Genomic DNA, 264,539 nt, shown 5'->3' with positions numbered 1-264,539 from the left:
CTTACGAAATTCTTTGTTTTGACGTGTTTCCCCCGAAGCCAGCTTCAATTGGAATTGAGAAAAAGAATGACAAACCTGCATTTTAAGTCAATGTTGCATGCATTATTGCACTACATGCAGAGGCATACAATGCTTGTACTATAGGTTACATTATGGACACTCAAGTCAGAGGTTTCCTGTTTCCACACATGCACTCCTTTATGAAGCAAAAGACATTATCGCAGTTCAAGGTCGCATTTTAGCCAGGCAAGAGCACTTGAGGAGGGTGAAAAGCATGGCTAGTAAGGAGTGTGGCCCTGGGAGAGTCTTTAGGGCCCGACAGAGGATGGCATTTGCCCCCAGGCCTGATGTTTTCCACCTTTGCCCTACATGAGAAAGTTGCAGTGAGCCTTGGCCTGGATAGGAAGGCTGGGAAGGTTGCATTTGGTTACTGAGCCTGAGGTTCCCTGTTGTTGTTTAGTTGTGTCCGACTTTTCATGACCCCATGGACCAGAGCACGCCAGGCACTCCTGTCTTCCACTGCCTCCCGCAGTTTGGTCAAACTCATGCTGGTAGCTTTGAGAACACTGTCCAACCATCTCGTCCTCTGTCGTCCCGTTCTCTTTGTGCCCTCAATCTTTCCCAACATCAGGGTCTTTTCCAGGGAGTCTTCTCTTCTCATGAGGTGGCCAAAGAATTGGAGCCTCAGCTTCAGGATCTGTCCTTCCAGTGAGCACTCGGGGCTGATTTCCTTAAGAATGGATAGGTTTGATCTTCTTGCAGTCCATGGGACTCTCAAGAGTCTCCTCCAGCACCATAATTCAAAAGCATCAATTCTTCGGCGATCAGCCTTCTTTATGGTCCAGCTACCTTTGGTTTAAACTAGCCAGGCTCTGAAACCATGGTTTGATCATAGGTTGTTTTCAGAAACCTAGCTGTCTCTCAGTCTTCCCTACTGATTGTGTCACATAGTACGTACAAGCAAGGAGTTGGAGATTTCCAGGCAAAGGACTATCGCAGTGCTTTTGTTACATCCTTCATCATTCATTCTTCTTTGTCAGGTAGAACCATAGCAATATATCAATTCACATTAATAGTAAGGAAGTAAGGTAGATAGTCCCAGAAGCTGTTCCTCATTCCTGAAATTCCCTGCTGGGAGGGACCCATCAAAATGTCTTCCAGAAACAATGTAAAGCCCTCTTTTTGAAATTGAAATGGGCATTGGGTGACCAGGGACAGATTAGATAACATGGGACTTAATCAATATAAATTGGGAGCTTTGTTAAGACCGCATTGCTTACCCCTCAGAGCCGTTTGGGAAGTAATGGCTAGAAATGGGACATTTGTAATGAATGCTTGTCTTTTTGCTTCCGTAAAAGAACAAAATAGGACCGGGGGGGGGGGGTTGTGACTGTTGTTCTCCCACTTTGTTTAATTTTGTGGGTTTCTATAAAAGCACATTGTGGGGCTTATCAGTGAGAATTATGTTTGTTATCAGCTGCAAATGGGAAGGGAGCATAGCACATGGCATTTATCCTTGTTGAACAAGGACTTTTACAAGAAACATTGTGAAATTGTTGCATTAGATTCAAAAGGCAATTAGGCCTTGTGTTTTTCCTGTAGTAATAAAATACGTGCTCAGACCAAATTGAAGAAAGTGGAATGTTGGCTAAGTAAGCCATTTTTGTCCAGTTTTTCCTGAAGTGACCTTACCAGCACATACGTTTGTTTTTTAAAAAAATAACAAGCAATTTGCTCAGCTAAAAACAGAACTAATGAGATAATTTGTGGAATATCTCTTGCAACCAAACTTTATGCTCTGCATTGCTTTAATTTGCTGTCGCAGGTAAGAGGAATTTAGGCTTCATTTAAAGGTCATGAGCAGCCTTTCTGAGTGTGGAATTGAGGCTAAATTTCTATACCTGTTTACCTGGAAATAAGCCTCCATGAGCACAGTGGAACTTACTTCTAAATAGACATGTGGAGGATCACTTCTATATAAAAAAGGCAAGAGATGCAGAATAGCATTGTGAACTCCCTCTTCATGCAAATTTTCCAGGATGACTTTTGTAGGAAAAATGGTTCCCTTTCCACACACATAGGCTCAAAGAAAGAAATGTGTAGAATGCAGGTGTGATTAATCTTACTTTTTATCTTGTAATAACAGTGGATATTGACTGTTTTCACACACTAGCAACACATCCTGTAGAATTCTATCCATTATATTTTATCTGCACAATCAGCATGAATTTCAGGAACCAAAAAGTCGTAATGACAAATAGGACTTTCGAGCCATCTAGCCCAAAAATGGCAACTAGACATTCCGTTTGGGAGACTGTAACTCTGGTTTTCTATACAACTTGCTCAGAACTAGTTTTTATTTTGTCGTATCTGCACCTAACTGCTGTTGAAAACAACAAAAAGTATTGTAGCAAACATAAAGGTGAACCAATTTACTATTGCATACATAATAATAATAATAATTTAACAATAATTTTAATATTTATGTCGCTGCCCACCTGGCTGTGTTTCCCCAAGGACTGGAGTTCCTTTCATCAGTTGTTGGTTATGCCTTCTATCATGGAACAGAATCTTTCAAAAGCTGTTTCTTGTGAAAGAAGAACTAGTTGAGGTTTTGTTTTTGACATATTCTCACTTCCCCATAGCAGAAGGAAGGATTAACATTGCCAGCTGAGGGTTTCTAGTTTTCTTTTACTTGAAAGGACCTAGACAAGTTCTCTGTTTTCCCGTTATTAACCACAGGACATTTTGTGCAGTGCTTTTTGCCTATAAAGAGATAATCTCCAGTGGTTGATTTATAAGAAGAGACTGTGCTGAGGTTGGGCCGGTATACCTGGATGCTCTGCCTCCTAGAGGTAAACTGAACATGGTGCTTCCTTTTTAGCATGATGGCTCCTCTCCACTGCAAACAAACTATTGCTGGAAGAAGCCACTTCAGTAAAGAGAGCAAAGGGACAATGCATTATCACCAGGCTTTCGCTTGTCGGCCACTAAAGCATCTGTGTGGTGGTTCCTCAGGCCTTTTGCATTTGAGTTGAGAGATCTAACATGTACCATCTCTCTGTCTGTCTCCTGAACATATAAATGTGCCACCTATATCTGTTGGTTCAGGTAACTGTCATTAGAAATTCAGCTTCTACATTTATGAAAATCATGTTTTCAAAACATGTTATTTAAAGCCAGAGCAACCTGTGATCTAGCAAGTTAAACACATTCCACCAGGCATGTGTGGTGGTCCTTTGGGTGATCAATATTTTTTTCTGACCTAACTGGGGCCATGGGTGGCGCTGTGGTCTAAACCACAAAACCTAGGACTTGCCGATCAAAAGGTCGGTGGTTCAAATCCCTGCGACGGGGTGAGCTCCCGTTGTTCAGTCCCAGCTCCTGCCCACCTAGCAGTTTGAAAGCACGTTAAAGTGTAAGTAGATTAAATAGGTACCGCTCTGGCGGGAAGGTAAACAGTGTTTCTGTGCGCTGCTCTGGTTTGCCAGAAGCGGCTTAGTCATGCTGGCCACATGATCCGAAAGCTGTCTGTGGACAAATGCCGGCTCCCTTGGCTGATAGAGCAAGATGAGCGCATAACCCCAGAGTCATTCACGACTGGACCTAACGGTCAGGGGTACCTTTACCTAACTGGGGCCACAAAAGCAGAGGAGACGTGAACTGCTCTATGATCCTCAGATGAAGGATGGTATAGAAATTCAATAAATAATAAATAATAATAACTGGCAACCCACAATTGATGTTGGGGCTTGGGGCAGTGTTTGGGCTGTGCTATTTGATGCGACCACATTCTAGGGCTGGGCAATATATCAAAATAGTGTCCAAAACCAATTTGAAGTCCATATCGTGCTATCGGTTTCATAATTTTAGACCTGGCAATATATTGTGAATCATGGTGTGTGGGTATGTGTGGGCTATGCAAAAATCAATGTGGGGAAAACCGTGAAGCCAGCCAACACTTCTCTGAATTTCTGCATATCACAAGAACAGGTGCCGACAAAAATCTTGATGCAGGAAAAACCGTGAAGCCAATGCCTCTACATAGCCCCGTCCTTATTTCAGACACTGTGATACACACAGCAGCATTTTGCAATTTGCCCCCTCTTTCCTTTTGTCAAGATTCCACAATGATTATATCCTGCACTACCAATATTTAAATATCTGCATGTCAGCTTTGAGCCATAGGCAGCCACAGAGCGGGAGCTGAGGGGCAAAAAACAGGAGGCCAAGCCAAGGAGAGGCCATTGGTAGTGAGTACGCCAGAGCCTTTGTAGGTCTTCCTGCTGAGGACAGCTAATGGCCAGCATTTGTGGGCAAAGTCCCTTTGTCTTTTTACCACCCAGGGAAGGTCTTCAGCCTGGTGCCCAGGTGGCTTATTACGTGAGACAACTGTGAGCTGTGACTTGTCAAGGAATGTCCAGAGGGAGGAATTTCCTCTTTATTGTCAAAAGTACACTTGCAAGTTAGGAAAAGGCATGTCCATCAGCACCTGATGAGGTAGTTGCCGCAAGAGTTCTACTTCTGATATCATGTATCCATGTCTGAGTTTCAGTTTATCAGAGTCACATGCATGTCCAACTCAATGTGCCAATTTGGGTCTTGCTTTTATTTTATTTTAAGGATAGACTTGTCAGTCTCCTTTTCATCATGGTTTTGTCACACTATAATTTTCTGTCTTAGGATGTCATCAGCAAATGACTCTCTTGACTGAAAATGTGTGCGGGCATGTTGCATGTGTTACTCATATATCCAGTTTGCTTTTTTAACTAGTCCGTCAATTGTACACAGAGCATCAGTTCCAAAGCATGGCAGAAAATTGCCTGCAGGGGCCATTCACAAATATCCATTGTAGAAACAGCTCGATAGATTGCTGTTGCTGCACAAGCTAGCTTTCATTATGCAATTATTTCCTCTTTGTTCCCCCCTCCCATTTTTTCCATACCACTATTACTACAACTACTAAACTATTATTTATACCCCGTCCATCTGGCTGGGTTTCCCCAGCCACTCTGGGTGGCTCACAGCATATATCAGAACATACTAAAACATGAAACATTAAAAACTTCCTGATATAGGGCTGCCTTCAGATGTCTTCTAAAAGTCAGATAATTGTTTGTTTCCTTGACATCTGAAGGGAGGGAGGTCCACAGGGAGGGCGTCACTACCAAGAAGGCCCTCTGCCTGGTTCCCTGTAATCTTGCTTCTTGCAGTGAGGAAACCAGCAGAAGACCCTTGAAGGAGGACCTCAGTGTCCGGGCTGAATGATAATTCTTATTAAATTCAGTGGGATTTGTTTCTGAGTGAACAATTTCAGGACTGGGCTGTTAGAACAAGTATGATGGTGGAAGTTGTTTCACGATTGTGAAAATATCTGGATAAATATTTTTGAGTACTGTGCTGAATACATGGATTTATAATTCTACAGGCGTAGCAAGAACACACTTCATTTGATTATTTTGTGAACAAAAATAAATACACTCTCCTGGAATATATAAGCTTCATGCAAATGTGTAAAGCCATGAAAACATCTTTCTCAAACAAACCTGAATATTTTCTGATACATTTGACTTTTCCAATTATAAGTTTTAATGAAAGAGGAAAATGCCTTAAGGTTGCAGTTCTATGGGGTCTGTGTTTATAGGATTGCCATTTCCTCTTTCATTTCACTTACCTAGGAGTAAGCCCATTGGACTCAGTGGGATCTCTGAATAGAGGTGTGTAGGATTTCACCATACTTTGGTTATATCTTGTTTTGCAGTTCAGTTTAAAATGATATCCATTATATTTACACTTTTTAAAACCCTGTAAATGGATACTGGAGCCCAGAGCTAGGCATGGGAAGGAGTAATAGATATAGTTTTTACATTTATGGGAATGTATTAGAAACAATTCGCCCCAGCACCATCTGTTTATCATAATTCGTGTCCATGCAAGTGTTCTCGAAACACATCCACTCCCATGTGTTACTGGAACTGCTACAGAACCAACAAACCTGCAGAGAAAGCCAACTCTTTCGACATCTCATTCACGATATGACAAATAATAAAACACCCTTATAAACTTTTGAAATCTCACAGCCAACCTACCAAGTCAAGTCCAGCTTGACAGCAGGTTTTTCATGGCTTAAGGCCAACCAATAGGATGAACAGGTTTAAATAATTTGCTTCAAGAATTTGTTATTTGTTTGCAGTGTTAAAATTCAATGAAGTGGGGCTTATTTATACCATAGAGTCAGTACATCACTTAGAGAACCATCTGTACTCAGAATGGGCAGCAAAGTTAGACATAAATCTAGATATTTACAGACCAGGAGCTCAATACAAAATGAGCCTCGTGTTAGATTAAAAAAAAAATCATTTGATTACTCTGTACACCACATTTTCCCACGAGTACTGGGTGGTTTCCTACCATGGTCTGAACAATTTATGTATTCAATAGATGATTTCCACATATAGTCGTACCTTGGATCCCAAATGCCTTGGTACTCAGAAGTTTTGGCTCCCGAACTCCACAAACCCAGAAGTGAGTGTTCTGGTTTGCGAGCATTCGTTGGAACCCAAACATTTTAGAAGTTGAATGGACTTCCGGAACGGATTCCGTTCGACTTCCAAGGTACAACTGTATTATAAAAGGAAAAGGGGTTATGCTTACCCTTAGCCACTCTGACCTGACATGTCAATTTATCTGCCAGTGCCATTGACCACACCCTGATGTACAAGGAATCAAAGTTAAGCCCAACCCCAGTTTTCCAATAGGCAGCAAATTTCATACGTGCAGCGGTCAATAGAAAGGCTAAGAGGTCATCATTAGGATAATTTTGAGTGGGTGAGATTTTAAGCCTGAGCAGCATGAGACATTTCAGTTGTTTTGTTATATATAAAGCTCAGTGCTATTTTTCTAGAAAAGGAGGCGCTGGAACTCGCCACGAATGCCTCCCTTGTTCTCTTACTATGGCGCCCACCTGAGAGGTGCCGGAACTGTGTTCCGGTGAATTCCCGCTGAAAAAAAGCCCTGATCAAGGTTATTTCTTGGAAACAGCGCTCCAGAAATGTTTGAAGGTGTCACAAAACCACCACATATGAGAATAGGTACCTTTGACTGCATACCGCCTGCAACAATTATGGCTGACGTCCTCAGATATCCAGAATAGCATCGCCAGTTATAGTGCCACCAATGCAGCAATTTTAATGAGAATTGTCTGATTTTTGCAGAAATGGTCTCTTTTTTATGGTCTCTTAGACCATAAAGCAGACCATTTTCCATCTGGTATTTGCCACTCCCAGGTCCTTTTCCCAAGGCATTTTTGTGTACAATACGTTGCCGTATTCTAGATTTATTAGAGCTTTGTAAATTGAGGAAGATAAGGCCTTAGAGGACAGAGAGATGTGAACAAAGATATGTTCTATTGCTGTGAGACTCTTGCTTGCCTGAGTAGAAATATCTGGGTTTAGCAGGAATCTTAGCAACTGATTGAAATGGTACCATGACCATTTAAGATTTAGTATGCCGGTAATGAATTGTTCTTTTCACAATGGAGTACCATTTGTGTAGAAGTCTTTTAACTAATAAAAGTCCACCTGTTCCCAAGCCATTCCAATCTAAGCATTGTCTTGCTTCTTTAAAATAGTACTTTTGCTTTGTTAACTTTGTTATTGGTTGGCTGGTGTTGTTGGGTTGTTGTTTTTTTAATTATCATTATAATTAAACTTCATGCTTGTTCTAACTCTGCTATTTCTTGTAACCCATCCTGGGACAATTCAGTAAAGAGGAGGGCTGTAAGTACAAAGAATATTTAATAAAATTCATGCCACAGGGTGCCTCTACCCTGTCAAAGTTTTGTGTGATGGATTCAAGTGTAAACTGGAATTTTAGGTTTGCAAAATTAAAGTGATGAAAGGGCTCTGTTGTCCTAGCAAAGCAAATCCACTTAAAAACAACAACATACATTTCAGCTCAGAAAGTGACAGCAAAATGCACTGAAAGGTGTGGAATGAATGAATAACAGGAAGACATGTAAATACTCCAAAAGCAAATCAGGATAAATCCAGGATGAATGCTCTTTGTCATACAACTGCCACATAAACAAATCAGAATGATAGTCAATAAGAACCATATTTTAGATAACCACCTGCCCTGAATGCTTTAGTTGAGATTCTTGCATTGTACAGTGGTACCTCGGGTTAAGTACTTAATTCGTTCCGGAGGTCCGTTCTTAACCTGAAACTGTTCTTAACCTGAAGCACCACTTTAGCTAATGGGGCCTCCCGCTGCTGCCGCGCCGCCGGAGGAGGTTTCTGTTCTTATCCTGAAGCAAAGTTCTTAACCTGAAGCACTATTTCTGGGTTAGCGGAGTCTGTAACCTGAAGCGTATGTAACCTTAAGTGTATGTAACCTGAGGTACCACTGTACTAGAATACCCTCAGGGTCCCTTCCAACTATACAATTATGTGATTCTGTGATTAACAGACAAGTGTCCTTTTCATTTACAACCTGTGACTCATCATGCCCACACCTGACCAACCCCCACACCTGACCCAACACCTCTTGTGGCCTGCCATGGGATTGATAGCACCCCAACCAGGCCACAAGGGTCAGGGGTCTATCAAGTCTTGGCAAGTCACCAATCATCACTGGGTGGTGTGTGTGTTTGGTTTGATGAGTCACATGTTGTGCAAGCCTGGCTTGCACACATATCTATGCACCTGCACTGATAAATGATAAACTGTTCCCATAATAGCAAATTGAAAGAAGATGCAGTTGACTTTTCCACACACACAACCCAGTGCTAATTCATCTGTGCTCCAGAAGTCTACAAGTAGAGGGTCTTCTCACATTATGCAAAAGTATGGTGTGAAGTACCTGTTTACAGGTGAGTAAATGCTGCTGTTTCTGTAAGCAGAGTGACTTGGCAAGGAAAAGCCATTCTAGTTCAGTGGCTGTAACTGTCCCCGAGTAATTCATTCAAACTAATGTTTGCGTACATAGCTGTGTACCTGAGTACATAGAAAATATCAGTGATGTGGTAAGCAATTTCTTAGGTACAAGATTCCCAACATGATTCAAACACTAAAGAGTTTGTTAGCTGGGGAGATGCCTTAAAAATAAACAAACAGTATTACAATTATTCTGAAAGTCTTTACAAGTTTAAAATAAAATACTTTATGTGGAGCATGAAAAGGTACATTTGACTCTACCTTGTACTGATAGCTAACACACAAGGGAAGGTGATTAATTCGTTCCTTGGGTGGTCCAAATAAAACTAGAGTTCACATCAACTGTTGTTATGCAAAACTCCAAGTATTCTTTGTATAAGTATTTGATTAGATGAGTAAAGCACCAAAATGTGAATGTAATTTTGGCATTTTAAAAAAGTGAGAAAGGAACACCACTTCCAATTACATTCCATTTGTTTTCCTCTTTGTCCAAGAACTTCATTCGTGAGGGAAACAGCATTGCACAACATTCCACATTATTTCAAATGTGATTGTTCCCAGGAGAAATCCTTCCAGGCATTTGAAGTATATCTCATGCATCATGACTAGATGTTAGCTGCTGATAAATAGTTGCAGAAAATACTGTCAGGACAAATAACCATTGAAGTATTAAACAGGATTTACTGGCAATCCATTGCTTGGGCCAAAAATGCCTGTGTGTATGAATTTTAGAAATGCAACAAGAGCTAAAGCTACTAGCCAACTCTTCCTCACTGGAAAAACCTGAGGAAGCAATGATAAGACTGTTGTCTGCCCAAAGTTGGTCTCTTTGCTAGAGGAATGTGTGTTCGTTCCTATTCCTGGGCAATTCAGGTGTTAATTGTGTTGCCATGGTGTCAGCAGCATATTCAACTTACACAGAAGACTCACAACTTTGTGTGCATTTAGATTGCAACTTGGCTGAAAAAATAAATACATAAAAAGGGTGCAGAAGTGTGGGGCTAAGTTGAAAGGGGATAGGAGAGAGGGAAAATAACTTTTTTTAAAAAAAGGGAGTGATAAGCAGCCTAATGCACTGTTGTTGAAATTGTGGATTGGAGTCCCTGCAACTGGGTCCATCAGTAAATCATTCACCACCTCCCATTGCCTCCTCCCTGGAAGAGAATTCAGAAGTGCAGGGAGAGTCTGTAGTGGCCTTGGGAGAGCACAGTAAGTGCTGCGCTGTGCTTTTTACAGTTTTAATTTTGGCTTTAAATGCTATCCCCAGAACGTAACCCCCCACATAAGTTGGGAGTCAACTGTGCTATTAAGGAGCCTGTAATGGTACAGTCCGGTTTCCCCTTTGAAATTTGCCGCAAGTGGTTTAGCCACAATGAGAATGGCGTATATTTGTTCCACCTCTGTGTGCATATTGGACTATATGAGCTCTTAATTGTTTTCTTACATCATCTGTTTGGTCAGCACTTAATTGAAAACCTCAATAAGCAAATACAGTGGTACCTTGAGTTATATACGCTTCAGGTTACAGACTCCACTAACCCAGAAATAGTACCTGTGGTTAAGAACTTTGCTTCAGGATGAGAACAGAAATCGTGCTCTGGCAGTGTGGCAGCAGCGGGAGGCCCCATTAGCTAAAGTGGTGCCTCAGGTTAAGAACAGTTTCAGGTTAAGAACGGACCTCCGGAACAAATTAAGTACTTAACCCGAGGTACCACTGTATATTTTTTAAAATACAATTAATTCTCATGGGACCTACCAAAAGAATTTATGTTTATCAGTTTGCAGATGCTCATTTTCTTTGCACACATGTGGTGCCATGGCACATCATTTGAAACAGCTACTCAAAGGAGGAACAACCCATGAAATCCCACTCAGCACATTCAGTGCTTGGCCATGACTAATGATGTATAGATCCCAGCCACAAGCTTTACAGTTATTTCATGCGATTGGAACTGCAGCCAGAAACCTTTTCAGCCCATTTTCGGCTGCTCTCATTCCAAACATTGACTTAAAGTTGTGTCAAAGATGTGTGGCCAATATTTTATTTCCTGAGAAATAAAAATAGCTTTGAAATTTAGGAGACATTTGTAAGTTCTTCTCTTTAGTAACTTTGGAAAAATTAGCTGTTATCTAATAGGAGATTCTAGGGATGCGGGTGGCGCTGTGGGTTAAACCACAGAGCCTAGGACTTGCCGATCAGAAGGTTGGAGGTTCGAATCCCCGTGACGGGGTGAGCTCCCATTGCTCGGTCCCTGCTCCTGCCAACCTAACAGTTCGAAAGCGTGTCAAAGTGCAAGTAGATAAATAGGTAGCGCTCCGGCGGGAAGGTAAATGGTGTTTCTGTGCGCTGCTCTGGTTTGCCAGAAGCGGCTTAGTCATGCTGGCCACATGACCCGGAAGCTGTACGCCGGCTCCCTCGGCCAATAAAGCGAGTTGAGCACCGCAACCCCAGAGTCGGCCACAACTAGACCTAATGATTAGGGATCCCTTTACCTTTAATAGGAGATTCTACTTGATAGATAACTATTTTTCATAATAATGACAACTGACATTGCAATCCCATACATAATTTGCTCAGAACTGAGTCCCATTCAGTTCAGTTGAACCTACTCCCAGGTAAGGGCATACAGGGAGTCAGCATTATTGCAAACAGTGGGACTTACTTCCAAGTAAACATGCATAGGTTTGTATTACACAACTGTAATTCTGTGCACACTTCTATTAATGTAAGCTCCATTGAACATAGTCAGGCTTACTTCTGAGTAAATATGCATGGTATTGCACTCCACAAGAATTTGATTATTGCTTTCCGGTAAGAAACTGCATAGTTTCAAGGACACTGATTCAGTCCTAGCTACTGAAAGATGAATTGTGTTGTTTGGTTTTGGTTTAACACTACCATGCTATGAAGTTTGTAAACTTGATTGCAACCAGGATATCAGTTTCTAAGTTATAAAATGCTGCTGCTGTCAATTTTGCCAAATTCTCCAGTTCTTGAAATTAGTTTATCGAAGCACATTCTATGTGCTGTTAAACATCTCCACATGTCCTATTTGGTTTATAAGAACATCTCATAGGTATCTTGCAATGTTTTCACAGTAAATTCTGAATCGTGCAAATACTGCTTTTTCAGAGCCAGTTTTTACTATAATCTAGGTGGAACCTTAAGATATTCTGTTTGACCAATATATGCAATGCATACTAAGGTTTGGCATACACTGAAGTTACTTTTGGTTTTGAAACCATTTCATTTCTATGCACTATCATAAAGGAATGCAGATGATAAATTTGTGGTTATCCACAGTATCTGTGTTCCGATTCTGGGAAGAAATACTTGACTACTTCCAGCTTGTGAATATATTTAGGTATTTTTTCAAGCAGTGAAGGAAGAGGAAACTGTGGACAAGAGTGATACCTCTTGGATTGATGCAGCAAAAGCAATCTAACCACAGACACACTTCTAACAATATATTGCTGAGTAATCAGGTCAGTGAAATAAAAAGCAGATGATGCAGTAAATAAACAGATGATGATTATGATTACAGTGGGTTTAACAGAAGGTTGCTTGCGGGTTGCAGCCACAATAGTTTAGGCTACTTCCACACCAGTGTTTGTGTGAGGATTGGTTTAATACAAACAAGGATAATGGACTTTTTCAAAGCAATTTATGGGAATTTTCACCAATTGCAGGCAGCCATTTGCCACAGTGATCCATCATGTAAATGTTAAAAGGTAGATTGCCATAGCATGGAGAAAACAGTTGCCTTTGTTGAGAAGCAGAATGTGAACTGGCTAAAAGGAGTGACCCACACGTAGGGTGCATCTATGCTACCATAATCTACCTAGAATTGTTATTCCTTTAAAGTATACTTAATGGAATTTGCTCTCGTAAGATGGTATGGGATAGAGGATAAATTGGTTTCAGTATGCATTTAAAGCTGAATTATCAAATTGTCGGTTTCTCAAATGCTATCTGAACTGAAACACAGCTGTCCTTTGAACTTTGCATGCACCCAATTTTTGTTACGTTTACAAAAATGCATATATTAGAGGAAAATGTACATAAAATTACTTGTTAAGATATTAGTGAAAATAACATACAAAAATGCATTATATTAGGGAAAAGATTAATCCAAGCTACATATAAACATTTGTTTATTGGGAGAAAATTGCTCTAAAATGCTGGTGAATTTTCATTAGGATTCTTTTCTTAAAAGATAAAAATAAAAATGACAAATTGCTGCAAAATATGTAGAACTGAACTTAAGATTAGAAAAATGAGAAACAGAGAGACCCAAAATGGACAGACCTTTTTCCATCCCTAGTGATGGCCATCTTGGATGGCTTTAAAAGAGGATTAGAAAAATTCACAGATAAGACTGTTAGCAGTTATTAGTTACAATGTAGTTACTATCTCCATTGCCAGGAGCAATATGCCCTTGAAGACCAGTTATGAAAATCACGAGTGGAGACTGTGCTCTTGCACTCTGGTCCTGCTTGCTGATTTTGGGAAACCACATGGTTGGCCACTGTGGGGAAGGGATGTAGGCCTAGATGGGCCTTGGCCAGATCCAGCAGAGCTCTTATTACGTTCTTATCTTTTATATTCATTCCATCTTTCTCTCTCTCTCTCTCTCTCTCTCTCTCTCTCTCTCTCCCAGGTGATGTCCTGCTGGCCTGTTGCATGCCAGTGCTTTTTGAATAATCCCTCCAGTTTTCCCCCATACTGGATTTGTGACAATTTGGAGTTTATAAAGATTATAAAGATGCAATTTGAACACTATCATATCAAATCTGGACAGGCAAAGGCACTGGACAGGCTTCTGTGGCTTTACACTTCCTTTTTTTTGCAAATTCACAACCCATTTTATTGCTTCATGCTGATCCAGGCTAGGAGATTAGTGATAAAAAGTTTCCGATCTGGACCTTGAATAGGCCCTCTAAATTGCCAGAATGTCAGTTTCTCTTCCCATGGCGGGGGTGGGCACTTTAATTACTTATTTCACTCCATTTCCCCTCGTTTTTAAAGTAATGAAATCACTTTTGATTAATATTAAGATAACATTTGCTAAATGGAGCTTACTTCTGAGTAGATGTTTTAGAAAGATCTTGGGTCATAGGGCATTACAGAATAATCTAGTGGTATACCTGTGTGGGACCCTCATTATACTTCTGCAATTGCAAAAGAAGAAGAAAAAAATCAACTGTGCTAAAAGAAACTCATGCAAAAGCCTTAATATTTTCTGCTAGTGGTCAGCCCAGCGGCGTAGCTAGCCGCTCGGGTGCCCAATGTGGCGCATGCATCCTGCAGCCGGGGACGGGGCGAGCTGTGTGGAGCCTCTCCGCTGCCTCCCCCTCAGCTATAGGGCGGCTGAGGGAGAGGCGGTGGGCAGACACAAGCCCATGCTGCTGTTTCAGGCAGTTCGGAATCTGCAGGTGCCCAAGCTACCACATCACTCCCAGGGGAGACGTGTGGCTTGGGCGCACTGCAGGCCCCGCGGTAAGTGCCGGCCCCCGCGGTGTGGTGCCCAGTGCCAGCCGCGTATCGTTATGTTTCTTGACTGAACTAAAAAGTTTCGTGAGCCCAATTTTTTTAAAAAAAACTCATATTTTTGTCACACACTCCCCCCCCCCCCCCGTGATGACACCCAGAGCGGCCCGCACCCACCACACACCCCCTTCCTCCACCACTGGGTCAGCTTGTAGCTACTTCTTTGCATGATTGAAGGCCAAGCACCCTGAAATCTTGCGCTTGGCTGAAAATTGAATATTAGATTTAATGATGGGGGAGGGTGCAACTCAGGGGCAGATGAGTTGGGTCCAATGCACCTTCTATTTGAAAGGTTTGTCCTTCCTGCCCCCCACCCCAGTGCGAACAACTGGCAAATTGCATAGATATGGTTTGGCTACCTTCAAAACCACACTTTTGCAAACAACTGTACTGAGAGGAGATGCAAGTCAGGCAGGAGGTCCTTGTGAGCCAAACTTTGAGCTGGCATTACCCTGGCTGAAGTTTCTTACTCTTGCCTCATTTCTTCGCTGGACTGAAGCTGAGTCCCCATATCGCCTTTCTCTGTCCCTGTTCCGTCTGTTCCCTGTATTCTTGGAATTTTACATAGATTCCATAGATGTGTGACAAGTAACACCTCATTCAGAGTTCCTCTTGGAGTTCCGCTCAGCTACAATTGTGTTTTGGTTTGGAATTTCATCTAAAGCCAGCTCCATATTTATTTTACGTTCCATGGTTGGAAATTATCATGTAAAGTCTAGGTGGTAGACCACCCCTTCCTGTTGGTCTCCCTTCCATTTGCAACCAAAAAAATGAACTAAAATAAAAACAACTCATATTTCTCAAGCTGCAGACATTCAGCAGCTTTCCTTCTATTGTGAATGGCAGGCTCAAGATCCCCCTATTCTGATTGGCACTGCAACAGGAGCAAGGTGTTGAAAGTCCCCTCTCTCTATGCCGCAGTCCCTATCCAGCTTTCTCTCCATCCCTGGATTGGCTGTTTGTTTATACTGCACACCCCAAACAAGATGAATAACATTGCATCTAGTTCTGCCCTATGTGAAGCCCTTGTAGATCAGGGTTTCCCAAACTTGGGTCTCCAGCTATTGTACTACAACTCCCATCATCCCTAACCAGCAGCAGGACCAATGGTCAGGAATGATGGGAATTGTAGTCTAAAAACAGCTGGAGACCCACTGTTGCCATATTTCATAAAGTTGCTGAGCTTTTTTTAGGAAGTTTTTCGCCATTTTTACACCCAGAAACCAGATGAAGCAGGGAAAAACAGCACAGGGGCAAAAAGATTGTGGATTGCTTAGTGCAATCCTGTGCATGCCTACTCAGAAGTGGAATGGTTAAACTGAGATAAAGAATACTATGTGAGTGAAAGATGGATTGCCTAAGGTTGAACTAAATTAATACAATCAAATATTCATTGGCATGGCTTGCACACAACATTAAACCATGGTTTGTAAACCATAGTTTAGTTAACCATTATCAAAGTTGATTGTCTGAACCTGGCCATGAGGCTAAACTAGGGTTAACTATGGTTAAAGGACACACATAAACCAAGGTTGGTAGCTGGTTTATCAACCTTGGTTAACACAAACCATAGCTTAGTATTATGTGTGTACCCAGGCTTGTTTATTTTTAAGTGGATTTGTTGTGCCAGGACTACAGAGCACTTCAACTGCACAAACCCAAAATCTCAGTATTAGCTTGAATTCTTCCCATAAAATACTGGCAGTCTGGTGGCAACCTCTATGAGCAAAACCCTGGCCTCTATGCTAGGAAGAAACTGCCAGGTTAGAAGGCAACTCTCTTGTGGGATTTCAGGAGCTATAATGGAACAGCATGTGGGATATTATCATTCAGGAAATGGCTTATGTGGCAGAGGATGAATGCCACTGATTGTATCTCAGTTTTTTTAAACTTTGCAACACAGATACAGTTTGATTGCAGCCTTCACCATACCTTTGAAATACAACAGTTCAAACTAGATGAACAGCTCAGCAGCAGAGCACATGCCTTGCGTGCAGAAGATCCCAGATTCAATTCTTTTTTAGGCACTGGACCTGCAGCGAGCCCCAGACACGGCGTCTCTCCTGGGTGCCCTCCAGCAGGAAGGTGCCTGGGAGTGACATGGTGGCTCGGATGCCTGCAGGCCCGACACTGCCTGAAAAAGCAACATGGAGCATCCGCCCGCCACCTCCCCCTTAGCCGCCCTCCAACTGGAGGGCACCCGGGAGGCTCCAGCCCCATGTTGCTTTTGCAGGCATGCTGGGTTGGCGCACGTGCAACACGCCCAGGTGAAGTGTGCCTGGGGGGGCTGCATGGGTGGCACACATGTAGGGTGCGTACGCCCATCCTAGGCACCCCAGAGACTTGCTACACTTCTGCTCAGTGCTAAAAAGGGATATGGCATCGAAAAATAATGGCTTTATACCAGCCCACTGGAGAGAGCCTATTTAAAGAGCCTTTAGGCTGCTGTCTGCAGAGCGGTCAGGCATTTTGTCCTTTAAAAATACAATCTGGTGTTTGCTGCATTTAATTGATGTGCAAGAGACAGATATGTGGCCTAGGTCCAGCTTATATTAGCCACAACTACATCTCATTAAACCCAAAGATACAAGTAAGTCACTAGGCTAGATTGGAGCATATGTTATTAATTTGGCTGGGTTAACTTCCAAAGCCTTCACTCAGCAGCAACTTGATGCTACATTTCTCCAACGTTTTATTAGAAGTTGGTTTGCATTTACATATCTCTGTATTGAGCACATGCTGTAGCTCAGAGCTTTCCAAGCTTTTCATGTTTGTGACATACTTTTCTGAGCCATGCATCGTTTCGCGACACAGTAATTCAGTTTTACTAGCAAACCAGAGGTTAAACTAACCCCTTTATAGCCCCATGAGGAGCGTGGGGAACATTCACATGACACACCTACACACTGCAGCCGACACACTTAACATGTCGTGACACACAATTTGGAAAGCTCTGCTGTAGGTGGCTAGTTGCAGAGTTTTTGCAGCCCTGTAGCCAATGAGTTTAAATATTGGGAGTGAGTCCTAATGACAATGCAGGATTTTGTGGAGGATGCATACTTATAGAGCAGGGGTCAGCAAACTTACCACGCCTCGGGCCGGTGTCTCCAGCGCCGATCGTGCGGTGGGCCGGAGGGCGGGGGAGTGCGTGCGCACACATGTGTGCACACGCTATTTCTGGTGCACTTCCGGGTTGGAGAAGCACTGGAAATGGCTTGTGCGCATGTGCACGGACTTCCTCCGACCCGGATGTGCACTGGAAATAACGCTTGCGCATGCGCGCAAGCTATTTCCGGTGCTCCTCTGACCTGGAAGTGGGCAGCCGCGCAGCGCTGGTAAGAGTGGGGGGCGGCGGCGGTTGCCGTGGAGCTGGATAAACGAGTCCCTCGGGCCTTGTCCGGCCCGCGGGCCTTAGTTTGGGGACCCCTGTTATAGAGGCTTTGCAAAGTAATATATGTCTGATATAACATAAAATAGCATTCTTAGGCAGGGTCATCATCATCATCATTTTATTTGTATGACGCCTTTCCATAGTTAAAACAAGGCGCTCAAGGCTGCTTACATGAAAAGATTTACATAATTGAAATTGAAATACTTTATTGTCACTTGTACAACTTGTATACAGTGAGATTACACAAGCGCTCCCCATTCAGCTCTCTTAGTCTTAATTCTCCTCGTTTACTGACCCACACCCACCAAACCTGAAAGTCAGTTGCCCTGTTGTTATCTTTTCATTCAGCAGCCTAACAGCCGACAGATAGAAGCTGTTCTTTACCCTGTTGGTGCGACTAATCATGCTTCTATATCTTCTGCCTGAGGGCAGGAGATCAAGAAAGTGCCGTCCAGGGTGTGAATCACCCGTGAGAATTTTCCTCACTCTCCTAAGGCAACGTTCTTCCTCCATTTCATCCAGCGGATTCCCGGGACAGCCCATAATAACTTGTGCTGTATTCACCACCCTCTGTAGGCACTTCCTATCAGTTGATGTCAAACCAGCGTACCACACTGTGATGCAGTATGAAAGGACACTTTCTATTGTTGACCGGTAGAAGGAGATCATCATCATGTCCTCCACAGCTCCACACCATTGTGTTTAACTAGGAGCCTGTTGTTGGATTGCTAAACAACAGCCTAACTTAGAGTTTCAAAGGTGCCTCTTTCAGCTATAATGGGTGGTGGTGGTGGTAATGCCTATTCAATTTAACCTATTTATGCTCCAGGCAGACTCACCTGCCCACAGTTGTTACCAAGGCTCCCCTCTCACACACATGAGGGCATGAAAGAAAACCGAAACTTGGTATCTTCAAAATCTTTTTAAAAGGAATGCTCTAAAACATATTGGAACGTGCAGAGCACGTAATTGCAGCAACTGCAGAAACAACCCTGGCACAGGCATGGCTCTGCCCTCGTTGTACTGGAGATTGAGCAATACGGAAAAAGTGAGTTCATTTGGCATCCTTTAAGAAAACGTACATTGTCTTTGAACCTGAATGCTGGGATGATACTGTGATGTCAGCCAACCTCTATGTTAATTTCCATCCTTCATTATTATTTTTAACCCATCAAATGACTCAGGACTAACACTATACCTGTTCTTTTTCTTTTAACATTCATGGTGGGGGAAAGCAGGATTATTTAGAGCAGGGGTCAGCAATGTTTTTTAGCCGCGGGCCGGTCCACTGTCCCTCAGACCTTGTGGCAGGCCAGAGAACCAGCACAGGGGGGGGGGGCTGGAAGAAGAGGCAAGGGGGGCAAGTAGTCCTCCTCCCCAGCCCCATCTGCAGCCGCTGTGCTTACCTTCCCAGGGGCGCGATCCGTAGTGCATTTCATCTCAGTGGGTTTGAGCAGTTCTTCAGGCGCTGAACAAGCGGCCTTGAAACAATTGTGGCTTACTTGCAAGTAAGCACGTCTTTAGGGCTCTTAGTGTCCGTGCATCAAACGGCAGGGCAGGGGGCAGCTATGCGCCGAGACGCAGCGTCTCCTGGCAGCGCAGGTGGAAGCTGGCGAGGAAGGGAAAACGGACTTCCGGAGGTGGCAAGACAGGAGGAGCCGGAACTGGCAGTGGGCACTGCCTTGCCTCCTTGCGATTGGAGGATGAGGACGAGAAGCAGTGGCTCTGACAATCAAACGCTGCTGAGGTAAACCAGGCACAGCGTTTGATTGGCATAGATGTCCCTGCGCTGCGCTGAGGTAAACCAAGAGTGGCAATTGAGTAACAGAGCCACCGCCGCTCGGCTTCTTCCTTCCGTTGCCATCGCCGGGAGTCTCGGCTTCACAGTGGGTTCCGGCTTCGCGGCACGGGCTGGATTTACTACCCAGGTGGGCCTGATCCAGCCCACGGACCTTAGTTTGCCGACCCCGATTTAGAGGTTCAGACCTACACTGGTTTTACTTCCAAAAAAATATTCCATAGAAACTGCATATCCCTGAAGGCACACAGTTCAGCCCTGTGCACATTGACTCAGAGTCAGTAGCAAGTCCAATTGAGCTCAGTGGATTCATTCATTCATTCATTTATAAAAAATATCTATTTACTAAATCATAAAAAAGATCAAAGTGGTTTACAATGTCAAAAAGATAAAAGCCATACTATAGGTTCCCTAATATACTCTCAGGTAAGATTTGATGGGATTGCAGCTTGAAAAAAACGGGAACAAAGTCAATTAATAGATTGCTTGGGTTATCACAAAAGTGACCATCCTTATATGGCGCTGTGCAAGTTAATCTTGTAACTTAACGTAGTAAATTAATCATTGTTTACTTAAACCATAGTTTCATCCTTTCAAGTCCCATTGTTATAGTATGTGCTTAACTCTTTTATTGAAGTTGGGGATTTAAAGAGGCTTAATTTGATTTAAAGGGGTTATTGCTTGTTACTATGGTATCTTTATATTTGTATATTGTGAACCACCCTGTGATCCTTGGATGAAGGGTTGTATAGAAATTTAAGAAATAATAATAATAATGCCAATAAAGCTGAAAGCTGTGTATTAACAGTATTAGCTGGTTCTCCTCTGCGTGGCCCGTCAGTTTGACCTGTTGTGAGAAATGCTGAAAACATTTCCAGCAAACTCACTTCAGGTCACAGTGAGGACAGCCCTTATCTGAACCTTTACATGTAAATCCCGTAAAAATCAGATGAGGTCATTCTGCAACTGTCCAACAAACAACTGTTTTATTAGGAAACTCATAACAGCATCTACCAGTGTGTGGGTTGTCCTGAAGTAATACCTGGACAGTATCTGTAACATGACAAAAAGACTGTTGACAGAAAAAGGAGATGACTCATCTTCATGACAGATAGTGGGGAGGAGCCAAGGTCTCTGTGTGAAAAGAACAACAGTCAGACAGACAACCTGTTTATTGAGCATCCTGATCTGTTTGCAGGGAGGTTGTGAACTATTTATTGAACATTCATTCCTGTTTGTTTGTGGGAAGGTTAGACATTATCCCACTTTAATAACCGCAAAAGTACGATCTTTTGGGGAAGTGGGTTTCTTGTGCAAGACCTCCAAATCCACTTTAATTGTGCAAGCTGAATTTGCTGATATGCAATGGAGCCCTTTCCATGAATAGCAACTGTCTGAAAGTGCACCCATAAGGAAAAACAAAGAGCTGAGTTTGCACATTTCAGGGTACTGGCTCTCCCTTGATGTGGGAACAGTAGACTTTTCGTATCTTTCGGATCACTAAGCTGTGTTCCAACCTATGCTCAAACTGTAGTTGTAAATAAATGCAAATATTACACAAAGCACCAATAAGTTCCCAAACAAAAATCAAACCCAGGATGATTTGGAACTTCTCACTACTTCAGAGAAGTGAGTTGTCATAGCAATATTTTCCTCCTAAATGCCTGGCTTTCAGATATCACCATCGTAGTCATTTTATTATTTATACCCCGCTCATTTGACTGAGTTGCTCCAACCAGAAATGCTTCATCACTTTTACATGAGAAGCATAATCACACATCAATTTCCACTGTCTTAATTTTACAAAAATGGTTTAAACAAACAAACAAATCTAGGGACATCAACTGATTAAAACATTTTGGATGTTGAATCTCCTGCCTTTTAATTAGTTATTAATCAAATTTAGATAACTTTACATATTGTCAGAACAGTAATATAGGGAGTATATCTTCAGTATTTTTGAAATACTGAAGAAGAGTGGAATACATTTTGATCATTCAATTTTAAGTTACCACCACTTGTTAATGGAACATCATCTTTAATATTTGTCTCTATACAGTGGGCGCTCGGGTTGCGAACGTGATCCGTTCGGGATGCACGTTCGCAACCTGCAGCGTTCGCAACCCGCAGCGGCGCGTCTGTGCACGCACAGATTGTGATTCGGTGCTTTTATGCATGCCCAAAGCGCAATTTAGCGCTTCTGTGCGACCGCTGAAGCCCAGAAGTAACCCATTCCAGTACTTCTAGGTTTCGGTGGGTGCGTAACCTGAAAAAAACGCAACCTGAAGCGGCTGTAACCCAAGGTATGACAGTAATTCCATATAGTGGTATCTCAGGTTATGTACTTAATTTGTTCCGGAGGTCCGTTCTTAACCTGAAACTGTTCTTAACCTGAAGCACCACTTTAGCTAATGGGGCCTCCCGCTGCCACCGTGCCACCGGAGCACGATTTCTGTTCTCATCCTGAAGCAAAGTTCTTAACCTGAAGCACTATTTTTGGGTTAGCGGAGTCTGTAACCTGAAGCGTATGTAACCTGAGGTACCACTGTATTACAGTAATACACCAGAATTATTGTAGAGCCTAAATAAATAAGCAACCTCTCTGATTTACTATCTCCCTCAGAAATTAAAATGGGTCTTTCTTTCTTTCTTTCTTTCTTTCTTTCTTTTTGCTGCCCATAAGCAGTCATTTTGTTGTGGCACCCATGACATTTAGATTGAGATAAGAGTACTGGCACCTGATATTCTTTTAACAAAAAAAACCTACTATCAACTACAATAAATATTCTTTTATTTTTTGTAGCTATGTGAAAACAAATGGTTTTAAAAACTTAATCCGAGGTGCTGCTACTATTTGAATCTACCTAGCAATGAGTTTCAAGCTCTGAGTTAGATTGCAGGTGCAAAAGAAACGTATTTTTATTATGTACCTTCCAGAGCTGTTATGTAAACCATTTAAACAAAGACTGGACTGCCTCCAACTTCTGTTGAATATGATAATAAGGAAAGTTGTTACTGGAGAACTGAATGAAACAAAATAGGACAGCACAATTACTACAGATGTAAAATCATGATAGCATTCCTGTTTTGTAAAAAATTACAGACAGGTGCTGACATGTCACACGGGCAAGTGACTGACAGATCATACGATCCATAAAAACTGCCAGTTCACTCACATGGTTTGTATTCTTAACCTCCTAAATCTAGCTTTTAAAGAGCCATGTGCAGCAAATAGATGTAAGTGAAGAAACAGCTTCCAGTTTGTGGCATTCAGACATGTTGAAGATTAACTAGCAATAATTTTTGATGCTCCTAACATGTGACGGACAGAAAAGCAGTCACAAAATGGGCAATGGTGGCTGCCTGTGTTGTTGTTTGCCTGAATGTTGTCCCTGGAGGCAAACCAACCGCAAGTTATGAGCCTTATTCTACTAGGCAGTATACCAACACGTCAAAGTAAACATGGGAGGAAAATGGCAAAAAAGAAGGTGACCTGCTCAAGGTTATGCAGCAATCCTCAGCAGAGTCAGGTGCTATTTTGTTAAGACAGATCCACACCGCAAATTTGAAGCCTGTGCAATGTACATTTAAATCATAACCATAATTTATTATTTATAGCCCGCCCATCTGGCTGGGTCCCCCCAGCCACTCTGGGCAGCTTCCAACAAAACACTAAAATACAATAAACCTATTAAACATTAAAAGCTTCCCTAAACAGGGCTGCCTTCAGATGTCTCCTAAAAGTTTGGTAGTTATTTTTCTCTTTGACATCTGGTGGGAGGGCGTTCCACAGGGCGGGCGCCACTACTGAGAAGGCCCTCTGCCTGGTTCCCTGTAACTTGGCTTCTTGCAGCTAGGGAACCCCCAGAAGGCCCTCGGTGCTGGACCTCAGCATCCGGGCAGAACGATGGAGGTGGAGACGCTCCTTCAGGTATACTGGACTGAAGCCGTTTAGGGCTTTAAAGGTCAGCACCAACACTTTGAATTGTGCTCAGAAACGTGCACATGACTTCCCCCAAAGAACGTTGGGAACTATAGTTTCCCTGTCCCAGAATTACAGCTCAAACTACAGTTCCCAATGTTCCAAATTTCAGGATATATTACTGTTTTCATTTATTTTTTGCTGATCTGCCTGCTTTTTGTCAGTTGTGGGAAGAACTAGCAAATAGCATTTTAAATTGCCCTGCTTAAACTGAAGCCAAGATAAAGTGTCCTGTTTATGCACTTTGACAAATAAAAGCATATCAAAGACAAAATGTTTGAATCTTCCAATTGTAAACTCCCAATTGTAACACATAGATGACCATGCCTGCATGTTTAAACACCCATGTTCACACATCAGGAACTCCTGGCCCAATTTGAGCTCCCAGGCACACACACAGGTGTTTAAAGATACAGATTTGTTCGTTCAGTTTCTTACATTTCTATCCCACCTTTCCTCCATGAAGCTCAAAGTGGAGTACATAATTCTCTTTCCCTGTTTTATTCTCACAACCATCTTCTGAGGTAGGTTAGGCTGAGAGTGAGTGACTAGCCCAAAATCACCCAGTGAGCTTTGCAGCTGAGTCAGGATTTGAACCCTGCTATCTCAGGTCCTGTGTGGTTTGCTGTGGGCGAACGGTGATATAGCATCAAAATACTGTATCTGCAGCAGTTGTGTGGCGTCAGCAGTTGTGTGTAGACAGAGTAGTATGTTTGTTTTAAAACACCACCCAATACAAGCAGAGATATTTTTGCAACTCTTATGTTTCCTTTGACCAGCAGATGTCTCTGTTGATCTATCTGAGACCTTGCCAAAAAACCTAACCTCAAGCTTTCCATAAATTACATGTGTAGACACTGAAGATTGGATGGAAAGTCTTGTTGGACCATGTGCCACACCGGGGTGAAGGCATCCTGTTTTATTTGTCCCCATTTCTGGTTTGTTGGTTAGCTTTTCTAGTAAGGCTGTTTCCCATACAGTTTGGTACCAGTGGTCCATGGTTCACATCTGACAGGTCCCTCCATAGTCTCGCTATGATGCTCCGGGCTGCTGAGAGTAAGTTGGGTTATAAGCGCTTTGTGGTGTGAGTGTGTGCTATTGTCTTGGAAAATATTCAGTAGAGCTACTTCTGGGGTGTCTTCTAATACCTGTTTCGTTATGTTGCATATTTCTTATAGGACTGATGTCCAAAAAGGTTGCAACCCAAGATAATCTGTAATAAAAACAATTGAATTTTTTTAAAAAAAATTGGATAGAAAGTTGATGGCTGTGTTACTTCATTGGGGCAGCCCCGTTAACAAAACGTATTGGCCTTTCTGGGAGAAGGAAATTAACATCTAGTCACAAAACGAATAGAATTAAAAACACTTCAGCGTATTAGAATACGGCAAGTGCTATACCAGAGGTGGCCAACATTGGGCTCTCCAGATGGCCCCATGATAGCCAGAGCTGATGAGATTTGTAGTCCAACATCTGCGTGCCAAAAGTTTAGCTACCCCTGAGGTAATGCAATGAAAGTGAGACGTATTTATTTCCCACATCTGCACCCCAGCCTTTCTCCAAGGGTGAGATTATTTCATAGATAATCTATGAAAAGTAGGTTAGGTTGGTTTGTTTAAAGCCAGCCACTGACTTCTCTGGTTAAGTAGAACCTACAGGTTCCCAACTTGTTCTCTTGGTTCTGTATATTCAAGGAGCTTGCTTTCTACTAAGTACAGGGCCCAGCTATCCCTTGGCGTATGGGAACAAGAAATTACCTATGGATGAGCCTGCCTGGAAAGAAGCACCATATTATGCACTTCTGAATTAATGCAGCTCTTCTTAAACGAGTCCTCTTGGATCCCTATCACCACCAGTTTACAGTAGAGTAGAATCAGGCCTATTGTTTTCATATTGTTGCCAGAAGGAAAAAAGGACAACATGTACCAGGAAATGTCAGGGGTTGTCTGAATAACACTCTTTAAACTTTAAAGCGAGAGGGCTGGTGGAGATCCTATGTCTGCACATCTGGCCGTAGTCTCTCTCCATATCTCTTTCCAAACGACTCTTCTTGCTCTTTGAAAGAGAAGTGTTCTGAAGAGGGGAGGGGAGGGAGATGTAAGGAGTCCATTTAGAACCCAGCTGTGAACTCTATTAATTCCCATGGTTACTGGTTCGGTAAAGGCTATTTATACATCTGTATCTAGAATAAATATGCCGTGCACAAAAAGGGTCTGAAAATGAAATTTTGGAGGGGAAGGAAAGCAAGACCTTGTTTTTCACTCAGGAAATGATACAAGTGTTGCATTTCGCACCTTAGGAATAGGCATTTTCTATACACTCTCCACATCTATGTTGGAATATTTCATGTTTAAAACTAGTGTGATGGCAATTGTGGGCGAGGGATTGATTTTAGGTGCAAAAGCTGGTGCTTCAGGAATTGGGAGGTGAAGCGTCTGAAAAAAACCAAAACAACCCCAACCAACGACGTTTATTCTCTTCTTTCATGCCTTTTCATGGCTATTTCCCCTTAGTCTGATGTTGTCTAACTCGAAAGGGCTTCTTTACTACTTGATCATAACCAATCATGGAACATGCAGGCTCTCAGATTTTGCTGTATGACAATGCCACTGGGGTTAAAAACAACAACACACAATTGGTCTCACCCTGACAGCAGGAGTGAGGAAGAAGGAATGTGCCCATATCTCCAGGCAATCCTGTATTGGATATTTCACTGCAATAATTCGTCAGGATCCAGCTCTGGTCATAACATTTTATTTAAGTTTAGTTGAGTCAGAATGTGAATATAGAGATGCACATTTTTCTGATGCGGTGCAGTGTAGATGGGCCACACTCTGATTCAGATGGGCATCCGAATAGGGATACAGTCCATTTGCACGACATTATTTTCTGTGGTACAGTCATGCACACTCCCAACTACCCCAGCTAATAGTAAACAACATGCAACAGGGGCAGAAGAGTGTCGTGTCTCAGCAGTTCCCTTTGCTTCTTGAGGCCCACCTCTTTATACAGTTTTACACCTTTTTACAAAAGGGTGCAAACATTCCCAAAACCGGGAGAGTAGGGGCTTTGCCTTTTCATTGTAAATGAAATGATCTCCCCAATTCAGCTCTGCCAAATTATCTGACTAAAACTCCAGTTTACTACTTTGAAAGCCTGTATGTATGTGCACCAGCACTGCAAACAGAATTCATATCCAGTGGAATTGCTTCGAGGCTAAATAAGCTTTTCATAGGTGTCAGAGCTGCTTCCAGATCCTAGCTCACAGAGGATCACGCTAGCCAGCGATCATTAAACAAAAGTCTTTATTGAGTTACAGTTTCCATTCTCAAGCTGCTGCGTGCAACTCTACGTCTCATGGTTAGATCGGCGAAGCTCCATCTGAGTCTCCGCCCCCTGTACACCAGTTTAAGATTCTAGCCTTACTCCACCTCTTCCGTCTCTCCTTTCTCCTCTGGGTCCTGCTACCCCCCGGGGTCCCTTCCTTCCTGGATTCTTCTGACGCTGACGTTGACCCCCCTGACTCCTCCCCGTCTTTTCGGCGGGCTTTGGGACCTGGCTCCCTATCCGGGCTGCCAACTGCACCGCCCTCCTGTACATTTGAACTTGGCGCGCGCGCCCAGCCTTCAACCTTCCTCTCGACCGTTTCCTCGCTCCCCGATGGAGGCGTGGCCAATCCTGACTCATGTCCTCCCACTGGCAGTGCGCCGCCTGATCCCGATGCCTGGGACTCCTCCCCCCTACTGCACTCTGGTGTGGACGCTGGTCCTGATTTCCAACTGCTTCTCTCTGAGTCCCCTCTGGCCCCTTCTTCCTGGGGTGTCCCCCTCGGCACCCCCCTTGCTCTGACCATGGGAGCCCCTTTCTGTGAATCTTCCGATTCGCTGGAAAGACTCAGAGACCTCGGACCGCTGTCATCGCTAACATTACCTTCGGACTCCTCCCCCTCGCTCTCTATTTCCTCCCTTTCCTGTGCCTCTGCTCCTGAACCCCTGACAATAGGGTTTGGAAATGAGGCTTGTGTGATAGCAATGAGGGCGTTTTGCAACTTTCTGATAATGAAACACTTTTTCAGCTTGATCCATAGCCTAGATATATATATATATTCTTGATTTTAAAACTGATTTAGCTGTATTAAATGCCCTGGTACTTGGAAAAGAACTTGCATTGCAAGTAGGTTTGAATTGCATAGATAAGAGTGAAGTTTTAAGGAGATAAATACTGCACATATGTCAAGTTCCTCTGGAAAGATCGTGGAATTTAGTTACCTGACCCACAATCTGTGCAAGGTTTCCTTTTTAACAGCCTCTTTCCAACACCCATTAAAAGCAAACTTCTTTGCACTTAATGTAGCTTTGTGAAAAGCCATTCCCTTGAGATTTGCACCCCCAGGTTACATTAATTTCACAATAAATTCTCATGCAATTTTAACTTGTAACATTTTATTTTTTTTGTAAGAATTTTTATTGGTTTTACAGAATAATTTTAAACAATACAAACAAATAAAAAAAGACATACAAACATGTAAAATTTCATAACCTTTTTTTCATGTCCCTCTCTTCTCGGACTCCCCCAAACCTCCCCTTCCTACATCCCAATTTCCAAAATTTATTTCAGCAAATTCTAATTAATTTTATCAAATATATTTTTTCTTATTCTTTTCTTCAACTTAATCTTATGTCACTGTAATCTCCTTTTCTTTCTCCAAACCTCGACATTTTAACATTCCTCAATTTTATAATAGTTCTTAAGGTAAATTTTAAATTTCTTCCAATCTTCTTCCGCCGTCTCTTTCCCCTGCTCACGGATTCTGCCAGTCATCTCAGCCAGTGTCATATAGTCTATTACCTTCATCTGCCACTCTTCCAAGGTGGGTAATTCTTCTGTCTTCCAATACTTTGCGATGAGTATTCTTGCTGCTGTCGTAGCATACATAAAGAAATTTCTATCTTTCTTTGACACCAATTGGCCGACAATGCCCAAGAGAAAGGCCTCTGGTTTCTTAGGAAAAGTACATTTAAGTACCTTTTTCATTTCATTATATATCATTTCCCAGAAAGCCTTAATCTTCGGGCACGTCCACCAAAGATGATAAAAAGTACCTTCCGTTTCTTTACACTTCCAACACTTATTATCAGGCAAATGATAAATTTTTGCTAGCTTGACTGGGGTCATGTACCACCTATAGATCATTTTCATAATATTTTCCTTTAAGGCATTACATGCCGTAAATTTTATACCAGTGTTCCACAACCATTCCCAGTCAGCAAACATAATGTTATGACCAATGTCCTGTGCCCACTTAATCATAGCTGATTTAACTATTTCATCTTGTGTATTCCATTTCAGCAGCAGATTATACATTTTTGACAAATTCTTAGTATTGGATTCTAACAGTTCAATTTCTAATTTTGATTTCTCCACCTGGAATCCAATTTTCCTGTCTTGTTTATGTACCTCCATTATTTGATAATAATGGAGCCAATCTCGAACCTTGGGTTTCAATTTCTCATAGCTCTGTAACTTCAATTTATCTCCATCTTGTTCCAAAATTTCCCAATACTTTAGCCATTCAGCTTCCATATTAAGCTTTTTCAGCGCTGTAGCCTCTAAAGGTGACAACCATCTAGGGGTTTTACTTTCCAACAAATCTTTATATCTTATCCAAACGTTATATAATGCTTTTCTGACAATATGGTTTTTAAAGGCCCTATGCACCTTAATTTTATCATACCATAGATATGCATGCCAGCCAAATGTATTATTAAAACCTTCTAAGTCCAAGATATCTGTATTCTCGAGGAGCATCCATTCTTTCAGCCAGCAAAATGCTGCTGCTTCATAATACAGTTTTAAGTCCGGCAGGGCAAACCCCCCTCTTTCTTTTGCATCCGTCAGTATTTTAAATTTTATTCTGGGCTTTTTGCCCTGCCAGACAAATTTCGAGATATCCTTCTGCCACCTCTTGAAACAATCTATCTTGTCCAGAATTTGTAATGTTTGGAACAAAAATAACATTCTAGGCAATACATTCATCTTAATAGCTGCAATTCGGCCTAACATTGACAATCTCAAATTTGACCATATTTCTAGATCTTTTTTAATTTCCGACCAACATTTTTCATAATTGTCTTTATACAAGTTCGAATTCTTAGATGTCAAATAGACCCCTAGGTATTTCACCTTCTTTACCACTGTCAAACCTGTTTCATTCTGGAACTTCTCCCTTTCCATGACTGTCAAATTTTTTTCCAAAACTTTAGTCTTTTGTTTATTCAATTTAAATCCGGCCACCTGACCAAATTCTTGAATTAGCTCCAACACCCTTTTTGTACTAGTGTCTGGCTCTTGTAAAGTAAGTACTAAATCATCTGCAAAGGCCCTTAACTTGTAATGTTTGGCTCCGACCTGTACACCTTTAACCTGCTGGTCATCTCTAATCATATTAAGCAACACCTCCAGAACAGAAATAAAAAGTAAAGGGGAAATTGGGCACCCCTGTCGTGTCCCTTTTTCTATTTTAAATTCTTCAGTTATCACATTATTTACAATCAACTTAGCCTTTTGTTCAGCGTATATGGCACCCATACCATTCTCAAATCCTTGGCCTACCCCCATCCCATGAAGATTCTTTTTCATAAAACTCCAAGAAATATTGTCAAAGGCTTTCTCCGTGTCCACAAAGATCAGAACTGCTTTAGTGTTTATATTCACCTCTAATAATTCCAGAATGTCTATTATGTTCCTCACATTATCTGATAAATGCCTTTTTGGGAGAAAGCCTGCTTGGTCCTTATGAATCTTCTCCATCAACACTCTTTTCAATCTTTTTGCCAGAATGTCTGCAAAAATTTTATAATCCACATTAAGTAATGATATTGGGCGGTAGTTCTTAAGTTGAGTCTTTTCAGTCTCTGTCTTTGGTATGAGTGTAATATACGCTTCTTTCCACGATTCTGGTGCCCTTTTCCCCTCCAAGATCTCATTACAGACTTCCTTTAATGGTTGTACCAACCACTCCTTCAAAGCTTTATAGTATCTGGAAGTCAGTCCATCTGGTCCTGGAGATTTGCCCAGTTGCATATTTTGAATGGCACTCTCTATCTCTTGATCTGTTATTCTCTGGTTTAGATCCACCTTACTTTGGTAGGAGATTTTTTGTAGTCCATACTTTTTAAGGAATTCGTCTATATCTTCTTCCTTCTGCGGTCCTTGTGAATATAGCTTTTTAAAATAACTCAAAAAACAGTTTCTTATCTCGTTAGGTTTAGAAATATTCTTTCCATCCACTTCTAGACTTGTAACTGTATTTAGTTTCTGTCTTTTCTTCAGTTGCCAAGCCAGAAGCTTACCACATTTATCTGCTGATTCAAAAGTCTTTTGTCTCATTTGTTTTATCTTCCATTCAATCTCTTGATTCATCAATTCCATATATTGTGTCTGGTATAACTTAATCTCTCTCAGAATCTCCTGGGACTTTGGTTTTGATCTCAATTTCTTCTCTCCTTCTTTTATCTTTTCCAAGATCTTATCCTTCTTCTCATTTTGCTTTCTCTTTTTTACTGAATTTTGTTGAATTAAAAATCCTCGCATCACTGCTTTGCTTGCGTCCCATATCACTCTTTTTTCTACATCAGTTTTTAGATTTATTTCAAAATAGTCCTTTAAAGTTTTTTGGGCCTTTCTATGGATCTCCTCGTCTCGAAATAGGTTGTCATTCATCCTCCATCTGAATTGACCAGTTACTGTAAATTTCATCTCCATCTTCACGGCGTTATGGTCGGAGCAAGTCTTTGGACAGATTTCCACTTTCTTAATCTTTGGAGCCAACCCACTAGTAATCCAAATTTGATCGATTCTGGTCCAGGTCATCATTGCTTCAGAGAAGAAGGTTCCCTCTCTCTCGAGAGGGTTCCTTGTTCTCCATATATCAATCAAGTCCATATTTTCAGTCATTTCAAAGAAAGTCTTTGGTAGTCTCCCATCTCTGGTAATTACCTGTCTTTGTGCTTTATCCATATTTGTAGATACCACTCCGTTCATATCTCCCATCATAATTAATTTGTAATCCAAATAGTCCAACAATGTCTCATGCAGCTTCTTAAAAAATTCTGACTTCCCTTCATTAGGTGCATAGATCCCTAGTATCAAAAATTTTTCACCTTGAATTTGCACTTCAATTGCCAAATATCTTCCTTGTTCATCTTTAAATATAAACTTTGGGGAAAATTTTTCTTTTGCATAGATTACCACTCCTCTTTTCTTAACTTTATCCGATGAAATAAATTCTTGGCCTAATCTCTTATTGACGAGTAATTTTCTATGCAATCTTGTTATATGTGTTTCCTGTAAACAAATTATGTCCAACTGCTCTTTTTTCAATAAATGGAATATGTTTTTCCTCCTTCGCGGAAGATTGAGTCCATTACAATTCCAGCTTAGAAGTTGCAGGGCCATCCTGAAGCTATTTACCTCCTGTCGCTCCGAGTAGTTGTTCTTCTTCTGTCGGTGATTTCAGTCCAAACGTCAGGTTTAAAATGTCTGTTGCGTCTTTCGTTTCTGATGTTATTTCCTCTCCGACTGTTCCTTTCAGAAGGTCTTCCCTGTAGTGATTTAAAAATTGATCTCGATCTTCTACTGATCTTATCCTTATTTTCCTACCTTTGAATTTGAAAGATAGGCCTTGCGGGAATTCCCACCTGAAAGGTACTTCGTTCTTCTTCAGCAATCCGACCAATTCTTTATAGTATGTTCTTGCGTCTAGAATTTCCTTTGGGATATCTTTAAAGATCTCCACAAAAGACTTTTCAATCTCGAGTGTTCTTTGAAAATGCAGGCTCAATATTTTTTCTCTTTCCTCTCTTGATCTTAATGTTATTAGGCAATCCCTTGGCTTCTTCCTGCCTTGTGCTCTTCCCAGTCTAAAAGCAGTGACTATTTTAATTTCTTCCTTCTCTAACTCCTGTTGCCAAAAATCAGAAAATTCTTTAGAAAGGAAGTTCGCCAAGTTGTCTCCTTCACTTTCAGGCACCGCTCGTAGTCTTAAGTTTCTACTTCTCCTCTCCAATTCAAGCATAGACAGGGCCAATGTATGATCTTCTAGCTTTTTGCAAACTGGTACAATTTTTTCCTGTGTAGCATCCGCCGAGACTTTAGCCTCATCAGCAGAGACTTTGGCTTCTTCTGCGATTTTACGTATATTAGCAGAGTCCTCTAATATTTTATTAATAGATTCTGTATTAGATGTCACCCTTTTCCCTAATTCATTCACACTTTGTGTATTCTGATCAAGTTTGATTGAGAGTTCTGTCAATTTTCTACTATTTTCCGCCCCCTACTTTGTCAAAGATTCCAAAGACTCATTTATTTTAACCAAAGCTTGTGTTACAGGATCTGATGACATTGTTGTTCTTGTCTGACCAGTTGCAGCTGGTGCCACTGGGATGCCTGGGACTGAAATTCTTCGCTGTGAAGATTTTGTTTTGTATTGTCTCCCAGACCTGGTTGTTGTCTCTTCTGATGCACCACTCATGCCTAGCCAAGGTCACTCTCGCAGCTGTTAGTTGTTTTTCAAGGGAAATTTCCACTGCCTTAATAGTTACAGCCCAATTTACAACAGTTATCAAAGTGTCCTCTAGGGGAACAAAGTTTCCAAAGCTACACAAAATGTCTTACAGTCCAAAATTCCCCTGAGGTTTCCCAATAATCAATTGTAACAGTTCTTAAATTTTCAGAGTTCAACAAACCAGTAATTTAATGTCTCTCCTGAGCTGAGTAGTTTGAAACAATGTAATAATCTGAGTGACAGCTCACTGACAGTTCTCTCTCTCCAGGTTCCTTTGCCCCGGCAGTCCGTTTCAGGGGTATTTGACACAGCGATAAAAAGTTTTTAAAATCTTTTTCTGGCAGGTTCTAATTCCAAATTCCTCCCCCTTTTGCTCCTGCCTACCAAAAGGGGGAAAATTCACAGTTTATGTCTGGTTCTCTTCACTCTTTGCGATCTCTCAATGGTTGCAGCTTTTAATCCTTCTTTGCTTTATCCTTATGCAGTCCGGGAAAGGCTGACTTCCTTACTTTAACCAATCCCGTTTTCAGCCAAATTTCAAAAAGATAATTGTAAATCCCAATTAAGTCAGTCTTACTCACTGGTTTTACTTTGTAATCCAATTTTCAGGAAGGAATCGGCGCTCTCCGGCTATGGCGATGCGGCTTCGCTTTACAAGCTGGGTAGCGGCTCTCAGCACCGCTTCTCCCCCCGCTGCCGTTCCGGAGCCTTTAAAAAGGCTCCCTTGCGATTTCGGGGGGGCGCGATGGTGCCCACCGAGCCTCCTTGTTCACAGGCTTCCGCGCCTGTAATTTTTGAGGGTCCCCGCTTCGCCGTAGCGACAGGACCCGAACTTGTAAAGCAGACCCCCTCCGGAGCTCGGAGGGAAATCCGCCATTAACCGATGGCGCCGACCGGAAGTCCCCCTTAACTTGTAACATTTTAAACTTGTTCATAAATAACCTGAAGTTAGGGTAAACTGTCAAAGCAGACAACACTGAGATATGTGGACTAAGGGTCTAACGGTCTTAGATTCACTGCTTCGTATGTTCACATTTACATATACATGACCAAACACTAAGGACTGTTTTTCTTATACAGTGGTATCTTGGTTTTCAAGCATATTGGAAGCCGAACATTTCAGTTTTCAAACGCTGAAAACCCAGAAGTAATTGCTTCCATTTTCGAATGCGCCTCGGAAGTAGAGCGGCTTCTGCTGCGGTTTTTTTTCCAATTTTCTCCATTGACTTTGCAGCCAGCCCTTTGCGCCTTGGTTGTCAAACGTTTCGGAAGTCGAACGGTCTTCCAGAATGGATTTTGTTCGACAACCGATGTACCACCGTATTTCCACACCATGCTATATCTTTTGAATCCACTGTCTCTTATCAGAATGCAAAGACCGGCAGCCTGTTGTGGTACCTCAGATAAAGTGAAGGAACAACTAGTCTAGTTTTGAATTTTAGTTTATTCGTCGCCTATTCATCAGCTGACCATTCCACACTGGTCTTCCTTCCATTTCATATTGGGCCTTGTATTCTAAAAAGCTGGAGTCCTGTATGGATTGAAGGACATACAGAATAATCAGTATGTACAACAGAGGTAATTCGACTTTCAAACAGATATACCCAATACAAATTTCCTGCCCTGGTTATCTTCCACTGACTCCACTTGGGTGATTCTGAGATGACCAATAAACATTCTGAAACCATGAGCTCACCATTGAAACAAACCTCTTCTTGCAAACAGGCAAATATATTTTTGTGGAATGGATAGGATTGCCAGCTGGCCAGAATTTTACTGGTCTGGTTTGTATAACCGGTCTTGTCTAGCAGTTTAAAAAGTGTTGAGTCAGTGAACTTTGGAGCCAGCATGAAGAAGGCTTGTTGTAATTTCTATATTAAAGTAAAACAAAGAGTCATGTGGTAACTTAAAAGGCTGAGGATTGTATCCAACTAAGTTCTACTCAGAACTTAGCTAGTCATGTCCATTAATTTCAATGGGTCTACTCTGAGTATGACTAGTTAGATACAACTCTTATCAAATTTATTGTTAGAGTTGGCACCTTGCGCTTGGCAGAATCTACCATCATAACACACTGGTCTGCTGAATCCTTCACCCCCCTGACCTCTCACCTGGAAGGCTAGTCTTTTCGAAATGAAAAGTTGGCAACTCTAAGACTAAAAGAGATTTCTTGTGAGCACTTACAATCTTTAAGGCAGGCATAGGCAAACTTGGTCCTCCAGATGTTTTGGGACTACAACTCCCATCATCCCTAACCACTGGTCCTGTTAGGGATGATGGGAGTTGTAGTCCCAAAACATCTGGAGGGCCGAGTTTGCCTATGCCTGTGTTAAGGGGAAGGGTGAAAGAGGATTCTGACTTAATGTGTGCACCCATTATGCTCCCAAAAGCACACACAGGTACAAACAAAATATTAGATGGAAACTGTTTTATATCTTTTACGTTCAGCTAGTTTGAAGATTGCTCCAAGCGAGTCTAAAATGTGCAAAAGCACTGAGGGCATAGGCTAGGGTCAACACAGAATAAAACATGTTCTTAGGCATGCTTAACTGTGTGACCTGGTTTGAAGTTTTGGACACAACACTAAACGATAGTTTAGCATTATGTGCACACAGAAGAGCTTGTTTCCAATTTTCTTAGCTAACTGCAATTCATTGTTTCATCTAAACGGGAGAACTGGGGCTAGTTTTAGCTATGCTTTTATCCAAACAAGCCAGGGTCAGAAACAATTATTTGCTCTTGGGTTTGTTAGGACAAACCATAGTTTGTCCTGTTTAGCATAAGGTGGCAACCTGAGGTTAGCTGAAAACAAAAGTGGATAATTCCAATCTCCTTGTGGCTATGCCAGAGGATGGTAGGGTAAAGTGCACAAGCCTACCTGCTCCATGCCTTGCTGGTGCCCCTCACCCTGAAATCTTACCAAAGGGTGGAATGGGATGGCTGGCGGTGGCAGCAGATAGCAAAGGGAGACTGGTGGCAGCACAGAAAGCAAATCCAGGTGCCTAAAACTCCCTCAGCCCAGTGCTATAGAGAGGTGCTGAATGAGGCTGTTACAGCCGCCACAATTTCTTTCCTTATCCCCAATGCCCCTGCACCCCACTACCCCCATAAATATCTCATATATTCACGCCTCCCGGTGCTACCCGTGTGGTGATATTAACCATTTTCTGGCTACTCCTGTTTTTCCTTCCGCTTCTTCTGCCTCGTCCAGATGGGAAAACAGCACAGCCAGCTGCTTTCGGGCCTACAAATGTAAATTCCCACAGTTCATTTCTGCATATATAAGGACATAATCTGGAACAAAGGTTTCTTAAGAGTCAAGAATGTAGCTCCAAAGAGGAAACCAACTAAATTAGGGCAGCATAAAGGCAAGGGATCGATAGCCACCTCTCTTTCAAATCAGAACCAGCGAAGGCGGTGAAGGTCCTGTGTGAGTGTCTGGAGGCGGTTGGAGGTTGGATGGCGGCTAACAGATTGAGGTTGAATCCTGACAAGACAGAAGTACTGTTTTTGGGGGACAGGAGGCAGGCAGGTGTGGAGGATTCCCTGGTCCTGAATGGGGTAACTGTGCCCCTGAAGGACCAGGTGCGCAGCCTGGGAGTCATTTTGGACTCACAGCTGTCCATGGAGGCACAGGTCAAATCTGTGTCCAGGGCAGCTGTTTACCAGCTCCATCTGGTACGTAGGCTGAGACCCTATCTGCCCGCAGACTGCCTCGCCAGAGTGGTGCATGCTCTGGTTATCTCCCGCTTGGACTACAGCAATGCGCTCTACGTGGGGCTACCTTTGAAGGTGACCCGGAAACTACAACTAATCCAGAACGCGGCAGCTAGACTGGTGACTGGGAGCGGCCGCAGAGACCACATAACACCGGTCTTGAAAGACCTACATTGGCTCCCAGTACGTTTCCGAGCACAATTCAAAGTGTTGGTGCTGACCTTTAAAGCCCTAAACGGCCTTGGTCCAGTATATCTGAAGGAGCGTCTCCACCCCCATCGTTCTACCCGGACACTGAGGTCCAGCACCGAGGGCCTTCTGGCGGTTCCCTCACTGTGAGAAGCCAAGTTAGAGGGAACCAGGCAGAGGGCCTTCTCGGTAGTGGCGCCTTCCCTGTGGAACACCCTCCCACCAGATGTCAAAGAGAACAACAACTACCAGGCTTTTATAAGACATCTGAAGGCAGCCCTGTTTCGGTAAGCTTTTAATGTTTGATGTATTATAGTATTTTAATATTCTTTTGGAAGCCGCCCAGAGTGGCTGGGGAAGCCCAGCCAGATGGGTGGGGTATAAATAATAAATAATTATTATTATTATTATTATTATTATTATTATTAAACAATAAGGAAAGATGAAAAGAACCCAGTCCTGAATTGAGAATATTCCTCCATGAACCTCTCAACAAGGCCCTGTAGAACATTTTTCTTCCTTTACCTATCTGGCTTGGTGACAGCAGCAGTGTTGGGGAAGGAGATCTGGTGGCATAAGATACTTATATTTTAATATTCATATTCTGCCCTTCCTCTGAGTCTTAGCACAACCTTTGTGGTTCTTCCTCATTGGCTATCTCCATTTTATCTCCTCAACCAACCTGTGAGTCAGGTTAGGTTGAGAGGGGATGACTGATGGTCCGAGTGAGCTTCATAGCCAAGTGGGGATCTGAATGTGGATCTCTCCACTCCTAGTCCGACTCTCTAACCGCTACACCATGCTGGCTCTCCCTGTATAATAGCATTGTGTGAGGATCCCATCTGGAAGAACACAAATGGCAAATGCCCAGTATCCATTTAAGTGGACCCACACTATTCTAAAGGCAGGTGGAATGTGAGTCAGCATTGTGCGGTAGATAGTGTTGGACTCTGCTTAGTCATGAGGTTCACTGGCTTACCAGTGGGTGAATCACTATCTCTCAGCATAACCTACCTCATAGATTAGGAACAAATGAGGAAACCCCCAATCACACTGCCCTGACCTCCTCAAGGGGAAGACGTGTTACAAATGTAGTAATGAATATTAGTAATACATGTGCTGGATGAGAATTTCAAGGACTGAGTAGCAGCACCGATCTACAAGCACACAAGCCCATCCCTCTCACAAACTAAGGCTATAGAGTGATGGTTACAATCCAGCACCTATTGAAATTGTTAAAAATAAATAAATCCCATTGATTTGTTGACAGATGCTCAGAGGAAGGATCGTGTAGCTCAGAGGCAAAGCACCAATAATGCACCACTGTTTTGGGAACCCGTCATATGACAGAGCCATATTCCTGCAAACGAATTACCGAGTTTTCTCACATTATTCAACCGTTGGCTTCACTGACTCATCTTAACAAACAGAAGCAAGAAGTCAAGTGAGACTGCAGTTGTAGGCACACTTAAAAGCAGAACACAACTTGTTTGGGGTTGTTGTTTTTTATAAAAAAGAAAGCAAGTACCGCGAAGCAGAGACAGCCGTATACATTTTACTGCCTGAGGCAGATCAGCAAATAGCATTCCCTGCCCCTCCTCAATCAATTCAAAGTGTGTACCCAAGTTATTTTGGCACCTGAAGCAGAAAATCTTATTGGAACATAGGAAGCTGCCTTAAACCGAGTCAGACCATTGGTTTATCCATTGCCAACACTGACTGGCACCATCCCTCTAGGGTTTTCAGGCAGAGGACAATCCCAGACCTCCTTCGGGATGCTGGGGATTGAACCTGGAACTCTGTGCATGCAGAGTGCATGCTTTGCCCCTGAGCTACACAGACCTTCCCCTGAGCACCTGCCATCCTCCCTGGCAGTAAAATCAAGTAAGCCAGCTATCTAATGCAAGGGTCAGCCTGCAGCCCTTTGAAGACAACTCTGAACAACCACATGCAACACGCGGCTAATAATGTTCTAACAGAATATTTGTAACATGTATTATTTGAAGACAAAGCAGTGTACATAGGCCATAGCAGTTAGCATATGGGACCTGCTCCTCCTAGTGGTCAAAGTATCTAGCAATCAGTGTTATCAGGAACGGATGGATACCGGGGAAGACTGGGGTGGGAAAATATCAATCATTTACCAGGTTGCTGCTATTCCAAATATAATTTTTGAAATGTTTATAACCAGCCACTAAGAGGAATTCTGCACGAGCCCAATCAGTAAGCCCATTTAATAGCATCTGATTTATTCTCCCAGAGAGTCCAACAGCCATAAAAACCACCTAGGTGTGGAATCTAGATGCACGTTAAAAACATTGTGAAAAATGCTTTTTTAAAAAATCATTTTGAAAAATGCGTTGAATTTGCTGTAGCTCACAGTCGCCATACCTAGTGTCACAATTGTATATTGCACCTTACAGCAATGGTTGGCCATTGTGAGAACAAGATGCTGGACTAGATGGGCTTTTGGTCTGATCCAGGAGAACTCCTCTTATGTCCATAGAATTGTAGAGTTGGAAGGGGACCCCCAAGGGTCATCAAGCCCAACCCCCTGCAGTGCAGAATGTCCCAGCATTCTGTGCCCACAATGCCTATGCAAAGCCCGCAAGAGGGCATGAACACTCTCCCTCTGATGATATCTAGCAACTGCTGTATACTACATCATGTAGTAACACCTTTACCACACCATACATTTAAGGCATATTTAAAGCACATGACTTTCCTCAAAGCATCCCTGGAACTGTACCTCGGGTTGAATATGCTTCATGTTGAGTGCTTCCAAGTTGCGCTCCGTGGCAACCCGGAAGTAACATGCTCCGTTGACGCTCAAACTGACGTCACAGGCATGCGCAGAAGCGGTGAAAAGTGATGCGCACATGCGCAGACGTGCCGTCGCTAGTTACGTTTGCTTCTGGATGCGAACGGGGCTCCAAAACGGATCCCGTTCACATCCTGAGGTACCACTGTAAATACCCTCTCAAAGAACTACATTTCCCAGCAACCCTGAACAAACTACATCTCCCAGGATTCTTTGGGAGAAGCTGTGTGCTTTACATGTACATCGAGCATGCTTTAGATGCCTGGTATAGATCTGCCCACTGTTGTTGATTGGGAACCACAAGTAGCATGGCACATTTTCCTGCATATGAGCAAATGTAAACACCTTTTTTTTTTGCCAACTGGGAAAGATAGCATGCAAAAAAATGTCCAGAGAGCAAAACCTACAGCTGTTAGCCTAAGCCTGCTTTACTGGGAAGTAAGCAGCAATGAAATTAGTGTGGCAAAAAGAGCTAAGCAAACATATTTGGGATTTAGGAATGAAATGCCTTCCACTATTCTGGACCCACAGCCATGTTTTTGTAAAACTAAGCATTTTTAAGCTGGCCTTTCCCACCAATGTCTTGCACAACAAGTAAAAATATCGCCATACAGCGTTTCGGGAGATTCCTCTTCCTTTTCATGCTGCTTCTCCTCTGTCAAGATTTCTTCAGTTTTCTGAGTCAGAGAAATTTTAAGAAATAGTGAATTCTTTGTTAATGCTATAACCTAATAATCTATAACAATGAAAACAAGTAGAGTTCTTTTCTGGGAAACTTTTTGCTAAAAAAAAACTTGCTCCAGGGTCATGCACAGTTCAAAACATGTGACTTCAGTGAAACTATTCCTTAAAAAGAAAAAGAAAAAAGCTTCATTGCATTGCTAGTTTTGGACAAATGGTGTATTTAATTCAGGCCTCTCTTTGTATGTCATGGAAAAGCGCTTTCAATACTGGCTAGGCAACGCTGAAACAATTTCTTTCTACTTGCAAGGCTTGATTGTTTATGATATGTGAACCTGAGGCAATTCAACTAGACTTTTAGATTTAAGGTTCTTTTTGCCAAACATGCTATTGTAATTCTGATAAGTTTCATTCCTGCCCTCCCCCCCCCCATTGGTAAAGTTTTATATTGCTGACATTTTAAAATTATCTTCAAATTTTGTATTGTAAGCTGCCTTAAGGGTCTGACAGAAAGGCAGTAATAGCGTTCGTATTTAAGTGCAACAAGGCATTCACCCCAAACCTGCAAGAAAGATTGGTTATACAACCTAATCAGGATGAATGTGTTTATTGATACAGACAGATGAGGGCCTCTCCATCCATCCAAGACTGCTGTCAACTAATCCTAAATTGAAGTTAGGTTTACGCTGCATACAGTGAAATGTGGAGTCATTACGTTTTGTATAAAGTGTGATGCCATGTTTTCTACCTTCTCCCACAAAAAACATTTCACAGTATCCATAGTGACATGAATTTTGTTGCATACTTTCAGGTATGTGTGAACATACAAATCTGACTTGAAAGATGCCTGGAGGATTTGCATATAAATGTGAGGCGCAAGTCTTTGACAAATCAAGAGCTCATGAACCTAGTGCCGCAATGCCATTGGCACTGTGAGTTAAACCACAGAGCCTAGGACTTGCCAATCAGAAGGTCGGCGTTTTGAATCCCTGTGATGGGGTGAGCTCCCGTTGCTCGGTCCCTGCTCCTGCCAACCTAGCAGTTCGAAAGCATGTCAAAGTGCACGTAGATAAATAGGTACCGCTCCGGCGGGAAGGTAAATGGCGTTTCCCTGTGCTGTTCTGGTTCGCCAGAAGCGACTTAGTCATGCTGGCCACATGACCCAGAAGCTGTCTGTGGACAAACGCCGGCTCCCTCGGCCAATAAAGCGAGATGAGCGCCGCAACCCCAAAGTCGGCCATGACTGGACCTAATGGTCAGGGGTCCCTTTACCTACTGTGTCAAAAGTCACCAGACAACACAGTATCTTAATAAGACAGCTGTTGTCTTGCTGAATCAGCCCCAATGGTGTCTAGCATTCAGTTTCCAAGATGGGAAGCATACAGGTCTGAGGGTCACTTAGGCTTTTTGTCATATTTCTGAGCAATATTATGTCCAAAGTAGTTCTATAAGGTAACAATGCAGCGTGAAAAAATACTTCCTTTCTCACACTCTTTGGATGACATACTCTCCAACATTTCTCTGATGAAAATAGGGATGTCCTATTCAATAATAATAATAATAATAATAATAATAATTACTATTATTTTATTATTTATACCCACTCATCTGGGCAGCACACTGGGCAGCTTCCAACACATATAAAAACATAACTAAACATTAAACATTAAAAAAACTTCCCTATACAGGGCTGCCTTCAGATGTCTTCTTAAGGTTGTATAGTTAAATATCTCCTTGGCCCCAGGGTTACATAGCTCCAACATTTCTCCGATGAAAATGGGGACGTGCTAAGGAAAAGCAGGACTTTCTGGGATCAAATCAGAAACCAGGATGGCTTCTGTAAATCCAGGACTGTCCCTGGAAAATAGGGACACTTGGTGGGTTTGGGATGAGTGCTTTGGCAGCCATTTCCAGGCCAGCGAATTCAGCTGCAAAGCAGAAGCTGGAATATTGGAGAATGTTCCAGCACCTTCTGCATCTGCCACCAGAGCCCAAAGCTGTGAGAGACCTCAGAAGCAGGTGAGGAAGTCCTGCTCTGTGAACGACTAATACCTGGCTGCTTCAGGCATCCATTTCCAGGCCAGAAGTGCTGCAAAGTGGCACTGGAGGACTGGAGCAACTGCTGTCCAGTGAGGAAACCTTGGCCTGTGAGGGACTAACAGCAGTCATTTTGAAGAAACTTAGGGGACTGAGGGGAGGCTTCTGACACCTTTGTTGCACGAGCTCCTTCTGCATCTTTTACCACTGCCAGAAGGCAAGCTCAGCAACAGCTGGGTGAGGAAGCCCTGATCTGTCATCCAGCTGCTTTGGCAGCCATTTCTGGGCCAAGGGAAGCTTATATGCTCTTTTTGTGATCATACACTTAGTTTACTATATTTTAAATATATTGGAAGCCCCTCAAAAACCTCAGTTAGTAGGCAGGGTATAAGGCAGTCTGAATAAATAAAAAATATATTTTAAAAATTCCTTCATATTCTTTGCACCATTAGTAATTTCATGACTATCACATTCTCTTACTTTCAGGTTGCCTGAACTAAAAAAAGTCCCCGCTTCTTAACAATTTCTTCCTAATAATCAACACCACTGATCACCTTTCAATCAACAAACTTAAGATGCCGCAGAGAGCGCCCACTCAGCTCCTGGTGAATTACTGCTCTTTATAAATGCCAAGGGAGTTTGAATTCAGCTAATGACTTCCCACGATCTGCGTTACTAAAAATAAACGATATCTAAATTGGGAAGCATTCTGGTCATACTGCACGCTACAGAACATAAGTGAATGATGCCTCTAATGTGGCATTTGGGGCTGAGGACAGGATATTTTATATCATCAGTCCCCAGAAGCCTTCGTCAATTATCATAGCCTTTAAGAAAAACAACTTGTTTTCATTCTGTGGTTTTTTTGCCACCTACCTTCAACATATGTTGTCGAGCAGAAAGGCAGGATATTTTCAATAAATGAAATTTAATAAATGAAATTTAACATAGCAGGAAGAAGACTCCATGGTTCCCTGGATGCAGGGCTTTTTCCCCCAGCCGGAACTCAGTTCCGGCACCTCTCAGGTGGGTGTCATTGCCATTATAAGAGAACAAGGGAGGCGTTCATAGTGAGTTCCTGCAACTCTTTTTCTAGAAAAATAGTACTGCCTGCATGTATCCATTCATCACACTTGCATCTTCCCTTCACGAAAATATAGCAAGTCAAAAGTATGTTCACACAACTTATGCCTACCTCTTCGACTCTATCTCTCAAATCAATCTCCACAAATGACAAGTCTTTCTGCAAGAGGAACATAAAATAAGAGAGAACCAAGTTGTAAGATACCTTTAAGATGAAACTACACATTACACATAATGAAAACGTCACAGGTGCTCTTCCTAGGGAAAAAACATATGGTGGGCTTATGTTACATGGCTTGCATGTAAAGTGAGTTAGGTCCTTAGAAGAGGACTAGGGAAGTTCTTAAGGCTTTTATCACATGTGTTTGTGTTAAGTCAATGTCATCATCTGTTAACATTGGCGGCCTTGGGAGCAAAATTGGAACATGGTGGTAGTGCAGGAGGGTATGTGAGGTCAGCAAAGCTACCTTCATAAATGGTATCCCTGCAACTTGCAAAATAATTGATAAGATAGATGGTATCAGGACAACAGTGGGATGTGGAAGGGGCAGAAAAGTGGCTATGGCGAAGGCATTTCAGCCATCACCAAGCTTATTGTCATCTTTTTGGCTTAACTTATTTCATTGCAGGCTTAATGCTTAAATGTTGAAGGATTGGGTATTAATCTCTTAAATCAGGGATGGGGAACGTTTGGCCTTCCCATCAGTCCCCATCAGCATGGCCATTGATGAGAGATGATGGGAACTGCAGTCTAAATATAAAATAAAATAAATCAGCAGAGCTGCAAGCCTACACATTTGGTATACAGTGGTACCTCGGGTTACAGACGCTTCAGGTTACAGACTCCGCTAACCCAGAAATAGTACCTCGGGTTAAGAACATTGCTTCAGGATGAGAACAGAAATTGCACGGCGGCAGCATTGGGAGGCCCCATTAGCTAAAGTGGTACCTCAGGTTAAGAACAGTTTCAGGTTAAGAACGGACCTTCAGAAGGAATTAAGTTCTTAACCCCAGGTACCACCGTATAGTTTTAAGATGTTTTTAAAGGATTGGAACTAAAATACAAGAAGGTAGAATGTACCTATAATGACAGCATTCTGGACAGAGATATTCTTCTCTGGTTCTCTGCTTAGAGGTACATTACATATATTTGAGCATTTTTTCATTTATAGCAAAATACAAAAGATTTTTGCCATCTTTACTGCAGCTGAGAAAGTTTGATAATCAGCACTCAACAGTGTTCTATTGCATTTGTTTGGGGTTTTTCTCTACTTTTTTCAAGCTGCACACCAACTTCATTGGCCTCAGCTCTGGGATGTATCAAGGGGCCAAAATGGACTCTGTCACACAGGAGAAAGTGCTCAGGGATCCTACTGTGATGATCGGCAGCAAATTTTTCTGCACCAACTATCTTAATTGTAAAACCAAAGTTCATTTCTGCTCTGCATTACCAAACGTTACACTGGTTGGCTGTATATTTTGAGGTTGTTATAAACATGATCAAGACAATGGATGCAGAATTTGCCCCATATTTTATAGGACAGAATCTGCATCAGGTAGAAAAGGTGGCTAGCCTCTTATCTACTGCAGAGATAGCACAGTCTCGGCATACACACACACCAGACTAATAGCCACGAGAAGGAAGCACTCTGTGGAATGGAACAGATTTGAGAAGTCTTCTTTCAGATTCCATCCACGCCCTTGGTATCTCTCAAAACAACCCGTTTGCTTCACTGCTGATGAAAGTAAAACCGAACATTGAGCCATTCTTTCTGGGAGTATTACTTGCCTTCATCTCCAGAAGAACGTCTTCCATTTCAGCATCTGACTTTGCTTTCTACAGATTTAAAAAGCAGAAGGTTACGTGTGTTGCATTTTTAAGAGGCAAGCAAGCCTAATTTCTCTAGTCTGGGCCCACTATGAACTTGTAGCACAGGCTCCCTTTCCCCAAGCTACATAAAAACCCTTGTGCATCTTGGGAAAACTAACAGAAAAATCGGTGCTGTTATATTTATGGCGACCTGGTTCGCCATAGCAACATGGTGTGTGTGTGTTTGTGTATAACCCACAAGTGACAAATGCCCTTTAGACCATGTTCCTGGGATCTACGGCCAGTTCTATGGGGAGCAGAGGCTGGAGTCATTTACCCACACCTGTTGCAAGGCCTGTCAGTTCAAGCAGCCACCCTGGCTCCCTCTGGCCCTGAAATCTCAGTGTCCCTCTTTTTTGCGGGGCTGGTCCCATCCTTCTGCTGCCACAACCTATTGGCTCCTCCTTGTCTGTGCACAGGAAAACTGCCTGGAATTGAAGAACTCTGGGACCTGTAGTCCTTGAAGGAGGACATTCTGCAGGGAAAGTACATTTCTCCCAAGAATTGCAACTCCTAGAATTTCCCATACAATCTGTATTTCCCCCTTTCCCCTCTTTCACGTCTCTGGTGGGCCTGATTCTATTGAACTCCAGCAGCGCCCTCCCTGTAGAATGTCAGTAGGGTTGCCATACCATATTTACTTTTCTATCCTGAGTAGGCTTTTAAGAAAACTCTCTTTTTATGATTGACTTTATTTGGACCGCTGCATGTTTTTGAATTTTTCTTTTTATGTACACTACTTAGAAACTCCAGTGATTTAGTGGCATATAAATTAAATATCCGGGGTGGCCTTGTTGAGCAACATTTTGTTCTGAGTGCTTCTGCTTTGGTCTAATGCTATTTCTATTTGGCTTCAGTAAAATACTTAATTACTGGATACATCAGGAAAATAACAGGCCCTCCAAGTGTCCCTATTTTCCAGGGACAGTCCCAGATTTACAGAAAGCTGTCCCAGTTTCTGATTTGATCTTGGAATGTCCCACTTTTCCTTAGGACGTCCCTATTTTCATCGGAGAAATGTTGGAGGGTATGGAGTAACGTGACCCCTGAGCCAAGGAGATAAGTAACAATACAACATATAGAAGGCACCTGAAGGCAGCCCTGTACAGTGGTACCTCGGGTTAAGAACTTAATTCGTTCTGGAGGTCCGTTCTTAACCTGAAACTGTTCTTAACCTGAGGTACCAATTTAGCTAATGGGGCCTCCCACTGCCGCTGCGTGGTTTCTGTTCTTATCCTGAAGCAAAGTTCTTAACCCAAGGTACTATTTCTAGGTTAGCGGAGTCTGTAACCTGAAGCGTATGTAACCCGAGGTACCACTGTATAGGGAAGGTTTTTTTAAAATGTTTAATTATGTTTTTATTTATGTTGGAAGCCACCGACAGTGGCTGGGGCAAACCAGTCAGATGGGTGGAGTATAAATAAAATATAATACTAATAAATAAATAAATAAATAAATAAATAAATAAAGGAATAGGACATCCCTATTTTCATCAAAGAAATGTTGGCGGGTATGAAATAATTATGGATGACTATCCTAGAACATGATATATAATCTAACTGTCCACACACACACACACCATTTATGGGAATGGGTTTGGAGTCCAAACTGGAACTCCAAACTGGCATGTGGTCCTTGGAAGGTTTCCCACTCGAGGATGCAGCCCTTGGGCTGGAAAAGTTTCCCAACCCCTCAAGTAAACAAACACAGAACTACTTGTACTTAGAATTTTTGTGTTTCCTGACCGTTTTTTCACTGATTTCCACTTTAACAGATTCATCTTGCTCACGACCACTTTCTTTATCCTTTTTATTGTCATACACTTTCTTCTTGATCTCTTTAAGACTGCACAGGAAGAGATATTGACATATCAACAGTTTTATTATAGTGATCCGGTTGAACAACTGAACGGAGGTATTTAATTCACAGCAAAAAGTTTCCGCTGGCATTTCTCACCTTATTTAAACAGTCATCTGGGACAAAAAGGAACATGCTTTTAAATCTGGACCCTGCTCATTGCAACTTACACATGTTTGTGTATGCAAGAGAGGAAATGCTAACCATCCTGATGTAAATACAATTATAACATTAGGTGTAATAATTAAGCACTTCGCTTGCATTATAATGAGATAATCCTTACAACAACCCTGTACGTTCACCAAGATAATAATCTTCCCCAGTATTGTAGAGGGAAGAACTGAAGTGAAGAGCAAGCAGCTTTCCCAAGGCTGCCTAGTGGGTTCATGGCAGAGGCAAGATTGAAACCAGGGGCTTCTGATTCATAGCTTAGCATAGTATCTGAGCTACTGTACTACAGGAATTCACAGCACCTAGGATGTGTCTCCTGCTTGTCGTGAAGCACACTGAAGTGAGGCAAATGGCTCTTTACTGAAGATTACTCTTTATTCTAGTCCCCTTTACATAACTGTTTAGACTAGGCTGAGTTATACTCTGTTACCAGCTAAGGTCTTCTTCTGTCCTCTGTGCTCCTTTCTCTGTGCCCGTAACATCTAGAAAAGAGGAAATAAAGGTTCCATAAACAGTGTCACATTTAGGCAGAAATCGAGCTTTTTCTTTTTGAGGGCTACATTCTCCCATCATAAAACAAAACAACCCAAAGGTACCCTAGTAGAGCCAACAATGCAGTGTGCATCATGAATGGTTGTGGAAGATGGTAGTGACTGGACAGCAGATGGGAAGCTAAACTTACTCTAGTAAAACCAAGAGAAATGAAGCCTTCCTCACCTGCTGCCTTGGTTGATAATAAAGCAATGGAATTTGTAGAAACCTAAGGCCTGAGGAAGGCATAGAACACAGGGAAGTGGTTAAAGTTGGCATGCTGCAGGATAGGAAAATGCTTACAGGGACCTATGGAGACAGAGATGTATATATATTGCTGTCAGAAAAGTGGCGGGGAGAAAAATATTTATACTGGCTCCTAGCAAGAGATAGTAGTTGGGAACATGAGTGAAACAGGGCAGACTAGATAGAGAGCAGGAGGAAATTCAGGGACCTGAAACAACAGGAGTGGAAATGCAGAAAGGAGGGAGCAAATCTAGAACGTTTACATCTTGTGTTGGATGAGCTGATTCGAGATTCTGCTGGTGTACTGCTCAACCTGCTGCCTAGCAATTTCCCTGTCTTGAGATGACAGAGGTGGCCTCAGAAATAGTGTTGAGGACCCCCTTCAGATCAGAAGGTAGTGCTGTGGGAAGATAATTCAACCCACAGAGCCTTCCTCGTGGGGTGTGACAGAAAAGTTTGTTTTGCTGGACAGGTTGGGTCACCAGGTATTTTCTTTTTCCCTGCCAGCAAATGGTTAACGAACAGCAGCTTCTGATTGGCCAGGGTTCCAGGAGGGGGAGTTGAAAAAGGAGAGGATTTGGAGAGACAGGTTTCAGGTTGGGAGATAGGGAGTGAGGCAAGAGAGAGTTAGTTCTGGGTAGAAACATCCACTCTTGAGGAATGTATCACAAGCTAGAGAAAGGAGTCTCTGCGCTTAGTGTGCAGGACAGTGTGTGGTGTCTTTTAAGAGTAATAGGCCAGGAATTAACTGGGAGGCTGAGCCAGGAGAAGTAGAAGCTGGAAAGATACAGTCTACTTAGGTCTCAAAAAGAGAAAACTCCCAAACCAGTTAAGAGGGGTGTGGTGATCCCTTTGGGTCTGTTACTTGGAGTACCTCAGGAGTAGGGTTGTCAAAGGGGTGTGTAACTGACAGGAAGTACCACCTTGTCTAAGAACCAAAGTATTAAGCAGCAACAGCTGTGCAACAACTGAGAAAGAACTGAAGTGAAATAGCTAGAAATAAGCTGAGCATTTATTCTTTAGTCTAAAAACCTGTAACATCCACCTGAAGCGAAGTAACTGAACAAAAGCAACTGAAGTTTAAAAGAAGCTGTGCTTGATTAGAAGTCCATAGCAGCAGTTAGATTTAGTATAAATATTATTAGGTGGACGGTTACCTGAAATAACATAACCTGAAGCATCCACTTTGTGTCATAAACTTCCTTTGTTTAATAAAACCTTTCTTGTTTGTTTGCTCAAATCCTGCCTGAGACTCCAAATCATTAAGTTTTCCCTCACAAAAGTCCCCCACTAGATAATCTGGGGAAATTTGTAGAAATTCGTGTAATTGATGTACTGTGACGTGGTTGCACTATATTTAAGTGAGGGCCGGCCCAATGGTGCCAGGGTGAAAAAGTGCCGCCGCATGGGGTTCTGCAGGGTTCAGCCAGGTTTCCCATTTTATTCAACATCTACATAAAACTGTTGTGTGGGAGCATCGGGAATTTTGGAGTATGTTATCTATCTGCATCTGAACTGGAATTGTTTCCCCATGTTTTAATTGTATCATCATTTCTGTGTTGCCCACCCTGGGCTACATGGGAAGAAGGGCAGAATATATATCAATATATTTTAATCTCAAGTGGTGGTGAATATGCTTAACCGGTGCCTGACTTTGGTGTTGGACTGGATAAGGGCCATCAAACTGAAGCTCTGTTAACACTGTTGACACTGTTAATAGGTGGTTCCTCTGCCAGGATAAGTGGCACCCGTTCTGCCTGGGGCTGCACTACCCCTGAAGAATCAGGTTCATTGCTTAGGGTACTTTCCTCCCAGGCATTTGATAGTTAGCGTTTTGTTGTTTGCTGCCTTTTAATCTCTTGCATGATTTTTGTATTTGTATTTTTGCTGTAAGCTGCCGTGAGATGTTTTTTGTATAACAAATGAATAGTGCATACTGGGGCTTGGCAGCTGATGAACTATGGGCCTTCTCTGTTTCTGGAAAAGATACCTGCCCTCCCACAGGTATCAACAGAAGAATGAAAGAACCAGCTAATGGTCCACTTTGAAGATGGAAAGTGTGACACTGGCCAATCCCTTCTCAGATTTGCTTCCGGGTTGGGACTTCCGGGTTGGCGCCATCGCCGAATGGCGGACTCCCTCCGAGCTCCGGAGGGAGTCTGCTTGGCAGGGGCTGGGTCCTACCGCGCCGGCGACGCGGGGACCCTTAAAAACCACGGGCACGGAGTCCGTGGACATGGGTGACTCGGCTTGCACCATTAGCGCCCTCCCGACTCGTGAAGGAGCCTTTTTAAAGGCTTCGGATCGGGTGCCGGGGAGCGGCGTGGTGCTTTGAGTCTTCTGCTTTCCCTGCCGAGCGCAGCCGCATGCCATTCGACGGAGAGCGCTGACTTCTTCCATTGAAAATTTGGACTATTAACAACAACCCGTGAGTAATTGGGAAACCGGGTTCAAAATTTCGGATTTGGCACGAGCGGGGGCGATTTAAAAAGGAAGTCAATCCCCCCCCCTACTGTAAGCATTCCAAAACAAGGACTGGGTAACCAAGGTCCAAAGGGAAGTATACTTCTGATAAAAATCATTAATTTCACGATGGGAAATTATAAGAACTGTGCTGGAGGAGAAGAGTGGAGGGTGAGAAGAAAAATGCAACCCCCCCCTGGGAACCGGGGCGATTCGCGGAGCCTGGTGAAGAGAGACGGAGACTTTGACAGCTGTCAAAGTAGCTGTCAAAGCTGGAGAATATAAAGAGGACTTTGTTTATGAGGACTTTGCTGGTTAATTTTGTTACAATTTGCTATAATATGGATATAAACTGTTGGAAAATAAGCAACAATTTGATTTTTGGATTAGAGGATACAAAGTTATTACAATTCCCCTAGAGGGGTTTCGGGACATTACAAGAACGGTCGTAAGTGGAAAAATACTCTGGGATTCGCACAGGACTTGTTATCTTCTGGGAAAGCTGCAAAACTGAAATAGTATTTTGTCTACAGAGGTATTTACATTAAAGGAGACAATAGAATTTTCTATTGAAGAAAGGAAGGGACTGGACGTAAGTTTTTGTTCCTGAATAACAAACCTCTGTAGAGATACCAGATTTCTGAATTAGAAAGTTTTAGCAGCTGAACAGGACAAGAAACCTGAGAAAGTGAGGAATAAGAAGAACAAAGGACTGATTACGACACGGAAAGAACAACGGGAGGAGTGGTAAAGATCAAGGAAATTAAAGGCCTTTGTTAGATTGGACACTTGAAGTTAAATATTATTAAAATTAATAAATTAAAAGAAAACCGGCAAGATGGAATCGGGGAGAAATCTGGTCATGAATTGAGACTTCCAAGCTGATAATGTATAGACTGATGGACATGGGGAATTCAAACCGGGGAAGGGGGGGGGGAGATTTGGAATCCAAAGGCTGTGTAACCATCTTTTGAATTTTTCTATATCTCTTATTTTTTATTTCTTTATATAACTTACGCATGTCATTTTATTTTGATTGGACGTGTTTAAAAAAAGGGAATTCGTGGAAGGAACTGGGGTGGATCTTGGGGAAAATCTTTTTTCTTTTCTTGTTAATGATGTGGGACGGTGGTAAGATTTGTACAATTCAATTTGGATAGTGGGTTAAACAAATTAAGCTTCAAATTGGGAGTGAGAGCTTGTAGAACCAAATTAAGGAAAGGGGAATACAGTCGGGGGGGGGGAGGGGGGGAGTCCCAGAAAGTAGGCAATGAAAGTAAGGTTTTTAAATATCTTTTTTTCTTTTTCTTTTTTCTTTGTATTTTTATATTTTTGGAAACTTTAATAAATATGATTAAAAAAAAAAAATGAAGATGGAAAGTGTGACACTGGCCAATCCCTTCTCAGATTTGCTCTCTGGCAACACTAATTGCTTTCCAGGACTATAGGACAGTAAGGAAACAGAGAGATGAATCAAAAGCTATTCCTTTCTCAGATTTTGTACACAAACAGATTTGCTTGCTAAGTTACTTACCAGCTTCCTGCAATGTCTTTTCGATTAGGCCAGCTAGCTCAGGCTTAAGCGTGTGACCACTGAGCCTAACCGTCTTGCATTTGTGAAGATCTGACGTTTCTGCAATCCGGTGGGACCCTGGCGATAGTTTTGTTGCAAAAGGCACACCTTGCAAACGCTTCCTGTGTGCTATGCTTGCAGCCTTTGACATCTTTTGGTTCTTCATGTTAGCTGAACATGGAGAAATGATGTAGGACTCTCTGTTGATACATTTCTTAAATGTGTTGCCTTGAAAACATGTGACTTTTGTTCACACAGGGTTGTCGTGAAGCTTCTATGACATCACAAATGGTAGACTGAAGCCATTGCCTCATCCACCAAGGCTGCTTCGCGGATTGAAAGATCACCTTACACATTCTTCTATGTTTGTTTGGTAAGTACCCATACCAAGATTGTTCCTTTGGCCACCAAGCGCTGGGGAAAGCTCTTTTAACTGTATGTGTCAGCTATGGCTCTAATTGGAATGAATTGTGTGCCATGGTGGTACCATGGTTCTCCATATGTTGTTGGATCCCAACTCTCACCTGCTTCAGCAAGTACTGTCAATGATTGGCAGTAATGAAAGCTGCAGTTTAGCAACATCTGGAAGACCACACTCTCCCCACCTGGCGCCATCTTTGGCTATCCAGCTATCATCACTGATGATTTATTTTAATTTTATTTTTTTACAAAGTAACCTACACGGTCCTACTCCCACAGCTTTATAAAATCATTGCATGATCTTTAAGGATGCAAAAGCTGGTGTGAAAAGAGGATATTCCTGAAACTGAGCAATATTAAGGGAAAGAACGTTTGAACTGAAAGGGTGGGAAGCAAAAAAGGATGCAGGTTTTCCATGTGAGGACAGGCAGAAAGGCAGGATCCAAGAGGATGCATCTGACACCAACCCCTTTAGACTGCTAGATTTGCCCAAAGCAACAGCTCCTGACCAGGCTAGCTGCTCCCTGGCCTGGGGCCACCCATTCACACCTCCATCTCTGGTTTCCTCTTCACCCTCCAACATGGCTGCAACTTTGAGAGCCCAGTTTGTCAAACACACTGTAGTTCGCAGTGCCACCTGTCTGTGGCTGAGAAAACGACAGCATTATTTCTTTAAATCTATTTTTATATTGCCAAAATTTAATATAGGTGCTTTTGTTTAGATACTGAAGGGTGTGGGAGAGATTATTAGGTAATAAAAGATACTTACTCGAGGTAAGAAGAAAACACCATATTTAATATTTTCCTTTTTGTATCCAATATCACAGAAACAACGTCCCAGAACCAAAGTAGCCTCAAGTAAAAAATAAAGTAAAAATGTGCCTTCTAATCTCAGTATGCCAATTCAAACTGGCTCTCGCTGTTGCCCAAAACAGTGCAAGTCCAACCCTAGTTGCTTGCAAGGAAGTCCCACTGAATTCAATGGTGCTTAACTCCTAGATTAAAGAATCATAGAATCATAGAATCATAGAATCATAGAGTTGGAAGAGACCACAAGGGCCATCGAGTCCAACCCCCTGCCAAGCAGGAAACACCATCAGAGCACTCCTGACATATAGTTGTCAAGCCTCTGCTTAAAGACCTCCAAAGAAGGAGACTCCACCACACTCCTTGGCAGCAAATTCCACTGTCGAACAGCTCTTACTGTCAGGAAGTTCTTCCTAATGTTTAGGTGGAATCTTCTTTCTCGAAGATCTTTCTTGAAGCCCTTCCAACTACAAATAACTTTTTTTGCTGCTGTACCTTAGAAAAATGCAATAAGCATTAGCCTTTCCTTTCCAAAAAAGGCCTGGCACTATTTAGCGTATAACATATGCACACATACACTTTTCAGAAATAAAACACTTCTTTTAATTGGCAAATAGAACACACATTGCAGGTCATTAGTATTTAATTAAAAGACTATTAAGTTACAAATACACTTAAAAAAAAACAAAAAACCAAGACTGGCATTCAAATGGCAGTTCACGGCACATAGTACAGTTCTTTGTCCAGCCTTCCTGTTGGCAACCGATAAGATATCAGTTCTCATAGGCTTCTAATATACTCAAATGCTAAGAAGAATAAAATCTGTAACCACTAAAAAACAGAGGTTGTGTAAAAGTTCTCATTCCTTATTTTCATGGGATTTGAGCATTGTGGGGCTGGCTTGCCGACATTTGTTTTCTATATTTCTTTTCTGCTTCAAGTGCCTGGCGAACATTACAGACTTACTATTATGCAGAAGTATGGAATCTTCTCATCAAGCTGAAAGCTCATTAATTATGGTCCAAAAATACGCCCACACCCCATAACTTCTGTTACATTACTTAGACTTTCATCAAAGCCCAGCATGCATTGAACCAGACTTTTAAGGAGGCTATGACATATAGCTAAACAGCAATATACTGTGTGTGCATATATCTATAGATAGATACACACTCACACAGACACACAGGGTTGGATCAACACTGTTCATTATACTTAGGTCCACTGAAATCCATGGGACTTCAGATAATCAAGATTATTTTTTCACACTGATTTCAGTGAGACCTAAGTATGACTTCGTCTGAATCCCAGTCACTACATACATACATACATACATCACACACACATGCACACAAGTCATCTTCACTCCTCCTCTTTGACAACATTTACTTGTTTTTTATGAGGTTCATAACTCAGTCCACTTCATCTACATGCATATTAACAAGATACACCTTTGTATCAATGCAATTTAAAACAAAACAAAAAATGAAACACATCTCTATTATTGAAACACTTTTGTAAAAAGTACAACTCTCGTCCCAAACAATCGAGTAGTGCTAGGAGAACATGAACTTCAGTTTCAAACATAATTCCGTCCAAAATAAAAAAGCCTTTACAACTTTTTTGTTGTGGACTCTGTATGCCCTTCCCCCCAACACTCTTCTCCTGCAGAGTTAAGGCAGCACTATTTCCTAATTATAACAAGCTACTCTTAAGTTACAGCTCTGTTCATCTTCAGCCTGCTTTAAAAGGAATGTTTTCCTACGTGGATAATACTTCTTTGTAGGTTGTGCAAACCATGTGGTAGAGAAAATCAGAATGCAGGAGGCTACTTCCGTCGCATCCATTTCCCCGTCTGAAATGCATTGGTATTTAGTTTGCAGCAATCAAATCTCTCTGGTAAAGTTATTATGAGAGAATACAGCAATTCCTAGCTTTTTTTTTTCTTTCGAAATTTCCCTGAGGAAGAACCTGCTGAGGTTCAAAAACAATTTAGGGCTACCGTGCTACACAGCAAGACCATTTTCAACTATTGATTTTAACTCTGCTTTCTTCAGCATGTGCGCAGTTCAAACAGGACACGCGTTCTTATCGCACATGACAAACTGCTCACGGCACACTTTTTTTTCTACATGGAAATACTTTTGATATAGAAAAATTGCTGCATTGGAAATGGCCCTTAGGAACATGGAAACAAATAAGAGGCAGTAATTCAGAAATGCAAACCAAACTTTCTCGGACCAGTCTTCCATGTATTCTTGTACTATTTACACTTTGAATTAATTTCCATTATTCTTAATGGCACCACTATATAGCAAAAATAGAAATCGACAGAATGCCTTGGTGGAAACGATTTTGTATCTCAAAAATATCGAAGAGTACCATTTAAATATTAGAATTTTACCTTAAAAAGCCAGCTCTTAACCAAATATTACACGGCTGATGTGAAGACCAAAATACCCTGCTTTTCAACCTGCTTGTGGGGAGACCGCACTAAAAACCAAAAAAGAGCTAATCTCCGCTTAAGTTTTAAACATAGCCATAAAAAAGCAAGTGTTGCAAAGCCTTTGCTAATTGCTGTGTGGCATAGAAAAGAAAGTAGTCAGCAACCAAAAAATAAGAAATCTAAAAGAATGCTCTCAACCATGTACAGGACTGTGGAAGTTGTCAATATGAAATCCACACACCTTGATCATTGAACTGATCACTAGATTCCAAGAAACCAGAGCAACATTTTTTTAAAAAAAAGAAAAAACAGCTCAAACACAACACATACAATGAAAATTGCCTAGAAGGCAGAGTTCCTTCATCTGTTAGTTATCAGATGAATAAAGTGCATAGCAACTATTGTAACAGTTCTTGGAGAGAGACAGAGAGAGAGAAAACACTTAGCAAGCCTCAGCGAGCTCGATGTTTAGGTAGGTACATCCCGCTACTGGTTGGCTTCTCTTTGTTCATTTCATTCTTTTCCTTTCTCTCATTTCGACCCGTCAACAGCACCGCCTTGTAAATTCCTTCAGACTTCAAATGGAATGCGCTGAGATTTCTGACTGCTGCCTGATGTAGCTCTGGAAGCTCTTGTCACCGATGGGGTGTTCCCTAGAGAAGGAGGAGAAAAGTGACAAAGGAGAAAACAGGGAGGTTTTGCTTCTGAAGCTGCAGGTCTGAAGAAGGCAGACCTGAAGCAAAACAACAAACCCCCAAAAAGGAGAAGGGTTTCTACCTTTCACCCTGTAGGTCATGATACTTTGGCCTTCCAAATGTCGCTGAACAACAGCTCCCATTGGCCACAGCAAGCATGGCCAATGGTCAGGGATGATGGGAGTTGTAGTCCAGCAACATCGGGAGGACCAGTGGGTTCCTCACACGCGCTTTAGGAAAGAGATCTGGCCTGAGTGATAGCATCATGGGAACTCGTGAAAATGAACAAGAGACATCTTTGGTTTCCAAAATTACAGGCTGCAGTTCATTTTAGATGGTCGAGGGTCAGGGGGCTTGGGAAGCAACCAGATAATACTGCAGGTGGCATTTTGGCAGGACCAGGGAGCAAGGTGAGAACTGCAGGATACCCTGAGCCTGTGAATAATTTTACAGGAGGGTGCTCTACTGCATAGAAAATATCTGCAGGCAGGAAGTTGAGGACTTTTATATTTTGAGTAGGAAAGGGCAGTGGTGGATTGTGGGGCTGAATTGCCTAGCTTGGCACAGGAACATAGAAAGCTGCCTTGTACAAAGTCAAATCACTGCTCCATCTAGCTCTACACGGAGTGTTTAGCAACTCTTCAGGTTTTCAAGGGTTTTCCAGCCCTCCCTGGAGAAGGAACCTGGAGTCTTCTGCAGGCGAAATATGTGCTGTACCATTTGAACTGCAACTTTCCCCAAACTGAATGACTAGCCAGGTCTGGATGTAGAACACACCAAGCTACATCTCCTCTGAAAAAAGCTTTCTATGCATTATTAAAGATCACACCCACCCAGAGCAACCCACACTTACTGGCTTCCGTATTTTGTCTTCTTGAATTTATCCCTCTTGTACTGGGCATGTTCTTGCTCGAGGGTTTTAACATTATCTACAATCTGCTTTAGTGTCTTGTAGGTCTCCTGAGGGTCATCGATAACAAAGGTTGAATACTCTTCCTGCTCTGGTCCATCGTACACAGATTTACTGCCACAAGCCTCTGTTGAAAAAAGATGAAGAAAAATCCAGCTCTCATGAAGGTCAAACAGCATCACCAAAAAGTGGTAAGACACTCCCCCACCTCACCCCAAAGCAAACTTAAAAAGAGCTCTGTGAGTTCAGCCCAAGGGCCCAGCAGGTCTTGGAACCTCGGTCAGTAGAGCATGAGACTCTTAATTTCAGGGTTGTGCAAAAGATTCCTGCATTGCAGGGGGTTGGAGTAGATGACCCTTGTGAGCCCTTCCAACTCTGCAGTTATATATGATATGTCTACAGTGGGCAATCTGGGAGCTCGCAAATGGGGAATGAAGACAATAGCCTCCCACAATGTGTCCCCAGCACCTCATGTTTAAAGAGACACTTCTTCTGAACGCCGAGGTTCCTTTTAGCTATCATGGTTTTCACAGCCATTGAAAGTCATATTTTCCATTAGTTTGCCTAATCCATGCAAACTAATAGCTACAACTACAAATGTGAATATCTGGAATAGGGAATAATTGCAGCCAATCTTACATTTAAGATGGATTCAGGTGAAGAACTACCTTTGGGTTGAACACATTCTGGCAAAAGTCAGCAAACATACTGCTGAAATATTGTGTGTGTGTGTGTGTGTGTGTGTGTGTAAACCCAAATTATACTCAAAGCAGTCTTGGGCGCTGTCAACTTTTGCATGCGTGCGTGGGGAATGAAGTGCTTCATCCTGCTATCTATGGCATTGGGATGCCTTTGCTTTTTGCCTTGCTCTTCACACTTATTTATGTTGGGCCAAAGTAAGGAATGAGTCCTCCTCCTATCACAGGCCTGTTCTGAACACTTCCCTCCCATGCCTGCTGTTTGCATCAAGATCCAATGGGAGCTTTGCTGTCAGGGTAAAGGGCAGCCACAGTAGAGGAACAATTTGGATTGGGACTATGGTGGGGCAAATGGCTAACACACAGACACCCAGGACGCTATAGTCCCATTCCTGAACCAGGGTCCCCCATGGCTGCTATTTAGTAAAGGGGGGGGGGGAATCATGCAAAGGCCAGTCATATGATTAACTTGGTCCTAAGGAGCACACAAGTGCCTGAAGCAACAGTGGTTCTTCACTGGCAAAGTGCTTTTTTGTATTCAAAGCAGGGAGCTAAGGGCAAATGGATGGCCAGCTCAGAGATGGAAAGAGAGGTCACAGGTTTGCAATTACATGGGGTCGGAGGAAGTTTAAATATATCTGGCACTATTGGCTTACATCCTACAAAGTTATATTTATATTTTAGCTTAAGATATCCTGCCTCTGTCCCTGTGCTGAAGCAGAACCTGAAGTTTGGCTAAACTGCTGTTCAAAAATAGCTTTCTAGAATGCCAAAAAACGCAGTGGTCATGTGATTCTTCTACCCTCCTTTTACATTCATTGAATACTCCGTCTGTTTGACACTCAGATTTCATTGATTAATGTGCAAAAAGAAGTCTATTGAGACCTAAAAGAATTAAGGAAAAATACAGGCATACTAGCAGATAAGAGAAGTGCGTACTACAAAAATCTATTAGCTGCTTCTTTTCTTTATTTTTTATGTTATTAAAATGCAGAACCAAGCATACAACAAAATAATCACAGAAAACAGGTGTGAAATATTAAAGTAGACACCAAAAGGTATCATTTGCTATTCTGAACAAACTACCTGGAGTGTATAGCTTAACAGTCGTAGGATTTTGTAAATAAATAACATTCTTTAAAATATAATTTTAATTTAAAATGACATGTACAGACAAAGGAATGATTCATTTGTATACCCACCTTGCATTTTCTCCAGTTTAACCATATACAAATTGAAAAGGGAATAGATGCGTTCAGTTTCTCTGTCTCCATCTATGTCTAATTGGATATTTGCTGGGAGGCCCCTGCAGAATAATTTAGAATAACACTTTAAGAATCATATGTTAAGAAACTGAGGGTTTCTACTTTTCCATTATGGTTTAAAAGGGCACCTGATTAACAGAACAGCAAAATTTCAAAATGGTACAATATGAGATAACAGAAGTATAATCAATTTTAAAGAGAAGGGGGGATATCTAATGTTAATCGTTTGCGGGGCAGACCTACCAAAATCAATGGCTTATTTCAGTGGGTCTACTCTTGAGTACGGCTAATGTTGGATATTAAAGTTAAAAGTTATAATTCAGTTGGAGAGGCATTCCAAAACTGAACCATAATAGTGTGGGGTACTCCTATTGCCAGAATCTTATTAAAATAACATATCATTTGCAACCAGCCAGAAGATGGCTTAATGTCTAGAAATATTTTCATGTCTTTTTAGCTCAGCTTGTGAATCATTAATAATGAGAGCTTAATTAACAGATGGATTAATTGGTTAAATCTGCATAAATGTAAATATGAATAATCTAGCTTTGCAAGACCCAATGATCAGCTAATTGTTGGCGCTTTGCCTGCAGGTTTTTTGTTTTGACTACATGGGTTTGATGTCAGGTGGCTGACAAATCCATTCCAGCACCCTTGCACTAAACCATGGTTTAGCATTCCATCCCATTGCGGCTACTTGTCTTGTACTAAAAACCCAGCAGCACATTTTCATTCTTATTCCTATATCGCTTAGCTACAGAGATTTGTAAGCGGTGTAAACAGGGCTGAGAAAACAAGTGATTGCACTGGACGCTGACATAGATTCAGCTTCCTACCACTTAGAATCAGCTCTCTCACTCTTTCAGACGTCTGCAGGATACACATTTCATCACCAAGTTGCTTCAAAGCCAAATTTAGAACAGGAAATATATCCTAGAAAGTCCTTACCCAGTGCAGGGAGTACAGCCAGGGGTATTATCTGCTGTCGCTTTGCAGCAAAGCCAGTGCCCATTAAGGTATGCAGAGGGGTGGTAGACAGCGAGGCGTTTCTTGTTACACTGGCTAACTTTGGTGAGGATATCAATCCAGTCCTTGGCTTCAACACAATTATTTGCCTGGATATACAGAACTCTTTCGGGCTGAATTACTTGGAACATCTGAAAGGCAGTCAGAAGAACAACCAATGACCGACAAGAAAGTCCACTTAAATTCTTATCTTTTACAGAAAGAAACCTGAAAGGGGGACCCTATTTTAGTCAGTATGGGGTAAAAGAGTTAAGAATGTAAGCCAAGGAAATCCTTGCCCAGAGATGAAGCGCAATAGGTGACTTTAGGCCCATCAACCTAACCTACCACACAGGTTAGAAGAACAAGCCAATATGGCTTACAGAAAGTCACAGTTCAGTTTGCCCAGTTTCTTCTCATTTAATTACAAGCAGTTTAGGATTTAAAATGCTTGTTTATTTAAACAAATCCCACCTTTGTACCATAGAAAACAAATTGGCTACACGGTTTTAAAAACAAAACACATGAAACCCAACGTTGAAAACAATATAATCTAAAAACAGTGGTAGTATAATGTAATTCATAAATCAAGCTTTTGCAGATGAAGCGCTACTATTCTGGTTGCTTAGTGCTCTCTCTCTCTCTCTAGAAATGCAAAAAATATATACCCCAGCCACCCTATAAAAATATACAAAAAATGCACAAATGTAAACATGAAACTCATAATTTATGCTTCCAGATAAAAGAGGCGCTTTTATATTGGTTGTGAATTCACACATAAACTTTCATCTCTGCACTCTTATGAAATAACCAGAGGAATTTGTTGCACTTATACTCTGCACCTCCTCTGACTTGCTCTCCAAGACTAAATGATGGAATTTCACCCCCATATATGTAAGACAGGGCAATTTCAAAAACACCACAATTACATAAAGTTCAGACACCATAAACTTAGTTATTACAGAAGAGATCAACTATAAGCAAGCCAAGGTTTGTAACAATTTCATCCGAATAGGCTGTATTTTGGAATATCGTTGCTAGAGCGGGAGCAGAGCCGTTCTCGCTGTGGTCTTGTGATTCCTGACATGGTTGTGTTTGAAACACCTGTTCTCTACAAGAACTGACATAAGCTGACGTTAATAAAGACATGGTTCTTAAAAACAGAAAAAAGGGGGGGGGGGAGTAGCTTACATTTTTCATTTTGAAGGACTCCTCCTCCAGTTTTTCTACTGCCAGAATGTTTTCAATTGGAATGTTGCACAGTGGGTGGTCACCTGCAGTAGGCAAATGCAGAAAAACAGGATCAGGGAACTGTAGGGTTGGAAGGGACCCCGAGGGTCATCTAGTCCAACCCCCCACAGTGCAGGAATCTCAAGTATCCATGGCAGACGGCCATCCAACCTCTGCTTTAAAAGAAACACTTGGTATGAAAGGGGGGGGCACATTGCCTTGGGCTAAGACTTCTGCAGCATCCTTTCTGTAGTAACAGTACTGCACGTCTGAGGCCAAGCACTGCTACTTGGAGATTCCTGGCTTCCCCCCACGCTTACCAAAACAGCCCAAAACCAAGGGCAAAGGATGGCAGAGGACACACGCCAGCCCTTTGCTAGGAACTGGCACCTGATCATAATGAGCAGAGACCAACTGTAGCACTCTACCTGAACAGCCACCCTCCTCTCCCCCAGATTGTGCTCTTATCCTTAAACACTGATTTTATGACCGCCACAGGAACTAGATAGAAACGCAGCGAGTAAATAAAAGCTCAGCTTTTAAAGGAGAACGCTTAAAAAACACACCCTCAAATGATTTTAAAATGCATTGAAATGAGTCCTTATTCCTTTGTACTGTAGAGAAGAGAGTACGATGTCACAACAGCATATCAGCACTGCATTTTGCATCATTATAAACATTTAAATTGGGACGCGGGTGCGCTGTGGGTTAAACCACAGAGCCTAGGACTTGCCGATCAGAAGGTCGGCAGTTCGAATCCCCACGATGGGGTGAGCTCCCATAGCTCGGTCCCTGCTCCTGCCAACCTAGCAGTTCGAAAGCACGTCAAAGTGCAAGTAGATAAATAGGTACCGCTCTGGCAGGAAGGTAAACGGCGTTTCCGTGTGCTGCTCTGGTTCGCCAGAAGTGGCTTAGTCATGCTGGCCACATGACCTGGAAGTTGTACACCGGCTCCCTCGGCCAATAAAGCAAGATGAGCGCCGCAACCCCAGAGTCGGTCACGACTGGACCTAATGGTCAGGGGTCCCTTTACCTTTACTTAAACATTTAAATTAGCTAAGCGTTAATGAAAATGGCAGCATCTTTAATACCTTTGCTTTTCTGATAGGTAAATTCATGGTTGGTAAGTCGAAACCACCTCTTCTTGAAGTTTTTCATACCAAATCGTTTCCTACCTTGTGCCCTCTTGATCATGAACCTATTGCAAAGGAGAAGGTGACAGAATTATATTTTTATTTATATTTATTGAATTTATATCTATATTCCCTGGTAGTAAGCAAGAGACTGTACCCTCAGAGACAAGGGGACACTGTGACATATGCCACAATGAGGATGCACTGAATGGAATAGGCTTAACCAATAGGTGCTAAGTCCAGTTTTAGGAAGGTTCCAGGCATCACTTAGTAGATCCATTTAGCAAGTCACTCCTCTTACATAACTAAACAACATCATATTGCTTGCAGGGGGTTGCATGTTTGAAAACATCCACGTTTCAAACCAGTACTTTACATTGGTAAAGAAACTTTCCCACATGCAAGTTGCTGGCATGGAAATTTTATGGAAGAAGTGATTGCCCACAGACATTCTGCAGTGGTAGAACTGCATGTACATTGTAGAGTAAAATGTGTTCTTGTTTAAACATTCAAATATCCTCTACCCTGCTTTTCTCTTTGATTCGTTTTGAAAGACAGGCCCAGTCGCTAAAAGTAATGGCTATGTCAGCATACTCTAATACAGAACATGTAGAATTTTGTTAACCTCTATACTAGGCAGAAGGGCATCTCTTGTAAATAAACACCAAGTCACTTATTGCACAGGTAGTTTTTATCTGGTAAGTTAGAAAGCAAGAGTGGCTGTTGAAAGGAAAGAAGAAACCAACCCAACCATTTTGCAGTGCACTCAATGTTGCGAAAGCAAAGAGCATATTTTTGACTACATTCTAACTTCTGAATTAAAAGTAAAAGTACTCTAGCTATGATTAATCAACTTATGAGTGTAAGGGATCATGAAAATACGAATCTAGGATGGTGGGGGATCATACTAGATATTGAATGATTATAATCTCCAACCATTTCGTAACCAGTCTGAAAGGTAATTTAACTTGGGCACATAACGGTTCAAGATAAATCACAGTTTTAAGAAATCACAAAAGCCACTTTGATTGTTCTTGTACAGAAACATAAATAAGAAACTAAGAAGAAGAAGCGGCTTTTAAAAAAAGCAGTGGCAGGAAGAGGAAAGAAATGTCAAAATGTTTCAGGTAAACTCTGTATCATCTACCAGCAAGAAAAAATCCTTATCAAAGCTTCCAGCTCAGGATGGACTAAACTACCAAAACTCAGGTAAAACCCAAACATACGAAAACATTTCCAGACAATCCTTGAGGTAATAAGGAGAGGCAATCTTGACAAGTCCCGCCTACATTGTAGTGTCATGTGGACTTGGTACCCAAATACAGTGGTCCTGAAGACGACAGCAGCAGATTCTGATGGGAAGTAGGAAAGAGGGGCCCTATCACAGCTAAGTCAGGCTGAAGAACCTCAGCAAAGCCCCGCTGCTCCTCTGGCTCATGAGGAGACCTCTCTCCAAAGGCCATATATGATTCCCTTTTGGGCTCGGGGGGGGGGGTCTCCTTGTGAGCTGGAGGTGCAGCAGGGCTTTGCTGAGGCTGGTCAGATCTCCCCCCCCCCACCACTTCTGGGGGCCAATTGAGAGATGCCGGAATGCCGTTCCGGAGCGTTACAACTGAAAAACCGCCCCGATTCTAATGGATTTTTTTGATGAGGCACCTTCCTGTGTGTTCAGAAGGTACTGATACAGCATAGAGAAGAAAAACATCCCCATCTGATTTTTCAGGCACCCTGCATGGATATCCAAATTTCTCCCACCCCAGTTGAATACGCTCTCTTGATAATGCCATTGGCAGGTAGCTGTGGCTAAGTACCAACTGCCTTCACCATCTTACCTGCATGAACTATTATCATCAACTTTCTTTACTGTTAGTTTAAGAGTCCTTAACACAGCAGGCCAAGCAAGGAGAGACAGAAAAAAATCAGACAGAAGCAAAAGAAAGATGTAGAAATTTCACATTTAAGAGTTAGGAGGGGACGATTACGAAAATCATACAAACATATTTTTAAAAAGCAAAAGGAAGGTGAGCACAAATAACTAAAAGACAAAAATTAACTTTTAAGGGGCAAACAAGATGCAGGAACATTATGCAAATTATGTTCAGAAATAGGCAGCTTTCTATCATGTACACTTATTCAGCTTTTAGGTAACTCAGAAAATATTTCTGGTGAAAACAAATTTGCTTGTATTTTCGGTTATTATATCCTCTAAGGTTCTTCCATCCCTAACAATTTGGTAGCATCCCCAATTTTGACAAAATGAAATTTCCCTTTGTTTAATGAATATATACTAGAGACAACACTACCAAAACAAAAAAAAGGAACTATGTTCCAACCCAAGCAGGTGCTGAACTATTTACTAATTGAATTTGCTCCAGGTTTTGTTTTGTTTTTAAAGCCTGATGCATACTCACCCTTCTTTAAGTAGTATCGCCTGTTCTATACTTTTGTGATCTCTTCTTCCAGAGGATGAAATTAAATCTAAGAACTTGGATGAGAAAATATATATATGAAATAAGGATTTCGTACTGATACCGGTTGGCAGAGCTGATAAAAAAAAAAAAAGCACAAATGGAAATGCCTGAATTTCACAAGGTTAATTATTTGACATTTAATGAGAAGAAAAAGAATGTTTAAAAGCTTTATATGCAGGCAAATCAAAGATCCATGTCCAAATTAAATGTGATTAGAGCTTTACACTGAATCGTATTGTAGGCCTTCAGATCGGATATATAACTCAGCCCTTCGGCTCTGCCAACATTTGCAGAAACATATGTGTACACACAGATGTAACTCCCCTCACAGAGACCTCCTTCAGACATTCTCATAGGTCATAGCAAGCTGCCTGGCTAGTCCTTCTACCTCAATATTGTCTGCTCTGGATATCACACCTCCCACAGCTGTTTGGTGGGCTGAGGGGGGTGTGATTGCCAGCATGGGACAGGAGGCGGCGGCGGCTGGGTAACCTAGGTGGAATCTGCAAGGGGTGTTGTGCAGTCTGCATGTTACCCATATGTGATCTAAAGGCTTGCTGCCTGAATGAGTTGCTGATTGATTATGAAAGGGAGATACATACCTTTATATCATGGGTAGGATGCAGGATTTTTGTTGTGCTGACCTTAATTTCTAGGTCACCAACGGTGTCTGTATCTATAAATCGTCTCTGGTTGTCTGCACTCTGCAACCTTCCCAGGTGCCTGCACTTCAAAGTTATCATGAAGTAACTCCTCCCATTTTTATTTTTTTTTAATATTGGAAAGTGAGGGCAGCCAAGGAGGCTGCAGATTGCTGGAGAAATGTTTACTGGAAAGAAAAACACCCATACCACCCTTGGCCACCTCGCAATGGCAAGTGAAACTCAAAACCCCACACTCACCAGCAATCTAAAAAAATTCTACACCCTGAGAAGACATAAAAAGGAAGCTTTCTTCACGCCTGCAGAAAACTTTTCAGAAACTAGAGGGCAGATTTTGGTATGGCACTAATAATTACGCCACAATATGTTTTCCACATAGCTTGCTGTAACCCTTAAGAGGCCTATGGATGGAGGCAAAACCTCAAATCTGTGTCCTAAAGCACAATCATAGACATACTTCTCATGTTTTTCAACCTTTTCCCTTTCAGCATGCTTAATTTTCATTTTTAGCTGATTCTTCAGGATATAGATATGCAACTAATTAAGTATTTATTCAACTGGCTCATGTTATTAAGCCTACAAAATATGCAAGAGTTTGTTGATAATACTTACATTTTTTACTGCATCTGCATATTTCTGCTCATTAAAGTAGTCATAAAATGTAGCCATATATGATTCCTTGAAACTGGCCTGAAATACAAACCACCAGCAGGTTTTTATCTTGAAATATGACAATTTACACAGAAGTTCAAAACATCAAAGTCAGCAAAAGGCTTAAGACTCATTCATTCATGGACATATGTCTTTTTCCCTTGTAGAATAGACTTATTTTATTTTATTTTTTTGCAGAGGTACCGGTACACATGCCAAGCTCACAACTCAAGTCATTTCCTTTTAAATTTTGGATATAATTTGTTTACTCAGATTGGCCATTCATTCTAAACTGGCAATCAGGGCTTCGTAGAAAAGGCAAGCAATTTAATGCCCAAACTCAGGACCAATTCACATGAACTCTCAGTGTGGCATCACCTCCACTCTGAAACTGCTGTGCTGTTTTCAGAGCCTGCTTAGAACATTTTCATTTAGGCAAGCCTATCCCGATATGTAGAATGCTGGTAGGTTTTCCAAACTTGTTTTGCTTCCTGTGGACTTTAATTACCAACAGATTGTTGTTATATACCTGTTTTTAATGGTCTTTTATTGATAATTTGAATGTTTTAATTTTTAGGCTATTTTTGCGAACAGCTTAGAAGTTTTTATTACAATCATGCAATACTATGGCAAAATAAGCAAATTATGCAGGAACCACTTTTTCTGGCCTGGGTTGCCATTTTCTTTTGCCAAATGCGATTTTTTTTTTGCAGCGCTTCACCGCAAATGGGTGTACCAACTCCTTAACATGATGTGTATAGTAGAAACAAACTTCAACGGCAAGAAAAAAAAATGGGTGGCCATGTTGAGCGGTCACATGAAGCAGTTCTCAGAAGTTTTTTTCACCAGCCCAGGGAACTGTTAGATCACAGATCATGCTCCTTGAATACCTGAACACATATCCTAGTGCATTCCCCTCCTTGGTCTAGGAACATTAGAGCTCATATTCATGTGACAACCAACTAAAGAGGGAAGGCTGGCTGATGGGGATACAGGAGGTGGAATTGGCATTCCCTAGAAGTGCCTGGCGCACCGCCCACACATGTGAAGAGAGGAGAGGACATAGGTTTGTATCATTCCCTTTGAGGATTTGTCTCCACAAGGATGCTGCGCCCTCACAGAGAAGGGCTGTGCTCCTATCATCATAATCAATTGAACACACATTTAAAAGGTGGGTGGGAATGCCCAAGAACCCAGAAAAGGGAAGGGGGGAAAGAATGCAAAATTCTTACAGACTTAGATTTTGATAAGCTGCCTAATGTTTGTATGGTCTTGGAAATGAGCGTCAGAGTTCTTGAAGTTTGTGGATCCTGAAAAGGAAAAGGAGAAAACCATTGTATTATAGTTAAAGAGCGCAGGAGACCACAAACACTGCACCACACTTCCATGCTTGTTTCTATTTTACACATAGAATAAAGAACTCCCCTGCCCTTGAGCACAAGAGAAACAAAGCTGGAAGAGGGGAACAGAAGCAGTGATCTGTGGGCCTGACAAAATGTCTCGGGAAGTGTGCTGTCTCCCCGGGGCTAAGATCCAAGATGTAACTGAACGACTGCAAGGAATCATAAAACCCACTGACAAATACCCCCTCCTCTTGGTTCATGTGGGAACCAATGACACTGCAAGCAATAGCCTCCAGAAGATCAAAAGAGACTACGAGGCTCTGGGCGGGAAATTGAAGCAATTAAATGCACAAATTGTCATCTCATCTGTCCTCCCAGTTGAATGACGTGGCCCAGGGAGAGAGGGAAAAATAGTGGAAGTGAACAGCTGGCTTTGCAAATGGTGTAAACAGGAACGGTTTGGATTATTAGATCACGGACTGCAGTTTCTTGAAGATGGACTTCTGGCAAGCGATGGGCTGCACCTCACAACGGTTGGGAGGAATGTTTTTGCCAAAAATCTCAGAAACCTCATCAGGAGGGCTTTAAACTGACTAATGTGGGGGAGGGAGACAGTGCTCCTGAAGGTAGGAGTCTATCAATTGATGAAGATGATCATCCAAATGTCATAGACCAAATGGAGCAAACAGCACGCAGACCTAGTGGTGGGAGGAAAAAATCCTTAAATAAGAGACACGGGGGAATGATTAATGGACTTCAATGTCTGTACACTAATGCGCAAAGCATGGGAAATAAACAAGATGAGCTTGAGCTCTTGGTACAGCAAACTAAATATGACATAATAGGCATCACTGAAACCTGGTGGGATAAGTCCCACGACTGGAATGTAATAATGGAGGGATACAATCTATTTCAGAGAAACAGACCAGACAAGAAAGGAGGAGGAGTGGCGTTATATGTCAGGGATGTATATACCTGTGAAGAGATCCAAGATTTAGAACCTCAAAGCCAAAGTGAGAGCATTTGGGTCAAAATTAAGGGAGAGAAGAATAACAGTGACCTCATTGTGGGAGTTTACTATAGATCCCCAAGCCAAACGGAGGACATAGATGATGCCTTCCTGGAACAGATGGCCAAGCATGCAAAAGGAAGGGAGATAGTAGTAATGGGGGACTTCAATTACCCGGATATTTGTTGGATGTCAAACTTAGCCAAGAGCATAAGGTCAAACAGATTCCTCACTGGCCTTGCAGACAACTTCATTGTCCAGAAAGTGGGAGAAGCAACAAGAGGAACAGCCATTTTAGATCTGGTCCTAACCAATGTTGATGACCTGGTTAGTGGGGTAGAAGTGGAAGGATCATTAGGCGCGAGTGATCATGCTCTTCTGAAGTTTACTATACAGCGGAAAGGAGCAGCCAAGCATACTAGGACTCAATTTCTTGACTTTAAGAAAGCCGACTTCATAAAACTTAGGGAAGTGCTGGGTGAGATCCCATGGACAGTAATACTAAAAGGAAAGGGAGTTCATGATGGCTGGGAGTTTGTTAAGAGGGAGATAGTAAAAGCACAACTTCAGGCAATACCAATGAGACGGAAACATGGAAGGTGCCTAAAGAAGCCAGGGTGGCTATCTAAAGAACTTTTAACTGAGTTAAGATTAAAAAAGGATGTGTACAAAAAATGGAAAAGGGGAGAAACCACCAAAGAGGAATTCAAACAAATAGCCAGCACATGTAGACACAAAGTCAGAAAAGCTAAAGCACAGAATGAACTCAGGCTTGCTAGAGAGGTTAAAAGCAACAAAAAAGGCTTTTATGGGTATGTTCGTAGCAAAAGGAAGAACAAAGCAACAGTGGGGTCACTCAGAGGAGAAGATGGTGAAATGCAAACAGGGGACACAGAAAGGGCTGAACTCCTCAATGCCTTTTTTGCCTCAGTCTTCTCCGATAAAGAAAACAATGCCCGACCTGAAGAATTTGGAGCAAATGATTCAGCAGAGGAAACACAGCCCAGAATAACTAAGAAGATAGTACAAGAATACTTGGCTAGTCTAGATGTATTCAAGTCTCCAGGGCCAGATGAACTGCATCCAAGAGTTTTAAAAGAACTGGCAGATGTGATCTCAGAACCACTGGCAGTCATCTTTGAGAATTCCTGGAGAACAGGCGAAGTCCCGGCAGACTGGAGGAGTGCAAATGTTGTCCCTATTTTCAAAAAGGGGAAAAGAGAGGACCCAAATAATTACCGCCCAGTCAGTCTGACATCAATACCAGGGAAGATTCTGGAGCAGATCATTAAGCAAACAGTCTGTGAGCACCTAGAAAGGAATGCTGTGATCACCAATAGTCAGCATGGATTTCTGAAAAATAAGTCATGTCAGACTAACCTGATCTCGTTTTTTGACAGAATTACAAGCCTGGTAGATGAAGGGAACGCAGTGGATGTAGCCTACCTTGATTTCAGCAAGGCATTTGACAAGGTGCCCCATGATACTCTTGTAAAGAAGCTGGTAAAATGCGGTCTTGACTATGCTACCACTCAGTGGATTTGTAACTGGCTGACTGACCGAACCCAAAGGGTGCTCATCAATGGTTCCTCTTCATCCTGGAGAAGAGTGACTAGTGGGGTGCCACAGGGTTCTGTCTTGGGCCCGGTCTTATTCAACATCTTTATCAACGACTTGGATGATGGACTCAAGGGCATCCTGATCAAATTTGCAGATGACACCAAACTGGGAGGGGTGGCTAACATCCCAGAGGACAGGATCACACTTCAAAACTACCTTGACAGATTAGAGAACTGGGCCAAAACAAACAAGATGAATTTTATCAGGGAGAAATGTAAAGTACTGCACTTGGGCAAAAAAAATGAGAGGCACAAATACAAGATGGGTGACACCTGGCTTGAGAGCAGTACATGTGAAAAGGATCTAGGAGTCTTGGTTGACCACAAACTTGACATGAGCCAACAGTGTGACGCGGCAGCTAAAAAAGCCAATGCAATTCTGGGCTGCATCAATAGGAGTATAGCATCTAGATCAAGGGAAGTAATAGTGCCACTGTATTCTGCTCTGGTCAGACCTCACCTGGAGTACTGTGTCCAGTTCTGGGCACCACAGTTCAAGAAGTACACTGACAAACTGGAACGTGTCCAGAGGAGGGCAACCAAAATGGTCAAAGGCCTGGAAACGATGCCTTATGAGGAACGGCTAAGGCAGCTGAGCATGTTTAGCCTGGAGAAGAGGAGGTTAAGGGGTGATATGATAGCCATGTTCAAATATATAAAAGGATGTCACATAGAGGAGGGAGAAAGGTTGTTTTCTGCTGCTCCAGAGAAGCGGACACGGAGCAATGGATCCAAACTACAAGAAAGAAGATTCCACCTAAACATTAGGAAGAACTTCCTGACAGTAAGAGCTGTTCGACAGTGGAATTTGCTGCCAAGGAGTGTGGTGGAGTCTCCTTCTTTGGAGGTCTTTAAGCAGAGGCTTGACAACCATATGTCAGGAGTGCTCTGATGGTGTTTCCTGCTTGGCAGGGGGTTGGACTCGATGGCCCTTGTGGTCTCTTCCAACTCTATGATTCTATGAGACAGGGAGGGCTGAAGTTCAACCTCTTGCAAGTGACAAGGTCCTCCAGCCTCCTCACCTAATTTGCAAGTGCATGCTGAATACTTTGGATAAATTCCTGATCTCTCTGTGGGAATTCTAAGGGTTCCTCCACTCCATCAGAACCTCTTATTTATTCATTTCAAAAGCACTTTCTGAAGGAACAAACATGGAAATGAAATTATTAGGCTCTCAACAGAAGCCTTAAGGTGCTTTAAACATAGCAAAAGATCTTACTACATTTTTATTTCATATCGGTAGGTATTAAAACTCAATTTAGAAGCTGTTTGGGAACTCATAGAAACATAAACGAATAGGAGGGGTTCACCTATAACCAGCGTAAAGCAGTTTCTAGCCCACCATCTGAAAGGTGGTGGGCTCGGCTTGGTTTCACGTAAAGGCAGTTCTTATCTAGGAAGATCTTTTTGATTTATTGTGAGAGCAGAACTGGTCTAGCAGCATGCCACAAATATGATTTCCAGTGCAGTTATACTCGTTTTAAAAAAGAAAAAGGAATAATTGCCATTTTCTTAGGAATGGTAGCATTCTACAGCACCTTCAAAAACAGAGGGATGATTCTGATAGTGCCCTAGGAGTCTTGACCACAGAACAGTCTTTGATTTAGCAGAGGCATCCGCTAATGGAAGGGGAAGTGGCGGGAGTTTTAACTGCTTTATCAACTTCCCAGACTAAAGAGTTCCCTAACCCTCTGGAGAAGATTTTCTGGGGCTGCAAAAATCTCCCCTCCTCCTTTTCTGCTCCAAAGAATGGAAGGACTCCTCCCATTTGAGAAACGGCATCACTGGATGCAACCCAGCGTTCTTATAATGCTCTGTGCCTTCCACTAAGTTGATGTTTCGTAGTTCAGAGCTACAGCTACGGAAACAAATCATACATTGTCAGATTGGCTGTTAATGCTCTTGAACTACTGTGAGGAGAAGGAGTTTCAAAGAGACAGAATCTTCCTTGCAACTGGTTGAGGTTTTAAGGCCCTGCAGTAAAAAAATCTTGTCTCTGTGCGCCTGTTGTGTATACATAACCAGGCACAACTTTTATCCTTATTTACTCAAGAGGCAGACTGGAGAAAAACTGCCAGCAGTGGAAAGTAAGGCACAGGGCTTCCAGCAGAGGACGCAAGATGCAACACTCACCGGGTGATGAGGTGTAAGATGAAAGAGATTTGGAGAAAGAATCGCAGGTGCAAAGAATCTCAGAAAAATGAAGCTGCTTACTGCTGTATACCTAACATCTGGATCATCTGCAATTTTAAAAACAGAACACAAGCCCATTACAATTCCCCTCTTAAAACGCTTTAGATAAAGTCACAAAGAGTGAGTAAAGTTGCCTGGGTGACACCCGGCATCTCTACCATCTGGAGGTGCATGCCAGGGGATCCTTGGATCTTGACTGTTTTCTCCCCCCCCCCCCCCAAATTTTTATTAAATTTTCTGTTTTACATTTTAGAATATTCATTTAAACAACTTTAAAATATCAATGACTTCCCATCTTCTCTTTCCATGGTTCATTTGGCATAGCACAGATCCCTGCATATTTTACATAAACCATTCAGTATTCCATTACATCCATCAAAACTTATTTACACTGTTGAATTTATCTTAATGCTGCCAACGTTTTCAAGTATACAAAATTTCCCCCCATATAATCAATAAACATTTTCCAGTCTTCTTTAAACGTATGTTGTTCCTGTTCTCTTATTCTATATGTGAAGTCCGCAAGCTGCGCATATTCCATCAGTTTACGTTTCCATTCTTCTTTAGTTGGGACCTCACTTGTTTTCCATTTTTGGGCTAACAGAACACAAATACAGTGGTACCTCGGGGTTACAGACGCTTCAGGTTACAGATGCTTCAGGCTACAGACTCCACTAACCCAGAAATAGTACCTCAGGTTAAGAACTTTACTTCAGGACGAGAACAGAAATTGTGCGGCAGCAGCGGGAAGCCTCATTAGCTAAAGTGATACCTCAGGTTAAGAACAGTTTCCGGTTAAGAACAGACCTCCAGAACAAATTAAGTTTCTAACCCAAGGTACCACTGTAACCTTTTTTGGCATGTGGGAAGGATCCTGACTGTTTTCACACACTAGCAACACATCCTATAGAATTCTATCCATTACGTTTTATCTGCACAATCTGAATGAATTTCAGGAACCAAAAAGCCGTATTGAAAAATACGACTTTTGAGCCGTCTAGCCCCCAAATGGCAACTAGGCATTCTGTTTTGGCGACTGTAACCCTGGTTTAAGGAGCCATTTGGTGCCTAGCTTATTTATCTTAGTTTCTAACACCGGTCAAGCAACATGTTATGTTTAATGTGTTGCATTCAGGCTCTTGTTTTTCTGTACAGTGGTACCTCGGATTAATAACTTAATTCGTTCTGTAGGTCCATTCTTAACCTGAAACTGTTGTTAACCTGAGGTATCACTTTAGCTAATGGGGCCTCCCACTGCCGCCGTGCCATGATTTCTGTTCTCATCCTGAAGCAAAGTTCTTAACCCGAGGTACTATTTCTGGGTCTGTAACCTGAAGCGTCTGTAACCTGAGGTACCACTGTAGATACCTAGAGGCTTGGAGAGGGGGTGATTGTTACTGGGACAGCAGCTACAAGTGCAGCTACAAGGCTTACTTTTAAAAAAGTCCCCAATGAAAACTCTTTTGCTTAGCTTCACAGCTGTGTATGAGAAGGGGGGCACTGTGGAAGGGGCTGTGGCTGGGGAGGACAGGGATAAACTTCCACAACTCATGCTCTGTAGACTCGAGAACAAGCCCCCTCCTACACACCTATAATTAATTTAAGAAAAACCAGAGAAATAGCTGCATGCTGCACCTTGAGAGTAATGTGTAGTTTGGCCCTCAGTCAATGGCTAGGGGCAGAACTTAAGTGACCCAAGTTAACTCAGCAACTTACACAGTTCTTAAGGTGAAAATGGAAAATGAAAGAAACCACTGGGTTGGCAGGCTGGAATAACTCAGAGGAAGAGCCAGAGTTCTTCAAGAACTGGAGCCCGACTTCTTCACAACAGAGACCCACACGACGTGCAGCACATCATATTCAGGCTATTGTTGTTGTTTAGTCGTTTAGTCGTGTCCGACTCTTCGTGACCCCATGGACCAGAGCAAACCGCTGCCTCCCGCAGTTTGGTCAGGCTATTAGCAGCACACAATCACTGCACATACATTAGGAGTGTGTAGTGTTCTGGCTGGTGCAACTGTGATAATCACCTTAACATTCTTTTTGGAGTTCTTACAATTTTAACTTTACGCAGGAACGTACCTTGAAAGCGTATGGCAGCGGACTCCCTCAGGGAAAAAAAGATATCGCACATCACTGTAGGGCAACGGACCCCAGACTTTGTAATGACTGTGAAAATCCGGTCTACATATTGCCTAAGATTTTCCTAGGAGGGGAAATAATAATAATAATAATAATAATAATAATAATAATAATAATAATAGATAAAACAACCGTTGCAAGCACATCTAACCTAAGATCACGTATTATGGGATATCCACAAATAAGGTGCTTGCATGAAGGAAGCCCAAATATAATTGACATGTGAAATGATCCTACATGTGTGAAAAAAAATTTTTTGCTTTGTTTCGCTGTGTACACAACCCACTTTTCATGTTCGAAATTGCAACTTTCCAGTGTGAATCAGTGCAGTGAAAACCCACATAGATATCATCTGACATTATCATCAGCATGTTATTTTGTTTTATATATGGACATGTTAACATATGAAACAGTTCTTGTTGTATTTATATGGCAATATCTGCCGGAAAACTTCTGGAAACTGTTATAGATATATCATACAGCCCAGTATTGTATAGAAGAGTAGCACATTTACTCACTGCCACTTAACCCAGCTGCAAAAGATGGCTTGTACAGCACCTAGCACACAACTGATGCTAAATGCATATCAGACAGTAGTAAGTGAATTAACTGGAAACCTGGGCTGTCATCTACAAAATGAACTGCATACCCGGTTATTATCCAAATTTTCAGCATCTTTCAACTTCACAGGATCAATTTCACAAGATTTATGAACTTGGCAAATCTAGAATAAATTGAAATAATTAAAAATCAATATACTGAATTATCTTCGGGTGAGATTTGACCCCTTAGAATCAGTTATTTATTTAACAAATTGCAATTTAACAGCTTTGGGCTGGTTAGCTTTTTGTTTTGGTTTTAAAACATAGAATTAATTTTTTTCTTAGCTCCTCTGAAGATTAATTTTGCTATATAAAACAAAACTTTCCCCCCCCCAAATCAGGAGTAAGCCCCAGTCAAGTGAGTTTCAGTCTTTTCCTTATGTTTTTACATGTGGCTTAGTAATTCAGCATCACTAACCATGGCTGCATCGTCAAGAAATTTTAACAAACATACTTCAAACCCTGGTTTAAAATACTGGTTAAGATGGGAAGTCCTCAACTGACCATGGTTAGTGACATTACAGATAAACACTGTTATATGTAATTAGCGTTGACATTACAACACTAAGAGCACACACACCTATACACATCTACACAGAATTAAGCCCCACTGAGTTTAATGGATTTACTCTCAGGTAAATGTGTACAGGTGTACAACCTGTATTTTGGTTAGAGCAGATGAAGGAAGGTGGGGGAATTCAAGTGGGAGGGAAGAGGGGCTGGCTACCAATTTAGAAATCATAGTTATCCAACGATAATTATGCTAACATAATGATCTGCACTGAACTTCAGTGAAAAATTAATTTCTGGCTAAAAAGGAGATAACACCAAGTAAGCATTTAAGGAAACGGTATTTTCCAATCTCCCTTTTTGTTTATGAAGAACAATGTTGCAAAACTATTTTTAAGGTTGTGGGGACACACACACACACGACTTCTTGGCAAGTTGTGGCATTTGCAGATCAGTTAGGAAAGTGCTGAATCAATTAAAGGAAATTTGTGGTCTGTTTATTTGTAACATTAGGAGGGCAGGCTAACTGCGCGGCAGAGATAATGAAACGCTGCCAGAGTGTCAAGCAAGAACACGTGCACCCTCTAAAAATAATCACAAATTCAAATGAGTTGTTTCTTTTTTTAATGCACATTATATACCTATCCAGAATCAAAATGCTTTGCTTTTGTAATGCAAGGCTTGCATCTGAGGGGCGCTGCAGAACATTAATTTCATATAAATCCATGGTATTCAAGTGTTATGACTGACTCACTAGATAAGTAGCTACCACATGGGTCTGTCATAACCTCCCAAACCTTAGGCATAAGCCCCGTGGAACAATGACGAGGAAGACCATGTGCACGCGTCTCTTAAAAGACTGTACATGGTTTTTGAACAGGCTCTTACCTCGTCAATAATTGGCTTCAGGGTTACTTGAAGGTAATGCATCCCTGCCAGTTTCATGGTTTCATCAATGCACTTGGAAGTTAATGAGTTTCCTCTGAAAATGGTGTTTGGGTCTCTGAAAGCAGACGGTTTCCAAACATTTAGCCTTCTTTTGATAAACCACCAATATGGTGAAATAAAAGCAGCAGTTGGAGCAGATGAATGCACATAAACCATCTTCTCTGAATGAGACCAGAGACATGGGTAGGGGGAATTTGCGGTTGGGTTCCAACTCACACCAGCCCCAACCAGCACAATTTATGGTCAGGAATGATGGGATCTGCAGCCGGCAATATCTAGACAGCCATGGGTTTCCCATTCCTGACCTAAGATGTGCATAAGAAAATTGCTATCCACTGCCTTAGGAGTTCATTACAAGTAGAGACTAATGGCAGCCATTGACTTCAGCATGCAACAAAGGAAGTAAAGTAGCAGGTGTTTGCAATCCACTTCTTGCTCCTAGGAAGCTCACGCAATGGCTCCCAAATGAGGTGATTTAATATAGTTTTCCTTTATGAGTCTTAAAAACAGCAGGGAAACTGGTGTGCACATCTACCGGCTTTAAACAAGCATGAACACTGGAGGTTTTTAAGCAGAGGTTGGATGGCTGTCTGCCATGGATGCTTTAGCTGAGATTCCTGCAGTAGATGACTCTTGGGCTTCCTTCCAACTCTATGATTCTGTGTGTTTTCTTCTATCCCAGCAACAGGATAGAAGATAGGTGCATCTGTGCTCTCTTCTATCCCAGTTCTATTCTGGGCAGTGGGATTAGAGGGAAAAGGTGGGAAGAAAGTAAAGAGCAGCTATCTGGCAGTTAAGCCTGCACAACAAAACAAGAGCATCCTTTTTGAAAAAGTAAATGAAGGAAGAAGCTCCCTCTCAGAGAGGGAGATGGTTGGATAACTGGCTGTAAGACAAATAAATGCATAGCTCAGTAGCAGGCCTGATGGAACACGGTAATCGGTCGTACTGCCTTGTAGCTGTCATAGTTATCTATCACATCTGCACCCCCTTCCTTCTCCAAGGTTATCTCATTTGATTCCTAACACTAATCATGTAAATCAGTTTACCAAGGCTACCCGGCAGGTTTCATGGAAGAGTGGGGCTATTAATCCAGCTCTCCCCAGTCCTAATCCAAGGCCAGCCACTCCATCTACCATACCAGGTCTAGGGTGCATGAAGATTTGTTCACAGGTATAGGGACATCAGGAAAACAGCAGAAGGGACAAGTTATACTGTACCGCTGTGCTTTCTGTCTTGTGTTACCCTCACACTTTGTACTGGGAAGAAATCAACACATAAGATTGTGATATGGGGCAGCTCAGTTCATAAACCAGGGAAACCTGGTTTTAAAATTTCTGCATTTAAGAGAGCTCTGTTACAGAGCAGAGAAACAACAAAAAAAATTGATTCCCTAGGATATTCCAGTTGAGTTTTTTTGTGGAGGGGGATTTAGAAGTAGGGACTAGTGTGACAGATAGGAAAGGAAGGAGTGTTGAACTGGCAAGCAGAGAGCAGGTTGGATAATACCTGAGTAGTGGAAACATAATGTAGGAAAAGCATACATAGGGCTGCCCCTCCCCCAAATCCACCTTCAAAACCCAAGTGACTCTGTGCAGGGGTGCCAACTTGGATAAAATATGGGGAGATAAGTCTCACCTCACACAATTGATCACATAACACAGCACAACACACCATTTGAATGGCAATGCCCATGAACTTTGGGGGGACCTGGACCCCTCAAATATTTTATGGGGGGGGGGGGGCGAAGGGACCTCAGCCCCTAGGAATTGGCTCCTATGACTCTGGAAGTCCTGCATTTGAATTCAAATGTATTTTCAAAGCTGCAAAGTATTGGGGGGGGGGGGCTTTTAAAGTAAAATCAGCAATTAAAAAAATGCATCTTAAGTCTAATTGGAAGTAGGTTTCATTCATTTTATAGGTGCTGGCATTTAAATAAACACACCTTAAGAATTGCACCATGAAGCAAAAACCTATGTCTGGTTCTTTTAGCCTAAAACAAATAGTGTTTTGATTTTCTTCAAACCATTCAACTAATAGCTGCAGTCTTCAAAATTCTGCTGTCCTCACCCTGCCGTAATGACTCTCATGTAGATTTCACACACACACAAACCCTGAGGCCGTGGGCTCCCCCCTCAGCTGTGGGCTCCCCCCTCAGCCGCTGCCTTCGTTCATATCACACATAGTTGCTATCTAACCCTTATAAAGAAGTAGTACTGGGGGATGAGCTCTCTTTTCTCCCCCTCTTAAGTGGAAGCCCCATAGCCATCACTTCCCATTCAGTCTAACATATGTCAAAATAAGCACACTGCTATACTTACTGAGTTCTTTTTATTTCAGCGTTTGCAATTGCACTGATTAAAGGCACAATTTTGCCATAGTGTAAGAAGAGTCGGACCAGGGGTATGGCTGCCTCCTGCTTTTCCCTGCAGACTTCGCCCAGTATATGGGCAGTAGATGCTGAAACAGGCTAAACACGGAAAGAAAGAAAAGCTTCTGAAGACTGTATGCCTCTAGAGAATTAACCCACTTTTTATTGATTCAAGCCAGGCTCCTGATGTATTTGCTGCAGTGTTCACTTAACATAGATGCCTATGAGGCACTTACCAGGGGTTGGTTGTGTGATTTAATCACAAGAGGGCAGTAAAATAAAAACTCTTAAAAACTTGGGGACACTTTAACCGTGGTGAAATTTGCTCCAAGGAGGGAAGCCTCCATAGGAAGCTAAAGTGTATTCCAGAATCCAGTATCCGTTAACTATGGTTAGCAAAGAGGTAGGGGGCACTGTCCCCTATGGTTGTAGTAAAATGTCAAGTATTTGTGAAGGATAAAGATGGAACAGGGGTAAGCAACAAGCAAATTTACCTCAACATCTGCAGATTTGAATAAGAGGTCTCGAAGAGGGCTGTAATAATCTGAAGGGAATACATGGTCTTCTGTGTAAACCACATTTAACCTCAAGGAACCCAGGTCATCAGGTTTCAGTGACTTGTTTCCATTATCTCTGGGTTGCAGAAAATACCTAACAGATGGGAGAAAAACACATAGAACATGGTTTTTTTAGAGGGTTTTTTTTTTTTTAAGAGATGTCAGACAAATGTCATGTCACACGTAGGGCAGGGTGATATCTGACTTTTGACATTGTGATATATCACCAGCTAACCATCACAATGTAGCAGTATATCACGATGTCTGGAATAAGGAGGGGTGGCTGGGCTAGGGAGGGAGGGAGGAAGCAGGCAGCCTGCTTGTTCCAGCGAAGGTAAGTGGGCAACCAGCTTCTTGGGCACCCTCTGCTGAGGGAGGGAGTCGGTGCGCATCGAATGTCCTCGCAGGGCACAAGCATCGCACAGAAGTGAAATGAGCTATGTTGGCCGCAGCTGGGGACTGAACAATATACTGCCAGCTCAAAAATTCTGAAACAGTTATCACAATCTGAACTTCAGACTGGTTTCAGATGATGTATTGATAGATCACCCAGCTCTAGTCATGTGATAGCTGGGCACCTACTATATTGAAACTGGGTAGCTATGATGGGGTCAATGGCAGTAGTAGTAGTAGTAGTAGTAGTAATCATCATGAGATCAACAAAGTATTTTTTGAGATAAGCAGTATTTAAATTTATAGTACTGTAATGATAAAAAGTATGGGAAAGGAAGCAAAGAATAAGGCATATTTATGAAGTACCATGCTTCATAAGAGCTGGACTGCCGGAGAAATTTCAAAGGTAGCCTTAGTTCCCCGAGAAATTCATCTCCAAACTTCAAGTTGCTTGCATTCCAAAGGTCAACTCTGTAACATAACCAGAGAGAGGGAGAGAATATGAAATAGGAAATGTTTGTCTGTGTCTTTACTACTTTCATCTCCCCGTCCCCCGCCCAAACCTACCACTGAGACAGAAAATTATATCTTTTAAAGTTCAAAATAGTCTGCATTGCTGTAGGATCATTCGGTGAAGGAGGAATTGATAGCACGGTGCATTCACAGAATTTGTATGCACAAATGCAGACGGTGAAATGGATCAGATATTGCAGCAAATTGCATTTGCAGTATTTCATCTTACCATTTTATAATGATTGATTTCCTCCACCCCTGTATGTTTGTAGTAAGTTTTGTTAACCCTGAATTTTCTATATTTATATACTTACTGAATATTTAGGGGGGGGGGTTGGGCTTTATTTGTCTTGGGCCATTACGGCAAAACATCTTGTGCTACATGGTAATATCTGTGGGCAAGGAAGGGTTGGAGACCCAGCACTGAACAGCTAAAAAAGATGCTTACATGGAAATTACAGTTTGATATCGACTCCTAAATCATAATGAAGGTTGCCTTGCTTCACACCTATCACAGCTAGAGAAAGTTTACACAAAGACACACTAACAGGGCCGGATTTAGGTTTGATGAAGCCCTAAACTACTAAAGGTAATGGGGCCCTTTATATGTCCAGCTGTCCTTTGTCAACAACAAATTGTCGCTGTTTTGGTGTTGAATATATGCTATATGGTAATTTATGGACCTAATAGGTATCTAAAGCCATTTGCACATAACAAAATATGTATTTTATCAAAGTAATTGTTGAACTGAAATACAATTAAGAAGTACATTAATAGTGAAATACAATATTTTAGGGGTTGTTTTTAAAAGCCTGGAACAGATTAACCCGTTTTGCATTACTTTCTATGGGAAAGTGCACCTTGATTTTGGAACGCTTTGGTTTTGGAACAGACTTCCGGAATGGATTAATTTTGAGAACCAAGGTACCACTGTATATAGAAATGAGCAAACCAGTGATATTTTAGGGAGCAGGCTAGCAGGCAGGGCCCATTACTTACATCATAGGAGCCTACACAACACAAAACACTGTTGCTGTGTGTAAAAGTAAAGGTAAAGGGACCCCTGACCATTAGGTCCAGTCGTGACCCACTCTGGGGTTGCAGCACTCATCTCGCTTTACTGGCTGAGGGAGCTGGTGTACAGCTTCTGGGTCATGTGGCCAGCATGACTAAGTCACTTCTGGCGAACCAAAGCAACGCACAGAAACGCTTTCTGATCAGCAAGTCCTAGGCTCTGTGGTTTAACCCACAGCACCACCCGCGTCCTGTTGCTATATGTAGGTTTTATTTTATTGGTTTTTTATCTTATAATTTGGAAATGTACATCCAGGTTTTTTCCCCCTTTACATTTTTTTTGGGGGGGGGGCCAAGAGAGTGGGGCCCCAAGCTATAGCTTGTTTAGCTTATACGTAAATTCGGCATGGGACACTAATATGTTCCACACATAGACCAATTCCTGACAAAGATATGAGGGGGACTGGAGTCCTCTACTGAACAAAATAACAAGACAAACGCAAGTCTCTAATAATAATAAATAGGCTGATTTAGGCACTTTTGGATGACTGGTAACAGCTGAATCCATTTGTAAATAATGAGCCATTCTGATCAGAAATGCTTATAGCATAAGGAGTCCTGTAATGCTCTGGTTTGCATACTATGATTTAACAGGATGTTAATGTGCTGGCTCCCAAACAGAAGCTTTTTCCCACTATGCTCCTCCTACCTTAACTCAGGGTAGCTTAGTATATCCTTTGAATTTGGGGTGTGGTTAAGGCCTCTCCTTCTTAACCATAATCTGTAGCCAACAAGAAGCCTTTGCTTAGCATTACTGGCAGACATAGTCACTGATATACTGATGGTCTCTTTCCAGTAGTTATATTTCTCTATGCTATTGCTTTTCTTCCCTCTACAAATGTTTTCTTTTTCAATTAGGGACACAGATTTCAAAAGCAGGCTTAAGAACAAAACGGCAGCAAGCATATGAGAAGTGACAAGCATTCTCAAAGTATGCAACTGATTTGTTTTATGATGTGTAAATAAATCTGCATAACAGGAGTCGGCTGCAATTAAAGGCTTAGTTTACTAACAGGGGAAAGAAAAAGAAATTCTTAAAAGGAAGTAATGTATTCAAAGAGTCACTAGAGCGCTCAGCTGAAAATAGCACAGGGTAGGCCTGTTCAGCAGAAAGAAACAGAAGGTTAAAAAATAAGTACACCACTAAAGCAGCTCAGCAGAACCTATTTGGCGTTTCACCCAGTAACCATTTTAGCACGAGGCAGCCAATGTATGATAAGAATAGTGGAAATCAAAGTTAGAGTTTCCTCTCTTGCTAGGTGGGTTGAGAAATAAGGAAGCAACAGCAACTCTTTGCAATAGGTTTGCATTTTAAAGCATGTTTGTACTGCATCCCTCTTACAATGAGACCGGGGTAGTTTGAGGGGCACTCCTGTTTTATCCTCACAATCTCTGGTGTGGCTGGTTAGGATGAGAGAGAGAGAGAGAGAGAGAGAGACAGGCCCAACTCCTCGCTGTGAGTTGCACTGGTGTGGGTAGGGGAGAAGAGGGGTTTTAAAACCAGGTCCGCCAGCACCTCTGTATCCACTACACTACACTGCCAGTTTAGCTTTTATCTTCACTTCTGAACATTATATTCTTAATGGCTTAACCTCCAGCCATTCACTTGTCATTTTGCTTGCTTTGCGCTGAACTCTGCTGGGAACCAAAAAGCTTAAAAAGGGGGGGGGGGGGGAGTAGGTTCAAAGCGAATCAACACTCAGAGGAATCCAACCCACTGAATGAACATTTACAAAACAGAACTTCCCATTATTTAAAGATACAAAATAAAATAAAATCGGGAGTTTGCCCTACCCCAAACAACTGCCAATCGGTTTCGTTATCTATTATCACTGAAGCACCATCTCATCATTTAATAAACCTCTATACAATACAATCTTTGTGCTCCCAACAAGACTCGGAACTGCTTTATATTGTTCTCAGACACAATGAAAGAGTCTTTTCAGATTCTGTCATATAAAGATAATTGAAACAACCTTTATGGGGGGGAGGGGAAGCGGAACACACCCATCAAGCTTCAAAACAAAGAAACAACCTTTGTCGTGACGATGAAACTACTACCTGACCGGTTTTAACCAGTTGGTTCAGGTTCCAGTATTTTTTTTGGTGCTGGATCACCACAGCAATAGACAACGAGTTACCTAACATTTGGTACACAAATACTCCAGCAAGGCTCACCGGAAGCTGCAGTGACTACACTGTAGTTTGTCGACTGTAGTTGCTGCCATTTTCATTCACCCACAATGCCTCTGGGTCACACATCCAACCTAGCATTCCTCTGCCCAGAGCCATTATGATGAACTAAAGACAGTGACAACTTCAGTGCCTCTTCCAGGTTTCTTCTCCCCTTGGTGTTGGGCCATAAAAGTAATGTTTGTTTGTTTGTTTGTTTGTTTGTTTGAAGGGGTTGCAGCATCAGCCATGGCGGGTCTCCCTGTGGCCCTAGAACTTGGCTGGCCATGTTGTATGCTGACACTGGGCTCAAACCCATACCATAATTTCAGAATACAACGAGCTCTGAAAATGCTCAATGCACAATGCCCAGGAAACAAAAGTAATAGTTATCTCAGAGAAGAAATACGAAAGAGAAATGACCTGTTTAAGGTCACGAAGAAGTGGAGACTGCTCACACTTTCTGCACAACCCTTATGGGGATGGGAGTGCCTTTGTTTGTGCATGCAATGAATTTACCTGATTTCCATCTTGTCAACTTCATCGGCATCTTCAATATCAAAATGAGATTTCTTGTTATAGCTGCAGGGTCTTGTAACCTAGTGCCGGTAAGAAATGTTAAGATAGTAGGATCTCATTAGTTAACAATAATCTCATTAAACAGTCACTATATATAGGGAAGTACAATCAGATTACGCACTGCTCTAGTTTCACAGGTGTAAAGCCCCTATTGTTTCACCATATCCAAAAGCTTTTAGAATAGGTAATAAATTACTGAACATACATACTTAAGTATATCCCACTTTCCAGTTTAAACCACATAATGTCAACCATACTAAGTGTTCCCTTGAAATCTGGCAGCAAGAAGAAGAAAGTGGAGTCCCACAATCTCAGATCTACAACAATTTTATCATGATGATTGCTAAACCTCAAAATACAGTGTCCGTATTTTCATACCATAGACTTACTTCTTTAAACAAAAGGAAAAAGGAGAAGAGCTGACAATCTGATTTGGAAAATGGTTTCTCTGCAGCTATTCACTTATTTTCAATGCAGTCCTATACATAACTACTCAAAAGAAAGCCACATTGGAGGTTCAATGGGCTTCTTCCCAGCTAAGTAGAGGTTTGTTAAGGATGTTGATGATGCACAACTTGCTTTTGAGAAACCTGTGCTGGGTTTTAGTTATCACAGCATTCTTTTCTAAGTGCTCACAGACCGACTGCTAAATTATCTGCTCTACAACCTTTTCTGGTACCAATGCCCGGGTGTCACCCTTGAGAAACACAGGGCTTGTGGCAGAAACAAAGCCCTACCAGCACAAGAGCTTAGCTACTACCACCCTAGGGGATGCGGGTGGCGCTGTCATCTAAACCACTGAGCCTCTTGGGCTTGCTGATCGGAATGCTGGCGGTTCAAGTCCCCATGACGGGGTGAGCTCCCATTATTCTGTCCCAGCTTCTGCCAACCTAGCAGTTCGAAAGCACGCAAGTAGATAAACAGGTACCACTGCGTTGGGAAGGTAAACAGCATTTCTGTGCACTCTGGTTTCCAACACTGTCTTCTGTTGTGCCAGAAGCGGTTTAGTCATGCTGGCCACATGACCCAGAAAGCTGTCTGTGGACAAACAGCTGCTCCCTCGGCCTGAAAGCGAGATGAGCATCGCAACCCCATAGTCGCCTTTGACTGGACTTAACCACCCAGGGGTCCTTTACCTTTAGTACCACCCTAATTTAAATTTCAATCTCCCACCCATGTGTTTCCAGGATGGCATATAATAAGTGTTCAAAAGGAAAAGGAATTGTTCCCATTAAACACATTAAAACTAAAGGTTAGCCTGGAAATCTTAATTGTGAGCCACTTTGAATGCAGTATCTTGTGGGAAAGTGGCAAATCTAACCTAAATTCTAAAAACCTTTAACATTGTTGGATGTTTATTAGGGAAGGAAGATATTCAATATAGCTACCAAAAATCAGCTGCTGTGATGACATCAGGATAAAAAGGGAGGGGAACAAGCTCACTATTGCACACATTAAACAAAATAAATACAGGTTGCCTTTGTTAAAAATGGAATGGAAACAAAAGGAGCAGGTTGTTTTTTACACCTAGATTACACATGGAGTGTCATAGTTTCTTTTTCTTACCTTATTGTTGAGGTAAAACATCTGGTGAAGGGGGGGGCAAAGGACAGCAGAAATAGTATCAGGGTAAATTGCTTGCCAGTTTACCCATAGGTCTTAGAGCCAGTCATTACAGGGGTTTCAAAGACAGCAAACAGCATTTATCTGTTTTTGTTTTCCTTTTCTTGAATTCATCGTATTTGGGACATAAGTTAGCCAAACCAATATTGTCTGCAAATCTACATGTTGATACCTTGACTCTCTTGGATCGAGGTAAATATCCTAAAAGCTGTTTTTCTGATTTAACATAGATGTTATCTTCTGAATATACTAACAGCACACACTTCACAATGCACTTATAATAGTACACAAGCAGCTGCGTGTGCAAAGCATAGGAGGAAACTGTTTTAACATTTGGGTTATCTATAGATCTTTCTCATAACATGATTGCAGCAACAAAAGCTTTGAGGTTTTCAGTTCTAACCAGAGGATGACACAGAAACTACCACTACAGTACCCCACCCAGCAATAACCACAGCTTAAACTGTACTTGTGAGCGAGATGTGAATATATTCAAAGGCTCCTCCCTGTTGTAAAACAGAAAAATGTTTCTATGGGTCAGAGGTGGTTCTTTCCCACACACAAAAGTAACTTGGCGATACATTTTTCTTTTTTAAACATATTACCAGAATGATTTAACTGATTTTTTTAAAAAAAAAATCGAAGAAGGTGAAATTACTGTTCCAAATACAAAGCCACACAAACAGACATTTAAAGGGTATTTCCCGCAAATCGTGAAAATAACGGGAAGTAGAAGCATTGGAAACAAACAGTTCTAAATTATGTGTTTAACTTAAATGCACCTTGGAGCAACAGAGTACAGTAATTCAATATACCAAACTATGTCAGCATCATTATTGCACTGTTTTGTAAAACCTCTCCACAGCTACTTACAAAATTAATTTCATTTTGGACACATCCACACTATTACAGAGGGCAGACTCTGAGTAAATCTGATTTAATTGGAGCTTTAAAAATTGGTCATAGCCTTCCCAATTCAAGTCTTTGAGGCTGCAGACACAGCCATCCTTATGGCCTCAAGATAATTTGCTCTCTGATACGGCCTTTCTTAGCTGCTGCCTCCTTGAGCCAGATACCAACTTGTCTATTCCCTCCACCATTTCTAGTTCTGAACACAGCCTGGACACAGATGCCAAGACAAAAGCAGCTAGGCCCGTTATCAACTCATGAGGCAGAAATGGATGGTAAGGGTAGCAACAGGGAACCTTTGAGATCGGGGGGGGCGGGGCGGGGCGGGGGGAGAGAGAAGCTGGACATGTTCTCAGTTGGGAAGAGGAATGTGTGTGTTTGAAAAGCTAATAGTTGCTGGGAAGATATGAGGCACTGATTGTCAGACTGTGCCTCTCAAAAATTGCCGGTCGATCAGCTAAAAAATGCCACAACTGGCCCATAGTTCTGAGGAGGACAAAACACCCTTACCTCACACTTTAGAGCAGTGTTTCCCAAGCTTCTTTTGGACTACAACTCCCATCATCCCTCGCTACCACGACCAGTGGTCAGGGATGGTGGGAACTGTAGTCCAAAAGCAGCTGGAGACCCAAGTTTGGGCAACACTGCTTTAGAGTCTAAAAAGATAGCTCTGATGCACAATAGATGATACGGGTGAAGGATGGAGAATGTGTGGACCTCCAGATGTTGTTGAACTCCAACACCCAACAGCCCCAGCCATGATGAAGAAGAAGAAGAGTTTGGATTTGATATCCCGCTTTATCACTACCCTAAGGAGTCTCAAAGCGGCTAACATTCTCCTTTCCCTTCCTCCCCCACAACAAACACTCTGTGAGGTGAGTGGGGCTGAGAGACTTCAAAGAAGTGTGACTAGCCCAAGCTGCATGTGGAGAAGCGGGGAATCGAACCTGGTTCACCAGATTACGAGACTATGGCTCTTAACCACTACACCACACTAGGCCAGCAACATTTGGAAGGCATCAGATGCTTGGCCAAACGACTGGTTGTGGATGATGGGAGTTGTAGTCCAAAATATCTGAGGCCAAGAAGTTGGGGGAGGCTGGATCAGACAACACTGAGCTAGATTAATGATCTGATTCAGGGCAAGGCAGCTTCGTGTCTGGTTAGCAGCTGCATGCTAGGCAATGAGAGGAGTTATTTAGACCTAATGCTAAAGCTTGCTTTACAACAAGCTCTTTTAGAACACAAATGCAGGGAGGAAACAGTATTGTGAACTTCATTCAGGGTTTGGGTTGAGGTTCTGTTCCAAGTTTGCATGTATTCCTACTGTGATTGCTACCAAGACGACAACAAACAAGTGGGTGGGAGTGGCAAAATTTTGAATGATGCTAGGCTTTGCCCTGCCTTCATTCATCTTTTTTTTAAAAGTCCTATTACACAAAGTTCTAGGCATTTCCAGTGGAATGGGAGTGCTTTCTATTGAAGCGAAGAGAGAGCTTTTGTGTTACAGCATGTTGGCAAGCAACCAATACCTTCAGATTTTGAATGGCTTGTTATTGCCTTTAAAGCTTTTTTACATTTCCTGTGAGACAGTCCTCCCACCACTGACCAAGAAACACAGGGTGGAGAGGCTATAAAACCACAGTCTAGAAAGCACTCACTTATCAACACTAATTCAAAGCTTGGATGAGTGGTTCAGAAGGGCCAGGTTACGGAGGGGGGATGGTATTGCTATGCAGAAAAACTCCATTCACCTGGAAAAGTGATGCACTTCTGCCTCAGCAGACAGCTACCTCGGGCTCTGTTTCGAACACCCTCTAAAAGGTTGCAACTGGCCCAACATGCAACAGTGGCGACAGCTCAATGCACACAGCATTGCAATTTATCACTCCTTCTTCTGAAATACCAACCTCAAAATAAAACACTTCATCGAACTGTGGGTTGTTTGTCTTCTTTTTAACTTTAGTCTTCTTGACATCTGATCTGCAGGAAAAAGTAAAAGGCAGAGAAAACGATTACCCAAAACACAGCCAGTTGTTTTGTACCTGTGAAGTCTGCTGCTTCACTTTAAAAGTACTTAACTCTGAGCCTGTTTGGATGTTGCATCTACCTTGACCTCTTGAACGGCAAGATTAGGAGCAGGGCCCCTGGGCTTAGTCTCCTCCCTTAAAAGGTAAAGGGACCCCTGACCATTAGGTCCAGTCATGACTGACTCTGGGGTTGCGGCGCTCGTCTTGCTTTATTGGCCGAGGGAGCCAGCGTACAGCTTCCGAGTCATGTGGCCAGCATGACTAAGCCACTTCTGGCGAACCAGAGCAGCGCACGGAAACGCCGTTTACCTTCCCGCCGGAGTGGTACCTATTTATCTACTTGCACTTTGACGTGCTTTCGAACTGCTAGGTTGGCAGGAGCAGGGACCGAGCAACGGGAGCTCACCCGTCACGGGGATTTGAACCGCTGACCTTCTGATCGGCAAGTCCTGGGCTCTGTGGTTTAACCTACAGCGCCACCCGTGTCCCACACACGGTCTCCTCCCTTACTGCCTGCTAAATGAGATGATGGGGATCTCATTGGTTTTTTGGAACCAAAAGCAGCACTTTCATTTGATTAAACAATTTCTACATTTGGTTTTCCACTCTCCAGCTTGCAAAGTGGCTCACAACATTTAAAACAGCAGTCCAAACAGTAACTCATAGCAATAGCTATAAAAAAATATCTGTAACATTCATTAAAAAAAACCAGCAAAATATTTTAGAAGCAAGCAAAAGCAAACAGAGTAGGGAAACATTACAGATTATCCATTAAAAGTCCTGATGAACTGGCATCTAAAGAGATCATAATGCCGATGCACAATAACAATAATAATAATAATTAACTTTCTATCCCACCCATTCTCCCAAAGGAGTTCAGGACAGCAGTCACCTGAGTAGTAAAAAAAAATACAATAAAAAATAAAACATGTTCTAAACATTTAAATGGGGAACCACCACCTCCAATATTCAGAGTAAGAAAGCGTCTGTATTTAAATAATTGCAGCACCTCCTGGTTTCTTTCCTACCTTAGTGAGGAAACCAAGGGAAGAAAGTATGTGATTAGCTAAGATTAGCTCCCAGTCTCCCTGCACACAGAAAGAAATGGCAGATAGGAAAGGAGGGAGCTCTAAACAGGTCCTTGGTAGGACCAATGATGTACTACTCTCTCTTCCCATGATGGAAGAAGAACTCAAATGTAAGAAGAAAAGCAAAAGTGATACCTTGAGGTGCCTTAAAACAGTTCACCAAAAGGGTGAAGTTGTTAGTCCCATATATAAAGAATTAGCCTATGAAAATATTAAGTTACCAAAAATAAAAAGTAACAACCAACAAAGGTCAGTAGCAATTTGATGCTAACACACAGTACTTTAATAAGATCCTGGCTTCATTTTTAATTGTGATGCTTTTATACACCATCCCACTTCTGACACCAGTGTTACAAAAACTGGATGCCACCCCCAATCTCTACCAAGATTCCAGGGGGTTTCAAATACTCAACCAGGGTCTATGGTTCCTGTGAGAATCAAGATGCAGCAGAGACCTTCGTGCCTTTAGAAATACGGTTTAATTACACATATTTACACCTTTAGTCTACATGGAAGGAGTAATGCTCTTGTGACATGGTCATCGCAGGAGGGGCTTGTTCCCCACAGCAGTGCAGCACCATTGCATCACTCCCAGCCTCCCTTCAGGCAACCTGCCCAAAATGGTTCCTTCTCCACTTCCTGGTACTATCCCTCCTAATTCTCCTGCTCCTAAAAACTAAGCCCCCTTTATTCATTTGCATTCTAATAATCAGTTCTTTTGGTACTTTGATGTATGAATGGTTAATCCCCCCGGGCGTCACCTAACAAAGGAGTTCTCCTGACTTCATCAACATTTGTTGATTGAATAGGATTAAAGGCTGGTACACACTTAGGATGTGTACCAGTAATTTTGGACAAGAGAGAAATCATTCTAAAGCAGAATAAATGACTAAGTACTAACCTGCATGGTCCTGTTAAGGTAACAGTTGCATAAGGATCACACTGCCCATTCACAATTGGCAAGCCTTGGCATTCAAGAACTCTGAATAAAAGAAAGAAAATCATTACAGAGTAACAACACAAGATACCTGGAGATACAACAGAAGATGACTTTTTCAAGTCTTCCTTTTACTTCAAGAATACAGAACGACAAATCCAGCCAGCAAGGTTTTCCTCTCATAGAGTCTGTGGGTTGTGAGATTTCTTTCTAAGTTAAATGCCACAAGCTGATATCAAGGATTTATGACAAATTACTGCTGATAGGGAGGGACAAAAGATGCATCAGTGGAGTTTTGTAAACAGCATTTAAAAACAGAGTTTACTCTTAAGACAGGGACGGGTAACCTGTGGCCTTTCAGTTTTTGGGATACAGCTGCCATCATATTTTTATTATTAACCTATCATTTGCAAATGTGATGGATTTAAGAATAAGCCTAGTCTACTACTGCCGAGAAAGGCAAAAAGATGAAGAAGACGACAGAGAAAATTAAACATCACATGCATTGTATTCTCTTTTCACCTGTGCCAGACTACACTTCACCTTTTGCCGTGATATAATTTTCAGTTTACTTAGTAGAGATTTGTAATGTAAATTTACCCAACATTCACCCATAAACTTTTGTTTGCAGCCAAATAATATGTCCACAGCAAAGCTATTCTGAAGTGCAGAGAAACAGCCCACACACAGATGTTGTGGTAGTGATGAAAAGGAAGAGATGTGGAAAGACATCTGTGTGATCCACAACATGTGGGAGGCCTTTTTCTTTCTAAAAGAATAGTGGCCTTCCCACTGCAGGTTGATAAAAAGACTTGCTGAAAAATGGAAGTGAATGGCATGGTGCCACTGATTTAACTGGCCAAAAAAGAAAAGAAAAAAATCATTTTGAGTATGTCATGTTATTTAACTGCAACACATCCATTAAGCTGCTGAAAATTGGACAACTGTTTTAATGTGCACAGTAGCTTTCTAATTAAAATGCTAATTGCAATTTCAACTTAAAAACCAAAAAGTTTACATGCTCTTCTGCATATTGAATTAGCCATTTGTTTCATAGAAAAAGCTGAAGCATGCTACCTACAGCCGCCCAGGGAGATGTAGCCTCACAAAAATGTATGCGGTTTTTTTGTAGGTGAATGTTTGCCAGAACTAGCTTATTTCAACACAGTGGATTCTGCATGTATGAGGTGTGGGCAACCAGTTTCTCTCCAGATGTTGGACTCCAACTTCCATCAGCCCCACCCAAGCAAGGCCAATGGTCAAGAACAGGGGTAGGCAACCTAAGGCCCGGGGGCCGGATCTAGCCCAATCGCCTTCTAAATCCGGCCCGTAGACGGTCCTGGAATCAGCGTGTTTTTACATGAGTAGAATGTGTCCTTTTATTTAAAATGCATCTCTGGGTTATTTGTGGGGCCTGCCTGGTGTTTTTACATGAGTAGAATGTGTGCTGTTATTTAAAATGTATCTCTGGGTTATTTGTGGGGCATAGGAACTCATTCATTTTTTTCAAAATATAGTCCGGCCCACCACATGGTCTGAGGGGTTTTTCAGCCCACGGCTGAAAAAGGTTGCTGACCCCTGGGGTCAAGAATGATGGCAGCTGTAGACCATCAACACGTGGAGGGCACCACACTGGCCAGGCACAAAATGCTCGAATAAAATATACATTTTTCAAACATCAATGTAGTAAGGCACAGAAACAGGCTGTCTAGGGCTGCTGGACAGAAATTTACTGTATGTTTCGATGCATACACAACCTACCAAATATTACTGACAGTTAAGTGTTTGGTCACTGTTGGAAATGCAGGGACCCATCTTCTGTTGTAAAGCATGAAGCAGTCCTCAGAAATATGCTTTGACAACATGAAGCACCATCTGGGATGCTTAATAGACGGCAAACAAATAAAACTGTCAATCATAATATTGTCCTAGTCCATTAGTAGCTTAATTGTTTTATGAGCCAATTATAAAATGGCTCTAAGCTTTTTATTATTATTTTTTATAAAGACCATTCAGAAAGTCTCTCCATTCCAGTTTGTTATTATAGAAGTCAGATTGCATTTTCTTCACTGCAGATGTGTCAAGAATTTTAATGAACGCATGTGCACTAAACAGAGATGCTTTCAGCATAATGCTGATTTGGTGAACTTTTTAAAATACATACAGAACTAGCTGTAATGTATCTACTATGGAATCAGCTTCTGCTAGATTAATGCAGGTATTTTTGTTTTGCATGAGAGAACAATTCAAGAGCAGGAAACAAGAAGAGATTTCTAACATTTAGAATGAAGAAAAAACTACAGGGAAAAGGCTGGTTTCTAAAACAGCCTCAAATCCAAGGAGAACGTGCAAAGCTATAATGTGAAGACCTCAGAATCTGCACTGTTAGCTGAAATAAAAACACTGAGAGAAAGAAGACACATATCACAGACAGGAGAGTTGTGTAGGGTCATGATTTTTAACCCTGGTTAGGCTAGCAGACTATTAAAATATTGAAGAGATGGAGGGAATTGGTCCGATGAAAGGCACTGGAGTTTCAGAGCGATAACAGCAGGAAATGCAGAGAGGAGAAAAGCAATTAAGAGACTTGGCTTTACTGTCATTTAATGAAATGTTACTAATCCTTAACTCTGTTGTGGTGTTGAATTTGTTTTAGAGTTGTTGTTTTTGGTTTTATTCTCGTTTAGATTTGTTACCCAACCTTCCCCTTATATGATTATTGGGAGGATAGGAGGCTGAAGTATATTAATTAAACATAAGGAATAATCAGGATCTATTTCCTTATCCCAGTTAAGGTGGAGTTCACCTTTCTATCTCAACCTTGCAGCCTTAGAGTTTGGGTTTCCCTATATTTCTTCTCCTATACAAATCTAGTCATATTCAGCGTTCTGTTTAAATGATTGAATCAGTCTAAAAAGATTTATGTATATGTAGATAGATAGATAGATAGATAGATAGTGTGAGAAACAGGTGCAATCTTATTTCTCTACCTCCAATATAAACAACCTTCTATTTCTCTACCTCCAATATAAACAACCTTGGCCAACCTGGTACTCTCCAGATTTTTTGGACTATAGAATAATAGAAATGTAAACTTGGAAGCAACTCCCAGCGTCATCACCCAACGCCCCCTACGGTGGAGCAATCACTGCTGTGGAATTCCTGACAGGTCATGCTCCCACCCCCCACTCTGCTTAAAAACCTTGAAGAGAAATAATAAAAGATCAAGAGAAGTACTTGACACTTCAGAAACTTCATCAGCTGACCCCGCTGGCTTATAAATGTTCTTCTGAATGGCTTGGTAACTCAGTTATAATTACCATATTTTTCCGTCTATAAGACACCCCCATGTATGACGACCCCTATTTTTTGAGCCCAAAATTAAGAAATTAATATTTTAAGCATTCCGTGTGTAAGAAGACCACCAATTTTTAAACTTGAAAAAATTGGGGGGAAATATAGTCTTATACACACAAAAATACGGTATTTGGTAAAAATGCTAGGAGTGTGAAATTTTCCAAGAGCTGATCCTTTCAAGATCCTCTCAAAAAAATCTTAGCACAACGCCAAAATATGAGCTCATGAGCTACGGCCTTCCAGCTCATCTTCCTAATATTCAGGGCATTTTTTTCCAGCTGGAACTCATGGGAACACAGTTCTAGCACATCTCAGGTGGGCACCATTGCCATTCTAAGAGAACAAGGGACTCATCTATACTGTTGCGTTATAACATTATAAATGCTTTATAAAAGTGTGGCACCAGGGGGCGCTGTACAGCAGGCAATGGAAAATTCCATTGAGAGCTGTTAAACTTTTTCTTAGCGGTGTTGTTTTTTCAGATCAGTGTAGATCCAGCCAAGGAAGGTATTCATGATAAGTCCCAACACCTCTTTTTCTAGAAAAATAGCACTGCTAATACCCAGTTTCCTCTGTGATAAACATGTTGCCTACTCTTGAATAATCCACAAGTTGGAGAACATCAAATAAAAACTGTATAAAGGTTTAATCTCAGTTGTGTGCATATAATTAAAAGTGAATAAGGAAAGCGGGGAATCAAAGGCTGTGCGTTGACTCCTCTGTAAATTCCAGCTAAAGGTCAGTTATTAAAACATCCCTGCTTCAGTGCATTAAGTATGAAATCCCACAATAAACCCCAAGTCCAACATTTTGATAACCAGTGAATGAATATGAGACCTTGGGACCTGCTATAGCTATTGCTCCATGGGACAGAGTCAGAAGCTCTCTGAAGCAAAACAGTGCATCACGTATTATATTGGAGAGACTGGGGTTACACTATTCACTGAGATGGAAACACAGATAATTTGTGCTTGCCATACACCCCCCTCTCTACATCCCATCCCACCCCAGTTAAAAAAACCACTGAGATGGGGAAAATAAAAGAAAGAACTGGAAAAGGGAATGTTTACCGACCAAAAAAGATTAGTTGACCAAATTAATGGAGTACACGGAGATGGACAAGTTGACTGGGCAGATAAGAGATCAAACAAAACAGAAATTTCAAAAAGACTGGAACATATTCAAACAATATTTGAAAGACTATTATGGGGAAATTGAAATTTTGACTGGTTTAGAATAACTTCTGTAAGAAAAAAATACTAAAACAGGAAAACAAACTCATAGACGTGTGAAGAGAGGCATTCAAATAAGTAAAACTGAGGACCCAAGTTTGAAGGGGAGGGAGGTCAAATATAAAAGGAATACAAATGAATCACGCGATTAAGCACAATTTTTTGTTTTTGTTTTCTTTATTATTATTTAGAAATACATGTTTAACCATAAGAGAACTGAGATGTTATAATGTGAATCTATAAATGTAAATTTTAAAAAACCCCAGTAAAGATGATTGGGGGAATCAAGGCTGTAATCTTATGTATACTTGGGAGCAAACACTACAGAAGTGAGACCACACACATACGGTATCAAAGAAAGGAGCTTGTGGCCACTTTGCTCCTCTTCAAACCTTTTTGCAGCCACAGCAGCACTGAGCAAAGCCAAGATTCACCTGAGCGCATGTGTGGGAAGTACCGTATTTTTCACTCTATAAGACACACCAGACCACAAGACGCACCTAGTTTTTGGAGGAGGAAAACAAGAAAAAAAATATTCTGAATCCCAGAAGCCTGAACAGCAAGAGGGATCTGGCTCCTGGGATAGCCTCTTGCTGTCCTGGCTTATGGGATAGCCGCGTGCAGCTTCTCCCGGGAAGGGGGATGAAGACTCCCCCTGCCCAGAAGAGGCTGCGCGCAGCTAAGTCAGAAGCCAGAACAGCAAGCGGGATCGCTGCACGGCAATCTCACTTGCTGTCCTGGCTTATGGGATAGCCACGCGCAGCTTCTTTAAAGGGAGCGCTGAGCAGAGCCTCCCACCTGCATTCACTCCATAAGACGCACACACATTTCCCCTTACTTTTTAGGAGAGGAAAAGTGCATCTTATAGAGTGAAAAATACAGTATCTGGTTCACTGGGTGTTGCTGAACTACAACTTCCCATCACCTTGGCCACCAGCTGTTTCAAATGCACTATCATCAGGACCCTGCTCTGAGGGCAGTCAGCACAAACATACGGTCTCAGGGCACACGTGTCAGGTTCCATTTGAACCAAGCTTCTTAGGGACAGATTGATCTATCAACAGTTTTTTGTTTTGGTCATGGTAGGGCAATGGAATGGCTTCACGTCCAGTGTGTCTCTAAATATCAGATGCCGGGGACAGACAAAAGGAGAAGGCCATTCACCAGTTTTGCAGATGCATTTGGCAGTGTTCATATATTCCACTTGTTAAGAGTACTAGACTGGATGGAGCTTTGGGTTTCACCACAAGTGGGGAACCAGATGCTGAACTACAACTCCCATATTCCATGACCAGTGGCCAGACAGACTGGGACTAAACTGGGAACCTCACAACATCTGTAAGGCAACAGGTTCCCCATCCCTGGCCAGTGCCATCCAGGTTCTCCTTATGATGTTTATTTTAACAATTTCTACACCAATTTCCAGTACGTAAAGTGTTTTATACTTGAGAATTATCTTCAGGCAAGCTCTCGGGTTTATGCTTCACAAAGTATTTAGAAAGAGCCTTTTATTAGGTAGCGTTGGAAATAGAAGGCAGGTCAACCACGTCTGTTTTAGGGCAAACCTTCCATCGACACTAATGCTTTTTCACCTCATAATCACTGTTGAAGTGAGATGTGCAGGGAAATCTGTGGCATCTGTTAGAAGCCAGCATTGCCTCAGGGCTCAAACAATAACAGCTTAGCTATTTAGGCCAAAATGCATGTGCTGATTTGGAGACACAGAGAGGGAGAGGGCAGGAGATGACATTACTGTCTGCGAAAGCTGAAATCCTGCCTTTTGTTTTAACTCACTGCTAAGGCTTATGAAAACTGCTCTCACCTGTCGCAATATCACACTGAGTCCCGGAAGCGCTAACAGCATGTATGCAACAATTCAGTTGCTCAGTGATGTGTACTAGGAACGTTGGAAGTTGCTGTGTAGCAAATTAGACTCGCTGGCTCACCTTGCTCAGTATTGTCTACAATGACTGCCAGTCACTCTCTAGCGGTTTCAGAAAGGGACCTTTACTAGCACTACTTAAAAGCAATGACAAACCTAGACAGCATCTTAAAAAACAGAGACATCACCTTGCCAGCAAAGGTCCATATAGTTAAAGCTATGGTTTTCCCAGTAGTGATGTATGGAAGTGAGAGCTGGACCATAAAGAAGGCTGATCGCCGAAGAATTGATGCTTTTGAATTATGGTGCTGGAGGAGACTCGAGAGTCCCATGGACAGCAAGAAGAGCAAACCTATCCATTCTGAAGGAAATCAGCCCTGAGTGCTCACTGGAAGGACAGGTCCTGAAGCTGAGGCTCCAATACTTTGGCCACCTCCTGAGAAGAGAAGACTCCCTGGAAAAGACCCTGATGTTGGGAAAGATGGAGTGCACAAGGAGAAGGGGACGACAGAGGACGAGATGACTGGACAGTGTTCTGGAAGCTACCAGCATGAGTTTGACCAAACTGCGGGAGGCAGTGGAAGACAGGAGTGCCTGGCGTGCTCTGGTCCATGGGGTCACGAAGAGTTGGACACGACTAAACGACTAAACAACAACAACAAAAGAAGCTGGATTGAACCTGCAATCTTCTGCATGCAAAACATTTGCTCTAACACTGAGCCGTGGAACTTCTCCCCCCAGGAACTGTGTGCTAGAACACCAAAAGATCAGAGACAGCTGTAAATGAAGGTCTGGGAAATGCACTAGAATCATAGAATTGTAGAGTTGGAAGGGACCCCAAGGGTCATCTAGTCCAACCCTCTGCAATGCAGGAAAAATCAAAACTTGTGGGAGCTATTTGAGCATGTCTACGCTGCAGTTCATTCTGATAGCCAGCTCATTCAAGTTTGCTTATCTTTGCTTCCTTTCTTCCCAAATTGACTGGGGCTGCTGGGAGTCCACATCTGGAGAGCCGGAGGTTTCCCACCCCAGCTTTGCACTGCTGTGCTGAGGGGTCCTGATCTCATTATATATCCTGTCTTATTGTAGTTGCCTTTTAAAGCTTATCTTCCCTGGGCTCCCATTATCTCTCCTAGACTTTTACACCCACGATATGAAGCAAAAGGGCCATTGAGCCACTTTACAGGCCATTCACTGCAGGAAAGGAATGCTCAAATCAGCTGAAGATCAAATAAAAGAACGGAAAGGCCCTCCACAGGAAAAGGAAGCTGCCCTGGAGTCTCATCTCTTTGTTCCTGACAGCTAGTGAGGAACTGAAAAATTGGCTGCTTGACACAGTCACTGATAAGAGCTCCCTAGTTCAGGATTCAAGGTATCTGTGGTGTTCATCTCAGACATTTTTCCCTGCTTCAGATTCACAGAATACCTCATAACCCTGCCTAAGATATACTTTCAGCATAAAAAGGTATAGAAACAAACTGACTCGAAGTCTCACTGTAATGAATAGCAGCAGTACATTAGAACATCTGTGCTCTCGCACCCCTTCCGATCTGGCTCATACACAAAAAATCCCCAGTGAACGGTACCCAAGATTTCAAGGATGCATAAATATGGGTCTGAACAGAACCATCAACTCATTTTTGTCAGATTTCAAATGCTCATCATTAAAACAATGGGAACTAAACATAGCAGCAAGGGAGAAAAGGGGTGTGTGGATCATTCGTGGCTCCATTCTTTTCTATAAGAGATGAGATTATCTGAATTTAAAGGTGTGAGCTTATGATTATTCAAGTGTATAAGGTTAGCAACAATGTCATGCATTTTTCCTTGTAGTTGGCCAATCAGTCTGCTCACCAATCTGAATTACTACCTTGCAAATAAGTCCCAAAAACTTACTACCTCACAAAAATCTTGCCAGCTCATCGGCTGATACATGCTTATGCTATTCTCCACACATGGTGACCTTCAAGAAAAAGGGGGAGTGGTGGAAAACAGCCACTTTTCTACCAGTTATAAAAACTGCGTTGCCTGGTCACTAAAGAGAATGACTCACATTTGCTATAGATGACCAAGTAAAAATATCCTTACAAGCATCAATAGCTGTCAAAAATGCAAGGCAAAACTTTCATAGGCAAACCACTTTCTTGGGAAGCAACAAAGCATATTGCTTGTCTTTAAACTATGGCAGTACCAATGGTCTTTGCATGCAGAAGGCAACACTCATTTTAAAATGAAATATTATGAATCCACTTTTTAAAACATGCAGTTAATGAATTAGCCCAATTAATACTTTTGAGTTTAAATTGTCTGTGATTTAAAAAAATATATATGTCTGTGATCGCAGTTATGGTCAATTTGTCCCATTTTGAACACTGCAGACAGGCTCTGTATGTCCTCAGTGTTTTTAAAGGTAGAGTAAATTAGGTCATGGGAACACTGGCAGTTAATATTCCTTTGCAATAGTGTTGTTTGTGCTAAGTTGCATCACTACTCAGCTTATAGTGAAGTGTGTACATGTTAATATGACAGGTTCAAGGGTATCTTCCATCTATTGCAGGTTGTAAAATTTGCATGGCATCTAGAATTGATGCAGGTAATTTAAGTTGACTTTTAAAAGTTTGTAAACTTAAAATATATCACTGCAAAATATAATGTATGAAGAAAGTTCATGTACTGTAATCATGAGCAGCAGACAGGTTTTTCAAAGATGTCCTTTTGGCTAGCCCAAACTGTGATGGTCATGAAGTAGATGGTTTCTTGCCAGTTTCAGAACAACCACCCCAGCAAGAACACCTCACACACACCACAACAATACCAGATCCCTGGCCGTCCAATCTTCCAATGCAGGCTGATCGAGCCCTGTAGCCTCGCTGTTGCTCACTGTTGAAGCAAGCTGAAGCAAGCGCTGAAGCCACAGAAGTCTAAGGGCATTAGCAAGTTCTCAGAGGTGACTGAAGCAGCAGCTTGCAGATCCGACAAAGTAGACGAATGGAGATTGCCCTCCCCAGCCACGCTGCAGTTTAAACGCCACGTGGCCACCCCCCCGCTAACCCGATTGGTCAGCCGGGGGGCGTGACGTGGTGGCTGGGAGTCCTAATGACATGGGCAGCATCCTTCCGCCCACAGCCGGGTCACTGGGAGGTCCTGGGTCGCGGCCCACAATGCGGTCCCCCCCCCATTTTCTGTGTGTTGCAATGGGCCTGCTGTTCACAGAAAGACTAGATGAAAGCCCTATTGAGATCACAGAAGTAGAGTCTTCAGATTCGATATTCCTATTTACATTTTACATGCAATAAACTCGCATATGTTCACAGTTTTTGTAATTAATATTACAAAACTGTAGATATAGATCAGTACCAGTCTTACCGTGTAGCAAGCTTATGGCAAATGACCCCAGTGTCTGTTATGACTTCACTCAGCCTCAGTTCTAAGTGGACCTTGCCCTGGAATATAAAATAGCAAAGCATTATGGAAATTGCATATCATTAATGTAATTCTTAAAACAACCAGGCATTGTTAACAGTTACCAAGTAAGTTTCCCTCATGAGTCTCATGATATACACAGCATATATGCCTTGTGTTGGTGAGCAGAGGATATTGTGACAGCTATGCAGACAGGCACTCTGTGTATTCCTATATGGAGCATGCTATATTTGATTTACTGTATTAGTCGTAATTTCACAACTTTGCTGATCTGACGCAGATCCGTGTCTGGAATGAAGCAAAGTCTTGTTTCAATGCATTTGCCCCAGTCCAAATAATTGGCACATGAGGCCTGAGCACATGGAAATGCTACGCAGTAGATTGTAACTATAGAACCAGTCACAGTAATGGATTTTCAAAAGACCAATATAACGATGAGTCAGAGAGAAAAGCAACTGGGCTTTTTTAGAAGGAAGAAAAATCAAAGGATGCTGTTTAAAGGATACCATTTATATGTCGAGATCTGTGTTCTAAGATTAGCAGAGAACGAGAAGATTTATTCTAGAAAAGGTTCAAGCTTGCTATTGTAGCAGATAATAAAAATATTATTGCACTTGAGAAGACTGTTTCTGGAGACTCTAGAACATGGGTAGGCAAACTAAGGCCGGGGGCAGATCCGGCCCAATCACCTTCTAAATCCGGCCCGCGGACGGTCCGGGAATCAGTGTGTTTTTACATGAGTAGAATGTGTCCTTTTATTTAAAATGCATCTCTGGGTCATTTGTGGGGCATAGGAATTTGTTCATTCTCTCCCCCCCCTCAAAATAGAGTCTGGCCCCCCCATAAGGTTTGAGGGACAGTGGACAGGCCCCCTGCTGAAAAAGTTTGCTGACCCCTGCTGTGGGAATTATTTCGCCTACAAACACAAACTAGGAAATATAAAATTTTAAAAGCTGCCATATGTCAAGTTCTCAAGGTCAACAACTACATGCACACACAGATGCGGGCTGAAATGATTTGGGTTCACCCGAAAAAAAAATCAGTTAATGATAGAGTTGCCAGAAGCGCAAAACAGACGTTATTGGAAACTTATGATTGTAACTGAAAATGGCAGCCATGTGTCAAGTTCGCCATCCAAATTTACTGAAATGCATTAGATGATTATCATGCTTTCCCATCTCCTCCGATTGCCTATTACAAGGAGGAAGGATGGCGAAATGTGTAATGGAGAGACTTAGTTCCCTAATGAGACATTGTATCAAGAGCAGAGGAAATTTGATACATGGCTATTTTTGGTAGCAAACCAAAAACATCCTTACCATAATGTATGGTTTTGAACCGCTGCATTTCGTTCAAGCAGAGATGCTGGCATGTTCATGTTGAGCAGAGAGTTTCAAACAAAGCTTTGCATTTATGCAGTGCGTTTCCATCACACAAAGTCTTTCACATACAACATCTTAGAAATCTATTCCACAGCCTTGTTAGGTAGGCAATCTTATCATTACAGATGCACAAATCACTCTACTTCTGCATGTGTTCACTCATAAGTCTGTTTCAGACTATTTCTGCACCTACCTGTGCAATTCTTTTTTTAAAAAAAGCCAAAAAAAATATTCTACATTGAAATTTGGATTTTAAGAGTATTTTCTCTCAAATTGCACATTTCTGAACTTATTATTGTTTCTAACTTATATTTTCTTATAATGCACATTTCTAAACCTATTTTGATATCTATTTTGAGTTAAGAACTGTGTTGGAATATTTGGAATGAGTGAAAGCTGGTGGATAACCAAGTTCCATTCCACATGTTTGTTTGGGAGACATGGATCAAGACAGTTGACCCTGGAACTCACAAGGATTGAATTCCTCAAGCATCACTAATTATTAACTCCATATGGTGGGGAAGAGCTAGTGATTGTGTTTCCCTCCCAAGGTCACCTACAGCAGTGGCTCCCAATTAATTAACTACTGCAGAACCCCCGTTTTTCAAAAGCCAAGCCATGGACCCCCTACTTTTGAAAACGTTGATATCACTGTGGTAGTTTTTATTTTATTTTTATGTGACTGGTGCCACAGAGCCCCTGGGTGGGTTAGGCAGTCGCCCTGGAGTTCGTGAACCACCAATTGGGAACCACTGATCTAGGGAGTATATGGCTAAGAATCTGAACTATGGTCTTTCAGGCTCACAGCAACTGCTTTTCACTTGCACTGTTACACATAATGTCAGCATATACTCTCACATCCAGTGTTTCTCAAACTTGAGTCCCTAGCTGTTGTTGGACTACAACTCCCATCATTCCTAGCTAGCAGGACCAGTGGTCAAGGATGATGGGAGTTGTAGTCCAACAACAGCCGAGGGCCCAAGTTTGAAAAACACTGCTCTAAGCACTGTGCCTTGGGGTGGTGATTTCTTCTTGCAGCTTTCTAAATAGAATCAAGTGTATTTATGCAATAAGAATACTCTTGAAGGCAACTGAAGTGCTATGGCATCACAATAATATAATTATTCTTGAAATACTCAGTTACTTCCAGTTCCAGAACCCAGGTGTGGATTTACAGTACTTTAAAAGCATCCTTCTTGCAATAATATGCTTGGATGTGTTGTGCACTAAATGCTACTCCCGTGTAAACAGCATGCTCCTAACCATGTCAATTATGCCCTTAGGGAAAACACAAGGGACCATTAAATAATTTTCTCATGGGTGCTCTGATTCAAACTGCCTCCAGAGTACTAGAGAACAGCAGATTGCTTTGCAAATTTACTTCATAACCAGGTCATCCAAAAATGTTTACATTTATGACTGAAAAATGTATTTTTGGATTGATCGGCCCAATCTCAAGCACATATAGAGCTAGATAAACAGTCATCAGCTAGATGACAGTCACCAGAATCATATAAATGTATATATGCTATAAGATAGTAAAGGGGAAAGAACTAAACAAAATTACATCTACAACACTTAAAGCAGAGTAAAATGTATCAAGTCAAAATTATTCATTACATTAATCGACCACTTTATACAAAATGACTTGACAACATACAGCACATCAAGGATATGAAAGACCAGAAAAATTTAAAGCCATGTACAATTAAAAAATACATAAAATGCTCATTCAGAAACATGTTAATTAGACCAAGTCTTACCCACCCCACTAAAAGACCACTCACTACTTGAGGAGGCAATGTTTTTGCTCTATAAGACGCACCAGACCACAAGACGCACCTAGTTTTTGGAGGAGGAAAACAAGAAAAAAAATATTCTGAATCTCAGAAGCCAGAACAGCAAGAGGGATCGCTGCACAGTGAAAGCAGCAATCCCTCTTGCTGTTCTGGCTTCTGGGATAGCTGCGCAGCCTGCATTCGCTCCATAAGACGCACACACATTTCCCCTTACTTTTTAGGAAGGAAAAAGTGAGTCTTATAGAGCAAAAAATACGGTAGCCAAAGGCCTGGGTAAACAAAATGTGCCTGAAGACAGACAAAGATGGTGCCAGGTGCATCTGCCTAAGGAAAACCACCGATTAAAAAGTCTATTCTCATGTGACTAGCCTCCACACCTCCCTCAGGTGGGACACACAGAGAAGGGCCTCTGATGAAGACCACAAGGTCTGGGATGGTTCATTTATTCTATTCTATTCTGACTGGATCAATTGCATACAATGGTTTGGATCCACAGAAATAGAAGACAACCATTTTTCGCTGATTTTCCCCTTCAACCCCCCGCTTCATTAAAGTCTGTTCTGAAGAGTTGGGAAACCTTCCAGAACAGTGTGGGAGGTGACATGAGGTGATGGAAGAGAAAGGGAGAAATCACAAAAAAACTTACATCCTCACTCCTGCCACCCCTGATAAATCAATGACTCTTCAAGCTATGGTAGGCTCGGCATTTATTTATTTTAAGGGCATTACAATAAGTGAAGAAACCAATAGGTGTTGCCTGGAAACACATGTGATTCGTCTCCCCGGGCAAAACCAGGAACTGGCTGTCGTAGCCAGGCAAAGCACACCCTAGACAACTCCCTGTTCCAAATAAATGATAGGGGGTGCGTTGTTTAAAGAAAGTATGGAAGAGGGAAGGAAGCACAATGATAATTTGACACATGTACTGCAAACTTTTCCTCATGACTACTGCCTTGTGATACAGTAACCTCAAGAGCTTGGATTAGCTGTAATACTGTACTACTGATTTTTACTGACATTATTGCAATGATGCAACTGCTACCACGAATCCATGAAATAAGGCGCTGCATGGTTTTCTTGTTCCTGAAGACACGTGAAAGATATAGGTTGCATTGCATAACGCAATGAATTTCGTTTCTCTCGCCTCCTTTTTCGTAACTTGAATCCACTGGTTCGGGTCCTGCCCTCCGGAGCAGCAGAAAGCAAGCTTGCTCCAGCTTCCATCTAGCAGCCCTTTCGATATTTGAGGATAGCTCTCGTATCACCGCAGTCTTCTCTTCTCCAGGCTAAACATACCCAGCTGCCTCAACCGTTCCTCATAAGGCTTGGTCTCCAGACACTTGATCATCTTGGTTGCCCTCCTCTGCACACATTCCAGCTTGTTGATATCCGCCTTACACTGTGGTGCCCAAACCTGGACACAGTATTCCAGGTGGACACTGGCCAAAGCAGAATAGACTGGCACTATCACTTCCCGTTAACTGGGCACTATACTTCTGCTGACGCAGCCTAGAACTGCATTAGCGTTTCCCCCCTGCTGCATCACAATGCTGACTCATGTGGTCTACTAAGACCCCCTAGATCTTTTTTCATATGTACTGGCAAGCCAGGTGTCTCCCATATGTACACCTGATTATTCCTGCCTAAGTGCGGAACTTTAAGGTAAAGGTAAAAGGACCCCTGACCATTAGGTCCAGTCGTGACCGACTCTGGGGTTGCGGCGCTCATCTCGCTTTATTGGCCAATGAACCAGAGCAGCACACGGAAACGCCATTTAGCTTCCCGCTGAAGTGGTACCTATTTATCTACTTGCACTTTGACGTGCTTTCGAACTGCTAGGTTGGCAGGAGCTGGGACCGAACAACGGGAGCTCACCCCGTCACGGAGATTCGAACCGCCGACCTTCTGATCGGCAAGCCCTAGGCTCTGTGGTTTAACCCACAGCGCCACCCGCGGAACTTTACATTTGTCCTTATTGAAATTCATTTTGTTACGTTTGGGCCAGTTCTCCAGTCTGTTCATGAATCATGATTCAATCTATCCTCTGAGGTATTAAAGCTACCCCTCCCAGTTTGGTGTTGCCTGCAATTTGATGAGCATCCTCTCAATTCCTTCATCCAAGTCTTTTATAAAGATGTTGAACACTAGTCACTTTCCCAGGTTGACGAGTAAGCATTGGGGAGTACTCTTTAGGTTTGGTCAGTCAAACAGCAACAAATCTACCTAGCAATAACATCATATAGCCCACATTTTACTAGCTTTTCCACAATAATATAATAGGAGACTTTGTTGAGTTCCAGTATAATTCTCCTTTCCCCCACATTTGCCTTGGCATTGCAACAGCTCAAGAGCAGTGGAGAAGCCTTGTCAATCCAGTTCAGTGCTGGCTCAAGGATTTTGGTGATCCTGGAACCTACAGCAAGTCTTTTAACCTGGAAGAAACCAAGAATATTCACATGCCATTTCTGATCCTAGGTGCTCATTGCAAAGCCACATGAGTGTTGCTGAATAAATGAACACAGAGCAGAACTAGGTGGTAAATAGCCTTCAAGTGATGTGTAATTGTGGAGAGGGTGGGGCTCAGAAAGTATGAAAATAGGGTGGTTATTTTCATCTGAAATGTTGGAGGGCTATGTATCCGGTTACTAGACTTGCAAACAGCATCTTTCTCATCCGACAGTTGCTGTGCTGAGCCACAGAAATTATAAGACTCCCCCCCCCCCTTCCAGTTTAGCCTTTAGCTGACGATTGCTGTGTGGTTAAAGGAGAGTTTCCTTTGGGCCATGGCGCTGCATTGACATACAAAGATACTGCAGTGGCATGGGGCAATCATCTCAGTTGTGGTCTACGACAACTGTTGAAGTTCGTTTGCAAACTGTTGGTTCAAAGAAACTACACATACGGTTCAAGCAGTGAACTGTTGACACCAGCTAAGGCCTTGGACTCCACTCTTACAAGGGAGGGAACGATTAATGTCTCAGTAGAAGATTCAAATACTTGGTGGGTTGAGATTTCTGCATTCCATAGGGTTGGAGTAGATGATCCTTAGAGTTCTCTTCCAACTATACAATGCTATGTGAGGTGCACTATGAAGGAAGAAGAAGAGGAGGAGGAAGAAGAAGAAGAAGAAGAAGCTCTCTTTTGACCCTGAGTAAAAAAAATGGCAAGACTGCCAAGATGCTTCCTTAGAGAAAACACACAATGAGCCATCAGATTGCTCACTGGAGAGTAGAGATAGGTCAAGGGCCCCCCTTCTCCCAATATCTTTTCATCTGCATCTCAGCATGCCCCCCCCATTTACATGCCCTTCCAGTTAGGAATCTATGCTACTTCCCCTCATGTGAGCTTTTTAATCCCATTCACCTCAGTCAGAACAGTAGTAGGTTCCATCTTCACTATATATTTAAAGCGGCATTATACCACTTTAAATTGTCATGGCTCCCCGCAAGACTCTTGGGAACTGTAGTTTGTTAAGGGTGCTGAGAGCTTTTAGGAGACCCCTCTTCCCCTCACAAAGCTATAATTACCAGAGCAGTTTAAGAGTCTACCCCCTTCTTCCTAAACTCTGGGAATTGTAGCTTGGGAGGGTAACAGGGGTGTCCTAAGAACTCTCAAGACCCTTAATGAACTACCGTCCCAGAATTCCTTGGGGGGAAACCATGGCTGTTTAAAGTGGTAGGATACTGCTTTATATATAAAGTGCAGATGGGGCATAGAGACAACTCTGGCAGCACCTTCCACATTATTCATTCCACCATTAATATCTGCCTGTCTCTCGGCTCAAGCATGGGAGTCAGGGTAAGGAGAAAAACTACTAAAACCACAATGGGAGCAGGAGGTAGCCAACAGGCAACACCAATAGTCCTCTGCTTTATGCAAGTTACAGCCCCATTGTACAGTATGGAAAGACGAAGCTGTCAGGACCTGGCTGCTGGGTGAGAGGAGGAAAGGCAGGGGGCAGAAGGAAATCTGAAAGCAGCAAGACTAAGTTCTTTGTTCCACAGACCAGCAGGAAGGTAGAGGTCAGGGAGTTATCAGCTGACTGCTCTGGTCAACTGGAGCATGGAGGTTTGCTTAGCTGGTGTTGCAGTCACCCTGCAGTTCCCTCCTTTGCCAGACCCTAGTGGGAGGACACATAAGCTAGGAAAATCACCTGCCAGGTCATCCCTTCAAGACTTGTTGCTGCGGGTTCAATTCCTGACTGAAGCTAGAAAACAGCCTCCCGACATTACTGCTAATATGAATTGCCCCATAGTTGTTTGGGTTGAAGAGGATCAGCACTGAGTAAACTGAGTAAACAGGAATGCATTAGCTTATAGCATGAAAAGCTGCATCCCAAACTGAAATGCCAGACTCAAAAACTTCATTAGTTTTCAACATCTCAGAGACTTTCTTGCCCACGTTACATGCACACTTAACACCCTACTACTAACAAAGCAAGAGACATGAAAACTATTGTTTGTTAGATAAAGTGGTTACACCCTTTTGTTTCCTGGTTGGGTAACGGCCGGGGGGCCCGGAAATAGCTTTTTTCACTTTCACATCATCTGTGGTTACATTATAGTCAACAAGGCCTTTCTGATCTTGCAAATGATTAACTTGGTTCAAATAAGCTCTATGCTAGATACATGTAAATAAGCTGAACAAGCCTTATTACGGCAACTACTGAACAATACCGACACTATGTATTTTTTTAAAAATGGTTTACAGTGGTCCTAAACACACCATTCTGCAAAGGATCCAAATAATTTCTCCGTCAAAACAACCCTCACCGTTTTCAGTTATTTCTTAGCATGCAAGTGAGACTACATGAGATACAAATCAGAGATATAGACTATAATCAAAGTAACATAGATGTGGACATTTTAACACCAAAGCATGCAAGCTACAGAACCTTGTTTTGATAGGGTAGTTTCCTAGGGGAGTTGCATATACAACATTAAAGAAAATAAGGCAAAAGGCTTGCTGAATGTTGTCGTTAACTTCTTTGGAGCTGCTTCAGAGCCTTCACATTCCCTGCCAGGCCCTCCTGGGCAAGCAGAACTATGGCCAAACCAATGATTTGAATACGTGTCCCAGCCAGCCAGCCACAAGATTGTTCTGTCCCAGCGAATGGCTCTATTCCTGCTTTTCTTGGGATCAGTCCCTGTGCCAAGGCCTGTAGACAAGAAAGAGCTTGCAGAGGCCTTTAGGAGAGGTGTGGAAGATCATGCCATGAAATCAAAGGCCTGACTCTGCATGTCCAGCAATGGTGGCTCAGCAGGGGAGATCTCTACCAACTCTTATGGGGAGCCTCCACATTCCGCTCTGTCCCTGGCAGGGATGATCTAATGCAAAAATTGAGAGGGTCAGCTTTTGAACTGTTTTAAACTTGCAGTTTCATCTACTGCTTTCAATCGTGGTAAGGCTTTTTTCCACTCTAGGTCTTTCCTCCTGTTCAACTAAATATGCTGTTTGGTGGTTTGAATCCATTCACAACAGTAGATTTCATGATACCTCCAAAGAGGGAGGGTGCAATTATTTGCCTCACATCAGACTGGAGAGAGCAATGCTCCCAAAATCAATAAAGTATATAACAAAATTCAGGCCTCAAAGGAAAAAAAATTGTTCAGAATCTGTTATTTCTCATTGCCAATTAATCAATCTGGACTTTTACCATGTCATGCATCCAACTATTATTCTATTTAGAACCATGACTTCATGTGGAACTAATGCCTATCTGGGGATTTTTCAGATTCTGGTTTTATTTGCCAGGGACATCCCACAGCAAGGGAGAGGAGCAAAGGGCACGGGTGCAGCAGTTCATAAATGGTAGTGTTGGAACTGGGATAATTTTAAAAAAATGTTTAATGTGAAATTACAGGGAAACTCATAATTACCTTGTTCCGTCACTTCAAGAAAGCATGTTCCAATTTAAACTTTTGTTTTCTGCCATGAGTGTTGAAACATGTTTTAATATGAAACCTAGGGTTCTGAAATCCTGAGTAAAAACACTGCATGCTAAATTCCACTTCTATCATTTTTAGATGTATGTTACATACTAGCTCTGAAGGCATCCTGATGGGGCTAAAAATTACTGTGGCAAGAATTAGCCCAAGCGATGGCTAATCTCTGTCTGCACCATTTTCTCATTTCAGTGAATGTCAAGCAGGCCTTGCATTAATTTCAGAATCATATACTTAGCAGGCATTAGTGACACCACGGTGTCTGGTGGTGAGAAAATGGATGGCGTGTGAGTGTGTGTTAAGAGGAGGCAAATCCTCTTGCTCAAGGTTTGTGCATGGTTCCACTTTCAAGCAGCCCATTGGTCCTTTCTGAAGTGGTTGTAAATGCTTCCAGGTCAGGTATATGTCTTTTGTCGAGTGTTTGGTTCCTTTTACCTTCCTGTGACATCTGACCCAAGCCTGCTGGTTTCTGCCTGCCACCCTCCCCTGCATCCTGCTTCTAGGTGCAGGTTATACCAGGCAATGTATTCTAAGAAGCAATTCCAAGGGACAAACTCTCCGTTCCACTTCAGTCACACGTGACAAAGAAGAGGATAATTTACAGCAGAAAAGAGATAGGAGAAAGGGTTATCTAACTCTTACCCAGACACCCTGGAAATCTTATCCAGCTTTTTCCTACCACACAATAAGTTTGTCTGCCAAACATGGGCCCAGAACCTCATGAGGGAAAAAGCAACTTGTGAGGCATTTCAGGGGAAGGTTTAAGCACCCTCTTGTCCTTCACCTGCTTTCCCCTCCTTCTTAGAGCCTTTGCAATGAAGAAGGAACCACTGGGACAACACTGAATATGGTCCTCCCTATGCTTTGATCTTCTGACAAACTGTGCTTGGAACTTGTTAGAAACCCCCCAAGTCTTCTTGACAGTACTTGGCTCAACTTTGTTTCAGCTGCCTGCAGCTCAGCCCTTAAAGCATCCAGTCAACCCAGAGTCTAAGGTCCTAGTAATGTCGCACTTGGTGCTGGAGGAGACTCTTGAGAGTCCCATGGACTGCAAGAAGATCAAACCTCTCCATTCTTAAGGAAATCAGCCCTGAGTGCTCACTGGAAGGACAGATCCTGAAGCTGAGGCTCCAATACTTTGGCCACCTCATGAGAAGAGAAGACTCCCTGGAAAAGACCCTGATGTTGGGAAAGATGGAGGGCACAAGGAGAAGGGGACGACAGAGGACGAGATGGTTGGACAGGGTTCTGGAAGCTACCAGCATGAGATTGACCAAACTGCAGGAGGCAGTGGAAGACAGGAGTGCCTGGCGTGCTCTGGTCCATGGGGTCACGAAGAGTCGGACATGACTAAACAACAACGTCGCACAGCACTGTTGCTTTGGTATAGATACCAAATCGTCACAACTGCATGAATGAGATTTACTTTACAAAGAAAAACTCTTAGGTAAATATAAATTTAGCATTTTATTTTAGTGTATATCTTCTCCTGCTTTAAGCATCCCACTCAACAGTACTAGAAAGTTGTACTTTTCTGTTAGGAAAATAGGCCAGCACATTTTACACATAATGAACAAGAACACTGTACAAACTATTCCACTCGAAGTAAACGCTTATCACTGAGCTCCAAATGTAGCTTCAAGAAGTTGGGCTTTTACAAAGCAAAAAATAGAGGAAGTGATAAACAGCACAGAAATAGTACTGCGTTTATAATTAGGATTTGGAGCCTAACTAGAATTTTAAACACAAAACATTTGCGACAAGACACAAGAGCTTGAGTTATAAATAGCCAGCGGTCTCCTGGAAAGTAACAGTGGACAAACAATTCCCACAGCTTCAATATGTTGAGATGGTACAGCAAATATCAACAGTGACATGGGCTGTATAAATATTGGCTCACTCCACATGATAAAGAGAAATCTGCATTTCCCACAGGAAGCAAACATTAGCACTGTCTGGGTCTGTGTGTGTGCCCGTGCATGAGCATGTGTGTGTAACTACTGCTCTTAAAATTATCTGAGGCCAATATCCAGTATCATTTCATGTGCACTAAAAAAAGGTAAAGGTAAAGAATCCCTGGACGGTTAAGTCCAGTCAAAGGCGACTATGGGGTACGGCGCTCATCTCACTTTCAGGCCGAGGGAGCAGGCGTTTGTCCACAGACAGCTTTCTGGGTCATGTGGCCAGCAGGACTAAATTGCTTCTGGTGCAATGGAACACCATGATGGAAACCAGAGCACACGGAAATGCCGTTTACCTTCCCGCCACAGTGGCACCTATTTATCTCCTTGTACTGGCGTGCTTTTGAACTGCTAGGCTGGCAGAAGCTGGGACAGAGCAACAGGAGCTCACTCCGTTGCGGGGATTCGAACCACCAACCTTTTGATTGGCAAGCCCAAGAGGCTCCCTCATACACTTTTCACAGCCTTTTTGAACAAGTAACCTACATAGCTGATTAGTAGTTACTCATTTGCATAATACCACCAATAAACATGGCACTTTAAAGAGTTCCCTAGAACTTCCCCTCAAAATTTCAGCTTCTAGAGAGGTTCTTGCAATTTTGAGCAGGGACCACTATGTTGCTCTGGTTGTACTCCAACCTAAAACGACACTTCCAGAAGACGGCATTGGGCGATGCCTGCTCAGTCTCTTGACTTTTCGGCTGTAGAGTGCCACTGTGGTTTAATTCTGTCCCCAACAATGTTTAGCATCTATAATATGGAACTGACGGACAAGTCATTAAAGGCTTTGGAGTGAGAGGTCATCAGTGTGCCAGTTACATCCGGCTCTATTTCTCTGTACAGAGTCAGACGAGGCTGTGCAGGTCTTGAACCAATGCTTGGTTTGGTGAGAGTGAATCCTGATAAGACAAAGGCCCTGTGGGTAGGTAGTTCCCAGATCTGGGACTTGAGGAGGCTGCTGTCTGTCCTGAATGGGGTTGAGCTCCCTCTGAAGCCACAGGTCTGGTAGTCTGGACGTGCTCCTAGAGCAGGAGTGGGGACTCTTTGGCCCTCCAAAGGGCTGAGCTATAACTTCCATCACCCCTGATGATAGGCCATACTTGCTGGGGTTGATGAGACTAGTAACATCTGGAGGGCTAAAGGTTCCCCACAAGTATCTTCAATCTTTTCAGACCCAGGTCCCACTTTTAACCATTTGGGGACCTATTTCTTAGTCTTTTACCATATATTTGCAAGGTGGTCGTGTTCCTATTGTGACCCACCTTGGATCAAGCCATGATCCAGCTGTGGGTCCCAACTCATCAGTTGAAGACTTGTGTGTTAAGAGGCTTCTCCTGTATAGACCTGCCTGGTGAGTCAGATCTACTGGGGGAGCTCTCTTGGCAGTAGACTCTTATAGCAGTAGCTGAGGTCTGTTACATGCAAGGGAGAGCCTTCTTAATTGTGGTGCCCCAGTTTTAGAATCCCTTCCCCTTTGTGATATGGCTTCTAACTGTTCTTTTTAGATGAAGACCCTGGTTATGCCCAGTCTTCTGGTGGAATACCAGTATTGGTATTTTTACGTACCTGCCTTGTTTATAGTAACTGTCTTGTGAATCTGAAACTGTTTTCCTTGCAACCTGCTCTGAAATTGCCGTGCAATGAAAAGCAGGTAAGAAATGCTTTAAATAAGGAAATTATTCTACATAATAATGAAGATTAGTTGCAGGCTGCAGCAGCTATTTAACAAAAGCAAGCACACAATGTTATCAGAGGCACTGTACGATTTCCTCTTTCCACGCAGAAGGAAATATGGTTGTTTGTGCAGATACCACTACCAGATTAACATATGCTTCTTACAACATTTTATAAAATTAACTTATTGGAGCTAGTCTGCACAGAACTGCTATTATGCAGAGAGTACTTGAGACACCCTACAAATAACCCCTACCTGCTGTTCTCAACTAAAAAAATAAAGGGATCCAACAGCTATTCCATTTGAATTGTTAAGCTCACAGTCACTGGGCAGCTTGTGATATAGCAATGAAAGAATCAATCTTACCTGTACCTCTGAATCAGCATCAACGTGTTGCAGCTGAAACCAGGTGTCTCTGTTATGGTACTTTTGCAAATCTTCTTTCAATATTGCTACTTTTCCTAAAAACACATGAAATTATAAAATATCATGCTGAGTACATATAAAGGTAAAGGTAAAGGTACCCCTGCCCGTACGGGCCAGTCGTGTCCAACTCTAGGGTTGTGCGCCCATCTCACTTAAGAGGCCGGGGGCCAGCGCTGTCCGGAGACACTTCCGGGTCACGTGCCCAGCGTGACGAAGCTGCTCTGGTGCGAGCCAGCACCAGCGCAGCACACGGAAACGCCTTTTACCTTCCCGCTATAAAGCGGTACCTATTTATCTACTTGCACTTGGGGGTGCTTTCGAACTGCTAGGTGGGCAGGAGCTGGGACCGAAAGACGGGAGCTCACCCCACTGCGGGGATTCGAACCACCGACCATGCGATCGGCAAGTCCTAGGCACTGAGGTTTTACCCACAGCGCCACCCGCGTCCCGCTGAGTACATATAGGCATCTCTATATACATTTCAGGGGAAATGTTCAGTTCAGAAAAACACCTGGACCAGTCTTCTACGGACAGGACATACCGTATTTTTCCGTGTATAAGATACCCCCATGTAAGAGACGACCCCTATTTTTTTAGCCCAAAATCAAGAAATGAATATTTTAAACACCAAACAGAACAACTTTTTTTATTTTATTAAATATTCAAAACACCGGTATATTTAGTATCATATATTTAAACATCAAACAGAACAGCTTTACCAATATGTTTAGTATCGTAATTACAGTAGGTATTTTTTTTTATTATTTTAGGGGGCTAGTCAGCATCGGGACACAGGTGGCGCTGTGGTCTAAACCACAAAGCCTAGGGCTTGCCGACCGGAAGGCTGGCGGTTCAAATCCCTGCGACGGGGTGAGCTCCCGTTGCTCGGTCCCTGCTCCTGCCAAGCTAGCAGTTCGAAAGCGCGTCAAAGTGCAAGTAGATAAATAGGTACCACTCCGGTGCGAAGGTAAACGGCGTTTCTGTGCACTGCTCTGGTTTGCCAAAAGCGGCTTAATCATGCTGGCCACATGACCCGGAAGCTGTACGCCGGCGCCCTCGGCCTATAGAGCGAGATGAGAGCACAACCCCAGAGTTGTCCGTGACTGGACCTAATGGTAAGGGGCACCTTTTTTTTTTTTTTTAAGACAGCATTAAGATAAGATCTGGAGCAGCGCTGGCACTGGTACGGAGCCGGGCAGCAAGAGCGTGTCCCCGACGGCCGGGAACTGGTTGGCACCGCAATGCAAGAATCATAGCTAAAGAACCCTTTAAGAGGGAATTTGTATGCTACAGAAGTCAAACTGCTTTTTTCTACTCCACTCTCAAACATCCAAGGGAACGAACTGCACTCTGCCCCTTGGGCCCACACGGTCTGCCCGCTGCCTCCCCCCAGCTGTAGGGAGGCTGAGTGGGAGGAGGCAGGCAGACACTGGAGGCCCCATGGTGTACCCTGCCCCTATGGGCGGATCGTCCCGCTCCAGGCGCCGGAGCGGATTCCTCCGCCACTGTGAGGAGCTGCGACTGCCAGAGCTGCCTGAGTGAGTGAATGGGGGGTCTGGGTAGCCAGGGGGCAGCTGAGGGAACCGGGTGGAAGGGACAGTGTCCGGAGTGGGGGCAGTTGGGGGGAGGACTACCAGACCAGGGTTTGTCATGAGGCCAGTACAGTGGTACCTCAGGTTACATACGCTTCAGGTTACAGACGCTTCAGGTTACAGACTCTGCTAACCCAGAAATAGTGCTTCAGGTTAAGAACTTTGCTTCAGGATGAGAACAGAAATTGTGCTCTGGCGGCGCAGCAGCAGCAGCGGGAGGCCCCATTAGCTAAAGTGGTGCTTCAGGTTAAGAACAGTTTCAGGTTAAGTACGGACCTCCGGAATGAATTAAGTACTTAACCAGAGGTACCACTGTAGTGAGGAGAGGCTGGGGGGAAAGAATATGGATGGCGGCATGTATTTATTTATATATTTAATTGCAACATTCCGTGTATAAGACGACCCCCAATTTTAAACTTTGGGGGGAAATATCGCCTTATACGCAGGAAAATACGGTAACTTAAACACAGATTGTTTCTTACAGGTCTCTCTACACAGTAAACACTCCTTTATTTGGCAAGTTTCTCCCTGCTTTTAAAACTTATTTAGACACTCTTATTTGTAAGAGTGTAATGTGTAATCTCACTGTATACAAGAAGTACAAGTGGCAATAAAGTATTTAAATCTGAAGCATTTTTTGTTGCTGACTTGACTTCCAACTAATGGTACTCGCATGACTGACAGAATTAATCAACCATGCTGTTACAATTCATTACAAATTTGTTCAAGATTCTAATATATAATATAAGCAAAGTTTAAAGTTTTTTTAAAAAGTTAATTGACATGGCTTCCTGGCCCAAACTTCAGGCTAGGGAACTAAGTTGAAGATAATTTTATTTTTGGCGGGGAAAGGCATAAACTTGCTATTGACACCACCTATTCCCAGGTCATGATTGTCTGGTGTTAATTTCAGGTTTAGCACTCTGCAAAGTTATGCATTCAGATATGCTGTGCTTAAATTTATTTTCCTTTATCATTCGCTTCCGTAAACGAATCTACATTTTACTACTGTCCGGAAGGGAAATGGTAAAAGAAAAAATAGAAAACAGAACCAGCTTAGCATGATAAAACAAAAACTTAACTACAGTATGTCTGAAGAATTCCATATATAAAACGAAAGCAGGCGCTTCCACGATTTTGAAAATTAATTAGTCCAATTGAAGGTTCTGCCTCACTCAAGCTTAGGATTTTTCTTACGTGGAACCAAGGCATCTATAAACGCAGCAATGAGCTTTTCAGTTCCTATAGGTTTCCTACGAAAGCACAGGACCCAAGTCAACAGACAAATCTTATCAAGTGACAGGCCATGCTATCTATATTGGCAAGTACTGCATTCATGTGATAAGAAACCTGCCTGCAATAGCTGATCTGAGATAACCTTTTCACCATAAAACCAAGTGGAACGGATGTCACTTGAAAGAATACCCTTCTTTCTTCCTGGCTTCTACTTTCCTTGGGTGTTCCGTTTTGTTTTTAAATCACAGATTTCAGAGGGTCTTGAAACCAAAGATCGCGTTTAGACAGGGTTTATTTAATTTTTGCTGTGCCAGGTCCGTCCCCCCCACATTTTAGGTTTAAATTTGTTTTTGCCAAAAAGAACATGGCTTTTTCTTTTTAGCAGATGGGGCAATGTTCTATCCAATCCGAGAGGTCCATATTAAAAAGGATGGAGGGGAGACTGCATAATATAGTTATATGGCAGTGAAATTATATTATTATTATTATTATTATTATTATTATTATTATTATACCACCCTATACCTGGGGGTCTCAGGGCAGTTCACAGAATAAAATCAAGATATAAAACCACAAAATACATAATAAAAATAGAAAGAACAAGTCAATAGCTCCCCCCCCAAAAAAACCCCCACACATTTTAAAAGGGCAAAGGATGTAAATCAGATCAACCAAAGGCCTGGTTAAAAAGAAACGTTTTTGCCTGATGCCTAAAGGTGTATAATGAAGGCACCAGGCAAACTTCCCTGGGGAGAGCATTCCACAGACGGGGAGCCACTGCAGAGAAGGCCCGTTCTCTTGAGGAGGAGGCACACAAAGGAGGACCTCAGAAGATGATATCAGGGTCTGGGTAGGTTCATATCGAAAGAGGCGGTCCTTGAGGTATTGCAGTCCTGAGCCGTTCTGCTAGGTATCTTTTTGGATGCACAAAGCTGTCAGGATTTCGTAGAATTTCACAAGGGAATCACATGGCTCTTTTCTCATAGATCAGCCACTGCATCAGCTCCTTTGAGATGCTGATAGGACATAATGCGCTATCACAGAGTCTGACCTGCAAGTTACAATGATTGGGCTCTAGGGTTGACCCATCCAAACCAGCCCGTGGATTTCCGGCAATCCTGTCTTCCAGCACTTTAGAATGCAGTTGCTACAAGCAGTATCCTGTTGAACCCAGGCTCTATCATAACCCAGTCTAAAAGTTATGGTGAAGAGAAAAGTCTTAAGTTTGGACTTAGGAGTTTCCAACATGAATAAAAGCTTTAAATTCTAATTGCATATCTGTCACATGAAGGACACCCAGTATAAGGATTCCTTTATTCCTTCAGAGAAGTGCTAAACAATCAGATGATGTAGCATGTTTCCTGTTTTCAACTGAAGGTCACGGATGCCAAACTGTTTATTGCAGCCCTGCTGAGAATTCTGTTATTTGTCTAATCTCTAGGTTTGGCCTGAGGTTCTTCTGAAGTCCCTTCCTGACACATCTAAGTTTTATACTGATTTTCTCTTGAGCAGTTTACCAGATTAATAAGGGGACATTCAAAATACATTCACATGTAAACTTCCTGATGCATAGGACTGATATAGATCTTTCTTTCTTTCTGTTCTAACACAATGGCCAAGTTCAGAAGTTCCAATCTTGACTTAACTCAAGATATGCACCAGTTTAATATGAAACAACATGAAGCCACGCTGCTCAGCCATTCACATGAGCAGCGAACCAACTCAGGACACCACAGTTAATCATAGATCCCCATTACACATGAAGGGGGAAACTATGGTTAATGGCTTCCAAACAAAGCCGGAATATGGAAGTCAACTTTAAACCACAGCTTCATTCTCTGGGCTTACTTGCAAGCCATTAACCATAGTTTTGCAGTTCAGATGTAATGGGGAGCTATGGTTTCCTGGCTCATGGAAAGGAAGGAAGGAAACAGCTGAAGGTGCCTGAAGCTTGCATGTTATCTCTATTTATGAAACCCAAGATTTGGACCATCTGAACATAGGCAGAGAAAACACATACACATCTTAGTTTTGTGAACAAGAACAGTTTTTAATATTTAGAATTTAAGCAGAAGTTTGGGATCGCAGAGTGCTTTATCCAATTTATCACACTACAATTCTCACGGGAGCTGAGAGTCTGGAGAAGCCAATCATCAGTGACATCTTGTTAGCGAACACATGAAGCTCTATATTAGAATAAGACTATTGGTGGTTCTGGGACGCGGGTGGCACTGTGGGTTAAACCACAGAGCCTAGGACTTGCCGATCAGAAGGTCGGCAGTTCGAATCCCCGCAACGGGGTGAGCTCCCGTGGCTCAGTCCCAGCTCCTGCCCACCTAGCAGTTCGAAATCATGTCAAAATACAAGTAGATAAATAGGTACCGCTCCGGAGGGAAGGTAAACGGTGTTTCCGTGCGCTGCTCTGGTTCGCCAGAAGCGGCTTAGTCATGCTGGCCACATGACCCGGAAGCTGTATGCTGGTTCCCTCAGCCAATAAAGCGAGATGAGCGCCGCAACCCCAGAGTCGTTTGCGACTGGACCAAATGGTTAGGGGTCCCTTTACCTTTACCTATTGGTGGTTCTAGCTCATTACTATCCACTCTTCTCCAGCATGGCATTCCACAACTCAAGCAGATGCCTGCCCTGTTCCAATACATAATACGTCAGATTCTGGGAAATAAATCTAGAATCTTCAGCATACAAAGTATAACTCTGTCATAAGCTAAAATGATAATAATGTAATGTGTGCAATGGCTCTCCCATCAAGTCTACTCTGAAAGTTGCCTATTGGTCATTAATGTCACAACATGACATAAACGGGGGGGAGGGAGCTGGAAGAAGTTCACACATTGTGACCACACATTGCAGATAGCAAAGTGACTATCTATTAAGTCCCTGTGAACACTTTGATAGCCACATTTCAAACTATTTTCCTGAAATAATGAAGAAATAATAATGGCATTCTTCCAAGCAACAATACATTACACAATTTGATCGCTGTCAAAATGCTGGTGTGACTTCCTCAAGACAGAACCACCTCCTTAAAGGAAGGCATCTGAAACTCCACATAACAAATACACATTTGATGTTGTTCTATGAATCAGCAGCCTTCATTGTCAGGAAAATGAAAACATTTTGACAAATAACACCATAAATTCTGGGTCATCCATTGCCGTTTCAGGGCCACTCCTCCTCAGTGTGAAAGAGATACATTGCTCCTAAGAATGTTATCTGTTTGCCAACCAGCATCTCAATTTTTGGATTTGTCACTTATGTTGATTAAGCACAGGAAATGTGATCAAGTTGCGTTTGGGGGTTCCTTGTCTGACTTTGTATTCCTCAGTATGCAAACTACACCACAATAAAACTGGGTGGGGTGGGGTGGGGGTTGGCATAGAGATCAAAGAGGAAACAGGCAGCTCAGCTGACAGTCAATGAAGCGACACTGAATATTTCACTGTTCTCAAATTGTCTTTTAGTGTGTTGGGTTTCCCGATAAATACAAAACTTCCTTAGACGGTAAGGGCAGGTTTTGATTTTGATGGGAAAAGGAAGCCTTTGCAAAATTTCACACAACGGGAAACAATTTTTAAAGATGCCTCCTACTGAAAAATTGCCCTATATCTGACATTAGGAACTTATGGGCCCTTATAAACTAACTCATTATGCTTGGTCATGGCAATAATTTTAGACACGATGCATTTTTACCTCTTTCATCCTGTTCCAGAAGACTGAATGCTGATTTTTCTTTCGTTTTATAGTTTATGTTGCAATACCTGCTGCCTTCCTCCCACCACCCCCTCTCCAATTTGGTATCTTACATGCTCCTCAAGTGCCAAAGCAGAACGTTCACACACAACCACCCCCATGCATTGCTTTACTATGAAAGCACACAGTGATTATAGAGCTGAATTTATCATTTATTTAAGCTGTAAGGAGAATCAAATATTTCAATTACCAATTCTGAAAGTTTATGCTTATGAAAACAAGAGTTTAAAATTAAAGCATCCATTCGGCAATAAGCAGGGCTGACTAATCCCTTTATCCTTCTTAACAGATAAATTTAAACCATGCAGTTAATAGCATGTTCAAGTAAATTCTTTCATTTTTTTTTTAAAAAATGGTGTTTTAAAGTTGTTTTTACATCACACCGAAATAAGAAAAAATCATGAACACCCTGGTTTTGAATGCAATTTTCTTCTTCTTTACCTCTATTATATAGAATTTTCTTTAAACCCACACAAGGCTACTTAAAACTCGACCATAATTAACAGCATGCTAAAATATTCATTGTACCCCTAAAAAGAAAAAGAATTCACAATCCTAGTCATGTTCACTGCCACATGTAAGAAATGTCAGAATGCACAGAACTGCTCCTGCTGGGGAACAATTTGGAGGTTATAATTGAATTTAAAAACTGAAGTAACAAGGAAAAACCAACAACACATACCAATAATTGAATCCCTGCGGAAGACATCTCTATCAAAAATGTAAAATGACAGATGACGAAAACTTCGTGGAATTTCACAGTAGAAGTCTTCTCCATAAAAGGGACTGCGTAAAACAAAACAAAAAATAAGAGTATTTAGAAACAGGAAATCAACAACAAAGTCCTGGCCTACGTAATACAGTTGCCTGGTGATGGTAAGCTACTCTTGCTGTACTCCCATTCCTCTCCCCTCCCCCATACATTTATCCCACTTGCTTCCCTATAGGCCATCAATGCACAAAGACCCGCCCAGATTATCTGTATGCACAGATGGTATTGAAACGGATATGCCACTCTTCCCAACTACTTTGCATGTTTTAGCCAAGGGAGAGGGGGAAGCAGTATGCCCCGAATGCATAGCCTCCCACATCAGAAGCCAGCTGCCTCTTTTCTGTCATGCTTCGTCTTCCAAGTGAACCCAGCTGCCTTTTCATAGATGTTATGGAATGCAGCATCCATGCAGGCTTATTCTTTGCACTACTGCAAAGGCTGAGATGCAGTGCAAAGCGATTTGCACTACATAATATATTTTAATTAAAATATTACCTCCGCTAATTGTTTCTCAATGAAGAAAAACTGAAGACAAGAAAGAGGAATGCATACACAACCAAAATTTGGCAACTGCGACATATCAGGCCATATCCAATGAGCCATATTCAATGTTCCAGTGGTGCAATAGACTTCCATGGGTGCAATGGGGCTTCCCGTTTAGTTTAGTTTTGTTTTGTAGGAGAAACTTTGGAAGCCCCACTGCTCCCAGGGAACCCTACTGGATGCGACCTGAAGTGATGCATCACCACATATTTTATAATGATGCACAAGTGCTACATAGACAGAAGACAGGGCACAATCAGTTAGTTTTAAGAATCAGATAGAATTCAGGACAGAAATAAAACTCCATCTAGACAAGAAAAATGTTAAGAGGCTCAAATGGCTTTCCCCCCTTGAATTCTACTAACTGAGGGCAGGGTGAGGAGACAGAGACCCCCACCCCAGAGTGATTATTAACCCCGGGGGCAGATTAATTGACCCCCGTTTCACAATTTTAATGTGAAATAATTGTGCAAAAGAAGACTACAAATAGCTACTCACGCTTTGCTGCTAACATATTCCAACAATATGAGGCCCATCAATAAAACCAAATCATGAATCAGAAGCAGCTGTTGCGAGTCTGCAAATATGCATTTAAAGTAAACAAATTCTACTGAATAGGTTGTAAAAACTGCCCACATTTGGGCAACCCTATATGTCGGGTTTAAAAGACTGAGAGAAGAACAAGCCATTCGGCCACTCACATGTCCTCTGTAGAAACTATGGCCAACAGCTTTGGAATAAATAAGGCTATAAAAAGCCATGGTTTCAAGTTGGCATAATATCGTGACTTGTTCTGAAACCATGAAACACAATTTTCTGGTTAAGAAGAAAGGGGAATTATAATAATTATTGGTTTGTTCTCTCCTGTCACGAGGAGAGGAGTTGCTGGCAGAGTAAAGAGGTGTGTGCCTTGAGTATTCACCAAAGATTGCCAAATGCAGCTCAGCGGGCAGGGAATTCCACCATTGAGGGGCTACCACACAGAACGTCATCTTCCATGTCACATACATTCCAACTTCTAAGGGTGGCAGAACTAACCCCTCTGCTGGTCTTACCACCCCAGAGATAGGGAAGGAGGTGGTCTCTCAGGTATTTGGGGCCTAAGTTGTCCTAAAATATATCTTAACAATCTATATACAACCTGAATATTATTTGTAAAGCATTGATAGCAGTCAGTAAGTTGGAATCACGTTATTGCACATTGGAGTGGGGGGCAGGGCACGGCATATATATTTTTTCCGGCTTCCAGGTTGTTACAGATTTTACAATGATTATATTCACTTGTTTGAAAAGTTATGCAGCAGAACTGCAAAGAAATGATAACTAGCACTCATTGGGCACAAACTCACATTAACTTGTTTCTGGGAAAATCCCTAAAATTACTGGATCTTCAATGGAATTTAAAAACGCCTAGCTTTCACTGCATCATGGCCTTAATTTTAAGCAATATTAATGACCTATCAAAACGAGACCTAGTTTAACATTTTATTTGTTTGCACCTTGATAATTCAAATTCATCTTTATCAGGATGAATGCACATTTCTGGGACAGAATGTGAAATTTCAATTCACAATTTATTCATTCATCTATTCCCCAAGGGAAGGAAATGCACTGAAATGTGACATCTGCTTCGAAGACTGGATATAAGAATAAATGTCGGAATGTACGTTTGTGACATAAATGAAAATCAAACATCCACTTTATTTTCCATGCGTATATGGACAAGCAAATTAGCAGCAAGTGGAAGCCAGGAATTTCTGCAGGCTTATCTGCAACTCTGTCTTTAATTTGAAAGTTATTTCTCATCTTGATTGTGTCTGCTGCTCTTGCCAACAGCTGTCATTGCCATCATTCACAGAAACTGAAGGCGCTGTGGCTGGGAAAACAGTGAAAGGTTCTTTTCCCATTAAGTTTTTGTACACTTTTTAAAAAATAATAATATTGATGATCTAGCTTAATTGAAGTATTAGTCAGGTGCAATGATAGAAAACGATTAAATATGTGGGTGTAACAGTCTGCATTCCTTAACTGCAAACCTTGTTAGAGTTAATCTTCTAACCCCAGAAATTTAATGAAATTTAGCAATTACAGGTAAATCCCACAATTGACTTCTTGACGGAGTCTATGGAATTACTCTCAGTAGTAAGTGGCTTCTTGCGGCGCCTTAACCAAAATGGCTTAAGAAACTTAAAACTTTAATAACGCTTAAAACGTTTTGCATGACAAGCTCTCTCACAACATTCAGTCTCTCAGACGACAACCATTCACTCCGTTTAGGAGTCATAAAACATTGCGTCTAATTCTCAGCTAGAGATTTAAAAAGCAGACTTGATGTTTATTGTGTTACTCGCGTTTGGGATGGGAATGAGGAAGAAAAAATGTGTATATATATATATATATATATAGTGACTAATAATGGAGCATCCCAAATAGAATTGCTTACATGTGGATTTTAAGTGTGCTTTAAAAAAAACAAAGTCATTAAAATGCCACAGAAAATATTACATCCTCTGACTGGTCTACAATGTTTAGAAACGCCTGATTCATTCTCTTGGAACAAATGAAAAGTACTTCCTAGCAACTGTGAGCTACATGCAAATATAAAGAAAATGAACCGGGCTGTGGAAAAGGTGCCTCCTGCAACTCAAAGTGTCTACGAGAAACTTCCATTCATACACTCATGACCTCAGTCCAACTCCTGCTAGTGACCAAGCGGCTTCAGTTAGGGGTGCTGATCTATGGTAGAAATCGAGAGATGTATCCTGCCAATTCAACAGGTCTCAAATAAGCTTCCTCATTGAAGTAGTAGCAGCAGCAGCACCCTCCCACTCCGCAAAAAAGGTACTCTCCCAAATTCAGGGAGGGCCCTCTGAGGTAGCATTCTTAAAGAGAACAAGGGGCTGCTTTGGGAAGTCATTTTTGCCTTTTCACTCCATGGACAAGCAAAACAAGGCCACTGAAGCTGCTGTAGTGTTGAATCCTAGGTTCCCTACAAAACTGTCAACAGTCAGGCTGCATCATTCTAAAGGGGGGGGGGGGATACAAGAATGAATAAAGAACATGAGTTTCACAAAAGATACGGCCAAAATTAGAGATGCATAAAGGTAAAGGGACCCCTGACTGTTAAGTCCAGTTGCGAACGACTCGGGTTGCGGCGCTCATCTCGCTTTACTGCCCGAGGGAGCCAGCGTTTGTCTGCAGACAGATTCCGGGTCATGTGGCCAGCATGACTAAGCCGCTTCTGGTGAACCAGAGCAGCGCACGGAAACACCGTTTACCTTTCTGCCGGAGCGGTACCTATTTATCTACTTTGCATTTTGACGTGCTTTCGAACTGCTAGGTTGGCAGGAGCAGGGACCGAGCAACAGGAGCTCACCTTGTCGCGGGGATTTGAACCACCGACCTTCTGATCGGCAAGCCCAAAAGGCTCAGTGGTTTAGACCACAGCGCCACCCACGTGACACTAGAGAAATATGGCATCCCCATATTTGGCTGAAAAATGATTTTAAAAATTGCAAATATTTTTTCCCCTAATCATGCTGAAGATCCTTGGGACAAGCAGGTCTTGGTGGGCAACGTTCCACCCCACACTTGGAACACATTATTATTATTTTTTAAGAGCTGCAGATTTATTTGCTCCCAAGTCTCAGACACTGAGAGAAATGCCAGCATCCATTATCGTAAGGTGCAAAAGGCAGCCAACCTAGCATAGCCTGGAGGGAGGGAGGACTGGCCTGGGCGGTCTGGGAGCAGAATGGAGGAAGCCAGCCTCCTCAAGGGGACTGGGATTGCCTCAATGCTGCTGGACATCATTCAAACACCATTTACTTCTAATGCTCGCTACAACCCATCAAAATATCAAAGGACATGGTGGAATCTTTGAAGCTTTTCTTCTTTACTGAAGCCGAAACCAATCCTATCAGTGGCCAAAATTATCTGTTCAGAGAATAAAATCCTTTAAATAATAATCATAAAAAAACACTCTTGAGTGAATTTACCTCTGGACTAGCTCCAGCAATGAACTCATGTCCTTCCCAGGAGAGCTTCATTATAAACGGGTTAACATTAATTTCTTGTGAGGAGGGAATTAATCTCTTAAAAGAAATTTAGATCAAATGTGAGTGTTTTAAATTTTGCAAAAATGAGGTTGGTACTCATTTGAATTTTATTAGCAGCCTTCCACAGTTATGCAAGAGATGAAACGCCATGGTGCACCTATAGCAGCAAAAACCGGAAGCCTCTGTCTGCCCCAGCTGCAACAAAACATGTCTCTCCCCTATCTACAGCCACAGCAGGCGCTGTAACTCTCCAACAGTTCAACTTTACCCCCAAAGACACACTCTTCCATCGTCTCCCAAGACAGACGGATACTGACAACACTATAACTTGTAAATCCTAGTATTTTGAATATACTTTTGCTTTCAATACTATTTCTTCCCTGCTCATCCAGCTACTTTTGAATTCTGGATCGCCTCAGCATTTCCCATTGCAGGATGAAAGAGAGAGAGAGAGAGAGAGAGAGAGAGAGAGAGAGAGAGAGTACATACACATACACCCACCCAGCCTTGGATAGCAGGACTGGAAAAATCTGAGGTGCTAAGGGGTTATAAAAAAGCAAGGCAGGATGACTAGAAATTTATGAACTACAAAGTGTCTTGTGGCACATTAAAACAGTAACAAATTTATTATGGCATAAGCTTTCATGGATTAGTTTAAGCATTTTCTCAGCTCTGAATAGTGATTGCTCCTAAATATTTGATAGTAGCTTCTGGGTATTTGAAATCTTTTCAGCCCTGTTGTGACACACTTTCATAAGCAGTTCACCCGTTGGGCATGATGGTCTGGTTCAGAGCCAAGTAGAACTACTAAACAAAGTGGGAGGCAGGAACCAAAGCTACTGCTTTTGCAAAAGCTTTCTCCAGTATTCTTCTTTTCGCCATAAGAGGACTGACCAGCCACAACGTGAAAGAATACACACCTAGAGAATCAATTTCTGCAGAAGAACTTCACAACACGTGGCAATGTTGATAATTCATATGGGCAAATGTATACAGTGGTACCTCGGGTTACAGATGCTTCAGGTTACAGACGCTTCATGTTACAGACTCCGCTAACCCAGAAATAGTACCTCGGGTTAAGAACTTTCCTTTAGGATGAGAACAGAAATCGTGCAGCAGTGGCACGGCAGCAGCAGGAGGCCCCATCAACTAAAGTGGTGCTTCAGGTTAAGAACAGTTTCAGGTTAAGAACGGACCTCCAGAACAAATTAAGTTCTTAACCTGAGGTACCACTGTACATGCTTATTCATAGGAGTTCAATATTTATGTATGATTCTACTTAACTTCCAGATTTGGTCCAAGCAGTTTATACAGCCAAAAAAACCCCAGACTCTCAATGAAGGAAAGTCTAATTTTATATTATATTATTTGCCACTGGCTTGGCAGACCTATTAGGGATGCATTTCATTTGTTAAACCCATTTTCTTGGTTAAATCCATCTAGGAGAAGGAAAACTCTTGATCCTTAACCTCCACTTCCTTGCAGGTTATCTTCAGGAGAAGAACAGGCTAAGGCAAGGGTCGGCAAAGGTTTTGTGGCTTAGGCCGGTTCACAGTCCCGCACACGCCGCAGTGGGCCGGAGTTTGTTTGTGCGCATGCATGCATGCATGCGCAAACGCTATTTCCGGTGTTCCTTCCAGCATGGAGGAGGCGTGCGCAGCTTCCCATTGGCTGTAGGAGCTTCCTGCAGCCAATGGGAAGCCGGCCAGCGACGCAGAAGGTGGTCCCCGCTCTGTTCTGCGCTGGTTTAGTGCAGCGCACAGGAGCCGACCGAGCAGGGGTCCCCGAGCGGACGGCAGGGGTCCATGGGCTGGTTAAATGACCCCCATGGGCCTTAGGTTGCTGACCCCTGGGCTAAGGAGTAAGTAAAGTAAAGGGACGCCTGACCATTAGGTCCAGTTGTGGCCGACTCTGGGGTTGCGGCGCTCATCTCACTTTATTGGCCGAGGGAACTGGCATACAGCTTCCGGGTCATGTGGCCAGCATGACTAAGCCGCTTCTGGCAAACCAGAGCAGCGCACGGAAACGCCGTTTACCTTCCTGCCGGAGCGGTACCTATTTATCTACTTGCACTTTGTGCTTTCGAACTGCTAGGTTGGCAGGAGCAGGGACCGAGAAACGGGAGCTCACCCCGTTGCGGGGATTCAAACCGCTGACCTTCTGATCAGCAAGCCCTAGGCTCTGTGGTTTAATCTACAGCGCCACCAGCATCCCCTACACAAATCCAGAGTAGAGTCCCTAAGACAATTGGATGGCTTCTTGTATGCCTCCTTCCAGCAATTCCTGCAGTCCAGCTAGTGCCAAATGTATTGCTTTCTTTTCCTCTGGACTATATCAGCAAGGCTGAGAGGGGGCTCATGTCATCTGGGCAGCCCAGGACCTCCATACACACTTGCCCAGGCTTGTGCCTCGGTGTGGTCACTTAGGTGTTTCTAAGGCAGTGGTTTGACTTCACCCCCGGAGGCACACTCCACTGGCTCTCTAGACGGACAGATGCCTCTCAGTTCTGGCACCATGCAACATGGCTATCTGCCTAGCTGCAAGTATTGAATAAGGATAACCTGATGCCACTATGTACCTTAGAATCCAGGAAGGAGCAATGCAGATGGATGTAGCATTTCTGTCTCCCACTTCCGTTTTTAAGGGTCTTGGGTGGGATTTTGGGTGGGAAAGGGCTGAAAAAAACATGGAATCTTCCCTGAGAAAATGTCAAAAGTTTCCGGTCTGTACAACCCTACCCTTAATGACATTCACAACAGAATGTGCGCTCCTTAAAGCTTTGATTCCAATGGGGTGAAGAATGCCTAGATGTCTGCAATCTGCCCCAGTGAAGTGCAACATTAAGTAATTACCACTGGTCAGTCACGGCCAAAGTTCCTAAAGGAACTGGAGAACAGATGCAATTTCTGCTATCTGTCCAGGGTAAAACATGTTCTGCTTGAAGCTACCATTCCACACCACCTTTTGAAGTCAATAATTGGTTAAGAGGTATGGACCGGAACAGATACCTGTGCTCATCACTAACTTACATCGACAGCTACAGAGAGGAAGGGATCATGTGCTATTGTCAGCCTGCTGTGGAAAATTACTCTGCAGTAGATAGTGGAAGGAAGCATGTATGTCCTCGAGCCACAAAAAGTTTTGCCTGCCTGTTAACTTGGTGTATAATTATTTACACACCAATAGCAACTTACAGGAAGCTTACAGCAGTAAAAAAGAAAGAAAGAAAGAATATGCTCCTGCTTCATGGAGCTTAGCATCCAACATAAGAAGAAAACATAAGCATCCAACATAAGAAGAGAGAGAAGAGTGGCAAGGGATGTGAACAAATATTCACATTCTTTCATTGGGATGGAGTTTCTATTCTTTTGATTCCTGAAATATAATGTTGAGCATGATGATCCAAATGGTCTCGCCGATGAGTAAACCTTTAACAAAATCTTTTGTTCCCTCTTACTGCACTTTGCAGAGACCTCTTAAACTCACTAAGGTTGTAATCCTGCGTGCGGTTAAATCAACAGGACATAACTATGCTTAATTGCAGCCTAAATGCATTTCAGCAGTTTCTGCAAGTAGTGACAGACAACCTTAATCATCCTTTCCTTTTTGATTCCTCCACTCCACCCTTGCTTGAAAAGGAAAGGATGTTCATTCTCAGAAAGTGGGTCAAGTCAGCACTGCATTCACCTGCTCTTGAGTTGTTCAAATTCTGTTGTGAGTGTCAGGTGTGGCCATCAAAAAACTGAAGGGCAGACCCACTTCCGTGTGCCCCACCTCTGCCTAATTCCATTTTCGCTACTCCCATTTCTCAGCTCATAAGAAGCTCAGGAGAGAATGCATGTGAGAACTCAATCTGGGGGTTGTATTTTGGACTGGGGAGTTAGAAGTGGGTGGGTGGGTCAGGAACAGGTGTAGGTGGGAGACAGAGAAAAATAAGCATCGTGGACAAGTCATTAGCAGTTGAGAAAGTTATCGCATTACTAAAGCAAAGTTAGATGAAACCTGGGGGAAATTGCTTCAACAAGGGGCAGAGGAGACATGTTGGTGAAAACTGCTGCCTCTGCCATACACAGATTTCTGCAAAGGCTCTTACAGTATAATCCAGCACACGTCTACACAAAATAATGATTTGCTCTGTTCAGTGGGGCTTACTCTCAGATTGCCACCTTGAGCTTTGCAAATTTGGTCATCCCTGCCCTCGCTAAGTTAGTGGGAAAGGGTATGCTAGAGAGAAAGACATGATGCTTGGGGGGGGGGAGAGGAAACATTCCCTGATCACATCTTGAGAGCTAAACGGGCTTTTGCTAGAAATAAGCACATCATGATTGCAGAGAAGCTACAACGCACCAGTTTAATGTTATAGGAATGTCTAAAAATAACATTTCCCCCCCCCTTCTTCCCTCCACCCCCAAAGGACTTATTTTCTCAATAGGAAAGGGTTATTGGATTAGTCCAGCAAAGTGACGTCAATGAAGACAATAAACCCTCCTGTGGGCCATTTTAATGATCTTTGAAATGTAAAAATACGTGAAGCTTCATCCTCTGAGCAAGAGAGAAGGATTCAATTGACAAGAGAGTTAAGGATTCACTCCTACACCCATGTACATGGGAATAAGATTCACTGAACTCAATTGGACTTACCTCTGAGTAGACAACTATAGGAGTCCTCTGAAAAAACCTGAAGCATTTACTTGCAAGTTCCATGGATTTTCAACAGAAAAAGTGAAACCGTAACCACTCAACTACACTTCCCTTTGTCATGCCTCTGGCAGCCCCACTCCCAATACCCGCAATCCACACTTTGGGTGGGGGAAAACATTTGTAAAGGGGAACCTGTGACACACAAACAAGCCCCCCCCCCCCATGATGCAAAACCCTGTATAACCGGGTTCTAAATATGAGTGCTTATACCCAGAGCAGGCTCTTTCTCTACAGATATGCCACCCCAGTCTGTAGGCAGGGGAGAGGATGGGAAGAACCAACAAGCACAGCCCCAGTATCCCCCTCACACAACTGTTAAAAATCACGTGAACTGCAACTCCCAAATAAGGCAGCAATTACCATCACATCTAGTTCAGCCCTACCGAATGGGTTTTCTCAAGAAAATAACATTTGTGTGTGTGTGTTTACAAGGAAAAATACAAGATGCCAGGACTCTGAGATACTACTAGGCAATTTATACAAGTGACAGAAGCTTGATGCAGCTCTTCTCCAGAAAGCAAAATAAGATATCTTGAACTCCAAATAAATGTACAGTAGAAAACTGCTAGGATACTTTTTAATTCTAAATTAATGTTGTTACCATAGTGATTTCTCCACTATTTTGGTCCTGAAAACCTCTTCCTGGTCCAGGTTTACAGTACAGTAGCAATCCCTCATCTTGTTTGGCCCTGGATACGTAGGAAGATTTTTAGCTTCTCCTAAAAGGAAGAAGAGGAAAAGAATTAGGGAAACATATTGGGAGAAACAATGCACGGTTAAATTTTGGAATTCTTAAAATGTTGTCCCACTTGTGGAAGCTGGGAGGCAATCATCACCTAAAGGAGATGTTTCTATTGAATATACCAGAGTACTTTTCAGGCTTTTACTCCTATTGAATATACATTTAAAATACCTAGTATTGTGGTTCAGCTATGGGATTACAACGGGGACTTGGGTTCGGCCTCTTGTCTAAAACCCCTGAAGAGGTAACAACACTGATAGGAGTGGAGTACAGTAAACCCACAAGTAACACACTTTTACCTTCCATACATTCAGCTTTACATGCTTGGCAATTTATAAAATAAAATAAAATTTAAAGGAAGTGGGCATCGAGGGAAGACTTTGGCAACTCCACCCGCCATTGAACCCAATGGACTTTGACTACAGTGGTATCTCGGGTTAAGTACTTAATTCGTTCCGGAGGTCCGTTCTTAACCTGAAACTGTTCTTAACCTAAAGCACCACTTTAGCTAATGGGGCCTCCTGCTGCCGCCGCACCGCCGGAGCCCGATTTCTGTTCTTATCCTGAAGCAAAGTTCTTAACCTAAAGCACTATTTCTGGGCTAGCGGAGTCTGTAACCTGAAGCGTATGTAACCTGAAGTGTATGTAACCCGAGGTACCACTATTTATACGAATCTGGAGCGATCCCCAGAACATAACCCCTGCGTAAGTACTTACTGTACTCACTACACACACACACACACACACACACACACACACACACACAATCTCTGACCAGTTCAAATATTATCTAAGGCTCTATTGTGTCCCCTCCCCTTCACAGATGACAAAGAATACAAAGGTGGGAAGAAGTGAGCCTCTTTTTTTAAATCAAGTACAGTGGTACCTCACAAGACGAATGCCTCGCAAGACAAAAAACTCGCTAGACGAAAGGGTTTTTTGTTTTTTGAGCTGCTTCGCAAGACGATTTTCCCTATGGGCTTGCTTCTCAAGACGGAAACGTCTTGCAAGTTTGTTTCCTTTTTCTTAACACCGTTAATACAGTTGTGACTTGACTTCGAGGAGCAACTCATAGAACGCGGTGTGGTAGCCTTTTTTGAGGTTTTTAAAGACTTTGCTATTTTTGAAGCTTTTCCAAAACTTTCCTGACACTGTGCTCCGCAAGACGAAAAAAATCGCAAGACGACAAAACTCACGGAACGAATTAATTTCGTCTTGCGAGGCACCACTGTATCCATGTGGAGATATGTGTTGTGTTAGGTGCATAGTGAGACAAAGAAGGTACATACACATGGTAAAATCACATTTGACTGGGAACATAGAATACTGAGCATGTAATTTTAAAATGCCATCTCATTCGTAAAACTGCACCAGCTACCGCCCTAAACCGTTACTTTTGACAACTGCCAATACTAAGCTATCTGAGCCGACAAAACCACACTGCTTTGCAAGTCTCAGCGCACACCATCTAGGAGTAGTCCACAGTGCAGCAGCTTCTCAAAGCAGCATCAGCCACTCCTGCCACAGGAAAAAGTGTAAAAACATGGATTTGTCCCAGGTTTCATAGGGCTGGTGCCATTTTGCCTCCAAAAGCACAAGGAGCCACAGCCCAGCAGCTTCCATGTCAGAAAGGGTCCACTAATCAGTCTGGTGCAGCAGAAATCAGAAGCCTATTAGAAAACGAATTCAACTTTCCCTTTCCCTTTCACCCCTTAAAACTTGCAAATGGTTTTCTTCCAAGGTGAAGCCTTTTCTTCTCCCTTGAGGATTTCCAGAAGCAAACGCTCTATGTTTTATTGTGTTTCTGCAGTGGAGAGAGAGATTATCATCAAGTGACACACAAAACCCAGAACACTCTCTCCTGATAAGATACCAGGGGATAGCAGTTTGTGAGCGGATGAGTGAATCTTATTTGCAGCCACGTCTGAATGTGTTAAGATTCAGGTCTCCGTTGGAACCGTTGAGATGGCAGGCATGGATCCACACTATGCATTACCACCCAGTTTCAACGGAATTGGAGGAAGGAACTGGAGAAAGACTAGCAACAGCAGCCGATAACTATGACAATAGGCCCAAATGAGTCAAGCGATACTACCTAAGCATGTACAATACCTGCTGTAGGTAAGGTGGGGAACATGTATCTGGCTTGAATTTTAATGAGAAACTATCTATCTTGCAGGGACGCAGGTGGCGCTGTGGGTTAAACCACAGAGCCTAGGGCTTGCTGATCAGAAGGTTGGCGGTTGGAATCCCTGTAATGAGGTGAGCTCCCATTGTTCGGTCCCTGCTCCTGCCAACCTAGCAGTTCGATAGCACATCAAAGTGCAAGTAGATAAATAGGTACCGCTCCGGCGGGAAGGTAAACGGTGTTTCCGTGTGCTGCTCTGGTTTGCCAGAAGCGGCTTAGTCATGCTGGCCACATGACCTGGAAGCTGTACGCCGGCTCCCTCGGCCAATAAAGCGAGATGAGCGCCGCAACCCCAGAGTAGGTCACGACTGGACCTAATGGTCAGGGGTCCCTTTACCTTTACTTTATCTATCTTGCAATTCTTGAGCCAATACCTCCTAATACCATTCCTTTTAGGTTCTACCCAAGACTGTAAGTCCTATTTGAGTGTTCTTTCTACCCACATGTAAGTAAACATATGGGGGTGAGCATGGGCGTGCTCCCAAGCCCTGCCTCCTCCAGCACATCCCTTTTCCCCAGTCTGGGTTTTGGATTGCATGGGGAATTGCCACAAGTAGAGGAGGTTCCCTGCTTCAATGTTTATCCTCAAATTCCAGGAGAGTTGTAACTTGGGATGAGGGCGACACGCTAGAGTTTGCTCCCCTCTTGCACTGCTGTTTACATGCGAGTAACCCAAATGCCCAAACAGGGCTTGCATTTACTTAATTGTTTTGAGAATACGTTTCCATCCTGTTCCCCAAAACATTTGAATGAGTCAATTCAAAAGGCCTATGTCAGGTGAATGCTTTCACACTTTTCATCGCAAGCCTGAAACCAGAACATTAGTAAAAGAAAGAGATTAACTTTCTAACAAATGAGTGCATAAAAAAGGAAGTACCACGTCATCTTGAAAAACGAGACAGTCTTTTCAGTAATGTGTGGGAATTTGTCAGTACTTCAGTAAGATATTCTTGAATACTCAAACCATTTCCAGTTTCCATGGATTATTTTACAATGATGCTCTGAAATCCTGGAGACCACCGCCATTAATAAGACCGTCTCGCCACGCAGCATGAACTGCATAGATGTTGCCTCAGGCGCTCTAGAAAATTTGAAACCAGTGCCCTAGTGTTGGTGAATGCTTTTCACATCTACTTCTCTGCCATAGAACTTGTGTGCACTTGTAAAAAAACAAAAAACCTATGACAGAGCGGCTCAACTTTTTATACCAAGTGCAGCCACAAGAGTACTTTGACATGGAACCCACAGGTCGCACATGGCCTTGTTGCATGCTCAGGGGGCAAGGCAAAGATCTGACCCCACCTCTCTGCCCAAGCCTACCTTCCCAAAGCCAGCTGAGGCACCAGTCTCAGAAGCAGAAGCGATGCTCTGGCTGGACCCTAGAGCCTTCCAACCCCTTTCCCAAACTTGGGAAAGCACTGACTAAGTTTCGGGAAAAAGGAAGGAGGACTTTAGGACCCTGTTAGAGACCTCACAATGGAAGAATGGTGTGATATAAAAGCACAGTCAATCAATCAATCAATCAATTGACTAAACCCCGTGACACAACTGCAACACACAAGCAAGTTCCTTACAAGTGAGGGAAAGGCACTCTGCATGTGCTTAAATGTTCTTAAAAGGTAAAGGGACCCCTGACAGTTAAGTCCAGTCACAGACGACTCTGGGGTTGCGGCGCTCATCTCGCTTTACAGGCCGAGGGAGCCGGTGTTTGTCCGCAGACAGTTTTTCCGGGTCATGTGGCCAGCATGACTAAGCCCCTTCTGGCACAATGGAACACCGAAGCCAGAACAGCGCACGGAAATGCCGTTTACCTTCCCACCGGAGCGGTACCTATTTATCTACTTTGCACTTTGACGTGCTTTCGAACTGCTGGGTTGGCAGGAGCTGGGACCGAGCAACAGGAACTCACCCCGTCGCGGGGATTCGAACTGCCTACCTTTTGGTCAGCCAGCCCAAGGCCCAGTGGTTTAGACTACAGCGCCACCAGCGTCCCACTTAAATGTTCTTATTAAGTCCCAAAATTGGGTGCTGGTAACTTCTGGCTCCATTTAAAAGCCTGGGCTCATATCCTATCCCAGTGTAATTCATGTATTACAGGGTGTAATTCGGGGAGGGGGGAGGGAGTGTAATTCGGGGAGGGGGCGGGAGGAAGAGAATCATAGAACAGATATCCAAGAAGTGAATTCTCCTTATAAATCTTTTTTTTTTTATGAATAGCGGGCGAGGAGTTGGATTTTTATGTGTGTCATAGGAAGGCATGAAAGACAAACCCCTGTGTGGCGGAAGCCACACACTAAACCTCATAATTTAATCTGCCTCACTACATAACAAGGTGCTGGCAGGCAATGCTCACATTAGGAACAGGTCAGTTGAAAATCTAGGGTTCTGGCTGCCGAATCAGTATGCAGATGGCTGTGTGCATGACCTGATTTAGAAACCTAATACTGCCTGCCTTTCAACAGTTAGAGGCTGTGTGTGTGTGTGTGTGTGTGCGCGCGCGCACATGCATCCATTCACACACATTAAGGATTTTTGCTCTATTTAATATCTAGAAACAAACCACCAGAGATAATCCCAGTTAAGGAAATGCACTAATTTTAATCACAACTCTTATTAAAACGAACCACCATTTTAATAATGACAGCCATGGGCAGCCAAGGGGTGAGGGGACAGGGAGGGGCAGCTGCCCCCCAATCAACAAACAGAAATAAAAATACATCGCTAACTGAGGTTCTGCTCCCCTCCAACAAAAGGCCTGCACCCCCTAGCAAAAATCCTGGCTACGCCCATGATCATAGCTGATTGCATTTTGCTTGCAAAGGTACACCTCCTGGAATGAAACAAAAAATAACTGGGACCGGACAGCATTACAGTGGTACCTCGGGTTAAGTACTTAATTTGTTCCGGAGGACCGTTCTTAACCTGAAACTGTTCTTAACCTGAAGCACCACTTTAGCTAATGGGGCCTCCTGCTGCCGCCGCACCGCCGGAGCCCGATTTCTGTTCTTATCCTGAAGCAAAGTTCTTAACCTAAAGCACTATTTCTGGGTTAGCGGAGTCTGTAACCTGAAGCGTATGTAATGTGAAGGTATGTAACCCGAGGTACCACTGTACATAGGATGTGAACCAAAGCAACATTAAAGCCAACATGCATAGATTTATTTTAAAATGAAGCACATGTGCATTATCTCTTCGTTTTGTTTTCTGTGGCAAGCCGCAGTAGGTTTTCCTTTCAATTCTGACTTAATGTTTCCTGCATGTGCAGTTGGGAATTGGCCCAAAGGAAGCAAAGGCGGGTAAGGGGGTGAGGGGTGAACTCTGGGCTGCTCAAGAAGTACAATCGCCTAATGTAACAGCATCGTATTCCTAGTAAATGCAATGAAATATTGCTTCTCATGGTCTCCTCTAATGGAGCTCCTTTGCTATCCAAGTTCAGACATACGTGAACCAGTTAAACAACTTGGCTCCCCAGCCCCCTATTTTTAACCTGTCATCGGCATTGCCTGAAAAACTGCACGGGGCTTAAAAGCCTCCGCTGTTCTTTCATTTCCACCACCAAGCCAGACCAATAAATATCATTCCAAACTACTCTTTCACAGCTTGTATGCCATTTTAGCATTTCCACTGTTCTTGATATCGACATCTAACAGCATGGAACTGTGATCTCATTTTCTATTTCAGTCAGATGTTCTTGTTAGAAGTTTCACAGCAGTGCTTGGCAGCAGTTATTTAAAAAGTGGAGCATGTTAATTACACACATAGCATTAAAGCTTGTGAAAATCTTCTCAGTTCATTTTTATGTGAACAGATAGATACACATATATTAAGCTTTCCTAATCATGCATTATCGTGGTCTCAGCTTGAAGGCTTTTTTACAGATGCTAATTTCAGTACTTTAAAGCTCTGGGCTGAGTGAGAACATTTTCCCTCTTGTATTATCTGATTGCCTAGACTAAGATGAGATGGGCATCTCTCACATTTTGCACTACTTTAAGATTAGCTGTTATGGATGCTAAAAGATAAAGAGTGCACTTTTATCTGGGAATAAGCCCCACTGGACACAAGAGACTTGGTCTAGTTTACTTTGTTTGATATCTATACCCTATTTTTTTTCTATTTAAAAGGGTTGGGGTGGTTTACAACAAAAATACAACAAAAGCAAAACAATTAAAGTCACATAATTGGTTAAAAACAAAAAGCAGAGTATGCTTTAACTAGGTCTCCACAAAAGAGCATTTAGAGTTCTGTAAAGAAGCAATCCTGGTGGCACAACCAAAACAGCCAGGGGAAGAGAGAAACTTGTGTTTGTGGGTATTCACAAGAAAACTGATTTCACTCTGGCATTCTTTAGACCAAGCTTATGAATCCAGCAATAGCATGATTGGTGCCCAATGCTCCAGAAGATCAGAAGCAGCTTCTGGGTACCAGGCAGCAGATATTCTTAAGCAAGGATACAGATGATGATGATGGAAAGCTTAAGGCTGCAATTGTATACACCAGGTGCAAGTGAATCACAACTTGGATCAGCCCCAGCAAGCCAATATTAGGGATTATGGAAGTTGTAGTTCAGCCACAGCTCCGAGGGCCTTCTGGCGGTTCCCTCATTGCGAGAAGCAAAGCTACAGGGAACCAGGCAGAGGGCCTTCTCGGTAGTGGTGCCCACCCTGTGGAATGCCCTCCCATCAGATGTCAAAGCGATAAACAACTACCTGACATGCAGAAGACATCTTAAGGCAGCCCTGTTCAGGGAAGTTTTTAATGTGTGACAATTTAGTGTATTTTTGGTCTCTGTGGAAGCCGCCCAGAGTGGCTGGGGAAACCCAGCCAAATGGGCGGGGTACAAATAATAAATTATTATTATTATTATTATTATCATCTAGGAGGGACGAAGGGTCTCCATATCTGATATACACTCCTATCTGGAGTAAGTACCAGTTAATTCAATGGCAATTACTTTTCAGTAGACATGCATAGGACTGCACTGTTAATGACTTATTTGAGCCCACAATAAATGTCATACGCTGTCTTGCCATTTTATGGTTTCTCTGATTTAGCGTAATAACCACACTGGCGTCCTCTTGAAGTTGGCTGTGCATTTCCTAATCTGTGGTGTGCATTCCAGCTAAGCTTTTATTATAGTGGTTTTAAATAATCTTCAAGATCCAGAAGAGATTGGATCCTCCCTTCCAACTTCCTTTTAACTAACCTGCTTCTTCCCCCTAGAGGTTTCCTCTTTTGGAATTAAATGTGACCACGTTAAAGTTATTTTTAGATGAACGGTTTGAGACAGGAAACTTAAGCATCTACTAATGCATGCCTAAATTTGACATAGATCCAAACTGCAGGCATTCAAGAATTTCTGACTACAGTCCTAGATCCCCAAACTGTCATTTATAAGAGGATGGTGATCAGAAATACAGCGTAGCTGCATGAGAACAAGAATCCTATCTAGTCCAGTATTCTCCTTCTGAGGTATAGGAAAGATAAAGAACTCAAAATCATGTGATTGCCTTCCTATAACTCTCAGAGGAGATCTGGCTCCGAGATGCCAAGCTCCTATCTACAACTTCATGAAGCTATAAATTTCAGCACATTGCTTTGAACACTAAAGTTGAACCGGCCCTCTCTACACAATTACTTCTTTTTGGTGTCCAATGGAGGTTCCCCATGTACAGGAATGGCAACTGCATATGAGCTGGGCTCTGGGACCTGTGTAAGTAAAGCTGCCCATTTTAGAACATGCACAGCAGAGGTGGGGGGGGGAGCTGTAAAATGTGGCCTCTGCCAGCAATTCTTCTCTTGCTAATTATGCATCCCACCTGGTAAGAGTTTTAGTGGTGGCTGTAATTTCCAAATCTGCTCAGAGATATTTGCATTGAACACTTCATGCTCTCAGAGAAAGAGCATTTTCTCTAACAAAAAATGCCACAAAAGTGAAAAGCAAGTGAACACCAGACGTTAAAGGTAAAGGTAAAGTGACCCCTGACCATTAGGTCCAGCTGTGTCCGACTCTGGGGTTGCGGTGCTCATATTGCTTTATTGGCCAAGGAAGCCGGTGTACAGCTTCCGGGTCATGTGGCCAGCATGACTAAGCCGCTTCTGGCGAACCAGAGCAGTGCACGGAAACGCCGTTTACCTTCCCGCCGGAGCGGTACCTATTTATCTACTCGCACTTCGTGCTTTCAAACTGCTAGGATGGCAGGAGCAGGGACCAAGCAACGGGAGCTCACCCCGTTGCAGGAATTCAAACCGCCAACCTTCTGATAAGCAAATCCTAGCCTCTGTGGTTTAACCCACAGCGCCACCCGCGTCTCTTATTATGTTACTAATTGTTAAATTTCTTTTGTTTCAAAAAAAATAAAATCCCGCAGTTTAGTTAGCTAGGGTTGCCTTACGTCAGGAATTTCTCAGGCATACCCGGAATACTGCAGTCCAAAGCAGTGTCTGGGTGGAAATCAGCAAAATGTCCGGGAAAATCCGTACATACTGGCAGTGTTCCTTTTGCCAATTTCCCTTAAAAATAGCAGCCCTAAGTTAGCAAACCCTGCTAAAAGGAAGTACCCATATATGTGCTAAAGCTACACTGGGCAAACAGTTTAGCTCATTGCTGATCACATCATTTAATGTGGATAGAGTTTTGTAAAGACTGCGTGGGCCAGAGATGCATCATTTCATAGATGGAGTGCCAACTGCACCAAACTCATGTGGGCGGGACTCCGTTGCCTTAGTGAGACTTTGGCCATAGTTCTTACCTGATAACTGACTCCCAGACTAGATGTATTGGGGGGAGGATGTCCATACAGTGGTACCTCGGGTTAAGTACTTAATTCGTTCCAGAGGTCCGTTCTTAACCTGAAACTGTTCTTAAACTGAAGCACCACTTTAGCTAATGGGGCCTCCTGCTGCTGCCGCTGCTGCCGCCAGAGCACAATTTCTGTTCTCATCCTGAAGCAAAGTTCTTAACCCGAGGTACTATTTATGGGTTAGCGGAGTCTGTAACCTGAAGCGTATGTAACCTGAAGCGTATGTAACCCGAGGTACCACTGTACACATGTAACAATTTACTATCTCTCCTCTGCAGTGGCTGCTTTCATCGTATGAAAAGAACATAGTAAGTGAAAAGCTTATAAGACATAACAGGAAGCCAATATATGACTAGTCTTATAAGACGCGGGTGGCGCTGTGGGTAAAAGCCTCAGTGCCTAGGGCTTGCCGATCGAAAGGTCGGTGGTTCGAATCCCCGCGGCGGGGTGCGCTCCCGTTGCTCTGTCCCAGCGCCTGCCAACCTAGCAGTTCGAAAGCACCCCCGGGTGCAAGTTGATAAATAGGGACCGCTTACTGGCGGGAAAGTAAACGGCGTTCCGTGTGCTGTGCTGGCTCGCCAGATGCGGCTTTGTCACGCTGACCATGTGACCTGGAAGTGTCTCCGGACAGCGCTGGCCCCCGGCCTCTTGAGTGAGATGGGCGCACAACCCTAGAGTCTGTCAAGACTGGCCCATACGGGCAGGGGTACCTTTACCTTTACCTTATAAGATATCAATAAATTACTTCATGCAACTTGGCCCTCTTGGGAAAAAAAGCATGTAATCTTGCATACAAAGACCTATATACTGTAAGATTAACAATGCAATCACATGCATGCCTATTCAGAAACAAATGCTATTGAACTGAACAGGACCAACTCCAGGAATTCATAGTTCCCTGACTGTGGAATAAGTGTCCATTGCTATTCTCCATTGCTCCATATACCAACCAAATACATCTCCTTTGTGGAGTATTTTTTTAAAAATAAAGTATCTTTTGCCCCACCCACTCTTCAAGAAACGCAATGTCAATTTTATTTTTGTAACAGCTGATAAAGTTGCACGTTGACTTGCCCAGATCCACTTATGAGTTTCTCACATCCAAACCCAACAATATACTTACTTTCCTCATTATTACACCAGCTTTCTAGATGCAACAGGAAATTTCTGAATGTAAAAGACATTCATAATGTTGATGTTTTTTTCTTTTCTTCTGCTATTCACATCATTTAAACTCTTATTAAAGTACTGCAACAATGTGTAAACATCTTCATAGCAGTAAACTGCTTTAGTGGATACCATTCTTTTTTCCTAGAAGACACTTATATGCATCCAGCTAACATTTCAGCTTTTGTTATATTTACAATAAAAGTGTGCATGAATTTTACAGAACCTAAATTATAAACAAACATCTGAATATCAAATTTGTTGTAAATTATGAAATGCAACATGATGAAATCTCACTTTAGCAAAAAACCGAATTGCACCATAAAATACTATAAGGTACAAATGCTGTTGGAAGGCAGAATAGAATTAATCTGGATATTCAGCAGTTCTGGATAATTTTTCATTTAGTACTCTAATAATTTTACCACTTAAGCTGTCCTGCATTCAATGGCCCACTTTCAGAGGAGATAACTGCTTCTCTGCCAATGAACTGCTTTGTCATGGATAAATGAACTACATAATCAGGACAGGCAAAAATCAGACTGTATTGACCCAAATAAGATATATTTTCTCATAAGTATAGGGCGCTGCCAAAATGCTAAGAGATATCACTCCTTTCATTTAAAAGCTAGCAGGCAAGTTCAAAGCCATTCAGAACAAAAGAGAACAACAGAAGGACTAAGGTGTTTTGGTTTTAAAACAGAATAAAGCAAATTCTTATATTTGTAGCTTTGAAATGTACACAACCTTCACAGTATTTCCCATGGGACAGGTTTATCACAGACAATCAAACCTTGGAACTCAAACAGCTCCGTTCTCAAATGTTTTGGCTCCTGAACAGCAAAAATCTGGAAGTAAGTGCTCCAGTTTTCGAAGGTTCCTCAAAAGTCAAACAGCTTCCAAGGTGCATTTTTCTCCCCCCCCCCCTCCCCATTTACTTTGCAGCCAGTCCACTGATCCTCGGTTTTCGAACATTTCAGAAGCCAAACAGTCTTCCAGAACGGATTACGTTTAAAAATGGAAGTTCCACTGTACAGGTTTCCTTCCAGACTGGCAGGTTTGGATTGCACAGGATTTGCCAAAATGTTTGGTACCCGGCAGGCTACTGCCATTTCAGATTACCAGATTATCTGGAAATAGCTGCAATAGCCTGAATGGGTAGTTCTATGGATCTAGCCTTCAGTAACTAAACAGAAACCACATGGTGGCATATTTGAAGGAAGTGGAATCGAAGGCTGACATTTCCCAAAAGTATGGTGGTGGGCTCTCATTTATTTTAACCACAGAGTCTCTATGTCACAATCGTAGTTTATCATGACAGCTGGTTTTAAGTCATTCTTGGGGATATATATGGAAAATTATTTCCCTGTGTCTATGTACCTGGTGCCCAAGTGTGTGTTTTGTGATTGGCAAAAAAGCTTCCAAATGGGCCTTGGTGTTATTTCAGAATTAAAAATAAAGCTTTCTTCCATGAGTAATGGTATTGTACTTAAGGGATGGGATCGTGTGTGGGAGGGGCCCTGCGTAACAAGTTTGTACAGGGCCATCTCAAGAATGATGACTGGACTCTATCTCCTGCAGCAAACACAACTGCTGCAAGAAATATGGGGTCATTATCAGTTTCATTTATTTATTTCTAAAGGCACACCTCTAAGAACTTAAATCCCAGCTTCATTCTGCTTGAATCCAATGTTGGAATGAACTACTTGCAACAGAAGGTTTTTCAGACATTGGCTAGTTATAGAAGTTGACTTTGTTTTAGAAACCAGTTTTTTAACCATCCCCACCCACGGAATTCATCCAAAGTATACATTTCTGTTTGCGTTGTCCACAGGCTGAATGAGAAGAAACAACCAACTGGAGGTATTTTTTAACTTCTAATGGTTGCCAGTTTGCTTGTATACACTTGATGAGGACAGTGGTCCCTGTCTGAAGCTCCAATCTTATGCACACTTACTTGTAAGCAAGTCCTGTTGAATAATATGGGTCTTCCAAGTAAATATACGTAGGCTATACGTAGACCCACTGCTTTGCTCTTCTATAGTCTTTCCTATATGTACTATGGTGACAAAAACAACTAGGGAACACTAATATTTATGCTGCATATTAGGAGAGCTTTAAAAATAGTGATATGGAATGAAGGTTCATGTGCACGAAGGCAAAATATTCCACTTGTCAAATATAAAAACATAAAAAGGATATTATCATGCAAAGAGCAACCAAATCGTGTTCCAAATTTACAAATAAGCATAGTTTTTCCTCTGCCTGAAAGCAGCAGCCATAGAAACTCAACACATACTGTAAATCAAAGACCAAATAACGCACAGCATGATGCATTTTTAACGCAACATTCCCCCCAAAAGTGACTAATTTGAACTCTGCGAGAGACGAAATATCACATGAGTCTTGATCCGAGAAATGAACTCCAACCAAGACTGATTCATCCTAGAGTATATTGAATGTGATGAAAGCCAAATGCTAAGATTGTTTTGCTTCACAAATGTTCATTTATCTCTAAGTGAAACATGAATGTGTTTACTTACTCTTTCCCTCCTTAACTCTTTGTAGTCAGGAAGTAAATTGTTTACCACTGTGATTATTAAAACAGAACATTTCAATTCAGATTGGGCGTGGGGTGTGTGTGTGTGTGTGTGTGTGTGTGACTTTTGTTTTTAAAGAGGGACAAAAGTCAAAATGCATGCATGTAAAGTTTGTGGGGCTGTGGTCCAAGAAAGCGCTTTCTCTATGGTGGGCCCATATTGTGGAATGCCCTCCCTTCCAAGGCATGCCTCCCCTCATCACTGTATACATTTCAACCACGAGTCAAGAAGCATCTTTTTGCCTAGGACTTTGGGGCGGCAGAGGATGAGCACAGAATCTCTCTCTTGATTCCTTTTGCTAGCTTTGGTTGCTGTTTGGTACAGTTTAACTGGTGCGTTTAGCAGGCATTAAGAAATTTTATGTATTAATGGACTGCACAGTGAATGGCAAGCTGTAAATGCACAGAAACAAACTGAAGGTCAGCATATAAAGTATTTTTAAAACAAAGCAAAGCAAAACAATTTTGTTTATCAATTCATCTTTGCTTTGGGCCAAAAGAGGCTTAGAAAGCATGCAGGAGAAATGAAGCATGCAAGTTCTCCTATGGCAGAGGAAACACCTGTACCTGTCATGCCTAGATATAATGGTGAGAGGAGGGTTGGCAAGGGGAGATGTGTAAGCTCAGCACTGGACAGTCAAAACAAGCATGCAAGGAGGACGATCAAATCTTCCCACTGGTTTACCAAGTTTGAAGTCATTCTCAGTGACACATTAGGAATTGGGGGGGGGGGGTCCTGGTCTAGAGGTCATCCACACAATATGATATGAAGGCATGGCTAGTTAAATATGCAAAGGACAAACAGCAATTTGGCATAAATAGTATTTAACAAATAATATTTAACCAACTGCAAAAGTGTATTTATCCCAACTTGTTTGTTCTTTTCAGGTTTGATTTCCTTTCGTTTTGCTTTACTTTGGTTACATACGCAAACCAAATTCTTGGCTTGTATCTCTCATCGTTCTGTAACGGAGTGGTGGTGTTTCTGGAAGATACCGAGTATCTGGATCCACTTCCATTGGGGTTTAAGGCCTGGTTTGGGGGCAGATCTGGCTTTGGTTACCCTGACAGGTGTCCTGTATTGGGAGAGTGACAAGGAGAGTGTAACCCTGCTGCTCTCAGCAGCTTTTGATCATAGTATCCGAGTGGTATTGGTATCGGAGGAACTGTTCTACAGCAGTTCCATTCCTCAATTCTTACCCAATAGAGTAGCATTGGGGGAGTGGCTCTTCAACCCCCTGGCAGTTGTGCTATGGGGTTCTTTGGGGCAACATTTTGTCCCCCTGTGCTTTTCAAAAATATCTATATGAAGCTATTTGCACACTGGTCATTAGGAGTTTTGGAGCATGGTGCCATTGGTAAATTGGCAACATGTAGCTCTATTTCCTCCATAACATCTGAACCAGGAGAGGCTGAGCAAGCTCTGGACAGGTGCCTTTATGCAATGGTGGACTGGGTGAGGGCCAATAAACTGAGTTTGAACCCTGGGAAGATGGAGGCTTCATAGGATGGTGTCATTGATTCAATTCCTTTTTTCAACTCAGATAGTTACACTGACAAATTAGAAATCCGATTCAGACCTCGAAGGAAATCGTGACATGAAAGTCGATTTTAAATATGAACTTTATATGAATCTGTGGTCCTGTGAAGACATGTTTTAAGAATTTTCTATATTGGTTAATATAGCAAATACATACATAGGGTGGTATTGAACTAAATTTTACTCAAGCGTAGACTCATGGAAATGAATGAGCATGACTAAGTTATGTCCATTAATTTCAACGGGTCTCTTCTTTGTAAAACATCACTGAATACAACCCATCATGCTTAATCACAATTAAAAATAAACTACAGTTATGGTTTATGGCTGCACTGGACATTTATTTCCAATCCCTTAGCAAGTTTTGTCCTCATGTTTCCAAAGGGGTGTCCCACAACTGTGAAGGTCAGCTGCTTACAATGCGAAAACGGAAATGGCAGTCTCAAAACAAGAATTTCTGAAATTGTATCTAATTTGGCTCATTCACCACATTTTAGTAGTTCTTCCTGCTACTGTTTTAAAGTTCTTTCTATATATTTCAGAGGCACGCAGTGTCGCTTTAATTAACACTTAAATAATAGGAGATCCTGGGATAATTGCTTAGTTCCTTTTGCTAGTTCATTGTCTCCTTCAGATATGATAACCTGGATTTTAAAAAGCATGCATGGCTTAGTATATGCACTGATAAACTGTTTACCTTTTCTAGTGTTCCACAATTAACTAGGTATAGTTAAAGTGATCACCTACCTTTCACCATCAGGTCCCAGTGTGGGTTGCAACAATATAAATTCAATATTTAAAACAAATTATGTGGCCTGGTAGTGGATGCAGCCGGCAGCTGGAGTGCTAACTAGGAACAAAACCTCCATGAGGCAGGGTGTGAGTGTGTGTTTGCCTCATGGACATATGGTGACAAGGCATTTAAACACTTTAGTGCATCATACAGACACATAACAGATTGGGACTCGCTAACTCCTGGCTCAGACTAGACTTTGTAGGATAAAAAGGAGGTGGTTAGCCACAATCTCCAAGGCATGTCACAACATTCAGAAGACCAATCACAATGCTGAAACCCTACAGTTGTTTCAACACGTCACCACCTCAAGGGATAATCTGAAGCCACCAGGTGATATTGGGGGTCTTCTCCCAAGACAAAAGAACCCCCTGTAGAAAAGGGGAAAGATAGCTTAGTTCTGCCGTTTCAGAATGATCCCATTTATTAAGGTTGACCCCTCTTTTAGCAGACAAAAAAAAGCAAAATGACAGGGATCAATCAAGAGCCTGAAGCTGTTTATTTTTTCCCAGCTGGCTGCCTTTTAGTAGTAGATGGCTTTCTAAATTCTACATGACTGGCATAGTATATAACCAGCCACAACAAAAGTAAAACAGTAGTACAGTGGTACCTTGGTTCCCGGATGGCTTGGCTCCTGAACAAATTGGCTCCCGAATGCTGCAAACCCAGAAGTAAGTGTTCCGGTTTGCAAATGTTTTTTGGAAGTCGAACGTCCGTTTCAGCTGTCGCTGTTGTTTCCAGGGCCAGTCAGCCAATCAGAAGCCGTGCCTTGGTTTGCAAACATTTTGGAAGTTAAACGGACTTCCAGAACAGATTGAGTTTGAGAACCAAGGTACCACTGTCATCTGGTACCCTTGCTTAGATGTACATGGGCCAACTTGTGCCTTTTCCCAGCTTTGGCTGGTACTCTAAACTAAGGCATGCATTGACAAATACAGTGACCTTGCCAGTGACCTCCAAACAGAACAACTGAAACAGGCTCTTGGTGGGGGGGCCACTGGCTTTCGCAGCATCTCATGACAAAAGTTCCCAAGCGTTCCACTATATACATATTTGTGTATTATTAAGAAAATGCATCACACCCACTATTTTAGTTGAACCGATATTGTGCAATGCAGAGTTAAGCTAGACCCGAAAAGTGCACAATTAACTTGAACTGAATTACTTTTCCCTTCATTTAACATATCTCTGTATTGACATACATAAAATAACTTCCATTTCTCAAGCATCCAAAAGCTGGTAGCAGTCCCCCCCCCCCCCCCGGTCTTCAAAAGAAAGATATCCAGAGAAAAGTTCAAGTATGTATAAAGCAGTATGTGTCAGGGCAAATAAAAAGGGGGATAGGTTACAGAAATATATGCTACACAGGCATAAAGGTAGAGATAAAATAAGTTTTATGAACATTTGTCATCAGTTTCCTTTGCATAGGCAGCTTTCTCTTTAACACCATAGGATAACTGAAAAGCAGGCTGGATTTGTTGCTGCCATATCTATATTTATATCTATCAATCTATCCGTGTGTGTGTGTGTGTGTGTGTGTACACACACACACACACAAACTCTATAACATTAAATAAGTAACCACTGAAAAGCAAGAAAAGGCAGGACACACTACTGTTGGGAAACAGTCTTTCAACCACACAGAAGATCTTGTGACATTTTAAAACCTAACATTCATTAAGCAAAACTACATTAAGCATAAAAGTAAAAGGTAGAATTTTTGGCACACAAGTGAATAGCCTCAACTATGTAAAGCGTATAATCTAGGCTGCAACAGAACACATTAATGGCCTGCATGCTCAGAAGAGACTACAATTTTGTTTCTTTTAAAAGGCTTGCTAAAAATAGGATAAGGAATAAATGTCTCTGATCTGGGTGTGTCACACAGAAGAGATAAACCATTAACAAACCAAGAATGTGGTGGCTCTAGTCTGTCATCATATGAAAAATACCCTAGAAGACTGAAGCCCATAATCTGCCCTTCAACATTCTGCAGCAGTAAGGCCTGCAAGCAGAGAGGGAATTCTAAAAATGTCTCCACAGAAAGGACAACGTGCATCAAGGCTTTTATTGGCATCCTGCTTCGCTGCCCAGCAGCACTCTCCCTTCCTCAGAGCTGGTCTTGGAGGTGGTGTTCGAAGACTGCAGGTTCTGGGCCCACTAACTCCGTGGCAGGACTTCATGAAAACCATGCGCTGTCACAACATATCACTGGTCCAAGCACATGTGGCAGGCCACATTGGATTGTTTACCTGGAAGAGGGTAATCTGGAAGTGGGCGGGTATTAACTTCAGTCCCTTGTCATGGTCAGATCACCAACTATTGAAAGTCAGCCCTTTTAAAGTTTTTCCCTGGAGGACCTATGATGATGGTGATTAATTAAAGTTGTATACCACCCTTCATGGGACGCGGGTGGCACTGTGGGTTAAACCACAGAGCCTAGGACTTGCCAGTCAGAAGGTTAGTGGTTCGAATCCCTGCGACGGGGTGAGCTCCTGTTGCTCGGTCCCTGCTCCTGCCAACCTAGCAGTTCGAAAGCACGTCAAAGTGCAAGTAGATAAATAGGTCCCTGCTCCTGCGGGAAGGTAAACGGCGTTTCCGTGCGCTGCTCTGGTTCGCCAGAAGCGGCTTAGTCATGCTGGCCACATGACCCGGAAGCTGTATGCCGGCTCCCTCAGCCAATAAAGCAAGATGAGTGCCACAACCCCAGAGTCGGCCATGACTGGACCTAATGGTCAGGGGTCCCTTTACCTTTACCTTACCACCCTTCATCCAAAGAACATGGTCTGCCGTGGTAAGTTTATTAAAGCACTGAAGTGAGATTTATTTACTATAGCTATCAACAATCTCCATAGAAGGAAGAAACAGATGGCATCATAACAGGCAGAGGTAGTTGAATTTAGGCACCCCCTCTGTCTCATTATTAAAGCATGTAGCATGATCCAGTAAAAAGGAAACAAAACCCCACTGATTTAATGAGTTAAGCAAGTGCCTGAACAGAAATCTTTACTTTTCACTTGATGAGGCTCTGTTTATTTTACACACAAAGTTTGGAGTGGGGGAAGCACCCAACAGATGCTACAGACCTTTCCATACCATGCTGGTCTCAGCTGTGACTCTGCCTACACAGCACCAGAACTCAGCCACAAAATGCAATCTGGCATTATGACAGTTGAAACCGCTCTGATCACTTTTGGCAAAACAATGAATCACAAGTGAAGCATGATTACATTGGACCCTGTGCAGGACTTCAGCCTGCAGTTAGTGGGTACTGAAATAAAAAGCATCACCACCAAGCCCTAGCCAAAGTAGGCAAATTCAGCATTAAGAAAAACAAAAGCAGCAAAAGAAGCCTCTTGAATAGCAGTAGACTAGGATCAGTGTTAGAAACCCATATACAATCTAGGTGCCAAATGGCTCCTTCAACCAAGGTTGTTGTTGTTGTTTAGTCATTTAGTCGTGTCCGACTCTTCGTGACCCCATGGACCAGAGCATGCCAGGCACTTCTGTCTTCCATTGCCTCCCGCAGTTTGGTCAAACTCATGCTGGTAGCTTCGACAACACTGTCCAACCATCTTGTCCTCTGTCGTCCCCTTCTCCTTGTGCCCTCCATCTTTCCCAAGATCAGGGTCTTTTCCAGGGAGTCTTCTCTTCTCATGAGGTGGCCAAAGTATTGGAGCCTCAACTTCACGATCTGTCCTTCCAGTGAGAACCAAGGTTATTGTCGCCCAAATGGAGTGCCATTTTTGGGAAAGACAGCTCTAAAGTCTTGTTTTTTCAAAGGATGGGCCAACTGTGATTGATTCTCAGTTAAACACCTGGCTACTTCAGATGACAGCCTTGAGCTAAGTTAAGAGCTTTGAGAACTTAAAAGGAAGAAAAATCACTTGATCCAGGGATAGTCCATATAAATATTGGCCTATGGTGAAAAAAGCAAGTTGGTTCCAGAAATTCATTCTGATTGTGCAGATAAAACTTAACACAGAGAATTATACAGGATGTGGTATTAGTGTGTGAAAAGTCAAGATCCATGGATCCCCAGGCACGCACCTCCAGATGGTGGAGATGTGAGCTGCCATCCTGGTGCTCAGGAATCTTCACCTGATCACAAGTGGCCGATAGCCAGGTGCAACAATGCACCTGGCGCCTAGCTAATTTCTAACACAGACTAGGATAAGACACATTCTAAGGCCTGGCCCCTATCAAACTCTCTTAGGAGATCAGGCTTGCTCTTTCACCTGAGCAACTCTTCCTTACTTTTACTTTGGCTGAGTTTATCGCCAACAAGCCTTACTCTGCCCTGTTCAGCCTCTTCGTCTCCCTCCCAAGACCTCACCCTATGACTGGACAGGGCCCACCCAAGCCTGGCAGTTCCATTAAGTAGCATTTGGTCACACAAACACTATTGTCTATTTTGAATAAACTTAAAAACAACAACCCTGTGTGAAACATTAGGAGGAGGATGGATCCTTCAACAGTTTTGGGAATTTATTCTTCCTATCATTTCTGTTTGAAGATGTTGGCTTGTGAATCAGTCTTACGAATGATCTCACCTGAGGGCAAGTTGCATGACCTGTATTTGTGCTTCTCCTACTGTGGCTGGTTATGTGTATTTGAATGCATACTTGCATTCCCCATTCCGTCATGTAGGCAGTTCCCCCGCCCCCTTTTCAGGTATGCTGTGGTGTTACTTGCAATGCACATAAATTGGCAGTAGCAGAACCTATGGCACATTAGTTCAAAGAACAACCAACATGCCAGTAGCTGAGATTATCTGTGGTTTCCTTGTCCCAATTGGTCTTTGTCTAGGGCAGGGGTTGCCAACACAGTGCCCTCGGCTATCACGGCACATGCAAAGGTGGTCATTTGTGCTCCCAGGCAGGGATGTGATGGGTGGATGTTAAAGGATGCCCCCTAACCATGGCAAACGTGAAAACTTTGCAAAAAAATTGCTCAGGAATGTCTCCTACTGCTAAAGATCAGGCACAGTTTCAGAATTCGCTGTATAGTTAACTTGCAGGGCAATGGCATATATGTTGAATGGGGCCAGAGCATGCCAGTACTCACCTCCCTACCCTAATACCCAACAAACCAATAATGTTGGTTAACAATACTGACAACCTTGTTTATAAACTTTACACCCAACAAAAGTGCCACAAAGGCATTTGACAGCGTATCACTGGCCCACCCCTATCGCAAGCAAAAGGGGGGGGGCAGCCTGTTCTCAAACAAGGTCATCCACGCCAGCTGAGACATAGGACCAACTGGCTGGGAGCCAAATGGCCCAAGCTACCCCAAACAAACGACCAAACTCCCACTGATGATCATGTCGCAAGACATTCTTAAAGTCTTTGATTGCTTAGAATGGAAATATCTATTAGCAGTATTAACTAGCATTAAATTTGGCCCCAACTTCCTACAAACCCTCAAACAAATTTACTCCCAAACCTCAGCAAAATGCAGAATTAACAATATGGACTCCAATGTCATAGCAATCCAAAGAGGCACAAAACAAGGGTGCCTACTGTCTCCCTTCCTATTCATCTTGTCCCTGGAACCTCTAGCAATCTGACTCCAAGCAGCCCCAGATATCAAGGGTATGGAAATAAAAGGTAAAACCTACAAACTAGGGCTCTTCACAGACAACCTGGTGGTCACAACACCAGACCCCATAAACACAGCAACTGCCCTAAGTAAAGAACTCAACACATTCAACAATGGTGTCAGGCCTACAAGCAAACTTTGAAAAATCTGAGGCTATGTGCTTCAACATAAACACACACACACACAAGCACATCCAAAAGGAATTCACCAACATCCCAAATATAAAACTCTGCCAGCACCAAATTCAGGTACCTAGGGGCTCAAATATCCAGAAACCTCAACAAACTATACCTCCACAAATACAAGCCCCTATGGCGGCAAATCAACAGAGACCTGAGGAAATGGAACAACAACAACTTCACCCTCTCAGACAAAATAGCCATGATCAAAATGATCAAACTAACCTATTTATTCCAAACCCTCCCAATCTGGATTCCCCCAACCCAACTCCTGAAGTGGCAGGAAAAAACAACATGAAAAAAGAGGCAAAACATGTACTTTTGTAAACCAAGAAAATATTTTTTAAACAAAAAACAAGGAGATAAAATTTGTTACAGAAGCAATGATATGATTTGACACTGAATTTCTCTGGCCATGAAGAACATCGAAACGAAACAGAGAATATCAAACTAAGTCAGAAAGGGAGTGAAAAAAGATGCCTCTAGCAAAACAGAAATGAACCCTGAAGGTTTGGAAGCTTTGGGCATGTATACATTCATCACTATGATCAAATTGGAGGATTTCCATGGCCTTGGTCAAGAAGCTTGAAATTTATTCCCCAGCTGCCTCCTAAGAGGTAGTGAAATGAAAGTAATTCCTCCCTAACAGTATCTCCAATGCACAAAGACAAAAGCAGGGGAACTCTGAATATATAATTCCTATACGCAGACCAATCCTTGTGGTAGAATATCCTAGTAAACAATAACACCCTCTGTCTGTCCTAATCCAATCTCAGATTAATGGCTGCAGAAAGGTCAAAGGAGTTAAGGCTCTCTCCAGGATTTTGTGGGCTGCATTACCTTAAATAGCATACCTTGACCTTTTCTTAGAAAGAAATTATGTGATTTTGATTTTTGCCTGCCCTCTCACAATGGACTGAGCCAACTAATGCAACTTCAAAACAAGTAAATCAATATAAAAATCTGTGAACAAGATTTTGACAGGGAGAGAAACTCAAAACAACCGAGTATGAAAGGGGAAAGCAGCTCCCGTTAACACCATAATAACAGAAATTGTGTTTCTTCTTAAAAGCCCATTAATTCTAATCAGAAAAGTAAGAGTGCACGCAGACTGCAACATATCCAAACATCATACAAGGATGTCGAATGTTGGAACATCTCTTTCTAATGTCACCAGATTCTCTGGTGTTCTGGCCCATCCAACATCAGAGCTCCAGCATCAGTAGGACCATGAGGTGGGCATGTTGGGGTTTCCTGGAAATGTCTTGGATCAGCTATCTGGTCTCATTATTTAGGCACTGTCCCAAACACCTGGAGATGTTTGACGTGGGCAATGTGTTGTATTTGGCTGTGTGTGCACCTGCCTGCACACACCTCAGCTCATTTTTCCAAGGCCACAAGGGTAGCAAAAACAGAAGTTTTATCAATTCCTTGGTGGACCACTAATATATGACTGGTGGCAAGTAGCAATCAGGCTGGTGCACCTAAGTTATGCAGGCCTGTAATGATACATTGCAGGGAGGATTTTTAAAAAAGAAAAAAGAAAAGAAATGCAAAATATTGCTAATGAAAATAGTGGCCAGTAATCATATTGCTGAGTTTCATTCCAGCTGTGAAACAGGATTGAATTTTGTGACTTGCCAGACAGATTGCACAATACGCTCATGACCTCAAGTGAGCCTGATCAGTCCCAGAGATACTAAGTTCTTTCATGGCTCTGAATCAAGAGCTAAACATGAATCACCACTTCCTCTATTTATGGCAGAAGGAATATTAAGCGCAAGGCACAGAGCGGCATTTAGCACCTACAAGTTTCATTTCCACATTACAGAACTATCTCCCGCTCTCACTGCACATTTACCACAGTGGAAAATATATCCACACATTCACCGTTTAAACAGGCAGCTATGGTGAAATACTGAATGAATGAATGCAGCGAACACGTCACTTACTGGGAAAGATTCTGTAAGAGACACATTTTTTAAAATGGTATGCATTCAAGAGACGTGATTTCCTAACACTGAAGCAAGCCACTGGGAGGGTTCTTAGAAGGGTGGCATCACCTAAGGAAACCCGTAACAGTTCTGGAGCTCAGCTGACAAAGAATTACAGTATAAAGGTTAATATGTCATTTGCATCCATGTGACTTTCATTTGCCATTTTTTAGCTTACCACCATAAACCGCACAATACTAGCAATTTCCAGAGGGAAATTGTAGCCTATTGTGTATTGTGGGACCTTAAAGGCTAGCAGTTTTATTGTGGCTGCAAGATTTCATGAACTATAGCCACTTTAGCACATGCATGGAAATATTATCCTGAGATACTGATTTATGGATGCACAGTTTAGGAGGTGGAGGGTTGCAAATAGTGAGTTCAGAGGGAATTTAAATTTCTGATCTACTTTATGGCAAAGCAGCTAAGAAAAGGAGCTATTAGGAGTCTCTGCTAAGCCCTAGAAAGTGATAGCGCAAATCTAATTTTTTTTCAGACAGGTGATTTTACAATATTTGGATATGAGCAACATTCATTAGTCTGCAGAAAGGTTACAATCCCAACTGAGTGTGTAGAGCTGTGTGCAAAAGATATCTTGATCTAGCAGCCACAGATCTTTGTGGTAATACAGCACAGGAAACCACCATGATGAGGAAACTGAGGACACAAACAAATGAAGTCAAAAGACCAGATTTCCAAGCAGGAGGAGAGAGATCCGTCTTAATAGTGGATTGTCTTCCACACAGCAAAGAGCTGGCAAATCTGCAGTTACAGTAATTGTTATGTACTGAGTTGAATAGGATCCAAACTGTAGCAGTCTGATTGGTCCTAGAACAATAGGATCCAAAAGGCAGCAGTCTGATTGGTCCTAGAACAATAGGATTCAGAATGCAGCAGTCTGATTGGTCCTAGAACAATGCAGCAGTATGATTGGTTGGCAGGAACCACCCAATCCTGCTCCAGATAGAAGTGAATCCACAACCTGATTGGCTTACAGTAGAATTCCAGAATTAGCCAATCATGTGCAGCCCATTGTGTAAATAATGTATATAAAGCAGATACTGTGAGGGGACATTTATTCATTCCTCCTCACCACTATGAGCTGAATAAAGAGCATGAAATCACTTTGCGACTCTGAGTATATTTCACTGGCGACGAGGATGGGATCCCGCTGAGCTGACTGCCACACACAGCACCGCAGCACCGCCAACTGCCGCACCGCTGCCTCGCACCGTGTATCCAGGCTTCAGCTCCGGGACACAAGGAACTCAGAATGGCAACCAACAGCAGCTTCTCGCCATTCAACCCAGCATCTGGAGACTGGGAAGCGTACGCCTCCCGTTTCACCTTCCTCCTAGAAGCCAAAGGGGTCGCCGACGAAGAAGACGCCAAGAAGAGGGCGATATTCTTCAGCGTCTGCGGAGAGGAGACGTTTGAAATCGCCCGGGCTCTCCTTGCGCCTGAAGACGTCGCTACTGTTCCATACAAAACAATAATGGAACAGCTGAAGGGGCACTTTTCGCCGCAGCCCTCAGTGGTGGCTCGTCGAAATGCCTTCTACGCAAAGCGGCAAGCCCCTGGGGAAACCATAACTGGGTTTGTGACCTCTCTCCGCCAAGCCGCCCGGTTCTGCAACTTCTCAGAGCTGGAGAACATGCTTCGTGACCGCCTCGTCGGTGGCCTGAAGGATGAGAAGCTGCAACGACGCCTCTACGCTAAGAAGGACCTAACGTTCCAGGTCGCTCTGGAGGAGGCCCTGGCAACAGAAGCTGCCGAGAGGTCGACCCAAGAGGCACGGCCGAGCCTGCCATCCCAACCGAGGGTCCACCATGAAGACCTCACCGACGACTCAGGATCCGACAGGGAGGAGGTGCACCGAGTACAGCAGCGCACTCAAGCAGCGCACAGACCACAGCTGCCTCGACGAGAAGGAGGGAACTGCGCAAGCTGCGGGGAGAGTCACGAGAGGAGGACCTGCCGTTTCCGCAACGCAGAGTGCAGGCAGTGCAGAAAATCGGGACACATCGCCCGGGTGTGTCGGGCTCGGCCCACCCGACACCAGGCATCAGATGACCAATCCAAGAGCCCCAGGTCCCGGGGCCCAACGCACCAAGGCAACTCGACGGAGCTCACGGACTTCCAGGTATACCAGTTGCCCCACCCCAACGTAGAGAAAATTTATGTAGAGGTACAGATAGAGGGGGCCCCATGCCGCATGGAGCTTGACACGGGTTCAACTCTATCCATAATCTCGGCAAGGACCTTAAGGAAACTGTGTCCCACTGGGGGTCCCAAACTCAGGCCGGCCCCATTCACCCTCCGGGACTTCCAGAAACGTAAGGTCCCCACAATGGGGGTGGGGACCTTCAGGGTGCAATACCGAGGGCGGACGCGGCAACTGGACTTGCTTGTGGTCAAGGGCCCCTACATTAGCTTACTGGGATTGGCATGGTTTGGACCACTGGGGCTAGCTGTCACCGGGGTGAACCACACTAGCTTACAAGTGGACGTGGACGCCATATGCAAGGAATTTCCAGGGGTTTTCGATGGGAAATTGGGACAGTATACGGGCCCCCCCATTGCGCTACAGCTTGACCCCGCAGTACGACCGGTCAGGCTCAAGGCCCGCCGGGTCCCGTTCGCCTTGAAACCCCGTATAGACGAGGAATTGGACCGACTCGTAGAGCAAGGAGTGCTGGAGCCGGTGCCTAATGCTCCCTGGGAAACCCCAATCGTCACACCCGTCAAGCCTAATGGTTCGGTCCGCATCTGCGCAGACTACAAATGTACCATAAACAAGGCCCTCACGGCCCACGCATACCCAGTGCCAGTGGTCAGCCATGTCCTTGCCACCCTGGCTGGGTCGAAAATTTTTGGCAAGCTGGACTTGGCCCAAGCATATCAACAGCTGCCAGTAGATGAGGCCACAGCAGAGGCACAGACGATTGTGACGCACAGAGGAGCGTTCAGGGTAAAGCGGCTGCAATTCGGTGTCAGCGTGGCACCAGGCATATTCCAGAATATAATGGACTCTCTCCTTAAAGGGATTCCTGGCGTCACCCCCTTCTTCGATGATGTGTTGATTGCCGGCCCCACACCAGAGGAGTTTGAGGACCGCCTCCGCACCGTTCTGCACCGTTTCCAGACGGCGGGTCTCAAGGTGAAGCGGGAAAAATGTCTACTAGGAGTGCCTCAGGTGGACTTTCTGGGATTTATGGTGGACGCAGAAGGGGTCCACCCGACTGGGGACAAGGTACGGGCCATTTGTGATGCCCCAGCGCCCAAGAGCAAGACTGAACTTCAGGCCTTCTTGGGACTATTGAACTTTTACCATTCCTTCCTTCCCCACAAGGCGGCGGTAGCGGAGCCCCTACACAGACTCCTGGACAAGCGGGCCCCTTGGGTGTGGGGCCAGCGCCAGGAGGCCGCATTCCAGGCAGTCAAGGACTTGCTTGTCTCAAACTCGGTCTTGGCACACTTCGACGAGAGGCTGCCGGTGGTGCTAGCATGCGACGCCTCACCCTATGGCATTGGAGCTGTCCTGGGGCACCAACTCCCGGATGGAAGAGAGGTACCGGTGGCGTACTTTTCCCAGACACTCAACACAACCGAGCGGAACTACTCGCAAATCGACAAGGAGGGTCTGGCAATCGTAAAGGGAGTAAAAAAATTCCATGATTTCTTGTACGGGCGGCCCTTCACCGTGGTGACTGACCACAAGCCGTTGCTTGGCTTGTTTGCCCCCGAAAAGCAGACCCCCCAAGTGCTGTCTCCTCGCGTCCTCAGGTGGTCAATTTTCCTTGCCAGCTACCAGTATGCACTGATTCACCGACCTGGGAAGGCGATGGGCCATGCGGACGCCCTCAGCAGGCTACCACTACCGGAAACAGGCCCTGACCCAGCACCTGCACAAGAGGTTATGAGCCTGGAGCTGCTTCCCGACCGCCCCATTCAGGCACAAGAAGTTGCACACCATTCCAAGAAAGATAGGGTCATCTCCCGGGTCCTGGACTGGGTGTGGAGGGGATGGCCCAGCAGCAGCCCCGGGCCAGAATTCGCCGGCTACACAACCCGCAAACATGAACTGTCGGCCCACAAGGGGTGCCTGTTATGGGGAAGCAGAGTCGTTGTTCCCCAGCCCCTCTGCAAAAGGGTCCTCACAGCCCTACACGAGACACATCCAGGGGTAGTAAGAATGAAGGCCCTTGCCAGGAGTTATGTGTGGTGGCCGGGGATCGATGGAGAGATAGAGGCCTGGGTCAAACACTGCCAGGCCTGCCAAGAATCCCGCCCAGATCCCCCAAGGGCCCCAGTCCAGTCCTGGGAGTCCGCCCGAGCACCATGGTCACGCCTGCATGTGGATTTCGCTGGCCCCTTTCAGGGGAAAACATTCTTCATAGTGGTGGACTCCTACACCAAATGGCTGGAAGTCGCATTGGTACCGTCCACTTCCACGTCCGCAGCCATCCGGGTACTACGCAGGCTGTTTGCAACCCACGGGCTCCCTGACACTCTCGTCTCAGACAACGGGACTGCATTTACGTCAGGAGAATTCCAAACCTTCACAGCGCAGAACGCCATCCGCCACATCCGTTCGGCGCCGTTCCACCCTGCCACCAATGGCCAAGCAGAACGCATGGTGCGGACCACCAAGGACACCCTTCGCCGCATGACGCAAGGGGACTGGGAGTACCGCCTTGCCACATTCCTTCTAGCACAGCACAGCACCCCCAGCTCAACGACTGGCCGGAGCCCCGCTGAACTACTAATGGGTCGGCGCCTTGCAATCAGATTGGACCGCCTTCACCCCGATAGAGCTCAGGATGAGGTAGTGGTGGGGGAAGGCAGGAACCCCCGGACCTTCGAGGCCCAGGACCCAGTGTACGCAAAGAATTTTGGGGCAGGCCCAGCATGGGTACCCGCCACAATCACCAGGGTCACTGGCCCCGTGTCGTACGAGGTGCTAACGGATGGGGGGCAATGCTGGCGCCGCCACTGCGACCAGATACGGCGACGATTCCCGGGAGAAAACCAGGAGGAGGACAGGTCAGAGGAGTCCCAAGGGAACAGCGGGGCAGTGAGGCCCATAGAGCAGGAGGGGCCAGCAGGAGAGGCAGAATCAGTAAATACAGAGAGGACCCGTGAGGCCGAAAGGACACCGGAACCAGAACCACGACTGAGCGAGCCGGTTGCACCAGACCAAACAGCCGCATCACAGCCAGCATCCTTGGAACACGAGCCAGAACCCGGAGCCCGGACCAGGGAACACCCCAGGCCACAACGCACACGTAGGCCGCCGGCATACCTTGAGGACTATGAATGCGACCTCCCGGGCAGGACTGGAACTTAGAGGGGAGGGGTGTTATGTACTGAGTTGAATAGGATCCAAACTGTAGCAGTCTGATTGGTCCTAGAACAATAGGATCCAAAAGGCAGCAGTCTGATTGGTCCTAGAACAATAGGATTCAGAATGCAGCAGTCTGATTGGTCCTAGAACAATGCAGCAGTATGATTGGTTGGCAGGAACCACCCAATCCTGCTCCAGATAGAAGTGAATCCACAACCTGATTGGCTTACAGTAGAATTCCAGAATTAGCCAATCATGTGCAGCCCATTGTGTAAATAATGTATATAAAGCAGATACTGTGAGGGGACATTTATTCATTCCTCCTCACCACTATGAGCTGAATAAAGAGCATGAAATCACTTTGCGACTCTGAGTATATTTCAGTAATCCATAATCAAACAGAATATTCTTCATATCAATCAGTACTACTGCTAAAGTCCTCCACCAGTGGGACTACTAATCTACAGTAAATATTTGTTATTAATTAAACTATCTTACGTCTCTTCCACATAAGATCTGCACAGTTTTCCTCCCTTAAAGGGAATAAATGATACCAAACACTGTATGATTTATTTCTGAGTAAGCGTGTGTAAGAATGCACTATATAATTTCTGTTCTTTCACTCACACTAAAGAGTGGGGAACCTGTGGCTCTTCAAACATCATAAAATGGAGATGGGGAGAAGGTTATATGCTACCTTGGAGAAAGGTGGGATATAAATGTTACAATCAATTGATCAATCAATCAATCAGTCAATCAATCAATCAATCAATGTACCCCAATGGGCATGGTTAGCAATGGTGGGATCTGTTGTCCAACAACATCTGAAGGACCAAAGGTTACCCACCTGTTTAACAGCATTCTGTCTCAAAGCGTCAGATTTTCTCCCCAGCCATATTCAGGCATGATCTAAGAAACAAAATCTGGATGCTTCGTGATGGCATTCATTTTACTGCACTGCAATTACAGTGGTACCTGGGGTTAAGTACTTAATTCGTTCCGGAGGTCCCTTCTTAACCTGAAACTGTTCTTAACCTGAAGCACCACTTTAGCTAATGGGGCCTCCCACTGCCGCCGCGCCACCGGAGCCCGATTTCTGTTCTTATCCTGAAGCAAAGTTCTTAACCTGAAGAACTATTTCCAGGTTAGCGGAGTCTGTAACCTGAAGCGTATGTAACCGTAAGTGTATGTAACCCGAGGTACCACTGTACTACAGATATAAACCCATGCAAGTCAGTTTACATTGCCTAAAAATACGGTCCATTTTCAAAGAATACACATTGCTGACTGTTCAGCAGTTACTCAGTATTAAGAAAGGAGTCTTTCATGCAATTTAGCAGAGACTGTTCTTCCTCTTTCTACCTAAGGCTGAACTATTGCCAGAGAGACTCTAGGGTTAGCTCAACTTTGACTAGAAAACTAGAAGAGACACATTTTCGATGTTTAAGAGTGCAGTAGAGCTATACTGTAATAAGCACAAGATAAAAAGATTTGACCTTTTGAGAGTATCAATGGAAACTACAAGAGGTATTCATTGGAGAGGATTACCCTGCAAATTCAATGTCAACGTCAAGAAATCAACGTACAATGCTACAAATGAGGCAGGAAATGATGAACAAAGAAAGGAATTTCATAGATTCCAGATGTACCCTAACACCAGCTGTGAGGTACAAGCCAGAAATCAAATTAAGGCCTTATGAAGGCCACTACTGTCCATTTTCTTAGGGGAACTTTTGTTTTTTAAAAGGAAAATAACAAACCAGAGATAAACGTCTTAATGTTTCCACAATGAAATCAGCATCTGCATTCATCTGCGGTCAGTTACCAAAAAACAAAAACACATTGAAGAAGCTATGGAGGAAAAAGGGTTTAAAAGATTATATCAGCTACTTTCAAAACAAACCTCACTATCAAAAGCCCCTAGGGTAACTGCTAATTAGCTGTTTTGCATTTTCATGTGAGAAACTCATTAAGTTTAGATGTATGTATATGAGGGTAACAATCTCCTTCCTCCAGTCACCCTGTAGCAGCGGACAAGTAGGACATTAATCCATCACACACATGTACTGCCACCTTCTAAAGGTAAAGGTAAAGAACCCTTGGGCGGTTAAGTCTAGTCAAAGGCAACTTTTCGAGCTGAGGGAGCCAGCGTTTGTCCATAGACAGCTTTCTGGGCCATGTGGCCACCATGACTAAACCACTACTGGTGCACAGAGGACTGTGATGAGTGTAAGAGCCCACGGAAACGCTGTTTACCTTCCCGCCACTACAGTACCTATTTATCTACTTGCACTGGTATGCTTTTGAACTGCTAGGTTGGGGAAAACTGGGACAGAGCAACGGGAGCTCACCCCATTGCACAGATTCAAACTACCGACCTTCTGATCAGTGGTTTAGACCACAGCGTCACCCATGTTACACCTTCTAACATCATATCCACACATAAGTGGGCTTTGTGCATATATTAAATCATAATCTTTAATATCTGTCTTATTTATCAAGGTCATATAATTATGATCATCTTCTAAAAACATACCCAGTTAAATACGCAACATGTATTCATTGAATATCCTCCCCTCTTTCTGTCATCTCCCCTTAACAGAGAACTGAGTAGCAAACATTCTTATTGATGATGAACCTAAAAGAGAGAATGGTTTTGAAGAAGGCAGCACATAAGAGTGCCTGCAGCACTTTTGGCTATTCTTTCCTCTTCCATTGATGTAATCTAATGCGCTTGAATTTTGCAAGTTCTCTTCCAAAACAGGAACACACATGCGCAAGACATGGAGGCTTCTAGAACAGACTTTGCCAATCAAATGCTGCTGGTTATGAAACCATCTCGAAAACAGCACAATGTCAACAGGCCTGGCTCCAGGGCAAAGTGAACTAAAGATGAAGCAAAGTTTTATTATCTATAAAGGTGCAGTAACAACAAAATGCGATGCTTTTCAGTTAATCATACCATGTGAACTAAGACAAGGGTGCGTGCGTGTTTTGATTTCAGCCATTTAGCAGCTCAAAACTACATTTTCCAGAATACAACTGGTCTGACCATCTGCATGAGCAGAATAACGTTTAAATGAGATTGTTTTCCCAATCACATGAAGCCTTCATATTTGCTCCTTCCATCTATACTTCACACCAGTTTTTCTAGCAACCTTCCCTGACTTTAGTCTCAGGGAGCCAACAACCCAACCATCTTTCACCCTGAATGTCATACATCAATCAAGAAGAGTAACAGAGTTGTGAAAAATTATAAACAATTCTAATTATAAAACAATTATCAAATTATTCAATATTGGCATATAATGTGTTTTCTTATTTAGTATATCTATTGGCACCAAGCACTAACAGATCTCTAACTCCCCTGGAATTTTACACTTTTTCGAAGACCTTACACTTGTCTTGGCCTTTGCCCCTTTTCGTCTCTTTCCCTGTTCCATTTCCAGGGTTTTTTGGGTGGGTGGAGGCTGCCCTGTGCCTCTTAGCTTTCTTCTGCTAAGCAGGTCCTACACAACCCCCACATCCCTACACCCTCTACTTCTAAATAGCTTCACAAAAAAGAAATACTAAAACCCCCAACAGGTTGCTAATGTAGCTCGATGCACTATGTTTTTTAGCGCAGGAACATTCCAATAAAAGAGGACCTTACTTTCTTCAGGCATAAGACAGAGAGCTTCTTTTACAACAGTATCATTTCACCTACCTTGTAGCAGGAGGTGAAAGTGCCAAAACAATATGTAAAATACAAAATGAGTTACACATTACATCTATTAAAAATTTATACTAGATGTGTCGTGCTACACAACACATACTCTAGTACAGCCTATCCCAAAGGAACCTAGAAGTGTTAGGGTTTTTTTTAAACTATTTTAAAACTGTGCCATACTTCACAATACAGTCCCTCAGTGGAACACCTTAGCAAGCTGAGATGGTGTGGGCTGCTCAGTAATTGCGGGGGGGGGGGGGGAGAGAGAAACAGCTCTCTGTACTTCATTGTCAGACTACAACATAAATCTACTGTCCCATTGTCTGTATCTAGAGTTGAATCTTGGGAAACAAAACCTCTCTTTTCCTGTTTAGGATCTGGGCATTGAAATACAGCCAGATTACACTGCCATAATTTACACATCCATTTTCTGTAGGAAGTGCAGACACACAGGTGACTTGAAGAGGGTCTTAAATGCAAGCTTGCTTGTTCAGTAAAGGTAAAGGTAAAGAGACCCCTGACTGTTAAGTCCAGTTGCGGACGTCTCTGGGGTTGCAGCGCTCATCTCGCTGTACTGGCCAAGGGAGCCGGCGTTTGTCCACAAACAGCTTCTGGGTCATGTGGCCATCATGACTAAGCTGCTTCTGGCGAACCAGAACAGTGCACGGAAACGCTATTTACCTTCCCACCGGAGCGGTACCTATTTATCTACTTTGTACTTTGACGTGCTTTCGAACTGATAGGTTGGCAGGAGCAGGGACTGAGCAACAGGAGCTCACGTCGTCGCAGGGATTTGAACCTCCGATCTTCTAATCGGCAAGCCCTAGGCTCTGTGGTTTAGACCACAGCGCTACCCGCGTCCCTGCTTGTTCAGCAGCACCTGCTAAATAGGGGGGAGGAGGAATCACTAAAATGTTTAATCCGCCAGAGCCAATCCCATTTCACTTTTTCTTCCTCTTTTCCAAAGAAGGTAAGAGTCATGCCCCAAATCCCACAAGCAAGGAATGGGTGATTCTTTAGACCAAAACTGTAATGATCAAAGCAGTGTCCTTTTTCCAGTGAACCATCTGCAGCAATTCCTCAACCCACACTTGCCGTTCAATAACAGAAGCTTCGATGGACTGGGGAAATGTTTCAGCACTGAATATCCAGAACTGGTACAACAAACTTTCAGGCTTTGCAATCATGGAGAAATAGTATGCCACCTTGATGCACTATTTTTAAGGACAGTCCACAAGATGACATAAATGCCAGTGAAACACAAAAATATTCTCCTCACTTGCACCTGAAATCTGATGTCATCCTATATAGTTAATACATTGTTATACTGTTTAGATGTATTTATGCTGTATATATTTTAAAAAATCATAATAGAAGCCTCCAGTCAGATTGATGTGAGTTGGATTAAGCTGGCCAAATTTCTGCCTTTGCAATGAGCTTTTTGCTCGGTTTCCACTGCGCATGTCACAACTCCTGTGCAACTACTCCTCCTCATGCTGATTATGCACAGACCTGCTGGCACAGTGCCCTGTGACTGATGTGCCCTCTCCTTCCTGACTTAGTAGTATACTAGCCTCATCTTTCTGATAATACACAATACCTCCTCACAATACCCAGAGCTGTAGCTAGGTGACCTTGCGCCCCTGGCAGAACCATCCAGATTGTGCCCCTAGCCACGGACAAATTAGCTCTTCTTTCCGCCTCTCCTCCAACACCCCCCTTCCACCCATTCAATTCACCCTCTATTTAAAACCATTTCTTATGAGGCAATAATTGATATTGATATTTATGGACACATTTTTAGCCAATTCTGTGCCCCTGGCAGGGGCCCACCTCACCACCCCCTAGCTATGGCCCTGACAATACCCCCACATTCTGACCTATTCAGTTCCTGCTTTTGGTCAAGTTGCAGAATAATTCCTTGCTTCTTGACTGGAATTATTTGTTGTTCCATTCCAGCTACTCCTGATACTGCAGAAGGATGACTCACATCCTAACACAACCACAAAGGGCCTCACATTGAGGAGAAGAGAGTCTATAATATATTTTTTAATCATCAGTAAGAGCTGGGCTATGAGTTACATTTGTAATAGGAAAACTGCCAAAAATGGTATCCCTGTGGCAATAACTCCCCCATCCTGTTCTCTACAACAGAAGCGGGAAAACTATGGCCTGCAGGCCACACCTGGCCTATGGAAGCTTTTCAGCTGGTCTTTGAGCTATTTGGGAATACAACCCTATTGTCCTAGGTGGGACAATTCAGACTTCTTTTCCACAGGCACACTGAGCCAGCTGCGGGACCTAAGGAAGTAGCGATGTTGCCAAATCAATAGGGGTCCTGGGAAACCCAATCCTGTGAAACATGGATGTCTTGCAAGAGGCCAGCTGCCTCCCACAAGACAATGCGGCCCATCCAGGGTGGGAGTTGTGTTATGAACGGGCTGTGAAAGACAGACTGTTCTAACTTGAAATTTGCTTTGAAAGCGCACTACAAAAGGAAATATGCAAGCCTGAAAGCTAGCGAACTATCGTGGTCGAAAATGTTTATTCCAGCCATGAACTTGGTACATGGCCTCATGCAAATCACTCTCATTTGGCCTCAATATGAGATGATAATATGGGATAATAATACTAGTCTACTTTATCACGCTGCTGTATGGATTATTTTTAAATTTGTATACCGCTTACATGTCAGAACGGCTTCTAAGTGGTTTACAACTATAATCAAAATATGTCACATTGTTGTTGTTTAGTCGTTTAGTCGTGTCCGACTCTTCGTGACCCCATGGACCAGAGCACGCCAGGCACTTCTGTCTTCCATTGCCTCCCGCAGTTTAGTCAAACTCATGCTGGTAGCTTCGAGAACACTATCCAACCATCTTGTCCTCTGTCGTCCCCTTCTCCTTGTGCCCTCCATCTTTCCCAACATCAGGGTCTTTTCCAGGGAGTCTTCTCTTCTCATGAGGTGGCCAAAGTATTGGAGCCTCAGCTTCAGGATCTGTCCTTCCAGTGAGCACTCAGGGCTGATTTCCTTAAGAATGGATAGATTTGCTCTTCTTGCCGTCCATGGGACTCTCAAGAGTCTCCTCCAGCACCATAATTCAAAAGCATAAATTCTTCGGCGATCAGCCTTCTTTATGGTACAGCTTTCACTTCCATACATCACTACTGGGAAAACCATAGCTTTTACTATACGGACCTTTGTTGGCAAGGTGATGTCTCTACTTTTTAAGATGCTGTCTAGGTTTGTCATTGCTTTTCTCCCAAGAAGCAGGCGTCTTTTAATTTCGTGGCTGCTGTCACCATCTGCAGTGATCATGGAGCCCAAGAAAGTAAAATCTCTCATGCCTCCATTTCTTCCCCTTCTATTTGCCAGCAGGTGATGGGAACAGCGGGCATGATCTTCGTTAAAGATCATGATCTGTCACATTAAAGCATCCTTAATTAGAATATACAATAAAACAATTTAAAACTGTAACAATTTAAACAACATCATCAGAAGTTCAATTCAGGGGGGTGTTTGCCTAAACAGGAGTGTCTGGCCCACTCCTGATCTTCAATATCCTACCATGTGGTAATAATAATAATAATAATAATAATAATAATAATTTATTTATACCCCGCCCATCTGGCTGGGTTTCCAGTAGCATCACATAGTAACTGTCCCAGGTCTACAATCATAGTGGACATGAGCACTGAAAGAAATGCTCACTTTTTGATAGATGCAAGTTGCACAGAAAAGTACACATAGATGTTATGGTCAGGAGGATGAGCGCCCACCACAGAATATACCATTCTCAGTAGCTTCTCTCTGCAAAATGTAACTTGTAGCTCAGCTGGCCTTCCAGGCATTCTTAAAAACACTTTAACTGCCTTTTCAAAACATTAGGTTTTAAGTTGCTTTACCCTTTTCTTTTTACATCTAATACTGAAGTCATTTTCATTTAAAAAATAAATAAAAAAGTTTTGATGACTTCCCCCGCTTTTTAAATTCAGTACTTCTCTGCAACGTTCATAAGAGGCTATGCATGCCTGAAAGTTCCTAAAGAGCACTTGCCATTTCAGCGACCTTGGTTCACATTTCTTCACAGTTCTCCCAGGTGGGAGCAGCAAAACCCCACAGCAAATGTTTCTGTCCACCATGATTAGTGTCACAGAAGAAACATCTTTCATTCTGATAGGTATTCTTGGCTAAGGGGGGGGGAATCCCTTGATCTCTCAAAATAGAAGCCTGAATTAAAACTGAAAGCCGTACAAGCAATCCTACATTCACTAAAGACATCCCACTCTGATGACACAGACAGCAGCAACTTCAAATTTCACATACCCATTCTGACAGCCCCGCAATTCCGTTTCATTTTATTGCCATAAACAGAGTGGTAACAAATAAAACCTGCACACATGGCTTCATGGAAAGAATTAAATAGGAAAGCTTGCCCTTATTTGTCTATATTTGTTTTCCAATTAAGAATAGCCAGTCATTCAGATATTTGACGGGGGGGGGATCCAAAGAGTCATGAAATACAAGAACAATACATATATATTTATTATGTGCACATATTACATATTTAATATTGCAAGGGTGATGTGTAGACGTTTTGGTTATTTCACAAGCTGCATCAGGAAAAAATGTGTTATTCTAGTCTGCCACCATGTAAAGCACTTCTACACAGCAGCCAAATAAAGGTTTTAAACACTACCATGTATAGATTTTTTGGGTGCCCGTTTCCCAGAGCTGTTCACCATGTAAACTGGGCCAGTAAAAAAACCCAACCTTGCCAGGTAGTACAGCCACCACCTCTGTAGTCCCACAATCCTCAGCCAGGGGAAGCTCAGGTTGTTGTCTGGATGTTCTTGGTATTCACAAGGCAAGAGCCACAGCCCCAAGCCCTTAAGTTACTCAGCAGCATATGACCAAGCAGCCAGGTACTGTACATAGATTCAGAGCCAAGATGACTTCAAGAAACCACACCAAAGTAAATGCAATACTTTATTAAGGAGGTTATAACCATAAGAACCCTATACCGATAAAATACAGTTAAGCAATTGGGAATTCAAGAGCGGAACAGAAAAATAACAGAGCTATTTTGCCTCATGCATTAGGCCCATTAGACATTAGGCATCCAGTTTGTGGTTGTTGCAATTCAGAATCCTTCATCGAAATGGGGACCATTCCACCTTAGGCTGGGACTAATTCTTTCTGATATCAAAAAGATTTGGTTTCCTGCCAGTGGTAAGAAACACTCACCATAACCAATACTACTGGGCCTTTATATTTTAACTTACTGACTCTGCAAAAACTTAGTCATCACATCCTTGTGGGTTATATGGGGTGCAGGTGGAGGGGTGGCACCTCTGGTGGGTGACACATCGTGCTCCTTCTGAGGTTGTTGGTCCACCTTTGGTCCCCGACGCTGTATTTGGCTGACCCGTGGCTCCTAGAAACTGCACAGCATACAACAGCGGCCAAAAACATCTGGAGGGCTGAATTTGAGGAAGCCTGGCTGTGACTGACCAGCTAAACCAGATGAGGGTAGCGAATGAGCCTCAAATCCTTAATGACATGCAAAGACAGTCTTCAGCAGATTGAGCAAGTGAGACCAATAGTCCATCAGTCAAGCAGGCAGTTTCTGCAATTGCTTGGGAAGTGAGGGTAGCCCATCTAGGAGAAGGAAAACTCTGATTCTAAGCCTCCGCTGCCTTGTGGGATATCTTAGGGAAAAGAACAGGCAAAGGAGCAGGCCTAGACAAATCCAGAGTGCAGTCCCTAAGATGGTTGGATGGCGCCTCCTTCCAGCAACTCCTGCCACCAAGCTGCTGCCAAATGTATAGCTCAGCTTCATTTGGACCACAGCAAGGCCGAAAAAGGGGTCTGTTGCTTGGACAGCCCAGGCGCTCCATACACACTGCCCAGGTTGCACTCCGGGGAGGTCACTTTGATTGACTTTACGCCGAAGGCGCACTCCATTGCCTCTTGCTTTCCGTATATTGCGATGTGCTTTTCAACAAGAGGGTTTACGTTTAATTCTTTCAGCAGCAAGTTGTTACCAGTGCAGAGTAACATGATCCAAGAGGCAACTTTCAAATATTCCATTTTGGAGTCCCAGGGCCATTAAGTACCTCAGCTCAGTGTTATTAGAGCACGTGACTTTGCACACAAAAGACCCCAAGTCCTGTCCTGACATTACCAGGTGGGGCCAGGAAAGACCCCTGCCTGAAACCCCAGAAAGCCAATGACGATCAGTGTAGGCCAGCCTTTGCCAACCTGGTGCCCTCCAGATGTTGTTGAACTATAACATCCATCATACTGAATGGGGCTGATGGGAGCTCTAGTCCAACAGCATTGAGGGCACCAGGTTGGCAAAGGCTGCCCCAGACAATCCTGAGCTAGATGGAATAGTGGTCTGAGTCGGGATAAGCAGCTTCCTGCGTTCCTGAATTATTAATTCATCTGGTGCACTTAGTACATGCAATTATACATGCACATCATTTTAAAGATTTATTGCCCTCCGCTTCTGAGAGTATTGCCACATAACAAATTAAACTGCCTTCTTTTAAGCACAGTGTTTCCAAACTGTGCTTATTAGCTTTTCCGTTCCTAGTTGCTACTCAACACAGGTATCTACCATGCCAAGCTACATAATGAATGCTCCACCTACACAAGTTTTGCTCTCAAGGGAGCCTTATTTAATTCAAGGCATCAAATAAAGGATTTGATCCTACACCCTTGTTACGAGAGACTGGGAGAGCTATGCAACACATCTTAAGAAAGAGGGCTGCGGTTGTTAAGTGCAATGGAGAAAATTAAGAGGTAGCGAAAATCACTGTGAACTGCAGATTTTGCAGACCACCCACCAACACAATAGAAAATTATGCTACTGAGAGAATAAGTTTAAATTTAACAACAGTGTAGAATGACTTTTTCGCTTGTTTCCACCGTACAAAGTCCTCCACAATGAAGATGGCTGACACTTCTGGCAAATCTCAAAAACAAAACGTAGAGATCCAAGGGAGGGAGGGAAACCAACAAGGACTTTCTCACTCTATCTGGAAATTGAAAACCTTAAGTTTTAATGGTGCCTCATAGTTTAAAATGGTTAAGCTAGAATTTTTTTACTAAGAAGGAAGACTTCAGGTGGACTATCCACTATTGCATTTCACAGAATAAATTTATATACTACTTGATTTTTAGGAGGGTGGGGAATGACTCAATGGCCATCACAAGTTCACTAATCACCAAGAACTCACATTGCATTCAGTAAGTGATGAATGACGACAAAACCTACTGCTGGCATTGCTACCTCAACTGGGTATGCGAATTCTACTATTTTATATATCAACAGTATAGTTTAAGGCAGGGATGGGAACCTGTAACCCTACAGTTGTTTGTTGGTCTATAACTCCCATCATTCCTAGGTTTGATGTAAGCTGGAGTCTAACAACATCTGGAGAGCTGAAGTTCCCCATTCCTGGTTTAAGGTTAATAAAATTAAAGCTACAGAAGATCTCTATGGCAACGTAACTTGACTGCCTGGAAGTCTCAAACAGAGCATTTCAAGACAACCACAGAATGTTAAGAGCGAGGTCAATGATGGTTCTCTACTTCAAGTTATAGGTTTTGGTAAAACTCCCCAGAATGCATGTTACACTTGTGCAATTACATCAAAGAGTATAGCAATTAAGGAGTGCCTAATGATATTTATTAACAAGTTAAGTTGCCAAGCAAAAGTAACCTCTTTGTAGTTCTCCCAACCAGTCATTTGCCACATGCCATATGTTGTTTTCTTTGAGGTTCTGCTACACTGACTCATGGAAATGTCACAGCCACACACTTCCACAAAGTGGCAATCTTGTAGGAAGTGTTTGCTTGCCTCACATGACACATCTGTCTTGTTTATGTACAAGGAATTTGAGCAAAAAAACAAAACAAACTTCTATTTATTTCAGCAAAGAAGGAGCATATCTATATCTAGAGAAGGCTTTGAAGACAAACAGCACCAGCGAAATGTAGTCATATTAATCCAAAACATGATCTAGATTTTTTATTTTTATTTTTGCATTCAGTCACATTTGCAAGATTATTTTTTTAAAAAAAATCAGATGGCAGAGCAAACTTATTGTTAGCAACAAGCACATCTATTTTTAGGGATCTGCTTTTAATGGGAGGATAATATTGTGCACCATTTGTAGCCATTTAAATTTCACTTACGGAACCATTCCACTTTCCCCCAAACACCAGACAATATTGTACTTTCTGTAGGCTACTTGTAGAGCCAATATGTTCACATGGAAGTCAGCCCTCTGCATTTCGACAGAACGAAAACAGTTTCAGAAGTTATTGGGAGAACATTGAACAAGCCCTCCAGCTACATCTCCGCCGTAACATTGAAAGAATGTTGCATAATGTGTACAAGCTATTTTTCCCCCGCATCCAGAGTTGGCTCATACTTAAAATTAAAGCAACTTTAATTTAAGGTCCCATGGCTCAGGACTTGCACTTCAATAGCGTTGCACCATAATGTTCAAAGCCGCTCTTGCTGCCAGGTACACAAATGCTTCAGGTGCAGCTTTGAGATTACCTCACTCTCAGCAGAGTGCAAAGAGGTGGGTGTAGAAAGCAGAAGTGAAATCCGAAGGATTTTAAGGGCTGTAGATTAAGAACAGTTGGCCCAACACCGGAGAATGAAACCTCTGCACCTGTCTTGCTATTTCCACCTACTGAAAATGGAGCTTATCATCCTGAAATGTGCTCCGGCTATTACTGCACAACACCTATCACTTTCCGTGCTGGTTATTGTAAATTGCCGAGATCCCTGAAATGGACAGCAATGCTAAAACTCTTAGCATCCATGGCCTGGAAAAACTCGGGTAGCCCTGCTACCACTGGCACATACTTGAAAAACTCACAGCAAGTGAGAACCTGTCTTCATTCGTTGACCATTACTTATTATGCACCAAAACAGAAGGGCTCATGTTTGAAAACAGAACTCAGTATCTCCACTGAGCAGCATACAAGCAAAAGCATGCAGACAGAGGCATACCTAGGCTCCCTTGCACCCTTGGCAAGAAGAGTGGGCAGACATGCAGGCTCCAAGACAGAGTGGAGAGGCACCATTTTTGTGTCATCTCGCCCTTAGTCAACCTAATCGACACCTAGGTACGCCCCTGAAAATACGCTCAGGGATAAAAAAGCAGGAAACCAAAGAAATGCAACTGTAAAATAATTCTCCAAAAGAGGGTTAGAATAAGAGCAAGTTCATCAACACTCAGCTACACATGACTCTGTGTGCGTGGAACAACAATTACAGATCAGACGCAGCTTTCATATTACAACACATCAAAGACAGAGTGGTTTTCAATGGCAACAGTTCTAATAATCAGCTGCAAGAAACTTTCGGAGACAAACCACTTAAGGATGAATTATCAAGTGATGCAACAAGCTTCTGAATCAATCCTTAGTCCAGACACTGACTACAGCTTTATCCACACAATACATTTAAAGCACATACCGTCCCCAGGATTTTGGTGGGAAGCTAACTCACAGAGCTACAATTCCCAGCATCCTTAAACTACACTGCCCAGGATTCTTTGAGCTTTAAATGTACGGTGCAATGGGACCTATTTTTAGGGCACGTCTTTTCACATCAAACACACACTGTATTTATTTCCTTCATCCTATAGATCCCAGAAGGGACACGGGTGGCGCTGTGGGTTAAACCACAGAGCCTAGGACTTGCCGATCAGAAGGTCGGTGGTTCGAATCCCTGTGATGGGGTGAGCTCCCATTGCTCGGTCCCTGCTCCTGCCAACCTAGCAGTTCGAAAGCACATCAAAGTGCAAGTAGATAAATAGGTACCGCTCCGGCGGGAAGGTAAACAGCGTTTCCGTGTGCTGCTCTGGTTCACCAGAAGCGGCTTAGTCATGCTGGCCACATGACCCGGAAGCTGTACGCCGGCTCCCTCGGCCAATAAAGCGAGATGAGCGCCGCAACCCCAGAGTCGGTCACAACTGGACCTAATGGTCAGGGGTCCCTTTACCCTTTACCTTTATAGATCCCAGAGTAGATTAAAACAAAATATATAACCTGAACCAAGCAGAACACCACAAGTGCAGAACAACATAAAACATGCACAATAACTTTAGAAAAAGTTCCTTATACAGCAAGCAAGTGCAGTGCATTTATGCAACAGAAAGTATAAAAATTCCAAACACTATAGAACTTACGGTTAGTTGCAAAACCACTTCAGAAAGCCAATATAGCAAGGAAGTCAGGGAAATTCAGACAACTTCTCCTTCACCCTCAAGACAGAAAAAATAGAGTCCATCCAGCCCATTACTGCCAACTCCAGTGCTTTGGTTAGGAGGCTTCTCCATTGTTATGGCAAAATCCTTTTGACTGGAGTCGCTAGGAATTGAACTAGAGACCTCCTGAATGCAAAGGATGTTCTCTATCGCTACAGTTGGATTTCAAGGTATGAAAGCAGCACTGACTGCGGAAAACAATAAATGTCATTTCATCACTACAGCAGATGATTAAAACCGGGGATACTCACACCTGGAGCCATTCTTCCCCCCCATTTGCAACCATTACAGGTCCACTTCCCACATTTACCCTGGTGAGTGTCCCAGAACATTGGAGCAGGTGAATTTATCTCCAGCCCCTCTCTCCCTCTCCATCTTGGAGCTGATGAGTGGGATAAGCAGACGGTGAGAAAGAGGTGGTCTTCAAGGTGCCCTGCAGCACTGCTGCAGATGACTACTGGCCTCCACCTCAGCACAAAAGGCAGGGAAGAAAAGATGGCACTACTTTTCACAATGCGCTTCCAGAGAGAGTTTTAGAAGACGGCTCCTGGTGCCTATGGAGGTCAGGAGCAAGACTTTGCTACACAGGGAGAGAGGGGGCACTTATGACCACAGTTTTCCAGTTTCCTACTGGAGCAAGTCAAAAATGTGTGGGCAAATTTTAGCAACTGTTAGCAATGTGTGAGAAAAATCTCCATTACAATGAAGGTGCCAGGGTGTGTGTGTGTGATATTTTGGAACTGACAAATTTTGTAATGTATTTCAATTAATAGACTGTGTTACTTTTACTGTTGTTAACCGCTCAGAGCCCGGCTTCGGCTAGGGAGGGTGGGATATAAATAAAATTTTATTATTATTATTATTATTATTATTATTAAGAAGTCACTGAAGCTGAATGGCATCTGATGGTTTCATTTTTAAAAAGACACTCTCAATTGGTGTTTTTTGTTTGTCTGTTCTTTAAAAAATCAAATTTTACCATCTGTAAGTTGACAAACCTACTTATCCGTTTTAAAAAATGATAATAGAAGGCACAGAATTTTTAGCCTAACTTCTAGCTCAGGTCAATGGGCAGAAAGTGTTGTTTAAAGGTCTATTAGACATATATGCAATCCATATATCCAAATGCAAGGTGCAGTGGCTTCAACAGGTACAGGTGAACAGAGCTGCTGCATAAGTGGTATTTAATGCAGCACGAATGCACACAACTCACAGAAGGGAAGTCCCTTACCCTCTTCTCCCCTGTTTTCCCCTGCAGCACAATAAGCTTCTTCAGAGGGGAGGGAGACTCTAAGGAAAGGCCAAGGATGTGAGGGAGGTGGTTGCAATGGGAGAGGAGAACTGGGGGAACTTCAGTTTGAGGCAGGTAAGCAAGTGAGATTCACTGCTGAGTAAACTCAAGCTGTAAATCCTATGGAGGAACAGGATAGGAATAAATGAGCAGTTTTCACAACCGAGGTATAAATGGTGTAGTTTCTCCCAGGCACAGCTTTGTAACTTAGTCAAATTATTATTATTTATTTGCATTGATTTATTAGCTGCATTTATATAGCCAACCCAACAAGAGCTTCCTTGGACAGGACGCAAAGTTAGCTAATGTTTTTATATGACACCAAATTATTCAGGACGGTAAGTATTGCAAAGCATACTGTAAAGCATCAAAATTCAGTGTGCACTGACAAGAGAACAGCAGATGAGATTCAGCATAACTAAATGAAATGTGAAATGCTGCACAAGGAAAGCGGAAAAAAATCCTATCACCACAATCGCTGTAACCACTGGGGGAAAGTGTAGATTTCAATGAAAACTCTCAACTCAGGATGCTGAGGCCATAAAAAGAATTATGACGATGTAAAGTTCAGGGGGATGAATTAGTTATTGGGAAAGTGTCAAGAAAATCCAACACAGTTACAAGTGACTTCAAAAGAAGAAGAAAAACTTTCTAAAAACAAGGAGATAGCTTAAAGGGAAGTTGAAAGGGAAAGTCAAGAGGATCAAAGCTCTACAAAACGCTTCGTAGTTGTTTTAAAATCACAACATTAGACGCTCAGCTAGAATGTGTATGGCAGATCAAGGAAGGTACCAACAAGCCAAGAAGTTGTCTGTGTGGTTAACGAGCAAATAAGCAATAAGTCATTTAGAAAATGAAAATCTTGTCCAAATGAGGACAACAAAAAGGAACACAAATAAATGCAAGGAGCCAGAAGTTCGGCTACAAATTATGTGCCTTCTATTATCATTTTTTTAAACGGCTAAATCCAGCCACCTTTTTCCTTAGGTCTGTACCTCTTTGCCCCGTTTTCATATTTAGAAGAGCATGCGTGATTGGCAGGAGGAGGCTCAATGTATCATTCACTTAGGGAATTAATGATCATATACCTCTTCTGGTATTATAATGTAGTAAACATGTAGGGATGGGGCTTTCCACACTGGCTCTGCTACCCTCATCCTTGCCATGTTGAGCAAAAAGATCTGAAGTGGGCTTGTAAGGACACTCACAATTGCTGGGAAGTTTTAAGGACATTCAGGAAAACATGCTTAAAAGCTCCTTTCAGACATTGACCCTCAATGCAGCAAGGAGTCTGTGCAGGTGGAGTCTGCGCATTCAGTCTTGCGCCACACCCACCAATACATGAATAGCACTGTTCAAAATTAACCAGGCGCCCGGCACATTTGCACCTGGTTTAATAATAATAATAATAATAATAATAATTTATTATTTATACCCCGCCCATCTGGCTGGGTTTCCCCAGCTACTCTGGGTGGCTTCCAACAAAACACTAAAATACAATAACCTATTAAACATTAAAAGCTTCCCTAAACAGGGCTGCCTTTAGATACCTTCTAAAAGTTTGGTAGTTATTTTTCTCTTTGACAAACTTGCTAAAATGTATAGAAATCCAAGACAAGGAATGTTGGAAATGTAAGGAAAAGGAGGGGAATTTCTTCCATATGTGGTGGACTTGTACTAAGGTTAAAGCCTACTGGGATATGATATACAATGAACTGAAAAAGGTTTTTAAAAATACCTTTATCAAAAAACCAGAGGCATTTCTGTTGGGTATAATTGGAGAAGAAATTCCCAAAAAAGATATAAATTTATTTATGTATGCTACCACAGCCGCGAGGATACTTTTAGCCCAGAAATGGAAGCAGCAGGAACTTCCAACATTGGAAGAATGGCAGGCTAAAATGATGGAATATGCAGAACTGGCTAAGCTGACGGGGAAGATCTGAAACCAGCGCGACAAGCTGTTTGAAAAGGACTGGAGTAAATTTATACAATATATGAGAGAACATTGTAAACATTTGAAAACGTTTGCAGGTTTGAGTTAAAATGTTTTGTAAAGTTAATTTTTGGAACCTCTTTACAATTATCAAGGTAAATTTTATAAGCATGAAAGAAGGTAAATAGGTTAAGATAGAAATGCTAAGTTGTAAGTGAATATTTATGAAAGCCAAGGAGTGAGAGGGGAGGAGTCGAGGCTCAGTTTGAGCAAGGCTATAGGTGATGTTATGATTCTAATGGATTGTGATTATGGTAAAAATAATGTAAACTCAATACAAATTATTATATAAAAAAAGAATCAATCACAGTGAGTCCATCATTTGAAAAATAAGACTTTAGAGCCGTCTTGCCCAAAAATGGCAACTAGACATTCCATTTTGGGGGCTGTAACCTTGGTTCAAGGAGACATTTGGCACCTCGCCTATATATATAAGTTTCTAACACTGATGGTTAAACTGCAAAACAAAAAATGGCTAATGGCCAGGGATAATATAAGTTTTAGTCCAGCAGCATTTGGGTGGCCACAGGTTTCCCATCCCCCATTAAGTAAAACTACAGTGGTACCTCGTGTTACATACGCTTCAGGTTACAGACTCCGCTAACCCAGAAATAGTACCTCGGGTTAAGAACTTTGCTTCAGGATGAGAACAGAAATCGTGTGGTGGCAGCAGAAGGCCCCATTAGCTAAAGTGGTGCTTCAGGTTAAGAACAGTTTCAGGTTAGGAACAGACCTCTGGAACAAATTAAGTATGTAACCAGAGGTACCACTGTACTTCTGAAGGAACCTGGGGGGTACGACCCATGAACTGAGAACATAGGCATGTGCACATGTTTTAAGAAATACTCCTTCCCCCACTGCTCCTGGAATCGTGGGACTGAGATATTATAAGCATCTGACAATATGGCCATTGCCCCGATTAAAAAATATATAGTTCTCATTCTTCATCAGCCAAGGCTTTCATTTTTAACAAGTTTGTGTTGCTTTTTCTCTGCATCCGTTCTTTACAGACAGGCTCACCAACCCAAAGTGATCACTATGATGAGGTCTTCTTTCATTTGTGGAACCAGAAGGCAATACTGGTTCATCAACATTCTGAAAGGCATGGGTTTAACAGCCTTGCACAGACTACTTCCAATGTATTTAAATGGCATTTTTACAAAACAACATATGCTGAATCAAAGTACTCTGGCGAAAGCTCTCACATCATCTTTTTTCCAAACTGGGGTAATGTTTCCCTCCCGGATTTGCATTATATGATGGGCGTGAATTTGCTTTTACATGCATCAACAAGTCAAGCCTTCTGCAAAAAAGGGGGGGGTAGCAGAATAGAGTCCTCCCACTGGATTTAATTTGTTAAGGGTATAGCACTTGCCCTGTAACCCAGGACAGTCAAAATAATACCAGAGAGAGTTTTAATCTACAACAGCGACATCTGTCACTTACTTTCTAATGATGTGGTCTGGAAGTCATTCAACAGTCAAAATAATAGCACATCTCTCAAACAAATTAAAACTACCTTCTGTGAAAGCCACAGAGCAACTGCTTGCTGTGAATTGTCAATAGCAGACAAGCATTGGCAGCTTGGAATACAGGTAATCTTTATTATGTTTACCACTAGTCATTTTATGTACACTTTCCCAGGATCCGTTCAGTACATTAAGCACAAAACTGGTCCACCAGTATTATTTGTATATGTGCACCGCATACAATTCAAACCAACTTGGCTGTGAACAGCTGGTAGTTTCAGAGAATTACAGCCAATACTGTAGAACTGGTACTACACATGTAACACTTAATTTTTTTCCCTGACTACTGTGGTCAGCTGAAGTAGGTTTAAAGCACTACAAAAAACTTGCAAAAGTTTGATCAAAAATCATAAGGGGATTTTTTTTGGGGGGGGGGATGTATGCATTTCAGGCAGGAGCAGCTCTGTGACAAAATTACAGTGGTACCTCGGGTTACATACGCTTCAGGTTACAGACTCCGCTAACCCAGAAATAGTGCTTCAGGTTAAGAACTTTGCTTCAGGATGAGAACAGAAATCGTGCTCCAGCGGCGCAGCAGCAGGAGGAGGCCCCATTAGCTAAAGTGGTGCTTCAGGTTAAGAACAGTTTCAGGTTAAGTACGGACCTCCGGAACGAATTAAGTACTTAACCCGAGGTACCACTGTACATACAACCCTTGAGATGCTGATGACTCCGACCATTTCTGGCCACTGACCCTTACTATTAGTTAAAAGTATTGGACTAGCACCTGGAAGATCAGACTTCAAATCCCTACTCAGCCATGAAACACAAAGAATGGTCACATTCTCTCTGCCTAACCTACCTCACAGGATTGCTGTGTTGATAAAATGTGGAGGAGGAGAACCATGTATGCCTAGGGCTGTCATATGTTCAGGTTTTCAAAGAAAAGCCCCCCCCCCCCAAAAGCTATACAACTCTGTCCAAATTTTGACGTTTGGGAATATGGCAACCCTTGAATTTAATGAAGGAAAGCGGGAAATAAATATAATAATAAACAAGCAAAAGAAAGTAGCACAATGAAGAACTATTCAGGGATATAGGACACAAACTCTGTTCATCTAGATTAGAAGAGGAGAGAGAGAGAAAGGGGGGGGTGAGTTTCTTTCAACCACAACTGTCAAAGATGTCCCAGAAACCGAAGCAGATAGGTTTGTGCTCAAAGTATTATTATATGAAGAAATCACCATCTATATTTTAAGATAGATACAAGGGATTTATGTTGCTTTGTCCAAGCTATGTCAGTCATTTGATAAAGACTTTGCCGATGAATATCAGAATGGCCATCACCAGAGGGAACTCTGAGAAAAGTGTGAAAAACAGTGTAACGGACAACAAATTGCAAAATACAACAAATAATAATGAAAATGATATTGCAGCAGCAATACTATACATCTGATTTACATGACTGTAAGCCACAAAGAACTGAATAGACATACATAGGATTAAAGTGTAAATGACACAGACTTTAAGACTCATGAGTGACAGTGGTAACAAAGAGGAACCAAAATTGACATTTCACCATATCACACTGTGCCAACAGGAAATGGCAAGAAGATGGTTTGCCTCTTGAGCATATAGGATGCAGAAATGCCAACAGGAAGCTACTAAGCAGCAGTGGGATGACATTGGCACAACAGAAACCCAAGCGGGGGGGGGGGGGGGGAGAGATAAAACACACAAGTGACAGTAAGAAGCGTCCCAAAAAGAGGAGATATCCATACAGCTACAATAGGCATAAACTAGTCGGTCATCAGAAATAGAAAAAAAGGAGCTAGGAAGAGCAGGACTGAAATTAACTGTACACCCATTGGCAAGCAAGAACACCCCACAGACTTGAGCATGCCACTGCCGTACTTGGCAATCCCGCCCCACATATTAATTAAACGGCATTTTGGAGTGGCAAACCGAGCTTCTGCAAGAGCACGAGCCACATGCAACGACTAGAAAGACCCAGCAAAGCCATTCCCACACTGCAAATTGGGCGCGAGCCACTTGCCTTACATCTTGCGAGTTGACAAGGGGCGACAACACCCCCCACACACATACACACCCGTCACCACAACCACACTTCTTCTTTTTACACTTTACTGCCATCCCTTCTTCCGCTCCTTAGCATCCTCGCCCGCTTCTCTCCTATGCCAGCATCCCCCCCCCACTCCCACTTCACCCTATATAAACTTCAGGGCCCCCTCTCCAACACACTAACACACACCCAAGCCATTCATCACCCTTTCCTGAGGAGGACCCGTCGTTTCTCCACAGGGACGGGTTGCACGGGAAGGAACAAACGAGGGGCCGGATAAGAGCGAGCGGCGGGCCGGTGCTGCCGCCTTAGCTGCTGCTGGGGGAGCCCAGGCAGCCGACGGGGCGCCCCTGCCCGTCCCAACCGGGCTGCAGTGGCTCCTCGGGAGCAAAGCCCCTGCTCGGCTTGCAAGGAGCAACCAGCTCCCGTCCTTTCCTTTGTTACTCCTTTCTCCTTCTCCCCTCCGCCCCGGTACCTATTTTAATCCTGACGCTCTGGAACACCCGCAGCCCCTCTTCTTCCACCGCCATGGCTTCTCCTCCTTTCTTGCGGAAAGCTCCCCCGCCGCCGCCGCCGGGAAAGAGGGCTGCCTTCTTAGCCCCGCGACTGCAGCGCGCGCGCCGAGAGATACAATGCGCGGTCTTGAAGCGGGACCGGGGGAAAGAGAGAGGGAGGGAGGGAAGGAGGGAGGGAGCGCGCGCGCACTGGGCCGCCGCCCCCACCCTCGCGCTCCACTTCGCAAGAGCAGAAGAACACACGGCTCTGGCAGCGGCCGCCCCCACGGCCGCCCTCCCATTGGCTGAGCGGGGTATGGCTGTGCGGCGCCCTCCATTGGTCCAGCCCAGGCGGGCCGCTCCCTATTGGGCGAAAAGAAGGAGAAACGCGGGGAGAGATTTGTAAGCGCAAAACCAAACAGCTGGAGGGAGAGAGAGGAGAGCTTGGTGGGTGGAGGGGGGGGGCGTCCTGCAGCTTTAACTTCTGAAGCGCCTCTGCTTCAGTGCACCCGCCCAAATCGGGAGCTGAAGGAGCAAGGCGTGGTGGTGGTGGAGAGAGAGGGGAAAGTAGTCAAATAAATGGCCCGCAGCCAGATATTTTTGCTTTATCGCCTCCCGCTTATGAAACCTGAGCGGCGTGCCTCTCGCGAGTAAAAGCGAGGAGGATCGGGGTCGCCTGTGTTTCCTTGAAAACCCCTTGGAGTGCACGCGCTCCGTTTGAATGGTAATGCTCATCAACTTTGGGGGGGGGTCCATCCCAGCCCCCTCAAATATTTTATGGGGGACGGACGAAGGGTCCTCGGCTCCTGTTCTTGGAAGGCTCTTTCGCCCTACCACTACCCCGCACTTCCACAGGACGGTTCTCGGGCTGTGAGTCAGTAGGACGTGGAAAAAGGAGTCTGCCTGTCCTCTTCCCACCCCACATCCCACTCCATTCTGCAATATATATAGAGAGAGATTGCATTGCAGGGGGTTGAACGAGATGTCCCTCGGGGTCCCTTCCAACTCTGTGATTCTAAAATTCTGTGCATGGGATGGGCCCTGTGATTCGATTTTGCCACTGAGCTCCGGTCATCCTGTGTCGCCTGATGCCAGAATATCCTAGCAACAGTGTGCAAAAGCAGTAGAATGCTGTGGGCGGCGGCGGCGAGGAGGAGGGGGGAAGGAACAGCACACTCCATCGAGTGGTGGAAGCGGGAAGTGCAGGGGAAACGTAGTGTCGGAACTCAGGCAGAGAGTCATAGAATTGTGGAGGGTCATCTAATGTAACCCCCTGCAATGCAGGAATCTTTCTCCCGACGTGGGGCTCGAACCCTCGACCCTGAGATTGAGAGTGTTATGCTCTGCTGACTGAGCATGTCAGGTGGAGTCACGCCTTGTGCTTTGATGTAAATGGTTGGAATAAGTTTAACAAACAGAAGGGTGACACTTGTATTCCCCTTGTCAGTCAGTATGAGTGCTGAGGCTGGCTCAAGCTGCCTCCACAAAGCAGGCTTCACATATCTGCTCAAGGAGAGCAGGGCGTTTTCTGCTTGTGAATGAAAGATTGAAGGGCTGAACTGGTCTGTAGAAAGGCTTCACTCAAGGGATTTCTAAGCTTTACCAGCTGAACCAGTACAGTACTGGCTAAAAATTACTATTGTGGAAATGCACCTAGGAGGAAAAACTTAGAACTATCTTAAACCTGGCTTGGCAATTCCTATTGGCTTGTAGGTGCAGAGCCGCAGAAACCATTCTCTGCTGCCACCTGTTGGGGTTCCCTCTTTTAATGCACCCCATTTGCTGCTGCAGCCTCCCTGCTACCACCGTGGGCTGGTTGGAGTTCCTTACTTTGCCACTGGCAAATTCTGCATCTAGAAGATCTCCAGAAGAGGCACAAAAAAAGGCAGAGGAGAAGTTACTGATAGTTTCCCACAGGTGCAGTCTCTGATTGCTTGAGGGGGAAAACCCTGGAGAGGAGGGTACTTTTAGAGCTGCGGGGAGACAGGGACTTTCAGCCACTGCAACTGATCCATGGGCAAGACCTACTGGGGATGAGCTGCTGTATTCATTTGGGCTGACACTCTGCCAAGTCTGTGCAGATCGGGTTCTTACTAACAGTTCACTCCAACTTGCACAGTGTGATTTACTACTGACTTGTTCCTGACAGAGGATTGGTGTAAGTTTATGGATATTGATCCCAGCAAAGAAGAAGAAGAAGAGTTTGGATTTGATATCCCGCTTTATCACTACCCCAAGGAGTCTCAAAGCAGCTAACATTCTCCTTTCCCTTCCTCCCTCACAACAAACACTCTGTGAGGTGAGTGGGGCTGAGAGACTTCAGAGAAGTCCAAGGTCACCCAGCAGCTGCATGTGGAGGAGCGGGGAATTGAACCCGGTTCACCAGATTACGAGTCTACCGCTCTTAACCACTGCACCACACTGGCTCTATTTGGTCACCCAAATAACAGTACTGTAATGATGGTACTGATAGTGAAAAGCAGCATGCTGTTGATGCTTTGTCAGTGCCAAGTGCACGAGAAAACAAAATTCGTATTGGTATGTTCAGCTAGGATTAGCTGTGGCTCTCTGTTGAGTGTGCACCCAGTGGTAAACACAGGCTTGTGTGGCTGTGTAATATGCAAGTTTCCCTTTCCAACCAAAGTACCGAACAATCCAAACTACCCAGGGAAAGATAAAAAATCATGGGAAAGTTAGCTGTGAAAAATTCACAGAGGAACTAGGGGGTTATAATTATTCAGAAAAAAAGTGTGTTGTTAAGATTTGCAGAAGGACGTCAACATTTAGAAATAAAAACCGTATCCTTTGCTTGCCCCAAAAGGAGCCTAGTATTAAAGAAAGCAGGAAGTGCCATGGAACAAAGTGTACTGGAACTATAAGAAGCAACCTCTTAGGTACTACAACAAGGAACACTAATGCAAGCATACCCTTAATTTATTTATTTTTAACTAGCAACAAGAAATTCAGCCACGGAGCATAGTGAGAATGAATTATATGCCATGGTGCAAGATTCAAGATTTATCAGTTGAGGGAGGTACAGGCTCAGAGATTATATCTGAAAATGTGCTGGAGTCGTTCATCCGGCATTGAAGGAACACCCCAATTCTCCCTTGTGCCCCTTAGTGCTTGCAACACACAGTCCCAATCAGCTGAGCACATCAGTGCCTTATCAAAATGTTCATTTAAAAACCAGGTCCAAGGTAGTATGTGGTGCTTGCATCACAGGGGACCTGTGATGTTGGCTGTGAAGCACCCAATATCCTCATCCTAAGGTAAAGGTAAAGGGACCCCTGACCATTAGGTCCAGTCGTGACCGACTCTGGGGATGTGGCGTTCATCTCTCTTTATTGGCCGAGGGAGCCAGCGTACAGCTTCCAGGTCATGTGGCCAGCATGACTAAGCTGCTTCTGGCGAACCAGAGCAATGCATGGAAATGCCATTTACCTTCCCACCGGTGCAGTACCTATTTATCTACTTGCACTTTGACGTGCTTTTGAACTGCTAGGTTGGCAGGAGCAGGGACCGAGCAACGGGAGCTCACCCCGTCGCGGGGATTCAAACCGCCAACCTTCTGATCGGCAAGTCCTAGGCTCTGTGGTTTAACTCACAGCACCACCCGCGTCACTAGTCACTCATAAAAGGTCAAGAACAACACAAGAGGTGAGAGGAACATACATTGCACAAGTTGTTACCCTAAGAGAATGTGTATTATCCTTTTTTAAACAGAGGTTGGATAGCCAACTGCCATGTATGATCTAGCTGAGATTCCTCCTAGGATTCAGTGACATTCTGATCATTCATATTCTTTTTCTCTATGTCAGTCGAGGTGATTTGGTTGCTGTGGAATGTTTGCATCCCTTAGACTGTGTTTGCTGTAGCTTTTTGATTCTCAGAGTAGCGCCAAGAAATTAGATTCAAGAACTGGATTCCTTAAGTACACTTAAGAGAACGCAAATTCCTAAGCCAGTGTTTTGTTAAGGGGGCAGAGGGGGGGCACTCTAGGGGGTGCATGAGAATTTGTTATAGATACTGTAACAACTGGGATGGAGTTCAAAAACATTTTTGCATATGCAGTATTGGTAAATAGGCCCTGTTGGAGTTTACAGGTTTTGTGAATGGTTTTATTAATTGAAAAGTTCAGGTTATCTGACTATTATAAGTTTACTGAAGAAGGTGGGGGGAGAGAGTGAGGTGGCAGAGAAAAGCAATAGAAAAAGAGAGAGAAAAGGTAGTGCAGAGACGGGTAGGGTTGTCCTCAGAATTCCTGTGCACATCCAAACATAATAAAATCCGCAGCTAAAAGTGAGGTGGCAGATGGGTAACCCCACCAACGTCTGTTGGGGATGAAGAAAGATGGAGTACAAAAGGGGCAGAATAACAGGAGGAGATGGTGACTTTGCAACTGGACAGATGGTGAAAAGGTGCGTAGTAGTTCCAACGTGTGGGAGGAGGAAGATACAGGACTAATGGGGTGGTCTGAGTGTAAGGGGGTTGCACAAAAGGAAGGGAGGCAAGGACATGGGGGTGAAGATGGAAACAGGTTCAAAGCAGGGCTGCAGCACAGATGAGAGAAGTGGCTTCAGAAATAGGGTTTGCAAGGTGAAAAGGGGGTGTAGTAGTTGCCTGGGATGGGAAGGCAAGCTCTAGGGAGTTAACGGGGGGGGGGAATGGCTGAGGGGTTCGCAAATGGAGTGAGCAGGGGCAGAGGCCCTTTGTCCAATCATATCTTTAGATGCCCAGGTATCCTCTCTGGCACACCTTTCACCAGCAGAGGCTGGCATGAAAACTGTGGCCTCTTTAGGACAGAGATCGCTTGAACACCATTATTCACGTGCTGGTAATACTCAGGGTTTTGTTTTTTTCTGCGGCTGCCTTTGAAGACAGTTTGGAATATTCAAAATGCAATGGCTAAAGTGAGCAAAAGAAGAAGAAGAAGAAGAAGAAGAAGAAGAAGAAGAAGAAGAAGAAGAGTTTGGATTTGATATCCCGCCTTTCACTCCCTTTAAGGAGTCTCAAAGCAGCTAACATTCTCCTTTCCCTTCCTCCCCCACAACAAACACTCTGTGAGGTGAGTGGAGCTGAGAGACTTCAAAGAAGTGTGACTAGCCCAAGGTCACCCAGCAGCTGCATGTGGAGGAGCGAAGACATGAACCACACTGGCTCCCCATCAACCTTAGTACAACTGTACTGATTCCTGTCCATTTCTGAAACAAACACAAGTCTCCAGATCTTACCTTTTAAAGCTCTTAAGATTTATAGTGTCTGAGGGGCTGGCTACTTTTCCCTGCCCAGTTACTAAGATCTTCCTTCTTCAACCCCCCACTTACTTTCAGAGGCAAGATGCTGGTGACTAAAGATAGGGCCTTCACAGTTGTGGTATCCTGACTATAGAATGGTTCCTCCAAGGAGGCTCCCCTAGCGCTGAGCCTATTTGGGTGTTGTGGTTGTTTTAATTACCTTTTTAATTCACCTTTTATTTCACTAAGCTTTTATTTGATTTTTAGTCTATCTTGTTCCATTTTGACCTCCTGCTGCTTTTTAGTTGCTCTGGGAGACCTCTATCTGGAGAGTGGGATATAAATATTATAAATTAATATGGCAGAAAGACCCAGTGCTTTCAAGAGTCTGTGCTGTGCATAGTGCAGTTCTGTTTGACAGCAAATACTGTTGTCCACTGAATTCCAGTGCAGTTCCAAAGATTTGTATTAAAAATGGTTCCTAGTTTTGAAGCAGTAATATACATGTATAATCAGTGGTGGGACTTAATTAAGGGCACCCTACCTCTCCATATAATTTTGCTGTGTAGCTCTCTCAAACAAGAACCTAAAAAGAATACAGTGGTACCTCGGGTTACATACGCTTCAGGTTACATACGCTTCAGGTTACAGACTCCGCTAACCCAGAAATTGTACCTTAGGTTAAGAACTTTGCTTCAGGATGAGAACAGAAATCATGCTCCGGCGGTGCGGCAGCAGCGGGAGTCCCCATTAGCTAAAGTGGTGCTTCAGGTTAAGAACAGTTTCAGGTTAAGAACGGACCTCCAGAACGATTTAAGTAGTTAGCCTGAGGTACCACTGTACCTCCTTTCCTGACTTCAGTATCCTATAAACTATTCTGTACTTAATTCTGCTGAATTTATACAGTTTCAGGATCGAGGCCAACTTTCACGGCGGCTCTGTATTCAGAACTACATGTGTCCATATTATAACACTGCAGAGGGTTCTGAAATCTAAATTAAGCCACAATTAGACTTACACAGAAGGTCGTTTTCTGTGACTCATTCCTGCCAGGCAAGGAAATCACTTCCTTTCAGTGATCTAGATGAGAGGTTTCCCTTGAGAGGAAGTAGAGTTAGGAGATTTTCTAATTACCTAACTTTAACATAATGGAAACAGCTAACGAGAACACAGCACATAACACTCTGTACATAACTGAACATATCAACATTTCTTAGATATAACATTTTAAATGTAGTTGCCAGAAAGAGATTCTCCAAACATATTCTTCAAGAACATGGAGCAACAGTATAATTAATTTATTTTTTAAGTATTCCTATGTTGAAAGGAAACACGGATACTGTTTCCTGCCTCAGAAAGGATTCATACGTCTATCCGGGAGGCAGTGTTTCTACGCCCTCTTCTGGTTAGATGTAAATCTGTTTTGAATGTCAAATCTGGAAGTATAGCAGAAGTAGAGTTTCTGGTTTCTCCAATCTTTTTTCTGCGTTTCCACATGAGTTTGCATTTTTTAAAAAATAAGGTCCCCATTAAAATTTGTCAGTATTTTAGTGTAGTTTTCTCCATATATATTGCTGCTGTTGTTAGCATCCATCTGTCTTGAGAGAAAATGGAGGACGCCTCCAGGGGTGAAGTCAAACGGCTGTGTTAGTAGCACCCAAGTGACTTCCCCAATATGGAGGTCCAGGGCTGCCCAGTCGACAAGAACCCCCTCTGATGTGGTCCAAAGCAATACATTTGGCACCAGCTTGGCTGCAGTTGCTTGGCGTACAAGGCACCATCCAACTGTCTTAGGGACTCCACTCTGGATTTGTGTAGAGTTTACTCCTTAGCCTTTTCTTCTCCTGAAGATATACTGCAAGGTAGTGGAGGTTTAGGATCAGAGTTTTCCTTCTCCTAGATGGGCTACCTTCCCAGGTTGACAAGCCCCATCTGCCCCTCACTTCCCTCTACAGCCCGTGCAGAAACCGCTTCTTGACCGTTTGATCCACTGTTGGTTTCATCCGCTCAATCTGCCGGAGGCAGTCTTTGAATGCAGAGGAAGTCCCTAACTCACTGAGGGTTTGAGATCCATAGGCTACCCTCACCTGGTTTAGCTGGCAAGTCAAGGTATACAGTGGTACCTCGGGTTACAGAAGCTTCAGGTTACATACGCTTCAGGTTACAGACTCCACTAACCCAGAAATAGTGCTTCAGGTTAAGAACTTTGCTTCAGGATGAGAACAGAAATTGCGCGGCAGTGGCGCAGCAGGAGGCCCCATTAGCTAAAGTGGTACCTCAGGTTAAGAACAGTTTCAGGTTAAGAACGGACCTCCGGAACAAATTACGTTTTTAACCCAAGATACCACTGTATATTGTTAAATGCAATTTTGCCTCATATACATGTTTTTGCAACAAAAACAATGCCTTTCTGTTTGTTGTTTTCAGTAATACATTATTATTATTATTATTATTATTATTATTACAGTCATACCTTGGTTTACAAACAGCTTAGTTCTCAAACATTTTGGCTCCCGAACTCCGCAAACCTGGAAGTGACTGTTTTGGTTTACAAACTATTTTTGGAAGCCGAACGTCCAATGGGGATTTTGCAGCTTCCAGTTGGCTTTACCCCTGTGCATACATTTTTGTACACATTAATTGGGTGGAGAAGTGCACTGCAAAATTCAGAGAAGTTTGGATTACTAAGGATATGTTGTGTTTCAGTTTGCACATCATTTCAAGGAGTGTGAGTTAGGGAGGTATGCAAACTAAGCCATTTTTCTCCCTGTCCCTTTCTATGAGGCAGTATATATGCTTTGTAGGAACAGTGACTGGAAAAAGTACTAGCTTCAGTGTGGAATGAAGGGAGGAGGGGAGTGACTTTGGCTAGGTACAAAGGGAGGGGTGGGTGGGTTTGAGAGGGGGTATGGCAGGGGTAGGTGGAATTGGCAAGCAAAGTGAGCAGGGGCACAGTCCCTAATATAATACGTTTGTTTTCTTTAGGGTGGTTCTTTAATTCCATGCTTTCTCTGATTCCTAGGACGATAATTGCATGTTACACAGATAAATTACAGCTGTTGCCAATCTGTGTCAATTATGCAGTCTAATCGCTGTGGATAAAACAAGTCACAGTGCACAATATTGCTATATAAATAGATAAGCAAGCCATTTCTACCTAGATTTCTACCACCTGCTGGAAATGGTGAAACCTCAAATAAGTTTCAGCCCAAAAGATAGCGGTTAGTCTCCTATGAATGAAACACAAACATAAGAGCAAACACACAAATAAGCACAACTGTATCATTTTGCGCGCAGCGCAAACAAAGAAAAACTCATCTGCCGATGCAGGAATAGATTTCTCATTATAAAAAAACAAGGATAAGTGGTATAAACATGGGCTGTATTATTATATGCAGGGAGTATCACAGCACTGACCGTACTTCCACATGCAGCACTGAAAAGCCAGCACACTGAAGATTTGGGCTGAGTTTGTAGGTGCACGTTCACCACTTGAATAAATGTAATATGAAGTGATGCCTTGCTTCTGTCAAAGACCCATCACCAAAGCCAACCAATCACATCCCTGACGAAGCTATCATGTCACCTAATACATCTTCATCACCTAATATTTTAATGATTTAACACAGTCTATTCATTCACACGATGAGGCAGAATGAAACCCATGGCATTTGCAACTCTGCTGTACATTATATCTGTATTTCTTTTAGCAGAATGGGCAGAAGATGGGTATGCAACAACAATGTGCTGTTACGGCACAGATAGCTAATGGTATTTTTAGGTTGTATAGGCAGGAACATTGTTCCTGTGACTCAGTAAGCAATAGTAGTACCTTGGGACTGGCATGGTCTCATTTGGAATGCTGTGAACAATTCTGGGAGCTTACCAGAATCTTGCAGATGAAGTCTGTCAACATACTGCTTGGATAAGGAGGTCTGCTTTGGATTAATTCTGTGTCTGTATTTGCTGCAGCTTCTGCTGAAGCTTAAACCAGTGAAGAGATAATCACTTCTAATATTCTCCTGTTTATCATCAGAAGTCAAATCAGAAATAGCCAATTTCTGTATTGCCTTGGGCTACTCTGTTCTACAAACAATGTTTTGTGGAACAAAAGCATATTTTGCTGCACAAGCTGAACCACTTGTGAATAGTCACATTGCACAATGAAGATGCCACCCTCTAGCAGGAATGGGTTTCTAACTGTGGGACACTTACACTCAGGTATAGGATGACATACAAATGTCTATATTTACATATTACATGTAAAATAAAAAACAGGTGTAACATCAATTGTCACCATCAATTGCATTTATGTACTCCCACAGAAGTCACAACACTCCAAAATACAACCATCACAAAACTATTAAAACTTCTAAAATACATATTTAGAAAATGAAGAATATAGTTCAGCAGACAGTGATGCTAAAATTGTTAATTCCTTTTATGTCCCAATAGTTCATACAACACATGGATCTTCAGTTGACACCAAAAAGTTTTTAACATGGAGGAAAGCACATTTCCCCAGGAGGAACTGGGGCACCACCACCAGGAAGGCCCTCCCTTGCATAACAAAAACCGTCCCCTTACTCCTGTAGACTCAGTCACAGCCAACCCTAATCTCACCTCGGAGTGATCTGTCTATGACAGGGGGTGACACTCACCTTCTCGGCACTGGATCACTCCCAGTCTGCTCTGTACTGAAGACCAATTGAGAGTATGACCTGCAACATGTGCTTGACCCGTGATGCATTGAGGCAGATCCACAGTTGTCTTGATGACCATGAAGTCCAGAGCCAGACCAGATAAGGTGGACTCCGCTTCTACATTTAAGACTCCCGGGATTATTGTTCAAGGGTTCTCCAAAACCACAGGATTGACAGTACACCAATAAAATGTCCTTCCGGCACAACAGCAAGTGGAGATTCACATCTTGTTCCCAGACAGGTTGGTTTCCTAGTGAGGAATGTGGAATTTCTATGGATGACTACAAACTGCACACACACCCTTCCAACCTATGTGCTTCCCCAAGAACCCAAGCAGGCAAAGTTGAATCAAATCAGATCCACTCGGGTGTCAGTGACGCCTACTAAAAACAGCACCAGGTGGGAGAGCAGATAGACATGCAAGAAATACGGTATAATATATATTTTACACCTCAAACTTGAAAACAACTTTGTTTTCCTTATAAATAAAACCTTGGATTAAACCTTTCATCACGTCTTATTTAGAATTTGGTAGTGGCACCAATAGCCTCAATCAGAAGCCAGAGCTAACCCATGAACTTGTAAGCTCCCTGCTCTTTAAATTATGCCATTTAATACAATGGCTCTGAGGTAAAGTTGGCATAAAGATGGCTTGTGAATAATGCCTTTCCTTCTCTAACATCAGTTAGACTAGGAATATCACCCACAAATGTAGAGGACCTGTTATGTGTGTCTGCACAACATTTTTGATGCGTGGGGCAGGAGCTGTTTTCCATACTCTTTCAGTGCCTCTAATCCTGCAAAATACAATGTGTTAGATTCCAGTCCTGAGGAGGGTGGGAAGACGCATTTAAACACTATTATGAGCACATGAATTGGGAATTCAGCCTTTCAGCTGTGGAATGCCATTAAATGCAATGGGAAAGCTCTGGTGTAAAGTTTTACTATAAATGCACTGCATTGCCTGATGTTCAGCAGTTCTCCACATCAAACCGCACAGCAACATTCTGAGGATTTAAAGAAACGGAAAGAGCAAGAGAGAGAAAGCACCTAGCTTAGTGTTCCTGACAGGCACTTAATCTCTTTCCCCTTTGTACAAAGTATTCCCATTCCAGCAGGGAGAGTCAATAAATGAACAAAAGACACATGGCTGCAGATACATCTGTGTGGGGCCAGAACTAAGGCAGGGTAGAAATACAGTCCCGCGGTGTGGGGTGAAAGCTAGCGCAGAAAAGAATCTGGGAGATCGGGGATGGAGCCTGGAGGAATTGGGTGGATTTAAGGCGGAGCCAAGGCTGGAATTCGATAAATCAACATCAGCTCCAAAGTGAAACCTTGCACTATCTAACAAATTTTTGGCAGAATCTGGCAGAATGAAGCAAGGTGAGTCCTATCATGAGTCATACTGAGCAGTGCAGTACTGCTAGCAGATGGTGTGTTCTCCCTCTACTGCCTGCAGGGCCATCCTCCTATAATTCATGGGTGACATCTTACACTATTGCTACTGCCTCCTGCCTGCCCACTGCTGCTGCTACCAATTGTCTCTCCTCCTTTCTAGTTGTCTGGGCAGTCCCAGCATGAATCTGAGAAGGGGATAATTTGCAGCGCTTTGAAGTATGGTTTCCAAATTCCTTTAAACTTTTAGAGTATGTGCTCACTCACAGCACCTCGTTCTAAGGAAGGGATAAAACATGTAATAAGTAAATACTCCCTCTCCTTTTACTGGTTTTCTGCAAAACGTTTAACTTCTATAAAAGGCCGTTCATCCCTAGCTACCTAGGGACATCCTAAACTGCAACTCTGGTAGCAAACTGAAATACGTGAGGCAGCTGTACCAAAACACAAGGGTTCCTGACTGGTCTTAGCCCTAGTAGCTTCTGATACTCTGGGACCATTAAAAGTAATCACAATTCATGGAAGTTAAGGCTACCAGTGGCTTACCAACCATGATGAATATGCTCTACCATTGGAGACAGCATGTCCCTGTATATCACCTGCTGGGAATCAGAACTGGGGAAGAGTTCCTTTGCATTCAGCTCCTGCTTGTGGACTTTTCATTGGCATCTGGTTGGCCAATGTGAGAGCAGGAGGCTGGACTTTTCTGATGTCATCCTTAAATAGGATATAAAGGTTTCTAATATATAATTAAATGTCGTAGGAAGTGCATGCACACATTGCAAGCTTTCTATATGCAATGCAGATGTGTGTGACAATTATGTGGGTTTCTCACTGTATGTGCATGTGCTTGTCGGCGGTGGGAACAAAGACCCCATATATGTGGAATTGTCACACACAATGATCCTACAGGCTGCTTCTCATTATTTCCTACCTAGGATTTTTTTCCACACAATAATGTGTAATATAGTCTTTAGCAGAGAACCATTTTTAACAAATGACAGAGGGCACATTTCATTATGTGTCTTGGATTTTGATATCCTAGGTAAAGGTAAAGGGACCCCTGACCATTAGGTCCAGTTGTGCCCAACTCTGGGGTTGCGGTGCTCATCTCGCTTTATTGGCCGAGGGAGCCGGCGTACAGCTTCCGGGTCATGTGGCCAGCGTGACTAAGCCGCTTCTGGCGAACCAGAGCAGCGCACGGAAACACCGTTTACCTTTCCGCCAGAGCAGTTCCTATTTATCTACTTGCACTTTGACGTGCTTTCGAACTGCTAGGTTGGCAGGAGCAGGGACTGACCAATGGGAGCTCACCCTATCGCGGGGATTCGAACCGCCGACCTTCTGATCGGCAAGTCCTAGGCTCAGTGGTTTAACCCACAGCGCCACCCACATCCTACTTTTGTGCAAATCTATACTTGCTTGCAATGCTATAAAAAAAAAACTTAGAAGTGTAATTGTTCCAGAAATTAATGTGTTGAAAAGGATATCCTTTGGAATCTTAGTTTTACAGTTCAGTCCTATACATATCTACACTCTCAGTAAGCAAGTCACATTGTTTTCAGTGGGGCTTACTTCCTTAAAAGTGTGTACAGGATTGCAGTCTTAGATTCTTGGTTCTTGCTTGCTACTTCCCAAACATATTGTTGAAAATGCTATCACCAGCTATTCACTTTTTGCCTCAGCGATACCATAGCAACCACCACATGACCTGCTGCAAACACACCACAGTTGTTAGAGCTTCGCTCAAGAAGCTTCTGGCCAATGATGCACTCTCTTTGAGATTATCTCTTTAGAGATAATTCATGTTGTTTTAAGATGCACAGATCCTACCAGCCAATTTTGCCGTGTGGCAATAAATACCTTCAGCAAAAGTGGGACAAAGCGACGTACGAAGAACACAAGAGAAAGGTAAGTGTGGCGGCGCTCTTATAACATCGCAAGCTGCTTCGTGCACAAAGCCAAACTTGTTGAGAGGAAATGCCTTTGCATTTCTGCCAAGGACATAACAATTAGCCACCGCTCAGTTTGCTGTTTTAGTATGCACCGTACATTGCTCCCTCTTGACTCCCCTCCACACTTTAAACCAAATAATTGCTACCATGCCAAGAATTTATTTACAAAGAAACGGTCCAATCTCAAAATCATTCCAAGAAAAATTAATAAGCATTTCACGCGAACGCTGTAGGCCACTTCCTACATTCCTTTAATTTCCGTGACGAAAAGGGATTGCATTTATCAATGGTTTTTATCAATGGGTATTCTTTTATTGCACAAATATAGATCTGGGGGCTCCCCCAAGCTATGAGTCCTCAGGGGAAAGTAAAACTCATACCACTATTCTTCTGTTACAAATTATACAGCCACACACGCACAAAGGTTAATTAGTGTCAGAAAACCTACATGAGAACTAACCATTGGAGAAATGTTAGCTTTCTAGAGTTTATAGTTTTTGGGTGATAGCCAACATTTGTCATACTCAGAGCAGACCCACTGAAATCAATGAACTCCTTGGATATCACCCTTTGTAATATATATTTTTTGTTGTAAACTGATATAAACAGAAGGAAATATGTCATTGAGTTTGGCACTCAAGGTGAAAATTAACCTTTTTGATTTAGGGCTTTTCCTTTGCTCAATATGGATGGCTTTTGCATTTAGATTATAACATCTCCCTCTTTTTTTCAAAGTTCAGAGGTGGATGCTGGTTCCTGGGTAGTCAAATAAGTAGGTTGCTCTGGCGCTATCGTTTATTTGTGCTAATCTTTCTGTTTGTTTGTTTTTGGCATTGCATCATCGTTTATAATTTTTACACAGTCCCCCCCCCCCCCGCTGACTAGATGGTTAAGTAGGACGTTGCGTTTTTCTACCCCTCTCATAACACTAGCAATTCAAGGACAGCCAAGGAAGATGAATGTTGTAAGATTTGAGACAGGTAAAAGAAAGAGCTAATTCACAGAGCATATACTTAAATGATGGAAGTTGCTTCCACAGGAGACAGTGATGGCCACCAATTGGATGGCTTTGAAAGAGGACTATCGATGGCCATGTCTGCTATGCTCTACCTCCACAGTTGGAGGCAGTAGTGCTCTTGTGCTCATGTTCTGCTTCTGGGTTTTTCTACAGACATCTGGTTGGCCACTCTGAAAACAGGATGCTAGACATGGATCATTGGCCTGATTCAGCAAGCTGTTCTTATGTGGATCCGTCTTCATGTCTGATATTTGTACTTATGGGGTCATTGTCATAATAGAATCAATCAGCAAAGATTACAGAGAGGGCATAGTGTACAATGGCTTTGCCGCCTAAATCACGAAAGAAATTCCCTTCTATTCTGTAGGCACATTTAAAGACTAAAAACCAGGAGTGTTTTGTTTTCCACTGCAGATTCAGATTACCAAACCTGTGGTGGACACCTCTACTCCTCAAACATATGGGCATCTTCATTTGAAGTTAAGAAAACTTAAGGTATGTTGCTGCTTTGATTTTTTAAATGAAGTTTATTATTATTATTAGTTGTTGTTATTTTATACAAAAAAGGTCTCAAAGTGACATAAGATAAAATATGAACAGGTAAAATGAATTCAAAACCAGAATCTTGAAAAGAATGTACAATACAAAATTCCTACAACGCTCATAGAACAACACAATAAGAAGCACACCCCACTAAAAGATGAGAAACACACTATAGACTAACGTAACTACCAAAGGCCTGTGTTATGTACTGAGTTGAATAGGATCCAAACTGCAGCAGTCTGATTGGTCCTAGAACAATAGGATCCAAAAGGCAGCAGTCTGATTGGTCCTAGAACAATGCAGCAGTATGATTGGTTGGCAGGAACCACCCAATCATGCTCCAGATAGAAGTGAATCCACAACCTGATTGGCTTACAGTAGAATTCCGGAATTAGCCAATCATGTGCAGGCCATTGTGTAAAGAATGTATATAAAGCAGGTACTTTGAGGGGACTTTCATTCATTCCTCCTCACCACTATGAGCTGAATAAAGAGCATGAAACCACTTTGCGACTCTGAGTATATCTCAGCCTGAGTAAAACAACAACCCGAGGGACTCTAGTTAACAATGGTCCGTGCACTGACTACTGTTGGAAACAGGATACTGAATGAGATGGGTCTTTAGTATGATTTTAGAACGCAGTTTTTATTTTCCCTCCCCCTTATTAACCCAGACAACTTTAAGAGTTTTCTGCATTACTTAAGACTCAATTTCAGTAAGTTCTAAGTGTGTACAGATCTCATCTACTTTTGAATTTCATCCTGAAATATAGCATTTCTACCGTCATATTCCACAGCATGCAAAATTACAAGCATGAAGGGAGTGGGGGAATCAAGTGCTGTAGCTGTCCTTGGTTAGAGAGGATGTATGGAACATAATTCGTTTCCCTAAGTATCCCCCTGTCTTTTCAGCTGGAGAAGGACCACCTGTCGATCATCGAGAGGGAGAACCGTTTGCTGCTAGAGAAGATGTCTCGTATCATGAGGACCAAAGGAAGAATTGATAACAAAAATGAGTATGAGCCCAAAAGGTATGCCTTGCAATCAAACTGGTATAAGGCTATCCAGTTACATTAACAGCATTGACCATGGCACTTAATAACTTACCCTTTAATGACCTGTATAATAACAAAAAGCTCTGGGGCTGTTTCACAGGCATGCCTTCTTTCAAATGTTTGTGTAAAGGCCACTAAAGCTGCCATTCCTTGCGGGGGGGGGGGAGTTTTGACAATTTAATCATCTAATGGAAAGGGTCTTCAAACAAAGAAAATGTTAGAAAGTAACAGTACGCATTTTACTAAGCTTTTTTCCTTTTTAAAAAAACTTTTAAAACCACAAAGGTGTTTGTTTTTTTAATGTGCATCGTCCAAAAACAGAGGATGGTAAAAGTATTGGTAGAGAAGGGGAATCAACGAAAGGGTGCAGTTAGATTCAGTACTAACTTGGGACTAATATAGTTGTTGTTCTAGCCCAATATTATCCATAGGGTCTCCTACCTGTGCACAAAATTTTATAAACAGTTAAAAAATAAAAATAAACTGAGATTTTGGATTGTTCCCTGTTGAGACCTCCAATAGTACAAAAGTGTATTAACCAGTAACGTATTCCAAGTGATGATTGGGATATGTCACAATATCTATATGATATCCAACTGTGGATAGGCACACAGAGGCTGGTTGTTGGCTGTCCAGAGATTTCCCTACGGCAAGGAACAATCTCATATCAAACTTCTGGGACACAAGCAGCAGAACTCGGAGTGAACCACATCAATTTGACAACTGGAGTGAGATAGGGGAGCCATGATATGATTTTCCCTTAAGGAGAATGTCAGGCAGAATTTTTGAAGCCATTATCCGGGGTGGGTGGGATTTTTCTTAGTGGAAGAAATTGTACTATATATAATACTATATTTCTTATAAAACATATGCTCAATTACTTATTATAAATTGGTTTGGTAAGGCAAACCATAATATGCTGCTCATAATATATTAGTACTGTATGTATACATGTATGTATGTATGTATGTATATGGTATTTGTCTCTGTGTTTTTTTATTGTACTAATCTTCGTTTTCTTCTGCACATGAAGCATTGTAGCTGCCAAAAATATCTATAGGTGTATTTCTCCTCCATGCTATGGATAGAGACTTTATTTCAACAGTATATAATACCCTCCCCCCTTTAGCTTAAATAGAGAAAGACGAGAACGAGAATTTCTAAAAGTAAGCCAGGAGAATCATGCCATTCTGGAAAGAATTATGAACTGCAAACCTCAGTATACGGTCCAAAAGTGGAATGAAGAGTGGCAAAAGGCTGAAAACTACATGAACAGTATTGCAAGATATCCTTGTGGGTTGTGCAAGTTGCAGGATCAAAAGGTAAGTCCGGTTTTAAAATATGTACACATTTCTTCAGTTTGGTGGGTCCCTATCTCCTGGTCTTCTGTTTCCAGATTAAACAAATACAGTAATCAATTAATTAAACGTTACAGAATCATACCACAGGTAAAATTTCTCAGCCAATTTAATTAAGCTAGAAAGGATGCATCATAGGTAGGAAAAATGCACATGGACCCAAATCTGTTTGCAAGAATATTGTCTACATAATTTCATAGACACAGCTCCAATTAACAGTTGGTTCAGTATTATGAACTACATTTTGCATGTGTGTGGAAACAGCATTTGCTTCCAGTATCAATTTTTGCTTAGCCTTGTTATTATTTCTACTGTTGGGCAAATTAATATGGCAGTTTACAGAAGCTAACTGATAGGCAGTGTTGAGATTTTAAATGATGCAAGTTGAAGCTCACACAGTACACTAGAGGAAATAGGGCACAGAAATATATTATGCTCAAAACTCCATGCATATGTACCAGAGCATCAGAAAACTATTTTTCTGAACAAAGTAAGTACATACGTGAATTAAAAATCTGTACACTCTACCTACACCAAAGGTGTTTCAGTGTTCTTAGGTAGCTGCATTGTTTTAAACTTTCTGGACGTCCTATGATCATATTATAAAGTAGTTGTGTTCTGTGTTATAAATGAAACACTGCTAGGAATTTATTTTTGTTTTCCAATATTTCTTATCAACAAATATTTGGCGTGGCGCAAGCAAATTTTTATTCTGAAAATAAAAGTTTGAGAACCAATGCCCTACATCTTAGGGTTACAGTTTGCACATACAGTACTGTACACTTTTCTCCTTAGTCAGAGGAAGAACGTTTATCTTTCTAACTCCTGCTTTTTTTCTTTCTGCTGAAGTATACCATTAGCACCAAAATGAGAGAGTCCATTTGCCTTCCCCATCCCTCTAAAGTCAGCTTTTATGTTCTTGAGTAATGCTTTCAGGTCTGGCTTCAAAGATCAGCAGAAGCAATTTTTTAGACATTGGAGAAAAGGAAAGGCACCTTCCCCTAAGGAGGATTTAAGCCTGTTATCTTCATGCAACAAATGGGAGATTTAAATGCAACACATAAGAAACGAATTTCAAGTTGCAAAGCTGCCATCTATCTTACATTTATCACAAATTGCAAAATGTTCTTGAAACTCAAATTCTTCAGCCCATGAATCGCTGCTTTTACAAGAAAACTAAACTAGTAATCCCCACACCTCAGGTGTAAATACCATATATTTCAATTCAGATTGCAATGGCATGTGCTTTGAGAAAACAGGTCTGAGCAACAAAAATGATAAAGAAAAGCTCAGTGCAAGATATAGCCTAATGTGACGTCTAAAGGGCAAATAAAGAGAACAATTTATTGATTTAAATTCCTTGGTGTTTAATACATTGGTGTTTTGTTTTACAGTTGTGATTAATAATATTTTGTTCTTAGAGTTTAAAGGGTCTAGTAGTTTAGCATTTTTTGCAGCAGTCGTACAAAAATCTACCTAAAAATATTCATCTATTTAGTGGAACATGAATTTATCATTTATTTGTCCCTCCATAGGAACTAAAATTAAAGAAAACAACATCAGAAAGAGACAGAAAGAAAAAAAGAGATCTGAAAGATAGGTGTGTGACAAACAAAGCAGAGGAACCAGAGGAAGAAGAACTGATTCATCAAATAAAAAAACCAAGTAATGATCACCAAAGAGAAAATCCAGTAGAAAAAGTGTGATTCCATGTGTTAAGATGACACTCCAGATAATGGATATTCCTAAACGGAAGACCTGATATAAGGGGATGCATAATTAAGAAATTATCTTGGTTATACTAAGGGTAGATATTAGAATCTTTATTTGTAATAAGTTCTAGACATTCCTCTTAGATATAGCATATAAGCAAGCTGGCCAGAACAGCAATCCTACAGGTACTTGGAAAGTATATCCAATTGAAATTACGTAGTGGGAATTACTTCCAAGAAAGCACGGTTGGGTGAATTATATAGAATCACAGAATTGTAGAGTTGTAAGAGACCACAATGATCATCTCATCCAACCCCCTGCAATGCTGGGATCTGGGTTGTGACTTACAGCCAAAGATGAAGAATTTCCACCAAAGCAAAACTTACAATAATAATAATAAAATTACCAGGGGGGAAATGTTTTCCCAAATAGTTATAAACAGGGTTTTATTCACACTTAAGGGAGATTCTCCATTCATGAGCCAAATTCACTGAAACATCTTGCTTCCATCCGTTATGATTTATACATCTCACATATAATCTGTTTAACTATTCTGAGTGCCTGGTTTGGGGGGCACTGAGTTAGTCTACATCATGGAAGGTTAACCTTTCTCAGCCTGAGGGTGACAGTCCCATCTGCACAACCTTCAGTGGCAGAGACACATGCCTCTGGTTCTTAGGGTTGGGGGTTAGCTGAGCAGGAAATTAGTTAGTGCTCTTCAACCAGTCTCAACCTACAATCCACCTTTGATTCTCAATCAGCATCCTAGGACTCCCTGTGTCAAGCTATGTAGAGAGAAATTAAGCAACTAAAGAAGATATTCAGCCAAGAAATAAAATAATGTTGACATTCCCACATACTACATGCTTTGTGGTGCCAAATGAAGACCTGACTCTTAAGAAGACTTTGGGAAAAGATGAACTGATGATCTGTTCAGTTCATTTGTAGTATTATTGGTATTACTATTATTATTATTTTATCATGCTTCTTTATATTGTCTTGATTATTTGTATCTAATGTTAGCTGCTTTGAGTTCCCTTAGTGGAAGTAAAGTGGAACTGGATAAAAACAAAAGTTGAAACATACTACTTGAAAGTAAGTGCTATTGAAATAAAGGCCAGTTGTCTTCATAAAATATTTAAAGTGTTCCTCCAGTGACAGCAAAGATGAAATGTTCTCTTTGAAGTCTGCTACAAAAACTTAGGTGGTAATGTAATGGTCCAAACCTGTCCAGCTTCTGAGACCCCATCTTGATTAATCAGGTTACATGCAGACGAAGGGCTGCTACCAAAACAAATGGAATAGGCTTGGTTGTAGAAAATGGGTGCACAAAGGATGGGGCACTGGTGGCTCTCTAAATGTTTTTGGACTCCAGCTTCCATCAGCCTTAGCTAGCCAGTAGTCAGGGATGATGGGATTTAGAATCTTATCACCAACCAGTTTCATCACATCCTTCTGGGACTGCTGCTATTAAGCCATGACTTGCTTCATTCTTTCATCCTGTCCTGAGAGTAGTCTTTTATCTGTGTGCCGCCTTTCCATAGTTAAAACCTCGCTCGTGGTGGTTTACAACATAGAAAGATTCACGTAGTCACAAACAGGACAAAAGTAGTCATAAACCATAAATAAAACACATCAAAAGTACACAACCGAATCGAGCTCAGGACCGCAATATCCTGAGGACCTCCTCTCCCCATATAAACTGTCCAGAGGGTGGCAACACAAGAACAGAGGCTTTTCTGCAGTGGCTCGCCATTTGTAGGATGCTCTCTTCATTATATATATTTAGGCGCCAGGCAAAAAAATGTTCCGCTTTAACTAGGCCTTCTGCTAATTGATATCCTCACAGCCTTTTTTTTTTTTATATGTGTCTGTGGGAATGGGGGTGGTGTTATCATTTTGCTGTTTCGTTTTACTTCTGTTCATGTTTTTTATCCTGTATATGTGAACAGTGCCGGATTTGCGTAGAAGCTAAACAAGCTACAGTGGTACCTCTGGTTAAGAACTTACTTCGTTCTGGAGGTCCGTTCTTAACCTGAAACTGTTCTTAACCTGAAGCACCACTTTAACTAATAGGGCCTCCCGCTGCCGCCGCGCCGCCAGAACACGATTTCTGTTCTCATTCTGAAGCAAAGTTCTTAACCCGAGGAACTATTTCTGGGTTAGCAGAGTCTGTAACCTGAAGCATCTGTAACCTGAAGCATCTGTAACCTGAAGCGTTTGTAACCCAAGGTACCACTGTATAGCTTATGGCCCCACTCTCTTGGGGGCCCAAAAAAAATTTGAAGTGGGGAAAAAACTGGATGTATATTTCCAAAATATAAGATAAAAAACAAAATAAAAACTACAATATTTTGTTATGTGCAAATAGCTTTAGATACCTATTAGGTCCATGAATTACCATATAGCATCTATTCAACACAAAAAACAGCGACAAATTGTTGTTGACAAAGGACCTCTGGACATATAAAGGGCCCCATTATCTTCAGTAGCTTAGAGCCTCATCAAACCTAAATCAGGCTCTGTCTGTGAACCACCCTGATGAAGGGCGGTATATAAATCAATCCATCAAATAAATATAAACAAGCCAATATTTCATAAGATCTGGGGGGGGGGGGGAGCATACGGAAAAACCAAAAACAGCAGCGATAACCCCGTCGCCCGCCTAAACAATACTTTACCCCGCCCCCGTAGGTCGCTCTGTGCAAATTTAAAAACGCCAGCGGTTTGTTTGTATTTTCCACGCCTCGAGGAACTGCCGGAACGTCGCGCGCAGGGCCGGCGTTTCCGAGGGTGCAATTATGACTGTTGCACCTAGGCGATGTCGCGGGGGAGCGCTATTGCCGACGGACCTTGTCAGAGGAGACGCGAGCGGCGGTTGTTTAACGTGAAGGAGCTCGAGGCGAGACAGCGGAGGCGGCTTCGCCGTCCGGCTTCCCCCGAAGGGTCTCTGCGGGGAAATGAACCTGGAACGCCTCCGGAAGCGGGTGAGACAGTACATAGACCAGGTGAGCCAAGGCGAGAAAGGTGGAGAGACACTTCCCCCCCCCCGTCGTTCTCTCGGGGTCCCCAACGTCGCTCATTGGCCGCCAACGACGCCCACTCTTTTTTTGGATGGGAAGCTCAGCCTCAGCTCACCCTCCTCTCCAACCCTCCCCCCCCCAATTGCCTGCCTTCTTTTTACTTGCAGCCAGCCTAAGGGTTGGTGCAGGCAGTCAGCTGCCACTTCCTAAGGTGTTGCCCTTGTAGATCTCAGCAGGGTCGTGGGTTCGAGGGACACGTTGGGCAAATGATTCCTGCATTGCAGGGGAGTCCTGACCTAAATCAAGTACAGTGGTTAGATACGCTTCAGGTTAAAGACTCCGCTAACCCAGAAATAGTGCTTCAGGTTAAGAACTTTGCACTGTACTCTGATTATCACAAGTTGAGTGCAGTTATCTGCAAAAGAAGCCCCATGTATTAGTATCTGCATTGCAAAATAAATACCTTATCCCCCCAACCCACACCATTCCCTTTTAAGTACAGTCGTACCTCGGGTTAAATACTTAATTCGTTCCGGAGGTCCGTACTTAACCTGAAACTGTTCTTAACCTGAAGCACCACTTTAGCTAATGGGGCCTCCTGCTGCTGCTGCGCCGCCGGAGCATGATTTCTGTTCTCATCCTGAAGCAAAGTTCTTAACCCGACGTAATATTTCTGGGTTAGCGGAGTCTGTAACCTGAAGCGTATGTAACCCGAAGTACCACTGTAAATGAGTAGAAATACTTAACTAATAGTTCGGTTCTGCCCCGCCCGCCAACATAAAGCCTTTCTCCCCGACATAAATCCCGGCTACGCCCATGCAAGGTGTTGGGCTAGATGACCCTCGTGGCCCCTTCCAGCTCTACAGGTTCTATGATTCTATCAAACTAGAATTAGCTAGATGTGCCTGCTGTTGTTGGCTCTGGCTCAACCTATTGTTCACCTGTCTTTCTCTCTCTCTACCAGTCCCTGGTTGCCATCGCCACATTACTTACCTGTTAGAAGCTATGTGCCTTTTCTAGCGGAGAGAGGCGGTTTCAGTGAGTGGCACAGTTTCTGTCCGACATGCTGTAGTTAAACGTACAGGAGGCCCTTCCAATATAAAGTGACAGGCCTTCTCTTGGCGATAGTTCAGTGTCTCAAAGTGTTGGTAGTTCTGGGCGGGTCATTTAGCTTCAATTCTTCATTTGCAAAATGATCAAATGGATTGTATATATAGTAATACCAGATTGGTTCTCTCCTGGTGGACAAATAAAAATTCATTGCTTATTTGTATAAGCAATAATCCAGTTTTATTAGAGAAAGACTAAGGAGACATAGGTTGAAATCCCCACTCATCTATAAAATTCTCTGCGTGACCATGAGCCAAGTCACACTATCTTAGCCTAATCTACCTCACAGAGTAGATAAAAAGATAAAACTGGGAGTTGACAGCAGGGGAGAGTACCATGTATGTTGCCTGGAGTCCCTTGGATAAAGGGTGGGAATCAAATGTAATCAATACAATTTGTTATAGGAAAAACATGTGTAATACTTGTTCTTTCTTTGCCCCTAAAAACAGCAACAGTATCAAAGTGCTCTGTTTTGGGCAGATAAAGTAGCTTCATTGTCTCATGGTAAGTTACATATTTAACTTAAATTATACAGAAGTCAACGTTTCTAAAACTATTTTTGTGAAGTGTCTTCTAAATGAATTTCCCTTTCCTATGTTGTGTTTATTTTTCTTCAGAATGACCATGACATGTCTTTCAGGCTTGGATTGCTTGGGTTGATAACTTTGAAGTACTGTATTTACAGCAGAGGTGGGAAACTGGATCAAGCCAGCAGGATGGATCCTTACTTGCTCCACCACCTGCAGGCAAAGCTTGACAGGTGGGTGGGTCTGCCCACCTGTAAACCAAACTACTGTATCTCACAGTGACATCAGGGGACCCATTTTCCTTTGCCAGCACAGTTTGAAATCAAACTGCACAGGCAAAGGCACAGCACTTTACAAACATCAATAATCAGCTTTTCAACAGCACTTGCATAGTGTAGCACATAGCTGTCAACATTTCCCTTTTTTTAAGGGAAATTCCCTTATTCCGAATAGGATTTCTCACAAGAAAAGGGAAAAGTTGACAGCTATGGTGTAGCGCTTTGCAGGCACTCATGGTCAGCTGATTGGTGATGGGTTGTGCTTGCAAACCTCACTTTTATCAGGGAGAGAAATATTTACCAGCCCTACAACTGATGTCCTATAGAACATCACATGCAGAGCAGGAGGGTGTGACTTGTTGGAAACCTGCTGGTGGGCCAAATGGGGAGGTATAGCAGGTCCACATCCAGAGATTTCCCATAACTGATTTATATGAATAAAAACTTTCAACATTGTGGTGTTTCGCCATCATCGAGATACAGTAACTCTGATCTGGCTTGCATTGGTGTATAAAAATGACAGTGAATATGCAGGGTAGTATATCTATTTCCCTAGTAAATGTTTGTAATGCTTGTAAATGATGCACGTTATCTCCAAAATTGCAGTCATGTGGCCATTGTTTACACCCTTATGTCTAAAAGACTGTTAAATGCAATGCAAAATTCCAATGGTTGGTTTAACTTAGTGCTTAGACATTTTTCTCAGGTTGACAAAGATAGGATTTTTTATTGTTCTTTAATTTATCAGTTATAGAAATACTTGCTTTTGGTAAATTAAGTGTTGCTGTTTTTTTTAACATGCTGTGAATGAAATATATCCCATACAAGCAAGATAAAGCACATGAGTTTTGAGGGGGATCATATTTAATAAAGTTGTGTGGCTATTTCTTTTTTAGAAGACCCACAGGATATCTATTGGCTGGCTCAGTGTCTTTACCTCACAGCTCAGTACCACAGGGCAGCACATGCCCTTAGGTCAAGAAAACTAGATAAGGTAAGATACTGCAGACCAGTCTTGTTTCTTCCATTTTAGTCTTTTCGGTTTGTTGTACAAGTTGCTAAGTCGAGCATTGTCAGACATGCTGGTTGCTACACCTTCTGTAATAATTTATGAAATAGGTAACATATGAGAAAATAGTCAAAGCACCAAATGGGGATAAGATGGAATAGAACATGATGAACTATTAAAATTGTAGGTGCTGATAGCAGTTAAGCCAATACTGCAGTACTGTAGAAGTAATGGGAGAAAAGTAAGAAATACAAATAGCATAGAAGTGGTAACATAAACTGCTCACTTGCTCACAGGTGTCTTGCTGAAGCCAGCGGTGGGTAGTGGTTACAGAAAAGCAAAGTAGCATAAGACAATTTTTATTGAAAACATTCCTTCTGTTTCCTAGATTTCTTTCTTTCTTTTAATACATAGATAAATAGGATTCTTTCAAAATTAATTAAGTCAGCAGGATCTATGTTGGCAGAAGGGAGATGATAGAGAGCAGTTCAGTTAGAAAGGCAATGAAAGAGTTGACTCTTGGCATGCAGAATGTATTAAAGGAACTGGTCAAAATATGATAAACAGACTCATGAATTGAAAGTACACAGTATAAGAATCACAATGCTATGTCAGGCATCACCATCTTTATTCTTTAAAAAGTTATACCTTTTCAAAGTGCAAAATTATTTAAACAGTTTTAATTTCTCTCTTAGTTATATGAAGCATGTCGATACCTTGCTGCTAGATGTCATGTAAGTATTTACTTACATTAGAATGATTCTTCACTAAGCAGCCAGTATGTATAAGAAAATCACATGGCAGAAGGGATTATTTCTGCAGCTGAGATAGAAATGTGAAAACCTGAACTATTTTGTAACTGCTAGCTTAAAATATACTGCAATTCAAATGGTAGTTTAAATGCTATAATTATTTTAAAGCTGTGCTTATTGAAGATTCAGGACAGTTAACACTATTGAATAAAGGAAACACACATTCCTTTCTTGAAAGCTCACATCTAAATAATATGCAGTAGGAATAGAGTGGGAAACCAGGGCTGTCTTAAGCATACCCTGCGCGTGGTTCAAAGATCCCTCCGGCGCCACCCCCCCCCTTTCCCAGAGTTGTCGACCTTTCCCCAAGCCTCTGCGGGGATTGCTCTCCTCCCACGGAGGCTTGGGAGGGAAGCTGCACGCCTGCCAGCCATATAGTTGGTGGGGCGCAGCTTCCATCCTAAGCCTCTGCAGGGATTGCTCTCCTCCTGTGGAGGCTTGGGAAGCAAGCTGCACGCTCCCCCCCCCCCCCAGCCATATGGTTGACAGGGCACAGCTGGCGGGTGTGCAGGGAAAGGGGAGGCCGCCGGCAAAGCCATGCAGCTCCCCCAGTCACTGTGGCGCCCCTGAGAGGCCAGCGCCCTGGTGCAACTCACCAGTAAGCCCAATAGGAAAGACGGCTGTGTGGGAAACAGAAGAACAAAGTAATAAGCACAGAAAGCTTGGTACGGTGGCAAAGGTTTAAAGGGAAATAGAGAATGTAGGGACTAAAAGAAACTAACAAAAAAGAGGCAACTCTGTGGATGTTGAGGTTGAGATGGGTTTAGGCTTTGTATGCCTGTATAACAACCAAAAGTGGTATGTGTGTTTATATGTGTAAAGTTGTTGTTCAGAATGAATTATGTAAGGTATATAACCTGCTGGTGGATGAGCTCTTTAAAAAAATAGTACTTTTTGCATTGCCACTTTAAACATAACATAACTTTGAGTTTCTCTGTACAGTACGCTGCAAAAGAATATCAACAGGCTCTTGATATTCTTGACATGGAAGAGCCGATCAACAAAAGACTGTTCGAAAAATATTGTAAGGATGAAAGTGGTCCAAAGGACTGTTCCAGTGACTGGGAGGTTTCACAATCTTCAGTGAGTAACATATTGACAGATATAAATTAATGTAAGCATATGATGTATTCAAGGCTGCAGGGAAAGGAACTAGAAGGCTTTCTGGTGATGTTAATTTGCAATAGTCTTGTGTTATGTCTTTAAATTTTTGCTTTGTAAAAGCAGTATTTCATCTTTAAAAGAGTTTGTGTTTGTATAAGTAAAGTAAAGACACACATGAATCAAGTACACACCTCATGGGCTGTACATGGTTAACCACTGTACAGATGTATAACACACTTAACTATGAATTTTATGCAGTGTGACTGGTCCAATCTGATGAATAAAATGCATTTTTTTTGTTTCTAAGTTTTAATTTGTGCTCAGAATCAAACTGCAAACACCAATTCCTTCTCTGACCTCCACCTATCCTTTCCCATCAGATCAAGAGCTCTATTTGCCTTTTGCGTGGGAAGATCTATGATGCACTTGATAACAGAACCCTGGCAACATTCAGCTACAAAGAGGCCTTGAAACTCGATGTTTACTGCTTCGAAGCATTTGACCTTTTAACATCACACCATATGCTGACAGCAGAAGAAGGTTTCGAGAACTCTCATCACCCCTCCAGTTTTAAAACATTATTTCTCTTTGTCCAAAAAACTGTTTTAATCAACAAAATATTAAATTACCATATCAGCCATTGAATAGAGATACCAGTTTTCAAAATAAATAAATTTTGCTGGTTATTCTCCAAAGCCGACAGAGCAGCTCAAACTCACAATCTTCCTTGCTGGAGGTTTTTTGTGTTTTGTTTTTGAAGCGGAGGTGTCCCCCTGCCCAGCACTGTCTGGTGCCACCAGCCTCCACTAATGAGGCAACTCTGCCCCTGGCAGGGAAGTCCGGTCACCGTGGAGCATCCCTGTGTGCCCATCCAAACAGAGTTGGAACAGATGGAAGATGCCAGCAGTGGTGTTCCTAGTGGCTGTAGACTTCAGAATGCTCCAAAGCAGGGTGTTTTTGTGGAGGAAAGGCTGGGCTGACACGGGATCTACTGGATCCTCAGCCAGCACTGCTGCCATCATGTGATAGCAACATGCTCAGTGTGGTAGCCCTCAGCTCAGTTGCGCCCGTGAATGTGGTACTCTTTACTTTCCCTTCCTTGTATTAGCAAATGGCTAATGTTCATTGTTTTATTTCCCCCATGAAAATGAATTTGAAGGCAATGCTGCAGTTGGGGTAAAACCAGCAGCACCTTCCCCACTGATGGTGATCCTGCAAACCCTCTTTTACTTCTTTTCTGCCATAGTGATAGGCATTTCATCAGTCCGAATATAAAATACAGCCTTCAAACTGGCATATGAAGGCCATTATCACCTTGCTTCTCTACTGTTCCCTGCAATGGACAGGCTAGTGTTTATTAAATTATGAAGCAAGCCTCCCTTTTTGGGTATGGTGTTTCTAAGGCAGAAGGAATTACAGGAAGAGAGAGAGAATTTCTAGGAACCTTCGACCCTACCAGCTAAGATCTGGGTAGATCTCATGCCTCCCTGGAAAAAAAAGACACTGATTCACATCTCTGCTATTTATCATCCCAAAAAGGAAGTGCTGCTTAATGTGATTTTTAGGGGGGAAATCTTTTCCCCTGCTATTTTCCACTGCTAATCAAATCTATCGATGATACATAACTGCATATGATGGCACATAACTCCACATGCTCACTTCTGGAATGGGTTATTGGTGTCAGATTGTAAGATTTGCAGGACAGGAGAGAGGAGAAAGGCACAGGGCAGAGGAAATTCAGAAGGGAAGCACAGGTTCTAAAAGTTTTGGAGACATATTTATAGAATAATAATAATAACTTTATTATTTATACCATGTCCATCTGGCTGGGTTTCCCCAGTCGCTCTGGGCAGCTCCCAGCAGAATAGACAAAGACAGGTAAACATACATAGGAAGTAGCAGAGTGTTCCTAATTCTCTAGACAGACTGACTGTATATCAGAACCTTATATCTCAATGCAACATGTTTTATGATGCTGTATGTGGTAGCAGTTGAAACATTTTTACCTGAGCACTGCTCCTGCCACAAATCTCATGTTCAGTGAAAAAGCATCACAATAACACACCACATTTATACCATTGTATAAATTTCATCCCAAACAATGTGTCATTTGATCCATATGAATTACACCATACAAATACAATGCCACAAAGTATATTGTATCACTTACCTTCCCTATTTAGAGAAGTTTTTAATGTTTGATGTTTTATTTTGTTTTTATTATTCTCTACCATTCTTCTGGAATTCACTTTTGTAACTGATGTGTTCAGAAAAAGAGCTGCTGGAATCTCTACCTCTAGGAAAACAGTGTACAGAAGAAGAAGTAGTATTGCTACATTTTCTGTTTGAGAACAAATTAAAAAAGGTAATAGTACTGTAGTTTAAAAGAAATCTACATTGATTCATATGTAAATTTGATAACATTCTGTTACATATACTTTAATGTAACCAATAGCCTATATTTTGCATCTTAGGACCTATGATTTGCTTCTTTTTGTGTCTTAGCAGTTTAGCATCAGTTATTGTGACCTTGCATACTATTTATTAATCAGAATTCACCCCTCAAAAGCTTTCATTGTATCCAAATATGATATACTATATATATTTAATAATTCTAGAAGGGTCATAATGGCTATAATGGAAACAATGCAGTTTTCAAAATATAAAGCTAAAATCAGGTTCAGATTATCATTTGGAAAACTCTGCAGCCCTACGCAAGTACTCTGCTCCTCACACAATTAGAACCTCATCAGTGGAGAGCATAGATGCTCTCGCTAGCTATGCGCCTTTCACTATGTTGCCATCACACTTCCCTGCCACTTGTCATGCATTGAAGGGCAAACATCTGCAGCAGCAAGTCTGCTATACTCACAAAGGCTCCTTACACAGTTTAGAACCTTAATTGTGCAGGGAGCCTCTATGAGTACAGCAGGCTTCTCACAGCAGATGTTTACCCTGTAATACATAGCTGTTGATATGAATAGCAGGAAGGGCAGCTCTAGCTGCCTTTTCCCTACTCCCACCCTCATTGTGTGAGAAGACTACTTCCTAAACCATATAGGTCTAGTTACAGATAGGTAGCCGTGTTGGTCTGCCATAGTCAAAAAAAAAAAAAAAATCCTTCCAGTAGCACCTTTAAGACCAACTAAGTTAGTTCTTGGTATGAGCTTTCGTGTGCAAGCACACTTCTTCAGATACCATCTTAGTTCAGATACCAACTTAGTTGGTCTTAAAGGTGCTACTGGAAGCATATAGGTCTATTCAGGCAATCTGGCTATTATTGTAGAAACAAAGACCCATGGAAGAATGGAATGATCATGGTAGATTGTCTTTCATGTGAACAGAAAGGATGGCAATCTCTGCCCCACCCCTGTCGCCACCCTTAACAATAGGACTGCTTGAATTTATTAGGCTTTTACACTGTTTTTTAAAATGGCAATACCCTGTCTCAGGGCACTCCGTAGCCAACTGATAGGTGATATAGCATGGCCTTGTTTGGATTAAGAATGCAGTTTAATGGACAAGGACACTCCCTCATCCATCTGAAAAGAAGGTGTTAGAGAAAAATGCATTTGCTGGTTCTTGCTATCTTGTTAGGTCTTGCCATCCACCTTTCCAGACAAAGTGGAAGCTTCTGAACCAAAGTCTAATAGGGGCGGGGGGAGGTATGTCATTGCCCTCTAGCAATAATGGTATTATGGATCTGAGCAACCACATGATTCTCTATTGACATTTCTCCTCTCTTTCAGTATAATAAACCCAGTGAAACGTTGATCCCTGAATCTGTAGATGGTCTTCAAGACAATCTGGATGTCGTTGTGTCTTTAGCAGAAAGGCATTACTATAACTGCGATTTCAAGATGTGCTACAAGCTCACTTCTCTGTAAGTAAATATATCAGCCTGTTACGAAATAGCATTTATTTGAAACCACTCAATTGTGGAAGCCAGTAGATAATTGTTCACTCTTTACTGAAAGCATCTTTTCATAGAGCAGAGAGGAGTGTAAAGCCTGGATGTCTTAATTGTTGGTCGCTACCGTTTGGAATCCCACCAGCTGTCATTGTATCAGTTACACCTTGCCTGTTAGCCTTTTCTCAGTCTTTTACTAAAGGTTTGGGGGATAAATGTTTGGGGCTCGGTGCATTGAAGTGTCTTGTATGACAATTTTGATGAGATAAGATCAGGGTTGGGAAGGTTTTGTCCCCCAGATATTGCTGGACTACAACTCCCATAAACTGCTGCCAGCAGGGACAGTGGTTGGGGATAGTGCAAGTTGTGGTCTGGCAACACCTGGAGGGCCACAAGTTCCACAGCTCTGGGTTTAGCTGTTCATTTACCAAATATGTGCATTTGGAAATGGACAACTTTAAGCAGGGCACATAGAAAGCTATTTCACACAATGTGTTTTTAAGTGTACAGTATGTCTAGCAAGGTAAAATAGTAGAGTTGTACCTTAGAAGTCGAACGCCTTGCGAGACTAACGTTTTGGCTCCCAAACGCCACAAACCCAGAAGTGATTGTTCCAGTTTGTGAATGTTCTTTGGAACCTGAATGTCTGTCGCGGCTTCCATGGCTTCTGATTGGCTGCAGGAGCTCCCTTCAGCCAATCAGAAGCCGTGCCTTGGTTCTCAAACATTTTGGAAGTTGAACGGACTTCCAGAACAGATTCCATTTGACTTCTGAGGTATGACTGTATTCACAGATAACATTTGTCAGCAAGTCATGACTGGATGGAGCCTCCTGTTGAGCGAATGCTGAGTCTAATCTTCTTTCCCCAGCGGCAAAGAGCCATGGCTCAGTTCCTCATGTTCAGAATGTCCTGGGTTCAGTTTCCCAGTATCTCCAGGTGGGGGTGGGAGAGACTCCTGCCTGAAACCCTCAAGAGCTGTTGCCAGTCACTGTAGACAATACTCAACTAAATGGATTCATGGTCTGATTCAGTATAGGGCACCTTTCTATATTCCTATTTTTAAAAAATTGGGGGGGGGAGAACTTTAATATATGGAGCTGAAAACTACAGTCTTTTAGTGCCTCTCTGAGTACTTTGTATGATGGGAAGGATACAAAGTAATAAGCAATTCTACCATATTTTGCAAGAACAATGATCTAGTTGCGCCTCAATTTTTATTAAGTTACTGTCCCTTGAGGGTTTTTATTTCCGCTTATTTTTAGAGTAATGGAAAAGGATCCATTCCATGCCAGTTGTTTACCTGTGCATATTGGGACACTTGTGGAGCTGAATAAAGCAAATGGTGAGAAGGTGTTTTAATACAAATTGAATATTAATTATTTTTAAAGGGATTCCTGGTCTATTTTTATTTATTTATTTATATTTTGCATTGACTCCTGAATAGGCCTTTCAGCTCTAATTCAGGAGTTAAAAGCTAGCATGGTGTAGTGAGTAGAACAAGGACCAGGGTTCTAGAGCTGTGTTCAAATTTCCACTCCACCCTGAAGCTCATTGGGTGGCCTTGGTTAGTCTCTAAATCTCAGCCTAACCTATTTCACAAAGTGGTTGTGAAAATAAAATAGTATAGGAGAGAACCATGTCTTGCCACTTGGAGGAAGGATTGGCTGCATAGGCCAGAATTCAACACAGAACAAGCAGATTTTTTTACTCATTCAACAGGATTTAACCCTCATCTCCTTCCTCCTGCACACCCCCAAAATCTACTCGGAGGGGGGTGTCTCAGCTTTTTGGAGCAGAATTTTAGGATGCAAGGGGAGCTTTAGGAGAAAGCAAGAGAAGGTGAAGTCCTGCTGCATGGGTAGAATTCTGTTCCTCTCCTAGACAAGCCGCATTGAAGGCAAGCCTTAATAAATAAATAAAATATGAGATTTTGTAGACAGATATTGATGGGTAGTCATAAAGAAAGCATAAGGACCCGTATTTGTGTGTTAATCCATATATGATGGATTTGATATTAACTAAAATTAATATAGCAATATTTCACTCTTTCATTGAGGGGTTCCTGCTACACATTTCTGCTGGTTCTGCAATAGAAATGAGTCCATTTTCCCATTTAAAGGCAGAAAGTTATTCATCCTGTTAGACAGTATATTTGCATTTTATGCCTTTATAATTTGCAGCTATTAAGATGCTACTTAAGTAGTTAATATTATACAATACTTAAAATCAACTCCTCCTTTTTTAATTTTTAAAGGAGAAATGTGTATGCTTTCAGTGGAGAGCCAGGAAAAAAATTGTAACAGTGAGTCATCCGTAGTGGAAAATAGTTAAATGAAATGTGAAATCTTGCTCAGTGGAAGGCCCACCCCAAGGGATGAGAAATACTGATTCCCTTGTTTCTTGGCTTCCTATTGTAAAGAAAACTGGAAACCACACTACTAAATGCAAAAGCTACTATACTAAACCATAACATGTTAAGTAAAAATTGTCCACGGAATATTTTATGTTAAGATTGTCTAATATGCCGACCGTGCTAGAGTGGCTATCAGTGGCCTGGTTCATATGGCATGGTAAGCCAACTGTGACTCATTAGGACCTCGCAAATGTCCTGGCTCCTGGAGCTCCCTGCCCAGAACTTTTAGCATGTAACAGCTAAACCATGGTGATGCCCAAATGCAGGGTTGTGATTAAGATCTTTCCTCCTTAGCCATGATGGCTAGCCCAGGTTTGCTCTATGGTTAATATGGAAACCTTAGCCACAATCCTGGGTTCACATGGCATGCTAAGCTAAACCCTGGCATGGCTGCCATGCCATGCTATGGTTAAAGGACTGTCAAGAAGCAAAACGGGTGCCCTTCGTCTCCAAGAGCCAACACATTTGCATGGTTTTGGTAAACCATACTTTGCCTTAGTATGACTTGTGAATGAGCGGAATGACCGCCTTTGAAAATAGACTTGAAAACATAAGAATATATTTTATGGGATAGTTTGAGAGAAACAGTTGACAGCTTTATTCTGATTATCATTTTCAATCCAATAAAAATGTGAACAAAAAGGCATAACACTTTATTTTATCAACATTCAACACAAGCTGCTACATATATACTATTGTTTAACATAAATATATTTCTTCTTCCTAGAACTTTTCTACCTTTCCCATAAACTGGTGGATTTGTACCCAAATAATCCTGTAAGTTGTACTTCTGTTCTTTGTTTCATAAATGTGCTATGAATGCCATCAATAAAAAGTTTAAAAGGTTAGGACCCATATAGTAGCATATACATCTAAAGTGAAATGTTATTACCATTATTATGGTAATGAATAATTTATTATAATGTTAGCCTTATTGGTAGTACTACTTTTCTGTATAGGCTACATGAATATTCCCCAGCTTAATGGTACATAAAATGCTTAGCTTTTGACCCCCCTCCCCAATCTTAAAAATTTCACAAATAGAGTAGGCATGGTAGAGAAGGGATTGTACTACTCATCACTCATGGAATCAAATTAGCTATCCACAAGTTGTTGAACCACAGTGCGCACAGCACTGGCAATCACAAATTGTATACCTGCTGCTCAACAAAGTCACATTTTCTCAGCCACTAAATATTGTGGACTCCGTGCCACAAAAATAAGGAAACGATCCAGCAAACCATTTCCTTTAGGAAAGGGATAAAATGTTGATAAATGCAGAGCACTTATCAAAGGAACGTATTTCTAATGCTGTTTGCTTGAACCCACGATGTTCCTACATTTTAAATGGAACCGATCCCGTACATTGGCCTTGTTTTCATGACACAGTGAGCCAAATCAAGGCTTACTAATCCGGATCCATGGAAAATAGCTTGCAGCCACCTTCCTTCTCCTTGGTCCTTTTTACTGCTGCACCAAGGCTTATTTTGGGCTACTGCTTGTGGTTAGTGAGGAGAGAGTTTAACCGCAAGTTGCAGTTCAAACAGCATGCTAAGCCAAACCTTTTCCTTACTCAGCACGGCACAGTATGTTTGCATGTTTGCACAGTCTCAGTAAGTCATAGTTTGACTTACTTGGTCATACAAAATTGTCATATCAGTACAGTGATACCTCGGGTTACATATGCTTCAGGTTACATACGCGTCAGGTTACAGACTCCGCTAACCCTGAAATAGTACCTCGGGTTAAGAACTTTGCTTCAGGATGAGAACACAAATCGTGCTCCGGCGGCGCAGCAGCAGCAGGAGGCCCCATTAGCTAAAGTGGTGCTTCAGGTTAAGAACAGTTTCAGGTTAAGAACAGACCTCCGGAACGAATTAAGTACTTAACCCGAGGTACCACTGTAGTGTGCTTTAACATGTCTTGAATTTTATCTGGCGATTAGGTCTCCTGGTTTGCTGTAGGATGTTATTATCTTATGGTTGGCCATAAAAATGAACACGCCAGAAGATACCTTAGGTAAGTCTCACTTTGTCTTCTGTAGTCCTAAGGGTTGCTGTCTTGTAAGTTTACCATTTTAAGAAACCTTGTACTGTTAGCACTGATGAACTAAGTAAGGTCCAGGCAACCTTCTGTATGCCGGAAGACTGGAATTGGCACACTTCAGTAAATAACTATTCTCAGAGTAGTTGTACTTCAGAGTTACAGCTTTAAGCATTACATTTAGCATTGCAGGTTTCATTGGCTCTTATTTCACGTACTTGGTTTTTATGTTTCAGCAAAGCCACCACCCTTGAGAGAACATATGGACCAGCATGGATAGCATATGGGCACTCATTTGCAGTTGAAAGTGAGCATGACCAAGCAATGGCTGCTTACTTCACTGCAGCCCAGCTGATGAAAGGGTAGGTCAAAATTAGATTGCCAGGAAATAGGGATGTAGTTCAATAAAACCATCTTGGCAAACGGGTATTAATATTGGATGAAAAATAAACAAAAATAATAATTTACTGGGAAAACTTCTGCCATCAGAGATGTATTCAGTGTTTGCAGCGAAATTAATATTTCTCTTAGAAAGTAAGCTTTACATTAGTTACTAGTGCAGTATTATGGATATGCTTGTCAAAACAAGGAAACTTAACTATTCTGTCTACCCCCCCCCCCCATTTAAAAGTGTTTGCAGTATTTTTAAAACTATAGATCAAAGAGTTGTTTAAATGAAATGTGGTGCTGCATTAAATGTCCTCATGTCTTAGGTTTTTTTTTAATTACTGTCCGTGTTCTTTATTTTTGTAGCTGCCATTTGCCAATGCTGTATATTGGGCTGGAGTACGGCTTGACCAACAACTCAAAATTAGCTGAGCGGTTTTTCAGCCAAGCTTTAAGTATTGCACCCGAAGACCCTTTTGTGATGCATGAAGTTGGAGTGGTAGCATTTCAAAATGGAGAGTAAGTTAGTATTTTTAACTTTGGGTTGTCTTTGTACCAGATATCTGCACTTAATTTCCTTTCTTGGTTAGCTCCCCCTCCAAAACCTAGAAACCATTATACTGCCCACTTGTGCACTTAATGAACTTAGTACTAATATTAATGTGTCACTTCAACTATTTCATATATAAACTATATCATGTTGACAACGCAATGGCAGTTACACCACTTATCACAGTCACTGATAACTGTAGTTTAGGAAATATATTATTTTTTCCTTCAGTGATCAGATGCGGTTTTCAAAAAAACAGCTAAGTACTTATCACTGCTTTTGTATCTCATGGGAATTATTTTTACATTGGAACAGTAAGCATCATTAAAAAAAACACATACATCTTTGCCTTTAAAAAAAAGAGAGATCCCATAGGCATCTTTCAATGCTGCATGTTAATGGCATTTTCTGTACGCAAGGCCCTATAGGTAATAAAATAGATAAGCTGTTAATTTGAAGAGACATATGCATAAGACATAGACCTCTAAATGTGTTTTATCTTATTTTCTTTCAGCTGGAAAACTGCAGAAAAGTGGTTTCTTGATGCGTTAGAAAAGATCAAAGCCATTGGAAATGAGGTATTTTATTTTTATTTATAGATATAGATATAGAGTTGGCCATAATTTCATCTCAGCGGGTTGTGTTTTGAAAGTACGACCCCAAAGTGCTACATTTGAAGAATCCCACCAAGCATTCTGCTTAAAAGCTACCCATATCCCAGAAGCAATTCATATGCAGATCATCACCTTCCCACCTATGGTATTGCCCAAAAGTTTTCATATAACAAGTCATCATTTGGAGCATGGGTGTTGATATTTTGTTAATCAGCCAATGGAATAGCTTGTTTACTTCAATCAAGATTTTGTTTTAGAGGCATTAAAATTTTGTCTTTAGATGTGATGCTTGTCTTGCAGGTGACGGTTGACAAGTGGGAACCTTTATTGAATAATCTGGGGCATGTATGCAGAAAGCTTAAGTAAGTGGAACAGCGATTTTTACCAGTACTTAGTATTTTAAGTATTTATCCTTAAATGGTATGGCATTCCAGTTTTACTAAACCTTCTGTATGCATTTAATTATATTTATCATCTGGCATGTTCATATTATATATTGAAATGGAATGTATTGTGGAATATGGTATTCTAAACATCTCAGCTATTGCATTTTTTAAGAAACAAGCTTCTAGTCTTTATGATAGAACAGTGAAAGCTCAGAGACCTGAGGTACTGCATAGAGTTCCTGAGGCCAGGATGTGAAACTTCATTGTCCTTCAAAATTCATAGATATTTCCAACATCTACTTACACACCTCCCCCCCCCCCCCGCCCACCTCATCTCACAGCTTCCCTTCCTTCCTTCTGCATTCTTCTTTTCACCCTGTGGGCTGGTTTGCGTGAATGCTAAGCCATTGTTTTAGTAGCATATAGGACAAGCATCACTAAAGAAATGTCAGGCTCATGCACTCCCTCCTTTCCTCTTTTCTCTTGCAGGTGGTAGGAAGACTACTGCTGAGTTTATTTTCAGTTTTAAATAATTTCAGCTTCGCTCACCTTACAGCGTGAATCCAGTGGTTTATTTAAAAGCCAGCTTCATAACCCATGGTTTAAAATTAGCTTGTTGAACAAATAACCATTGTTTGTTTTTAACCAGTATTCCTGGTTTGCATGGAATGCTAAGCTGAGATTCTTTGAAATGGCCAGGAGAACTTCTGCTGAGATTACTTTCCATGTTAGGAGGGTGCTTTAACATCTGAACCAGCCCAGTGTACCATGTGTTTTTTTATGGCCAATTGTTTACTATTTGTATTTCCTAACAATGTGAATGAAACAATATCGTTCTGCCCGGACACTGAGGTCCAGCGCCGAGGGCCTTCTGGCAGTTCCCTCGCTACGAGAAGCCAAGTTACAGGGAACCGGGCAGAGGGCCTTCTCGGTAGTGGCACCCGCCCTGTGGAACGCCCTCCCACCAGATGTCAAAGAGAACAACAACTACCAGACTTTTAGAAGACTTCTGAAGGCAGCCCTGTTTAGAGAAGCTTTTAATGTTTAATAGGTTATTGTATTTTAGTGTTCTGTTGGAAGCCAGCCAGATGGGTGGGGTATAAATAAATTAATAATAATAATAATAATAATAATAATAATAATAATATATCCTTATCCATGTTTTTCTTAATAGGAAGTACGAAGAAGCTCTCGAATACCATCGTCAAGCTCTAGTGTTGATTCCTCAGAATGCTTCTACTTATTCTTCCATTGGATACATTCACAGTCTGATGGGAAATTTTGAAAGTGCAATTGATTATTTTCATACAGTATGTAATCTTTATAAAATTGGGGGGGTGGAATTGGTGTCAAGCTTGATGTGCTCAGTATGATCTTTCACTTTTCTTGATTTTGTAATTTGTCCTTTTTAATCAGGCCCTTGGTCTTAGAAGAGATGATACGTTTTCAGTGACTATGCTTGGACATTGCATAGAAATGTATATTGGTGATTCTGAAGCCTACATTGGTAAGCTGTGATTTTGTTACTGCTCTATAGCTATTCAAATGTTCCCACAGTGCTACGGCTGTCAGTACAGATGTGCATTCACGAAGAGCATTAGCACATTTTTTTCATGAAGAGCACTGGCAAACTTATCACTAGTAAACCATTTGCTGAGTCCCCCAGAAGGCAGAAGGTCAATGGCTTTATTAAATTATTTTGGTAAGAAATTACAGCTTGGTTTAAGAACAGAGGGAGGCTGCTTACACCAGGTCAGACCACTGGTTCACCTAGCTTAGCACTGTGTAGCTGTCCACCACTTAGCACTGTCTAAGCTGTCCACCACTAACTAGTCATAGCTCTCCATGGATTCAGACAGGAATCTTTCTTAGCCCCATCTGAAGAATCTGTATGTTGAACTTGGGAAATATTAGTTCTGCTCCTCCCTACTCAGTAGAGTATGCATTGCATGCAGTTCTTTCACCATTGCAATTGCCAAAGTTTAATGATGATGCTGCCATTGGGGGGGGGGGCGTTCCATAAAATAAATACCAACAGAAGATTAACTTTCTTGACATAGGAATTACTGTGCGCATTCTTAATTATCTAAAGACCTACAGGTTACAGTCACTATGATGTATTTAGGGCCAGGGTTTAAATCCTCACTCAGCCATGAAGCTTATTGGATGACCTTGGGCCAGTTACCGCTTCTCAGCTTAAACTATGTCACACGGCTGTTGTGAGGATAAAATGGAAAGGAGCAGAACCATGTACATCACCTTGAGCACCTTGTGGGGGGGGAGTGGGATAAAATGTAATAATAAAGTAAAAAATGAATCATAGAGGGGTGTACTTGATGGTCCCTGTGGTCCCTTCCAGTTCTACGATTCTGTGATTCTATAGTGAACTTCGTCTTTTAAGAGTCTATGGGACTGGACAGAAATAGTATTTTTACATGGAAGTAATCTCATGGCGGAAATTAACATAACAATCTCTTTCAGGAACTGCAATTAAGGATAAATTAAGATGCTATGACTTTGATGTGCATACTATGAAGACATTAAAGAACATTATTTCACCTGCGTGGGACGTATTGGAATTTGATATAGAAAAGCAAACCTTAGAAGAAAGTAGTATCATGGCAGTGGAAGCACCACATCAGAGGAGAACTACGGAAGCACCCCCTCCATTAGATGAAACCTTTGAAATTGAAATGAATGAAAGTGATATGATGTTAGAAACATCAATGTCAGATCACAGTACTTGACTTTAAAATGCTAGAATAGATTCATCATCATGTAATGTGCATTTTTGTCACCTCATGCCTTCTTCAACTGCTGTTGACATCAAAGAACTGCCCGCGACTGTGACAGTGTGTTTATTCATACCAATTTTATTATGCAAAATAATCATATGTATTTTTAAACTCTTCACTGCATCCTGTGGTTTCTGTTACGAAAAAAGACTGTGAATGTTGAAAAATATTTAGTTTACAACTTGTTTGTTTCTGTGTCCAAGAGCTGATGAATTCCTACCTTGGCTTTCTAACTTTCTCTATTTCCATGTTAAATATGTGTCATAACAACCCCCTGCAAAATTGATGATTTGATACTATATTTTATTCTTTAAACCAGAATTAAAGTTTTCATTGCTTTGTTTAAGTCATACACACAATTGTAAAAAATTATTCTTATCACCTGAATGCATTTCCTCCCCAATTTAATTGTTGCCAAGTCTTAAGTGTGGAAGTAAATACTCTTATCTAGCCTCATTTGTCATTTCAGATTCCTTACTGCTTCTTCACGCTATCTTCCTGACACGAGTTACATCCAAACACAGGTTATTGGTTAAATGAAAATTCAGGTGCTGCTGCGCAACAAACTTTTACAATAGGCATAGGGATCCATCAGCCTGCAGGCCTAATTAGAATCCACAGATCCAAATTCAACTCATGAGGCGGTCTCCTAAAAGCTGCACTTTTAGGACATTAGATGTGTGGCAGATCCAATGTACTCTTGGAAGCCTCGGAGTGTGCTTTGATGGTTTCTTGGCGCAAGAGACTTCTTATCGTCACCTATCTAGGCTATACAGTGGTACCTTGGGTTAAGAACTTAATTCGTTCTGGAGGTCCATTCTTAACCTGAAGCTGTTCTTAACCTGAGCTACCACTTCAGCTAATGAGGCCTCCTGCTGCCACCACACAATTTCTCATCCTGAACAAAGTTCTTAACCCAAGGTACTATTTCTGGGTTAGCGGAGTCTGTAACCTGAAGTGCCTGTAACCCAAGGTACCACTGTATACACATTAGTGGCTTAAAATCAGTGAGGTTGTTTCCAGCCACTGTGTTTCAAGTCACTTTATGTTGCCGTGCACACCAGAGAGGGAAGTAGGCAAGATGTCTTCACCCAATGAGCATTACCGAATTTATTTCCCTGCACGTAACTCATCAAACTGTTGGCTGCACATGCACAATGGCTGACTCAAAGGTACACACTACAGCTTAACTGCTGCTTACGCTTTCAAATCAGATGGGAGCACATCAAACAAAAGTATTTCTCAATAAATGACTAGAAATGGATTGTGGTTAGTTAACATTATATACTTGGCTTCAAACCCCAAAGGTGGAAACACACTGTGTACACATACAGCCCAGAACTACCACAAGAAGTTGCAGCAAATCCCCAATCCACTTTGAAAACATTCTTACAGTATTCTACAATAATATTTAAATGGAGATGCTGGATAAACTAGAGTATTGAAGGCACACAATGTGTCGTGCTTTTGCAGCCTAATAATTGCTGTGGTGAAGCAACATAGGGGCAGTGTAGTTGACAATGAGACTCATTTCTATGGCATGTTGTAGGGGGTGTTTACCTGGTGGTGTGGCTATGTCATGCTTATTTTGTGCTGCCCAGCTTCAATTCCCTAATTCAAAACGAAGGTCACCGCATATTATTGTACTTTGCTCAAAAATACTTTTTGCCAGCCACATTTCTAAAGTGAGCCTTTTCAACTGAAATGACTGCTTATCACATTATGCTTCTTTAACATAATCTCTTATCAGGGATGGGGAACCAGTTGAAGCAGCTGTCCAGATGTTGATGGATTACAAACTCTCCTGATCCCTTGAGCATTGTGGCCATGTAGGCTGGAGCTGAGAGAAATCAGGAGCCCAGTGACATCTGGAGAGCCCCCACCCATTCCTCATTATGCAAAACAGCAAAATGAACGGTTGTGGGGGGGGGGGAGAGAGAGCGCGCTGCTCTTGCACAAGAATTCTGAAAAGACAGCAGGTTGGGTTTTTGCACTTAGCTCTGTTCTGCTGCTATTGAATGTCTCATGTGATTTCCTGTTATTGTGATGTAAGCTACTTTCAGAACCAAATATTATTATTCCTATTAATTTGTATACTGTCCTTCACCCATAGAGCTCGGGGCAGTTCACAGCTTAAAAATGTAAGATTAAAAAAAAGCACAAAATACCTAATAAAAACAAGAACAACAAAAACCCCACCGCAAACCAATAACTTAAAAGGGTATAACCCAAAGGTCTCGATTCTTCTAATCAAAAACGGGACTACAATAGACCCTGTGCTCTAAACCCCGCCCCGCATGAAAGAGAGGCCGAATAGGTGCACAGGTGGTAGTCGCATCTTTGAAATATACTCGTGGGCGGGGCGGAAACGGAGAGAGATTCGGAAGGCGCTTATAGGCTGTCGACCTCTCGCGAGACTCTCCTGAGGAACGAGGGGTCTGGCTCTCGCGAGGCTTGCCGGCAAGGGTTGGCGGTTGGCTGACTGGAGGTAGTGGGGGGAGGGGGGGGAGGAGGATGAGGACGCTGAGAGAGGTCGGAGCGGCGCTGATGCGCGCCAGAGACGCCGTCGCTGACGGCCGGCGGAGGGCTTTGTGAGAGGCCCCCCATGGAGGCTCCGCTTCAGCGGGAATCCCCGCGTCGGGTACCAGAGACCCCTCCGACATCCCCGGGGCCCCCGCCCCCTCCTCCTCCGCCGCCCCCGCTGCCACCACCGCCATCCAGCCTGCCGCCGCTGCCGGGCAAACCGCAGCGGGAGGAGAAAAGAGCGGCTCTGAGTAAAGTGAGAAGCTGTTGGGAAGGGGGGGCGGGGCGGGGCGGAACAGGTGGGCGGGGCTTCCTTCCAGCACCAGGGACAGCGCGCGAGAGAGGGCGGGGCAGTAGCTGCGGCTTGTGTGTGTGTGCGCGCGCCCGCACCAAGGTGAGAAACGCTGAGAAAGGAAGGGCTGGCCGACAGGTAAAAACGCATGCGCAGAGAGGAAGGCGTTTTGCGCGCTCCTCCACCTGCTGGCCCAGCTTTTTAGCCAAGGGGACTCAGGACCTTGGTTGTTTTTTATTATTATTATTATTATTATTATTATCATTATCATTTACTTATACCCCGCCCATCTGGCTGGGTTTCCCCAGCCAATCTGGGCGGCTTCCAACAAAATATTAAAAATAACAATCAAACATCAGACATTAAAAACTTCCCTGTACAGGGCTGCCTTCAGGTGTCTTCTAAAAGTCAGATAGTTGTTTATTTCCTTGACACCTGATGGGAGGGCGTTCCACAGGGCACGGACCGCCTTTGTTGCCTTGGACAAGCCACGATCCGCTTCAGACCCTCCTCCGCATCTGGTTGAAGAGGCAGGCGATATCATAGCCACCGTTACCCACCCCGTTCACTATTGAAAGGGGATTCCAAGTCAGTGTTAAAAGAGTATGTAGTGTTGTGTAGTGGTTAGAGTGATAGGCAGTTGGGGTTCAAATCCTCACTGGGCCATGGAATTTCGTCCTAACCTACCTCACAGGGTTGCTGTAGGGAGGAAGGGGAGCCCAAAGCCACCTTGAGCTGCTTGGAGGAAAAGGTGGGATGTAAATGTAATGCATGCCAGGAATTGTGAGAGTTGACCAGAGGCAATTAATATTTCATCCAACAGAGCTTTACTGTTACTGAAGGCAAATGAGCATAATGGTTACAAATCCAATACATTCAGGACTGGCAGACCATTATGCTCATTTGTTTTACGTTTTTGCTCTGCTAACTATACATTGCAGTTCTGCTCTGGAGCAATATTGAGTAGAATTCCATGACAGGAATACATGTGTTGAAGCCAGACCTGGGGACTAAAATCATTTTGTCGTCTAAGAAATTGGTTGCAATTCTGACTAATACTAATGGGAGGTGTTTATTTATCCAAACATGGAATAAAAATAATGAGACAAATACTCCTGAATGATTGTCCTCAGTTTTACATGTGATGCTTTCTAGGTAGTTATACGGCGGCTACCTCCTAGCTTTACCAAGGAGCAGCTAGAGGAACAGCTTCATCCACTTCCTGCCCACGATTATTTTGAATTTTGTACCTCTGATCCCAGGTGAGAACATAGTTAATTGTTTTTATGGGGGGGGAAAGGAGGCATCTTAATCATGCTTGCATCACGCTATTAATACCAACAGGATCCAGATTCGTCTATACTACACTTTAAAAACAAACAGAATTATGAAAAACATATATAATATTAAAACATTTTACCGAGTTGAATGTGTGTGAAATGCAGCTGCCTTATTGTTGTTATCTACCATGATGTATGCCTGTGACATCATGGATTTCTTCCCACTAGTCTGGATGTGACACACTGACCTTTGAGAATATGATGAAAGATTCTCTAAAAATCTAATTTATATATTGTGGTTATTAGAGCCACACTCTAGCTACTTGTGTGTTTAAGGGCTAGTTCACATGTGTTCACCTCTCCTCAGGGGATACAAGCCCTTACAAAGCCTCTGAGAAAGCAGGGGTCGTCCTAGTGGATGGCTCTTCTTTTACCTTCCTCTCAGAGCTCATGTCCTGTGAGTTATCTCTTATCTTTCTTCAAATAGAACAAAATGTTTAGGTTATGAGAAAGCAAAACTTAAAAACACTGCCAACATTTGCAAATTTTGTAAGGATATGAGGCTTTTAAGTTACATGATTGTAGAACTGCAGTGGCCTGGTCATGTAATCCCTGCTGAAAGTGGGATTTCAGTAGCTTTTGTTATGTCATTTTGGGATATATTGGAAGCCCAAATTAGAGGCACCAAAACAGTGCTGGTGCGAAATAAAAGTTCTTCCATGTTTGCTGCATTGCTCTTCTAGGCACATTGCAATGAAACCATTCCATTATCTTTCATTTGAAGCCCTCTCATGTCGGATCTTCCAGCATTCATGGTTTCTCAGGCCCTTTGTACTCAGACTACTCAGCCAAAGGATGAGTGGATTCACTGTAGCCTAGAAAACACTGTATCCTTGAAGACAGATGCAGGAAGACAGTGACTAAAAGATGGGCTGGTTGAATTACAGCATACTTGGACACTGAGTGGAAAGTTATACGTACTGAACTTAGGCTCCAGACATTCCACATCTTAGTCTGTGCATGTAACAAAGCATCTCATGGCTTTTAAGAGTTTTTAGCTAAGAAATTTCTACTTCATTATCATTTTTGATTGTAATCCATGGGGTCACGAAGAGTCGGACACGACTAAACGACTAAACAACAACAATCACTATTTCATTGTTGTGAACTGCCCTGAAATCTGCGGATGAACGGCAGTATAAAAATAACAACAACAATTTCATTTGATGTGGAGGAATATAAAGCATGCCTACTTTGAAATGCCAATCTAATGTGGATAAACATCAATATTAATAGAATTAATGTAATTTATACTTTTACCTTTCTTCCTTTTAGAAGATAAACATAACTAACAAAACATTCACTTTTGTTTCAGTCTTTATCCTCATCTCTACTCAAGAGCATATATTAATTTTAGAAATCCTGATGACATCCTTCTTTTTAGAGATCGCTTTGATGGCTATGTCTTCATAGACAGTAAAGGTAACCCATTCCTTATTATGGCCAGAAATCTAAGACCCACACAACTAGTTCTACATGCTCAAAGGGTAGATAGTTTGTTTTTCTTAAACAATAGCTAATCTTGCCATGTAATGAAAGAAAAGATAGGTCAATATTTCCAAAGTTCAGATTTGCCAAAGGTGTACCATGTTTTAGAAAACATGTTTGTGTATGCTGTAGTCAAGGTTTCAGAGAATTCTTACTTGACCTCCAAAATGTTGCATGAAGTTTGATTATGGTAAACTCAGAAGAGCACAAAGTTAGATGGGGCCTCGCTGGTTATCATTCAAGGTTCTCTCAGTAGCAGGAATCTACCCAAAGCCATCCTTTTATGCACATTCATTTCCACTGATATGTGGATATATAACTAGAAATTATATATATAACTAGAAATTACCTTGATAGGTCTGTGATTGAGAAAGACAAGGTTGTACTTTGAAATCAGTTGAAGTTTTCAGATAAGGTTAATGTCTGTGTAGTGAACTGCTATTGATATATTTTATCTATTTATTAAATGATGTATCCCTCACCCTTAAGTAGGAATGCTATCCTATGAATTACAAGAGACTGAATAAATCACTTTAAAATGAAGTATAACCATACCATACATTATCTAAATGTTTTGATCATTCAGTATTGGCATCTTTGTTGATATATTAGTTATTTTGAGCTATGTTACATTTTTTTTTTGCCAGGTTTAAAGAAATAAAAATGAAAAGGTTTATGTGCCAACTGTTTAAATTGTCTCCAGTCCACCTCTACTTATAAGCATACTAGTGACCATGGATTGAGATTTACATTTGCACTAAGAGATGTATTTAGCTAGAGTAGTGAAGTTTCAATAAACATTGTGATGCAGATGTGACCAACCCAACACATATCTATCTGCATTGGCAATATCTGTGCTTGTGCCTACAGTCTTTTTCTTCTGGATCAAGACAGTTTGTCATAAACTAAGTCAGTGAAAAATAAAATTTCCTATTTTAATTCAGGTTTTTATACTCGAGGACCTGGGAATAAGTTCCTCTCAGTCTCAAAATGTGCATATTATTTACCTTCAGTTACTCAGCCAATGTGTGGTTCTTTTAAGGTTTAGAATATCCAGCTGTTGTTGAATTTGCACCATTCCAAAAGATTTCTAAAAAGAAGCTGAAGAAGAAAGATGCAAAAGCTGGAAGCATAGAAGATGGTAAGCTCATTTTCATGGCGAAAACATTTTCCCGATTTACTGCGCTTAATGGATAATTTCTCATGCAATATATATGACATGCAATGATTAACTTTCTTTTCAATGGTTTTTTTCTTTCATAGATCCAGAATACAGAAAATTTTTAGAAAGTTATTGTGCAGAAGAAGAAAAAATATGTGCTAACCCTGAGACTCTGCTGGGAGAGATTGAGGCAAAAACAAGAGAACTCATTGGTCTGTTAAGATGATCTCCTCCATTAGTGAATGCTTCTGAATTATATGATCATATTTTATTAGTCCCACATTAGCACTCTTGAGGTTACAGTCATTAAATTATGGTTATCTCTAGCACCATTTCAGAAGTTCTTAATAAAAAGAACATCCCCTGTTTATTCTCAAACATTAGCTGAACAACAGATTTGGGAAACTAGCACTCTGCAGGCCTGTACTATGTCCATATAGCTATGAGGTTTGTGAGATATCGTTAGTAGTATTTTATGATCATGAACTGTTGGTGGGCTAGGGGTATAGATGTAAAAGGTTTTAAACCTAAAACTCCTTAATTTCATAACTTATTGTGTGCAATGCAAGTTTTGTGTGTTACACTGGCCTCTATAACACTGATACTTATTTGAGATCATAAAAGGCACCAGTTGGCTATCAGAAATACACAAAACTTTTCCCCAACCTGTGCCACTTCTATAATCAAGAGATTATTCTACAATAAAGAAGAGGTTGCTCTGTTGTTTCAGCCCTGTCTTCCATTATGTTAATTTTAAAATTGAAAGTTTCACTGAAAGGGAAGTTTTGCTGAAAGGGATTAGCATTGGAGTTTGATCCCAATTAAAGTGAATGAGATAAAAACAAACTCTTTGCAAACTCAAGGTCTGGAATTGGAGCGGGGGCTCAAAATGCTACCAGCACGGTAAAATAATTCATTTAACAACACAGTAACTACTCCTTTATACAGATTCAGCAGTTAATAAGCATTCAGTATTGAATGCTGAGGATGATCTCTAGGATGAAACTCCTGGCTTGTTATTAGTAACTTCCCTAATTATTAAAAACGTTATACAGACCATTTATGTGGGTATTGATAATAATCAATACATACTGTAATCTTATTTTACCAAAATGGTGGAAGAAATCCTAATTACTTTGATAATCAGATGGTTAATAAAATGGAGTGTGGAAAATATCTAAATAATATGCAGTGCAATCAAAGAGATAACAAGGCATTTCCATTGCATCTCAGTCCTAATTATGTACATATGAGAGGACAGAATAATGTGACTCCTACTCCCATAAGACCCAGACAGCATGTTCAAGGATGATGAGAGTTGTATTCCAACAATATATGGAGAGCCACAGTTCCCACCCAACCCATTATCCAGTCCTGTATTACATTAATAACACCTGTAAAAAGGGAACGTGGGTCAGCTGAACTGACAGTTTTACCTATCATTAGGTTGCTGAACAGTTTATGTCTGCCAAAGAACCATACCATTCAACAAACCAATGTGGGTGATCTGATAATGTAGAACTGCTTTCCATGCTGCTTCAATAATATATGAATTTATAGGATTTGAGGTGGAGTAGTAGTTTTGATATCCATTTACACAAACTTTTATTTTGATCCAAAATGTATACATTTTAAGGACTTACCTATACAGATAATAAACTATGGGCCAATACAGCATTAAATATGAGTGTGCTGGTGTAAGCTGGTAGTTAAGATCACAAGGTATGCTCGACATACGTGGTTCAAATCTTTAGCCAGTTGTGGATTCACTGGCTGCCATATCTCTCGGCTCCAGATCTATAATGTTTATTACAACAGACTGCCTTACAGGGTTGGTGTAGGGAACCTTCTGCCTGTGGGTCTGTTTATATAGATGATTTAGGCTCGCCAGACCTCCCCATTTAGTCCATGAGGCCATTTCAGCCAAAGCATAGGCACCATCCCAACAGCTGTCATATGCAATGTCAGATGTGGGGCAGATAATGATTGTGCTCAGCTAAAAAGAGGTTTGAAGCTGATTGTCGGGTGTTGCCAAGTCTCATGCAAAGCGCTCTGTGAGACCTGTGTTGGCACTGTATCATTATTGTATCGTCAAGTGATTGACAGGTGGACAGTCCTACCTACCTGTCAAACCTGACCCACTATGAGTAGGGAGAGAACAATCTGACCCACAGGTCAGAATCAGTTCTCCCTAATACACCTGTTGTAAGGATTGTAGAGAAAATATATGAGAAGTGTTTTGAGTACTTTGGAAATTATTATTGATTTTACCTACAACTGACCTGCTGTGTCTACAGTGAAAATGTACAGGAATCAGAAGCTAAATTTTACATGACAATCAGGAAAAAGTGTGCAGATTGATGTTCCAGTGCTTTTGCCACTCATTTCTATCACTATTTGATCAAGATTAAAATTATGATTGTGTACACAGGTAAATCTTCCCCCCACTGTTTTCAGGAGTTTAACCATTACCTAGATGCTACTTTTGCACAAATCTATAGGAAGAATTTTACACAAATGCATATTTCATTAATGGCAAACTTTTCAAGGCTAATTTAAGACCACTGCATGCAATCAAAACACTAACCAGTCAGGTAGAAGATGGTATAACAGTATTGTGCAGCACAGTTTTTTCCTCCTTTAAATGGTTGCATCCATAATTTTTTTATATAGAAAAATAAAATATGATATAGACATCAAGTAATCTCAGATACTTGTCCAATTTTACTGATTTTCCAAACTATTATGATAAGAAACGATGGTTTTATGTAATAGAGTAACAGGGACTTTCTATATGGCCCATTATGAAATTGTGTTCATTGTCATATAGTAATTACATTTTTAAAGCTTGAATGACAAAAAATCTCATTTATAATCAATCTTATGTATTAGAAACGAGATACTATATCACTTTTTGTGTTTTAGCTAGAAGAACAACACCACTTTTGGAATATATTAAAAATAGAAAATTAGAAAAACAGGTATGTTTGTGTTTTGGAATAAGCCCTAAACTTTGTGCTTTAAGTTCTTTTTAATATTTCTACAAATCTACATAAAACATTTCCAATGTTTTAGAGAATCCGAGAAGAGAAAAGGGAAGAACGAAGGAGAAGAGAATCAGAAAAAAAACGCCTAAGGGAAGATGAGAAGCGGAAGCGCAGAGAGGAAGAAAGGCGTAAAAGAAAAGAAGCTGAAAAGCAAAAGAAAATGGCTGAAAAAGAAATAAGGATCAAGGTATTTTTTCCCTGCTATCTCCCATCTTTCAGATGTACCAGAGTTACAGTAGGTTAGCTTGATGTGTATCCTTACCCTAAATGCATGCATGTGGAAGAAGTCTCATTGATTTCAGTGCTTCCATGTCAGTGGCTTAGGACTATAGCATTAGGAACATAGGAAGTATATTCAAGTCACTGAGTTCAGCCAAGTATTTGGATTCCCTATTACAGAATTTTTATTTTTAGAGGGGTTTTTTGTAGAGTGCCAAACCTATCTGAGCACTTGTAGAATCTGACTTCTTAAATCTTGCATTAGGCTTATGTCTTGCATTGTAAAGTAGATGTGTAAATTTCCCATTCCTAACTCAAGAAAGTAGTTACCATTTTTAAGTTCTTTAACTGAACCGTTTTCATTGGCAGTTATCTGTGTCAATGAAATATGAGTTCAAATTCTGCAAATTCTGCAAATCATGAAAGTAAAAGCAGAATTAAATTTTATGTTGCAAAACTAATAATCAGATATTTTTTTCTTTTTTTAAAAAAGCTGTTTCCCCCCACTAATATACAGAACAGAGAAACATCACAACAGTGATTTGAATTCTAAGATAAGTTAACTTAAGGAAGGTTATAGAATGAAGTTTTCCACCTCTCTTTTTATCCCTACAGCTGCCTGAGTCCCCGCCCCCAAACCTTTTGAGCAAGGGAGAGGGTGATGTGGATGGTGGCATTACCCAAAATTAGGCTTGGATCAAAAGATACGTTAAGGAAGCTCACAAATGAAAAGTTTTCAATTCCCTCCTCCACCTAGCAGCTCCTGGGTGCCATCATACATTGTTCAGAAGGGCCCCTGGGTTTCCAGAGAGGCTTTTCAGAGGTTATGGGGGAAATGTGAAACTCCTACTGTGAACTCCCTACTGTGAGCTTCCTTAGATTATCTTACATTAGGATCAGTGCCAGCATATAAAAAGGCAAAAAAAAAGCAGGCACTGAATAAAATATATCCTTGCATGAAATAATACATGTAGTAATAATTGTGGTTCCCTTTTGAGATTCTTTAGAAAAATCCAGGGGATACAGACAGCATCCCATCTCTTGCAGAATGAATTGTGCCCATTTAAAAGCAGACGGATATCTTTCCACATACTTACATATGTATACACACACAATATCATACATTTATGGTGTATTCATTGCATTCTAAAAATTAACCATATACTATTATAGTTAAACAATTCAATATATTTGAAGAGCATGTTTGAACAGAGAATGCCAGAACATTAGAGGGAGTTAATGCTTTGTCAATCAGTTTCCACATTATCTAGAATTTATTTATATATTTATCTGAATTTGTATTAAGAGACGCTGGTAACTTTTACAGTTATTAGGTCTAGATATGACATTTCTTCTTGAGGGTTTCTGTATATTTCAGACCCACAGCAGCAGAACTGCCTTGCATCAAGAATGTGGAAACTCTAGATTCTTTCATCAGTGCTAAGCAGTTATAAAATGTAGTTTATTTCAACGGGCGATATCTTGGTGTGTGGTTAATTCTCTCACTGAAATTAGGCATACTTGTTCAAATGCTTAATTGTCGCTGGATCGTGATAACTTCTTTTTTAATTGGTTTTGAATGCTGATGTCATATGGGTGGGGGTTTTGGGGGGAGGGGCTAAGGACACATCAAGCAAGTATGCTATAAGTGATACGTCACTTATATTATATTTATAATATAAATTATAATTGATTATTATAAGTGATAAGTGCGCGTCAGTGTATTCTGTAAGATGTTAACATTTGTAAAGATGTAGAAAACACATTTATAATAGTCATATATTTTACAAATATATTTATTAGCTTCTTAAGAAACCCGAGAAAGGCGATGAGCAAGCCACAGAAAAGCACAGAGAAAAAGAAAAAGCTGACATAGACGAGAGTAAATGGGAGAAATCACCTGGGCACGGGAGTATAAAATCTAAGCCCCTGGAAGGTTCGCTGAAGGAACTTAAGGAAAAGTAAGTAGTGCTTTATTTTGAAGATGGAGTTACATCCTCAAGGCAGTTTAAATTGGTACATCCCTTTGACTTAAAACCTCTGGGTTTTTATCCAAAAGCAACTACAGCTTGTCATCTGAATCCAATAAACTATATTAAAAAGGTAAAGGTAAAGGTACCCCTGCCCGTACGGGCCAGTCTTGACAGACTCTAGGGTTGTACGCTCATCTCACTCTAGAGGCCGGGAGCCAGCGCTGTCCGCAGACACTTCCGGGTCACGTGGCCAGCGTGACGAAGCTGCTCCGGCGAACCGGCACCAGAGCAGCACACGGAAACGCCGTTTACCTTCCCGCTATAAAGCGGTACCTATTTATCTACTTGCACTTAAGGGTGCTTTCGAACTGCTAGGTGGGCAGGAGCTGGGACCGAAAGACGGGAGCTCACCCCGCCGCGGGGATTCGAACCGCCGACCATGCGATCGGCAAGTCCTAGGCGCTGAGGTTTTACCCACAGCGCCACCCGCGTCCCCAATAAACTATATTAGTAGTCTTAATTATGGTTTAGGAAACAAACAAACCTTAATTCATGCTTTATGAAGTTTTTCTCTGTCATACAACATGCTCATATCACATGGCCGGGAGCTGATATTATTCTGTAACCGCCCCGCCCCCCGAGATCTTAGGATGAAGGGCATTATATCAATCAATCAAATAAATAAATAACCAACATTTGACATCCAAAGCTAGGCAAGGAGTAACCAACTCTTGACATTCTGGGACTCCTAGGATCTGTAAGTCTTTACCTTATACAAAATAAATTATTGAATTCCCAAAACCCTTCCTTTTTTACTTTAATAATTATAAACAAGATATGTAGCACAATCCTGTGCATACTCAGAAGTAAATACTTATCTAGGAGTAAGCCTTACTGAAGGCAATGGGACTTACTTCTGAGTAGACATAGTATTGCACTGTTGGCATAGCTGGCCCTTACTCCAACACCACTAAATAAACTGGGAGCTTTGTTTAGGCAGCATATGCCTTGTTACCTGAGTTTTAAGCAGTTTGTTTTTTATGTTTGGATTTTTCATTTTTTAAAACACAGGTCTCAAAATGATAGTGATAAAGAGCAAAGAGATTCAGAGAGAAGATTTCGCGAAAAAGAACCTGAGAGACAAAGGTATCGACTGGATGATAGCCGAAAGCACAGAAGTCACTATGAATTTGACAAGTTTGTGAGAAGGAATGAAGATGAGGTGAAGTGGGGAAAAGGATACAGCCAAGATCGAGGGAAGAAAGTGAACTACAACTACAGCTTCACTGTGGACACAGTAGACAAACTGGGTAAAGAGGACAAGTGTGATGACATGGCATCCAAAAAGGAGCGCATAAGAAATAAGGTTCTTTTATTCATTTAGGATAATCTTTCATTAGTAAAATTACTTCAAGGTCATACAAGATTTGCTTTTGACATCTCAGCATGAACTTTTTAAACATTTGATTTTCACTAAAATGAAAACCTCCATTTTTTTAACTCAGCAAAAGCTGTTAAAGTGATAGGTATTGGAATCTGTCTTTGCTGCTAATGATGCCTCTGTTTGCATTTTTAAAATGCATGCTTTTATGAAGCACAGTTCTTAGAATCTGGGTTGTTTTAAAAAAATGTTTATCTGTTTTAATAAACACATGTCAGAATGCTTATGCTCTCCCTGATAACCTATACTCATCTAATCACTCAAAAATATTGTGCCCTTATGTTTGGACCTACTATATTACTGCTAAGGGAATCAATAGCCCAAATGATCTAAGTTGAAGTAACGTTGCTACCAGTTGAATAATAGGAGGTAGAAACCATGATCATTACTTCAGTTGAGTACATAGTTATCTTAAAAAAGAAGCAGAAACTAATACAGCGGTACCTCAGAAGCCGAACAGAATCCGTTCCAGAAGTCTGTTCGACTTCTAAAATGTTTGAGAACCAAGGCACAGCTTCTGATTGACTGCAGAAAGCTCCTGCAGCCAATCGGAAGCCACAGAACCGCAAAGGAAGTTTGGGTTACAAAGAACGTTCACAAACCGGAACAAACACTTCCGGGTTTGCGACGTTCGGGAGCCAAAACGTCCAACTGGCAAGGCGTTCAACTTCCGAGGTACGACTGTATTATGAAGATTTTCAAAGTAAACTAATTTAACAGTTTAGCTGTTGTTAATATTGATGTAGCCCAGCAAATCGGTAATTTACACATGGGTATCATTCTTGCACTTGACCCTGTGGATATGTGTAGCTGTAACATTGCAAAGAATGAGTTCCTGTGACCCAGCAACAACAGCATTCTTTGTGCATTAGATAACCCGGCTATGCTGCTTGTCATTTGGAATCCAAACTCCACTTACCTGGAAGTGAGCCACATTTAATTCCTTAGGACATACTTCTGAGTAGACGTGGTTGAGATTGTGCTGTTAACTACAATTTATCATGGATGTGCAGCATGATTCTAAACAAGTTTACTGAAAATCAAGTCCCACTCACTTCTATAGGGCTTGCTCCCCACTAGGTTTGTTCAGAATTGCAGCTTTGGTCTTATGGTACTGTAAGGCCTTGTCATTCACTGGTTGAAGACAGAGGAATGGTGGGAAGAAGGCTAAGAGCCTGTGGGGTGGTGGTGGCACAACAATGAGTGGTCGAAGGGAAAAGAGGGGGACGACTGGTAAGAGGAGGTGTTAAAGTTGAAGAGGTAATAGGGTTTAGTGAGCTGGGAGAGTTTGTGTCAACAAGAAGTTATGGTTAAGCCCTTACTGGCTAGCTAGATTATTAAATCAAGCTCTATTTTGAGAGGTTAGCTATGAAGTTATTATGCTACCTTTATACCTTGTAAACTGTAGACTGTCTTCGTGTTTGAAACTGTTTGTGCCCATATTTGATTGCAGCCAAATTTCTTCTAGTTATTATAACGAATTAAAATTTTGTGAAATTTTCCATCTTTGGTACTGTGTTCTGAAGTATCACTTTCCTCCCAAAACAGCAATCTGAATTTGTCCAGTATTCTTTTAATTTGCTTAAAGTACTTGGCTTTCAGGGGCTAAGAGTGAGGTAATAAGTGTCAGATATTTATAACCTAGTTTTCCCATTTGTTGTTAAATCAGTTTGTCAAAAAAGTCCTCTTTTCTTTCACAGAACAGTTAAGACATTTTGAGATCTCCTGTGTGGATAATAAATGATTTTCTCCAAGCCTTAATCTCCTTTCTTCTTATTTTCTGCACAGGATCGGCCAGCCATGCAACTATACCAGCCAGGAGTTCGCATTCGAACACATACGGGGTCTACAAGTAGGTCCTATGACTGCACTGAAAAGTCTTCAGAAGAAGCTTATGATAGAAAGTATGAAGCAGACAACTCACCTGGAGGTGGTTCTGAGAAGAGCGAAGAGGCAGAATAAAACAACAAGGACAGAAACTTCAGCATTTAAGACGTAGTGTCCCGCAAAATATTACGTTCTCGGAATTGGCCCACCATTGCGAAGAAAACTTTTTTTTTTTTTAGTTTTCTAGTAGAAGTTTAGGCCACAGGCAATGTTACATAAATGTGCAAGAGAATATCATCACTGTGCACTTACACTGTTTCCAGCTATATGCATGTGAAGGCATCTTTCATCCCAATGCATATAGATACATATTTGATAGTATGTTATGATAGTAATAGCATGACTTTTAAAGGCTGTTCTTCAGGTGGATTTCATTGCCATTATCACTGACATGTTACGCAAATACGTGCCTCTATACATAATGGAGTGATGGCTCACATAGGCATAGGGCATACTGTGGCTTGAGAAGTGGGAAGGGTATTTATGACACAATGTTATTAAATATTACAGTAGAATTCAGGATTTCGAAGCTTCTGATATTTTGAGGCATATTTTGAGGTTTGTGTTTTGCATAAAACTTTTCTGAAATGTTCCACTCTAGGGGAATTCTTTAAAGCGTGCATTTCCATCAGTTCTAACCGAGGCATTTTATGTTCTATAAATTGCATTAACAGGTCTCAATATGACAAGACCATGAGAATAAGACATTATACAGAGTGTAGCTGTATTTACATCAGTCGGGAGAATAACACACAAGTACATTAGCCTGGTCCTGTAAGGAGTTAAGTCCCAGTTTAGTAAGTGCATTGCTGCATAAAGAACTATAAACAACAAATTACCCTTGTAATTAAGATAATGTTTAAATGATTATTACAGGACAGTACTCAACCGCAGGATCATGGGTGGTTAAAACGCACAATTTGCACATTTGTGTCCAGTGTCTGCAGGCCTCAGTACCTCAATCCATTTACATTGGTTTTCAGGGGAAAACGAGGCAGAAAGGCAGCATGATCCATCTATTATATTTTGGGTTGTGCCAAATTCCAATGAAGGAGAGTGGGAAGATTGAAAGCCTAGCATGTGCAGGTGGGATGGGAGTGCTAAAGCTTTCCTTCTTCTAGCCAAAAGCTGCTTCTCCCTCCCAGCAAGCAGCTAATGGGTTGCAGTTCTGGGTCAGTTGCTCCTCCTCCAAGTGCTTTTCTTCCACCAGGAGTTATTTTCAGACTCAAAACCCCATCTGAAGAAAACCAGCTTTGGGCAAGCAGTTTCAAGGGAGAAAGGGGGGGGGAGTGGGTCAGCACTTTCTGCCCATCCTGCTTTATAGGAATCCAGAAGCAACCCATGGGTCTGGTGCTGTAATGTCTAATTTGCTCTTTCATTTGCTAGAACATCAGGTAAGTGTCTGTGTTCTTTTGTTTCCGAGTTGCTTTTGCCTTGTAAAAGGTTTTGTATGTTTAGACCAGAGAAAAGCCTGAATATTTAATGCTGTGTCTGTCATGAAATAGCATATTTAAAGGTTTCGCCACTTTTTAATATGTGATATAAGTGACATTGTTTTGTATGTTAATATTTCATATAGTATGTTTTTACATAAGTCACCAGTGGAAACACTTATGTTGGTAGGTAAAAGCTATGGAAATAGAATGTGTTTGAGGGAATAAACTGCTACGACTGTTCCCTCTGTTTATTGTGCTCGTTAAGAATCCATTTTTTGTGTATATATTCTTGTTCTTAGTAAGCAACTGCACAGGCCTTGGTATCAGAGCATCACTCTGACAATACTGATATGCTTTTTGTTTACCTGAAACACAGATCTTCTTTTGACTACTTTTTTACATCATGTGCTCAACCTTTTTTTACTGTCATCCTATCAGCATTTGATTGTTCTAATGTAAATAAAGGGGATCATCTGGACCTTCAACCACTAGAATATTAAACTGAAATCTGATGATCTGAATAGTGCTTCGCCTGATGTGTTTTACTATTATACCAAAACGATTAAAAAATAGGATTCTTGGATTAAAAATACCAAACCAGCTTCAAAAGTACTATGCTAATCTGACTCTCCACTCGATTTCAACTATTCTTTTGTTTCCCAGATGATAAACCAGAAAAACTAGACCAAAAGTTAGTAACAACAGCAACAAAATTGATGTATTACTTCCTTTCACCCTAAGGCCTCAGGGCAGGTCACAATTAAAATACATTTAAAAGAATTTAAAATAAATTACTCTCACAATAGTATGATGTGGCCTAAAAATTTACATCTCAAGTGTCAAAGGCCAAGGTAAAGAGTTGTGTCTTCAGCATATGATTAAAACTGTATTGTGCACTTTCTCCCGGAAAAGGCTGAAACATAGGGAACCTACTGGATCTCACATTACTTTTATTATTTATACACATGATTCTCTCTCGCTTGTTTTTCTGAATTTGAGAGAAAATGTGCAATTATTTGCAAAATCTTAACATGTTTTTGAGAAGTAAACAACACACAACTTGAAAAGCCATTTCCCTACATTTACTGCTGGTGAACTGAGCTCTTGCTGCTTCTATAACACACAGATGCATAGGCATCTGAAAAGGGAAACACCATGTGCGTCTGCATCATGAAGAGTATGTGATCCAAAGCTCACTGTAGCTGTGAAGCGTTTATTGTCCAAAAATGCCTATGCATTACTATGGTGTGTGTTCTTCATTATGAATAAGATTTTACGATGTCACTTTGTAGCTTCGGCTTTGTCTTCTGTATATTGTTACACGCATTACTGGGTGCAGGCTTTTTCATTCCTGTGAACTTTTGAAATAGCTTGGTGAACTTTTGAAATAGCAAGTCTTGCCTCGGAAGACAGTTTTTGTACCTAGATTATTTTAGCTGAAGTGGAATGCAGGAGACTTGCAAGATAATCTGCAATCAATTTCAGAAGAATGTGGTCTGCCTTCTTTGCATCCGTGGCAAAAAGCCTGGTCTTTGTCTGAAATTAGTTGGCTTCTTGTAAGCTGAAACCTTGACAGTTTGTATATCAAGAGTGTATTTATCTTGCACTCTTTTTCTTCTTTCCCAAAATTCTTCAGTATTGCATAGCTAAAAGATAAATATTTGCAATATATGATACATAATACGTGTGAGTAGGCCAGATTCTCATTTTCTTTACAATGTATTTGTTTGCTTTTCAGACTAAACATAACTTGCAAATCTTTTGGTCTACTATTAAGCTCATATTATTCTGGTTCTACATGGTAACTGCCACAGGTAACTGATCGTATTTGCTACTTCTGTAAAGCTCCGTTTAAACCAAGTCTATATATTACTAAAATTATTTAGATTGCATCAAGATTACATATTTGTCAGAATTTTTACCTGTCGAAACCTTTTACATGTTTGTGACAATTGCCTTATATCCTCTGTATTAAGAAATGACAGGATGTATATGATCAAATGGTCAGGAATTCGATGGAGGAAGTCATAGCGTCCTTGACATAAGCTGAGAATGTAGTCTAGCGTTTTCTTCCCAAAGACAGCTTGCATTTGTTCTGAGTAAAAGAAAAAATATACAAGCAAACAGATTTTAAACAGGAATACTGCCAAAGTGAAAGGCACTGTACTAAGCTAAATGGGAAAGGGCACATACAAAAAAAAAAAAAAAGAGGAAGAAAGAGAAACTTCATTCTGTTGCTGTTTCCTAACTTACCTGGAAGTAAGGCTCATTGAACTCAGCATGGTTTACTTCTGAGTATATACAGGATTGCATGGTTGTTCTATTAATAAATATAATTAATATGATACCCGATGACTGTGAAGACTGAAACTTAGGCTACTTCCAGATAACCTGTTTATTGAGCATTCATTCTGGTTTGTTTATAGGAAAGTTAAATATCAAGCAATTGTTAACTCACACTTTCCAATGCATTTCCCTGTCACTTTCCTTCTTGTAAAAAGTCAATTTTTGTGGGGAAGTGGGTTTCTTGCACAAGAGCGCCAAATCAGCTTTAATTCTGCAACCTGAATTTGACACTATGTGATTGAATCAAGCCTGAATACAGCAATATTCTGGAAGCACCCGTAAGCCAGATAAGGATAAGTCCTGTGCGTTGGTGGAAAGCCTGATACAAGAAGGGCAATTCAGTCTATCATACTAAGAATAGGCAATTTAGCACAGAGTACAGGGCAAGCTGCCATGATAATCATTAAGTAGAATACTAATTCTGAATTGCCCAGGCATGTCATACTAAAAGGCATATTATTTGCACTCACCAACTATGTTTAAAGCAATTCTTGTTCTTAAGCACAATGCACACACTGCAGCCCTTTGCACTCTGGAAGCCTTTTAGGTTCCAAATATAAATAAAAATTGACTTGAAGTATAATTATGTTCATCAGAAAGGCACGAAGGCTTGCTGTGTGTGCTTAAGGTATTAGGAATGATAAATGGATTTCTCCATAGCTACCACACCATGTGGTCTAGCACTATTCGTTAAGTACATAACCAGAACAAACAGCTAAGTCTATAGAACGAATGAATGTCTTAAAAAGCAACAGGGGACAAAACAAAATTAAATTTAACCCTATGGAGTAAATGTACTAACTGCTTGGCAGTTAACACTGCATTCCATTAGTGTGAAATATTTCCATGGAAAAAAATGAGAGATTGGGCAGATCTGTACCATACATTCAAAGTACATCCAACTGATGCTTAATATGCAACTAAGGCCACTTCCAGACAACCTCTTTTAAAGTCTTCATCCTAATTGGTTTGTGGGGAGATTGGATGGCACTGGGTGAAGAAAGAGTTGTCCCATGCTTTCCACAAAAAAACTCAATCCTCTGACAAAGCAGGTATGTTACACAAAAGTTCCAAATCAACTTTAATTTGCTAGTATATGATTGAATCCCTCCTGAAAATAGTGACATTCTGGAAGTACTAAGTCAGAGTTAAGATCTGATTCTACAAATGTCATGGAAGAGCCATGTGCAATGGGCATTTGGTAAAGGGAGAAGTGGTGACAATATCAAGAAAGAAAAAAGGTTTAGTGTTAACTTGCCAAAACAAACCAATGAAAACCCTATTGGGATCAAATGGTAACCATCCCAAGATGGTTTGCTTATGCTGGTTAAGTGTGTACTCAAAAGTCAATGTTATATCCAGTGCTTTTTTTCTGGGGGGACACAGAAGTATGCATACCCCTAAATATTTTGTGAATCTCAGTTTGGCCTCATTGAGGGGCAGTATTCTGATATGAATAGGAAAATGAGAGTACCTCCAAACATTTTTAAAGAAAAAAAGCACTGGTTATATCTGTTTATTTGGGTAGTTTACAAGTTGGCTTTTTTCAGCCCCAGGTGATTGTATCAAGGCTAGTGCCACTCAGAACTTTTCCTGGACTGACTGTTCACACACTGCTGCAAGAGTTGCTTTTTGAGTGCTTGCAGCGACTTGGATGGAGTTATGCATGCAGCATCAGCCTGTCATGCAATTGGCAGAGGACATGACACCTGCCCTGACATTATGTCACTGGTGGTTGTAAGAACTGATGTAGAGATTTGACTTTTAAAGCTCTTTTTATCCTCTAAGACACATTTCTCCCACTGAATAAAAATTAAAGTTGATTTACATATTGGGGATTGCAATGGAGCTAACAATCCATTAAGGCACACCTCCCATTTTCATTTTCCTTCAGAAATTCCCTGCTCACTAACTTCATCTTTCCCAACATCACTGAGCCAAGAAGCGAGGAGAGATTATCAGTTGCAGCAAGACCTAGTTTACGCCTAAGCATTACCTGACAGCAGGGATATGGCTCGATATGGCTACTGATGGATTTTTTTGGCAAATTGAGGGTTACATTTAAAAAATCCGCTAAAGATGTTCTGTTTTTCTCTGACTAAATGTTCTGTTCTACTGTATAGCATGACCTTGGTTGATAACATTATTCAGCATATTGCAATACTATGCTATTTGCCAGGAAACAGGAGGATAAGGAAGTAAGCCAATGCACTGTAGGTCTTGATGTCATTCTCCTTGGGACTTTGTCAGTGAAACTCTTTTGTCAATAATGCAACTGCTGAGCAGGGATAACTCCATTTAGCATGGGGTATAATTTATAACTAAATAGAAATAATTAAACTGATTTAGTAGGTGACAAGGAATTAGCAGGGTTTTTATAAAAAAAAAAAAATCCTCTATATTAGGGGTAGCCAACATGGTACCCTCCATATGCTCCTAGACTACAACTCCCATCATCCCAGACCACTGGCTATGTTGGCTGCAGCTGATGAGAATCTGAATCCAATGACACCTAAAGGGCTACATATTCCCTGCCCTACAGAATGGAATATTAGACGATAATTTCTATAGACCTGGTCCATCAATAGCGCACACTTGGAGAAAAAAAGAACCCTTTTTAGTATTCATGTAAGTTTGACATTTAGTACTAGCTTCCTTTTTCACTTGTTTAAAAGTATTTTGATGCTGCAACTTAGTATGTTTAACCACTGTGTATTTGTCTCCCCCTGCATTTTAATAAGTAATTTTACTTTGAGAGCCCAATGCAGTCATTCTCAATTGTTACCACCCAGTTTATTTACATTAGCCATCCAATATTGATCTGAAATTCAACTGACTTCTTAAACCATAATTTGTAGTTTCAATTCTCTATCCCCAGAAAGAATGTAAAGGCAGATAAACAAAACCATTGAAAATCCGAAATATAAATACAAAAATAAAAACAATGAAATGGACTACTCGGGAATTATCTGAGGTTTTCAATTACACTCCTGTGATCTCATTTTATGTTTCAAACTGCCAACCTAGCAATTCGAAAGCATACCAGTGCAAGTAGATAAATTGGTACCACTGCAGTAGGAAGGTAAACGACATTTCCATGCACTCTGACTTCTGTCACGGTGTCCTGTTGCACCAGAAGTGGTTTAGTCATGAGAGCCACATAACCCAGAAAGCTGTCTGTGGACAAAAACTGACTCCCTCGGTCTGAAGCAAGATGAGCGCCGCACCCTATAGTCAAGTTTAACTGGATTTAACCATCCAGGCGTCCTTTATGTTTCTAGTGCACTTGGAGCATTTAGGTAACTCTGACTATTCACAAACAACCAAGGCTGCAATCCTAACTGTGTCTACCCAGAAATAAGTCCTATTGAATTCAATGGGTCTTACTCCCAGTAAGTGGAATGGAATTCAGTGTTTCACTTTTACGAATGTTCCACCTGCACGGCCAAAGTTTATTAATAAGAAAAGTCAAAAGAAATTTAAGACCTGAAATCCAATCCTGAGCAAGTTTACTCAGATGTAATACCAAACTGAGTTTCATGGCACTTCATGCCATGGAAGTATGCCTAGGATTGCAGCCCAAATATTCATCCCAAGGTTGTGTGATCCTATGCACCCTTTCTTGAGAGTAAATCCTCTTCAACAATGCAATGTACTTCCAAGTAAACATACATAGGATCAGTCTGTTATAAGACAGTCCCATTGAATTCACTGGGGTTTATTTCAGAGTCAACATGCATATGGTTAGGTTGTAAAAGCGGGAATATGACCATGAGACACAGTACAACAACTTTTTTTTCAGAGGGGTGGGTAATAAAAATTCTGTTATTTCTTTGCCCACTCAATACTTGCTGTGTAATGGTTCATCCAAGAGAAAATCTTTATGGGGTTTCTTCACTTCTCTTGGGCAAATCCTTTCTCGATCTGGTCGAAATGTAATCCTCCAGGACTGCCAGATAACCTAAAACATTCAGGTTTAAAATAATGAGTCAGGTTGGGCATTATTATGTCCTGTTTTATTTTGTCAAAAGCCTAGTCAGTCCAGATATAAAGCAGAAAATGCAGGACTTTGTAATGACCTAGATCTGTGCATAAATTAATTGCATTTCTTAAAAAAAGAAAAACAAACAATGATAGGATTACCACCATTTGTTTGCTTTTCCCTAGCTTTTGTTTGCTTTTCCCTTGCTTTTCCCTAGGTTGTTCTGCCTGAACAACCATGCTTGGGGTTGCCCACCTTTTTCTTCCTGGCAGAGACCCTGTGCCTTTATCAGCTATCCAACAAATGCAGATTTCTCACCTCTCTTGGACTTTCTTCAGTGAAACACATTCCAACCAGGGAGAGCAATAAATCTATCTATTTTTTTACCTCATTTTTTGTGATGGTCAAGTGATGGAAGTCTTTGCTGGGAGGAGGTGCCTGAGTGTGAGCTTCGTAGAGTTTCTCTTGCAGCAGGGAAGTCATTTTGACACTGTCTACTTGCTTTCAGCTTGCAATAGAGATCACAGACTCCCAAGGTTGTTTCTATGGACTCTATACGAGAAGGACTTGAGTTCAGCCCACTCCACGTGCTCTATAAATACATGGCTAGTGTTTGCATTCCTGAACTCAGGTTCTTTACCCAAGGAGGACTCAGGTGTTCAATACTTATATCACCAGGAGGATAATATTAAAAACAAACAAAAAACACAGCCTAATTCTATGCATGCATTGTTTTTTTCAAGTCCCACTGGTTTCATAAGCATGTTTTGCACTCCCCACTTTCCAGAAGTAGTATAACAGATGCCAGAGAGTCAATTACCTTGGAAGAAGACAGCACTTTTTATTTTTCTTTCTTTTTAAAAAAACAAAAACATATCTGTTTTTTTCTAGGCTTCAAAACTGAGCATACAAAATCAAACAAGCAATCATTAACTAATTCACACAATGAATTTTGTTAAAGGAACATCAGTTGTTGTTGTCGTCATCCCAAAAATACACAGCCTTAGAACAACAAGCTGCAAAAACTCAGATTTTCATCTCGTTCACTGGCTAGCTTCTGATGGCCAAGCTGTGACTTTTAGCCCCCACCCAAGCAGGCAACCTACATCTAGTATGTAGTAGCTGCTGCCTATTAAAAACTTCTATTTTATACAGTATTGAGTCAACTTCAGTTTATTAGTCATTTATTTATTATAGGCAGGAATATATAACAACCATATTAAAACACAACACAAAGATAATAAAATAGTAGTAGTAATTAAAATCATTAATATATTGGTAACACAACCTTTAAGAAAATTTTCCTGCATTTTATTGTTGTTACTAAGGAATATGCAAGTCTCTGTAACTGTAAGTAATTTTTTAAAAACTTACCTTGTAGTCTGTGGTCTGTTCATTTAAAAAGGGGGAAAGGGAGCCAGCTGCCCTAATGCGCTGGACTATAATAAATATATATATTTTTTTTTAAGTTTAAAAACCTATTCCTATACTTCACAAAATCTGCCTAATGATGGAATGTAAATTCTGCTACTTTATGCGCAAGCCCCACATATTAAAAACAGGTACACACCATTTTTCTTTGTGTTAACCTACACACATGGATTTGTGGAGGATTCAATATGGTTAATAATCCTCTTACTAATATCCTTCAGAGCTAAGTACCAAAAGCTTTGCAAAATAGGTATGTTAAAACCACAAAACCAATACCCATTGACAATAACATTTCAATAAAACAGATACTCTTAAAACAGATAATCTAGTTATTGAACTCATCCACACTCAAAGTAACAGATACATCTTCACCTGACGTCTGAAAGCAACCAATGGGGTGGAGGGACATATGTGTCTCTAATGGAAGCGAATTCCATAACCAAGGCACCATGTCAGAGGAGGCCCTGCACTGCAGCACTGCACAGATCACATCACATCTGTCAATAGCACTACAAGCAAGGCCTTACCTGCTTGTTGATAATGGGAAAGATGCTCCTTTATGTGTAAATCACTCAAAGTACAGTGGTACCTCGGGTTACATACGCTTCAGGTTACATACGGGTCAGTTTACACACTCCGCTAACCCAGAAATAGTGCTTCAGGTTAAGAACTTTGCTTCAGGATAAGAACAGAAATCGTGCTCCGGCGGCGCAGAAATCATGCTCCCATTAGCTAAAGTGGTGCTTCAGGTTAAGAACAGTTTCAGGTTAAGAATGGACCTCCGGAATGAATTAAGTATTTAACCTGAGGTACCACTGTAGCAGAAATAATAAATCACAGCATGGTTTAAAAAAAAAAAAAGCAACACCACAAAGTAATAAAAATAGTTTCCTTTCGTGTAACATAAGAACACCAGATTATACATTTTAGTTGCAGAAATATATTATTTCTTCCCCATACAAATAAGGATGTTTCAAATTTTCAGCTCTGATTTGTTACTGTTGTTTTTAGGTTATCAGCCGGTAGAGGTCAGCAAACACTGCACTTTGAGGAATCAACGTGTGTGTGTGTGTGTGTGTGTGTGTTTGTGTGTGTGTGTGTGTGTAATGAATACATGTATAGTCTTGTGGCACCTTAAGAACTTAACAGGAATACTGTTTAGGGAAGCTTTTAATGTTTGATATATCACAGTATTTTAATATTCTTTTGGAAGCCGCCCAGAGTGGCTGGGGAAACCCAGCCAGATGGGCGGGGTATAAATAAATTATTATTATTATTATTATTATTATTATTATTATTATTATTGAGGTATAAGCATTTAGGAATTAGACTCTAATTCATCAGATGCATGATTATTTTCAGGTAATATTATCAGCTGCCAAATATTTAATATATATTGAAAGGTTGTTTGTCTTACGCATTTGGACAGCCGTTAAGAAATTATAACCAAATTTTGCATAGTTCCTGAGATACAGAGCAGGGTTTTTTATTCGTTTAGATACTATTGCATGCCACTTTGAATCAAGATGGCAGACTGAGCCTTTCAAAATCGCACTAATTTTAACCAAATTTAGTGTTGTGGTTCCTGAGATCAAGATTTTAATCTGTGTTATGTTTGGATACAATTGGGAACCATTTTGAATCAAGACTGAACCTTTCAAAACCTCGCAGATTTTTCGGTTTCTTAGAGTTCCAAAGCAATGCTGGGTACAAGCCTGCTAGTGTGTATATATATTTTTATACACTGTATTCATTATGGAGAAAAGCTGTGGAGCCTTCCCTCCCGCAACAAATGAAATGTAACACACATGTATGTGCTATTTATATACGAAGTTCAAATGCCAGGGCCCAGACTGACTTCAGCTACAAAAGCTGAGGCTGCTGAACACTCTTGGGCTGAGGTATAGTTTAGGGGATTTTGTGGGGGCGGAGTTTGTTCCCGTTATTTTTTGTATCTTTGTTTTAGATCTGTTTATGACTTACGTGGAAATCGTTCAGTTTGGCTGTGTACTTTTTGGTGTTTTATTTAGTGTTTATGACAACCTTGGTTAGGTTTAAAATGTGTTTTTTAGGGGGGCTATTGGGTTGTTGTTTTTATTTTTATTATGTATTTTGTGGTTTTATATCTTGATTTTATTCTGTGAACTGCTCTGAGAACCCCAGGTATAGGGCTGTATAAAGATTCAATCAATCAAGTACAGTGGTACCTCGGGTTACATACGCTTCAGGTTACGCACTCCGCTAACCCAGAAATAGTGCTTCAGGTTACACACTCCGCTAACCCAGAAATAGTGCTTCAGGTTAAGAACTTTGCTTCAGGATAAGAACAGAAATTGTGCTCCAGCAGCACGGCAGCAGCAGGAGGCCCCATTAGCTAAAGTGGTGCTTCAGGTTAAGAACAGTTTCAGGTTAAGAATGGACCTCCGGAACGAATTAAGTACTTAACCTGAGGTACCACTGTAATTTTAAAAAATGTTGTAAGCATCCTTGAGCATGGTTTTAAGGTGGCATACAAATGAAAGGATGTAAAGGTATGCCCATTCCCTCAGAATCCTCTGCAAAATGCAACAAATGCTTTCGCAACCCAGGGCTTCCTCAGCAGGCTGGTGAATGCAGGTAACCTTCCCTTCGGTTGTGACATATTGAGAGGCTGCCATACAATTTAGGTCTAGTTCTCGCCTGCATTTCGTTGGAAACTGAAAAATAGCACATCAGAGAACCAAGAGCCAACCTTCTGCTTTTCTATTATTATTCATACAAACCAACACACAAATGCCCGGGGGGGAAATTATATTATAATATAATTAATATTATAATTATTAATTAATATTATAATATAATAACAATATTATTGTTATGTACTGAGTTGAATAGGATCCAAACTGTAGCAGTCTGATTGGTCCTAGAACAATAGGATCCAAAAGGCAGCAGTCTGATTGGTCCTAGAACAATAGGATTCAGAATGCAGCAGTCTGATTGGTCCTAGAACAATGCAGCAGTATGATTGGTTGGCAGGAACCACCCAATCCTGCTCCAGATAGAAGTGAATCCACAACCTGATTGGCTTACAGTAGAATTCCAGAATTAGCCAATCATGTGCAGCCCATTGTGTAAATAATGTATATAAAGCAGATACTGTGAGGGGACATTTATTCATTCCTCCTCACCACTATGAGCTGAATAAAGAGCATGAAATCACTTTGCGACTCTGAGTATATTTCAATTATAATTATTAATTAATTCCAATCACGTGAGCCCCCAACTTGTAGGAGGACTACCTAGTCACGAGAACTAAGCAGCATGCAATCTCTGTCAGGTAAACACCACGATGGAGGAGTCCCAACTCCAATCTCCTCCTCACGGGAAGCGCGGGAAGATGGAGGCATCATGGCGCCTCCAGCAATCTCTTCCCTCCCCGTCAGCTTCATTCCAACGACGTTCCTCCCCGCCACGCGCCTGCGCCGAATTCTACAGCAGGGGGGTGGGGGCGGAGCGGGGCGAACTCAAGCAGCAGTTGGGCAGCAGCTGGACGGCGCGAGCCAATGAGAGGGCGCCTGTGTGGCCGCGCGGCCTACCCACCGCTCCGCCTCAGTACCGTCGCCTGGCGCCTTCAGCCGCCGACGCCTCCCCCCCCCCCCTCGCGAGCGCCACAGTCTCCCGCATCTCTCTGGCTTGTGAGAGCAGCCGCCATTGTAGCGCCTCTCTCTCCGTCGCCGTTGTTTTCTCCCGGGTAGGTACTTTGCCGTTTCTTCAGCACCCCCCTTCCTTCTCCTTCTCCTCCCCTACCTCTACCGCCCAGTTTAATAGGGTAACGGACAGGGACGTCTTTTCACCTCATGTGTGAAAAGCTCGGCCCGCTTCCCCGCCCTTTTTTTTTTAACGTACCACAGTAGCCTTTTGTCCCCTCCCCCTTTCCGTTCACATAGCGTTTTGCGCGCGCTCGGTTGCCTGTTCCCTTTTCCCGTTCTCCGCGGGGGCGCGCGGGGGGGGGCGCGCACACACACACAGCTCCTCTTGTCTGTCCCCTCTCTCCCTCCCCCACTAATACCTCCCCCTCACTGTAAAGAGCTTGTTGCTGGCAGACTTGTTAAACAGCTCGTGCGTGCACACGATCAGACCGTTTCTGTTTTCCCCCCGTGTTCAACTGTGCTTGCCGTCGGCCCTAAGCTCTCAACGTTTATGCGCAATAGCAGGTCGTTGCTGTTTCCTGAAGGCTGGACTACGAGGCTCAGTTATTTAGGATTAGGAGTACAGTGGTACCTCGGGTTAGGTACTTAATTCGTTCCGGAGGTCCGTTCTTAACCTGAAACTGTTCTTAACCTGAAGCACCACTTTAGCTAATGGGGCCTCCTGCTGCTGCGCCGCCGCCGGAGCATGATTTCTGTTCTCATCCTGAAGCAAAGTTCTTAACCTGAAGCACTGTTTCTGGGTCAGCGGAGTCTGTAACCTGAAGTGTCTGTAACCTGAAGCGTATGTAACCCGAGGTACCACTGTAATTCCCGCCTGGGGGTTATCGGGCCCCATTGGGTCATCAGGAGAGCCACAGGTACCCACCCCATCCTTGGTGTAATGCCAACATCGACTTGGATTTTCCCCCGCCTAACTGCAGCAGTGGGATGCACATTTCAAGACATGTTTTATTCTGTTGGTGGAAATATCATTGCTTAAATAGTCTCATGGAAAGCATATTATACAGTGGTACCTCAGGTTACAGATGCTTCAGGTTACAGACTCCGCTAACCCAGAAATAGTACCTCAGGTTAAGAACTTTGCTTCAGGATGAGAACAGAAATCGTGCTGCAGCAGCAGTGGGAGGTCTCATTAGCTAAAGTGGTACCTCAGGTTAAGAACAGTTTCAGGTTAAGAACAGACCTCCAGAACGAATTAAGTTCTTAACCCGAGGTACAACTGTACTGCCATTTTATTAAGTTGGTTCTGTTTGCTGTTTCCAGAAGCAGTTAATTTAACAAGTAACCAAACAGATAGTTTGTATACACTGAAAGGTTTGGCTGATGCTTGTTCATCTGTTAAGGACAGATACAAGTAGCCCCATCAAAACTTTAAAAAGAAAGTTCATAAGTTGCATTGTGATTTCTGATGTGACATGCTTGCCTGTGGAGAGGTGATGTTCTGAAACCAGGACCAGGAACGCTGGAAACGAGGCGGAGTGAATGGTGGAATAGAGGGTCGGGTAGGAAGAGTAGAATTCATTTTTCAGCATGAGGTGACTCTTGAAAGGGGTTGGCTTTGGTGCATTCAGTAACGACAGCATGTACTAGGCTACCATTTGGCATACCATTCATCTAATCCTATTAAATATTCCTAGTGTAGTGCCCTGATTCTTTTAGTAAATATGTGGTGTTCTTAGATGAGGGGAGATTTCAGCCCAGTCGGTTAGTACAAAATCTTATGTTTAGTTGTTACATGTGCTTTGTTTTTAACCGTAACTTCCCAAACCATTTTTACTTTCCTGATGTATCATGAAGTACTAGTACTGCTATGGGCGAACAGACACAGATCATAGAATTGTAGAGTTGGGAGGTACCCCAAGGGTCATCTAGTCCAGCCCCCTGCAGCAATCCTGCCCACAGCTGTCCCTGGGTGGGCACGAACCACCAGCCTTCTGGTTAACAGCCAAATGCACTGACCCATTGTGCCACAGGAGGAACATTATATTAATGTTAGTATTTCATATTATTATTATTAATTAAATTTGTATACCACCCTATACCCACAGGTTTCAGGGCAGCTACAACATAAAATAACAATATAAAAACCCAAAATACATAATAAAAATAAATATTTAAAAACATTTAAATAAATACTATTGTTTATTAAAAGCAAATAGTACAATCATTTCACTTTATGATTCTGAGACTTGGACTGATTCTGAGACTTAACCTTTAATTTTTCCTAAGACATGTTTCTAATATAAAATTATAGGGTCAGAATCCCTAATATACATTTTATAAAGGGATTCAGATTCTTGGTTTTGAGTGACATTATGTTTATTAGAACCCAACTCTGTGAAACTAGATCTTTCAGTATGGGGTCTTTTTATTTGGGTGTTCTATTCTCAGCTCATTTCAAGAGACCAACCTGTGCTGAGACATAAAGATACTTTAAAGCCCAACATCAAAACATTATTATTAACTTCAATAATGTAATAATAAAGCTTGTAGGATAGAAAATGCAGTCTAGCACCTTGTTGTATTCGACTTGTTTAACATTTTACATGCTGCCTCTCCAAATGTTTGAAGTGACTAGTGACAGTCATAAAAACAATCAAAATAAAATTCTGTAATTAAAAATAAACCAAGGCACTGGTAAAAATAACTACCAGTAGAATAACTTCCAGAGGTCACCCAAGCGTGATATACTTTGGACTTCTTTCTAAAGCAAGTCTCAATTTCTTAAGGGTCATATCTGTAGGTGAGGAGTGATGTGTACAATATCTGCAGGAGAAGAGATATATTGTGAACTGTGGTCCTCACTAATAAATATGTTTGCAGTGTATGCACCTGCCAGTCTTAAGAAAACTCAATCATGGCTTCACACCTATCTGTCATCAAGAAAACAGTATTTTATATTTAAATATTTAATAGTTTGTATTTATGCATCATTTTTCCTTAGTGTTCAGTGTGCTTCAGATGCGTTATCTCAGTAGTCCTTAACAATCCTGTGAGGCAAGCCAGTACTATGGCTTTAAAAGAGGGTCAATGGCTACTAGCCATGATGGCTGTGCTCTGCTTCCACAGTCAGAGGCAATAATGCTTCTGAATACCCATTGCTGGAATTGGCAGAAGGAGAGAGTGCTCTTGTGCTTGGGTCCTGCTTTGGGGTTTCCAACAGGCATCTGGATGGCCACTTTGAGAACAGGATGCTGGACTGGATGTGTCATTGGCCTGATCCAGTGGGTGCCTCTTATGTTCTCACGTATCCCCATTTGCAGATGGTGGGCCAAGAAATAAAAAATATCCAGTGAGTTTGGGCTTATTTGAGATTTTGACTGGAGGCTTCTGTTTCACAGATTATTTTCCTGCTACACTATGCAGTACTAGCTTCCTGGAAGCTATGGAGTCAGTGTGCTTCTACATTGCTAATAGTTTCAATGTCAAATATTTTAATATTCTAAATACTCTGAGTAGTATATGGTACCTTGAGAAATGGCATTAAGGTTGCATCCTGGGGTGTCCCATGTAGCAGTGAACATGGAAATAAAAAGTTCTGGTTAGTTTTTATTTTTGATGAAATAGTGAATGAAGGTTACTGTGACCCCATGGCTTAGCATGAATGAAAAAATATGCAGGTTCCTAGGGGGAAGATTAGGGACGCGGGTGGCGCTGTGGGTAAAACCTCAGCGCCTAGGACTTGCCGATCGCATGGTCGGCAGTTCGAATCCCCGCGGTGGGGTGAGCTCCCGTCGTTCGGTCCCATCTCCTGCCCACCTAGCAGTTTGAAAGCACCCTTAAGTGCAAGTAGATAAATAGGTACCGCTTTATAGTGGGAAGGTAAGCGGCGTTTCCGTGTGCTGCTCTGGTGCCGGTTCGCCAGAGCAGCTTCGTCACGCTGGCCACGTGACCCGGAAGTGTCTGCGGACAGCGCTGGCTCCCAGCCTCTAGAGTGAGATGAGCGCACAACCCTAGAGTCTGTCAAGACTGGCCCGTTCGGCCAGGGGTACCTTTACCTTTACCTTAGGGGGAAGATTGTAGTCACTGTGCTCCTTTCCAGGCCTCCTGCTTCCATGCTACCTCCGGAACAAAGTCCTTTGACATAGCATTGCATCTGAACCTGGGCTTATGGTTTGACATGCTCTAGCTGTGACTAAGACCCCTCCACTCCAGCTGTCTATGCTATATGCATATGTTTTGGGGGAAGCACTGGATGGAGTATGTGGCATTGGGAGTGGGACTTATCTGCATGGCTCATTTCCTTGCTTCCGTGTTTCTGTACATGGGAGATAGTAACACCTGCAAAGAGCTATAAGTTTAACCCTTTTAAGAGTGAATGTTACTGGCACATAGCAAAATATTCATAATAAAAATTATTTTTCCGTACCTTACAACTGTTGTCTACATTACTATGTCATGACCCTTCTGGGTTTTGACTGGTTTAGTTGGTATACAGAATGAGGAAGAATACAGCATAATTTAATAGTGAAATCAGGAAGATCAGCTCACTTCAAGCCAGATTCACAACCCATATATTTGCTAGCTCCATTCAATTGGAATCTGCCTGTAGGATTTAAATAAAAGGGTCTGGAACTAGCAGGATATTCTCTGCAGATTGTGTGTTTTGTTAGGCTTTCTGCAACAGAAAGAACCATCTGGAATTGGTAAACAGATTAAATTGCCCTCAGCAACTGCTGATGGTTTTGTAAACAATGAAGAGATTTATATTCAGAAGTATTTGTACATAGGGTGATTTCCCTCCGAAGTGGAAGATTGTGATATACAGCTTAACAAGATTAGATGATTTGATTTTTCTTAGGAGATATAATTATTCAGCTGAGTGTTCGTTTAGTTAATTTTACTTTAATAAGAACAAACTTTTCTGTATGTTATGTGCTAACTTTTTAACTTTTATTTCAGGAATACTGGAGCTTACAGTCTGAAACATGTGTAGTGTTATGCAAGTTGACAATAGAAAAATGGACATGTTGAAGATCCTGCGTAAAACAACAGAGCGCTTGGAATGTGATCACTGCAGTTTCAGAGGGTCTGACTATGAAAACATACAGATTCATATGGGTACTATCCACCCCGAGTTTTGTGATGAAATGGATACTGCAGGACTGGGGAAACTTATTTTTTACCAGAAAAGTGCGAAGTTGTTTCACTGCCACAAATGTTTTTTTACCAGCAAAATGTATTGTAATGTTTATTATCACATCACAGCACATCATGCAATGCCTGACAAATGGAAAGAAGAGCAAAAAGATTTGTTAGCAACAGGCGCAGAAACTGTAAAGAAACCTCTGTTTGTGGAACCTCAGAAGTCTTCTCCGCCTCCTGAGTCACTGAAACCCACTGTTTCTCCCGAATCTCAGAAGCTGGCTCCCTCTGAAGCCCTCAAGCCTGACGTTGGGTTACCTTCCAAGATACCAAAGTCCATCTCAGTTGTATCCATGGAGCAACCAAAGGTTGCTCCAGTTGCATGCGCAGAGCCACAGAAACTCATCTCTGTTGCATCATCAGAGCTTCCAAAACCTATTCCAGTGGTGTCATCAGAGCCATCAAAAGCAGTCCCTTTTGTGGCTCCAGAGCCCCTGAAACCCACTCCAGTGGAGTCCTCAGATGTATCAAAACCTGTATCTGCTATCTCCCCTGAGCCACAGAAACCTGGCACAGTCACATATGTTGAGCCACAAAAACCCTTCTCTAATGTACATCCAGAACTGCATGTATCTGTCTCAGAGTCAGAGAAGCCTGCACCACTTGTTTCTCTAGAACCACAAAAACCGCTACAACCTGTATCCCCAGAACCTCAGAAGTCTGCTGTGCCTGCATCTCCACCTGTGGCTGCATCTGAACCACAGAAATTTGCTCCGGCTGTGTCTCCCGAGCCTCGCAGGCATTCTCCAGCTGTGTCTCCTGAACCTCGCAGGCACTCTCCAGCTGTGTCTCCTGAACCTCGCAGGCACTCTCCAGCAGTGTCTCCTGAGCCCCGCAGGCACTCTCCAGCTGTGTCTCCTGAGCTAAAGAAATCTACATCGGCTATATCCTCAGAAACTCGCAGGCATATTCCTCCGATGCGGAGGCCTGCTTCAGCACTTTCCCCTGAACTAAGAAAACCTGAACCACCAATACCAGATCACTGGAGGTCTGCTCCTAGTATTGCTCCAGAACCCTGGAGGCCTGCTCCTAATATTTCCCACGAACAACAGAAGTCTTCTATTACTGTGTCACCTTGGTCCCCCAAACCTCCCACATCTATGTCAATGGAGTCTAGGAGGCCTGCCTCAGAACCTCGAAGACCAGGTTCTATGATGTCCCCAGAGCCTCAGAAGTTTGTGCCAGAGCCTTGGAAATCTACCTCCTTGCCTGAGTCTCAGAAATCTAGTCTTGTTTCCTCAGAGCCCTGGAAACCCATTTCTTCTGTTTATCCTGAAGGCTGGAAACCTGTCTTGTCTCCTGACACATGGAGATCATCACCAGCAGTACCACCCTCTGCACATCCCATGCCAACAGAGCTTAGAAAGTCTGGTCCCCCAATGTCACCTGATCTTTGGAAACCTTCATTCTTTCCTGAGCAACGTAAGCCAGCTCCTGTGTCTCCTGACCCTTGGAAATTCCCTTCTGACTCTCGGAAGTCTCCTTTCTTTTCAGAGACTCAGAAGCCTGCTCCTTTTGTTTCTTCTGAGTTCCAAAAACGTGCTTTGTTTTCCGAACCCCGAAAACGGGCACTTTTTCCAGAGTCTAAGAAATCTGTTCCTCCTCCTACTTCTGCTGATGTACAAAAACGTCCATTCTTTCATGAAACTCACATGTCTTTTCCTGAAGTCCAAAAACATGCCCTGTTTTCTGAACCTCACAGACCACCTCCTGTTTCACCTGAGGCCCAAAAGCATGCCTTCTTCCCAGAGCCCCAGAAACATGTTGCAGTTTCTCCTGAAGTTGCAGAGCATGTTCCCTTTGGAGAACCTCAGAAACCACCTGTTCTTACTCATGAAGTGCTGAAGGCTTCTTCGGTTTCTCCTGAAATTCAGAAACATGCAAGCTTCACTGACCCACAGAAGGCACTTCCTGGTTCCCCTGAGAAACAACGGCAAGGTTTCTTTGCTGAGCCTTCAAAAGGTTCTCTTTCACTTGAGCTCCAAAAACCTACTCCTATGTCTTCTGATCCAAAGCAGAACTTTGGTTCTGATGTCCACAGACCACTGGAAACAGCAGGCAGAGAAGTTCACAAAACTGCTGTCTCTGACTTCGGTCAGTCTGCTGCACCCATTTTTTCAGACTTGCAGGTACATTCCGAATCTGGTAAAGATTTCTTCACTGAGCAGCCAGAAGGTGAGAATCCATTCAGTAGTCTGTTAGCTCCAAAGGAGCAGCTTATACAAGCCAAGGAAGCTACAAAAGAAGTATTATTTTCTTGTCCAAAGAAGAAACCGAAGAAGGAAAATCAGGAAACTGCAAATATAGACCTAAATAACAGTGGGAGTGGAAATAATGAAATGGATACCTCTGAAGTTAAGGAGCAGGAATCAAACAGTGATCAAGAACAGTTTGATCCAGAAACTTCTGACCTCAATAAAGACACTAAAATTGATTTAGCTAGTCCCACTCAGCCTCAGTGTGTGCTGCAGTTTACTGAAGAAAAGGAAGCTTTTATCTCGGAAGAAGAAATAGCAAAATATATGAAGCGTGGCAAAGGCAAATATTATTGCAAAATTTGTTGCTGCCGGGCTATGAAAAAAGGTGCTGTTTTGCATCATTTGGTTAACAAGCATAATGTTCATAGTCCGTACAAGTGTGACATATGTGGAAAGGCATTTCTCTTGGAATCTCACCTTAAAAACCATGTTGCTGCTCATGGTCAGAGTTTGCTTAAATGTCCACGTTGCAGTTTTGAATCAAACTTTCCTAGAGGCTTTAAGAAGCATCTAACCCATTGCCAAAGTCGTCATAATGAAGAGGCCAATAAAAAACAGATGGATACCATAACTGAGCCACCTACTCAGAGTGAAGAGGCCAATAAGGTGCCAGTTGATGGCACCGAACCATTGAACGAATCACTTATCGAATCACTTACTGAACCACAGACTTAATCATATTTATTTTGGAAGTTGAAGAATCTCCAAAAATGTTAGCTTGTGGTCAGTAATGCGGTTGAACTGTTTTATGCAACTATATCAGCATGTCACAATAAACATGATGGCCACAATTAAATGCAAAATTAAGTGCACTTAACTCATTTATTTGAATGGGCCCTAGTTTGCTTAACTGCGCTATATTGTAGCCATTAGTTTGCAGAAATACCGAACTACCAAAGTAATAGGTCTGTACTGGATTATATGGAGTGCTGTTTTTAAAACAAAAAAAAGGAGATTAAGTCATGGACAGAGCAGTCAATGGGTTATTACAAATTCTCTGGCAACAGAATTATCAGATTCTGAGCCCTGACAGTACTTCGCTACCCAGAGAAGAAGGTTGGAGGTGGTGAGAGACAGAAGCAGAGCCCAGAGGTGGTGTACATATCCCTCCACCCTACATCCTGGGTTTGTGTCCAGGGAATGTGGGCTTTTGATTCCCTGATCCACATGCCCCCACAAACAGCTCCTTTTTGCCCTCTCCACTGCAACAGTAGCAGTCCTTTCAATGGTAGCTGGAAGGGCGCTCCTAAGGACAGACGACTTTGCCTGCAAGAGGGAGACAGCTGCAGAATCCTATGACTCCTGTGATTGTTGAATATTTGTGAGCATCTTTTCCAACTCACAAGGTGTCCAGCATGCTCCTCTGCATGCTCCGCTCTGCGCAGCCTTGTCAAGCCTTTTGTGGAGACAATCACCAATGCAATAAACTCACTTCACACCCACGGTACAGGCAGTAAGGTTTATTTCCGGTTTACAGCTTAATGATTTTGTACATCATTAACCCATACATCAGTCGCTAGCATGCTTCATCTGGAGATGGTTCTCCCCCTCCCAGCAGGACAAAGAGCAGTGAGAAAAAATGAACAAACTCAACTCTTTCAGTCTTATCTAGGTCCAGAGACACACTGCACATTAACATTACCTCGTGCTTCTGACCTTCTGCTTCTATATTGTTTACATTATACTGTGTAGATACGGAATGACTACTAGTTTTAGTTTCACATATACCAACATCCCCCTCAGTCCTTATCGGAACTAGAGCATACACAAAAAACTTATACAGTACAGTGGTACCTCGGGTTACATACGCTTCATGTTACAGAGGCTTCAGGTTACAGACTCCACTAACCCAGAAATAGTACCTGGGGTTAAGAACTTTGCTTCAGGATGAGAACAGAAATCGTGCTCTGGCGGCGCATGGCAGCAGGAGGCCCCATTAGCTAAAGTGGTGCTTCAGGTTAAGAACAGTTTCAGGTTAAGAACGGACCTCCGGAACGAATTAGTACTTAACCCGAGGTACCACTGTATGCTTATTCCGTCTCAATTGCAAACACATTTCTCGTGTTTCTGAAACTTGAAAGCCTTGGTCATGCCATCAGCAATATTCTCACTGGGGCAATATTTCAGTTTCACTAGACCTTGTGAGACATGATCACAAAAACTTTGAAATTTAATTTTAATATGTTTTGTTCTGTTCTTAAATTGTCCAGATTCTGCTAGCTATACCTTGCTTGCACTTTCCTAACCCTCCCAACATCATAGGTTTTCACTATGATTTACTAAATTACTAAAATAAGGAGCTGGAATAGCAGAAATGCGGCAATTCACCCACTCAGTTAACTCTCCAAATCCAGTTTTTTATTTGAAATATATTGAATAGCTAAATATCTAGTGTAAACACCACAAAACTGAAATTGTTTTAAATTGTGCATGGAATAGTATAGTAGTTTGTCTTGAATCATAAGTAGTGATCATTTTTATAAGTATTGCAAGGAAAAATCAGTGTTTGCACCTCAATAAATTTGCTTGTTTAGATTTTTTAAGTAGTTGTGCTTCTGCTCTCACTCTATTTGAAGTGCAGATTAATGTGTGTGAAATAGCTGGAGTAATGTCAGATGTATTGGACATATATATGCTGTCTTGTATTGTTCTTTATAATTTGGGGAATGTGTTTTAAGCATTGTTTTCTATTCTAACAATAAAAATAATCTCTGCATTGAAATTGTTAAATTGTATGTATTAGGTATGTTTCATCAGCTTTTATTACTTCAGATATTTATTACTGGAATTAGTACAGATTTCTGTGCATTCTCTAATGCAGGTAAGTGATAGCATTTACAATGTAAATTATATTTTTTTAAAAAGAAAATTAAATTGTAATCTATACAAATCTCTTGTGATTCAAATTCAACACCACATGTGGTTACATCATACATGATCTGCTTGTTCCACATGAGAAATGGATTTAGATGTCAACAAAATTGTGTAGGAAGTGGCAGCCGTGCCATTCAGTTGGTAGATAAATTGGTTTAGTCTTTCCCAGTCCACAGTACTACTTATGTTCATGACCCATAGCAATTGAAATTTGGAGGCTCTATCCTTTTGTCGTTTGAGATGTGAAGGTGTCATATCTCATCCTTCATGGTGTGCACCCTTTTATTTTACCAGAAGTGAAATGAAGTCCAAAGATACTGTTCTGCTGATTCAACCTCTTGGATAAGCAGAGCATAGTAACTCTTAAAGAACCTATGTATTATGGCACTGGGTAGATTTTTACATTTTTATTAAAACTTTTTTGTTGTAACTTCTGGTTGACACTTCTTGTTTTATCATGTAAGGTGTAATAAAATAGAAAAGTTCCAAAGGCATTTATATAATTCAGCCCAATGTAAGCATTGTTAAATATTACTAGTATAATTTTTTTTTTAAATTGTGCCAACATGAAGTGGGGGTTATCTTTACAGTGCATGGACATGATCCCATGATTTGTATGTACATAGTAGGAGAATTCGGGCAGCCTGAGATTTCTTTGAAGCTCTCATTACAGCTTTTTGCTCTGCAGAAGAGACAAGCTGGTTGCTTAAATTGCAACCTGAGTTTTCAGAGGTGCAATACAAGCAGCTATAGGTGAAACGTTCACCTGTATTTGAAAATAAGTTGTTTCATCTGCTCTTCAGCTTTGCTTAAAAAATTGTGGCTGTCTCCTGCCATAAAACTTGCATGTAGAACTATAAAAATAATTGGAGGTGCCCATGCCAAGCATACTCTAGTCAAGATGTAGAAGAATTAAATTGAATCTGAAAGTAATTTAGCTAAGTGAGAAATGAAAATATTGTCTGTGTACCAACATATTTACACAGCTTGAATTCCCCAAAAGGTCAATGTGATCTTTTATATAAGAATAGCACCTAATCTGCATTTTGTTTTCATCATAGATTAGTTTTTCTGAAGTACGTAAGGACATATGCCCTTGGGAAAAGTAAAAACATTCAGGTCTGGATTTTTCCATTACTATGATTTGAACAGATGTAAGTGAATTATATTGTATTAATAGTACGTAGAAGTTGGATGTTCCATGACAGGAAAATGTGTACAGATAAATATTTATTATTTTGGCATTTAGGCCCTGCTATAATAGGTTTTTAAAAAACACATACACAGCTGCTTACAAAACAAAAACAAGAGCATCAATTCATAAAATGTAACTTATTAGCAAATCTTGGAGGATGTGTGCATGGATGGGATTACATTTTGACACTTTGTGGTTACATTTGCCAGCTCTATATTTCAGGGAGCTCAGTGGATTGAATTTGGGTATTCCATGACCTAACTAACCACTGCTAGGTGAAAACATGATAAGTTAATTTAGTAGTATTTCCTTTGCATTAACTGGACTGGAGCTTTGTTAATAATGTCTAATAATCTTTTCCATATCCCACAATACATTTTATTATGGGAATCTGTAACACTTTGTACAGTACGAACTGTTGATGCAGGGACAGAACAAAAGTTATTTTTTTTAAAAAAATAACATAGTTTCTAGCCTGCCCTTCTTGTGCATATCTATTACTCAGGGCAGCTGTCAACAATTAAACTCAGTGTCATGAAACAATATCAAACAATAATATGCAACAGAGGTAGGTAGGATAGAAACAGATAAAAACATCATCCAGGCCAGGCAGAAACCTGCTAGAATAAATATTGAACTATTGAGCAGAAGAGGAGCTGCATAGACATTGTTATCACAGACACGTATCTTCCTTCATAGGTGAGACATAGAGATGAGCCTCTCCACATCTTTGGCAGCAAAGCAGAGTAGTGGCGAAGGATGTAGCTGATTCTGGATCCAAACCCTTTAGGGCTTTAAAGGTAATTAGAAGCACTTCTGCCCCCAATGAAATAACCTGGATATGCTGGATATGATACTCTGCTTGTGCTGTCCTCTAGGACAGTGGCTACGTTCAGCTGCTAGATGGCAGCAGTATTTAGCATTTAGCTTACATTGGAGTTGATCTACTGCTTCCTAACTTTTTTTTCTTTTTTACAAAACTAGGAAGATGTTGATCTATTGTTGCTAGCAGAAGACGAGGCAGACCATAATGTACATGCGTGACACATGTACATGTATTACTTGATCACATTTGTATCATTCAGAAGTATCATGTATGAAGTGATATGCAAGTTCTGTCTGTGGTGTTTGTTCCCTAATGGCTCCTTGACAAATAAAAAGCCACAATTTGCTACAGTCATTGAATGTGCATGTGTCAGGTAGCCCTGGCAACCATGGCAAACAACATGCTCCCACGTTAACTCTTAGACAAAAAAAATTCTCACAGTTCTGCCAGTGGCATCTTTTCCTAGGCTATAGGGTTTGCTCAGATCTTATTTCTTTTTTATGTTTTGAAAGGGCAATCTCTAAAATTCAAGCTACTTCCCCATTAATTTTTATTTTAAAAGCTGCGCTCTCCTGAGCTAGGTGTTTCTCTTTTTAATATACCTCTATTAGCCGTCTACCATTTCCACTGATGAGAAGACATAATTATGTCTCAAGTGTGTTCCCTTTTAAAATTGCAAAAAAAAGAACTTTGATGATCTAGGCTTTTTCTAACCTGCCTACGTTAAAAGCCTGAAAAAACTTTATCAATGAGCTATTTCAGCAGCCTTTTGCTTCTTAGGCACTACTGTTAACATCACTCAAGACATTTTTAGAACTATTCATACAACACAGCATTTTTCTTATAACTGCCATTTAAATTATTTTATCTTATGTTCAGAAGCCAAAGTAGTGAATATTTTGCCAGAACGTGGGAGTCTCTTGCAAAGGAATTTCTAGGTAGGCGATGCCAGAGCACTTAAGAATGTTCAGCTGTGGCAGTGGACACATGTTTGCTTGCAACAGCATTATCTAAAGGGGTCAGAACAATCTGACTTCATTTTTATGGTCCAGCAAAGTCCTTTTAAACAATTAGAAAACATGGGATGTTTGGACTTTTCTGTTCCTAAGCATGGCCAATCTCTTCAACCATCTTCCACTTTCAGCCCACAATCCAGGATTTAAAAGTGCTGATGGAAAGGCAAAAACTAATACCAGTATTTCTCATTCTTTTTCTGAATATATTTAGATGCAATTTAGCTGTAGAATGAATCTGGCTCACAGCATTCCATCATATTCTTAGTGCGACCAAGAAATGACACAGGATGGAACTTTACATATAGGGAAATGCTACAGTTACTTGGGTCACCAGGGACAACAATGGCTCCTGCTCCATCTGTGAGTGCACCTCTATTTTTCACAGTGTAAATAATGCTTTGAATTTATTCAAAAGCCAAGTGCTTCTAAAGTCAAAGTCTAGCCAGATTGCTGAAATGGCAATAATGGGTTCTCGGAGTGTATGTGTGTGTACATGTAGTACATACATTCTCAGTGCAAAGAAATGGACTGCATTTAACTGGGTATCAGAACAAGCCCTCTGCCCACTCATCCTAATGATGTGTATTTTGCTATTGATGTTTTTTTAAAAAGCTGTTTCACTAATGATACATGTTCTATCCTGATGATGAATGTTCACTGTCTTCCTTCACACATGCTATCCTTCCTTCTTTGGTACAACTTCATCCTTCTGGGACAAGGAAAGAATGATGGTATATAGGGCACTGAGTGAAACGTCAGCTATAAAGGGATGGTATATTTTCTTGTGTGCCTCCTGGAACCATACTGTCAGCATCTATTCCTTGGCAGAGATTACGGCTGGATCATAAACCACAATTGGTTTGGCTGTTGGCTGTAGCAACTGCTAAAGGCACAGGGTTTTAACCAATAAAGGACTTCTGCACACCCTGCACACTCTCCTTAGCCACCTCCATCTATATTGGAGTTTTCTCTACCAGAGCAGATTTGGGTTGGAGGCAGGGAGACTTAAGTCCCATTGCACAGGCAAAAGCCCCTGCACTAACAGTATGACACTGCAGTGTCCTAAACTTCAATATACCTGCCTACCCATCTAAAACATCCTGGCTTTTGCTTTCTGATTATAAAAGGTAAAGGGACCCCTGACCATTAGGTCCAGTCGTGGCCGACTCTGGGATTGCGGCACTCATCTCGCTTTATTGGCCAAGGGAGCCGGCGTACAGCTTCCTGGTCATGTAGCCAGCATGACTAAGCCGCTTCTGGAGAACCAGAGCAGCACACGGAAACACCATTTACCTTCCCGCCGGAGCGGTATCTATTTATCTACTTGCACTGGTGTGCTTTCAAACTGCTAGGTTGGCAGGAGCAGGGACCGAGCAACGGGAGCTCACCCTGTTGCGGGGATTCGAACCACCGACCTTCTGATCGGCAAGTCCTAGGCTCTGTGGTTTAACCCACAGCGCCATCCGTTTCCCTTTTTCTGATTATAGCGAAGTGTTAATTCACCATAGCCA

The 264,539-nt window shown here is 42.1% G+C and overlaps 7 protein-coding genes and 3 long non-coding RNA genes across 14 annotated transcripts; 7 read left to right on the top strand and 3 right to left on the bottom strand.

The window, feature by feature from the left end:
- Nucleotides 1-34,647: 34,647 nt before the first annotated feature.
- Nucleotides 34,648-52,715, bottom strand: LOC308475848 (uncharacterized protein). Of its 2 annotated transcripts, XM_081003317.1 has the most exons (8): nt 52,424-52,711; nt 48,080-48,131; nt 47,367-47,466; nt 45,537-45,588; nt 43,864-43,907; nt 40,563-40,627; nt 36,385-36,467; nt 34,648-34,754 (listed from the first exon to the last, which is right to left on the bottom strand). In XM_081003317.1, the coding sequence occupies exons 1-7, from the start codon at nt 52,626-52,628 to the stop codon at nt 36,395-36,397; spliced, it is 591 nt and encodes a 196-aa protein (XP_080859443.1). In that variant the 5' UTR covers nt 52,629-52,711; the 3' UTR covers nt 34,648-34,754; nt 36,385-36,394. The 2 variants fall into 2 exon arrangements, with proteins under 2 accessions (XP_080859443.1, XP_080859444.1); XM_081003318.1 differs by lacking the exon at nt 40,563-40,627 and having other exon boundaries at nt 52,424-52,715.
- LOC308475879 lies at nt 49,029-68,065 on the top strand. 2 transcript variants are annotated; one of them, XR_013985471.1, is made up of 6 exons: nt 49,029-49,917; nt 52,721-52,835; nt 57,776-57,931; nt 63,047-63,153; nt 63,402-64,280; nt 67,569-68,065. It is a non-coding gene; the product is annotated as an uncharacterized lncRNA (long non-coding RNA). The 2 variants fall into 2 exon arrangements; XR_013985472.1 differs by lacking the exon at nt 67,569-68,065 and having other exon boundaries at nt 49,029-49,254; nt 63,402-64,709.
- RASA3 (RAS p21 protein activator 3) lies at nt 54,269-181,732 on the bottom strand. Its single transcript, XM_081003009.1, has 24 exons — nt 181,501-181,732; nt 131,821-131,938; nt 121,828-121,931; nt 114,490-114,584; nt 101,305-101,381; nt 91,432-91,512; nt 89,323-89,395; nt 84,821-84,900; nt 80,909-81,013; nt 80,087-80,243; nt 79,543-79,691; nt 77,162-77,276; nt 75,811-75,885; nt 75,102-75,225; nt 72,960-73,066; nt 68,088-68,165; nt 66,817-66,894; nt 65,483-65,556; nt 63,030-63,136; nt 61,900-61,982; nt 60,652-60,860; nt 59,641-59,744; nt 57,684-57,867; nt 54,269-56,788 (listed from the first exon to the last, which is right to left on the bottom strand). Exons 1-24 carry the CDS (start codon nt 181,553-181,555, stop codon nt 56,713-56,715), a joined length of 2,508 nt encoding a protein of 835 aa, XP_080859135.1. The 5' UTR covers nt 181,556-181,732; the 3' UTR covers nt 54,269-56,712.
- Nucleotides 178,044-259,847, top strand: LOC308476003. The gene is made up of 2 exons (XR_013985631.1): nt 178,044-178,236; nt 259,134-259,847. It is a non-coding gene; the product is annotated as an uncharacterized lncRNA (long non-coding RNA).
- CFAP97D2 (CFAP97 domain containing 2) lies at nt 194,392-201,631 on the top strand. The gene is made up of 5 exons (XM_081003314.1): nt 194,392-194,765; nt 196,242-196,322; nt 197,283-197,401; nt 198,555-198,747; nt 200,319-201,631. Exons 1-5 carry the CDS (start codon nt 194,673-194,675, stop codon nt 200,487-200,489), a joined length of 657 nt encoding a protein of 218 aa, XP_080859440.1. The 5' UTR covers nt 194,392-194,672; the 3' UTR covers nt 200,490-201,631.
- Nucleotides 203,328-221,921, top strand: CDC16 (cell division cycle 16). 2 transcript variants are annotated; one of them, XM_081003070.1, is made up of 18 exons: nt 203,328-203,504; nt 205,079-205,133; nt 206,331-206,428; nt 207,139-207,177; nt 208,198-208,338; nt 208,740-208,899; nt 210,630-210,724; nt 212,109-212,242; nt 213,533-213,612; nt 215,411-215,460; nt 216,629-216,702; nt 216,963-217,088; nt 217,480-217,632; nt 218,178-218,241; nt 218,578-218,639; nt 219,838-219,973; nt 220,080-220,170; nt 221,145-221,921. In XM_081003070.1, the coding sequence occupies exons 1-18, from the start codon at nt 203,457-203,459 to the stop codon at nt 221,408-221,410; spliced, it is 1,872 nt and encodes a 623-aa protein (XP_080859196.1). In that variant the 5' UTR covers nt 203,328-203,456; the 3' UTR covers nt 221,411-221,921. The 2 variants fall into 2 exon arrangements, with proteins under 2 accessions (XP_080859196.1, XP_080859197.1); XM_081003071.1 differs by lacking the exons at nt 203,328-203,504; nt 205,079-205,133 and adding an exon at nt 205,256-205,389.
- On the top strand, nt 223,948-238,787 carry UPF3A (UPF3A regulator of nonsense mediated mRNA decay). Of its 2 annotated transcripts, none has more exons than XM_081003143.1 (10): nt 223,948-224,237; nt 225,429-225,535; nt 226,929-227,035; nt 228,144-228,242; nt 228,365-228,475; nt 231,189-231,244; nt 231,339-231,497; nt 233,333-233,490; nt 234,574-234,812; nt 236,732-238,787. In XM_081003143.1, the coding sequence occupies exons 1-10, from the start codon at nt 224,064-224,066 to the stop codon at nt 236,797-236,799; spliced, it is 1,278 nt and encodes a 425-aa protein (XP_080859269.1). In that variant the 5' UTR covers nt 223,948-224,063; the 3' UTR covers nt 236,800-238,787. The 2 variants fall into 2 exon arrangements, with proteins under 2 accessions (XP_080859269.1, XP_080859268.1); XM_081003142.1 differs by having other exon boundaries at nt 234,574-234,868.
- Nucleotides 239,200-245,392, bottom strand: LOC308475853 (F-box only protein 36-like). Its single transcript, XM_081003325.1, has 4 exons — nt 244,982-245,392; nt 244,465-244,573; nt 240,189-240,361; nt 239,200-239,912 (listed from the first exon to the last, which is right to left on the bottom strand). The coding sequence occupies exons 1-4, from the start codon at nt 245,075-245,077 to the stop codon at nt 239,748-239,750; spliced, it is 543 nt and encodes a 180-aa protein (XP_080859451.1). The 5' UTR covers nt 245,078-245,392; the 3' UTR covers nt 239,200-239,747.
- On the top strand, nt 249,547-259,847 carry CHAMP1 (chromosome alignment maintaining phosphoprotein 1). Its single transcript, XM_081002975.1, has 2 exons — nt 249,547-249,755; nt 254,617-259,847. Exon 2 carries the CDS (start codon nt 254,643-254,645, stop codon nt 257,790-257,792), a length of 3,150 nt encoding a protein of 1,049 aa, XP_080859101.1. The 5' UTR covers nt 249,547-249,755; nt 254,617-254,642; the 3' UTR covers nt 257,793-259,847.
- Nucleotides 259,848-259,947: 100 nt separating this feature from the next.
- On the top strand, nt 259,948-264,212 carry LOC308475903. Its single transcript, XR_013985513.1, has 3 exons — nt 259,948-261,110; nt 261,886-261,986; nt 262,171-264,212. It is a non-coding gene; the product is annotated as an uncharacterized lncRNA (long non-coding RNA).
- Nucleotides 264,213-264,539: the final 327 nt, after the last annotated feature.

This window comes from Podarcis pityusensis (assembly GCF_964106645.2).
Source record: "Podarcis pityusensis genome assembly, chromosome: 4".
Classification (NCBI taxonomy): Eukaryota; Metazoa; Chordata; class Lepidosauria; order Squamata; family Lacertidae; genus Podarcis; species Podarcis pityusensis.
The sequence above is the reverse complement of the archived record's forward strand: the minus strand, read 5'-3'. Positions and strand labels throughout refer to the sequence as shown.

Coding starts and splice junctions, on each gene's coding strand:
- CDC16 (XM_081003070.1), top strand. CDS start 203,457: ATGAACCTGGAACGCCTCCGGAAGCGGGTGAGACAGTACATAGACCAG. Junction 208,339..208,739: donor GGGAGGTTTCACAATCTTCA/GTGAGTAACATA, acceptor CTTTCCCATCAG/ATCAAGAGCTCTATTTGCCT. Junction 218,242..218,577: donor TCAAAGCCATTGGAAATGAG/GTATTTTATTTT, acceptor CTTGTCTTGCAG/GTGACGGTTGACAAGTGGGA.
- LOC308475853 (XM_081003325.1), bottom strand. CDS start 245,077: ATGACTTCCCTGCTGCAAGAGAAACTCTACGAAGCTCACACTCAGGCA. Junction 244,574..244,981: donor TGACCATCACAAAAAATGAG/GTAAAAAAATAG, acceptor TGAATGTTTTAG/GTTATCTGGCAGTCCTGGAG. Junction 240,362..244,464: donor CTTGGATGAACCATTACACA/GCAAGTATTGAG, acceptor TCTTTTACTCAG/AACAAATGCAAGCTGTCTTT.
- UPF3A (XM_081003142.1), top strand. CDS start 224,064: ATGGAGGCTCCGCTTCAGCGGGAATCCCCGCGTCGGGTACCAGAGACC. Junction 231,245..231,338: donor ATAGAAAATTAGAAAAACAG/GTATGTTTGTGT, acceptor CCAATGTTTTAG/AGAATCCGAGAAGAGAAAAG. Junction 231,498..233,332: donor AAAAAGAAATAAGGATCAAG/GTATTTTTTCCC, acceptor TATATTTATTAG/CTTCTTAAGAAACCCGAGAA.
- CHAMP1 (XM_081002975.1), top strand. CDS start 254,643: ATGTGTAGTGTTATGCAAGTTGACAATAGAAAAATGGACATGTTGAAG.
- CFAP97D2 (XM_081003314.1), top strand. CDS start 194,673: ATGCACAGATCCTACCAGCCAATTTTGCCGTGTGGCAATAAATACCTT. Junction 196,323..197,282: donor TGAAGTTAAGAAAACTTAAG/GTATGTTGCTGC, acceptor CTGTCTTTTCAG/CTGGAGAAGGACCACCTGTC. Junction 197,402..198,554: donor AATGAGTATGAGCCCAAAAG/GTATGCCTTGCA, acceptor TCCCCCCTTTAG/CTTAAATAGAGAAAGACGAG.
- LOC308475848 (XM_081003317.1), bottom strand. CDS start 52,628: ATGAAGAACCAAAAGATGTCAAAGGCTGCAAGCATAGCACACAGGAAG. Junction 47,467..48,079: donor ACAGAAGAAGACCTTAGCTG/GTAACAGAGTAT, acceptor CTTCCTGTGCAG/TCTTAAAGAGATCAAGAAGA. Junction 45,589..47,366: donor TGGAAATCAGTGAAAAAACG/GTCAGGAAACAC, acceptor TTAAATCTGTAG/AAAGCAAAGTCAGATGCTGA.
- RASA3 (XM_081003009.1), bottom strand. CDS start 181,555: ATGGCGGTGGAAGAAGAGGGGCTGCGGGTGTTCCAGAGCGTCAGGATT. Junction 80,244..80,908: donor TCCAGCTCTTATGAAGCATG/GTACTTCATAAA, acceptor CCCATCTGTTAG/GTATTTTCTGCAACCCAGAG. Junction 60,861..61,899: donor AGTCCTTCAAAATGAAAAAT/GTAAGCTACTCC, acceptor ACTGCCTTTCAG/ATGTTCCAAGTAATTCAGCC.